Source organism: Astyanax mexicanus, chromosome 1 (assembly GCF_023375975.1).
Source record: "Astyanax mexicanus isolate ESR-SI-001 chromosome 1, AstMex3_surface, whole genome shotgun sequence".
In the NCBI taxonomy this organism is placed as follows: Eukaryota; Metazoa; Chordata; class Actinopteri; order Characiformes; family Acestrorhamphidae; genus Astyanax; species Astyanax mexicanus.
This window is the reverse complement of record NC_064408.1, coordinates 21472372-21716164: the sequence shown is the minus strand read 5'-3', so window position 1 is coordinate 21716164 and position 243793 is coordinate 21472372. Positions and strand designations below refer to the sequence as shown.

General features: G+C 37.9%; 6 protein-coding genes across 10 annotated transcripts; all 6 read right to left on the bottom strand.

Annotated features, from left to right (window-relative positions):
- Positions 1 to 313: 313 nt before the first annotated feature.
- On the bottom strand, positions 314 to 33429 carry ajm1 (apical junction component 1 homolog). Its single transcript, XM_007253969.3, has 2 exons — positions 33215 to 33429; positions 314 to 8372 (listed from the first exon to the last, which is right to left on the bottom strand). Exon 2 carries the CDS (start codon positions 8316 to 8318, stop codon positions 5037 to 5039), a length of 3282 nt encoding a protein of 1093 aa, XP_007254031.3. The 5' UTR covers positions 8319 to 8372; positions 33215 to 33429; the 3' UTR covers positions 314 to 5036.
- A 22344-nt stretch (positions 33430 to 55773) lies between these two features.
- Positions 55774 to 81853, bottom strand: rabl6a (RAB, member RAS oncogene family-like 6a). Of its 3 annotated transcripts, none has more exons than XM_022667752.2 (16): positions 81694 to 81853; positions 78823 to 79274; positions 75130 to 75264; positions 74414 to 74461; positions 70795 to 70847; positions 70032 to 70123; positions 69499 to 69639; positions 69097 to 69202; positions 67413 to 67516; positions 65989 to 66365; positions 62977 to 63142; positions 61173 to 61379; positions 60232 to 60472; positions 58965 to 59148; positions 58840 to 58895; positions 55774 to 57195 (listed from the first exon to the last, which is right to left on the bottom strand). In XM_022667752.2, the coding sequence occupies exons 2-16, from the start codon at positions 78950 to 78952 to the stop codon at positions 57007 to 57009; spliced, it is 2229 nt and encodes a 742-aa protein (XP_022523473.2). In that variant the 5' UTR covers positions 78953 to 79274; positions 81694 to 81853; the 3' UTR covers positions 55774 to 57006. The 3 variants fall into 3 exon arrangements, with proteins under 3 accessions (XP_022523473.2, XP_022523471.2, XP_022523470.2); XM_022667750.2 differs by having other exon boundaries at positions 58965 to 59151; positions 81640 to 81852; XM_022667749.2 differs by having other exon boundaries at positions 58965 to 59151; positions 81694 to 81852.
- Positions 81854 to 87144: 5291 nt separating this feature from the next.
- tnca (tenascin Ca) lies at positions 87145 to 138133 on the bottom strand. Of its 3 annotated transcripts, none has more exons than XM_049474723.1 (28): positions 137907 to 138133; positions 130218 to 130759; positions 127912 to 129225; positions 127491 to 127754; positions 125903 to 126018; positions 123410 to 123563; positions 122380 to 122646; positions 121018 to 121203; positions 120768 to 120857; positions 119715 to 119978; positions 115426 to 117012; positions 111467 to 111745; positions 107485 to 107757; positions 107010 to 107282; positions 105029 to 105301; positions 103361 to 103639; positions 100814 to 101083; positions 99229 to 99351; positions 96524 to 96670; positions 94024 to 94143; positions 93742 to 93885; positions 92507 to 92637; positions 91560 to 91704; positions 91201 to 91352; positions 90964 to 91060; positions 90194 to 90355; positions 87961 to 88124; positions 87145 to 87610 (listed from the first exon to the last, which is right to left on the bottom strand). In XM_049474723.1, exons 2-28 carry the CDS (start codon positions 130690 to 130692, stop codon positions 87500 to 87502), a joined length of 7860 nt encoding a protein of 2619 aa, XP_049330680.1. In that variant the 5' UTR covers positions 130693 to 130759; positions 137907 to 138133; the 3' UTR covers positions 87145 to 87499. The 3 variants fall into 3 exon arrangements, with proteins under 3 accessions (XP_049330680.1, XP_049330683.1, XP_049330686.1); XM_049474726.1 differs by having other exon boundaries at positions 123410 to 123560; XM_049474729.1 differs by lacking the exons at positions 100814 to 101083; positions 103361 to 103639; positions 105029 to 105301; ... (2 more) ...; positions 111467 to 111745; positions 115426 to 117012 and having other exon boundaries at positions 137907 to 138131.
- Positions 138134 to 163923: 25790 nt separating this feature from the next.
- Positions 163924 to 174616, bottom strand: kat5b (K(lysine) acetyltransferase 5b). The gene is made up of 15 exons (XM_007253970.4): positions 174513 to 174616; positions 174332 to 174398; positions 172313 to 172381; positions 172068 to 172204; positions 171761 to 171829; positions 171063 to 171236; positions 170787 to 170858; positions 169677 to 169739; positions 168971 to 169219; positions 167899 to 167988; positions 167596 to 167736; positions 166652 to 166745; positions 166336 to 166495; positions 166124 to 166205; positions 163924 to 165149 (listed from the first exon to the last, which is right to left on the bottom strand). The coding sequence occupies exons 1-15, from the start codon at positions 174525 to 174527 to the stop codon at positions 165015 to 165017; spliced, it is 1617 nt and encodes a 538-aa protein (XP_007254032.1). The 5' UTR covers positions 174528 to 174616; the 3' UTR covers positions 163924 to 165014.
- A 3438-nt stretch (positions 174617 to 178054) lies between these two features.
- Positions 178055 to 200285, bottom strand: im:7154036 (fermitin family homolog 3). The gene is made up of 15 exons (XM_007253971.4): positions 199987 to 200285; positions 197478 to 197602; positions 196626 to 196859; positions 193781 to 193897; positions 190003 to 190171; positions 189251 to 189353; positions 187698 to 187805; positions 187319 to 187447; positions 186405 to 186451; positions 185633 to 185757; positions 185365 to 185471; positions 181689 to 181904; positions 181464 to 181588; positions 180509 to 180650; positions 178055 to 178634 (listed from the first exon to the last, which is right to left on the bottom strand). The coding sequence occupies exons 2-15, from the start codon at positions 197599 to 197601 to the stop codon at positions 178455 to 178457; spliced, it is 1926 nt and encodes a 641-aa protein (XP_007254033.1). The 5' UTR covers position 197602; positions 199987 to 200285; the 3' UTR covers positions 178055 to 178454.
- An 8121-nt stretch (positions 200286 to 208406) lies between these two features.
- stip1 (stress-induced phosphoprotein 1) lies at positions 208407 to 223860 on the bottom strand. The gene is made up of 14 exons (XM_007253972.4): positions 223776 to 223860; positions 220395 to 220604; positions 219041 to 219182; positions 218403 to 218544; positions 217848 to 218013; positions 217023 to 217149; positions 214765 to 214867; positions 214515 to 214635; positions 213259 to 213355; positions 213021 to 213145; positions 212878 to 212914; positions 212687 to 212790; positions 211640 to 211812; positions 208407 to 210672 (listed from the first exon to the last, which is right to left on the bottom strand). The coding sequence occupies exons 1-14, from the start codon at positions 223782 to 223784 to the stop codon at positions 210600 to 210602; spliced, it is 1629 nt and encodes a 542-aa protein (XP_007254034.3). The 5' UTR covers positions 223785 to 223860; the 3' UTR covers positions 208407 to 210599.
- Positions 223861 to 243793: the final 19933 nt, after the last annotated feature.

Genomic DNA, 243793 nt, shown 5'->3' with positions numbered 1-243793 from the left:
TCTCAGCATCTTGAAGTTACTGCAGGAGCTGAACAATAGTTGCTGCCTTTCCGTCACACTATGAAGCTCCAGCTCCTCCCAAATCACATCAAATCACCATCTCAGTTGATCAGGTTTAGATCAGAGGATTGACATTAATTATTGACATGTCTTTAATATTAATATACAATGTAGAAAATTAAAAATGAAATTAATTGTTGACACTTAACAAAACATACATTGTATTAAATCTGGAAATAGCAGCGACTTTCCTGCAAACTAAAGACGGGCCATTGGTAATAAACAGGAAAATAAAGTAGAATAGCAGAATGTGTGAAGAGAACATCTGGATGCTTTATTATGGGTTTTTATTAGCAATGATCAGCAAATGTAATTTCTTACAGAAATATTTTTTTGAGGCCTCAGTGTATTTTACAGCAGACCTGCACAGAGACATAGAAACACATACAAAGAATATCTCTTCAGCTCAGTCTTTCTTCTTCATCAGTTTATTATGGAACTCAGTGATGCCAATAGAAAAAATAGAAACCATGATTACAGATACACTCTTATTTTTCTTTTTTTTAATATAACATCCTCTCATTTTTTTCTTAACATCTGACACAATGATATTTATATGATCTTTATATACCTTTATATATAGAAATTCAGTCTATTTAACATACCCTCCACAATTACTGGATACAGTGTAGGCAAAATTGTTATTTTTGTATTTTTTGTAAATGTAAGATAAATATCTGAATATGAGGTACAGAATGTTCCCCTCTACCAATGGGTAGTCTGGGGCATTAGCTTCATTGTTCTGAATAACTAATATACATGAATTATGAAAAAAAATAGAAAATGATTTCTGAGTAATGTTTAATTAAAAAAAAAGATAATTAGTTCCATTTCTGCAAACTTTAGTTACTTAAATAAAATAAAGAAATGGACAAATCCAATCTAAACAAATGCAGCATAACAAGAATGCACCAATAATAATACAACTAGCTTATCCTTTATGACTTGTGTTGGTCATGTGACTACTATGCCAGGCCAATCAACAATTATGTATTTTAATGTTTTTTTTTTTTTTTTTTCAAATAACTTAAAAATGTCACACCTTAAATTTTGTTGTTCAGGTATCCTTTTATAAAGGAAGGATTTTTTTTTCTTTTTTCTCTTTGGCATATTAGCCTGCTCTTTAATAAAGATTTTTTTTATTTTATATTTTGTATATCTTTAAACCAAAGTTCACCTTGAACAGAAATAGCAATTTTGACTTGACTGTTCCAGTGATTCTGAGGGCAGCTGTACTTTCATCAGTATATTTTCAATATAATATCAAATAATCAAGCAGGTTATCATAATTATGTTTGTTTAATAGAAAAAAACACATGCAGTCGTTTCTTTCTTGTTACCCTTTATATGCCACACAATAACATCTGGACCATGTGCTTTAACAGTTTTCTTCAGATTAATTAGTTCAACTAAAAATCAAATGTACATGATTTTATTGACTCCAGGTGTCTCCAAAAAAAAAAATACTCTCTTAAAAATAAAATCAATTGTTCTCTGATTGATTTTACCAAATTGAAAACCTCTGGAATATAATCAAGAGGAAGATGGATGATCACAGCCATCAAACCAAGCAGAACTGCTTAGATGTTTGCACCTGGAGTGGCATAAAGTTATCCAAAAGCAGTGTGTCAGACTGGTGGAGGAGAACATGCCAAGATGCATGAAAACTGGGATTAAAAAAACAGGGTTATTCCACCAAATATTGATTTCTGAACTCTTAAATTTTATGAATATGAACCTGTTTTCTTTACATTATTTGAGGTCTGAAAGCTCTGCATCTTTTTTTGTTATTTTAGACATTTCTCATTTTCTCCAAATAAATGCTCTAAATGACAATATTTTTATTTGGAATTTGGGAGAAATGTTATCCATAGTTTATAGAATAAAACAACGTGTTCATTTAACTCAAACATATACCTATAAATAGTAAAATCAGAGAAACTGATTCAGGTATTTTTTTCCAGACCTGTATATATAATCAGTGAAGCTACAGTAGCCTATAGTAGCCTATTGTGTTCTAACACATCTAGATAATAACAATTTAAAATAAAAATTAAAAAACAGAAGTTCACATTATTTTTTTAATAATGAGTGTTTGTGGACACACCTGGCAAGTGAAAATCATGTAAATCTGATATTTAGATATAGAATTTGTTCAACATACACAGGAGTTGTGCTAAAGTATTCTTACAGATTAACCTACATGTGATCAAAACACTAATAAAGGACAATAGTGCTAAAGAGCCTAAAGGAGAAATCTGGTGTAAAATTGACTTGGGAATGAATGCTGGGGATGACAAGAGGTGGGCTATGCGACAAACGTTTGTACTCGTTATCATGTTTCACTACACCCCAAGTCCTTTTCACACTGGATTTCTGTTTTAATTGGGTAAAAATGCAAATATAATTATTATTCTTCCTTTTTATAAACTTAAACGGGACACTAAAACATATAGGCATTAAAATATTATTTTAAAATCTTAAATATTTGGTAAGGAATCGGATACTCTTAAAAGTATACACTAAATAAACTTGGAGTGGGAGCATTAATAAATATGTTTAATACATTGTCACTATCCAAAAAATATTTTTCATTACATTTTTCGGCTTCATTTAAATACAGTAGCTGTCTGTATTTAAATTGTGTAGAAAAAATGAAAAATTAAATTGTGGACCAAAACAAAAGAACATGAGGGAACTAGGGCTGGGAAGTATGACTCATATGTTGATATGCTTAAGAAAAAATGGCAATATGCCGTATGATAAAAATATATGAAAACTGCAACAAAATCGATCCATACAAATAGCAGACGCAAATTGTAAATATGGTCAATAGTTTTATTCAGTAAAAATTAAGTTTTGAATAAATTGATTCTGATATAAATGTTTTTTTGTTTAATCTCTGGTCTGTTTTTTTTTTTGGATAGTGACAATGCCAGGCTTTCCTAAATCGGCCAAAATAATGCTTAACATCATATTTGTTTCATTAAAATACATAAAAAATTTTAAAGAAGATTAAAAAAATAGAAAGTAAACAGGTAAAAGGTTACAGTGTGTACACTGCTCGATAAAACAGTTTACATCTTACAGTCTGTATAAGCCAGCCATATTTTACAAGTCCTACAAATGACCTTGTACATTTAACAAGGTCCCAATCTATCCGTCTAGGAATGCACTCACTACACATTTAAGGAGGACAGAGAACGTCAGATTTTTTGTGACAAAAATACAAAATGTCTTTGTTCTAGGTCTGTTGTTAATAATGAGCCTTGATCAGTTTCAGAATCTGCTGATTAGCTTATTAGGCAGTTTATTGAGCATCCCATAAGAAACCAGTGTCAGCAGCAGCTGCGAGCACTGATATGGATTTTTTATATAGTATCTCTGGGACAAAATAAATAAAATAAAAAAAAAAACAGTAAAAATTAGGCCATGCAGTGCTGGCAAAAACTATACCTACAAGATTTTATTCTTGGTGTCACAGTAACTATTTCTTGTATAGATGGGCAAAGGCTTCGTATGCCTTTTAAGGCATGTTTGAATTGAACTACGATAATAAACATGTTTCTTTACTAAATTTTTGATTTTTCCCCTTTGGATCATAAGCTCTCGTGGTACAAATCTGATATAAGAACACATTATCTTTATCTTTCCCAGCTGTATTCAACAACATACCATACAGCTACTGAGACACACCCCATCAATCACATAACTCTAGAGACAAAACTATAGCAGCTGTTCATCACATGCCCATCATAATCATACAATATATTTAATATATATCTCCAAATGTTGTGACTGATTACAAGGGCATTATAGTCATGACAAGCATAAGAGAGATTCAGTAGTTCACAGTGTTTCAAATGGAACAGCACAGGTATCATACCTAACGTATGGCACAACGGATACCATACAACCAATATATATACTTTTTTTTTCATATATATAATTTTTTTTTTAGTTAAACTGTGTTTAAGTTCTTTATTGCTCAAGTTATTCTACCAAACATACACAAAAGCACCAATGACTGAATTTCTTGGAGAACTACATGAAGTAAATCATTTTTGTGGCTTTCTAGAATTCCCAGTCCTGGGAACTCCACGCACACTTCCTTTGTTTAAAAAAAATATATATAAAATAATTAAAATAATTAAAAACATGGACAGTGCAGGATATCCAAGACTGGGACTGAAAACCACTGTTTGCAGAAACTGTAGCATTACAGCACTATATTTAATATTCAGAGTTTCCTTTCCATTCAATTCTAAACCGATTAAAATCATCTTCCATTTTTAATAATTAATTTCCTATATTTCACATTTTAATAAGCCAGAAAATCCAAGGTTTGTTTTTGTATGCTGTTTTCCTTTTCCTTTTTCTCCATCGTTGTTTTGTGACACTCATAAAGATCTCTTACACACTCTTACACAATATATAATATGCTATAATATGCTATAGTATAATAATATATACACTAAATATATGTTATATCTTTTGTACTCAAACTATTTTTTGAGGGAGGATGTTGATAATGCTTGCATAGAACCAAATAGTCTTTTAATTAAATACAGTAGTTTGCCAAAATAAATATGATTATCTTTACATTTTTTTTTATATTTCTCCTTTTGATCCACTGACGAGAAAGTGAAGGAATATCAGGAATGAGTAGAGCAGTGCTGACAAAAATAATAATAATAAAAAAGTGGACAAATACAGTAAAAATAATACAAAGCAAAATATAACACAAATACCAAAACATCAGTAAATAATCTTGTTTTTTTTCCTCTCGTTATTATAACAACAAATAATACTGGCCTTAGAGACATGAATGCATCTTTTTTTTCTCCATTAACAAAATACATAACTATAAACATTTATAATAAATATGCTTGATATATAGATATGTACTGTATAACAATATATATGTATATCTGGATTTCTATACATATATATGTACATAAAAAAGGTGCACTTATTTAAATAATATCATCTAGAAGATGAGGGGTGGCTACCCAGTCCAAAGTCCTTGGCTCAGAAGCTGCCATTATCATGCACATGAACTGCTTGCCAGTTCTCTTGTCAATAGGGTAAATAGTGGTTGGGGTGAACCTCCTGTTGCTCTCCACAAATTCACATAGTTTCTGATACACTTGGGGGTACTCGTGGCGAAGAAACACCCCACGAATCCTTAGCTCCCGTTGAATGTTGATGAAACAAATCTCTCTCGCCTTCCTCCCCTCCTCGCCTTCCTTGTCGATGTCAGCTGTGCCTGGTGGTGGAGTAAGAATCAGGGTCTCCATATCGCTCTCTTTCTTATGAACCTTCCTCTCTGGGCTGTATGAAGCTAAAGCGACCTTGGCGTACTTCCTGACGGTTGGGGCTTGGACCCTCGGCGATGGTCCGTCAGGCACTTGATCACCAACAGCAATGGATACATTCAAGAGAAAACATTCGTTGGGGTCATATTCCTTACCCGCCTCCTGGAGCTCCTTACAGTACTCCCCAAGATTATCCCTGAATCCATCTAGTTCACGTAACGACAGGTACGTTGGAGACATGAGCAGGCTTTCCAGACCAAAGTGAAGGAAGTTCGTTGAAGAGCCCGGGTTTGGAAATCCCAAAAAGAGGACACCTCTTCCTCGAGACAGATATCCAACTTTGGCTATGCGAGAGAAAGCTTTGTGAACCTCCGCAGTCTCACGACAGTACTTAATGATGTGGCGACACACGCTGCCAGTACGTCCATAGAGGCAGCTTTCTTTATGAATGTCCCAGTCTTCCCTGCGGCAGTTCCGAGAGCAGTAGTACGTGTAGCAGCTGTGGCAGGATTTGAAGTAGAGACAGGCGTTAAACAACGTCTCCGTTCGACGACATTTGTTGTTGGAACACATCATTGTGTCATCCTCATCCGGGCTCTGGTCAGGAGAGCACTCCTCTGTACTTCGACGTCCATCGCAACTCTCTGTGTCTCTCAGGGAGTCAGGGTCTATTTTTATGGAAGTGGGTTGTTTGTCAAGTGGCATGCTGCTCTCAGATCCTGCTTTGGAATCCTTTCTTCCTGAAGATGCGGCCTCTTCTTCATCAATAAGCTTCTTGAGTTGATCCAGCAGGTTTTCGCTAGGCCTTCTGCTACTGGGTGGTTTGTAATCGATGACAAGGTCAGCTAAAAGCTCATCAAGCTGTTCTAAACTCTGCTGGAGCGAGGTGCTGTGGTGCGTTTTCTTCTCTTTTGCTGATTCCATAGAAAAGGAAGCAGCATCTTCGTCTGGACCACTTTTCGAATCCAGTGCATCCCAACTGGCAGAGCGTGCCTCTGCTTTACTAGCCTTGCCAGGTTTGATATCGTTGTCTGTGATCGTGATCTCAGGGGTGACCACCCATTGTTTGCTTGAGGTGCTCCGTGCATCTGTTGGGCTTTTGTCTATTAAGGAACTCTCAGACAAGGACAGAGCTGCATAGCGCCTAGGGGAACTTGAAAGGTTAACAACTACTGGCTTTGGCCTGTCGTTACTTGACAAAGTTTGTTTCCCCTGACAGAGGAGGTTCTCATCGCTTTTTCCACGAGGCACGGGTTGTTCCCTCTCGACATGAGTGTTCAGAATGTTATCCCAAGACCTGGAGTACGGCCTTGGATCAGTTACTGCCCTTGTTGGCTCCATACATGGATTGGTGTACCATGGTGCAGACACGGGCTCTTGCCTAACTCTTGTTGGTGTAATCTGCGAGGTGTATGAAGAGGTATAGTGTGTGGAGTAGCCAGACACATCTGAGCCATACCAGTCATCCGGTTGCGGTTGAACGACACGAGCGTGACGCCGCCCCTCTGTGTAGTATGCCCTCGCTGGAAGGTGATGCTCCATTGGTGCCACATACGGATCACCCATGTAGAAAATCCTTGGGGGAGCTGTTTGAATCTGATATGTCCTTGGATCATCTCCATAGAAAGTTCTTGCCGGGGGTGTCTGGATTATGTACGGTCCAGGTTCATTTGCGCTGTAAGATTTTGGGTACACAGCTGCAGGGTATTGGTAAACGTCTGTTTCTGTGTAATATGGCCTGGTTGGTACAGTGTGAACCACGCGTGTCCTTGGATCTTGGACGTAGTGTACTTTGGGAGAATAGGCATGGCTCGGAATGCTGTAGCGGTCATCCTGATAGTAAGTTCTTGAAGGAGCTGAAGATCCATACTTCCCCAAATCCTCTGCATAGAAGAATTTAGTTGGCACATTGGGGCTTGAGTGAGCCCTTCGTTCCCTTCCGTACTGTTCCTTCGACTCCCGTTGAGAAGGCATCCTTTGAACTGGGGTCTCCATTGGCAGCATGTAACTGTTTGGCATACTTTGGGAATACTGGTAAGTAGCCCTGTATTCACCTGTGAAAGATTCAGTGGGTGTCGGTGTTCTGGAGGCTGAATAGTGGCGAGGTACCGTAAGACTCCGACTGCCGCTACTGGAATACCTTTGCCACTGTACGTCCGCCCTCGTAGTGGATGACTTTTGCCCACGTTGTTGCAAAGCTGCTTCATCAGGCTTAATGTCCACTCTGCATCGGACATGAGGACTAGTGGCAGGTTTGTCAGGCCTTCCCTCCTCTAAGCCTTCAGGAACATAGACAGGAGAGTACCTGCTGGTATCAGTCCTCTGCGGCTGTAGTTTGATGGGATGTACCTCATTGATTAGTGCCCGAGTTGCTGCATAGGAGGACTCCCTTCTTGGAGATACCTCTGGCTTCCACTGAGGCTGTCTTGGAGACCTCTGAGCTTCTCTACCCCTTCTTGCCACTGGAGGGGAATTTTCAATCATTACAGGAGTGAGATTAGTCTGGGCTCTTGGAGCACTTCTTGATCTGGTCCTCCTCTTGTGTTCGGTCACAGCAACCTCACCGGTCATTTCTGCAGTCATAGGCTGCGGTGTCAGTCTAACATTGTAGATGTCTGGAGAGGAAAAGCGGTGGACTGCATGTCCTTGTTGGTGGCCTAAGGCGTTCCAGGCAACTTCTGGGTTGGCCGCATATCTGTCAGCCCTTCGATTTGAGTAGTCCATGTCGATCGTGTTATATTTGGGCTTATCTGGAGACTCAGTATAAAATATATGGCAGTGCCTTTTTTTGCTTTTCTGGGTGTTCTCCAGTGTGTTAATGCATGTTGAATTACATTGTTTAGAGGAATAATCAGACTTGGATTGGTTCGAGATAGAATTCACTTTAACAGATTGATACACAGTAGAATCCAGTATGTTGGGTGGATCGGTGCGTGTCATTTTAATAGAGCTCCTTTAGTCTCCTCCATAAAATCATTTTCAGGTTAATATTCCCTGCAAAAGAAAAATAAGTAATGTTAAATAATTTATATATTCATTCACAAAAACGGTTAGTAACAAAAACAACCCACTGCCCACCACTTTTTACTTGTTCACTGGCCTATTGCTCAAGCTCCCTGTATCACATGCTACTACCAGTGCTGGGAGGATGAAGTGTTATAAGTGTTATAGGCTATTCCCCTGCAGCAATCCATCCAGTTTAACGATAACCTATTTAAATATACCACCAGAGGAATTACAGTAAAAATTAAAATTACATTTTCACATTGGCCATTGTAAAACAGACTAGTGTCACAATTAGGTTTGCAACGGTATGAGATTTTCACGGTATGATAACCGTCTCAGAAAATACCGCGGTATCACGGTTATCACGGTATCACCCTTAAAGAAATTACAACAAAGGTTTTTTGTTCAATTAACTATTTATTGTAGAAACCTGGAACAATTATAATTTTAATGTCTCCTTAAAAAAAAAATAAGGTGTACACCATCAGGTGAAGGAAACCAGGTTTTTGCACTACTCTTAAGGGCATTAAGAGTGTATATAATATATATAAATATATAAATATATATAATATATATATACACACATACACACACGTTATACACATTACATGTACTCTAATAAGTAAAGATCCTGTATTTAAAATATTCAGTACAATTATTTAAGTTTAAATTATTTATTATCTGATAAACTGAGCCTGGGTCAGTGTCTGATCAACAACTGTTATAAACGTCCGTTTTACTGCCAAGTTGGTATATAACCAGATACTGCAGAAAGAGGGGATTTATTTCTGACATGATCCTCACAATAGAGATTTCTATTTTAAGGCTTTCACACCGAGTTTGGTTTTAACATATGAAAAACAGGCACGTCAGAATTAGAAAATGAACGCATGTAAATGAATGGCGTCTTTCACATCCAGTCCGGCCAGGACCTTTACACGGACACGTGAATCCATCGTAGCACGCACTTCACGCCTGTACCTGCGTGCCCAAATTTCGGATAACTCAGCGCTTTTGCGGGCGCTTACCGCATGGGTTGTGCACGACTACAAAGAGGTTTTATTTAGGTTCAGATTAAAATGATAAACTAAACACATACTTTGCGCTGCACAGCGGGGTGGTGTTCTCGGAGATGGGAGAATAGGTTTGACGTATGTTCACCTTTAGCTGTGACTTTATGGCCACATTGATCACAAATCGGATAACCATCCTCGGGTGCGTTCGGCGGGTATCCGAAATAGTCCCACACTGCTGATTTTAGTTTAGCCTTTTTTTAGGCGGACGGAGATTTGTTTAGTCTGATGCACTTTCTGCTGTTCTCACCGCTGTGTGCTGAGAAGCTGAGGCGGAGCAGAGTTGCGCATGCGCGGGTGAGTTTGTCCGCTGGCATGCGTTTTACCGGTAATAAGCAAACACACACGGTATGATAACCGTGCATTTTAATACCATGGTATACCGTGAAACCGGTTACCGCTGCAACCCTAGTCACAATTTAACTGAAGGGTGCTAAAATCGAAGCATTAACACATACAGACTGATTTGGGCATTACATTTAGTTTTATAACAAAATATACAGTACCAGTCAAATGCTTGAAAACACCTAAATTTAATGTTGAGTCACCCAAACTATAAGGAAAAACATATGGAACTATTCAGTAAAAAATTATTTTGTATTAAGCATATATTCTGGCAAACCAGAATGTATGTAATATTTTAGATTCTTCAAAGAAGCACTTCTTGCTTAGATGACAGTTTTGCACATTTGGGGGAGATTTCCTCAGTCAGCTTTATGCAGTAGAGTCACCTGGAATTCAGTCTTTCAGTTAACAGCTGTGCTGAACTTGTAAAGAGTTTCTTGTGTAATGTTCTAATCGATATTATGGCAAGAACTACTCAACTACTCAAAAAAAAACATACTTTAAGAAATGAAGATCAGTCAATATGAAAAGGGCATTCATAAAAATCATCAAAGATGTTTTGATTAAACTGCCTCTGATCAGTTCCTCCCCTTCAGGATGACTTCAGTATTCTTTTACAATGTATAATTGAAAAAAACAAACTTTTAATTGGTCTGTCAGCTCGGCATTGGGAAGGTTGGTGTAACGCTTTTATAGGCTTTAATCTTTTAGCGCTGAATATTGCACCAAAAACTCACCAAAGACGCTTGCCAGCTTGTTGCCGTCCTACTTATTTTCAATAGCCCTTGTAAAGCTGTCTTAGGCTGGATGCTGACCTCTGCAGCAGCATCGAAATGACTGACATGAAAGGAAACACACTGGTTGTATTGCCCAGGGATTGCTCCTTTATAGAGTAGATGGAGCCTGAGGGGAGCACAAAGCAGACCACTGGCAGTTAACTGATGTGGGTCTGTATGGAGCGGAGAGGTTAACACGAGAGATTACCATTAATCTAGAAACAAGAGATATTTATTTAATTACTTTATTATGCAAACCAGCCAACGTTTACCTACTCCACAAAAAATGAGGCCTGTCACAAGAATGACAATCATGATAATGATTTGTTTGGACGATATACTGGCCCAGCCTTATCTTCAATGGCAGGCTCTTCTCAGAAATAAATAAGTAGTACATAAAGGCAAAAGGCAATCTACAAATCAGCAAAAATTAAGTTAATGTCATGTCCATATATTGCATGATACGTCTATAAGGGTTATTTCAGTGACAAATCGACTGTACATACAACATGTAACCAGATACCTGCATATGGAAAACGACAGGTGGTCGCTGCTGGATAGTTACTATAGCAACTGAATCTCACTATAATTAAAATGGATGTACCAACTCCCATGTGAAGTGTACCTATATTCCTCTGAGATTCTACAATAAAAACAACTCTTCTGTGTCAAGAACAAAAGTGCTGCCATACAGTTTTGTGTTCCATAGAATACATGAAGTCTGTATAGTCTAGAGTGAAAATAAAATGATACAAATCCCAGGTTTCTGTGACATAAAGCCACACCTGAGGAAAGATCATGTTAAATCAGTTACAGGGACAGGTGTGTACACCTATCATCAAAGGACTGATTATTATCAACCCCAAATTAAGTTTTAAGCCTAGTGGTACCTGGTTAGCTATCGTACACAATAATATTGCCAACATTTTTGAATATTGTGAACGATATTATATCCTGAAATATTGTGCCATATCACCCACCCTTAATTATTACATCAGGGTACTACTTTTTTACTGTTTTTAGCAAAAGAAAAATTCACACTGTTCTCATGTACCATTATATATCTACTAGAGACAGATTATATCTGTCCAGTATCATTTATTTTACTTTAATCCTGAATATATGAAGAGATTTGGAGCGCATTATTGACTTCTGTTACAAATCTGATAAAAGTTTTGTATTTTTTAATATCTCAGTTAGGGGTGTGCCATATCACATTAATGCAATAATAAAATGTTATTTTCATTTTGTTGCAGTAGTGTATTTTTGATTATTTTTTTGTTTTAATTCAGTGTTTTGTCATATCGCCAAGAGTATCGTTATCACAAAAATACCATGAAATGTCGTGATATTATTTTAGGGCCATATCACCCACCCTTACTAATGAGCTTCTTCATCATATACAGAATCTTGTTTTGGTAAGATTTTGTACCTAGAAGAAAGGGTATAGAACAATATAACAAGACTGCATGATGTGTATGGGATATACTGTATGCTTTAAGCTAAAGTTGATCAGACACTAAAGCAGAATTTATTAGCAACCTTTCAACATAACTGATGAGAACCTAGGGACACGCTAAGCTAGGCTAAGCTCTTCGTCTTCTTTTTTTTTTTATCCCACTCCTGTCTTTCCTCATCCTGCCCACTCCTTTCGGCCTCTCAAATCAATCCTGTCTAGGTTTTTTTTTACAGTGACGTTGACTCTTTACTCTTTTCTCCCTTTACAAAGCCTTATTCTTTAAACCAATGACTATACACGTGCACGGACGCCACGGTTCCTTTCTGTTTCTTTCTGTGAAAAAGATGAAACCAGACCTCCAGTCTTAAACCACCCTCGTTGAGTTTACAGCTCTGAAGGAAAGCAGATTCCAGATAGTTTGTTTGCTAAGTATAACATTTACTAAATTATTGAGTTTTATTTAAATTAAATTAAAAATCTGATCCAAAATTTCAATACAATTGACTACACTGATGTTATCTGCCTGGCTAACTATGAGCTATTAGCCAATTTACACTAACATTAGACGTGCTAAAACATTTCACAAAAAAATAAGGAAACATTGTGTTTGGTAGATTTTTTTCCTTGTTGTAATAATGCTTGTTGGCGAATGATATTATACAGTTGGAAAGCCTGTTAATTTCTCTATTATATAGGAACTTCATCATCATCATCATCACCACCATCACCCTCACCCCCACCATCTTCTTCATCATCATCGTCACCACCATCAACACTATCAGCTAGCAGACAAATCAGCTCCTCCAGTCCACCAACCTTTACTGCAGACCAAGTCAGGAGACAGCTGAGGAGACTTCACCCCAGGAAGGCAGCTGGCCCGGACAGAGTGTGCCCCAGAATGCTCAAGGCTTGTGCTGTTCAACTGGGTGAGCCCCTCCAACATGTGTTTAACCTGAGTCTGCGTCTAGGGAGGGTTCCTGCCACGTGGAAGACAACCTGCCTCGTTCCAGTTCCTAAGAAGGCACACCCGAAGGAGCTGAATGACTACAGGCCGGTTGCTTTGACATCTCACGTGATGAAGACCATGGAGCGACTGCTGCTGGACCACCTCAGACCTCAGGTCCACCATGCTGAGGACCCACTGCAGTTTGCGTACCGTGAAAAGGTGGGAGTGGAAGATGCCATCCTCTATCTTCTGCACAGAGCTCACTCTCATCTGGACAAGGGGGGAGGTGCTGTGAGGGTCATGTTCTTCGACTTCTCCAGTGCCTTCAACACCATCCAGCCCCTACTACTGAGAGACAAGCTGATGAAGATGGAGGTGGACATGCACCTGGTCACCTGGATCACTGACTACCTTACTGGGAGACCACAACATGTCAGGATCAGGGACTGCTCCTCTGACACAGTGATCAGCAGCACAGGAGCACCACAGGGGACTGTTCTCTCTCCAGTCCTGTTCACACTGTACACATCAGACTTCAAATACCACTCGGAGTCATGCCACATGCAGAAGTTCTCTGACGACACTGCAATCGTGGGGTGTGTGCGTAATGGTGATGAGAGGGAGTACAGAACCCTGGTTGAGGATTTTGTGGTGTGGTGCAAAACGAACCATCTACAGCTGAACATCTCCAAAACCAAGGAGATGTGCATAGACTTCAGAAGGTCCAGGCCCTCTGCTCAGCAGCCAATCTCCATCGAGGGGGTCAATGTGGAAGTGGTCAAGTCCTACAGATACCTTGGTGTGCACCTGGACGATAGGCTGGACTGGTCAGTGAACACTGACTCCCTCTACAGGAAGGCCCAGAGCAGACTGTACTTCCTCAGAAGGCTTGGGTCCTTTAACATCTGCCAGAAACTCCTGCTGATGTTCTACCAGTCTGTGGTAGCCAGCGTCCTCTTTTACGCTGTAGTGTGCTGGGGAGGCAGCATCAGCAAGAGGGACGCTGGACGACTGAACAGGCTGGTGAGGAAAGCTGGTTCTGTGTTGGGACTAGAGCTTAACACCACTGGCAGAGAGGAGAGCCCTCAGCAAGCTGCTGAACATCATGGACAATGTTCACCACCCTCTGCACAGCACCATCACCAGGCAGAGGAGCTCATTCAGCGGCAGACTGCTGTCCCAGTCCTGCTCCACAGACAGACTTCGAAAGTCTTTTGTCCCTCAGGCCATAAGACTTTTCAACTCATCTCAGCACAGCAAACTGAAGACTCTGTGACACCATTTCTTTCCAGCAATTCTGGCCACACCATGGACATACCCCCATCTATGGTCACACTATCTTGCTGATGCCCATAACACTATTTTTATAGTTCTACCCTATTTTGCACTAGTAGTTCATTCACTAGTTCATTCATCTACTGTTTACGTATCATTTGCACTGCTAAATTTAAATTATTATATAACTGTTATCCTTATACTTACTTTATGCACATCAACTGGTGTTCGCTGTCTATTGTGTTCAACTGCACTACCTCCATTTTACATCACACACACTAAAGACTGTACTTTTATAATTTCATTTTATTTTTTATTTTGTTGTATTTATATGTATCATTTATATATTTTTTATCTTTTTGTAACTTTGTGTACTATACACACCTGCTGCTGGATGTCAAGAATTTCCCCTCGGGGATCAATAAAGTATCTATCTATCTATCTTATTTGTAAGGAACATGCATTTGTGGGATGAGCAGCAGAGCTGAGTATGTGGGTTGAGCCAATGAAAAATTTGCCAAATCTTCTCTGCCATTGCCAAACTGCCATTGACTCGTTTGGTGTTTGACGATGTTCTTGAGCTTTTGTCTGGGGTACTGTCTCTTGACATATTCTGTTATATGGAATTTGGGCTTCAGTTTTGAGATGCTGGTAGCAGAACTCACTTCAAATAATGCCGCAACTTGGTTCTGCAGAACACCAGCTTGAAGTTGCCCTATCACATGGACCCAGTCAAGTGCTGTCAATAGCAACAGCAAAATAAACGGTTTAGCATTGACAGAGAAGATTTGGCAAATTTTTCATGGGTCCAACCCCTATACTCAGCTCTGCTGCTCATCCAACACGTGTGTTCCTTACAAATGAGGCAGCATTTAAAAGGGAAATTAACAGGCTTTCCAACAGTATAAGATTTGTAAAAATGTATGTAACTTTTACAAATTTACCTGACAGCTCGACTACAAATCAGCTACCAGACAAAGTTATTAATAACTGAATTCCTAAGTGTAGCATTGCCTTTTAATGATAAAGCAAAATAAGGTACCAACTGCCATTGACTTGTTTGGGGTTTTTGCTTTATAGAGGGCTATACAAAAGAACATTCTTCTGAACTGCCATTCTACATTGAATCTTTTAGCACCATCTCTCGCCATCCTTTTACCTACATACTGTACAAGAGTTGAGAACTGATAAATTATATGATACAATATTAACAGGATATTTAAGCGATTATACAATATACTTACCATTTCACATTACACCATTTTTATATAAAAATCATCTTGCTGTGACAAACAAATCCATTAATTGATTTATTTATATTATTTGAACCTTCCTATAGTACCATCAGTCTTACTTTGTCTGTCTCTTTAATAATGCTGGCCACTTTGAGAACTCAAAGGCTAGACCAACATCACTTATAATATGAAGTTGCTGTCTCCTCCTGCAGTTCCAGCAGTGCCTCACTGAGACTGCTCCATCCATCATTTTGGTAATTTATTCTGCCATCAGTGGCTGGGCCTGCGGAATTCACTCTCTTCTCCCAAAACTCCTCGGTTCTGTAGGAGCTGAATCCTTTTATCATCGTGGCTTTGCTTTAGGGGCTCACTACGATAACACAGCAGCCATTTGTATTGTCCTGCCAGTGCGCCCTCCTGTGATGAAAGCAGTGCGCCCCAAGCCTTTATCACACCCTTATCACATACATCAGTGTGCAATCAGATTCTGATGTCATAACGTGTTCCTGGATGTGAACTGCCTTACACTCATCAAGTTCCCTTTCTTATTATGCCATATGTACTGTCATATATATTCCATTAGTTTTAAATGTCTTATTTCTCATTTTATCCAGTTTTTCAATCTCCAATTTGGATGGTCAATTACTCATTAGGACTCTATTACTTGTACCACTATCACTTGTAAAGCCCCCAACAAAAGGAGGGTGAATCCTAGCATATGGAGGCAGGAAAGTGTCGCAACCCAGCACTTATACATCAGCTAACAGATGCCTGTGCTGACCAACATCACACTAGGAGTAATAAGGGGAGTGAGCGTCATCTACCTACTCAGAGAAAGCAAAGCCAATTGTGCTCTCCTGGACTCTGACTGCTGATGGCTTGCAGCGTCCCCCAGAATTCAAACTGCCGATCCTTAGATCATAGCTGCAGCACCTTATTCTGCTCAGAGCTCTCAACACAGTCATTCCTCAAACCACATTTCTAACCAGATGCCTTGGTTCTTGTTTCTTAGCAGTCTAGACTTAGATTTCCATAAAAAAGTGCTTTGCAATCTTAACAGCAGTGATGCATTATATTAAGCAAGCATAACAATATTTAATATCTGGATCCCTTGTATTTTAAGAATAAAACTTTGTTGAGATTTTAAAACAGTTTGACATGTTCTCAGGGTTATCACATGAGATCCATCATGCAGAGATTCATTGTCCTCAGAATTACTCCTACCTCTGCGGCTTCTGCCCATACTATTTGCCTTTACTTTGTTCATGTGTTTAACTGAGGGAGATCTAAACAGCCAGAAAATAATGCTTTTCAAGTATTTTCATGCAGAAAGAAATTCCATGTTTTTACCACTTGAAAGAGAGAGAGAGAGCTTCACTGATTGACCTTAATCATTATGGCCTCTATTTTACACCCTGCACAATGTGCATCACAATGTTCATTGCTATCTTACCCCCCACCATCAGTCTATTTTCACACCATCCATTTGCATCATTTACATTTGCTTCATTTAAATAGCTACATTGATGGGCGTGGTGATCTTTAAATGAGGTGTGTTCATGTAAATTTCTGGCGTATTGCTATCTTGCCAATGGAAAACACAGGTGCACCACTGATTTAAAAAAAACTAGAAAACAGTCAACAGTCAAACATTTGTAGCTGTGTTGGCAACACAGGCATGCTGTACAAAAAAACTGTCCTGTGTTTTTCTTCCCAACTCTCAGTTTGCCAAATCTAAACATTTTTCTGATCATTACTAGTGGGAAGATATCAGATGATAAGCGACTGGTTTTAGGTTTTGCTATGTGACGTTAACCAGCCAACAAGCTTCAGTCTGAGGCAAAATAACAGGGCTGTAACAAGTTGTACATACTTACTATTCATGTTTAAAAGAACAAATTAAAACAATCTGCAAATGCACCCTTTGGCACCATATATGGTGGAATAAGCCAAATTCTGCTTCATTAGTAGCATACATACAGTATATTGCCTGAAAGATATTACTGAAAATAAATGCACGTGAAAGAGATTATGCTAGCAACCCACCAATACAGGGAGGACAGAGTTCATCAAGAACTTCACCCCAGTCCACATGTGCATCCAACCTCATGCAGCACTCATGCAGCTCTTGGACAACTGCAGCACAACTAACTGGATACCCCTCTCAAGAGTCTACCACGCAGCCCAGTACAATATCAAAATACGGCAACATTAACTAACACCACTAACCACACAAATCAATACAGACCACATTGAACCACAACCAAAACTACAGCACAACAACACATCTGCACAGGTCCACAGTGCAGCATTTTTAAAGTGGTAGATTCTAAAAGTAAAAAAAAAACATTCCATCTTGAGAGATACATCAGTACATTACAGAAGCCCTGCACGATGATGCACCACAACGTTTTCCTGGAAATATTATTGAGGCATCCAGCCCCGCCTACAAATCTGTCAGTATGAACGATTGGTTGATCAGTATCAGCCCAAAACACTGATCAATCCATCTGTAGACACAACACAAAACATCAAAACTATTAATCACATGCAGTGTGACACTTTCTTAACTACTATTATTGGCATTATCAGATTATTGACGTGTATTGATATGTTATCAGGTTTTTTAGGGCTGTAATAATGTGTACTAGGGCTGGACCCGAATATTCGGGTATTCGGATATTCGTTCGTTGAGTAGGTATTCGGTTTTTAATTTTGGTATTCGGATATTCGTTTTTTTTCTCCTTTCCAGAGTTCCACCTCACTCTAACCACTTCTGTTTTAGCGGGTCCCGTCAGAATATCTTGCGCGCGGGACAGAACTGAACTGTTATTGGCTGGAGCGGGAGTTTAATCCAGACGATGCGGGAGCAAGAAAACTGTAATAATTGTAAAAAAAAAAAAAAACCTAAAGAAAACTCTCAACGCGCAGGATGGACCGACACACACACGCACACACCGATGGTGTTTGGACTGGGGTAAGGAACGGGACCACAGTATTCAGCGCTGCTGTTTTAATAAATATATAAGTAAATTTGAAGCATTAAATGTAGTTTATTTAATTTACATTAGGAACGTGGGGCGGGAGCGGCAAAAATGTGTATGTGGCGGGCGGGCGCGGGATTAAAAGAAGCAATTTTTTTGCGGAGCGGTAACGAGACAGAAACGCGGGAGCGTGGAAGAGTGGGTTTAAAAATCAGTCTCGCGCAGACCTCTATTATACATGATAAAAAAAAATGCAGGCTCTTCGAAACTGATTTATATAATAAAACGTAAGGGGTAATGTGGCAACAGTAGGGGCTAAATCGGTTACAAAAGCCTGGCCTACAAAAATGATGTTTGAACGAATTTCCTCTTATCTAATATAATTTAAAATGGTTTAAAAATATAAAATAATTTCTAAGCAAACGAAATATTTAATATTGAGCTTATAGCCCAAGTGCAAAAATACAAAATCAGTAATACGGCTATGCCCTGCACAATGCTTAAACCGAAATAGACCAAGTACAATAACGTCATTAACAATGACTTTCCTCTACTCTAATATAATTTAACATGGTTTAAAAATATAAAATAATTTCTAAACAAACGAAATATTTAATATTGAGCTTATAGCCCAAGTGCAAAAATACAAAATCAGTAATATGCCCTGCACAATCCTTTAACCGAAATAGACCAAGTACAGTTTACAATGACTGTCCTCTAATATAATTAACAATGTTTAAGAATATAAAATACTTCCTGAACAAACGTTTTTTTTTGTTTGTTTTTTTAAGCAAATAGCCTAAGTGTGAAAACACAAACAGCAATTTACTGGGCTGGCTTGCGCAGCGGAGAAACCGTGCAGCAGCAGCCTCCTAGCCTGCTTACGCAGCGGATAAGCCGCGTGTGGGGCAGCAGAAATTCCGGGATGAAAACACAAAGAAATCTGAGCTAAAAACACAGAAAAAATATGGGGGATAAAAACACCAAAAATCCAGGGTGAATATGTCTCGTCGGTCAGAGCAAATTGAACATTTTTCAGTGGATTAAAGGGGCCGTGATTTGCTTTTTTTTATTTTTTTTTTTACCTCTTTTTTTAAAAACGAATATTCGAATATTCGCTTCGAATCAGTGCCGAATATCCGGAGCTCAAAAAACGCTATTCGGGCCAGCCCTAATGTGTACATCCATGATAGATCTGAGTTACTGAGGGGAAATCTTTACAGGCGTCTATTACTGCACTGGAGGTGGTGTTTAAAAGCAATAAAGCTTGTGGAATCCAAACTGATCTCCTAGCACTGTCCCCGGGGTGATGCTGAGAAGAATGTCAGTATTAAAGACAAATATCATACACACTGACCAAGAAGACACAATCTGAGGGCAAAGGGCAGAGGCCCAAGCACCCCCTGGGCTCTAGCTGTGCTAGTAGTGTCTTGAATGTCAAGTGTAAAATGCTGGACATGAGATGAGAGTGATGTTTTTGTGCCCTTGGCGAATGTTTGAGAAGCTGTGTTTTGTCTCACTTTGACTGCTACGCAAATCTGGCAGAGTGTGTGAGGAGGCTACTTTTTATAGACCAAGCAAACACAGATGAAGCCTCTCTTCAGAAGACGTGCAGATCAAGCGCAGCCAGTGACTTTAAATAGGGAGAAGAACTCTGCAGGAAGGCAAAGCAGATACCTCAGAATAGTAAAGGACTGTCAGATTTGCAAAACATGAATATTGGAAATGTATTAAGAGCAATGTGCACGCCTGTAAATTTTTGATTATTATTTGATTTAACTGCACTGAAGGAACAAAAATATTCAAAGAAACTTCTTTGGACAAAACCAGGTCTGGAAGAGTACTTCTTATACTACTAGTGTCGAGAGTAGGCCTGTAACTTTTAGCACCATCAGCTAATCATTATTATTTGAGCAATATCCACAATAATTTGTGCTGACCGTGATCATTTTCTACATTTACTACTTTTTTATTTAGTAACACAAAATGTAAATAACCTGCATTTCCATTGCAACAAATAAGATGAGAACACAGTCATTTGCTTTATAGTCATACCACATGGACATTGTACAACCACTTAATTATTTACACTAACACTTCCCCAACCTCACTTACATTCAAGTACACTTTACTCATGATTGGGTATTCACATTCTCTTTTTAGAACTATATTTGTTACAGATGCATATTTATATTATATTTCTATGTCACACCAGTCACAATCCATGTCATTGCACATCGCACTTTGCTCTGTTAATTATTTAATTATTTAATGACCATTAGCAACATCAACTGCACTGCTTCGTTTACAGATATATCTTTACCTTGTATAGTAAGTTTTTTATAGCCTTATATATTTTCTATTATTTTTTTTTTTATTTATGTTTGAATATGTTTCTTATTGTATTGTGTTGTTACTGCTGGATGCCTAAATTTCCTTCGAGATAAATAAAGTATCTATCTATCTCTATCTATCTTTAAAGTTACTGTTTGATGAGAGAAAAATGTATTTCCCTTAAAATAGCAAAGGTGTCAAAAGTATTCACATTCATTAATCTGTAGGTAGAAGTATAGATACTAGGGTTTAAAATACTTGAATCCACTTAAGCTTTTTAATCAAGTAAAACTTTTTTTTTACTAAAAAAAAAAGAAGCTTTGAATGAATTCAAATGTACCTTCACAAATGTACAAACTGGCATACTTTTGTCGTTTCGATTGCCTGTCACCTACGCTCTCGACCAATCACAGGCGTGCAGAGATTCATCCAGCTTCCTTGTTCGTGACACACCAACATCCCTCCTCCCATCTGTGGTTGTTCACTTTCTCCACAATTACATCACATTCAAGCCAAGCAACCGCTGTATCTGCAAGAAGTATGCTGAGGCCTTAAGTGAGTAAGGCTGTTGTATTCCATAACTAATTCGAATGGACGCATAGAACTAATTCAGTATTTTTCCTTTTAATTTAATTCCTTTAAAATTAATGGCTGCCCACCTGTCTGGCCTGATACTGACGATAGTTTAACTATTGGGGTTCTCCTGCTACCTGTTTCAGAACAGCTGCCCATTGTTCAGCTACTACACCCTGCCATGGAGTAGCTGCCACCTTCTATTGCTGACTACATTTATATGAGAGGTATTTAAATGTAGGGTGCATGCATCTGTACACATAAGAGTCCATTAGGCCTGTCCTGATCATTATTTTGTGGACGATATATCGTTTTAGAAATTATTGCGATAAGCGATATTATTGTCTTTTTAAGACCATTTAAAATGCCACTGACATAATGACAACAAAATAGCATAACAAAGCAATTATACAATTTAAAGGAAAACAAATTTGTAATTAATAATAGTTTGGGAAATATATATATTTTTCTCTTCAACTACTGTATGGAGTCACAGTTACTGAAGCATTGGGCTGGTATTCCCTGACTGACTTAATTAGTGTTACTGTAATAAATGTGAACAAACATACAAATCAACTGTATAGACGACATGATATGATTATCAAATATTACTGAGGTCATGTCTGTTTATAGTACGACGTGCCTAGTGCTGAGTCTGGCCTTTACCCCACCCTTTTACCTAAAGGACTTAAATGGCATTTAGGCTTTTAAGGCCTGGGACACAAATTTATTAATAATTTATAAGACGTTTTGACCAGAGGAGGATGAGCTTCCTCACTAAGGGCTTAATGTGTTACGTGCTGTCCAATGTGCAGTTTCTCACAGGATTTTTCTAAAGATGGCTTGTGACATAAAATAAATTAAGATTTGAAAGATGATTTGATTTACATATTCCTCAAGACAAAGCATGGAATATCATTTATCTCCTCACATGCAGACTCACTAATGAAGTCACACATTCCTTCCTGTAGTAGCAGTTTAATCTACACATGAAGTTTCATTCCTCTCAGTTCACTGCCCTTCCATTTCTTCCTTGGCCAATTCCTCCAGCATCGGCGAATCTTCTCTGGAAAAAAAGCTGCTAATGAGCAACCAGGCTCTCCTCCACCCACTCTATTTTCAGTGACAGACTTGTCTCACACTGTTACCCGGTAAACAATCTGCAGCATCGCTTTGTATACAACCTCTCCTTGCCAAATGTGATGCTTGTCAAATGGGTCCATTCAGCAGCTCGGGGTGTGTGCAAATGTTTGCATAATTACTCTATTTGTTACCATGAACAATGGGGTTCTTCATCAAGGCTCTGAACAAAAGCACATCCAACAGACTCACAGCAAAAAGGCCCTGTCCAAAAGAACTAAAACATCAAAAACTAAAAATACAGTTCCTACTAAACAGCAAAGAATAAATGGAGAGAGTTAGCGCTGTAAGATCCATTAACATGCAGTAAACAACTCAGTGCTCTTATAACCTATAACACTTTTTGTTTCTTCTTTAAATAGCCAACAGAATAGAGATACTATTCTCTTATCAATCTATACAATAAATATATGACAACTAGTCCCAGCACTAGATATCTAGTGAATAGATATCATCTATTCACTGTATGAATTAATAAGAGAATTTGTTCAATTCAAATTACATATTTTTTACAAATCATATCATTGAGGTGCCTGCCAGAGGACATCTCAGTACATAGCTTGCATTTCTGGCAACACATCTGAAAATAACTTTTATGTGGCAGTGATTAATTTAACTGAAATACAAGGAGGTTATTTTTATACTATCAGTTCAGTATAGCTGCTTTTGTGGGCAGCAGTTTGCTATTCTTTAAAAATATCTAAAGTAAACCTTTGTTAGTTCCTGTGAGTATCGTATTTTTCACATTATATGGCACACCAGATTATAAGGCACACTATCAATAAATGTCTATTTTATGGTGTATTTTAGTACACAAATCGCACTGGATTATAAGGGACATTATTTGACATTAGTAAGGAACAGGGGTGTCGCCATGTTTATCTTCTAATTCAGCAGGTCACGCTGCTGGGTGGGGAGACCTGTAAAGCTAAGCTAAGTTAGGTAAACAAAACTGTAATTCTTCAAGAAAAATATTTTCTTTTAAAGTCAAACGAGCGCTCGATGTTAATCTACACAGATTTCCCTCCTGAAAACTGTTTATTAGCGTGAGTAAAGCATTTTTCAGGATACGACGTATAATCTATTGAAAAGCTACATCTCAGATAGAAGGCAATTTGTTTATTCACATGGCTTCTACTCTAGTAAAGCTGAATTGATTTGTGGTGTCCCACAGGGTTCTATTCTGGGACCATTATTATTTCTTATTTATATTAATGATTTGTCTAATATCTCATATTTTTCTCCAATAATGTTTGCAGATGATGTAACTCTAATAAATTGTCATTCAAATTTTAATTAATTGATTAAGGATGCAAATACTGGTTTAGCTGCTTATGCAACCTGGTTTAAATTAAAAAAAACTTGTCTTAAATATAAAAAAGTCTAATTACATTATTTTTAGTGGTAGAAAAATGTACTCTAAAAGCATATCAGAAATTACAATAGAATCTGTGGTGTTGACTAAAGTGCCTAATTCAAAGTTTTTGGGAATCATTATTGATGAACATTTGAGTTGGAAAGAGCAAATAGACTGGGTTAGTAGAAAAATAAATAAATATATAGGTATAATAAGGAGGGTTAGTTATCTGGTTAACACAAAATGTCTTCTTACTCTTTACTATAGTCTTATTTATCCATATCTTTCGTATTGTAATTTAGCTTGGGGGAGTACATATTCTACTAGTCTTAATAAAAATCTGGTTCTTCAGAAACGATTTGTTCGTATTGTAACACGATCAAATTTATACACGCCATCTGCTCCTCTATTTCAGAAACTGCAAATTCGCTCGATTTACAATATTAATATATTTCAAACATGTATTTTTAATTATAAAATTTATTCAAATCATGAAAATATCCCAGAGCAATTCAAAAATTACTTCATTATAAATGCAGAGATTCATAAATATTCAACTCGTCAATCTTTAGATCTTCATCTTCCTAAATGTCTCTCTTGTAGAGGTCAATTTTCAATAAGATATAGGGGGACAAAACTGTGGAATGATTTTAACCATTTGGCAAAAAAAATCATCTGTAAAACATTATAAACGACATTTAAAAGATCATTTGATTTATGTTTTGTAATCACTATATATACATATATTTTGTGTGTGTGTTATAATATTTTTTTTATATATATTTTAGTAAGGTAGAACCTTTATTTAAGCCCATGTTAGGTTTTTGCCTTTACCTGCACTGTACTTTATAGCTATTTGCAGTATATGTATGTTGATGTTTTTTGTTTGTGCAAAAATATGAAATACAAATACAAAAATTTCAGTTTTTTTGTATATTTCCACTAAGGCGAGCCGTGGTTAGTAGCTAATGCCGTCCAACAGCACTACACTGAGGTATCCCAGGGCGCTATCAGCTAGTGGTTCATCCCACGTAGCTTGTTTTAACACAGAGTACGGTCCAATATACTCCCCTATTAAAGGCAAAAGAGCTAGCACTTAGCGTGGTTAGCTGCTAATGCTAATACTGCTCCAGTCTCGAGTCTTTGTATTGAAGAAACTAAACTAAAACTCCTGTATAAAGCTGTACTTCAGCAAAGTGACTTTACTGCTTCTTACAACCTGACTGGTAAAATTCATACATAAGGATTTTTGGGAAAATTAAAGGATTTTAAGTGTGCTTATAGTGCAAAAAATACAGTAATTACGCAAGTAAAAGATGAACAAAAATACACTATATTACCAAAAGCATTTGCCTTCCCATTCAAATCATTGTTCTGTCCAATCACTTATATGTCCAAAAGTGTTTAAAACCAAGCACCTAGGCATGAAGACTGCTTCTAAGTACAATTAGCAGGGTCGCTTCCAGGGGTTCAGTAAATTCCAGTATGGTACCGTGATAGAATGCAGTCCAGTCGTGAAATTTTCTCATTACTAAATATTACACAGCCAACTGCCAATGCTATTATAATGAAGTGGAAGTGACTGGAAATGACAGCAACTTAGCAACATATTGTAGGTAAAATAACAGAGTGGGCTCAGCAGATGCTGAAGAGCATAGTGCACAGAGGTCTTCAATTTTCTACAGAGTCAATCACTACAGACCTCCCAACTTCATGTGGCCTTTAGATTAGCTCAAGAGCATAAAGAGCTTCATGGAAAGGTTTTCCATTGGCAAGCAGCTCCATCCAGGCTTTACATCACCCAACAACACAAGACAGGCAAGCAGATACTTTTAGCAATACAGTGTATCTCATAGACCTCAAACAAGATGGCCAAAGAACTTTACCTTACCGATAAAGAGGCTTTTCAAAAAGCAAGATGGATAAATTTGGAAAACTTCTAAGCCATGATACTCGCCAAACAACCAGTAATCAGCGGGCCCAAACTGTTGCTTTCTGTCTTTCTTCTGATTTTTATACTGGAAGGCAAAGTCAAATTCAAGTCAGAATTCATCATGACAGTCCTAAGAAGAGCTAGGATCTCTATTTTCTACAGTGGGGAAACTGGGGCAGCTGTGGTAGTTTCTATAAGAGCAGTGACAATCTGGAAAAAGGGCTGATCATAAACACCAGAAAAAAAAAATCCTCTCATTGGCCCCCTGCTGTGAGTTTTCTCGGAGGACCATCTGCTCAGGCTGATCTGGCACAGCCCACCTCTCCCCACCCTCCATCCAACACCATGGCCAAATGTTCATCCAGACGAATTTTACCCAAATTCTGTTCGATTCCTAAAATAGAACTCTGAAGAGAGAGATTAGCTTAGTCTACATTCCAGCTGCTTTTGGGCACATGGCAGAATCAATCTATCATCAATCTATACCTTCTTTTGCAGTTTTAGAAGCCAAAATTCTAATCAGTCATCTGACCTGTTTAAGGAGAAGGTTTAAACTTTAAAGCAACAGGAATTCATTATTTGTTCTTTGTAAATTATAAGTGTTTGGCAACCAGAGCTGCACAATATTTAATTTTAGCAATAGTAATGCAATGTGGAGATATTTAGTAATAGCACTGCATAATGTTCAATGCCACACAAGGCAAATTAAATTGTGCATGTCGTGCAACAACTAGCTTTATACGAATGGACAATTTCATTCTAATATCCAATGACGTATCTACCAGCAGCAGATTATATCTGCTCAAATACATCTCTGAAAAAAAAAATAGAGACCATTTAATAATGAGTATCTTTGATTTCACCAAAACCAGAAACCTCTGGAATATAATCAAGAGGAAGATGGATGATCTTAAGCCATCAAACCAAACTGAACTGCTTGGAAGTTATCCAAAAGCAGTGTGTAAGACTGGTGGAGGAGAACATGCCAAGACGCATGAAAACTGTGATTAAAAGCCAGGGCTATTCCAACAAATATGAATTTCTTAACTCTTAAAACTTTATGAATATGAACTTAATATGAATAGGAACTTAATATGAATATAACATATTTTGTTATTTCAGCCATTTCTCATTTTCTGCAAATAAATGCTCTAAATGACAATTTTGCTAGTATTGACCCACGCCCTTCACTGAGCAGAGAAGAAGAAAAGAGGGGGAGAGAACTCAGAGTATTTGGGATGGAGTTCGGGGCAGCTTCGCTGTAAAGCGTGAAGCCGAAGCCCCCTCCCTCTCATGAAGAGAAACATGAGAAGAGAATAAAATTAAAGAAGGAGGGGAGGAGGTGGGTGCGAGGTTTGTTCAATGAGCAGGTAGAGAGGAAGTGACGGTTTAAATAGGGAAGGAAGTGGGAGGATTGAGGGCATGGTTCACTACCAAAATTTAGTTATGATACATAACTCCACATTTTATTTGGAATTTAGGAGAAATGTTGTCCGTAGTAATAGAAATAAAACATAATGTTTATTTTACTCAAATGTATACCTATAAATAGCAAAATCAGAGAAACTGATTCAGAAACTGAAGTGGTCTCTTAATATTTTTTCTATATTATACTCTTTCCAGCCTGTTCTTCAATGGTCAGGACCACCACAGAGCATGTATTATTTGGGTGGTGGGTCATTCTTAGCACTGTAATGACACTGACATGGTGTTGGTGTGTTTGTACTGTGTGAATTTCTTAGCTCCACAGTGGCACTGATTATGGAGGAAAAGATCATAAATTTAAAACGCAGCAAGACCTCAGTACTCTATTGTCAAAAGAGCCACCCAGTTTGGGGACATCATGTGATGATAGTAGGGCTGCCACAAACGATTATTTTTATAGTCGACTAATCACCGATTATTTTTTATGATTAGTCGACTAATCGGATCATACGTTAATTGAATATAAAACACAGTTTATCACAATAGAATGCAGCTGCTATTATACAACCAACATTAGATTTCAGCTATATGCTAACTAAAAATAAAAACAATTAAAATCATAGTTCATTAAACCTTTAATGAAATATGCAGCTTGTTGTAACAGACAATTATTTTACTGTTTAGCATAAAGTGTAAACAACTGTGTAAAATAAGGATAAGGCACTGGCATTTATGAAACATCTCAACCGTGAGGTTGTTTGAACTATTATGAAAAAAAAGTATATTAATAAAAAATGCCTCTCTGTCCAGATATTGTGTACATTACCGTACACAGGGCAGCGGTCTGCACAGATCTGATTGGCAGAGGAGAGCGTTTGGTGATTTTACACCACACATGACTGATCTGTGAGTTTACTGCACCGAAAAGCACTGAAAACAGAAGCCACTGTCAGAATGAAATCCTTCTCTGTAGTTTATCGGTTTGGGACGGCATTTGTGACAACGTCTGGGTCCGGATCCGGATCGCGGTCCGCCTATTAGTGACCTCTGTTTTAAAGCTATCAAGATGAGTAAGTTAAGTACTAAGTTAACGCTCTGTTTACGCTAATTTTAGCAGCTAAATAGCAATTTAGCTTCTTCGTCATTTAATCAGCCACAACATGCCTCCTTTTCAGGTGCTCGTGCATCGCGGTTGTGCTGCCGAGGAAGGCAAGTTCTTCATTGCAGATATTGCATTGCACGCGTTTCACTTTTATTTTCTTGGTGATCCCACACTTTTGAGTTCTGTAGCGGGGTAGCCATGAAACCAGAGCTGTATAATGTCCTGAGATGTCGTCCACTACCTACCCCGGTTTCCACTACTGCGCATGTGCGTCCGGGACAGAAAGGCAGTCGCAGCAGTTTGGAGAGAAAAACAAAACAAAAAAAAAAACGACTAATCGACTATTAAATTAGTCGTCGACTATTTTAATAGTCGACATAATCGTGACTAGTCGACTAATCGTGGCAGCCCTAGATGATAGTAGCAAGTTTTAAACTACATAGGGAAAAAGTATACACTTTAGGCTGGAAAAACACTAATATGTATGTGGCAGATGACTCGATTAAACCCCAGATTAAACTCGACAAGCGAAGTGTGAAAGCAGTTAATCAATAAAGAGCCAAAGATCTGTGCAGGTGTTCTAAATGCTGACAGACAGCTGTAGCCAGCAATCTAGGAAAGCATAATTGACCTCACTCTCTCTCTGGGTGAGTAGGATGGCACTGCACTAACTGGATCTTGAATGGCTGCAATCAAATGTCTTAGAGAAAGAATATACACTAGCTTTTAACCTTCCCAGCTTCAGTAGCATTGTGTGCTAGACACAGGTTATCTGCAGATATATGGAAATTACAATAAATACTGTTTAATGCCACTCAAAGACAAAATTATAAGAGTATAAAGGTAACATCATATACACTGAGGTCAGCTGACTACCTGAATATACTGAATATAGACCATCTTTTTCCAAAAATTGATTTTTTCTTCCCTGATGGCACGAGTATATTCCAAGATGACAGTGCCAGCATTCATGGGGCTGGAATTGTGAAAGAGTGGTTCAGGGAGCATGAGATCATCATTTTCACACATGGATTGAGAGTTCACCACAGAGTCCAGATCTTAACCTCATTGAGAATCTTTGGGATGTGCTGGAGAAGACTTTGTGCAGCGGTCAGACTCTACCATCATCAATACTGCAAGATCTTGGTGAAAAATTAATGCAACACTGGACTGAAATAAATCTTGTGCAATTGCAGAAGCTTATTGAAACAATGCCACAGCGAGTGCATGCAGCAATCAAAGCTAAAGGCAGTCCAACCAAATATTAGAGTGTGTGACCTTTTTTTTTTGCCAGGCAGTGTATCATAGCGGTATCTCCAAACATGCATGTGCATTTAATATGGGCACAGGATAGGTGCCAGGAACACTATAGTTATATTCCTAACAATATGTTCTGTTCAAATCATAGGCAAAGGAGTCTGCAAGGTGTGCCCCAAAACACTTAAAAAGATCATTCACCCCACTGTGAAGGCAGGTTTTAATGCTTTATCTTCTAAACTTTGAGGTTTCAGCCTCATTTATTTGAAACACAGTCTGTGCTGTGGTCTTAGCTGTTAGCATGCTAGTTAACATCAGTTAGCTAACTAACAAAGACTTTACTCTCTAAGATACAACTCTTTAGGTGGTCAGGTTAGACTGTACAGCTGTACTGAGCTGTCTGAAACTCTGTGTATCTGCACTACTAGAGGCTAGCTTAGCAATGGAGCTTCAGAACTTAGCACCACCACTTTGTGCATTACTGAGTCAAACACTATAAACTCTTCATGAAGTTTTTATCAGATTTGACCAGTAATAGAAAATATATTTTTGAAATGGTATTCCATGTTTAGTTAGTTTCCAGTATTTGGTTTCTTTCCCTTCAAACAAATGAAAGGCTGGTCTTCCATAACTGGAAGTGCCCAAATCGCAATAACCAAATGGCAAACAGAACACAACATCAGCAATGAGTTTACATACTTATTATTTAGAAGCTGCAGAGATTATGTCAAAACTAAGAATAACTGGGTTAAAAAATGAATTATGTTTTTTAATAAAGCCATAAAACTATATGATTCATGGCATTCGAACGAGCGGTCGACAAAACATTTATAACACTTTACTTTCTGACAAAACAAATAATAAAGCTGTTTTTCCTCTTAAGAGAAAATGTCATTCTGTTCATCTCTATCATTTTTTACTCTCACTTTGCCTTCATCGCCTGATTACACGTGGCTGGTCTTATTAATTCCATCGCCATCAGATACTCAGCCAGCATGCTGCCCAGTTTACAGCCTTGTCCCAGCCCAGTGTCTGTACTGTCAGTCAATCTACTACCAGCAATCTCTAATCTCTATAATCCACCCTCACCCCGAAACACAGTCATCTAATACAGGAGAAATCAGGCCAGGCCAAAAGCATATCAAACCCAAAGCATGTCTTCACACAGCTCATTCAGCATAACTGTGCAGTACAGTTTAGTTTAACTACCCTATAAATAGGCAGTAAAGCACCACATAAATAAGCACACAGAGTGTGAATGCTTAAAAATAGAAGATTTCAAATGTGTAGTTTCTTTTCAGCACCATCCCTTTTCATCTGTTCCTGAGAAAATGGCCAGACACTGTGCAGGAAGAGAATTGCAAGGCCAAACCTGTAACCATAAGAGCCTTTCGAATAAACCCTCTGAATCATGCTTTGTTGGAGCTCCCTGACCCACATCAGTGAAAAGGAAAAAGAAGAGCGCCAAGGGGAAAAAAGCAGCAGAAGCAAACAAGTAAAACAAGTAAAAATAACCAAGTGTGTCAATTTAGTAGTGACATACAGGCCTGAGAAAAATGATAATTTTCTAATAATAAGTCTTATAAATATACAAATAATTAATAGATATGAACTTTAAGCTGATGACTAATTATTGTTCCCTTTGTTAAGTTTGATTGTTTGCTTGCTTGTTTTTTGTCTACAATAAATTACCTATTCAATTTCAGTTATTTAATTGTATAGTCAGTTAAAATATGTATACAGTAAAAAATATTTTCTTCAGTAAATTTCTTCAGTATATTTGCAGTTAAAGGATGTTGCACTGGAAGTGAAATATTTTACTCCAAGTCATTTTGGAGCATTTCTATTGGTCCTTTCATCATGAATGACACAGTGTGAAGATGATTATGTAATAACTGTGATATGACCTGTATAACATATCTAATAATTAATTGTGGTATTATAATACAATTGTTCATTCTTTATGACCACAGTTAATTGTTAATGGACATTTTCATAATATAATTTTTTACATTTTAATAGAAGCCAATGTAAAAGGAACTTATTTAAAACATTTTGGAGCATTTCTATTGGTCTGTTCAAAATATAATTTAGACACAATATAAAGGTATTTATGTAATAACAGTGACAGGACCTGTATATTACATATAACATAACAAGAATCTTAATATTTCTATTGGACATTTTCTTAATATGTTCCTCTTAACTTTTAATGGAAGTCAATGTGTAATGAGTTAAAAAAAAACATTTTGGAGCATTTCTATTGGTCTGTTCAAGATGAAATTTGGACACAATATAAATATGATTATGTAATAACAGTGACAATTGCATTGTAATCTGTAAAACATGGACTTTTAAGCATTTAGGGTATATATTTTTATCATATTGTTGTTATTTAACAATCATTCTAAGTTACATGTTCACTTGCAATAGAAGTCAATGCAAAAGTCATTTTGGAGGATTTCTATTGGTCTGTTCAACATGAAATATTTAACAGACCAATATAAAGGTTATTATGTAATAATAGTGACAGACCTTGTCATCTGTATAACAGGGACTTTTAAGCCTTTACTGTATTCTCTTTCATGCTTAATCTTTAGTCATTATTTAACAATTGTTCTAAATTACATCGTCACTTGCAATAGAAGTCAATGTAGTAAGCCGCAAGTAATTTAGGAGCATTTCTATTGGTCCTTACATGAGAACAGTCATCAGATTTCTACGAGCTTAACATTGCATAAGTTGCATCACATTAAATGACCTAAAGCAGTGATGAGAGTGCACATGAGTGTGATTTCTCCTCCTGTAGGCCACTGCAGCATCCATCTACAACCTGCACATACATCCATCCCCTCCATCTCTCATCCAGCCCTGCTCTACAGTCAGCTTCTGCCATCGCATGACGTATAGCCCTACAGCATCCCAGCCCACGTGACTCAAGTGCACAATTTCATCACGCATCATTAGAGGTTAGTCCAGTTTCACTAGTAGGATGTCCCTGCCTCCAGGCAACCTCCACACCCCCCTCCTCCTGCTGCTGCTGCTGCCTCCCTCCATTCCTCACTGCGTCTATAGGAGATTTAGAGTAAAGTATGGTTTATAACGCCCTTAAACTGAAGCAGGGAGGTTAGGAGTGTCCAGAAAATGCTGAATAACTGGAGTGAGGCGGTATTTCAGCACGTATTTCACGATATCCTTCACACAGAGCTATAAGCTAGCTGAGGCACGAACCTGCAAACTAGCCTGCACAGCATTTTTCGCAGTGAGAGTTCACTAGTATAGCTGGTATAATATATGTACACATGTAACTATAGTATACATACACATGAGCGCGCATGGATACATGGATGTATGTGCAGCTGTGTGCATCGGTTCGTAAACTATAATTAAACGCGCACGTCGACGTTTAGGAGCTAAACTACTAGCTAAATGGCTACATCAGCAGCTCTAAAGCCTGACTACAGATTAAGGTTTGATGGAGGTTAATGCAAATAAATAATGCACCAGAAACCCGACCTATACCTACAGCTACCTCCGTCGTTTTCCCACTCAGCGCGGCGCACCGCGCATCGGTGCCTCCTCACAGTGATGCAGGGCTACAGCACGACGCTCTTACCGCTGTAATCCCTCCGCCGAGAGTGCGGATATCCATGTCCTCCAGCCGGAGAGATGCAGAGATGCTACAGAGCTGCGCAGTCCGCCGCACGCCGCATGTTACAGCGAGACAATCGACGCTTATCCGCCACTATCGGTCAATCATGTCGCCCTCCACGCCTTGGCGTATTGCTGTGCGTATCATTAGCAGCGCATACGCAGCGTTACTACTCTCTCTCTCTCTCACACTCTCTCACTCTCACACACTCACTCACTCATTATCTCCCTCTTTTTCTCTCTCTCTCTCTCACACACTACCTCTCTCACACTCTCTCCCTCTGTCTCTCACACTACCTCTCTCTTACTTCCTCTCTCTCACTCTATCTCTCTCACCCACACTATCTCTCTCTCTCACTCTCACACACTCACTCACTCATTATCTCCCTCTCTTTCTCTCTCTCTCACACACACACTACCTCTCTCACACTCTCTCCCTCTGTCTCTCTCACACTACCTCTCTCTTTCTTCCTCTCTCTCACTCTATCTGTCTCTCTCACTCACTCACGCTCTCCCACTATCTCTCACACTGCCTCACTCACTCACACAAACTATATCTCACTTACTCTTACGCTCACTATCTCTCTCTCTCACTCACACTCACTATCTCTCACTCTCTCTCTGTCTCTCTCTCACCCACACTATCCATCTCTCTCACTATCTCTTTTTCTCTTACTCACTCACTCACTTACTATCTCTCACTCGCTCTTACACTCACTATCTCTCTCTCTTAATTACTCACTCACTATCTCTCACTCACTCACACACTATCTCTCACTCTCTCTCTCACCTACACTCTCTTACTCACACTACCTCTCTCTCGCTCTCTGACTCTCTATCTCTCTCTTATTTACACTATCTGTCTCTCCAGGTCTCTCACACTATCTCTCTTTTACAATACCTCTCTCTCTCTTTAAAACTATCTCACTCACACACTCTCACATTATCTCTCTCACTCACACACTCTCTCTCTCACACTCTTTCTCACTCACATTATCTCACTCACTCTCTCAGACGATCTCTCTCCCACACTATCTCTCTCTCACTCACAAAATCTCTCCCTCTCTCACTTACTCACACTCTCTTACTCACTCACACTATCTCTCTCACTCTCTCCCACTCACTATCTCTCTCACTCTCTCTCTTACTCATATTATCCTTCTCTCTCACACACTCTCACTCACTCACACCTACAAGATCCCTCACTCACACACTCTCACAAGATCTATCTCACTCACTCTCTCTCACTCACTCTGTCTCTCTTGCACATTCTCTCTCACTCACCCTCTTTCTTCCTCAGTCTCTTACACACACTATCTCTCTCTCACTCACAAAATCTCTCCCTCTCTCACTTACTCACACTCTCTTACTCACTCACACTATCTCTCTCACTCTCTCCCACTCACTATCTCTCTCACTCTCTCTCTCTTACTCATATTATCCTTCTCTCTCACACACTCTCACTCACTCACACCTACAAGATCCCTCACTCACACACTCTCACAAGATCTATCTCACTCACTCTCTCTCACTCACTCTGTCTCTCTTGCACATTCTCTCTCACTCACCCTCTTTCTTCCTCAGTCTCTTACACACACTATCTCTCTCTCTCACTCTACCTTGCGCTCTCATGCACACTCTCTTTCACTCACTAACACTTTATATATCACTCACATACACTATTTCTCTCATTCTCTCTCACACACAATCTGTGTGTATCTCTCTGCTCAGTATACCCAGGTTTTCTAATACATCTGGTTGGGTTTTGAAAAAGGGGCGTGGCCAAAGGCAGATCAGGATATTCTTATTAAGTGGGGGTGGTCATCAGTACATTGGACGATACCACTGATGTTCTTCACGATTCGATACCAACAATATCAGTATCAAAGTGATTGTATTCATACATGTGAATAAATTTACATTTAAATAAATCTTATTAATAATTTTAAATACATTATATTAATAATATACTATTTTTAGTGCAGCTCAAGATCCAGTTCAAACCCAGTTTGACTGGTAGCTGGTTTCAGATGATTAAAGTGGTTGAAAAGCTGGTAATCGAGATAAAAATAGATTTTATGATAAAAGCTGATTAGCCTGGTTCACCAGCTCTGGTTATGATGGTCGACCAGGTTGGTTTTTCTTATCATGCGTTACTAGTATCTGAGTATTAATAACAATATCAGTTATATCAATATGATTACATGTGATAGGAATAGATTCTGTTCTGAGAGTCTGTTAAAAGAGCGGAATGCTGCGGTCGAATGCTCATGATAAAGTTGCATATACCAGATGGGTAACTAAATACAGATTCACTCTGTTTGGGTGTTTGTTGGCACTAATCTAGGATATCTCAATGACATTAATGACATTAAGTTGTTAACATAGTTTCTGACACACTTATATCTTGATTTGGTCTGGATTCCACAAATTGGATTCTATTAAAAGACGTGTCAATATTAAAATAATAAAAAAAGAGTACATAATTGCACAAAATGTACTATTATGAGCAATTTGTGTAGGGAGATTTTTAGATTAGATTAAAAGGGATTTTATTCTAACTTTAACTCAGATTTTTAAAGAATGCTGCTGGGGAGTCCAAATCCAGTAGTGTAAAAAATGATGGCCATAACCTAAACCAGGTTAAGGAGTTGTGCTACATCCACAAGCAAGGAAACTGCTAATTTCTTACAAACATTTATTTTAAAAAACAAAAATCCTGTCTTGATACAAGAATGAATCTAGCAGAGTTCTGGCTACAAAATGCAGACAGGTAAGCGATCAAATGCCTGTTTACCTCCAGAAAAGGACAAACACATCTATCTTACTTGCAGAGATGAAACGTCTGTAATGAATATAACATTAGGATCAATTACTAGTCACAACACTCTGTACATACAGGAAGATAAATAAACAGCAGAGGATATAGAAAGAGACAGGGGCAAAGAAGGGTCTTGGAACACAGCAGACAGTATTGAAGACAGAATCACAAAGTGAGAAACATAGCAGGAGAGTTTCCTCATAGCAGGACAAACTGCTAATCAGACTGGGCTTTTAGCTAGGGTGTATTTATGAGAAGGGTATGCTTAAAGATTGCAGTGTTCCCAGAAAAAAGCGAGCACTTACGAATTTCTTTCTTGGCAGAAATGCAATGGCCAATCAGGTGGATGACTTAGGCACCAATCTACAAGGGCAGCTCAGTAAAAAAGAAAAGGAACTTTGTTAAATAAATTACACACTTGCTCTTGGTAACAGAATAGGTGCTCCAGTCAAAGCTCAACTAGCTTTAGTTTTTTAGGGTTGATTTCAACTTATCGGCTATAGAAAAGCTTCTGGGTATTAAGTCACGACAACTGGAAAAGAAAGAAGTGAGCGTTGTGAAGTCGCAATGAAAAAGACTCCCTGGACTGACAATTGATGGATGCCTGCAATGTGCAGCCATAAAAGTGGAACACATGAACAAAAGATGCAGGGAAAAAATTGCCCAGACAAGCTTGACAGCCTACCGATATATTATACACCAGTAGGCCCTCTCTGATGAAGTGCAAGGAATGGACTGAGTAATGCACATTGTAAAGAAAACAATTTCACGATGAAGTGAGTCGTGAACATCTACCTCTACCACGCTGAGGCGCACTGTCAAAGGTGACAGAAAAGTTTTTAAGAGTTATGCAACTCAGAAAGTGGGAAAATTATGACATTATGAGTGACGGTGTTTCAGACTGCCTGAACATTTTGAACCTACTACCTCCAGTGCCAGTGTCTTCCTTTTGCCATCAAAAATTGTGACAAGAATAAAGAGATCACCTTGCCCTCTGACACAATCCCATATGGTGGGGTGGCGGGTGGAGGGCTCTCTGAACCAGCTGCCTTTCATACAAACCCATGGGTCTATAGCCAGGTGGACAACCAGAAGGTCTATGACAAGGTATCACATTACTGAATTATAGAATCACCCAGGTTCAAGAAGATCAGCCTGGAAGATAATTAGGCTTAATATGAAAGTAATAAACTCCTAATATGAGAGCAGTGACGCATCTGAAATAGTGAATTCTAATGAGGATGATGTTTGAACAAATCAGGCAAGGATAATTGAGATGCAGCCAACGTCTGGGTTCTGAGGAGTTCGGGGACACAGGGACAGGGAGTACAAATCCACTAGTGTGAAAAGTTGTTGTGACTGGTTGACAAGGAACTAAGGAAAACAGGGGGAGGAGTTGTACAATATTAAAAAGGATAGTCACAAGAAAATATTCCACTATCTTGTGTCTTTAGTAGAAATCAACACAAACCATTTGCATCCCCCTTTCTTACTGACATCCGTTTTGCAAAGGAAAAACTGTCTTTTTTTCTCACAAACATTTTTAACCTTTTATAGCTTCATGTCGGTGTGCCTCCAAAGAAGCCATATCAATTAGTCCCCAAGATCTTTCAGATATGGCTCTCTAAACCTGCTGCCATTCTCACAAACCCATGGGTCAGTTTCCAAGTGGAGAACCAAGAGGTCTATGACAAGGCATCAAACATCAATTCCCCAAGGTTCAAAAAGGTCAATCCTGAAAGTAATGAGAGATCTATCTTTGTGTAGCCATCTTTGTGCATCTAAAGAGGTCAGAACACTGTTGCTGCTTCATACAGACATGCTCCTGGTGATGCCAAAGCAAGTAAGAAAGTCCTCTCCAGAGTTCTCCTTAGCTCACATTTGCAGGATGTCTAGAAAGGTGCTGGAACCAGCTTCCTTACCATATGTACACCACTGCTGTAGAACGAACTGTGTGGGCTGCTTCGTTACTCACTTCTTCTCAAAGCCATGTAGCAGTCTCACAGCAGCTTCATCAGTTGTAACCTGTTGTAGGCACTTGATGTTGAGTTTGAGGCTAGTAAACATGGAAACATTGGCTTCTTTTTCCACTAAAGGGCCAAATGGTGCAGGCTGAGTTGTGGTTACCCTTTTCTATTTGTTGTGTTGCTAAATCAGGACCTGGAAGTGCATGGCTTCTTGTAAAAATTGTGCAAAAGTTACTGTCATTGGATGTGTCCGGTCTCATGTTCCTACCCTGATTTCACAGAGCTGGTAAATTAGCAAGCAAACAGCTAACAAACAGACATACCAACTAACTATTAGTTAATCGTGCTGAGAAAACCAGATTAAGCACAGCATGCTGAACCCCATCTGTATTGAGAGAGCCACCAGTTTCCTTGCTGCTGAACTGTTTGGCCCTGCACTTGGAATGAGATCATTGATTATCACCTTGGTTCAATAAGACCAACCCTAAAGATAATAGGGGTTCATGAGGATCTATGAGAAAAATTTGCATGATATTAAAATTTATGGACGTACAATGGATTAAGATGATTTCTTAACCCAGCTGGTGATGACCTTTCTTAAAATGCAATCAAGACCAAATCAACATTAGAGAAATTAAACTCTCCATCATGTGGAGTTAAATCTCCAACAGTGTTGGAAGGACATAGATGGAATTGATTGAAAGGCACATGGATTGCCGGTGCCAGGATAACAGTCTCCTCCTTAAGCAGGAGGGGAGATACCGCCAATGCCAGGATCGACAGAGCAGCAGTGGAAAGTGTAGACAGTTTCAAGGACCTTGGAGTTCACATTGCGCAGGATCTGTCATGGTCCTGATACATTATCTCACTGGAAAGACACATCAGCATCTCACATCTCAATGATGATTCCTCACCAAGATTCATGGGTTTGTTACTTTGAATACATTTATTAGGTACGTTTTGTGTTCAAACTACGGTATAGTGAGAGCACTAATGGACCTTTGTGGGCTGAGTCTCCCTATACTTCACATTGATTGGTTTGTAGAATGTTAGATTGTTAGTTTGATAGTTGCCTTTCCAGGAGTCATGCTAAATTTGATAAATTACAGTATATACAGGAGTCACAAACATACACAAGCATTTGGACCCATATTGGAGTTGGATTTCAGCTGTTATTTTTTCTTCTGTATTGTTTGAAGACTGATGAACACCTGCCTCAGGTTTGTAATTGGTACAATAGTCTTCAACAATGTAGGAAAGTGTTTTTTTTACACTGTAGATTAATTGGACTAAGGTTCAGTAGATCCACCTCTTTTGGTCAAACCAAATTTTGGTCCTTTGGTATGGACCGCAGTTCACGACACTGTTCACACTTGCTGAAAGCACTCTTAGAGTGCCCTCAAAGGTCCTGCACCATCAATAGCATAAAAAACAGCACTGGGCAGAACAGACAGGCTCTACAAAAGATTGGTTGATTTGGATAGATGAAGGGAGGCTAAGATTGGACAAGAAGTTGATGGACCACATTGACTTTACCCTGCTTTCCGTGTTGCAGACCAGTGTTCGATTTCCTGGCCAGGCAAGCCTACCAATAAAAGTCCTTGAGAAAGACTCCCAACCCTTCATTTTCCTTTAATGTTACCTGATTCAAGTCAGTCACTGATTAAGATTATCTGCTTAATGCAATAAATATGATTATAAATGTTCACAATTTAGGACCAACATTTAAAAGGCTTATTGCTAATATGACACCATATCTTGGACTTGACAGATTATTTGAAACCATTCAGGCAATATTCCTCACAGCGATGAACAAGAGACCAGACAAAGGCACCAAGGCCTGGAGGAAAGGTCAAATGGAGGACACTTTTAAGAGAGACTCACTTTTGGTGAGAGATAATCCTTCACAGGCAATTATGACACCACATAGAGGACTTGACAGTGCTGAAAATAGACGAGCAAAGCCTGTCATCAAGGACTTGATTTGCAGACTCTGGAAGAAGGCGACAGTTTGTGAAGATGTTCAGCAATAACATTAACAGTATACGTATATTTTGCAGAATTATCTACTCTTACATGCTAAAGATAATGGGATAGATAGGAGTATGTAAATGGATCATGATGGCTTAGGTTGCCCAGAACTGTATAATATGTGAGGTCTTCTCTTGTGAGTGAAGTAAACACTTACTGTGCTCAAGGTAAGGCCATTCTTCAATTCACCAGGAATATGATCATGATCAGTCTTGTCTGGCTGGAATTGTCAAGAACAGAGTGGCTTCTTTAGCTAGTTTATATGTTTAGTTCAGATTCTGTATCAGTTTCTCTGATTTTGCTATTTATAGTTATATGTTTGAGTAAAATGAAGCAAAACAGATGCAGAGCTTTCAGACTTTAAATAATGCAAAGATAGTTCATATTCATAAAGTTTTAAGAGTTCAGAAATCAATATTTGGTGGAATAACCCTGGTTTTTCATAGTCCACTAAAAATTCTTGTATTGCCTGTATATAAGCTGTATTTAAGCTTGTATGAGCTTGTATATGTTTCAACACATGTAAACCCTCAGTAAATCAGATCCTTCATGCTAGAATTGTCCTTGATGCAAGACCTCTCCTTAACTACAGTGTCCTTACTGTCTAATGTATGGATATCTAATTCCCCTGGAAGGCTGCAGTAAGCAAATTTTCCATGAGTGAGGGTGGATCCAGCCCAGCTCAGTATTGATTGCTTTCTAGGAAGAAGAAGAAGAAAAAAATGCTGAACTGCATGAACACCTACCAGCATATCACAGGACACTGACAGCAGATTCTAGGCATAAGGCCACAATATATGAAATTTAATTTACCACCACACTAGAGCCTTAATAGGACAATATTGTCTAATATTAGCAAGACCTCAACAAACAACAAAAATAGGAGTATGAGTAGCCTGAATGAACTGAACAGCAGGCTGTAATCTTACTTTGCTGTGACAAATTTTACAATCTTACAAATTTGTGACAATTTGAGAGTTTAGCAAATAAATATTTGCACCTATTTCTGACACAGCTCATCTAGTTCCTGTACAAAAAGTTTTGCCAATAGAATAGGACTCCTTAAAACAAGCCAGGTGTGGGCTAGAGAGGTATGAAGCCACCCAACAGTGAACTGTGGAGAAGTGGAACTCTGTTCTCTGGAATGATGGATAGTGATTTATCCAATACTTTTGGGATGAGTTGGAAAGTTTTAATGAATGCAATAAAATCCTCACAGCAACGTTTTATAACCAAGACTGTTACTCCAACAGGAGCAGGATAAACTAATTTTACTTACCTTTGATTCTAAAATAAATTTAGAAGAGTATAGATTACCAGTATAGCATGTAACAGTTATCAATTTATCTGACCGTGGTTATTTAATAATATGCTTGATTGTGTATCTACAGCTCTGGAATAAAAAATAAGAGACCACTTTAAAATGATGAGTTTCTTTGATTTGACCAAATTGAAAATCTCTGAAATATAATTAAGAGGAAGATGGATGATCACAAGCCATCAAACCAAGATGAACTGCTTGAATTTTCGTACCAGGAGTGGCTTAAATTTGTACAAAAGCAGTGTGTAAGACTGGTGGAGGAGAACATGCCAAGATGCATGAAAACTTTGATTAAGAACCAGGATTATTCCACCAAATATTGAACACTTTGAAAACTTTATGAATATGAACTTGTTTTCTTTGCATTATTTGAGGTCTGAAAGCTCTGCATCTTTTTTGAGTCTTGGTTCCTTCCAAGGTTTCTTGTTCATAAAGGGAGTTTTTTTATTGCCACTGTGTCACCATAAAAATTGGCATCTCTGTGGTGCTGCTCATAAGAGGCGTGGACCTGTTGTTCTGTGTAAAGCTGCTTTGAGACAACCTTTCTTGTAAAAAGCGCTATATAAATAAAATTGAATTGAATTGCATCTTTTTTGTTATTTCAGCCATTTCTCAATTTTCTTGAAGGCATGGAAAAATCATGAAAAAAAATCATTGAAATTTATGTATTTAAATGTGTATGAACCCTGATAGTTGTGTTGTTGCATAACCCAAGTAAGTTTTAGCTACATATGATTACTGGATCTACTGGATATTTTCCTACAATATGATATTTTGTTTGTGGTTCCTTGAATTATGTATAAATGTATGCTTGTATAAATTGTCAATTTTATATTTAAATTAGAGCTTCCAGTACGGCTCGGCTCGAACCTCCATCCCTCAAGACCCACAGAAAACAAACATCCCGACTCTTCTCTGTGCTGGCACCAAGGTGGTGGAATGAACTTCCACTGGTTGTCAGAACAGCAGAGTCACTCACGGTCTTCAAATATCGACTGAAGACCCATCTTTTCAAAGAGTTCCTAAACTAATCCAAAAAAAAAAAAGGTTCCTAGGGTTCTAAACATGATCATGCTCTGTGTATCTCTTGATCCTAGTCTACAAACTAGCTTTGGATATTTAAAGTAACATCGAAGCACTGTTGTAAGTCGCTCTTGATAAGGGCGTCTACTAAATACCTCAAATGTAAATGTCAAGGCTCTGAAGCTGCAAAAAATCACCACACCATCACACTACCATCACCATGCTTAACTGTTGCTATGGTCTTCTTTATGTTGAACAGCAGCAGTATTGCTGTAGAAATCAAAAAAACATTTGAAACGCCAAACTATCTTATCATTCAAATGTTTTTTTTTTTTTTGGTCATTTTTGTTTTATATTGCCTGTACTGAAGGAACGTTAAATAACACTTTTTAAAGGGTGTGGCCTTTAGTAACACATTTTAGATCTTAATGAAGCGACCAAACTGAAAGCAATCTTGTAGAAAATGCAGATCATGTGAACAAATAAGGGTTTTTGGAGTTACTAAATTCTTCTACTTTTGAATCTGAAATTAAAAACATTGCTGAATATTGCAGCTCACATGTCATGCTTTAGATTTCTCCATGTGCCTCCACATAAGGCAGTGAAATGAGCAGAACTTGAAGGCTGCACCAGGCTTTGTAAGCTAGAGCCTCTTACATAACCTTCCCTAAATGCCGTCAGCATCTGATGAACCAGCCCGAGTCCCAGATCAAAGGGGCAGTCTCAAATCAGCTTTGAGTGGCTCGGCTGCAGTGACTCAAAATTCAACATGGGCACCAGGGTGAAGACTTCAGCACATTCCTTGAGTGTATGTTATGATCATAATAATATTTATGATCTATGATCTCTGTTAAGTTCTAATTAATGTTTGATTTAGGGATATTAGTTTTTTACATTCTTGTGTTAGGGTTTGAGTCGCACTTGGGATTGTTGAGACAGATATTGCACATTGTTTAAAGTTTGATTAAAACGTAAGAGTTGGGAAAGCATTATTTGGTCCATTATGCATTAATAGAGACAGACATGAAGGGACAAGTACTTTTCTAAAGGCACTGTGTCCCTTAAGACTATGCTATGCTTAGACACGCCAGCCAGATTTGACAGGTCCTTTAGCATAATAAATAAGGCCTGTCAGCTGTTTAGCGTCGTCCGTCAGTCAGTCAATACAATGGGATGGAACCACTGCAGTCACAGTAAAAGCAGTGATTGACAGGAGGCTAATAACAAATCTTAAATAAAATATGCAATGGTAGGTTAAGCCTCTCATGGCAGCAAGTAGGCCATGAAAGTGACTCTCAGGTGGCAGGAAGGACCATAGTATTAATTTCACACTGAGATCTTGCACCACCACCACCGCCACCATCAGATGGATGGATGGATGAATAATAATTCATCCAGAGCAAATTACGAGATTTTTCCTATAACAGAGGTGTGTTCGGAGTCTTGCCCAAGGACTCTTATTGGTGTAGAGCAGTATTAACACCCAGACCGGGAAAGTAAACCCCACTTAGTGGTGTTATCCACTGTGCCACACAAACCATAAAGTGTGCAGAGAAAAAGAAGTACTACACATGCTAAGTGGAGCTGGAACAATGAATAATGGGTGTAGAAACAAGGAGGTGGCCGTGATATAATGCTTGATGTGATCAATAATTGATGTACATTCTAATTTTAGACCCATTGTAATGTGTTATCTTTCGGAAGTTAACCACAATGTTTTAGTTTTAATGACAAGAATTTTGAGCTAACAGTTGGCTCAATACAAGCTAGCACTTGGCTAGCACTAGTGCCTTGGACATCTGGTCCTGTGACTTTGCCCTACTGGACTTTTCTCAATTGCTTCTTCACCTGGTCAGTGGTGAAAGCAGGTGAAGAGTTGCCGGACAGCTCAGGTGGAGGTGTGAGAGACTGTGATTTGTTCTTGCTGGTGTTGTATGGAAGTGAACGTCTGTGAAGAAAACAGAGAGTGTAGACGAAAATGGAGCAGAAGAAGGTTATTTAACAATAAAATGGTTTGGTTTAATTATGTCTGTTTACTGTTGGTCTCCACTGAGCTGGGGCTTCATTGGTTAAAGCATGTGATGTCATTCGGGCATCTACACAACTCAAATCCAATCCAATCGACTTTTAAAAAAAATCTTGTTCACGATAACTATGCAATAAATAAAAGAGATAAATAAGTGAGTATATTTAATTGTAATAATAACATTAAAATAAAAACATGTAAAAGTCTAATGGTATGGTGATGATGCTAACAGCAGGGGGCAGTGCTAATTGTGCAAGGGCAGAGCAGGGCTAGCACTGTTTTAGTGATGCTAATCACGCTTAAAGCTCCACTAGGTAGGATTGAGATTTTGTGCTCGTGGGCTCCCCCTACAGTTGTAGAGTGTAATAAATGTTTCAGGCGGATTAGTTTCTCTTTCTCGTTTTCTGGCTTTCACAGACATATTCGGTCTCTTTCCAGCTTCTGCCAGAGTGTCTGTATGTTAGTTTGTAAAGAATGAACCAGTAGTCCTTGTAGAACTGTTAGAACTAAATATCGGAAAGCAGGTCGCAGTTCTCGCAAGTGAGCGTTGGTTGCGGCTGCCTCGGAAAACTTACAGAGTCTGGTTTGAGCTCAGAGGAGCTCTGGCACAGACATGAGAGAACTGCTATTCCTCCTATTACACCTCAATGCAGCGCTGCAGTGAGTTTTAAACTGTAATTTTACTTCTTTAAAAAGATCAAAATCAAGGAAATCCTACCTAGTGGGGCTTTAACACTGTAGCAATGGTTAGCAAGGCAAACAGCAGCACAGTAGTCTCAGCTCAGAATTTAAAATAGTTTGTGACACCAGTAGGAAATTCCAGCCTCCTGCGTACTGCAGCTAAAATCTGATTTTCCTAGTTAAGTAAAAAAAATGATCTCTCTCTCCCTTTTTTTTTTTTAGCATTTCTAATCTCCAGTTTGGCCCACGGTTTAACTCTGTACCCTTCTCAAGTCCTCCTTGTTCCCTGCCTGGAAGACTTCAGTATTCTGTTTCAGGAGAGATTTTAGTGCATTGCATGGGATAGTCTTTAAGCATAAAACAGTGTACACACAGAAACTGATGTAATCTGTAGTGGAAGATGTAATTGCTGATGACTTTCCTTATCATGTGGTTTAAAAAGTCATGTGTAGCCTGAAAGCATTCTCTCTGTGATTCTTCAGCTTTATGATGACCAGTTTCTTACTGTTCTATAGGTCACTGGTTGTCTCTGTGTCCGAGTTCTACTATAGATCTGTTCACACTAGATTCAGTTTAAATTTTATAATGCGTATTGAATTTTAAAATATTGTATTTGCCGAAATGTAAGTGGTATATTCACATCTACCCACTGTTTCGACCCGGTCTAGGGTCAGGCTGTAACAGAAAATAAGAGTGGGCTCTCTCCCCAGACCCTCAAGATGATTAAAATAATTGATAAAAATAAGGGAATATGACTTCAGGAGTAAGCATATGCCAAAGTAACAAATAAACCAACTAACAAACAAAGACAACTAACTGGACCTCCCAGTCACCAAAACACGAGAAAAAGGTGGCAAAAAAATGGTACTCAACCCCTACTTTACCCAAAGAAAAATGTAAATTGTCACAAAAACTAAAACAACACACAGAATACAAAATGGAGATGCCAGGTTGGTCTGAGCAGGAAGTTGTTTCAGGTCAGCAAAGAGGAGGAGCCCTGAACATCTCTCTCAGGTCAGGTTTCCTCTTGTCCTTTTATAGAGGGTGCCCCTAGTGGCCAATCATGGTTCTGCAACTAAAAACTAAACACACACAGGGCACTCAAGGAACAACATATGACCAGGGTTCGTAACACCACAATCTTTCACCATCTTGCTAATGTAATGTTAGTTATAACAGGTGTCTGTTAGTTGATGTACTGTATGGGAGCTGAATCGTTGCACTTAATTCTGACTGGCTACCCATTCAGGGCATGAATTAAAGTGGAACCATCAATATAGATTTATAGAATTTAAAGGGGCACTAAACCCCTTGATTTTTGCTGACTGCACCCTCTGCTCAAATTTAAAAAAGCCTTAAAATATGGGAGGAGTAGTTTGGAGGGGCGTTGGGTGATGTATGGGTTTAGAGGAAGGGCAGGAGGGAAGGAGAGCTGATTCAGTGTGCTTCTGATAGGGGTGAGATGCAGATGGTTGGACATCAACAGGGGGGGGGGGGGGGGGGGGCGGTATTATTGACTGACTAATTGGCATATTGTGACCCACACCTATAGCACAGCTGAACCTGTGAGAGTGCTGCAGAGGTGGAAATTACCACAATAAAAGCGTCTTTAAAGGTTAGGAAATGTTAATATATATTTTTTATAAAAGCAGGACTGGTGCATTTCATTACCTAAAGGTGTAAAATAAACTTTTGGTGTAATAAAACATGAGGAAAAGTACTTACCTTTGATGAATAGCACACCTCCGTTCTTCAACAGCATTCCGAGATCCAGAAATTTTAACAGTTTGTCCAAACACCCTTCAGACTGGGTGACGCGGGGCATAATTTGCCCCGATAAATCGCTTTTTCCACCGTTATGCAAGCTCAAAGTAGCTTTATTACTCTTGGTGCCAGCTGCTATGCTATGCAGAGTCTATGTAGAGTCCGCAAAGTGTAGCAGCCGGTGCCAGGAGTAATGGCGACGCTCAGAGCTGAAGCAAGCGTTATGGGTTGTAAACAGTGGTTTTAATAAGCTTCTTGTGCACTTTTTAAGTTATTAATGCTTCATTTTAAATGCCCGGGCTCTCCGGATTCTAGGAAGGAAGTGTGGAGCTACTTTGAGCTGGATAACAGTGGAAAAAGGGATTTATCGGGGCAAATTTTGCCCCGTGTCACCCAGTCTGAAGGGTGTTTGGACAAACTGTTAAAATTCCTGGATCTCGGAAAGCTGTAGGAGAACGGAGGTGTGCTATTCATCAAAAGTAAGTACTTTTTTATCATGTTTTACTACATGTAAAAGTTTTAGACCAGAGTTAGTTTTACACTAACTCTTCTTTAGAGTTCTTCTTTAAAGGAACACATTTCAGCTATTAATGTAAAAAATATGTTTTAGGGTTTAGTGGCTCTTTAAAGACCATGAATATATTGGTGATCAAAACTCTTAACCTTAAAATATCTCCATTATAAAATGCTAAAGTATTGCTGTATGATTTTTCTTTTATTAGAATGGTTCTCTATGCTGTAGAAAAAATGAATCTGTGTCTTTTTTAATGATGTAAAGCAACAGGGCAACAACAGGCTGCATTGTTATAATAACAGTGAGTCATCAGAAGCGTGTGGTCAGGTGAAAGCTCGCTGCATATGGTGGGTTCTCCTGCTGGCCGGCCAGCTATGACACGGTAAAGAGACAGAACTGACAACACCATCTGCTCCTGGCCTTCTCTGCAGCCTGGCCATGTTCAGACTCATGCAGACGGGATAACACGAGGACTGCATGGAATAATCGGAGCGGTAAAATGGTCAGTACGCACCATCTGCAGCCGTATGGACCACCTACTGTAAAATCCCAGCAAACATTAATTTTTGACTTAATTAAGTGCATTGAGAAGCACTGTGTTGATGCGTTTCACAGTTAATCACCTCTGCTTACTGTCGGCTGTACGATGCACACGCTGTGCAACGTTTTATTAACTCACACACAGCTCTGATTCACATTCTACAGCTGTGCATTCTGTACCACTACACCCCTATACAGAGCTTCCTCCAGTCCCCAGTAAATCAAAACCCTGCCAGAGATTCAGAGTGTTCTCACCCAGCACGGCACAGACAGCTCCACAGCGCAAAATAAAGAAGACTGGATTCTTTCCTTCCTTCTTTCTTTCCTGATTTCTGGTGGCTTTGTCTGTTGCTTAGTGAGAAAGCCCTCATTATACACATTCCAGCAGAGAGTGGTGTAGCTGGAAGCTAATAAAAACAAAATAAAATGAGGGTGTTATATCTCAACCACCTGGATTTTTAAATTAAATACTGGGGAAAATAAACTTTATACATTTACGGCCCCAAAAAGACAAAAAAATATTAGAAGACCACTTCAGTTTCTGAATCAGTTTCTCTGATTTTGCTATTTATTGGTATATATTTGAGTAAAATGAACATTGTTGTTTTATTCTATAAACTACAAACAACAATCATCACAAATTCCAAATAAATATATTATAATTTAGAGCTTTTAATTGCAGAAAATGAGAAATGACTGAAATAACAAAAAGATGCAGAGCTTTCAGACCTCAAATAATGCAAAGAAAACAAGTTCATATTCATAACGTTTTAACCCTTAGAACCCTACGGACGGATTTTCCATCCAAAATCGCACCTTGTGTTCTCAGCTTGATAACTCAGAAATCCCTTCACACATAAATATAATCCATATATGGTTAGAAAGGGCGGAACTAGCAATAACCATCCCAGTGTGGTAAAGCATTTACAAGAAACCTATTGAGAAATCACCTAAAAAGTGAGGACAATATTATTTACCTTTAGTGCTTTAAACATATTTATATGATGTTTCAAACTAAATAATATCAGTAAATGACTCAAAAGTGTCGACAGAAAAAGTGGAAAACTACCAGCAGGTATGGAACTACTTTATATAGCTTTTATTTAACTTGCACACTTTTTTTACTAATAACTCTGCCTGATGGTCTCTATGTATTTTGTCAAAGTAATAAACCATTTAATGAACTATCATCAATATCCTTATGCTTTTAACTTATATATACTCTAATCTAACCATTTTTAAAAAGGTATCTTAGGTGTGAATATGTTTAAAGTCTATACATTCAAATATAAGTAAAAAAACAAACAAAAAAAAAAAAAACAGGCGCTTGGTAAAATTTTGACCAAAACATGGCCAGTTCCAGGAAAATTTAACAATTCTGCTTCCTTTTACATTTTAAATGATTCGATTTTTGAGCAGCCGTATGGCTTCTGGAGAAAAAGAGCTCAGGGCATGTGACTGTCTGATATAATTACTGTTATAAGACCTGAAAGAGGAACTGAAAAAAAAAAAACGAGGAAAAACACACCAAAACAGTCTAGGGTTCAAAGGGTTAAGAGCTCAAAAATCAATATTTGTTGGAACAACCCTGGTTTTTAAATCACAGTTTTAATGTATCTTGGCATTTTCTCCTTCACCAGTCTTACACACTGCTTTTTGGCCTGTCCCCATGTTTTCTGTTTAATAATTTTTGGTCATGTTTTTTATACATCAACTGAAAACAAATTGAGACATTTTGAGAAATCACATTATAAAAAGCGGAGTATTTTAAAGGACATGTTAAAAAGCCATAATTTTGTGTTGACCTTAAAGTGATAAACTTTCTTGTATTTGGGGTAAAATAAAAACAATTTGCACTGATTAAAGCCCCCCTAGGTTGGCATTAATCACAATCTCCTGTGATTAATTAAAGTGATGCTGATTTAGCACTGAAACATCTTTCTTAGTCTGGGTTTAAGACTAATCCAGCTCTTGGAATACAGCCAGTGTTTTTTCATTTACTGTCATTTTGCTAAATTTATCAAATCTTTTTTTTTGTATTTTGTTTTTTTAAATAGAAATGTACTGTTAATATTACATACTGGTAAAATAGTATTTAAACTCTACATATTAGTATTTGTTATGTCCACCTTGTTTTGCAGAAACAGCTGAGAGTCTTTTGGAGTAATTATGCAGCAGCTCCCCCTCTGTGAGCAGCGTTTTCCTGCTGAGAGTAAAATATATGGAGCAGATTTGCAGCAGCTCCAGTGCTGTTTTGGCCTGGTGACTCAGGATTATGGTCTTTTCAAGCTTCTCTCAAGCTTTAGTTTCTTATCAGACTGATTAAGTTTCTTCTGCAGTGTCCGTTCCTCCCTCAGTGTAAGTGCCACCGACATCACTTCACTGGACAGGCTCTATATATTTAGAGTGATACTGGTCTGCAGACATGAATTTTACTAAAATCAGTAAAAGTATAAGTTCAAATTAGGTATAGAATACAAAAAGTACATTTTAAACTGAATATAGCTTTTTAAAAAACACAATAAATATACCTCTCTGTATTTGCATAGAATGGATTTTAAGCAATATGCCTTAAATGAAACTTCACATTGATTATAAAAATATACATGTCTTGGCATTTTATATATAAAAGGTGTTTACTCTGCCACATTAGCTGGGATGCTACCATACTTCAGTGTGTAGATTTTTTTTTCACTGCAATTGAAGGGATTAAACTGCTGTTTGTTTGGCTAATAAATGTCTATTCAGAGGAATATTAGGTCTGAATTTTTGTGAAGTAAAAAGAATACACAAGAAATTAGAAAACAGAAGGCCCATCACAACAGATGCAGGTTCTGAAAGGGTTGATTTAACTCTACTAATGTTCAAATCTCTAACCAGACAGATAGACAGATTACATGTAGTTTAAACTAATTCAGACAGTGTTACCAACCAGTGAAGAACATAATGCACATAACAGCTGTCAGTGAAGTCATTTCGGGTATGAAACCCTTATTCAAATCCCCCATTAAACAGAAATACAAACTTTGAGAATGAAGGTTCAGCCTTTGACCTTGCGCATCGCAGACAAATAAAACAAACTGTTTTTTTTTTCACTATGAATTTGCTTACCTAATGCAAGGAAAGGTAGATCAAACGTGCAATTTTCCTTGTATAGAATTTATTATGCAGTTGAAAAAGTCACATAAAATGCAGGGAGTGAAATAGAGAATGATAAAAATAAACAGATATTTCTTTATATAATTCTTATCAGACAAATACACAAAACAGACAACTCTGCAACAAAGGCTTTGGAATATATGTAATAAAGCAAAAAAAGAAAAAAACACAAAACCAGTAGCGCTAAAGGGTGAAGGGTTCCAGAATTCCAAAGAGGAGTTGTTTTTTTTTACACAGATTTCCTTGGGTGAGTAAAGTAACAATTTTGGTGAAAGCTCAGTGAAACACCTAAAACAAAAAAACAAAAAAAGAATAGAGAATAGAGGATGCAGGTACTTGAGGTGTTCTTTGCTGATTTGGAACAAGGGTGGGTTGCATGAAGGAAGGTATTTAGTCCATCTGTGAATGGGAAGAATCACAGTGAGCATGCAGAGACCATTCACCAATTCTCCCAAATAACGGCTCAGTGTTACATACAGTTCACCAGAGTCCAGGCTTTCAATTTCAAAGAAAAACAGAATGCGAGGATGACCTACATGGACATCATGCAGTCATCATGAAGGTCCTGCCTGCATTAAAGGTGTTCCTTCTGGTCAAATGAGAGTACATAAATTATAGTACAAAAATGGAGCTTGTTTATCAGAATCTCTTGAGCAGCGGTTCTCAGTCCTGGTCCTGGGGTACCACAGTCCTGCTTGTTTTTAATACTGTCCTGCTGCAAGTCTCCTCAGTTTATTTTTAGCAAGGGCTCGTGAGTTTGCTGTAAATCAGTATAAACCTGTGTTGCAAGGCCACAGTACTCCAGGACCAGCATTAAGAACCACTTACTTCACTAGAGCCCACTGAGTGACCCAGAGAGTCCCAACTTGAAGTCAGTATCTTTGTAGGCAGCTGTAAACAATATTAACAATACTACTACTCTTTAAAATAAAGGTGGCTTAAACATTTTAGGGATATAGCTGGTCTATTCATGCATCTCTGAGAATCAGGATTATATCTTGATAAGGACAATTCATGTAAAAATGTAACAGATACAAATCTAAATCACTCAAACCACTTCAGGAGGTGATCTGAGACACATTTGTCCCACAGTATAGCGGTGTAAACTCTCTATCCCACCATTTTTAGCACAGAATAGGAAGCGCCTGAATAAATAAATAACTAGTTGCTGCATTACGAGTGAATTTTTATATTCTGTTCCAAACAGCAACTGGATTTCAATGCAAGTGAAGACACATTCGACCACCGAGTATAAATGCATGTGGGTAAAATCTTATCAGGACATAATTCAGATACTAGTTTGTTGATCTGTGTAGAAGAGATAGATGCGTTTACACTGCTATAACAACATGTGGCTCAAATGTGGCACAGATTAGATTTGTACCTAGTCTTTAATGTGTTTACACTTGCAGATATAATCCTGATCCAGTATCCAGTGTAAACAGGGTCACATAGGGGTTCCTTTTGAAGACAAAAATAAACTGCAGTAAATATACAGAAACAATGCTAATACAATCAATCATCTTGCAGAAAGCCCAATTCCCCCATATCTGACAAGAAGGGCAATAATTTGCTGATGGGGAGAACATATCAATAAATATCCAGTCCAAATAAATCCACAAAAACTATGCACATACTTCATATTCTGTAATATATTATTGTTTAATTTGTACAGTATACAACATGGCCTCTTTTTGAACTATACTCAATATGTAAAAAGGTATAACTGGTATTCAAAATATGATTTTGATATGATACCACATTTTAAAACTGTAGGCAGCTGCACATCCATTTCTGCCTTGAAATTAAAATGTCTTTAGCTTTTAACTATTAATTTGATGCTGTTCAGAAGTAGCATGGTTATACAGCATAGTATCTTAGAAAGCACTGGTTTCATTTACGAGAAAGCACAACCATGCTCCTCATTAACAGACTGGCATATCATTATCAGCATTCAGAGACCAGTCATGACCTCACAGACACTATTTTTTTGGTTCAATTCAAATAAACTAACATCAGTGGAGAAATAAACATCAGCATGCGAGCACATTTACAATCCACATCAGAAATAAATAAATGTTTCAGCAAACATAAACAGTGACTGTATTTCAAATAATCATGGAGCATTTACAATAAAGACATATGTTTGATCTGTTGTCAAAATTACAAACAACTTGTTGTATCAGAGTGTCAACCAAACACATTATATCAAGTAAGAGGCTCTTAATGATGATATAAACATACCCTTGTAAAAGATTTTTCTTAAAAAAGTAAAATTGAAGTAAAACAGAGACGGGGCACCAGACTGAACCAAGCAACAATGACAAAATATGACATTTGTATATTCTGTGTACTATGGGTAATTTTCTCAGACTTCCAGTGATTAAGTTCAGTCATAAACCCTGCGTTTAATAAAATAGCTATTGGTCCACAGCCACACACCATAATTACTCTTTGGGTGCGCGTTTCCACAGAGATTCACGTAAACACAACAGTGAGTGGAAATGGAGGAGCTACTGAACAATGTCACGTGACTGAAAACCCAAAAAAACTCACTGGTCCTTCTGTTTTTTCAAATGCAGTCCGGATGCAATACTTTTATCACTGAGTATAAGTGTGAAATATTTTACCTTTTATATTATAATCTTCATTCAAAATGCTGTGCAGTTTAATCCCTGTCTGGGAAACTGGATGCTTTTGGACATATAAGGCAGACACCCCATCTAATTAGTGAGTTCAGCTATTATAACTATACAGCATCACCAAGCCTAAACATTCAAGCCAAAATATTACTGAGCTGATCTGATTTTATCAGGGCTGTGTGGATATGTCAAATGTTGTCCTAGATCAGACACACATCTGATTTCTGGGTATGCAACATACATTACCCATCTTTTTGCCTAGAAGCATGTGCTCAGTGCTGTGAATATCAGCCAGCACCAGTGTTGTGCTGAATGATGACTATCAGCCAGAATCTGACTCTTTTTTTTTGTGTGTGCTCGTAATACAGCACTATGGACACAACAGGTTATGTCTGCAATTTTTGTTGTTTCTTTTGAATAATAATTATTATTTCACAATAAACAAAAATATTGCTTTGAGGGAGATCAGATTCCGACAGGGAGTTTGGTCTGTGAAATTAAGCACAACACCAGCATTGCTGTCCAAATTATAGATAAAAATGCTGGAACTGGACAATTCCATAAAGCAAAGCTCCAAATCAAGAGTTAAAGAGTGAAGAGTTAAATCCTGTTAAATCCATCAACTAATGACAACCTATTACCCTTGATTTCAGAAGAAAAGGTATCTAAACATTTTTGGACATTTCAGACTATTCAGACATATTACAGCTAGGGGTGTGCCATATCGTGTTGTATGCAATAATTTTGCCAACATTTTTGAATATCGTGAACGATATTATATCCTGAAATATCACCCACCCCTAATTATCACATCAGGGTACTACTTTTTTGCTGTTTTTAGCAAAAGAAAAAAAAAATCACACTGTTCTCATTTTCCATTATGTATCTACTAGAGACAGATTATATCTGTCCAGTATCATTTATTTTATTTTAATTCTGGAAATATGAAGATACTTGGAGTGCATTATTAGTATCATGACATTCTGGATCACTGACTTCTGTAACAAATCTTATAAAATTCTTGTATTTTATATATATATATATATATATATATATATATATATATATATATATATATATATATATATATATATATATATTTATATATATATATATTTATATATATATATATATACATATATATCTGTTAGGGACGTGCCATATCATATTGTGTGCAATACTGTGTAAAATCAAATTTTTATTTTGTTGCAGTAGCGTATTCTTGATTTTTTTTTGTGTGTTTTCAGTGTTTTGTCTTATCGCCAAGAGTACTGTTATATCATGAAATATAATGATTATATTTTAGGGCCATATCGTCCACCCCTAATTACAGATAATCCTAAATTTTGAACAGTCTAGGCTTAATCCTGTCTGGAAGACTGGCCAGGCGTGTATAACAGTAGGAGTAGGTTTTTGAAGTTTTTATGCATGCCTGACTGTGGCTTAACTTTGATGTTTTGGGAGGAAACTGGGGCAAGTCTGAAAACTTAATGTTGGACATGATCCAGGATCATTTTCAGCTTATAACATCAGAGCCTTTTAAAAGTTTGGAGCAGTCTATGAACTATGAAGAACACCAACCTGACAAAAGTAAAAAAAAAAAAAAGATTTTTACTTCAGGGGATGACCTGGGAACAGCCACAGCTGGACAAATTTTGAGGTGTTATTTTGACAGTGATGTTGAAAACTGATCAATGTTCTTATGGCAAAGCAACAAGTCCTGATGCGGGACACATCATTCAATTCTGAATTTGTGCAGGCATTTAACAACAGTAATACGTCAAACAGACATTACCGCCCACAGTGGACAGCGCAGAGGGTGGTAATGATTGTAACATTTGCCATCTGGCTAGAATTGTTTGTGTGGTCAGAAAGCTATCTGAGAGTAAACACAAGTAAAAACCAGTCCCAGTCCTATGACCGTTGACATGTTAGTATCTATAATGTTAATGACAATTTGGTGGATAGCTGGCTGCAATAATATTGAAGCAAACATAGAAATACAAAGCAATAATTTGCAGTGGAACCAATAGTGGGAACTTAAGTTTTCATCACAATGTTTAGTGTTAACGCAGACCACCTTATAAGGCATCAACAGCGAGAATTGCAGCAAAACAAGATAGATTTCTGAAGCCAGCTGTACTTATCTAGTAATTCTGTTGATGGACTAAGGCCAGAAACATACTTAACACAAGCACACAATGCAAATGGCAACACTTGGCCAATGCATTGCTGACACAAGGTCATTCAAATTCAAAGTGCTTTCTCACTGTAGTTTGGTGGTTCAAACATCCAGTACTCAAGGGGGCGACAGAGGACCAATCAGAGAGTCTGTAAACATGTGGAGCAGACAGTACAGGACTGACTGTGAGCTGCTTTACTGATTGATTGTATTAGTATTAAGGGATGATGGTGTAGCAGAAGGGAATCAGTTCTACCAGATACTCTTACTCAGGACTATGGTAGCAGTTCAAGGCAGCTTTGGCACCCACAACGGCACCCCATCTGGTAAATATGCAAACGGTACTTGCGTAAAATATGTTTCTGGCCGTTTGTATGATTTTTAGTGTACTATTCTTTCCTGGAAGACACTGAATGTGAATACTGAAAGTAAAAATTTAAACATTGCATGTTCAGGTAAAGAAACACACGTTATACAATCACAAACACACTCTCACGCTCAAACAAAATGACAAAGCAAATGTGAGTAGTGTAAAGTTCCACCAAGTCCTTGTGTACAATCTTGACTGTAAGTTCTGTTCCAGCATTGCTCAGTGAAACAGATGGGCAGACATAAATTAATATTCTTAATCTTCCTTAAAAGCAGCAAGAGGAGTTCTCCTTATTCCAAAACCATGAATAACCGCTGAGGGTCTAGTGTTGTGTGCATGTGTGTGTGTGTGTGTGTGTGTGTGTGAATCTGTTAGTGTGTGCATGTATATAATCCTAAAGTGTATTTCACATCCATTCACCGTACATAAATAGCTGATACAGCTGAACAGGGCTGAGGCTTGTCTTAAAGAATTGCTTGAAAAGTTGAAGAATAAATAACAGACATGATGATTAAACACAATGAACATCAGTGCAGCTAGTTACTGCCGCTCACAGTAAACCTGCACAGCTGAAAACGGAGAAGAAGATCAGAGATAACGGAAATGGTTTCAACTCAGAGAAGTAAAATCAGAAAAGCTGGAATGACAGACAAGTATCCAGCCATGACTTAAATCTGACCGTCGTCTTTGATGATGAAAGTGAGACTGTTGGACTTCTACAGTTCCTCGTAGTCTCCTCCTCCCTCACTCTTGCCTCCGGAAAGGAAGGCCTCCAGATCATCTACATTTCCAGATTTCTTACTCTTGGATTTCTTTTTCTTCTTCTCTTTCTCATCAACTGTCCCAGACTCCTCTTTCTCCTTTTTCTTGTGTTTGTGGCGTTTCTTACTGCTCCTCTCATCCTCCTAGATGATGAAATAAAATAATTAATGAATAAAACAAACATTTACACCTTCATTCTTTATTTGTAGTCAAGATAGATGGATACTAGGGGTGGGCAATATTATATCGTATACAATATATCGTGACACAGAAATATCATGATATTAAAAATCCATATCGTGATAATAGGGCTGTTCTGTCTTCAAAGTAGTCTATTATTTACTGTGAAGCTTTAGGTGTATTTATTGTATAATTGTTTTAGTTTGCAGTTTATATGCATGCACTAAATATTCTGCAATATTATTTGCTGCATTATATTATTTTATGCTATATTATTTATTTTGCAACATTATGACTATTCTGTTATACTATTATACTATATTCCTGAAATGAATGGATTATTTTGGATTTTCCTATATCGCCAAGTATATCGTTATCGCAAAAATACCCTGAAATATCGTGATATTATTTTAGAGCCATATCGCCCACCCCTAATGGATACACCTAGATCCTGTACATAATATTTTAAAAAATGGCATACTACCAAATTTATACCTAATTGGTTTATACTGTGCTTTTATTTATGTTACTAATGTAGTAAAATAACTACCGGTACTTCCCAATAATACAAAACCTCTTATCTAGTGAAAGCATATACAGCTCTGGAAAAAAATAAGAGACCAAACATGATGATATTTTTCTTTGATTTAACCAAATTGAAAACCTCTAGAATATAATCAAGAGGAAGATAGATGATCACAGGCCATCAAACCAAGCAGAACTGCTTGAGTTTTTGTACCATTTCTCATTTTCTGCAAATAAATGCTCTAAATTACAATATTTTTATTTGTTATTTGGGAGAAATGTTGTCTGTGGTTTATAGAATAAAACAACAATGTCCATTGTAATCACACATATACCTATAAAGAGCAAAATAAGAGAAACTCATTCAGAAACTTAAGTGGTCCCAATTTTTCCAGAGCTGTATTTCAGGCTATAGAGTTTTATGAGCTCTGGCCAAAAGGGGGTGCTGTTGACCCAATACTCAACCCCAGACCAGCTCTCTTTGAATGTCTTGAAAGAGGTTCTGCCCTAAATGTAATTTATTGTCACTGTACAAAGAAAAATATGGATGTCCAAAAAGGTAATGTTTAATGGAATTCAATGTAAAAATATTTTTTAATTTAAGTGCATTTCTATTGGTCCATTCATCATGACATTTTCACACAATCTGAAGGACTGCTTTACTGCAGCAATGAGTCCCTTGCTCTGAAATATTTAAATGAGTTGACTTTCTTCTCATACAACAAAAGATTGTGGTTGAAACTGGGCTTATTATGTTGGAGTTGGTAGTAAAAACTGTTTACTTGGAGCATTTTCTCCCTCTTACCAAACTTACCAAAATGCACCCCTTTTAATTGGTCAGAGCTGTCTGGCATGGGAGCAAGAAAGTGAAAAAAAGTACCACAAGAAGGTTCTGTGTTCCAGACTAGCATGAGTAGTTGTGCAGTGTGAAGCTACTTTAAAACTGAATGCATAAAAATTGCGTCTGAACTTTTAAACACGGTGTTTAAGATCAGATTTGCTATACCAGAGTCCGTTTTAACTGGACCAAATAGTGCTGGTGTGAAAACACCCTACAATTCTATTTCTTAAGTCAACCTTACCTCTTTATCTTTCTTTTTCTTCTTCTTCTTATCTTTTGTGACAGATCTGCTGTCTTCTGTAAGATAAAATATTGTGTCAGAATTGTGCAATAACCCACACAGAGAACAGACAAGATGAAGCCTACCTTCTTGGTCCTCACTGCTGTCTTTGCTCTTAGGTGTGCTCTCTTCAAACCCCAGGTCAAACAGATCAATGTCACTGTTGAGGCTCTTGAAGGGGGAAGGGTTGATTTTCGGGGGATCTGCAAACCCAGCTAATACAAACCCATCGTCTGATTTCTCAGATAAGTCATCTCGTCCGGCGAAGGACTGCTTTGAATTGAAATCGTGTAGCAGGAAGAAGAAAAAAGAAATGTGGAAAGAGAGTGAAATTAATTTCCTCATCTCTGTCAAAGCAAACTGTAACGTCCTGAAAAGAGAATGAGGAAAGATGAAGACTACAGCTGCTGATCATGGATACACAAATTGGAATGGAAAATGAAATAAACTTCTACAAAAGGCTTCTTACCAAATACACCCCTTATAATTAGAGGCTGCATCACTATGGTGCACAAATTTCTGACACAGCAGTTTAATTGTGAACATTTAGCTTGTAAAATCTCCATGGGTTTGGATGTTTCAGAGCAGCCACACACCAGAGCCTGAAGTCACCATGCCCAGTGCCAAGTGTCACCTGGAGGTAGTGCTTTGAGTTACTGTTTTAATGTGATGCTGCTTGTAATGATGAAAAAAACATTAGCGACGTTCAATTTAATTTTTTTGTTTTATTATGATTGAAATGTTCTGACTCCCTTGAACATGAATGTAAAAAATACAACTCAAATTCAGCTGTATGTTGTTTGCTGTATGTTTTTTATGTAAGTAAATGAGGTTTTTAGTGCGGTGGAAATCCCCCGTGTAGAGCAGTGGAATTGTTTCAAATGAGGAACCTTCAACCAATACCTGTGGGAAGGCTGGGTTAGTATTCATGATATAGATCTAATCATGAACCATCAGTACCTAAACGTATTAATGCTAGCAACAGATAAATGCATCAAAAGTTTCCCCACAGTGTAAATCTTACCTAGTTACATTAAAACTGGAATATAATAGAAAAATGCAAAAAAAAAAAAAAAAAAAGAATTAATGTTTCTATTTACTAAAATTTACTATATTAATAAAACTTGCTATTCCTACTTTCAACACTAAAAGATGCGTTTGCAGGAATAATGATATGCTAAAAATCTTTTTGAAATTCTCAATGCTAAAACATCTTTAAAGTATTGCCCAAACTTCTAATGTGTCTAATATGGGGTTGTAGTAAAGGCTGTTGCTGCAGCAAGTGTGAAGGTTCTACCATTGATATCCTCTATTCATTTGTGGACATTGAGCATTTAACATTTTTTGCGTTACCTTCTTTGTTGTAGGAATGCCAAGGTCCGTGCCCTCAAAGTCTGGATCGTCCATAACAAAAGAAAGTATCTGCTGAGCCTTCTGACCATCCTCTTCAGAATCAGAAGACTGTGCCTCAACTGCGCCCCCTGGCTTACGAGTATGCTGCTGCACTGGAGAGTGGGACACTGTTTTTAGGCTGTGGGGTCTTTCAGCTGGTTTAGGCTTGGACCACTGCTCCTTAGATGAATTGACTGTGGATCTTTAAAACAGATACATGCACAGGTTAGATCAACTAAGAAATATATATTTTTTTCATCATTGTTTCAGTTATAAGAAACATAAAAATTGTATAATCTGTTATAGAATCATTAGATAGCATTTCATTGAAGTAGAGTAAAAAAGGCCTGTATATTAAGATGTAACACTATTAAATGTTGCATTTATTTATTTAGAATTTATGCTAAAAAAACAACAACAGTGGAACATCAGTGCTGTTAAAAAATGAAGGTCACACATTTTATTAAAATTTAAGGCCTCTTTTAGAGCCTTAGTCATGTTTACAGTAACTAGCAAATAATACAAAAAAAAAAAGAGTCAAAAATGTTTTTAGACCTCATAAAAAATTTAACACTGCACATACTTCATTTCCACATCTGCTCACTTAACTATGGGTAAGTTTTCATGCAGATATGCAGATATTTCTTTTAACTCATGCTTTAGTTTAGAGGGGCTGTGTCCCAAACGACATATCACCACACTACACAGTGTTTCAAAAGTAGTTACTAATAACAGTGTTTCAAAAGTAGTTACTAATAGATTGCACTCATTAGAGTAGTTGTCTCACTAAGTTACAATTTGGGATGCAGCAACATTAACATAATTTTTTTTAATTCGGAGGCATAGAAAACATTTTATATAAACACAATATTCTTATAACTCATAAGCATAAAATATCCTACCCTTTTGTGTCAATACTAGTGCAGAAGTCCTTGTTTTGAGCAGCAGTAGACGCAGGCTGCCTCTCGTCTTCTTCATCGCTGGTTAGGGTAATGCCTGAGCTTGGGGCTGCTGCTTTATTCCTTGGCTGGGACGCCGCTTGATCATCTGGGTCCAAATCATCCTGGAAACCGGAGACCAGTGGATTCCCACCTCTTCCTTCTCCATCACTGAATTTTAACATGAAATAAAAGGAGTTAAAATGTTATGTCAGAGTAGTTACAATAAATGAATAATGTTTACTACATTATTAGCACAAATCAGAGTGTATACAAATAAAACATCCTTTTATTGAATCAGCAAGTGTAATCAGACTTAATTCTAGTCCTGTGGCATGTCAGTGGCACATGGCACGTCAGTGCAATGTCCTAGTCTCTGCAACTGTGAGCATTTATACTTGTGCGTTGGTGTATCTGTGTTGTTCATCAATACTTCACCAAAACATCAGTTAAAAGCAGAAATGTGAAGGTGGGAATACAATGCTCAGCAGACAGACCACAGTTGCTTTAAATGTGCATCACTGCACTGTGTAGTTACTGTACATTTCTCAGGAGGTGCGTGTCAAACTACAGCATAGGCTAGAGTGTAGATTTGATGCAGAAGCATAAATCTGCCTTAAGTCAGGCCAGCACATTGCTTAGTCTGTGCAGTCCTTAAGAGTTTGTCAGCACTACCCTTTCAAAGGGTTTTATGATGCGTGTAGTCATGAACTACTCTATAGTCCTAAAGTGGTGACCTCTCTTTAACACTGGAAAACATTTAAAAACTACTGCACTGTCTCAGCAAAGAGGAAAAAAGGTATTGCCTGACCATGTCCTTTTTTGTGCTCTTGATCCTGATCTGAGTCATTTAATTTAGAGCAGTGGTTCCCAAACTGCAGTGGGCATACCCCAGGGGGCAATGCTGGGGCACTTAATCTTCATTTAATTCCATTAGCCAGCCACACAATTACACAAATACGCTCTGCATGTGGACAAGTAATGAGAGAGTGCAATACGTCAAAAAAATCTCTCCACTGCTGCACACAAGTAATACAATTTGAATTTGCTATAATTTAAGATAGTATCGCAGCTTTGAGGATGTGTTGATTGTTAACATTTTGTAACATTATATAACAATAAAAAATATTGATTTTTAAGTATAGCTCAAGTGCACACCCAGAAGAATAACCTTTTTTTTTTTTTTAAAGATTTAAAAATTTCTCCTATTTTTTCCCCCCAATTTAGCTAGGCCAACTGTCCCACCCATTCAACCACAACACAAGGGGGTGAAAACTGGCACAGGGCTCCTTTGACAAGTGTGAAGTCAGCCGCCGCTTTTTTTCATACTACTGCTGATGCAGCTTTGCCGAGTAGCATCACAACGCACTCGGAGGAAAGCGCAGCGAATCAGTTCCAATACATCAGCTCACAGATGCCTTGTGCTGATCAACATCACCCTTTGGAGTGATGAGGGGAAAGAGCCCCATCTACCCACCAAGGGAGAGCAAGGCCTATTATGCTCTAAGGGCTCTGGAGGCTAATGGCAAGCTGCAAGACCAGGATTCGAACTAGTGATCTTCCGATCATAGCGCTTAGCCTGCTGAACCACTTGCAGCCCCAAAAGTATATACTTGAACACTGAGAAGTAAAGTTAAAATAAATGGATTTTGCTTGACAAAAATCTATTGAAAGTAGTAGTAAATAGTGAAAATGATACAATTATGGAATCACTTGATAATAGTAGCAGGAAGTTTGCACTTATAATATGTATGTGTGGATAACATGCCTGTCACTGTCCTGATTAGGAGCTGCAGCTGGAGTTTTTTTCTTAGATTTGGCTGCCTCTCCACTGTCCTCCAGAAAGCCCCGGTCCAGTCCCACCTCTGGTACAAAGTCATCCACGTTTTGCACCTTTCCTGAGGAGGGCTTGGGGGTCTCACAGGCTGCTGTTTCTACAGAGTAGAAGAAACCATGTGGTCAAGCAAACATCTATATATCTACAAGTATTATATTCCCCTATTTGATGATCAGTGGATTTAATTGAACAGTTAAAAAAAAAAAAAAGAAGACATAAATGGTTTAGTACTAGGGCTGGTCAAAATGGTAGTGTTCACTCTATATATTATACATTGTACTGTAAATAATGTATAACAAAACAAAATTAGCATGATACTAGGGGTGGGTTATATGGCCCTAAAATTATATCACGATAATGCATGGTAATTTCGCAATAACAATACTCTTGGTGATATGACAAAACACTCAATTAAAAAAAAATAAAGAAAGAATACTTTACTGCAACAAAATGTATTTATTGTATATGATATTATATGGCACACCCCTAACTGAGAAAATACAAGAATTTTATCAGATTTGTAACAGAAGTCAATGATCCAGAATGTCATACTAATGTCAATACTAATAATGCACTCCAAATATCTCCATATATCCAGGATTAAAGTAAAATAAAAGATACTGGACAGATATAATCTGTCTCTATTAGATATATCATGGGAATGTTTCTGTTGCTAAAAGCAGCAAAAAAGTACCCTGATGCCCTGATATGATAATTAAGGTTGGGTTATATGGCACAATATTTCAGGATATAATATCGTTCACGATAATCAAAAATGTTGGCAATATTATTGCGCACAATACGATACATTATATACAACTTTTTTTTTTTTTTTTACACTATTCTGATATATGGCTTGGATATGCATCTACATACACTAATTTAACAAAGTGCACCAGAACCACTGCCTAAGAGAACCTAAAGCTGCACCACGACAAATAAATCCATTTTGCATCAGAGTCTGCAAAGTGTCTGTCAAATTCAATCAACCACAAAAGGTCAAGACTGTTGACTTAATGTTGATTTAATAAACACGAGCTAGCACCTACAGGGGCACTTGTTCATGTCAGTCATGTTTGGCTGTGTCAGGGGTGTTGTTGAGGAGCAAGATTTAATTATCAGATTCTTTTCCTGACCTACAGAGGGCGTCCTCATTTAGATCTAGCTTGAACAGGATGTCATGTGGGCTCCTTTTAAACAGTCAGTGGTGGTCTAAATGCAAGAACATCACAGTAATCACAGCACTGGCCAGCTGTAAAAAGATAATTATAATAAAACTGTCCACCCGTATCAGTATCCATTTCATCCCATTACTTTAAGCATATTTAACAAAAAACTGCTTCAAGCATATTATACTGACTTCATTTATCAGATAAAAACACCTAATTTATTTTTTGTTATATAATCAATACTAAGATTTTAATGACAGATGAATATAAAAGTATAAAAAAAGTATTTCATGATGTGATGTTTCTATTCTTATTTTAGGAAGCATGATCCTCAGTAGGAGCAATGCAGAGAACTAAGCAGTGTTTCTGGATAAGGACACTGACAATTTACATCTCGGCTTCGCCGCCCTGACTTTCGCAACCACTCAATAAGGTTCTGCAATGCAGCAGCTCTCTGAAGTTTTTTACAACTGCTTCATTAGTATTCAGCATACATAGAGATTATACTGTAAAAGGAAACACTGAAGTCCCTCATCTTACTCTTAAAGTGCTTTTTAAAATGTGGTGTTCTTTCCTGTAAGACAGCTGGAGAAATGGCTTAAACCTGAAACACCATCAATTGGGAATTAGTATACCGGTAATGTAATTTATGAAATCTATCTAAGAATAACCTTCACCATTAGGCTTCAGAGTAATACATTTGAAGGAATTTGGAAGAAGTGGAAATAATAAAAAAATATATATATATATTTCCCAGAAATGCTCATCATTTGCATAATTTGTAACTGCACCCCATGTTCTGTGCAAGATATGGTTGTCCTTATATTTCTTTTTTTATTAATATTTCTTTTCTTTCTTGGCTTTGATACAAATGTAAAAGATGAATCTCATAGTGATGCAATCTACACTGCTGTAACATGTAAAAAAAAACCTGATGTCATATTAATATGTGATTTAAAATAAAGGGGAAAAAAAGACAGCTGGAGAAACATTTCATATTCTACCTCACGAAGCTGACTGAGATAATCAGCCAAAAGTGAGCAAAGCAAAAGGTGAGACTTTGAAGAATGTAAAGCATATTTTGACTTGTTTTTGTTTACTTCATAATTGCATACGTGTTCCTTTATAGTTTTGACTTCTTCAATATTAAATATACAATGTAGAAAAAAAAAAATAAAGAAAGAAAACATTAAAAAAAGATACTTGTGACAGATACTCTATGATCAATGACATCATGCAGCTTCTGGAATTTATCTCCAGTAGTATTCTTGGACATTGAGTCTTTTATAAGAGTAGTTCTTCCGTCACTTTTAATCTGTCATTTATTGCTGCAACAAATAAAGCAAGTTGAGCATTTGTTTATGTCTGAGGACTGCTAGTGAATATACATTGAACTCTCACACTTTGATGCACAGCTGATTATAAATGTTATGACTGCTTATTGATCTACTCTGCCACAGTATTCGCAATGAGATTTACACAGCAACTCATCTCTATCCTATATCTAGTATGCTGAGCTACACACTTGTTGTGTATGGGTTTACCTAGGCTTTGCCTGGCAAAAATTACTGGATACTGTATTTTTAAAATATAAAAAATAATATAACAAAAACATAAGAAAAGAGATTGTCAAAGAACTATACACAAAATATTATCAATTAACATAAAAGATGAAAATGAACTTTAATAATAAAATTGGTAGGCCGGAATGAAGAGACATGCAGTTTCATATATTTTATATTTCGGTATCTCCATCTCATGTGTATAGTTCTACCTGGTTTGTCTGGAGGAGTCTCTGGTGTTGCAGATCCAAACAGCCGGGAAATGAAGCCTCGTTTCTGAGCAGGTGGAGCCGCTTGGGCTGCTTGTGGAGAAACAGGGGGTTCTATGGATTGCAAGGGAGGTTGGCTCTTGGGCACCGGGGGTGCTGGGGACTGAACTGGGGGTTGTACAGGATGGCTGTCTGGATGAGGCTGTAGTTGGGGCTGGGGAGGCATAGGCAGAGGTGCCTGGGGTGTGCTAGGGCTAGAGTTACTAGGGGAGGCAGCACCAGGCAAGACTATGGGGGACTGGGACCCAGAGGAAGGGCTCTGGCTGTTAGAGGGAGCTGGAGATCCATAGGCTTTCCGTGCCTCCATCATGTCGATGAAACTGAAAACACAGCAGTGGTCCATTTTAATGGCAGCACTCAACATCTAATACCTAAATCTGTGGGTTTGGCTATGAATCTAAATACACTCATTTTCAAAAAAAAAAAAAAAAAATAGTGGCACCCAGAAGTAATCAACCAACAAGGATAAACCTTGGTGCGTACTTTTGACATTGTGAGATATGCACTTAAAGTATGCCTTGGAGAAAAGAGTGTAAACACAATTCAAACAATTGGAAGAATAGCCAGATCTAGCCCCAATTGAAAATGTGCAAGATGATTCTGGACAGGCTATTAACACTCAACTAACTGTAAAATCTGCAGGAACTGCATAAAGACATTAAAACTACATTGAAAGGATTTTTGGAAGACACATCTACCATGTAGTGTTATACATGCTTTACACACTAGGAGTGTAGCTCAATTATCTTCTAAATACAATTGCAATCAGACATTTACTTCTGAATATATCTACTGGTCTGGAAAAATAAGAGACCTCTTTAGTTTCTGAATCATTTTTTTTCTTCTGATTTTGCTATTTAAAGGTGTATGTTTCAGCAAAATGAACGTTGTGGTTTTATTCTATAAACTACGGACAACAATTCTCCCAAATTCCAAATAAAATCTCCCAAATTCCAAATAAGAATATTGTCATTTAGAGCATTTATTTGCAGAAAATAAGAATATAAAAGATTAAAAGCTTTCTGACCTCAAATAACGCAAAGAAAACAATTTCATTTTCATAATAAATATAAGAGGTCATAAATCAATATTTGGTGGAATAACCCTGGTATTTAATCACAGTTTTCATGCATCTTGGCATGTTCTCCTCCACCCGTCTTACACACTGCTTTTGGATAACTTTATGCCACTCCTGGTTCAAGAATTTGTTTTTCAATTTGGTAAAATCAAAGAAACTCATTATTTTTATGTGGTCTCTTATTTTGTCCAGAGCTGTATTTTTTTAAGATGAGTGTATATATTGTCAATCATTCCTAAATCAGCCTTCCTGAAACCTTGCACCGTGCTACTACATGCTTGCAGCTTACATGTCATAGTTCTGGTCTTCTGTCTCCTGCTGCACATTAAGCTCCTCCAGAGTTGCATCAATATCAAGTTGATTGGTCTCCAGCTGTCGTAAGAGCGTCTCCCTCTGCAGTAGGAAAAGCACACCTTTAAGATCAGTAAACAAAAAGCAATCAACACAATATACAGAACATAAATCATATCTCAATCGAATTTTATAGCTGCTTACCACTTTGCTTAAAACCAGTGTCCAGCGTGACCTACATAACATTTCAATAATCCCAGATTCAATTTGTTCTTGATCAGTGGCACACATGCTGTACACAGTCATTTGGTGCCTTCCACAAGCTTGTCAAGGTTTGTTTTTACTCTTTGCTTCACTAATATCTGTATAAGAAATGAGCTGACTAATATTTATATGTGAGTATCTGTAAGTATTAATGCCTCACTTTATTTGGATAGTACACTTAGGCTCAAATATTTTTTCAGGTAAATTTCAACAGTGTTAGGGTTAGGTTAGGACTATGGCATTGTGTAGGTTTTGGGGGAAGATTAAGATCAGAGTTATAAAAAATGAAAGTGAATTTAATTGATATGTAGCTATGGTTAATAAAACATTATGCAGCATTTTTACCTTAATTGATCAGCTTCTAAATAATGTTGATGCTCCACTGACGTGTGGTAGTGAGAATCACATTTAGTTGCTACTTCAGGCTTAGCACTCTTCTAACTGTACTATGTAATTCTAGTGAAGCAGGAAGCACATCAATTGTGAGAGTCCTGTAATATGACTCTACCACAGCCTGTAATATGGCTGTAAACCTGAGTCAATCAATCAGAGTAAAAAATCTATCAAAACTTCTAATTTGGAATGTCCAATAGTGGTTCTGAAGGCACTGGTTCAAAGAACATCCTTTATTTTTGACAGAAATACGGTGATATTAGAAGTGGGCAACATGACTATATTTTTTCCATCATGACTGAATGTTATTAATAAAAATAAACATATAGAAATGTAGGCTGAAATGTAGATCTGTGTCATAATAATCTTTTAACAACAAACTTCAAAGTTTGGAAAAAAAAGTCTTTACACTTGAATAATAAATTAATTTCTATTTAATTCTCAATTGAAGGTGAATAAGCAAAAAATGTTTTAGGCTTTCATTCCTTAATAAACTATTTTTAATCTTTCAAAAATAAAGACGGTACCTTGGGGGAAGGCCACACACTGATGGCAAATGAGGGGAAATGCAAAGTCAGTATTCAATAGATGCTACCAGGAGCCAATCAAAAAGGTGTGAGTTTAATTCATCAAGAGTGCCCTAACAAAACTTAAGACTTAAAGATTACCACATTTTATTGAAACAACTGAATATAAAGTTCAATAAAATTACATTTGGCAGACACTTTTGTCCAAAGCGACTTACAATAGTAAGTACAAAAGTAATAGAAGGTAAAAACATCTTTAGATAGGGCCTAAAGGAGGTCAAAGGGAAATAATGGGATAGAGAAGTAGAGGAGGGGAAGAAGGAAATGAGGTTAGAAGTAGTTTGTTAGAGTTTGTTATAACACACCTAAATCAATTCTCTAGTTATAATTTTTGAGTTAGTCTCACTTACTATTATTGTGTAGTATTTAAATGATGTTAACTCAAGAACTTCTCATCTGAACTACTCAAAAACACAAATGTTTCACCATGATCCTGACCTGCAACTGTAGGAAGGGGATGTTAAAGAAGCGGTGCAAGTATTTGAGACCGAAGCCATTCTTCATGGAGGACTCTGCATAATGAATGTAGGAGGAGCCAGGAGGTCTGCAATTAGACAAGACAGCAGGGTCAGTGAGAGGCTGGGTGTAATAACAACCTCTCCTCCTCTGATTGACTCATTATAAATAGTTAACTTAAGTACTTAGACGAGATTAGTTTAGCACGTGGAGGGGCAGCAGTATCAGACATTATCATTAGCCAGATCGTAGATTATGTTACAGAATTGTATCTATTTTCCAATGTTTATAAACCAATCAGCCATAACATTAGCACCACTAAGAATAGAAACACTATGTAGAACAACTACCATAATAAAAACCCATGTGGTTCGCAGAACTCACCTGTTGAGGTTGTTGATAAAGTCTCTGATGTCGTCAGGTAGGATGACCCGGTGTTCACCCATGTCCCGCTGGTTACCCAGTACACATACAGGGACGTGTGTGGGCACCTTGGGCAACTCTCTCATAATGTAGTTAAAAGTCCTTTGGTGGGAAAAAAGTAAAAAAGATAAACAATAAAGAAAACAATAACGAACAGTTTATTGTAAATTGCCCTTTAAGTGCGTTCAGCTGCAAACTGTTTCTCTGCATACATTATTATCCTCCATTCACACCCCTACAATGATCAGGAGTCAGGACCCCACAGAACCACCACACCACAGAACAGGTGTTATTTGGGTGGAGTGTCATACATTTTCCTTGTATAAAAGCACTAAAAGTAGGAAAGATGTCTGGTGTAAGTATATTTATTATTACTGTTTGCCTTTTACCGAAACAAGAACGTCGAAAAAAAAAAAGATTAAATATCTAAGAAAAATACAAGTAAACACAAGTAGAAAGTGAGATGGATACATAAAAGCAATTATTTTTCTTACCACTGCTTAGTTATGTCAAACATCATGATCACCCCATTGCAGTTCTTGTATACATCCAGAAACTCCGCATCTAGGGCCATCTCTGTTTCTGACTGAAGGGGGGAAAAAAACACTTGTGTATCTGAGGCTTTGGTCCATCATGCACTACATATTTGAATAAATAAATGATAATTAACTACAGTTAGGTAAACAGCAAGTCAATGGCAGTGGAATATAGGGTCTTCAATAATGTAATTTAATAAATAGGGATTCAGAAGTTAGGTGGGTTATGTCTACTAAGACTATGGCTGTGCAATGTTTTTTAAATCTTGGTATTCTTTAAATATATTATTTTTTCTCTAATAGTAACAAAGAGCACAATTTAAAGCTATCAAAAATGCAAGCTGTTTTGTTTACACTTTTTGGCAAGGAACTCAAAATAGTGCAAGCACAACAAAACCACTATAAAAACAAAAAAGATTATTGAGCTATTTTTAATAATAGCAAGCAGCACATTTCAACCTTACTTTCAGCTTAAGAGCAAAAACACAAGCTGCAAAAATATTATCATTATAATGTACTCTTTATTTCAGTTAGCGAAATGTGGCAGGTTCTATATGCTCAGATATGCAATCTCAACTTTCCCATTTTGAAAATCACATTAAAACAGTTAAAGTATTTCGATGAACCTCCCAGCATTCACTGTAACCATGTCTGTATTTGTGCACATTCCATAAAAGCTTAAGAATAAGTACCAATGGAAATTGAAGGGGCAGTTTCCTACCTCTTGAGGTTCGTTTTCAAGCTTCAAATTCTCTCCACGTTTTTTACCTTTCCCTGCAGTATTTAAAAAAAAACAGAAGTTAGAAAGAAATCACTGCACTTCTGCACAACCATCAAAGCCTCTGAAAAGCAACTTGAGAGTATTAAGTGTGTAAGACAGCCTGTTTTCTATAAACTATTAATTAAGGCTGTAATGTAAAATTAATGATATTGCACAGTAATACACTACAGAACGAAAAGAAAATTACTCAAAATGTTTCATCCAAAACCAGTTTCATCTAGGCCAACAGCTATATTAACTTTAAATTCATAAGAAACACAACGTATGGATGTGGAAGTAAACTACAGAAATTTGACTAAAAACAGGTTTCCTAAAAACTGCACACATTTAAAGTAACAGAAGGAAATAAATTCTATATATCCTTGTGGGATGAGTTGGGGATAAGTTAGGTGGTGATCATCTTTTATTTACTAATACATTTTAAAGTTTGAAAAGTTTTTTTTTTCTTTTGCCTATATTTAATGTTGAAGTGTATAATGCTTAATTAATTTCCATGATTCATATCAAGCCGTTATAAGACACACATATAAAGCATGTGTAAAAAAAACTCAGCAAAACTTTTCTAATGTCTAAATGTCTTCCCTAAAGAAAATATTAAAGGCCCATATCTTACAATACAATTTAGCCCAAATATATGTGGACACTTATAATTATAATTGCACCTATTTGAGCTTGATGGACATCCAATTCCAAAGCCATGGGCATTAATATGGAGGCCTTGCAGAAGATTATGTGTTGTGGAAATCTCTGTCCATGCAGTCAAAAGATCATGTGAGTTTAGATAATGATGATCGAAAAAGGCTCGGCATGTTATTGACATTCCCAATCATTCTAATATTGTTCAGTGGAGCTGAGGTCAGAGTTCTATAGATCTCACTATGTGAACTGGGATACAGTCATGCTGAAACTGGAAAGGGCTTACCCACATTGGAGCCACAATGTTGGAAGATTATAACTTTGTCTGGGCCGGTAAACCCACAAAAACAGCCCCAGAGCATTATTCCTCCTCCAGTAAACTTTACTGCTGGCACTATCAAGTTCTGCTAGTATCTGTCAGACAGTCACATTCATTAATCCACAGTCCAGTAGCGTGCTTTACACCACTTTATGTGCATCTGCTCAGCCATGAAGCTCCAGATGCACAGCTTTTGTGCTGATGTTTGTTCCAGTTGCCTGCACATCTCTGTCTCTTACAGAGATTAATTTTTTTATCATTTAAATATTGATTCAAGAGCTCCAATTATAAAAGTCACTGACATAATGATTGAGATAAAAAAAAAAACTTCCACATAGGTATAAAAGTATTTGCTTTAACAAAAATAAATGGTTTAGTTTTTGTACTTTGTATGCTGATTCTGCATTTCTACTTTGTATACTGATTCTGCTGATTCAGTGCTAGACATCCACTTCCAGCTACTTGCTCTGACATTCATGGTTACTTTAGAATGAGCCTTTAATGGACTTATTCTACTGGCAGCATTTGTGTATGATGTACAAAAGTAGAACATGTCCACAAACTTTTATTGTGTGTGAAAATGCATTTGTTCTTTACATCACAAAACAATATTTTATATTCAAAGCTTAAGTTATTTTATGTTTTAGTTTAGTTTCCATATACAGACTGCATGTTTGGAAAGAAATAAATTGTTGCTAAACAGCTTATATTAACATACAACATGAATCTCTTAATATTGTACATTTTAAAACTAAAGCCAGATCATTTATAAATACTCTTATACTCAGTATTTGAAGAAAATCATAACTACTACAAAAGAAAGACATTTGCAACCAAAATACAGGACAATTCTAAACACGCTTAAAAAGAGAAGGTTTATATTTTTCAACCTAATCTGTCTGTGGCCTCTGTGTTATCACTGATTATAATCATAAAAAAATGAGAGTTTCCCTGTACACAGACAAGAAACAAAAACTCATTGACTGAAAGCACTGTATATATAGACATTCTGTGAAAACGTACAGATAATGATAGAAAGAAGCAGTAACAATTAGAAACACAACTGCTGCCCTATAGAGATCTATTATTATTATTTTTATTTTTTTTTTACACAATTTACACTACTGCCTCTTTAATTTTTTTGTGGAAAGCATTATCATTACCGTCTCCACTATTACACACTATTTACACATAGTACAGGGAAACGTATCAGAATTATTAGAGATGCATAAATACCAATACTGGTACTTGTTATGTGCCCAGTCACAAGTTATTTATCTTCAATCCTAGATTCACAGCACAAGAGATGGCACAAGCAAAAGAATGAGAAAGAGAGAGAACACTTAATAATCATGTGGTCCTGACATCACATGATCATGTTGGTGTAATAAACATACGTCTATAAAGTAAAAGTAATCTCTTTTTTTTATTCTGAGCATAATTTCTTAAAAATATGCTTGTTTGGAAATAAATGTTAATATATTCTGAATCGGTCACATCATAATTCAAAATCTCAACTGCTGAATAACACTACTTTACACTAACAACCATCCTATCACATAATGTTGATGATTGCGTAGTTCTACATGGTATTGGCAAGTATACAAAATACAAAAATTTGTTGAAGGGGGGAGGAAAAAAAAAAAAGGTAAATATGCATCTCTAACAATTTCCATATGCAGCAAATGTGAGCACTTAGGTTGAAAAATACTGGAATATTCCTTTAATACAGAAAAAGAGAGAAAAATGTTGTTCTGTATGCTTACATTAAAACTCATCATAGCAAGCATACAGTACAGTCCTTCTAATGTTTATCACACACACAATCACAGCTGAGTAATAAAAAGGAGGAAGAAAAGACACTGCAAATATAGATCGTTTTGCTACTACAGGACACACTGTGCTGTGCTCACCTACGCCCTCGGGCAGAGGAATCTTTTGTCCTAAAGGTATCGCAAAGTAGGGACAAGATGACAAATGCAATATTTCACATCAAACCAAACCCATTTTAGAGATTTTAAATTATTTAAACAACTGTACACAAAGGGGCAGTTTCCCAAACAGGGATTAAAACTAGTCATTTTTTACTAGAGATTTCCCACAGAAAGGAAAATTTAGTCAGGGACTAGGCTTAATCCCTGTTCAAGACACCACCCAAAAATAAGAGACCACTTGAAAATGATGAGTTTCTTTAATTTTACCAAATTGAAAACCTCTGGAATATAATCAAGAGGAAGATGGATGATCACAAGCCATCAAACCAACCTGAACTGCTTGAATTTTTCCAAAGAAGTTATCCAAAAGCAGTATGTAAGACTGGTGGAGGAGAAAATGCCAAGATGGATAAAAACCGGGGTAATTCCACCAAATTTTGATTTCTGAAATGTATAAATATTACCTTTTTTTTTTGCATTATTTGAGGTCTGAAAGCTCTGCATCTTTGTTATTTCAGCCATTTCTCATTTTCTACAAAAAAAACTCTAAATGGCAGTATTTCTTATTTAGAATTTGGGAGAAACAACAGCAAAATCAGAGAAACTGACTCAAAAACTGAAGTGGTATTTTGATCTTTGCTGGATTCTAGTTGATACTATAAAGGCTTACCTTTATCCACCACATCCCAGACTTCCACTTTCACCACATCGTCTGTCGCTGTGAATAGAGCAGAAGATGGTGTAACAGCCTGTCATGAATCATACTCCAAACAGAAACTACTGTAGAATTCATCTAATTTATCTAACCCAACTTAATGGCCAAAGCGACAGATTCAATCTAGAGGTGAATTTCACCACTAGCTTCTTTCTTTGAAGAAGAAATACACAGTCAATAACTGCATTTCATGCAGTATTTTAAGATTATCTAAGAAACCAGCAGTGTGCCACACACGGTGGGACTCTCCCAGAAAGCAAATACAATTAATTAAAGGGTAATTGACATGTCACATTATAATAGTGCTTAAGCACATAGTAGAAGCCATATCTAGATGTTATATGCCGTATTTATCTATAAACAGCAAATCGTTTAGCAACATGAGCCTGTTAACACAGCATTCGCTCAAATGTTTATCCTTCCTTTAAAAAGACAAACATTACAAAAAAAACGTGTGAAACAGAAAATGCTATTAAGTTACCTAGAACTACCTAAACAAAGAAAAAAGTAAAATATTCATACTAAATAGCCATAAATGTGGCTGCTAATCCATAGTGATAAAACATGTCAGAAGTGATACATCACTTCTGTATCAGTAAAGGGATTATTTTACACTGATTGTGTTTAACCAGAGGAAACCACAGGTTTTGTGCAAAAGGTTCATTACTCACTTTTGTAGTTCCAGTGAATGCTGGTGACCTGGATCTCCTGTGTGGGGATGTACTCCTCAATAAACTTCTTCCCCTGGAGACGATGCCACAGGGCACTCTTGCCAGTGTTCCGGTCTCCACGGATTACAATTTTCACTGAGGAAAATGTAAAATGTGTTTTTAGTACGAGCACATAAATGCAGAGACAAATACATTCCTGAGCAATTTTTATTCTCAGTGATAACAGATATTAAGCACAACGCCCTGAGAAGATACAGAAATAATCTGCGACTATTCAAATAGAAAGCAACACTTACGTTTAACAAAACAACAATTTAAACAAATTGGGACCCTTAATAACATGCAAGACTTTGGCCGTTCTGACTGGACATAAAATAAATGCAGGAGGGCCTGTATTCATCTTATGAGGCACATATTCTGGAAAAGTAAGTAGCTTAAAAAAGCATGTTAATATTGATGCTGCTGAACTGCATTTGACACATTTTCATCGTCTCAGCGATCTCCTAGGTGGGCTATTTTAGTCTACAGTATAAAGACACTGGTGAAATAAATAAATAGATTAAAAGAAGCTTGTCATCTCAAGGCACGTCTGAAATTTAGATCATAGCTAAATGAGTCAACATTAGATAAACATTAGATACACATTAAATCTACATCTAGTTTAAAAAAATATAATGATTATAACAATGATAATGTCATTAGAGGACAGATATACCAGGAACTGGTGTCGTGCTTAAAGCAAAAGACTTTATTTAAAGCTTATTTATCCTATTTCCTGTTGAATTTCTGAACAGCCTGTTTAATTCTACAGCATAAAAAAGTGGTGAAATATGACTGGAACATATTTAACATATTTTGGATGCACAGGGATCAGAATCTTATCATCATTGCAAAAAGAACCCATTGGGAGCAAACAAATTACTATCAATATTTGCACTAGTATGATATAACCCATTTATTTTGCTCTGGCAACACTGGGTCCCTGTTTTGTAATATTTTAATTGTATGGTTAATATCCAGTGTTGGGCACGTTACTTTGAAAAAGTAATTAGTTATAGTTACTCGTTACTTCTCCAAAAAAGTAACTGAGTTACTAACGGAGTTACTCCACTATAAAAGTAATTAGTTACCAGTAAAAGTAACTATTGCGTTACTTTTTATTATTCGCCCGTCAAAAAAAAGGAAATCAATTATGCATTTACTATTATTATTAGAAAAATAACAAAAAATAACAAACGAAAATAAACCCAAAATGTTGACAAAAATATAATCTAACGAATTTCAAAAAAATAAAACGAAATTCTCCACACAACCAAAGAAAATTACTAAAACTTGTAATACCGAAAAAAGCGGAAAAACGCGTCTGGGGATGAAATTTAACAAACCAAGCCACACTCAAAAGAAATATGTATATATAAAACAAAATAATGGACAAAAACAACAATTTAATGCCCGTTAAAATGGTATTAATATAACAGCTTCACCAAAAGAGAATAGAGCTTAGATCATGCCCAAAAAATCCGACCCAGCCGGAGCCCGTGCACATTCTGCCCAAGCCCGAACCATAAACTGTCATTATGAGCCTGACCCGATCCGCCCCATAAACTGTCTGTTTTCGGGCTGATTGAATGAGCGAAATATAATCAGAATTATGTTAATTAACACTGTAACATAGAAGCATAGAACTATTATTTAATTTAAATGATCTTTAAGAACAGCTACACACAATGCTGCAAGTCAAACGCGGAGGCGTTCACGTGCGCCCAGAGCTACGTGATTACAGTTTTCATTTTTATTATAGTTTAATTTTATTTTGTTTTTATTTTTTTCTGTTCATTTTAGGGCGGGCTTGCTAGCGCGAGCGCTTTACACAAGAACTAACGGACCACGAGTGCCGCGCGCTCGGCACAACAACTCCCGCTGTACAACTCCGCTGTACAACAGTGCTTATAAATAAATTAAACACAAAAATGAGGGTATTCTATCAGTAATTTCAGTTCGTTTTAGTTAGTTTTATAAACACAAAATACAGTTCGAGATAGTTATGTTTTTTCCTTTTAATTACCGTTTTTATTAGATTCAGTTAACACAAATGTTTTTCACTTTCAATTTTCGCTATTTCGTTCGCTTTAGTGAACAATAATAATTGGTTACTTAGCAACATTGTGATTATCACACCAGAGCTTTATATAAAATAAAAATAGGAGCCTGATTTCGGGTCGGTCCTCAGGTCAGGTGGGATTCGGGCAGAGAATCTAAGCTCTAAAATAGAAAGCAGCAGCACCACAAAAACCGGAGCAGCTAAAAAGAGCTTAACGTCCTTAATTCGGAACTTGGGTTGTCCACGGCAATCACTGAATTGATTAGAGCACGCAAATCGTCACAATTGTGCCTCACTTCACCACGCCAAACCACAGGCACAGCGGCCAGAAGCTCAAGTTCACCGGACAGAGGAGGGGTTAACCAGGGCAAAGCGAAATAAATAAAAAAAGTTCATAGAGCTGCTAAAGTAACGTGCAGTAAGGGGTGTCGGAAATGGTAACGGCGTTATAGTTACAGTCATAGTAATTAGTTAGATTACTCGTTACTGAAAAAAAGTAACGGCGTTAGTAACGCCGTTAGTTTTAACGCCGTTACTCCCAACACTGTTAATATCTGATATTTGCATTGGTCACAAATTCCTCTGTATAAATACATTTGTTTACATACATAAATGTGTTTACAAAACACTGATCTTGCATTACAAAAAATGAGTAGCAAATGCATGAGATTTTGTAAACTTATATAAACAACCTTTAGGAATGTAACATAATACTATCATGTGTATATAATACACTAAATTCTGTGTTTGCTCCACTGCAGGTATTAAAATAAGGAATGCTGCCCCTGAAGGAGCATACAGGTGGCCAAGACAAAAACACCAGGTAGAAACTACAGGCGAATGGAAAAATAGGCCAGTTGGCCTGATCATATATCATTCATGCATTTTTTAGATCACCACATAGAGCAAACTGCTCTGCGAGTAACCAGTTCACAACAGGATCTATTAGACAGTACTGATGAGACTACAGTTCAGCAGCAAATAGCCACACTTAAATTTTCTGACACTTCATGCACCCTGACAGGTACTTATAAACTTAAGAGCCCGGGCCTTTTTATTTGTCTTAATCTGAACAAGTTCTAATTTGGTTTTAAGGCTTATTTTTTAAGCGATCAAATATATTATAAGCATCTTGGACTGGCAGATTTTAATTATTCTCCTTCATAGTTTTATAGAAACTGTGCTTAATCTGGTATTAATATGGTATGCTCAGTCTTGACCAGCATAGAGATTTACAAGTTTAACAATTTAGTTGGTCTACCAGCGTGATCAGCTTGTTCAAGATATACCAGCTATCAATTAAACTAAAGTGAAAAAATACCCTATGCAGATAAACCAGATAAGTTGTTCCCTGACCTTATCAGACAGGCAGACCAGCATACAGGCTATGTTTCCACTTGGATGACCATCTTTATAACCTCTTTAACTATCAAGAAGCTAGACTTCCAGCCCCCAAAAAATCACTGATACTGAAAGCTAACATCACTTTATCAGCAACAATATATATTGATATACACATTAGATGCAAAGTAAGCAATATTCCGTGGCAAACTCGTTTTGCAAAAGAGTGCTAAAACACCACTTATACTCACTGTTGTATTGTACACCCTTGGCAAAGCGCCTCTGTAGACTCTGGTTCATGGACTGCAGGCCAGCGGGTATGTTCCTGTCCCGGAACTGGCCCGCTTCAGATCCCACAAGCTTCTTCAGAGCGGTGAACATCTTGACCCAATGTGTCAGTCCCTACAATATCCTTTCAAAAGTAGCGACTATTTTCTTTTTAGATGGCTAATTCTAAAAAGCACTAGCAATGTTCATCTCTAACTCATTCTGATGGACATTTGCTAGGTTTTCACAAGGTTAGTTAGCTAACTGTGGCTAGGCCAACAAGGGATAGGATAAATTGGATAAATTGTTTATAGGAGCCAGTACAGAATTCTATGAACCATTCTGACTGCTGAAAACAGTTAGATAGATAGATAGCTAGCTGGCTGGCTGGCTAATGTTAACTGACACCATGTCCACCACCTCCTGCTGGTACCATCTGGAGGGAGAAAAAAAGGGTGATGGCATTCAGACAAATAGAACCAGACACAAATCGTACTAAAATGCTTGAACAAGGGTTCGTTTTGTTTCTACTTGACTGAACTATATTTTTAGAAAGTGTTAAACGTAGCGATATAATATGGATCAGACACATAAGGCCAACGGTTTTTGCTTAAAATAAAATCAGCAATAGATACAAGGCCTTTTTACAAATATAATACAGTCTTTACAATGCAGTCTTTTACTAACAGACACAGATAAGACATCAGCTACTAAACAGATACCTGAGACTAAAATCATATTGCAATATGATTCTACCCCTTTTGGGTAATGGCCTATGTCACTTAAACTAATTTATTATTCCAAAATTAGTCAAAATAAAATATGACGTAGGCAATTTGAATAGCTTTTCCAATTTTAAACAGCCTTAATAACTGTCATATGTTTTTTGTGGCAGTCAATATATAAAAAATTATACAAAATTATATTAAGAATATGTTGTCTTAGAATTTACCTACAGTGGTATGAAAACATTTGGGCACAGAAACCATAAAACCTGACTCTGGAGATCTTTTACAAAGAAGAATGGTACAATATGACTACAACCAGAAGCTATAGGAATCGTTTAGTGGCTGTTATTTCTGCAAAAGGAAGATCTACTAAATACTGATTATTTTTCTGGCCCAAATTTATGCACCTGACTAATTTTGTTTAAATAATTATTGCACACTTTCTGTAAATCATAAAAAAATTATTTTACTTTTCAAATATCACTGTGTCCGTCTGCTATATGATGTATTTAACTGAAGTTGCTGATCTGAACAACCAATGATTTATAAAGGAAAAACGTTTTCATACCACTAACCGCTAATCTAATGAACCTATATTATTTCTAGTCAGAATGAATTTATAAGTTAGCTAACTAGGTGACATATGTGACCTAGGTTAGTTAGTTCCGATATTATTAATAGCAAAACAAATCATAGTGATATCTAAAATGAGTTTCACCCTAACACATTAATTTACAGTAATCTGTAGCCAAGTAAAAAAACAAACTAGGTTAAGGTAACTAACTTAGGTTATTTGGGTTAACCCCTTAACATGCTTTGACCTGTATACAGGCTACAGGTGTAGGTGATACAAACCCCTTTTTCTGTAGTAAAATAACTTATTTACATTCTGAAAATTTAAGGGCTTTAAAATCTTCTACAGGACAGTTGGAGAAGCTGCCTGTTCACTCTCTACTCCACTTAATAATTCCAGATCAGTAACAGGAATCAACCCAAACTATGCATGTTTGAAAATGGACATAAAAACTAGACATAGTTAACTTAACGAAATTAACATAACGAGACTAAAGGTTTAAAGGAATTGAATTGTATTAAATAAATACTGATTTTAAAATAAAGTTCAGAAAAGAAACAACTTTATGATTTTATTCATTATATTTTGACATTTTTTGACATATTTTGATTTACTTAAATGTATTTTTTTAATATTTCAATTATGCTTTTCAGTAATGTTCCTTATCATATAAGCTTTTAGGTCATGCTTAAATAGAAGAAATAGAAATAGTTGGATTAAATAGCTAGCTAAAGGTGTACGTTACATTTAGGCTAAAACAGCTTGCCACATAAATTAGCGAGTTAACTAACCTAGCTAGCTAACTAGTGACCCTAGCTAGTTAATACACTTTAAAAGCACATTAACAGAGCTTTATGTGACCTGACTGCACTAAACGTTTAAAAACCTGTGTTGAAATAAACATTAATGTTACAATAACGTCAGTGCAGTTGGGTTAACTAGCTAACGTTTGTTAAAGGTGTAAATTTAGGCTAAAACGGCTTAACATACAGCTAACTTAGTTAACTAAGCTAACGTTAACTAGATGGTAACCCTAGCTAACGTTAGTTAATACACCTTAAAACACACAAACATAGCTTTCTGTGACCTGACTGCGATAAACGTTAAAAAAACCTGAAATAAATATTAACGTTATACGAACGTTACTGCAGCCGCCCACATTCAGTTAACGCAAAAACAGCCGTTATTTTTAAACACTTCCTCCGGTAAACGGCTCGCCTGGGAATTCAGCTCGTGCCGTCCACACCGAGCAGGATATTCAGCTACATAGCTGAGTGTATCTTACGTAAGCCTAACAGCTGTCTGTCTCTTCAGCTCTCTGAACTCATTGTCAGTGCAGTAACCCATTTCATTTCAGCTCAAAAAACATCTAAAGAAGGCGTTAGCTAGCAGAACACAGCAGCAGCAGCAGCAGCTGATACACACTGTAACTGGACTCATAGCGTTATCTAGGCTACTGCTGGGCTACGTGTCACCGTCTCCAATTCAGACCAGCTAACCTTACAAACCCCGGCAGCCCGTCCGCGGAGAGACACTGTTTTAAAGGCAGTCACCTCACTGACGGTCTTCATCTGGCCCACGGACTCGCATTCCGGCCTGAATTCCTCACAGCATCGTTTACTCTCTACTAGTGTCCCAGCATTTCCGTAGCATCATCATCATTCCCAGGGAATGCCGGAGAGCTCAGTGATGAGAGAGGAGGGCTTCATCTGTTTACACCGGCCGCTCGCTATGGCGCCTCTAGTGGCGAGGTGATGAAACGGCCCTGGCTTTAAAGAGCCCATACTTGCAAAACAAGAACCATATGCATGGGAATGGGATCATTAAAGCGTAACCACAACTTATTAAGGCAAGGAACAAGTTAATTAAACCGTACACATTAAGGCGTGGTCACAAGGTCCTTTTATTTTACAGCTAACAAAGCAAGCAGCTCTCAGGGGTTGTGCACTACATAGCCCTATCCGGACAGAATTAGCTTTTCCAGGGTTCCTGGGGTAATTTTCTTTTTTATGGGGGGTTCTCTGTGATTTTAATCCCATCCAGAACGACTTTGAACGTGTTTCTCTCAGACGTCCTCTGAGAAAATTACGTTAACTAACGTTTAATAATTAGCTATTTGTCTACTGCTACCCAACGTAATTAATTTTGGCTCCTGTTTCCATGGAGATCCACGTAAACACATCAGCAAGTGGAAATGGAGGAGCTACTGAACGCGATGTCATGTGACTGGACGTCCTGTTTTTTCAATTGCAGTCCGGATGCAAGAGTTTTATGACTGAGAAGAAGTGTGAAATATTTTTCACAGACTCACCCTTAGAAACGAACCCTGTCCGGATAGGGCTTAGGACTGCCTAAGGTAAACGGGTCATACTGTCTGTGTCTGAGCCTGTGAGCTTTTAGTATGCAAATTAAGTGTCTTTTATTTAGAATTATGCCACGTCTCACTGCAACAATCTTGCCATAAAATATCGTCATAATTAATTCGAAGATGAAAATATAAAGAAACCACTTCACTCTCCATTGTCTCAAAAAAGATTATCCTTGGATTGGAGCTTTGATGTAATATTCAGTCTTCGCTATGGGCATTAATTTATAGAAAAGCAAGCTTTATCAGGGTTTCCCCCAGGATTTCCTTGAAGGTGCGGTGGCAGGACCCCCCGGTTGGGAACCGATAATTTATATCACGTTAATGATATCACGATATAACACAATTACACATGTTTCCAGTTATTTTCTTTATTTCCAACTGTCACTGAAAAATGCCCACTTAAAACAAAAAGTTGCAAAAAGTAGGTTTCTTTAAAATAAATCCTTATTGTTCTTTTTTCAGATACGGTAAACGTAAAAGTGTGCAACACAAAATGTTAAATTATACATAACAGAGGAGAAAGGGCACAACAGAATATATATGTATTATTTATTCGCTCTTATCTGTATTAGGTATTTTAAATGTGAGAATGAGTAAATAAAATAAAAAATATTATTGAATTTAATTAAAAATTGTGCTTATTAAAACAGACAAATAATATCTTTAATCTTTAATTTAATTACAATAAAATGTTTACTGGACCGTGAAAACAAATGCATCACAGAGCTGTTCTAGGGTGCCTCTATTCTAGGGCCCTACATCCTTGCTTTATGACAGCTCCAGAAACAGAAACATAGCGTGATTTTCACTCCACCAGGTGAGTGAGCCTGAGTGGACACCTGCGTAAGTTGAAGCTGTTTAATCACTGTTTAATTCATCTCTCTCTCGCGCGCGCGCGCATTATGTTTCAGTCTCTCTCTCTCTCTCTCTCTCTCTCTCTCTCTCTCGCATTATGTTTCAGTCTCTCTCTCTCGCTATTTACAGGCGCGCTCTCGCTCTCTCTCTCTCTCTCGCGTTATGTTTCAGTCTCTCTCTCTCGCTATTTACAGGCGCGCTCTCGCTCTCTCTCTCTCTCTCGCGTTATGTTTCAGTCTCTCTCTCTCGCTGTGTCCTATACTCACACTCTCTCTCGCGCGCGCGCGTTATGTTGGCACTGCATGACTAACTACCGATTTCCACCCCCGAAGGGGCAACGCTGATCAAGCGCGGGAAAAACGCCGGGCTCCGAATTTTCACGAAGGGTGGCGGGGAAGAACGAAGGCGTGGCGGACCGCCGCACTGAAATGAACGTGGCGGAAACCCTGTTTATTGTTTTCTAAATACGACTTAATTATCTTGTTCCCATACCCAAGGGTATACCATACCCTTCTCTTGCTAGCTAAAAAAATGTAGCAAAAATCCAGTTGGTCTTCATCAGATAGCCTAAGCTAGTCTTTCATGGTCAAGGTGGTTGGAAAGCTGACCAACCAAGCGAAAAACATTAACCCCCTGAAGTCTGAGGCCTTTTTGAGTCTGACATGCCATGGCATTTTTACACTCGCCTTAAATGCACATGCATAATTAATCCATTTTTATTTAAGTCTACTCTAAACACAGACATATTTATTTATATAACTGATATACTATAATGTAAAAACACACATTGTAAGAATTTCTTGTTAAGTTTGATTAAAGCAGCAGTCCCTATTTACACATTACATCCTGGCACAGCCATTCTGGCAATTGCATATATATTTATTCTAAAAACAGAGTGGTCTTGAAGGTTTGTTGGATGTAACTGCTGTCTACCTGTTGACAGTACTTCGTAAATGAACAAAATGAACAAAACAATATACACAAAACACAGATTTTCATACAGCACAATTTATTTACTTTTACCTGCATTAAAACTGCTCCAAACATGGACTAACACTATATAAAATATTTTAATCTTTTTGAAAAAGTATTACTATTTTTGTAAAGATTTGAATCTTTTTTTATATATGTGTTTAAATACTGAACCTTAAACATGAAACAAATTTGAACTTCTTACAGATTTGAGACTTCTTTTTAAAAATATTTAAATCTTTTTGAAAACTGATTTGAACATTTTTTAAAATGAACCTTAAAAGAACCAAATATTTTAAAGTAGTTTAAATCAATTTTCAGAAATGTTTTGAATCCAAGACACTTGCAGGAGATTTGAAAATAACCATATAGGTTATAAAAATTGAGTCTTCTAATGATGACCTAACAAATGAGTCTTTTAAACAGTGATTCAAACATTTTGAAAACTAATCCCGCGGGCCTTGTAAGATCTTAGTGTCTATAATAAATAGGTCAGAAGCGTTCTTTGACCAAAAACTACATTTCCCACAATGCTTGTCGATTGCATTACCCGCGAAGTTACGGCTTACTGCCACTACATGGCAGTGTAGTCATTGATGTGGAAACCCTGCCGGAGGGAAGGCGTAACTTCGCGGGTGGAAATGAGACATACAAATGTTTATCCCATAATGTCCAGAAAAAGAAAAGTTGATGCAGACCATACAGTCTATGATACAGACGGACGGCTGTGCTTCAAGGCGAAAGACCGGTATGCCTTTTGTGTTACGAAGAGTGTTACTGACCAAAATAAACGCTTTTTAGGAGAGATATAAGTTATGTGTAAATATTTATAAGACAATACCTGACAAAATCTGCTTTAATGACGTTAATAAACATCACTGTGACAGCGCTAGTCACAGTTTCACCGCAGCGAGGGACGAGGACGTGAATCACTTATCTAACCAGCCTTTACTGATTTCTGCCCCAATACCCCTTTCAATAACCTCCAATAGCCTTTAATAGTCTTCAGTAGCCTTCAACAGTCTAACCTTGCAGCCGTGGTGTGTTCACTAAACTCCGTAGTTATAAACATCATGAGGTTAGCAGCGCGCTAACTGACCTGTTTATAATGTAATCTGAGCAGTGGCTCCTGCTCTAAACTGCTGCTGTTAGCTGCTTGGGCTGAAAGATGAACTGTAGAGAGCTGTATTATCCGTTTAGTGGGGTTAAGACCTTTATTTCATACACAGAAGAACTTAAAATTTTTAAAAACGCTCCAGACTGGCTCAGCTGAGCCCTGTAGCCCGTGGCTGGGCTGTAGCTCTGACTCAGTAAAGACTGCAGGCTTGTGCTGATTCTGCTGCTGCAGCTCCGACTAGTGGTTGGATGAGGAACTGCTAAATCTGAGGAAATGCTAAATCTGTCACATGTTCTTAACAGCTCACAATTTTTTATTTTATATTTATTAAGCCTTATTTCAGTATAAAACGTTTTGATCAAAGTTAATATAACTTGTATTTGATGTCATTTCTATTCACTTGAATAGTTTGGTTCTTGATTGATGGAGTTTTTGGATTTCATAACATGACAAATTAAAAGGATTTATGTTAATAGAGCAACAAGCAAACATTTTTTCCATGCAACTGTAATATTTGATTGAATAAATAATATATTGAGAGTTATTTAACATTAAGGAGTAATAACATTCATTTTACATTACATTTGGTTACATTTTATTACATTTATAAGTTACATCTGGCCCTCAGAGGACAGCCAATATGCCAATGCGGCCCTCGGCCAAAATGAGTTTGACACCCCTGCTGTAAATGATGATCCCATTATGTGTTCTTTTAAGTGAGTTAAACAAATGCTAATTGCAAAAAATAGCTGTTGACTTTCCATCACGGCCATATTTTTCCATTCAGTCTTTGGAAATATAAAGGTATAACTGACAACTAGAAAAATTGTTGTTAAGTTGTGCTTCATTTGAGTGGTGAAGTAAAGCAAAACCATTTGTAGCACTTGTACTTTGCCCTCAAATAGCCAGTGAAGTGGTATTTGCTTGTGAGAAACTTGCAGTGTTAATTTAATACTAATAGTGTTATAATTATTAAAATTAGTAGTATTAGAATTAGAAACTGGAAATGGAAAGACAGTTTAGTGGTGAAAAATGAAATGGAAAGTGTTTTAGCAACCTACTGGTAGAGGAATGTTCCCCATTTGTTGGGATAATAATTAAGCAATATTACACGAGAGGGAGTGCTGTAGATCAGCACAGCAGTGCCAATATTACATGCTATAGCACAAACCTTGAGTGTATTATTGTAATTATACCACAGTTCCATTACCACTGTTTATTGAAAGATTTTGAGTTAAAGAGGAGGAGAAAATACAGTCAGGTTGGTTAAAAACCCTGCGAGTTAAAATAGTTCCATTGCTGCTCTGTTCGTAGCTGCGCTGTTTGGCTGGTAAGCGCTGCATCGTTGCTAGGTTACCTGTATGTGGCGGAGTAATACATGAGGAGCTTTAGTTACAGTGCATTACCGGCTGATAATGGCACTCAGAGAATGCCTCTCAGCCTATCACATTGCAGGGTTAAAACTAACTGTGTATAATAGTACATATTGTTATAGTAATAGGCACATAAACTATGTTTAATGCATGAAAGTCAAAACAGTCATGGTTCCCAGTATAACAGGACTAGTGTATATATATATATATATATATATATATACACACACCACAGTTAAATAATATTGCATGTACATTTTTAGATAGCTTTTAAATAGATTGAACATTTCAATAATACTTTATAAAATATGGGACAATATGTTAGACACCTGTTTCCTTTATTTTGTGACAAAAAGGAGCAGAATTGTGCTTTTCTCTGTAAAAGGAGTGATTTGTAACATGAAAAACAAAACATTTTTGAGTAGCCATCTTTAAAAATTAAATTACAAAATTACAAATAAATCTGAAGTACCAGGTCAGGAAATATTCCATTGTAAAATATTTGGACAAGGAAAGGTGTAGAAGAACCAGTTTAGTCTTTACAGGGAAACCTAAGGAACCTGTTGTAAATTATCTGCACAGAAAAAGCCACAGAAGAAGCCATAGAAGAGCAGTGCTATCCTTAATTTGTTTAATAAATTGATCTCTTTGGTTGCTGAGTTTTGTGATAAAGTCTATGATCGTTTCCGTCTGCCTTCCAAGTTTCTGAAGTTGACAGGTCGAATCTTCATCTCTGCAAACGGAATCGAATGCTCGTGGCCTTTCCAATGGAACCAGTTTATGCCCTGAACAAACGAAAAGTACAAAATAAAGTACAAAATAAATTATATACTTATAGAAACAAATGGAGGCAGTGGTTGTTGTTTACAAACAAGATTTATTTACTATTCCAAAAATAACTAGTGTATATATTCTGTCTTTTGTGAGAAATAAATTATTTTCTTCACTACTGTAAGTTACTTTATTATTACTTTATTAAGTGCCTTTCATAAATTTAGAAATATAAGTCCAAATAAAGCACATTTTAGTTTTTATAGTAAAAAATATAGAAAAAATGACTTATCTCAAACACAAGAAATGGTTGATATATGGTTATTCATAAGCAGTGCTCATATACAACAAAATGGATTCTCACCTTGCTGTGGCTGTTATCTCCATATCTTCCCATAAGGTTGACCCGATGGCAGTTTTTGTACCAGAAGGCACCTTTATAGGACAGTGCACAGTTCGTCACGGCGATGTCGTTGTCATTGTCGAATGTGGAGAAGGGTCTGTTGTGATGATAGGTCATAGAATCACCTTGAATAGAAATGGATACGGGATGAAATAAAAAAAAACATTAAGAACACATGAAGTTTGTGCATTTTAAAAGAATGCCTTTGGTTTTTTGAATACGGAGTTCTTTTCCACATGCTTGTGCAGGTGTGACAAATTAGGTTACTGGGATCCTTCTCGACCAGAGCTCTGCAGAGACTAGCACTGGTTTACTCTTTTAGGACTAGTAAACTATCTCATAAAGGCAAAAATAGTAAGTATCTCAACACTTCTTCCTGGTAGTTTCAGTCCTGTTACTTAAAACATAAAAAGTAACAGGAAGTGAGTTCCACTTACACACGTTTGAATGGTTAAATATATATGTTATTAGATTCAGAGTTCAAAAAATAAAAAAAATAAGTTTAACTTGGAGGAGTAACAACAAGGAAATGGCACCTAAAAAAATCCAACAGCACAAAGAAATTGCAAAATTAAAAGCTAAGATTGTATTAAATGTGAAATATAATCACATTTTTGCCCCTGGCTTAGTGGGTTAATCAGCCAGAACACTAAACTCTGGAGAGCCGTGGTGAGAGAAGAGCCCAGTTTGACACCTCTGTGCTAGATAAATATATTCTGGTATGTAGATGGCAGACATAGACAAACATAAAAGTGCTGTAAAATATTTGACCTTCAGTCTTGCCATGGCATTGCTAAACTGAGCAGTCTGTGCATATTCTCTCTGACAAACATGCAGATAGACATATATTTTCAGATTTTTGGGATTTGTTTGGCTGAAGTTACATTCATAAAACAAAAGGGGGGGGGGGGGGTGCTTAACTAACCAAACTAGCTTGGTTAATTTATTCAAATACAGACAATTAAAAATATGTAATCAAGGAAATATATTTGAGTTTTTCCCCCTTTTTGTCCAAAGAGTTTTATGTAGTCTATGCAGTCCAGTGCAGTGCAGAAACCACACTGCACATTGGCCCATTTTTCTGTGATTGATTAAGAAGGGGCAACCAAGAATACAAATTTCCTACAAAAGGACATGACTTTAGCCACAGAACATTCAGAGTATAAATACAATGATCAGTGTTTGAAGCCTTCCATCGGTTAGTCAGGCTAAAAGTCTTTCCTCTGCTTCCCCTAAGAGGCATGTTAGTTTTATACATTCTACAAATATTTATGGGTTTGAGTTTGAGTCCGATATAGAAAAAAAGGCCAGGCTGACGAATACACCGCACTGACTGTAGTACAACACTGGCTCTAATAGGTTTCTGCAGGTGTGAGTGAGCTCTGTTGTTCCATCTAGTGGCTGAAAAAGGAACTGTAGCAATGTGCGGCAAAGAAACTGCATGCAGACCTGGAAAAATAAGAGACCACTTCAGTTTCTAAATCATTTTTTCTAATTTTGCTATTTATAGGCACATGTTTGAGTAAAATTAATTATAGACAACATTTCTCCAAATTCCAAATAAAAATATTGTCATTTAAAGCATTTATTTGCAGAAAATGAGAAATGGCTGAAATAACAAAAAAAGCTTTCAGACCTCAAATAATGCAAAGAAAACAAGTTCATATTCATAAAGTTTTAAGAGTTCAGAAATCAATATTTGGTGGAATAACCCTGGTTTTAATCACAGTTTTCATGCATCTTGGCATGTTCTCCTCCACCACCAGTCTTACACACTGCTTTTGGATAACTTTATGCCACTCCTGGTGCAAAATTTTTTTTTGTTGCTAAAAATAAAGTAACTTATCATTTTTAAGTGGTCTCTTATTTTTTTCCAAAATCGTATATTATCATATATTACCAGTCCTATATCACATCTGACATATCAGCCAATCAAAAACTTTGGCTGAATATCATCCAATACAGATACATGGCTGATCAACTTTGCAAATATCTACTTTATTAGAGGTTTGTTTGTTGAAATTAAGATACTTTTACTTTAGTATGCATTCAGGCTTCTGTCTACCTCTGACTTTAAATATACTCAATATTTAAAGAATCAAACATGATAGCTATTCACTGACAAAAGAATAAAATGCGGTTCCAGGTTTTATCGAATGTTTTAGGAATATAAAACAGAAGCACAGATCCTTACCTGCAGTGCCGCTGTATGCACCGATCTGGATCTTGTATCGACTGCGCTGGTCTCCTACATAAAATTTGTCATATTGTGCATAAGCCGTCTCTGGGCCATCCCTTAATTCCACTCGGAGCTCATATTGGCCTGATGCTGTGATTTTGTGAAGGTTCATTAGTCCTGGAAGAAGTAATTGGAGAAAAGAAAAGTATGACACAGTGACTTTTAGTATATGCTCAGTCTAAAGGGTCACATTACAGGACTCTGTAAGTGAAAAGTCAGTGAAGATCCAGTTTTGAGGTCCAGTACTTGTACATTACAATGCTCTTTTACTAGGGGTGTAACAGTACATTATGAACGGTCACGGTTTGTTTGGCGCAAACACACACAGAATAAACAGTACACAGGCAGTATATAGGAAACTTGTGGAACCAATGAACATAATGCAGAACTAATGTTCAGGAAATTAATGGTTGTCTGTTGCTTTCCAGTGTGAACGCAGGGTTAGGCGCTCGTATTCTCTTTCACTCGCTCGCTCTCATTTGTGCGGTCTCTCCTTCTCTCTCTCTCTCGCATGCCATCTCTGTTTTTCACTCTCTCTTAAGCCATCTCTCTCTCTCTCTCTCTCAGATATTATAATACAGCACAAAATTATCTAGTCTGCCACACCTGATCCACGCTACACTATTATTACTGTCCTCTTACAATAATACTGAATCGAACCATGTATTTTCTGTACCGTTACACCCTTGTCTTTTACAGTTATATTTAACATCAAATTGTCCCACCTAGCCAAAATTCATCATTCTTGTCACCAAACCCATTGGTGTAATTCTTCCAGTTCCTGTAGAAGTCAAGCTTTCCATTCTGACGCCTCAGGAACACCTACAAAAGATCCACATGCCACACAAACTTGAATGAGTAACTGCTTTCATCAAAGTGTTCAGCAACGTGTATTGCTTATTTTAATGAAATAAGTCCTGTTTAAGTAAAGTAATCATTGAGTATTGCTGCCACTGACTCACCACCCAGCCACCTCCATCAGTGGTCATATCACAGTAGACTGGTGCTGGCAGGTTCTCATCTCCACCAGGGTAAATCGCGTATTGACCCGAGGTGACTTCTCCATTCAGAAGAGTCTGTGAGCAGTCTTTGGGATTTTTGTAGAGCTTTCCAACTGTGCACAAGATTTAAAGGAAAGACGTGTATAATTATTTAGTCCAAATGAGAATGCTCTACAAAAATGGTATTTTTTTTAAATAATGCAGATATTTGTGGACGGTGCCTTAATCTTAGCAACAATATGCTAGCATCCAAAATAATTAGAGAAAAAAATTCTATGATAATAACACAAGTCCGTGTGAAAGTAGGTATATGAGCTCACCAGTGGTGAAAACAGTACTGATTTTTGGGCTTTGCTGCGGGCTGTTGTCTGGCCCAGCAAAAGCGCGTAGGCCGACATTGTACAAAGTGGAGCCACTCAGCTCAGGCAGTCTGTGTGAAGTCGCTGATGGGTCCAAAATCTCGTCCTGATTCATCAGATAATCAATAGTTAGTAATCTCCAAGCTAGCTTACATGTGCTTTTCAACAACTAGTCTCTTGTTGTTATGTAAATATAACTCTTTGTGGGTAAAATTGATCTTTTTTTAAAGTTCACTTAAAAAGCCCTTTCTGGGCGAGATAAGTTTATCAGGGGGTCCTGGGGTATTTTTTTCTTTTATGGGGGGTCCTCTGTGATTTTATTCCTGTTTGGAACGACCATGTATGTGTTTTTCTCAGACGTCCTCTGAGAAAATAACAGGCCAAATTACCTGCTGTTTTTTTGTTGAACTCTGTGGTCCTCCGTTAATTTTAGTCCCAACCGGATGCACATCTCTGAGTTTCATCACCTCGCATTTAATAAAATAGCTATTTGTCCACTGCCACACACCATAATTACACTTTGGATGCGTTTCCACAGAGATCCACATAAACACAACATCGAGTGGAAATGGAGGAGCTACTGAATGTGATGTCATGTGACATAGAAAGCCAAAAAACTCACTGGTCCTCCTGTTTTTTCAATTGCAGTCCAGATGCAAGAGTTTTATCACTGAGTAGAAGTGTGAAATATTTTTTACAGACGTCCCTGAGAAACTAATCCCGTTCGGATAGGGCTTAAGACTACACAAGCTGAATTACAACTAGTGTATGAGTCAATGACAAAAATATGCCAAGGTTGTGCCAAAATGATAAGTTAATGAAAAAATGTTCAAGGATGCAACTTGGTGCATGAGGAATATGTCAATAGAAAAAAAACTAAAATGAACTGACGCTCAACTGCTACTTACCTTGATAGTTCCTTCAGGAGTTTCAGAGGTCAGCACATAGCCTTTGATGGGTGCTCGAGGAGGTTTCCAGGTGAGAACAGCACTATCAGTCTGAATATCAGTTAGCACCAGATCACGGGGGGCATCCACATCTACAATAAACAATTATACAGATGGTTGTTGTATCGTTTATTCTATTTGTTTCACATATGTTTAGGAAAACAAAACTTTTACATGTGGATCAGACACAGCAGTGCTGCTTGAGTTTTTAAACACCTATGTCTGACAAAAAACCTTGACACTATCATACTCATGACTGATGGACAAGGGAAACATAACAGAATCAGAGTCTTGGTGCAGTAGGGTTTTACCAGTCAGACGGCCTATTATTGTGTATTAGTTTCACATTGAAGGGCAGCCTTTAAAAAGGCTATTTAATATGATATGACACAATATTTGTCTAATTTGCAGTCACAGTTCAATTATAGTTAGCTAACTATTGAACTCAGCCAGCATGCACTCCATTTTACACTAAGCAACACGTAGCCTCTTCTGAGAAGGGGTTAGACAGCCATGGCCCCGCCCCCGGAGTGAAAATCATGAATCTGATTGGTTAGATTGTCCTGCGACTTTGCTAATATACTCATTACTACACCCTTCAAAAAATCAGTAGAAGGGTCACGCAGACACAAGGGGGCAGAAGCCATTTTAAAAAGCTTTGATTGGTTAGAACAGCTGTCAGTCAGGTAAGAGTCCTGTAGCAAATAAAAACACAGACTAATGCTTTGAATTAGTTGTGTTTTTTTATTTTAGTTAATTTATAAAATATGTGTTAATAGGTTACAATAACTATTTCCTGATTAAATATTATGTAATGATTTACATGCACCTATTATCACCCCTTCTCTGAAGGTTTAGAAGGGCCTTACTGCACACCACTGGGTTTTACATAGTACTGAATGTGTTAAGGGGTTTCATCATCCATATTAGTGGTTGTATTTTTCCTTGAAAAATGCTATAGGAGAGACACATTTGCTGATTCACTGCCTGTCTATTTTAAAACATCTCTAACTGTTGTCCGTGTCGCTGCGTCGCATTGCTGTTAGCCAATCATAGTTGAACCACTCGGAGCCCTTCCCAGTGGTGCACTTTAATTAATCCAAAGAATCTAGATCACACAGCTTACACTACTGTAATGCAGTGATTTCTTAAAAGATCCTGAAATCATGTAGTAAAGAAAACCATGGTCCACTAACCTGTGGTAAAACTGATAGCAGCAGGAGCACTTTTTTGTCCATCTTTCGTGGCATATACCGTCACTGTGTATGGAGTGGCGGGCTCCAGATTTTTCATCTCAAACTCTGCAGTGTTTCCAGATACCTGTTCTGTCACTGGTGGCACTGTGAGAAGAGACATTCTCTTTATTCTTTTGTTTTTTTACTTACCAAAATGTGGTGTCTTAGACTATTAAATTAGCCATCTATGACACTTTGAATAATATAAGTGTGAATATAAAACATTACAGACAAATTTCCCACCTGTATCTGCACTGTACGTAACAACATATCCATCCACAGTGGCTACAGCAGGCTGCCAGAGCACTAGTGCTTCTGAATCAGTCACATTGGAAGCGGTGAGACTCTGTGGCATGTCTAGAACTGCAAGTGTAGAAAACAAAATCATGTCTGAACAAAACAAAACAGACTTAGGAATTTCTGTCTAATATGTAATTCAGTGTTAATTAGATTCCAACAAGTGTATTAGTTGTTCTGATGTTTAAGGTCTGGTTTCACAGCATCATGCTTTTTGCATCCTATAACAAATCTTCAAAAAAAAAAAATTCCCCTGCTATTTACCATGTAAGCACACAAATGTTATATTTAGTATTAAAAAGGTTCATTACCTCATAATGAAAGTGAAACCCTTTTTGATGGGCTATAGAACCAGAGTTTTTTTTTTTTGTTTTTTTTGCACAAACAATTTACTGTTTTTTTCACACTATAAGGCGCACTATCAATAAACGTCTATTTTCTGGTCTATTTTTATACATAAGAAGCACCGGATTATAAGGTGCATTAAGCGACACTAGTAAGGATGCCTACTTAAAAGTGAACAAGGGTGTCGCCATGTTTCTCTTCTAATAGGGAAAATAGGGGAAGTGCCCAAGTATACAAAATTGTAGTTTAAAAAAAACATTTTCTTTAAAAGATAAGTGCTGAATGCTAATCTACACAGATTTCTCTCCTGAAAACCTTTTATTTGGGTGAGTAAAACACTTTTGTTTATTTACAGTAAGCTTAGATTACCAATATTTTGTCTAAGGACGAGTTTTCAGTGAGGTCTCTCCAGTATGAAGGCTGGGCACAGCAGCATTAGCATTAGCCACTTACCACAATGCTAGCATGACGTATATGCCGCCTGACAGCGGTAGATAGAGGAACCCTGAGTGTTCTGGTAACCCAGGGTGATATCAGCTAGCGGTAACAGGGCAAACACGCACACTACAGTTTAATTACTCGTCTCTGAATGGCGAAAAAGTTAGCAGCTAATGCTAATGATGCTTAGTGCTGGACAAACTTCACTGAAAACTTCCTTATAAAGCTGTACTTCAGCAGAGTGGTTTTACTGCTCCTTACAACCTGACTGGCGTGATTTATACATAAGGTGCACTCGATCACAATATTCACAGCAAATTGTCAATATTTGGGAAAAATAAAGGATTTTAAGTGCACCTTGCAGTCTGAAAAACACAGTAATTTTAAGTTGAGAATTCTAGTAATTTTTGGTCCAACTTCTCTTTTCCCCTCAGAATTAAACAATGTTCCTGTTAGTGTGTTTTTAAGACTGCCATGTGTAAAGTGAGCTCTGTGCTAATCAACTACTATACTTTGCTTTTTTTTTTTTTAAGAGAAACTTTATTAATAATTAATATTCATCCCATATATAGAAAAGCAATACATGATAGTATATAAGCATTTACATAAATCACACAATTATTTTAAAAAACAGCACTGATAAAATACTAAATATACTTATTTTCTAGAATTGTTAAAAGTTCCATGCATTACTTTTATTATTTTGACATTCCAAGGTCCTTCTCCTTTTTAATTCTGTAATAATCTGTATAAAAACACAATCACTGAATACAAATTGCTGTACTTTGCCTTGATCAGACAGCTGTTTGTGCTAAAACTGTTAGCCATTTGCTGTCATCTTTTTTCTGTTTTTGTCAACTTTGTAGCAGTAAATCTATCAGTATCTTAGCACAATCTTTTTAGTATTTTGTTTCCCATGGTATAACTATATACAGTATACAAGTTAGCTATCTTGCTAACCGCTAGATTAGCAAGTCAAGTATTTTTAGCTTGCTAGCTGAACTAAAATAGAGTGCGTGTTGTCCGAACGTGTAGTGTGTGTGCACTTGTGCTTAAATGTGCTAGTTTTTGTGACATTGAAAGTAAGTGAGGGTGTTCATCAGTGCTTTTCCAGCTTAATCCAGCTTATATATACTATGCTGTGTATATTAGGGAAAATTGAATTTCTAAAATGGGCTTTCTAAATATAAAATTTCTAAATATGGGCTCCTTAATAAAAAAAAAATCAAGAAAAATCCTTAATCTAAAGAGAAAAAACTAAAACAAATACAGTTTGTATCGTTTTACATCACATTTTAATAATCATAATTTATAGCCTCATCCAAATCACAAAATTGATGATAAAGATAATCATCATATTAGTCTGTAACATTAAATACATATTGTCGCTGTCCAATGAAAAAAAAAACTCAATTTTTGTATATTTTTTTATATTACAACATTATTTCAACAAACCAACTGTCCCTAATACTGTGTTAAAATTCCTTAGTGTGTGGACAAATAGAATTTCTCCAAAATTACCTGAAATACTGTTGCTGTTTATTTTGGAGATACTTGTTTTTCACTGGACAGTGACGATATAAAGATTGTGAACTGAGCCGTCTGTCCGTACTCTGGTCTACTACACTTGGTCTGTATTTATGCACGTTCTCTGAAAGCTCACCTGCAGTGAAAGTGTCAGACACTGGATCACTCTCCTCTAGACCCTTCATTGCGATGACTGTTACACGATATGATTCACCAGGTATAAGGTTGGGCAGGCGAGTCTGAGACTCTGAACCATCAACTTCAACCACTTTTTCAGGGCCACCTTCAAAAGATCAAGAGTTAGGTGTTTATTTATGTCATTTCATTCCACTTAAAATGAATATATTAATGTGCTCTAGCTAAAAAATACAAGATCCCAGACAAAAAAAATCTTCTGTTTAAACACTTGGTCACTTTTCCCTTTCCTTAGCCTCAATTATGTCAAGAAAGGATACACCAGTTACCCTTCTGCTAACAGGGTGCACATTTCAGCTAGAGTTTCTGTTTCAAACTGAGACCTCAGATTGATGTTTGGAGATTCTGCCAGCCAGACAAAGTGTCCCAGTGTTCCATTATGTCTGTTGACCCAGTCAGTGACACCTTCTATGTGCTCTTACTGTGGCCTTCAGCAAGAACCATGGTGCTTTTCCACTCCCCCTCACAATGTAGCTGGTTACGCTGCTATCACCATTTGTATCTCTTCTAAAAACGCTATTGTAGATTTCATAGGTTGTACATTGTACAAATGATACTCTTAAGAGTTGTTTAAAATAAGGGTACTTTACACTCAAAGGTCAAAATGTTATATTCATGTTGTATTCTGTTGTCTTCTATTATGTTCATCTACATTTATCATGTTTCAGTTTTAATAATTTATAATTCCATGCTTCATTTAAACTCATCTTAGATTTATTTGTACAATCAAAAGTGTCACAATATTTTTGTCCATATAAGTTTATTAATCATCAGTTTGTGATAGGTCTTTTTTAAGCAGTGTTGGGCACGTTACTTTGAAAAAGTAATTAGTTATAGTTACTCGTTACTTCTCCAAAAAAGTAACTGAGTTACTAACGGAGTTACTCCACTATAAAAGAAATTAGTTACCAGTAAAAATAACTATTGCGTTACTTTTTATTATTCACCCGTCAAAAAAAAGGAAATCAATTATGCATTTACTATTATTATTAAAAAAATAACAAACCAGAATAAACCCAAAATGTTGACAAAAATATAATCTAACGAATTTCAAAAAAATAAAACGAAATTCTCCACAGAACCAAAGAAAATGACTAAAACTTGTAATACTGAAAAAAGCGGAAAAAACGCATCTGGGGATGAAATTAAACAAACCAAGCCACACTCAAAAGAAATATGTATATATAAAACAAAATAATGGACAAAAACAACAATTTAATGCCCGTTAAAATGGTATTAATATAACAGCTTCACCAAAAGAGATTAGAGCTTAGATCGGGCCCAAAACATCCGACCCGACCCAGCCCGTGCACGTTCTGCCCGAGCCCGACCAAACCCGAACCATAAACTGTCATTATGAGCCCGACCCGATCCGCCCCATAACCTGTCTGTTTTCGGGCTGATTGAATGAGCGAAATATGATCAGAATTATGTTAATTAACACTGTAACATAAAAGCATAGAACTATCGTCACAATTGTGCCTCACTTCACCACGCCAAACCACAGGCACAGCGGCCAGAAGCTCAAGTTCACCGGACAGAGGAGGGGTTAACCAGGGCAAAGAAAAGTTAAAACAAAAAAAAGTTCATAGAGCGGCTAAAGTAACGTGCAGTAACGGGGTGTCGGAAATGGTAACGGCGTTATAGTTACAGTCATAGTAATTAGTTAGATTACTCGTTACTGAAAAAAGTAACGGCGTTAGTAACGCCGTTAGTTTTAACGCCGTTACTCCCAACACTGTTTTTAAGATAGGTATTCTTGTCTGTTATTTTAATAAGGCATAGAATTGACCTTATATGGGTTTGCAAATGACTATTCTGCATTGTTTTTTTTTAATCAAAATTTATTTCATAAGACTTTTTTATTTGGATATAACAGATTTTTTTAATTAGTTTTTTTGTTTGCTGCAGCAAAGCAGTCTAATATTTAGCAGTTTTGTTGTAAAAATTAATTGAAATCTGTAGGAGTGACACGCTACTACAGTATATATAAAGTTTTTACACAATTTTACTTTTACTTAAAGCAGCACTCCCTAAGATTTTTATTTTCTTTAAATTGAAAGAAGTAATATTCTTGAGTTGGGAGGGGACACAATAATCTAATAAATGCAATTAGTCTTATGTCATGACCATCCCTGCAATATCTATTATATTTATTTTAAGAACAGAGTGGTCTGGTAGGATTGTTGGATGTAACTATGTATTTAAAAATCCCCCACAAAATTTCATGTAGCAAGCATGCTCTTTGTAATTACACAGTGTCACCAGAGCGGTCTGAATATCCAAATCTCTAAAACTTTCAGACTATTGCTTTAATTAAGCAATAATACATTTAAGGTTTGTGCTATAACGTGTAATATTGGCACTGCTATGCTTCCGCAGGCCTTACAGTGCATTATCGGCTGATAATGGCACTCATAGAACACCTCTTAGCCAATCACATTGCAGGGTCAACTAAATGTGGTATAATGAATTATTTAAATGGTAACTTTTACTTCTACATCAGTAATTATTGTTTTTATGCAGCAATATTTTACTTAAAAGTTATATTTTTACCCTACTCTACCCACCTCTTAACACACACAAATAAGCATACACAGAATTCTGGGTATGACATGCTTTTTGTACAGGTAAAGGAAAACTCACCCCCTGAAAGTGGTATATAAGAGATGCGGAAGCTGTCAATTGAGTCATCGGGGACGTGCCACTCGACAACAGCTGAGGTGTCAGTAACATCAGAGAAGTGAATGCTCCGTGGAGCTCCAAGGCCTGGTACAAAGGATAACGAAGTAGAATAACGAAGAAAAAAAAGAGAAAAACAGCACAGTGAATTCAGGGAAAATAAAATAGATCAGTGAGCCTGGACGTGAATATAATGTATAAGTTCCTGGAAAATAAGAAGAACTGGACGAGAAAAACATTCCTGGAAAAGAGAGAATTAATCAGCAGCACTGAGAATCAAACCCTAGAGGGAACGATCATTAGACACAAAAAGACAATCAGGCACAAGGTTACTTTTTAGGACATTCAACAAATCAGTCTGCATGACAGGTAAGTCTGATTTACAGTATTTGAGTGCACAGACACATTAGTTTGCATGCTGGAAAAATGCCTCGGTTTTCATTTTTGAGTTTCATTATAATGGTTATTAGTTCACAAAGATTTACAAGGGAAGCTGTCCCTGTATTCATCCACATTCATCAACACAAACCAATCCTCTACGAGCTTAATCACGTGCAAGGTTAAACCCCAGACTCAAATGCATCCTGATGATACCTTTAAATTATTCGATGTGAGTAGGAAACCGATACATTCATAACGCAGAACAAAAACAGATCCTACTTCATACATCACAAACGTTCATCATACAAATTAGTCATTTCAGGCCCAGAGAAGATGCAAATATATGTATATAAGTAAGAAATCCGGTAAATAATGTATAAATGGACAGAATGTTATTCACAGTTCGAATCATGATAATTACAATTATTATCAGTTTGATATAAGAATTACAGCCGATGCTTAGAACAACCGCTAATTAAACCTAGTTAACATAGAGGGCTGGAGGTTTGATTCCCTTTTTCAGGCAGGAGCACCGCTGCTGTACTGTTTAGTGGTTTTGAACACCATGTTTATAATGGATATCTACATATTTGTATTGATTAACGTCCCTATCCTACAACTTAATATACACTGGCATGCCAAATATCATGGGATAGCAGTAGATAAATTGATCTTAAAATATTACTTCAGAGTGAAGTTTGAGAAAGCCCACACCACCTGTATAAGTTGTGAGGTGAAAACATCGCAATGGGAATACATCATAGAAGGCAATACAACCAACAGTGGACAGCGCAGTGGGTGGTAATGAACAGAATGAGCAGACAAGCGTCTCAAACTGATATTACACATATATCCCAGAGGTCAGAGCAGCAGTCTTTAGCTTTAGTTGGACATGGCAAAGTAACAATTAACCAGACACAATAAAAAATAAAATATATATATATACTGTTTCATAATATTTGGCATGTCAGTGTATGTAACTCTAAATGTCTATGATTACATTGCACTCCATAGATAGACTATGACAGTAATGTAAACTCTGATATTGGCAGCAGCATGGTGTTAATTATCGGTTGTTGCATCGGCCAAGAATTTCCATATCAGTGCATCCCAAGCACACCGTGATCTCAAAATACACTTACAGATGAGGGATGATGTAAAACAGTACCTGTTCTGGCAACAGCTGTAATGGGCTGGGAGCGATGTTCCTGTGTGAAACCATATAGCTCAATTTCATACTCAGTCCCCCCAGAGAGATTTGTCAAAACCTTGGTTCTCTCATTGCCAGGGATATTGTACTCTCGTGGGAAGGTAACCTTTTTGGAATCCCTGACTTTAATCGCATATCGATCAAAGATGTCATCAGCCGTCCAAGAAAGGCGGAAGCTCTCCGGTGTGATATCCGACACAAATAGGTGCTCGATCTCAGGCTCGGCCTCTGGTTTGACAAGAGGAAAATGTTTTTTTTCTCTTTTTTCTCTCCTTTTTTCAATGTCAAAGGACACAATCATCATCCCAATCGGCCATGCCTTAAAATGCAAGTGCCAGTGGCTCCATCGTTTGAGGATACATGCAACCACTAATTTTCACAGCTCATCCACAAAAAACAACAGATGCAAAGTGCATCAGAATTGGGAAGAAGGCTGGATCAGACCATGCCCCTGTGTTAAAAGTCACAATAGTCACAATTAAAATAATGCTAAGTGAGTTTACTGATGTCATTTTCTAGAGGTCAGTGTCGATTAAAGATTTAATTACATTTTTTGCAAAGATAATTGCTTACATAGTACCTAAGCATGTAATTATTTACAAGTAAAGTATCATTACATCACTGGTAAAGTATGTATTTAAATTATATTACCATCATATACCAATGTGTATACATGTGTATACACAGTGTCCTTGGTTATTGTAAAACTAAATGATGGGAAGCCTTTCTAGACTAGCTTCGTCAAAATATTACCCTACACACTTCCCTTTGCAGATCCTGACATCAATAAAGATGCAAATATGCAAGCTTCTTTGACATGAGTGTATTTCTGTTTTCTAGGATCTCGTACAAAGAAATTAAGTAAAGTTAAATATTGTCTGCAATTTGTGATTTATTTCTAACATCTCATGCTATGGATTTTGTAATGTTTCTTTTAGCTTACTGAGAGTTACCAAGACTAGAAAACAGTTTAAATATGGCAACAACAGATTTGATTGCACATATTTTTATCGTCTAAATATTCAATATGCTCGGAAAAGAGATATATAATATAGATCCAAATCAAATAAACTTCAATGAATGTTTGTTTAAAATGGTAAAATCTTAGTGAATGTATGTGTTACCAGAGGTGGAAAAAGTACTGAAAAATTGTAATTAAGTAAAAGTACCTTTACTTTGCTAAAATTAAGTAAAGTAAAGTAAAAGTAAAAGTACCCATCTGAAAATCTACTCGAGTAAAAGTAAAAAAGTACTCAATTTAAAATGTACTTTGAGTAAAAGTTACATAGTTACTTTTAATTATTTGATGTAAAAAAGTAAAACAAATCATAAATTCAATTGTTTTTAATAAACAATTATTCCACATAATAATTTGGATCTTTCAGGCAGTTTTTGTTCAGACCAGCCCATAAAACATTTTCAAGAATAAGTGGCATAGGTATCTTTGATCCATTTTTTTTTTCTTTACTTTTAAAAAGTTTTGGTCATATAGGTGACTATAAACTGTTTTTTTACAGTTTTACAGGTAATTGTCATATTTTAACTTGCCATTGCTATGCTTTAACTGCTATTTACTTGTTTTTTTTTTAATTCAACAGATTGTTTAATAATAAAAATACTTACCACCACTATTTTAAAAACTACTTTAAAAATTACAAATTACTCATAAAATCTTCTCAATTACAGTAACTGTAAATGTAATTCATTACTTTCCACCTCTGTATGTTACATATTGTAAGACCTTTGATAGAGAGATAAATGGCAAACAGTGGGACATAACAAACCTTTACATAAGTTCAATCCATGTTACAGTTTCAGATCCACTTTTAACACTTTCTATTTGTGTGGTGTACATTAGAGTATATGACCAAATGTTTGTGGACACCCCTCGTAATGCAAGCAATTAGCTATACTCATAGTTAACACCCTATACTTTGGGATTAGTTGGGGATCTGAGGATGAGGTGAAGTGGTGATCATCCATCACCCTGACCTCATTAATGCTCTTGTAGCTGATGTTCCAAACTATAGTAAAAGCTTCCCTGGAAAGTAGAGGCATTTAATCCAACACAAGCAGGATAAACCATTTTTAATACCCCCCTTGTAAAAGAACTATATACACTATATATATTTTCTATCAACATATTTAATTTAAGGCATTGCTTACACATTATATTAAATTGAAAATGCACTTTTAGTATTCTTCACTTAATTTAAACTTACTTTTAATGCTCTTTAATTAGCAGTTGCCTCAATACTTTGGTTTTGGTATTATTTACTGCTTAGATAGGCAGGTACACAAATGTTTGCTTGTAAATAGAGTTGCTTAAATTTCTTCAATGTGCCAGTCCATAACCAATTAAACATAAAGCCCACTGTTTCACAACTCTCTCAATCAAAGGATCTGCTGTAACCCATCTAGAATTGTCCCAAATCTTACAGATCTTTGGCTATGAAAGTCCCACAAGCAACCAGAAAGCTACCGGAAGCAGAAAAAACAAGGTACCTGTCACAGCTTCTGTGGTAACTGGGAGGGACTGCAGCCCAGACCCTGAAACTCCAGTCAAACTGATCTCATAGCCAATGCCAGTAATCAAGCCCCAGACATCCAAAGAGGTCTGGTTTCCTGGTACCAGGAACTCCTTTGGTTCCAGCAGTCGACCAGAATCTGACACTTTCACTTGAAAATGCCTGAAGCCTTCGCTGGACCGTGCCGTCCAGAACACCCGGAAACCGTATGGAGTAATTTCTGTTACTGTGAGGTTTTCCACTTTGGGTAATGATGCTGGAGTGGTTGGCCCAGGTTTCAATTGGGATCCGCAGATGCCAGAGTATCAGAATGGGGGGAATAGTAGTGAGATGCAAAGTTGATTCTGCAGTGATTGCAAAAGTCAAAATAGCTTGTCATAAAAGTTACGAAACTATACTACAGTACTTTAAAACTACAGACATAAAATATTATATCAGAAACCTAAATATAAAAACTTAACAGGCCTATTCTAACAATATCATAGCCATATAGTTTTCTGATATATAATTGCCCCAACACCATCCAGTTATAAATGATAGAATTCATACATAAAATATAGAAGATACTGCATTAAAGCACATACAGTATGTTAGTTAACTTGTATATCAATCTTAGAACTCAATTAGAATAAAATAATTTTACTTTAACTTCTATACTTCTTGCATAAATTTCACATTTTGGAAATGTCACATTCGATTTTTGCAGGACAGTAATGACTTTTTTCAGTCTGATCCTATCACAATACCACACACTCCCAGGCACTGCAGATGTGTTAAAATATTCTAATATTAACATTTTCAAAGGTGCAAAAATATATGATTCAAGCAGTAGGATATATCATCTATGTTGTTTTGTTAAATACACTTTTTGAATGGGATGTAGGAAAGTGGAGATCCTTTTTTCTAATTACGCAATTTCCTTACAACATAGGTCCAAGCCTACATGACCATTTAGTGACTTTTAAGAGTGAGGTCAAAAATTTAGCAGTAAAGGTGGCTAAAACAACTCTACTGATTGTTAAATATCAGCCGAGATTGCACAATTCAATAGTTAACAATAGTGGTATTCCACATCTTGGCTGAGTCTAGATTAATACAGGCACAGCTAGATGGCTATTTGTTTGGAATGTGCAATAATCAACCAATTATTCTATTAAAATGTTACAAATTGCATACATGAGGTACGTAGACTGATTTACGTAGCTTTTAAAATAACAATTTACAATAAAAAAATGCCTGTTGCAACTGTTTCATTCTATTGATTGAAACTGTTTAGTACTTTGTATGCTTATTAAATTTAATGTATAATTTAAGCAGAAAATTTGCTTTTATTTTATTATATTTCTTAATTTAGGTGATTGACGTGGTAAAAAAAAATCATCTGAGAGTGGGGCAATTAGACAGCTTGTTAATAGAATTAACCTGGTACAAAACATTGTTTATTTGCATACTTTTCATACAAGATTAGTTGATTGTTGAGAACTGTGTTGATTATATATTTATAATATATCTAATTTGTCATGTTATGATTAACCAGCTAGTTTGCCAGCATAAAGTATGTTTTCATCCTGTCCAAATAGTACTGTATTTACAGTTACGCTAAGACTATTGAAATCATAGGCATGCTAGAGAAGTTATATTGTACCTGTGGTGGCATTAAGGGAAACTGGAGGGGTATAGCGACCATGAGAAATGCCGTAAAACACCACATCATAGACCGTCGAGTCCACAAGGCCAGGTACTGTTACATTTCGGGTCGCGCTCAAAGGTTTCAGCTCAACTACATCATAAAACTGCTCCCGGTCACTGACACGAATAAGAAAGCCATCAAAGTGCCCTTTCACCGTGCTCCAGGACAGTGTGAAGTTGTTGGGCTGTGTATCAGACACCACTACCGGGCCCAGAGTGGGCTTGGGTTCTGAATGAAAAACAATTTATACGTGAGAAATCTAAAGAGAACACTAAGTGAGTGTTGCAAGCACAATTTTGCACAAGTTTGCTTTGAAATAGAATATTTTGAATAAGTAGATTAATAATTTAGTCATTAGTATTTAAGACAAACTGTATATGGGAGAGGGGTGATTTGAGAAAATAGGTTTATACTGAGCTATCTGCTGCATTGTGGGGTGCGTTTAAACCAACCTGGTTTGATTTGGTTCTTTGGTCAGACAACAAGATGTGTTTGCAGCCCAGACCAACTAAACAATGGTCCGAAATCTAAATACACTTTGCTTGCATGCCAATTACACAACAGTATAAGTGTAACAGCACATGAGCTCCATTATTCAATACATTTATTCCTATTTATAACAGAAATGAAAGAAATTTGCGTATAATCTGTTTACTTTATTCTGCTGCATAACACATGTGCACAAAAAAATTGTGGAATTCTGGTAAGGAGGCAAAATTCGGCACAACACCTGGAAAGGCAACGCCCCAAATTCCAGTACAGTTCTGTTAAAAAATATTTGCTCCATTGATTTATTTTATTTTTGCTCTTATGTCATATTTACACTTTTCAGATTATCAAACAAACTTTCATCAGACAAAGATAACTGTCACACTTCCTGCATCTTTTTCTTCTTTAATGGACTGCAATACCCAGAATCCCACTCCATCTCACACTACAGTCACATGCCCCTCTCCAGCCAACAATGGACAGCTCCCGCTCTTTGTCACCTGACGTTTAGTCCCCTGCAGCTGAAATTGATTAGTGACTCCTTTCACCTGTGCTTGATTGTCTTTGTATGTATATAAGGCCTGTTTGTCTCACTTGCTCCTTGAGGTATTGCCTTTTTTTCTTCTGTTTGACTTTCGTTGTTTTGAACCTTCTTCTGTTCTTGGATTTACCCTTTTAATCTGCCCCTTTGCTGTGATTACTGGATTTTCACTGGTTAGATTTTTTTAACTTTTGCCTGATTTTTGACCTAATCTCTGCCTGATCCCTATGTCCTTGTTTTTGCTGTGTGTTTTTGATTTGGCCTGGCTTTTTGACCACTCATTTGGATTACCCTTCAAATATTAAACCGCTTTGCTGGTTTTACATCTGCGAGCAACTGGTTTGTCCTGAGAACGTGACAATAACATGAATAAATATAAAAATTAGTTTTTGAATAATTCTTGCATTTATTAAGGGAAAAAAGCGAAAGCTGTCTTTTACAAACAGAGATACATGGAACTAACATGGAACTGGTGAACTTTCCCAGGAGTGACTGGTCTACTAAAACTACTCCAAAAAGGCATGGACAACTCATCTATGAGGTCAGAAAAGAACCCAGAACAACGTCTTAAGAACTGCAGTCATCTAAAATCTGAATTGTGTAAGTATGATTAAAAAGCAAAAACAAGCCTGTAGGGGGACAAATACTTTTTCACAGCACTGTATATCTTAAGTCTATTTCTTAATGGAATAAATTAGATTCAAAGAATCCATTGTTTTAATAATGGTTTAACATAAATGGATTAATAGCCAATGTTGGTGAGGAGTGACCCAATTTATCCTCATTCCATACTCTTACACTTTGTTCAAAATCACCCCTCCTCTCATACCTATTACAATAACTTTACTCTTTATTCAAATATTTCTTCAGATCAGTAAAGGCTACAGAAAGAAATGAATGCAGTACCTGTGGTGAACACAGCGGTCAAAGGAGCGGAGTTGCGGTTGCCAGATGTAGCGTACAGCTTGACGTGGTACTGTGTGTCTCCTTTAAGCCCACTCAGCACTGTGGAGCGCACCTGGATGGGCAGAGTACGCCCCATAGCCTGCGAGGGCAAAGCAGACTCTCTCACCTCGACTATAAAGTTATCATACATCTTTTCTCCCATCCGCCAGGAGAGAGACAGTCTGTCTGACGTAACGTTAGAAAGAACTAGGCCGGACAATTCCGGCTCTGCCGCTACAGAGGAAAGAAAGGCCAGCAGTGACATTTTGGTTCAGTAGGACATCGCTTTCTCACACTGCTGTCTTCTGGTACCAATCGTACACTTGAATTTTGGGACTGAAAGCAGGCATACTTGACATGACCTTACTTCTAGCTCATGCAAATGGAGAAAATAAAAAACTGCAAAAGGCGAAAGCAGGCATGCCCAGTTAGTTACCTGTGGTTGCAAAAGCACTGACGGTGTGTATTCTCCTTCCCTTCACAACTCCACTGAGGTAGGCTATATAGTCAGTGCTCGGCCTCAGCCTACTGACCTGATAAGAGCTTGCATTGCTCGACAGGTTATATTCAGCTGGCTCCGTCCGCCAGCTGGAATCTATTATCTCCAGAGTAAACCAGTCAACATTTCCTTCAGTGCCATTCCAGGAAAGGAAGAAGCTCTCTGATGTCACATTAGACACGTGTAGCTTTTCAATCATTGGTGCACTCGCTAAAGAGAGAAATGTATTAGGATTAACACGCTGAAGAGCTGACAAGCAGATGGGGTTGAAACTACACTCTTAAAATAAAGGTGATTTAAATGGTTCTTTGAGTGACGATGGAGTGGAAGAACTACCTCAGGTTCGTTTAGGGTAGTGGGATCACTTCCTTCCACAAAGATGAATAAGAATGAAAAATAAGAGACCACTTAAAAAATATGATTTTCTTTGATTTTACCAAACTGAAAACCTCTGGAATATAAATCAAGAGGAAGATGGATGATCACAGGCCATCAAACCAAGCTGAACTGCTTGAATTTCTGCACCAGGAGTGGCACAAAGTTATCCAAAAGCAGTGTGTAAGACTGGTGAAGGAGAACATGCCAAGATGCATGAAAACTGTGATTAAAAACCAGGGTTATTCCACCAAATATTGATTTCTGAACTTATGAAACTTTATGAATATGAACTTGTTTTCTTTGCATTATTTGAGGTCTGAAAGTTCTGCATATTTTTTGTTATTTCAGCGATTTCTCATTTTCTGCAAATAAATGCTCTAAATGACAATATTTGTATTTGGAATTTGGGAGAAATATTGTCCGTAATTTAAAGAATAAAAAAAAAAACAAAGTTCCTTTTAATCAAACATACCTAAATCAGAGAAACTGATTCAGAAACGGAAGTGGACTTTTTTCCAGAGCTGTATATATATATATATATATATATATATATATATATATATATATATATATATATATATATATATATAATGTTGAATAAATAAATACTGCTTGCCCAGTCTTAACTGTGGAGGAGAGAGACTTACATTAGATTCTTATTATTTATTTGGTATACTCTAAAGTTTGACACAAGCTAACCTAGCTAACTAAATACTGTGTCCAGTAGCCAGTGTACATACATTTTAAATAAAATGTGGATAGAAAACTATGCATAGGGCAATCTATAATCAAGGACAATATGATATCACTTTATTATCTTTCCTCAGGATCATTACTGAAGTTTCTGGAAACAGTAACCTTTGTTATTGTCAGAACAAATTGTGTGAAATTTTCTCTAGGCCCTCAACAGACTTTAGAATCACCACTGCATATATGGCATTTCTCAAAGAACCATCTGGAGCACCTTCAGTTTAAGAATGTACTTCTGAAACTCTCAAAGATCATAGAGCAAGAATCTGAGGCTTAACAGAAACAAAATGAGCAAATTGACAGAGAAAAATGAAGGTGTTTCCATAGATGCAATGAAGAAAGAAGACATAATAAAGATAAAATAAAATTAATGGCCAGGGGGAAAGTATTTAGATTTTGCATGGAGCTCTTTGCTGATGAGTACATATTCAGTCTGTAATTTTAAATTATTGTGCTTTAAATATATCTTAAGCCATATAACAAATGTCTAGGCCTATAGGACAGTTCTGCTAAAACAGGAAACATTGTATATGCTCTTAGTAGCAATATATTATAGTAGAATCTGTTATATTATAGGAGATCTATGCTATACACACAATTTTGCAGAGTTTATTTTTGTCTATGAGCTACTACAGTAAAACCTACTACTGTTTTAAACAGTGAAATGTTAGTTGTAACTACAGTGAATTAATTAAATGTGACACATATCCAATTAAAAAAACATAACCCCTAACAATCCACAGTCATGGCCATTCCTACATCTGGACTGGTAAAATTAGGGTTCAATATATCCATTACACTTATTTTCCACCCCTCCATTGAATGCATTCATTCATTTCTGGCATACAATAGCAGTTTGCTTAATGCAAAGGTTTGCTCTTACTTTGTGCAATCAGATTTTTTTTTCATGCCTTGTGTTCATGCCCTGTGTTTCCTTGTTATTTCCTAAAGGGGGTTCCACATGGTGCACTAATAAAACAGAGGCTTGTTTAACTGAGCCAAGCAGTTCACTCTGAGCTCACTGTGTTACGCTAATAAGGTCCAGGTGGGATCTACATCTACAGCTGTGTTACAGACGGGAGACTAATAAATTCCAATAACAGTCTATCACTGTCTGAGAACCTGTGTTAAAACTAAAGTAAACTTTTTTTTTTAAGTCATAAAGATAAGCATTCAGTTAGAACATGGGGAATGATGCAATGAACTGGCATGCTTATATTTATAGGCGTGAGAAAAGTCTAAGGTCACTGGTGGTCCTGTCAAATTGTAACATAATATACCTCACTCACTCATAATATACCTAACAATTTTATTTAAAGATCAACCTTTATTATTTTTAAATGTAAATTCTTGGGATCTGTAATTGCTCTTTCTGCCTATGTTCTGTGCATGCCTGTCCACTAGAGGGCTATCTGCACTGAAATCTTCATTGCCCTTTTTAAGGATGAGTATATCCAGATGTAGTGAGCATAAATTCCAGATTTAGCATATGGAGCAAACATTCGTTAAAATCCCAGGATTTTGGACGTGGCTGGATTATTTGACTAATTAATCCTCTGAATAAAGTTATATTCTGTGGTACACTGCAAAAAACTAAATTTAGCAAGTGCAATTTTCTAAATTTAAGGCAATAAATCTTATTTTCTTCTCTGATAAGACTTTTTGTCTTACTAAGCATCGTAAGTGTTCGATTATTTTGCTTATTTTAGGGATAATTATCTTAGGCATTCTTACTTAGAATTTGTACCTTATTTTAAGTAATTTGAACTCAAAATAAGCACAATCAAGCAGCGATCAAGTTATTCTGATTCCTGTGTCCACAAAAAGTGACTTTTTTGCTTGATTTAGGTGTTACCTCACTCATTTTGAGACTTTGCTTTTGCTTTTTGTAAGAAATCTTAGTAAGAAAAAATTGCCTACCCCATTGGCAGATTAATATACATATTTGTCTTAATTTGCATATATTTTGTCTAGTTTTTGCCAATGGATTTTTTGCAGTGTAGCTCTTAAAGCATTGCAATTCCTTGCAAAATAAATTTTATTTCTTCCAGAATCTAAATCTCAACATGGTACTAGTGGCAGATTACTGACATATGAATAATTACTTCTAAAGAAAAGTCTAAGATCTTCTGTGCCGGTAAATATCATTGAGCAAATATCATGAGTCTTACAAAAAGTCAAACTGACACAGAAGGGATTCTAGGATCAGAGTTTTAGGAGTGCAGAACACCCACAGAACACAGCCCCACTGTCCTCTCTATCCTCTTTATAAAAATAACTATGGGCTGTAAATGAAATTGAGAAGAGTTTCCAGGAGGGGTGAGTGTGTCATAAAAGAAGAAATATAATAATTCACATTCAAATCAGACCCACAAACTATTATGTGAATGGGGACAACAGATATGAAGATAAAACTGTTGGGCACATTTCTTTTTCTTTTTTTATCTGATACAGACATACAGTAAACAGATAGTACTAGTCTAGCACAATGGCTTTAATATAAACACAGACCGACCAATGACTGCAGAGCTAACCTCTCTCGCTCCTGTTCTCACAGAGTGTAGCTTACTACATTAAAAACACGTTAGCTGATTACAGAGTGCGGTTTGATGGTGTGCATGCATATATTTACCGTTTACACTCAAAAAAGGGTTTGAAGTTTTTGACTGAATGATGCACGGTTTTTGACAACACAAATTCCAACTGCGACTGATTAAGACAGCTCAATTAAAAGCAGATAGATAAATTACAAACAGACAAAACTCCTCCATATTAAACGAAATGCAAATACCTGTGATTACTTCTTCAATGTAGAAAGGTCCGAGGACGGAGCCCTGATGCACTCCGTACAAAGCAATCGTGTATGAGGTGTTTGGGATAAGACCAGGCACACCCAGGCTAAATACATCACCAGATACTGACAACTTCTGCCTCTCTGGACCTTTTGAGTTTGTCACCTCAATCACAAAGTTCTCAAAGACAGTGCCCTCCTCAGTATTCCAGGTCACATTGAAGCTGTCCCATGATACATCAGACACAATGACTTTCCCGATTCGGGGCTTATTTTTCTCTGACAGATAAAGAGACAAGACTGAGATGCATTACTTATGAACAGTGGCAACGTCCTTCAACCTTAACACACGGTGCATGAGATGGACAGGAGGAATGGCTCAGGTAAGCAAGATGTAATGAGTGTTGGAAACAAAGATAAAAATAGGTAGAGGTTATTTTTTAGACTGGGTTAGAAATGGATGCGTTTCTTCTGGTGTCTTCAATAGCTTTTATCTAGACTGCTATTTACCACAGATGTTGTTGAACTGTAACACTGATCTAAGGTTTATGTTTATATTACCAGACTTTGTGAAGAGATCAGATTAATGACTCTTGAAATGTGAACGTAGCCTAAATTGCCTACCAATTTAGTTGATCTTATTCAAACTCTGAAACTGAAGTAATTTATAGAAAAAATAAAAATAATGCTTGTAATGCTACTTTCCCATGACATTTTTCTTTATTTTACTTGTATCTACCAATAATACTGTACTTTTACTGTAATAAACCAACAACACTATTTAGGAACAGCACCAAAACAAAAAAGGTAGATCTAATCTGATTTCCCCTCCATAGGAAAGATTCTAAAGATGTGAAATATCTAAGTGGTGTATTGTGTATTTAGAAAGGAATGGTCAATTATAAAGATTTAAGTCATTTTTTCCAGGTCATGTCATAGTGGTGTATTGCTTCCAATGTGCCAAGAACTGCAAAACTAGAATGTTCCACCCCCCAGAGGACATGCACACGGTGGCAGCTCAGAAACTGAAAGTGACTCATTGATAAAAGGAGTGAAAGGAAGCCACATGAATAGATTTTGATCTGATGAATCTCTACTATGGTGATAGTAACAACATATACAATAGAATTAATTGAATTCTGACATATATTTTAATTAAAGTACACAATTAGCAGCACTGTTTCCGTTTATAATTTTCTCTGCATCAGAAAATGAGCTTGTTTTACAACAGCGAGAATGTGAATGATGATTTTCTCTGCTGTGTGAAGCACTGGTGTTAGCACTGTAGCCTTTGGGTCTGCATCCCAATGAACTGCGACTGTTCTGAGTGAAACAGAGAGTGTGAGGCAATATTACCATACATTACCATAAATTCATGTGCTAATGTATTGCAGTGGGTGTTCCCACAAGAGATAAAAAGAAACAAATGGTTTTTCTACTGGTTTGTGCAAGTCCAAAGTGCCTAAAAGCCTGGAGTGTTTAAAATGTGCACATTAGAAGTGCCTCTTAATGGTTGCTGCGTATAGTTGATCATTATTGTTATTATTTCTATTACTAATATTTTCACATATTCCCTAAAATACTGAGTAAAAAGTAATATTAGGTAGTCCCAGGTAGGTCCATTCTTCAGTATGGGAAAGATCAGGGAAACTACTTGTAAAATTAGCTGTTCAGCATCATAGATCAGGCAGTTTTCAAAATATGACTTAATGACAGGAAAAGTTCAACTTTCTCCGGCAACTGAACAACTATAAAAGTAGGTTGAATTGGGCATAAGGCTACATTTCTTTGTAAAACCACAGTTCAGTGACTTCCCCAAACTAGGATTGTACGAAAATATTTAAGTGCAGAACTATTGTGATATTTTTTTATTTTGCAATACTGCATTGATTTAAAAAACAAAGTATTGATTTTTTTTTTATCTTATTTTACATGTAAAGATTGGTGTCAGACAGTGCATCATTTTGTGTTGTTTTAGCCTTGACTACTAGATAGCAGTGTTGTACTCACTGTACTGTTGTCTTCTGATCTGACTGCATAAAAATAATTTTATTTTAAATATATTTAAACAATTTTACAAATATAATACTGAGATTGTTTATACAATACACAAACTAACAACTATATGCGAGGTAGTCGCTGCTGTGGTTAGATCACATGTGGATGTTCCATCACTGGGATTTTTGACAGAAGGTTTCAATGTCCAAAAAAGACAAAAATAAAGCTTTAAGCTCCTGTAGAGCAGCACCCTACTGCATCTGGGACAATATGCGGCTGATGTTCTTCCAATGACCCTAAGAGTCTTGTGAGGATACTTTTGGCCCTTAAAACTTGAGATTTTAGCTCAGTGTCTGGAAGCTGCAAGACTGTTTCTGGATCTCCCAGCAAGGCAAAACTCCAAAGTTTACCTCCAAATCCAAAAATAGTTCCCTAACTGCATAATCACGTTTTTATAGTGGCTATCCCAGACTTAGATGACAAAGCTGAAAAGCAGAACACACGACCAAGGACCAAAGGATTTGAATAGTCCAGAGAGATTTTGTATGTTTTTATATTCATTTATATGTTTTCCCACGACCTCTAGGATTACAATATAAGACTATACCTATACTATAAGATTTTGGTAAAGGGAGGGTACAGAAAACACCAAATATTTTGGATGCACCAAATATTTGGCAATCAAAATGATTCAGCTGAAAATAGCAAAATAGCACTGCTGGAGTACACTTATGACTGAAATAGCACTGTTGAGGTACATTTATGACTGGAATAGAACTTCTAAGGTTTATTTATGGCTGAAATAGTGCTGCTGAGGTACATTTATGATGAACATAGCACTGCTGAGGTACATTTATGACAGGCATAGCACTGCTGAGGTACATTTATGACTGAAATAGCACTGCTGATGTACATTTATGACTGGCATGGCACTGCTGAGGTACATTTATGAGTGAAATAGCACCTCTGAGGTACATTTATGGCTGAAATAGTGCTGCTAGTACAGTTATGACTGGAATAGTGCTGTTGTGGTACATGTATGACTGAAATAGCACTGCTAAAGTACATTTATGACTAAAATAGCACTGCTGAGGTACCTTTATGACTGGAATAGCACTGCTGAGGTACATTTATGACTGGATTAGTGCTTCTAAGTTATATTTATGACTAAAATAGCACTGCTTATGTACATTTATGACTGCAATACTACTGCTTAGATACATTTAAGACTGAAATAGTGCTACTGAGGTACATTTATGACTGGGATAACGTTGCTTAGATACATTTACAACTGGAATAGCACTGCTATGGTACATTTAAGACTGGAATAGCACTGCTTACATAATTTAAGAATGAAATAGTGCTGCTGAGGTACATTTATGACTGGAATAACATTGCTTAGATACATTTACGACTGAAATAGCACAGCTTAGATACATTTATGACTGGAATACTACTGCTTAGATACATTTAAGACTGAAATAGCATTGCTGAGGTACATTTATGGCTGGAATAGCAGTGCCGAGGTACATTTATGACTGGATTAACATTGCTAGTACAGTTATGAATGGAATAGTCTGCTACATTTATGACTGAAAAAGTGCTGCTGAAGTACATGTATGACTAAAATAGCACTGCTAAGGTCCATATATAAATGGAATAGCACTGTTTATTGTTTCATTTTGTTTGGCTATGATTTAAAACAAACATTGTGTTGCTTCTCTACTAATCATAGTGTGTGTGCCAAAAAATGCCACAAATGTTATTCTTTTAGAGTAAATGAAAGCTAAGGATAACTGTTCACAACTATATACCTGCAGAACTGAATCCCATATTATGTTAATGTTAGGTATCTGATGTCTCCACTGATTTGTAATTATGTTAGCAAAGATAATGAAAGAGAATGTTAAATGATAGTGTTAAATGAGTAAAGAGTGAAGAAAGAAGCATAATCCATGTACCTGTCTTTGCACGGGTTTTGACTGGTTGAGATTTCTTTCCATCCAACAGCCCATGCAATGTAACATTATGTCGTTTCTTGGGGACCAAGCCGTCAATTTGTTTTTCCCTCACTTCTCCCAGAACATTTGATGTGTTACTTTTGGACAGATTTGAAATTGTCTGAGGCTTAACAGAAACGCTTACATTTCGTGAAAGGTCTAGACTTGTATTCTTAAGTTTAGAATCCGCTGCCACAATTGTTGGTTTCTTAATTGTTGTATAGGGAGGATCTTTTGTAGGAACCCCCATTTGAGAGGTTTGCAGCTTGGTGGGTTTCTTAGTTATTGGAGTATAGGGCGGGTGTGGTGTAGGAACCCCTACTTGAGAGGTTGATAACTTGGTTGGTTTCTTAGTTATTGCAGTATAGGGAGGCTCTGGTGTAGGAACCCCCATTTGAGAGGTTCCCAGCTTTGTTGGTTTCTTAGTTATTGCAGTATAGGGAGGATATTTTGTAGGAACCCCTATTAGAGAGGTCTGCACCTTGGTGGGTTTCTTAGTTATAGTGGTATTGGAAGGATCTGGTGTAGAAACCCTAATTTGAGTGGTTGACAGCTTGGTTGGTTTCTTAGTTATTGCAGTATAGGGAGGAACTGGTGTGGGAACCCCCATTTGAGAGGTTCCTAGCTTTGTTGGTTTCTTAGTTATAGCAGTATAGGGAGGATCTGGTGTCGGACCCCCCATATGAGAGATTCCCAGCTTGGTTGGTTTCTTATTTATTGCAGTATAAGGAGGGTCTTTTGTAGGAACCCCTTTTAGAGAGGTCTGCAGCTTGGTGGGTTTCTTAGTTATAGTGGTATTAGAAGGATCTGGTATAGTAACCCTGATTTGAGGGGTTAACAGTTTGGTTGGTTTCTTAGTTATAGCCGTATTAGGAGGATCTTTTGTAGGAACCCCTATTAAAGAGGTTTGCTGCTTGGTGGGTTTCTTAGTTATAGTGGTATTAGAAGGATCTGGTATAGAAACCCTGATTTGAGGGGTTATAAGTTTGGTTGGTTTCCTAGTTATAGCCGTATTAGGAGGATCTTTTGTAGGAAGCCCTATTAAAGAGGTTTGCTGCTTGGTGGGTTTCTTAGTTATAGTGGTATTAGAAGGATCTGGTATAAAAACCCTAATTTGAGGGGTTGACAGCTTGGTTGGTTTCTTAGTTACAGCAGTATAGGGAGAAACTGGTGAAGGAACCCCCATTTGAGAGGTTCCTATCTTCGTTGGTTTCTTAGTTCTTGCAGTATAAGGAGGATCTTTTGTAGGAACCCCCCTTTGAGAGGTTGACAGCTTGGTTGGTTTCTTATTTATTGCAGTATAGGGAGACTCTTTTGTAGAAACCCTGATTTGAGAGGTTGGCAGCTTGGTTATTTTCGTAGTTATTGCAGTATAGGGAGGATCTGGTGTAGGAACTGTGATTTGAGAGGTTGACAGCTTGGTTGGTTTCTTAGTAATTGCAGAATAGGGAGGATCTGCTGTAGGAACCCCGATTTTAGAGGTTGGCAGCTTAGTTGGAGGAGTTGCGATGTTTAACGCAACAACACCTGAAGAGGTCGACTTTGCTGCTAAACAAAAACACATTATAAAAAAGAAAGACTGTTAAAGGTACAGCACAAAATGGAAATTGAACGAGACATTGTGAACCTGTTGAAAGAAGATAATGTTAGATGTTCATTTGAGAGTATCAACACATCGTCGCTGTCCAATGAAAAACATGTATCTCCAGAACAGCAATTTTACAGGAGAGGGACAAAACATTCTTAAGTTTCAATGGAAGTCAATGTAAAAAGAGTTTATTTCAGGTCATTATAGAGAATTTGTATTGGTCCATTCATCAAGACATTTTGCCAACTAAAACTAAAAATCGACAAAAATGGAGACACTTGTTTTTCATTGGGTGATAACAACATATAAATCAAGCTAAAATACACTATATGTACAGTATAAGCTTGTGGACATACCTTCTAATGAAATCAATCAACGACTTTACATTGCACCCATGATACACATGTGCAAATGGACACACACACACAATTTACTTAACCCTTTCAAGTACTACCAATAAAATAGGACTTTCTAGAGCAGATAATTGGGATAGGGAGGTTGGGGATGACGTTGGGTATTGATCATCCAACATCCTGCTCTCATTATTGCTGTTGTCACTGAATGCAATCAGAGCCTCACAGTAATGGTTAAATGGCCAACATTTTGTAGAACATCTTCCCAGGAGAGTACAGAACATTATTCCAACAAATCCATGACCATCTTATATTTTTAGGACCCATAAAACACAAAATAAGTATGTGTCCATATAGAGTCTTAATCATGGTTTTCACTACTACTTCAGGTCCTGCAACTTTAGCATATTCTATGGTCCAAGACTATTTTGGTCAATTGCTGGGCAAAGGGCAGGCACTGGTTTGCAGGTTAGGTGTGCTGAGGCGTGCTCTTAGCTTTTTAATAGAGCCAGGAAGAGCATGATTGCTGGAAAATCCAGCATCCAGAACACTCAATCATTAATGTCCAACTATGACAAGTCATTAATCCTTGAGGTTTCCACGAAGACTGCCAGATAGGGCACATGGCAATCTTCAAGCAGATGAAGAAGCCATAATATTTAGAAACTGGACAGTTTACACTGCAGGTTTTAGTGACTTTTTCTGTTGCAGAAGCCAAAGCTTCAAGATACAGTTTTACTGTAATCTGTAGTGACTTTTGAATTGCCTCGTGTGACCACTTATTTGCTTTTACGAGTGAACTATATCTGATTTCAGTGTAAAATGACCTCTGTCTTGAAATGACATCAGTCTGTGAATGAGTAAAACAGCACACCGAGTTATGTACAGTGGTGCTTGGAAGTCTGTGAACCCTTTAGAATTTTCTGTATTTCTGCATAAATGTGACCTAAAGCATAATCAGACTTTTCTAAAAGTCATAAACATTGATTAGGAGGAAACCTAATAACGTAAAAGAGCTGAAATTGTTTGGTTCAAAGAAATAAGATAAAAAAAAACTCAAAGCTGATGTGCAGGACTGATCAACAGTTTCCAAAAACACTATATACTAAAAGCAAAGGTTCACATAAATTTTGCCACAAATTCTACAGATATACTGGTCCTCAATACGTAAATGAACATGTCTATTTGTATCTCCCTTGTTTAATTTTGTTCTCCTTAACAATTTTGTTCTCCTTAAGATTTTAGTATCCATCTGATGACACAAAAAAATGCGTAAGGGTTCACAAACTTTTACCATACTAAGGTGCTAAAGGACGCAGTTCTAAAACGTCATTTGTCTAAAACAGTGTCAAAAAAAGTGAATGCATATAAAGCAAAGGTCCGCCATTTCTAAAGTCTTCTAATGATTTTACAATGCTAAATAGCTGTTAACTGACCCTAAATGTTCAGACTGACCATAAACATTTTCCTATATCTGAGCCTGGCTGGAAATCTGTAAAAAATGATGGTGCGTATCACATTAACAGCTGCACAGGTGTCTCCAGTTTCCTAGCACATCATTAATGGTGCAGACACAGTTTTTGCAGGCTGGTGACAAATGCATCAAGAGAAAAACGCAAAAAATGCGTGGCATAGATGCATTTCATGGATTTTTTTTTTCTTGGGCAAAATATAGGAGCCATATAGGAGAAGAGCTATGAGACATGGTAGTGTCAGATAGAAAAAAAAAAGCTATACAAATGTACACAATAAAAACGAGTAAAAGTAGTCAGCTGAAATGAGACCTGGACCTTGAACCCTGTTTACTGTTTTTATTACTCTTTTTTACTAATGAAAGTGTAAATGTAACTGATTGACAATATACTAACAAGATCTACCAAGGACTAAAAAATAGATTCAAGGTCAAATCCTGGCAGGCATGTTTACAGGGTGTTTATACCGATAATGATCAATATATTTGTGCAGAAGATATTCTATAAAGTCTTACTGGGTTTTTGTTTAGTGCTTTTAATTTTCTTACAGGGATAAACATCTTTGTTCCTTAGAAACTTTGGAATTTTACATTGTAACTGTCAAGTATTATGTGTTTCTAGCACTAATGAGAGTCAGCAGATCCATCAAATGTGATTCTACACAGTGGCAAAGAGTGTGCTAACACCATATTTCTAAGAACTGGAGACTAAATATGTAGCAAAAAATACCCAGAAAAGAAAGAAAAAATAGGGATTTGTTTGCTCAGACATTAATTATCATCATAAATCACTAGTGTACTAAAGTATCATTTAAAACATCAAATCTCTCTCACTCACCTGTGGATGCAGTAATAGTAGCTGAGGCACTTTTCCTCCGACCTCTTTCTGCCACCAGAGAGATGGTGTATTGTATGCCAGGCACTAGATTTTTACGAGTGTGGGTAGTGGCCACAGCGGGCACCTCCACTTCCTTTCGTTTACCATCAGGGGAAACAAATGCCAGCCTGTAGTTAGAGATTTTGGCTTTAGGTCTTTTCCAACCCACAGTCATTGAAGTTTCTGTGGATTCACGTGCCTCTAGGTCTCGTGGAGCATCAATATCTTTAGAGTTGGGATGAAGAGGAAGATATGAAGAACAAATTAAACATTTGACAAATTTACAATTCACACTGCACACCTATATATTCACTTTCCACTCACTTTCCAACATGTCTTAAAAACATAAGTAAGTAAATATAAACCAATGGTGATAGAAAATGTGAATGCTGTGGTTAAATTTTCTCTGTTCTGTATAAATAAAGGCAAAAAATGTCTGCCATGTTGTCAAATTTGCAGCTAGAACCTGTGTAGTTTAGAGCCTATACATACAGAATGATAAAAATGCAGTTCATATATACAGCTCTGGAAAAAAATGAGAGGCCACTTAAAAATGATAAGTTTCTTTGATTTTACCAAATTGAAAACCTCTGGAATATAATCAAGAGGAAGATGGATGATGACAAGCCATTAAAGAATTTATAGAATAAAACAAAATAGTTAATTTTACTCAAACATATACCTATAAATAGCAACAGCAAACTGAAGTGGTCTCTTAATTAAAAAAAAAATCACTACAACTTAGCTACTCCTTTAGATGGTTTGTTTCAGTCAGGTTGACAATAATGTTTAAAAACTGATTTCTGGGGGGTAAATAAAATTAGTTCCAATATTAACATAGATGAAGCAAACATTTCCCTGGAATTAAACACAGGAGATTGAAAGATTAGAGGATAGAAGGAAATGTATTTTTTTTAGCCAATGGAATATATACAGATGGGTGGAGCTAAAAAGAGAACTGCAACCAGCTAGTAGTTTTTTCAACAGACACACATTTATATTTTGTGATCTTACCTGTCATTGCATTAGTGGTGGCTTGCTGACTCTCTTTCTCTTTTTTAACTGCTGTTACTCCAATACCATACTCTGTTCCTGGCTTCAGGCCTGCAGTACAATATCAGCATTTATATGTATCATTCACCACAATAGGCAAAATACATGTTCGTCATGAAAAAGAGGTAATCAATATTTATTTCTCTGTTTATTTACATTTATTTAAAATGTATGGTTCATAAAAAAAGTTTAAATCTATCAATATACTCACCAGAAAGAGTAGCCTGTGATCTATTCCCTGATCCCCTAGGGATTATATCTTCACCATGACTACCTCCAACAACAGGACCGTATTTGATACGGTAGCCATCTACAGGTGCACGGCTATTTTGCCACTCCACAGTAATGCTGTCATCTGTCTGATCCACAGTCTGGAGACCATGAGGAGCATCCAGGCCTGCAGCACAGTGAGACAGTGAGGGCATCAGGATTTAAAAAATGCATTTTAGTTATTATATCACTAAAATAATAATTAAAAATTGGGTTTTAAACAGCTAACTGACAGAAAAGCTCTTTCTGATCGTGTCATATGCAAGATAATTGAATATTGATGAGAAACTGACCCTACAATGCAAAAACACATGCTAAAAAACATTCTACATGTAATGGGACAGGAAATAATTTATTATCATGTCCCATGACTTGACTTCTGCAGGCCTCCTGCATAGAATATGGATGTGATTTCTGTATGTCTATTCCATGCCTGTCAATTCACACTGACAATTCTATTCAATAATAATATTCAGCAATGTATTCCCAGAACAATTGCAAGATAACACCTCACAACTTATATAGACATGGGCATTCTCAAGCGATCCCCTGAGCTAACACTTCATGGTTAATTCACAAACTGCTATCCAATAGCCATTTTTTTTGGTATTAAGGTTTAGCCAAGGCTGATAATGGCAAAGTAATAAATAAATGGTACAAAAGGGATAAATAAATATATGCATTTCTTATAACAGCCTATAAAATCCTTTTTTTTCCACAAATGTAACCCCAAACTTTCAGAGAACCCTGTATCAGACATCAGGCAACACTTTTTTATATCATGGAGTGTCATAAAAAAAGTTCTAGATGAGAGTTTCACATGAGATTTACAGCTGAGACGTCAACAGAAAGAGCAAATGTTATAAACTGAGGCTGCTCAACACACAAAACAGGTTCCATATGAAAGATGATTTTGTTCCATTTTGCTCTACAGGAGAAAGAGATAGCAACAACCAAGTGAAGAGTGAAAGTACACCATGGTCAGAATCTGAACTCTCCCAAGAGTGAAACTTAAGAATATACTGTCAGCTTTTTCCTATTCTGCTGCTGTTAATGTGCTTTTTGATTTCCGTGTTTACAGCATGATTTGTTCTTGATTCACAGTTGGTGAATACAGGGATTCATCATATAAAGGTGATAAAGGCGATCTTCACGGTTTTTTATTTGGGATCAGATGGGATTATAGAGAATGACTAATTACTGTTTTTTACCACGTTCTAGAAATTTACCGAAATGAACATTTTTTGCTGAAACTGAAACCGAACACAATGAGACACGGCAGATTACCAAACAGATATAGTACCTGTAGTAAAACTTTCGTAAACAGGATCACTGAATGTGTCTCCCCTCTTTGAACTGAGAGATATTTGATAGTCAGTGTCAGGCTCCAGTCCTCCCAAACTGTGCTGCAGGTTTTTTACAGGGACGTCCACATGTTTATCTAATGGTCTTCCACTTGGGCCATAAGATATCCTAATGTCGTCCACATCTGCCACTGGCCCGGACCAAGAGATTAGAGCAGAACTGTCTGCCACGTCTCGGACTACAACTTCTGCTGGTGCATCAATTTCTGTGAAGGAAGAGAAACAAAAATCTGTATTTACCTTCATTTTCTCTAGAATGATAAATATCAATAATTATTAATTAACAAAGGATACTGTTTCATTGGCAAGCACTCATGTGTTGACTAATTATTAATTATTCATGCTGTATTCCATTTTAACTAGGATGTTGGAATTTCTGAGTTGCAAGTAGAAGATTTCAACTAGAAAGCTCCAACAATCTAACTGCAGTCCTCTGTGATGACATATTTGAGACTTCTTCACACATCTTGCGCCCTGCTCTCTGGCTGAACTTGCTGGGATGGCCTGGTCTGGTCATATTTGCTTTTGTTTTAACTGTTTGTCTATTATTTTCAGAACAGTAAACTGATAGATTTGTAATTATTCTGAGATCTTTTCAAATCCCTTCCAAATTCATCTGCATCTATAATCTTCTTTATAAAGGACACAAAAAGCTTCTTTATAAAGGATACTATTTGGATATATTCACTCAATTTACTCACTTTAACTATCATGAGCAAACAAAGTACATGTTTGCGGTTTAAATATAAAGAGGACAGTCTCCTCCAAAGTCTTTCTAACTGTGTTTTAATCATCTGCTGACTGTTGTGGTGCACCTGGTTGTGATTCTGAGACTATTTTTTCTGAATTAGTTGTGTTTATTTATTTATATTACCTTCATCTTTAATCTGAATAGTGCTATAATGAAGATCAAATGTCTACATGTTTCAATAGGTTTATAAAAATACATGCTAAGACATGCTGCATTACTTGTCATGACAGTCCTTTTCAGTGGGGCTCCTCTTGTCTCATTCTTGATTATTCCCACAGAGACCTCATATTCCTGCCCAGGCCCAAGTCCTGGCTGCTCAAAATGCGTTTGGGAGGGTGGAAGAATGTTCACAATTTTCCCATCCTCTTCCTTCTGCAAAGAAAAGAAAAAAGTCACTGCCAGTCTTCACTCGAGCCTGCACTGCTGGACTCTGTAACAGCTTCTTCCCCTAGGCCATTAAACAGATCATGCATACAATGCATACAACATACAATGACTACACATCACATACACTCACTAAAAACACACATCTCACACTTATCTACACTCTCTCTACATACACATACAGCTCTGGAAAAAAATAAGCGACCACTTCAGTTTCTGAATCAGTTTCTCTGATTTTGCTATTTATAGTTATATGTTTGAATAAAATGAACATTGTTTTTTACTTTATAAACTACGCACAACATTTCTCCCAAATTCCAAATAAAAATATTGTCATTTAGAGCATTTATTTGCAGAAAATGAGAAATGTCTGAAACAACAAAAAAGATGCAGAGCTTTCAGACCTCAAATAATGCAAAGAAAGCAAATTAGAATTCATTTTTTTTCAAGTTTTAAGAGTTCAGAAATCAATATTTGGTGTAATAACCCTGGTTTTTAATCACAGTTTTCATGCATCTTGGCATGTTCTCCTCCACCAGTCTTACACACTGCTTTTGGATAACTTTATGCCACTCCTGGTGCATACATTCAATTAGTTCAGCTTGGTTTGATGGCATGTGTTCATCCATTTTCCCCTTGATTATATTTCAGAGGATTTCCATTTGGTAAAATTAACGAAACTCTTTTAAATTTTTAAGTGGTCTCTTATTTGTTTCCAGAGCTGTATATCTCTATTTGTTTTCACCCTTTACTCCCACTTGCACATTTATAGGGAAACACTGCTGCTGAAACACTTTATTTCAGAAGTATTGCATTATTTTACCTTAGCTGTGCTTTTAATAGCTGTTCTCGGGTATACCTATATATGTATTCCTATATATATTATATATTGTATGACTGCATCTTATCCTAACCACATTAAATTAAATAATGAGTGCTGGGTCAGTGCTGCATTGGCCCGTCTGTTTACACAGTTAAATCTTAGTCATATCTCTATAAAATATTTTCTATTGTTTTACATTTATGGTTGCATACTTATGTGTGCATGTTTGTACTTTCTGTAATCTATACTCTACTGTTTGTTCCATGTTGTGCCATATGGACCTGGGGGAACATAATTTGCTCTAGTGTTTATTAGCACACAGATAGTATGAAAGCCTCTTGACTAAAGATCCATACTGCTCGTAAAAGGAAGCCTACGGTAGTTCTAAATGGATGATTCATGCTGCAATACAAAGCCACGATGTTCTTTTCCAAATTTAGCCCCATGACATAACTGCTGACTATGTCACTGACGCGTAAAATTCTTTTTCCTTATGAATTGATACAGCAAAGACTAAATAAACAAAACTGCTCTGGGTTACTATTTTACTATTCTACTATTTATATCATTGATAAGATCTTTGGAAACACAACTCTACACGAAACAGCCACAATGAATAAAGATATAAAATGATCAAGAGTGCACCAAAATGATTTATCATTAAATGTGCCACTATTTTTTAACATCTGCATAAAATTCATAATAAATGCACATAGCCAAAGCCTATGTATTTGTCTTTTTTTCAAGAAATAGCAGTTACACAACAACAATGCACAATACAGCAGTGCTACTCTAATCACAAAATTATTGCTGTTTTATCCACACTTTTAGCTAGCAATGCTAATTTTATCATATATTTACCTAAAGTAATGAAAAATTAATAGAACTTACTGGATATTTACATGATATTTGTCATGAATTTATCTCAGATGTGTTGTTCTAATCAAGTCTCACTTGATCAGTGAAATTTGCCATGAATTTAACATAATTAAAGTAATTCTAATCATTTATTAATGAATTTACTTAAGAATTGCAATATTAGTCGTAAATGTACCTCAGCACTGCTACTCAAGCCACATGCCGCCAGTCTTAGTTAGCCTTATGCTAAGACTAATTTAACTAACACTAGCCAGATAGTTCAGTTAGTTATTGTCCCTCTACAGCTGATATTTTTCAGCTGGAAACAGACAGTTTATTAAAAGGTAGAAAATTGAGGAAACTGATCCCTAACTGCTTCAGCAGTGCTAGCCGGTGTTAGCAGCAGGCTAAAGGATTGCAAGAAAACAATAGATGGTGCAGTCTGAATGTACTATTTACCCCTTCAAATCAAGTAATGAATTACTTGTATTATTCAAATTCATATAAAACCTCCACACTGGGAAAATCATGGAGTATCATGTTGTACTAACATAAATCCCTTTACCAAATAAACAGCTTTCCCTCTGCATTAACACTGGTCTGACTTTGGGCTACTTTCCATAGCAGGGAATAGAAGAGGACCAACCGTATTGTGGAAGGTGAGCTCCCAGCCATCGAATGGAATGTCCAGCTGGTCCCAGAACACCTCCACAGATGTTTCTCCGATAGATTTAAACTTCAGGCCCTCTGGCTGCGGCAGACCTAAAGTGAGAGGACCGCAGAGAAAGGAAATGTGAGCTTTTCTGACGTTTCTTTTCCATTCATCCCACTCCTCCTTCCTAGGCTATAGTTTCCCACACACTATAGAAACACAGCAACTAATCTAACCCGTGAGAAACACAGCTAGACTGTAGCACTCCCCGCAGACAACAGACATATGCAGTTACATGCTTTTTCAGTGCTCATATTCTCAACAGATTGGCATTAAAAGTGATCTATTTACAGCCATGTCTTATTTTGCACGTTCTGTCAGTGCAATCTATGTCTTCTCATACCTGTTAGCAGGGACTCTGAAACACTACACTAATGAAGACGTTAAATTACGTCAAAGAATAGGTAGTAAAACAGCAGGAAAATTACTCACAGTAATTTAAGCCATTTTAGGAATACATTACCACATTTTGAACTACATTTCCTGCAGCCTTCTATCGATTAGAGGTTATTCCCACAGGATTTTGGGGTCTCTACACAACATTGTACAGTGCAGAACTAACATTTAATATCATGCACAGGAGCAGATAACTAATCCAGTAAGTGTGAGACAGGGTATACATGCAGTTTTATATTGTCTATATAAACAGTGTAACAGTATAAAAAAATAAGCTTTTTATTGTTATACATTGTTATCTAAGCTCTTATATAGCTTTGTGAAATTCCTGCAAATGAGTTCAGCGCCACCTCCTGGTCAAATGCCTCCAGCCTCTTTTCTATAAACAGAGTGAATGCTGGGAAACACACAGCAGACTGAAATATCCCTGCTGTGGGTAAGTTTGCGCTCATAAATGTTCTAGTAAGTCACATGTGTTCAGTGCTAAAAATTCAACCTATTTTGTTCACTGGCTATCTAAGCAATTAATACATTGATTATACAATGTTGATGCTGAACTCGATGTCTTTCATTTTGTAATATTTTGCATTTATTGTATTATCCATATTTTGTCTGTATGCTGTAAAGCTTGGCAAAATGTTAGATATCTAATTTTAAATTCTGAATGACTGAATTAATTTATTGCTAAGATATACCGTAGAAACACTCAGCCATACATGAATTACATTGAAAATTTAACATTTTTTAGCATTGTTGCTTATTAGAAGGGTAGTAATACAAAATGGCCTTTTATTCAAAAACAAAAAAGTAATAAATAAATAAATAAGGGTGCATAATGATCAAATACAAGTTATTTGGGGAATGCCTTAAATTCTGAATGACTGAATTAATTTATTGTTAAGATATATCATAAAAACACTCCAAACATTAAGTTACATAGAAAATTAATTGTTGTGTATTGGAGGGGTAGTAATACAAAAAGGGATTTTATTCAAATCCTATTAAAATAAGGATATATTATGATCAAAAACAAGTTAATTAAGGAATACTTTAAAATTCTGAATTAATAAATAAATTAATTGCAAGTGATTTTTGACCCATGTTGCGCATCAAAGGGTTAACCTACTAGTGGCCGCTCTGACGCTGACGGGGACACTTTTCTTGTTATTGAGGATGGCGTGGACGTTGATTGAATATTCAATGCCAGGTTCAAGTCCAGGTACAGTGGCAGTGTTTTGGTTTCCTGGCACAGTGAAGTCCATCTGCAGGCCTCCTGGTGTTGTGGGAACATAGGTGACCAAGTATTCTTTCACCAGCTTCTCATTGCCCCAGTCAAGTTGTAGTGTCTGTGGGTCTATCTCATAGGCTGTCAAGCCTTTTGGTGGAGAAACTGCAAAAAAGCAGGGAGCATTTTACTTTATGGCTAGTTTTTTTTTTTTTTACAAAAATGCTGTATTAGTCATTTGGGAATAATTGCCCTCCATGTGTGTGTTTTTGATAGTGTTGTTAAATGGGAAGCTTGTCATTTTGGCAGTGTTTTTCCTTACCTTCTGAACAGTCCTCACCAATGTACCCTTCATCACAGATGCACTGTCCATCCACACACTGACCCTGTCCATGGCAGTGGTTTAGGCATTTTCTTTCTGCACAGTCGCTGCCGGTAAAACCCTCGTCACAGAGGCATACGCCATCGATGCAGCGCCCATGATTATTACAGGCGGTTGGACAGGATGCAATCGAGCAATCCTCACCTACAAAGCCCTCCTTGCAGATGCAGCGACCATCCACACAGTCTCCGTTACCTAAGCAGTCATTGGGACATTTCTTCTGGCTACAGTCTTCTCCAGTGAAGCCTTCATTGCAGATACACTGGCCTGCTACACAAAGGCCACGATTCTGACAGTTGTAGGGGCAGCTTAGCTCACTGCAGTCTTCACCACGGAAGCCTGCAAAGCACACACATACTCCATCTATGCAGTGACCCTGGCCATAGCAATGGGACGGGCAGGTTTTTCTGCTGCAGTCCTCACCCCCAAATCCCTCCATACACACACACTGCCCATTAACGCAGTGCCCCCGGCCATTGCAGTTGTTTGAACAGGAAAGGTCAGAGCAGTCGACCCCATGAAAACCAGCGTTGCATTCGCACTGGCCGTTAATGCATCGTCCCCTGTTGTAGCAGTTGTTAGGGCAGGAGAGGACACTGCAGTCCTCACCCTGGAAGCCATTTTCACAAATGCACATTCCATTAAAACAGCGCCCCCTTTCGTTGCAGTTGTTCAGGCAGGTAAGTGTGGCACAGTCTTCCCCCGTATAGCCAGCATTGCAAACACACCGGCCCTCCACGCAGAAGCCTTGACCCATGCAGTTCCTGAGGCAGATTCGCTCTCCGCAGTCTTCTCCTCGGAAGCCTTCATCACAATAGCAAGTGCCATTCACGCATCGTCCGCGGTCGTAGCAGTCACGTGGACAGATCAACTCCGAGCAGTCAAAACCCGTCCAAGGCTCATCACACACGCAGTCTCCGTCCACGCAGAGGCCACGCCCCAGGCAGTCGTTGATGCAGGCTGCCTGCGAGCAGTCAACTCCAGTGAAACCCTCAGCACAAAGGCAGACACCACTGATGCACTGACCATTCTCACCACAGTCAACAGGACAGGCCTCCATACTGCAGTCCTCCCCAAAGTAGCCCTCAAAGCATTCACATTTCCCATCAATGCAGCGCCCCTGAGCACTGCAATGGTTTGGACAGTCGGGCAGCGAGCAGTTGGGGCCTTTCCAGCCTTTCTCACAGACGCAGGCGCAGATGTCAAAGCTGTAGTTTCCACGGCCACTGCAGTAGGGCTTGGTTCCGACTTGACCTGATCAATGTCATGGAAAGACAAGAAAACTCTGATAAATATTTGATATTTACATTTCTATTTACATTTTGTAATTGCCTTAGCAGTTTGTTTGAGATCATTATCATGCTATCGGACAAGGCAGCACCCAATAAGTTTAAAGGGCATTGACTAAAATGTACGCAATGTACACATTAGAAGATATATTCATGTACACTTCAAAATTCATTGTGCTATGCTTTCAGCAGTTACATCAACAATGAACATTAATCTGCCAGTACCTGTGGCAGCCAAACATCTAGCAATGTCTAAACAATGACACTTCCACCACCATGTTTCACAGATGAGGTTTGGGTTGCTTTGGGTTGTGGGCAGTCGACGCATTGCTCTTGCCATCACTCTGAAACAGGTTAATCTTGTTCTCGTCTTTTTCCATGAATTTTGCAGACTCTTTGAAGTACTTTCTCTTTAGTAGTTTGCATCTTTTTTTGTAGTTTTTTAGTAGTTTGCATCTTGCATGGCAGACTCTGTTTTTTTATGCAGCTTTGGTGGAACAAACTACCTTCTACTACCAGAGCAGGAGTGTCCCTCACTATTTTTAAGAAACTCTTACTGAAGACAGAGCTCTTCAAAGAGCACTTACTCTCCTAACACCTTTAACAAACTAACTACTTCTAACCTCATTTCCTTCTTCCCCTCCTTTCCTCCTCGGTCCCACTATTTCCCTATTACTGAAGATTCTTCTGCCCTCTGCAGTGGAGATCTTCCTTTGACTACAAGTCCTTTTGCCTTTAATGGACTCACCAGTGTACGCCATACAGTTAATTTTAGTAGTTCTAAGGTTTGACCAGCATATCTAATAGTTTTATTCTTGTTTTTTATCCTCATAACAGATTTTTGACACCTTATACAGACCTTAAAGAATTTGAAAGCGTAGTATAGGTATACGTATCATAAACCTCCACTAATGACAATATCAATATGATGTATGTACTGTATATGTACATTTTTACCTGTAACCTGTGCACTGCAGCACGTGGCCTCCCCTCCACATTGTCCTCTAAGAGTGGATACTTCCCCCTCCAATATTTCCAGCCGGTTCAAAAGCGCTTTCAGGTCAGGAAGGTCCTTTGTGCAGCCGCATGTCTGCTTGGGGATGTTGATGCGATGAGTGAAGACGATTTGATTTTGTCCATCTGTAGTGTAATCGGAGGTCTCTGATCCAGCAGGTGCATCTTTTGGCTCCAGCTCGGAATCTGCTGGAGAATCTGTGTTGTCTGAGCAGAGGGAGCTCTCTGGGACGTTGATGGTGTAGACATGGCTGAAGATGACTGGCTTTTCAGGGTCAGACTGGGTGAAATTGTGTATACTTGGAGCTGGCAGAATGTGCCTCTGGTGCTGTAGAATCTTCTTCACCAAGCCAGCTTGATACAGTCTCATTAGTGTGGCCAAGATCAGACATCTCAGAACCAGGCAGTGTGTCCTCATGTTACCAGAGTTAACTTGGAGTTTGTGATGATGGAATTATTTTCTAGAAGTTGGAAGCTAGAAGTACCTGTTATAAACCAAACACACCAAACATGTAATCAACTACAAACACTTTCATTTGAAAAAGCAAACACACATCCATTCATGTCCATTTTTAGTTTTATTAATAGTTTGAACCATGTGTTTTGTACACTATGTAAATAATTAGAAATAAATCACCCATTAAATTTAAATTGAAAAACATTTTGCCTTCTCCTGTTAAGTCATCATTTTGGAGATACATGTTTTCATTCAACAGGGATCATTTGTACATTGGACATATTGAGTTGACTGGATATCTGCACAACTTAGACCTAAATTCACATATATATTCACAAATTTTAAATCATTTTACGTATAAAATTAATAGTGGTGTCAATCGATTAAAAAATGTAATCCGATTAATCACAAAAATTCTGTGATTAATTGCGATTAACCGTTTTTTTTTTCTTCAGATGCGAATAAAAAAATGAATGCTAGAAATGTAAAATGCCGTTACTGTTTGTTAGTGGTGTCAATTAAAATACTAGTATATACTTTGAATGTTTGAGGGGGGAAAATCAAAGTAGGGTGCTGGAAAAAAAATGCATCATAAATTGTAGATGTCTCAGGCTTGTTGTGAGGATTTCTGAATTCAAACTTAATTTGATGAGAATAAAAATCTCAGGGATGAGGAGCAGGGAGTGTGTGAGAGAACGAGAGAGAGAGAGAGAAATAGAGAGAGAAATAAATGGCTCTCTGACCAGGTTCAGAACGCCGCCGTTCAATCATTTAGCCAGACAACAGACCAGTGCGCTGGGAGAGGGCCGGGCAAGTTACGGTGCAAGTAGGAGTCAAACTTGGTGCCCTAATTAATTTGTGTTAAAAAAATTGTAACGCGTTACTGATTCAAAATTAACAGCCCTTAAAATTAATGTTAATAATATTTTTCTGTCCTCATACAAGTAGTTTTTGATATTATATTGGTACAATAATATCCTTCAACGGCATCATATCATATATTATTGTATCACACCAAAAAACAACCCAAAATGTAATATTTTTTGGACAGCTACAATATACACTGTACATATCACACTTCAAACCTGTGACCTAAAATTGCAGAAGATTTATTGTTTGTATTGAAAACTGCAGATTTCCTTTAGGTGTCACTGTAACAGGAGAAGAAAACTAATTTAGCATCAATGGACCTTACGTTAACGGAAAGCAGTTTGTCTGAAAACGTTCTTCCAGAGCCAGGACTGTCAGGTTCTTTGCAATAAGTCAACCCAGATTAGATTAATGTGGCTGCATAATTAGCATCATATCACTTGGGGAAGAAGTGATGGCGCAGATTAACCTTTCTCATTATAAGACACAGGATTGACACAGGCTTGACCAAGGACACACTCCCTTAGCATTAGGATATTTAGGGGGATATCCTCAGTGGCAGTGACTGAAATAAATATCAATGTTTTCCCTAAATTAAAATCCAAAAGGACTGCGTCTTTATTGCTTTTCCTTGTCCTGGCAGCACTGAGGGAACTTTCCCACATGGAAAAGTGGGATGAAGAATGTTGGCCCCCGTCTCAGGCCATCTGTTATCCCTGGTCCACAGCAGCGCAGACCTTGTGCGAGTGTGCGTGTCATACGCTCAGGCTGGAGCGGCCCTGATCTTCAGACGCTTTTTCACAATTCGTTACATTTCCCCCTGGCAGGCATGCGGCAATAGAGCGGAGTCCTGGAGCTGCTGATGACTGTTCTCAGACAGAAAATATCCAGCTGTCGTCTGTCTAGTCAGCGCTTGGCCATTGTGTGCTGAACTGTCAGTGTATTCAGTAGCATTTTTGGAGAAGTGCTCATTAAACATCTCTGCTTTGTTTTGAGTTTTATATCATATGACTAAAAGAGCATTTTGTGGAGTTAGTAGAGTAATTAGAGTGCACACGTCGACATAAACATACAGATATAAGTTTCATGCTATTCAGCTGACCGAATGAATCACATATAACTTGGCCAGGAACATTTTTTTTGCTAGAAGATTGAAAGCATGAAGTTCTCCTGGAAACAGAAATACAAACAGAACCTGGACCCTTACCCTGTAATTGTAGCCTATTCCTCATCACACTTGGGTCCTCATCAAGAAGGGCCCTCACTTTGTCGTCTGTGTGTTGATATATTTAACTTAGTTACAGTAGGGTGAGCAATTTGTGCATTTTTGTCCTTTTTTTGCACATTCAGTCTGGTTTTATAGTGGATAGGTGCAATATTTAAATAGTTTGGCTGGAAAATGTACTCAAACATTTATTACATCTTTATTTATTACTTCTTCTTTTAGCTGTGCTCTAAAACCTAGGCTCTAGTTGAGGCAGGTTGAATTTCTCAGGCGTTACATCATATAAGAAGGTTCCAAAGTGAAAGTCCCTGTGTTTACAGTCGTGAAATGCAGCAGACTTTTATGCTTTCTGGTCTTAGTTATCCATAATAAGGACCTGGCCTACCTTAACTGCAGCATTAAGATCTGTCACTCTTCCTGGATCTTCACTACATTTTCCACCATTTAAGAACTGTGCACCCGCTCATCATCTCCAGACTACTGATCTTTATCCCCTGTTTCTTATTTACCTTATTGTATCTAAACCTGTTTGTAACGCTCCTGTTTTGCGAAGTATTGCCAACCATTCCCATTGCAAACCGAGCATCCAGTTTTTTGGCTTTCTCTGTCACATGACATTCAGGCATTCAGTACCTCCTCCATTTCCACTCGCTGTTGTGTTTACGCAGGTCTCCGTGGAAACGCACGCCAAAACTGTAATTACGGTGCGTGGCAGTGGACAAATACCTATTTTATTAAACTCGAGGTGACGAAACTCAGACATGTGGATCCGGACGGGACTAACATTACCCAAGTTTAGCAAAAACAGAAGGTAATTCTGCATGTAATTTTCTCAGAGGGCTCCCCATAACAGAGAAAATTACCCCAGGACTCACTGAGAAACTAATTCTGTCCAGATAGGGCTTAACATGGGCACTAGATGTGCCTGCTTTTCAAAGCAAGAACCTCATACCAACTGTGAAGCCTGGTAGTGGTAGTGCAACGGTTTAGGGATGCCTTCAACAGGACATTGACATCTTGCTACCATTTAGAAAACTTTAAACACTCCTTATTAAATATTTTTTTAGAGTTCTCTGCTAGGGAAGCAGCATTTTGACAGCAGATAAAAGGAGTCTTGACAAGCTCTGTCTTTGGGTGAATACTGGATTCAGTGGAGGCAGTAGGGTAGAAGTGGATTATGCTAAAGCTGTCATCTTTAATGGAGAAGACTTTTCACCCTCTGCAGGTAACTGCAGCATCACCTGACAGTTCTTTTAGTGATAGGCTTCAGGGAGAGATATTGCAGATCCTGGCTGATGTCAGACTTTGCAACCTTCATAGCTCCAAGTAGATTGTTAGGCACTCCCTTATTTTCTTTTTTTTGACAAAGCACTTAAAAAGTAAGCCATCTATCACTGTTTTAACCTTTTATAATTGTAATATTTATTTTGCTTGTTCGTTGCCCTGGTGAAAAACATATATACTTATAAAATAATATAAATAAATATATATATTATATTGTACTTAAAACATATTGAGAAATGTGTATGCTGTAAATATACTAACATATTCATGTGCTTACCTATTAAATATTAAAATTACATTAATAATATGCTTTATTAAATGTTTGAAAGTAAACTTTGGTCATACTTTGTAAAAAGTATAATCTACTTTTTAACTAGGGTGTTTTTCACAAAGTGGAAAAGTGTGTAACTTAATATCCCTCTTATCTCGCTTTAATCTTATTTCTGGAGAATGTCAGCCTTTATTTCTGTGAGCTGGGTTGAAGTCAAAGCACAGATGGGCCATGCTACAAGGCAATGACCCAAACCACACCAACAATTTTATCTCACGAACAAAATAAAAGATTGGGAAGACTTTTAAATTTCTGGAAGAGTTCCCCAAGTTTCTGACTAAGCCCAACTGAAATATTGTAACAGGACCGTAAGAGCAACAGTGTTCTGTGGTACTTTAGTCTAAGAAAAAATGCTGTAACTCTCTACTCTTAAAGTGAGCTCTGTCTCTGAGACTCCAAATGTGTGGAACCATGACATGTTATTCTTCACAAGAACATGGTAAGTGTGAGGCATCAGTCATTAGTGTTGGCAGAGTCCTTTAGCCAAGCATGTTCTGTACTGTCTTGACGCTAATTTGCTTAAGACATTATAATTGTATGACATAATGGAAAGGTAAAGTACATACTGCCATAACGGTATCACCACCAGTCTAATATTCAGTAGGTCCTCCTGGTTCTGCCACAACCGATCTTTTCATTCAAGGCTTCCTGTGGAATTTAAGCTCATAGAAGGGGCATCTATGGATCGCATCAATGAGTCTTAGGTGCCCATGTCATCAATTACAGGTGATCCTTGTCTTAAAGCACTTTTGGTAGGTTCTGACTTTGAATACAGCGAAAACCACCCAAGACCTGCCTTGGCATTTGCCTGCGTTCTGATTTTGCTAAGTACACAGCACAAAAGGGCATACTTAAAAGTCTGTACTTTCCAGCAAAACTAAGAGCAGTGTAAATAATTAGCAGACCATAGTGCTGACCATACCGCTGCATATAGTAATATTTTTTTCGAGGAGACTAAATGAGATTTACAGTCAAGACTGTGAGACCACAGAAAAGAAAAAAAGAAAGAAAAACTAAAAATTAAAAAGTCAGAGTTGACAGCTAAGTGTGCAATTCTTCAGACTCTGAACTCCAGAGAAGCAGATGGAAAAGTAAGAAGAAATCTGCTAGCAAAGACAAGGCACTATGGTGGAACTATGGTGTGAGTTTGATTTCGTTCTTCAGATGGAGTTTAGATCTACATTAGGTTTGCTTTTGCTGTTTTTGTAGCTATAGCTGCACAGCTGCACCAAGAGATGTGTGGGTACGAGAGAGAAGCACGTAGCGCATGTGCAAAAAAACGCATGAATTTTAATTCTGATTTGACCATTCACATTCATGACGCATGTCCATGGATTGGATATGTATCCGATTTAGGACCACATATTAAAGTGACTCAAATCTGATTAGAAGAAAATGGATTTTGGCACGTTCACACAGCCATGAAAAAATCAGATCTGAGTCACATTGAGCAAAAAAAAAAACGGATTTGAGTCACTTTAGCCTGGTAATGTTAACATAGCCTTAGACACTCCTGCCTAACTGCTTCACCTACTACATGTAAAGTCAGAGACTGAAGCTCTGAATCTGTTGCTGCACAGGACTAGAGGATGCTCACAGCAGCCCTGCCCAAAGGACACGATTTCAGCAGCAATTCCAGCAGCGACACTGAGATGTTTAAAACTCCAGCAGCACTGCAGTGTCTGATCCACTCATATCAGCACTACACACAATAACACTAACACACCACCATTTAAGTGTAACTACAGTGCTGAGAATGATCGATTGTTGTTTACAAAACTGGCATGTTTAATTTGCCCATCTAACCGAGATTCGTGCAGCACTATGTATAGAAGGCCACTTTTCAGTTTAAATTGTGTGCGGCTCCTTAGAGCATGCTGTAATGGAAAACATGCATCACTGTGGAAGTGAATAGTCTGAATCAGATTGATAGCATGCTGTATGTTGAATGGAAAAAAGGCTGGGCTCACAGCTGTAAACCACAGCAGCGGTTTGATTTGTTAAATGAAATGATCGTTTTCAAATAGCAGAATCTGCTTTGTGTTAGAATGTAAAAGCTGATCCCACGACAGTGTGAACATGGAGAAATAATGTCATCAGGCAAAACGCTGAGCTAATGCACTTTATTCACCACTGCCCACGCCATCCAGCGATTTTCCTTTTTTTTGCCTTCCCATCACACACACAAACTGGCTGTTTCTCACCCATCCTACAGCCTGACAGTTACATCACAGTGCAGAGTTAGCAACCAGGACTTTTTTCTTAAAGAGCTAATGTCATGAAAAATTACTTTCTCTATCTTTTTTTCATTTTCTTTTCAATTAATAGTTGCATGAAGTTTGTACACATTGTTGAAGTTTTAGTTCTATAAGCTATATAAGCTGTATAAGCTTTCAAATCAGTCCATTTTAAATGTTTTTTTTATGTTGTTGTGAGGTTACAGAAAGCAACATGCTTTTTGCACACTAACATGCAAAAAGTCATGGGACAGTATTGCTACTATGGTGTCCCATGACTTTTGACATGCCTATATATTGCCTTGTCTTTTTGCATATATTACGGTGCTTTTGCTGTCTGTGTTAAGTGTGTTACTCATGTACTTTGAACTGTAAGCGTCTTTGGGTTCTTGATAAAGTGCTTATTATTATTATTATTATTATTATTATTATTATTATTATTATTATTATTATTATTATTATTATTATTATTATTATTATGTACCATGAATGCTAAAGAACACTGCACTGACCTGCAGGATATGCAGGTGGGTGTGAGTCCCTAGTCTTTTTGCGTGGAGAGTTTTAGCCAGATGCTGCTGGTCACAATCATTCCCATCTACTGCACTCTATTTTGTGTTTCTGACATCTGCAATCTCTCAAACGCCGGCATGTGCTCAACTTCAATCACAAGATAACACCTCACAACTTATACAAAATTGATAGGACATTTCACAACATCATGTTTGTGTCAGAAATACAATACATTTGGCATTACCACCCATAGTGAATGGTTCAGTGGGTGGAAATGATCATGACTGGCAGCATCTGGCAAGAATTTTCCAAGAAGTTCTTGGAACTTCAAGTGTCTCTCAAAGCAAATATATCCACTATGAACATACATATCTGATAGTTCAGTGCAGCCTTCGTTAGCTTTAATGGGACATGACAAAAATCATGGGACAACAAATTATGATAACTAATATAGATCATTATACTTTAAAGAAATGCATAAAACATTGATTAAAGACTATTCAATTCAGAGACAAGAACCAGAAGCAGATTTCACAAGTATAATTATTACGCTTTTAGCATCAGAAGCTGAAAACTAATTCTTTTAAAAGAAAATAAATATTTGCTATATTTAATCAGATCCTATATGCTCAGATCTGAAAAGGATGGAGTCAATTCTTACTCACAAAAACTTAATATTAAGCTTAATATAAAAAAATAATTTAGTGTACCTTACCTGCACCAAGCCCTGCTGCGCAGCTCTGACATATAACCAGTGATTCAAATTTGACCAAAGGGAAAAATCAGGCAGAAGCCGTGTTGAAGATCAGAAGAACTGCCCTCCACGTGCCTCTGTTCACTGAGCTAAAGCTGCTGTCCGTGTCTGTATTCCGCACACCAGAGCATGCCTTGCCTCTGGGCTGATGTGTGCGAGGCACAGAGTGAGAGAGAAAGAGAGAGGGAAAGAAGAAAGCGTGAAAGAAAGAGAGGGGGAGATTTTTTTTTTTGCTCATGCCCATGTGTATTACAAAGACTGCCCTTAAAACGCCCCTTTTTTACTGGTGCTCTCTCGCTCTTTTTCTCTCTCTCCCCTTCTCTGCCTTTCTGTCTTATTGTGTTCTGAGATGCTGAGATCATCTAGCAGTGTACTCTCAGTGAGCTCTGTGAGCATATGTGCGCTTGTGCATGCATCAGCCTTGCTATTTTGGGTGTAGAGGATAGAGAGAAAATACTAAGTTTTGAGCTAAATCATTTGACACAACATAAAGATAATAAACCTCCCAAATTAAAGGGCAAAAAAAGGATAAAAGTCCAGTGATTTGGAGTGATACAACAGAAAGAAACACCTTTGGTTTCCTAAAGAATCTGCATGGTTCTTCAAAGGAATTCTCCAGCTTTTTTAATCCGCTGTGCAATTTGCAAAAAGTATACGCATTTGAAACAGGGGTGTCAAAACTTATTTTAGGTGACAATCCACATCTATGCAGTCTAATGCAAGTTAGTTGGAACAATAACGTTTTTAAGTAACATAATACAGGGAAATGAAAAAATATTGCATCTAAAACCTGGGGTTACACATTCTTCTCTCTACATTCCTAAACTCTACCAGTCACTCACTATTAACTATAAAGGCCTATCCGGACAGGATTGGCTTCTCAGGGGGTCCTGGGGTAATTTTTTATTTTATGTGGTTTTATTTCCATCTGGAACAAACATGTATGTGTTTTTCTCACACGTCCTCTGAAAAATTTACAGGCTGAATTATCTACTGTTTTTCGCGAAACTCAATGGTCCTCCAGTAATTTTATTCCCTTCCGGACTGCCATCTCTGAGTTTTGTCACCTCGCGTTTAATAAAATAGCTATTTGTCCACTGATTCGCCCTGTAATTACACTTTGGGTGCGCATTTCCATTCAAAACAGCGAATGAAAATGGACACAGCTCACAGACGCGTTTTTATACGGACTCCCACACTTTACTTATGTAAAGTACTTATGTAACTGTACTTATGAATTGTTGCTGAATTTTATCATTGCCCCAAACCAAAATAAGAGTCAGTGTCTCTTCTCTGCTCCTGTGCTTTTTAGAGCACTTAGATGCCATGTGACCGAGAAAGCCAAAAAACTCACTGTTCCTCTTGTTTTTTCAATTGCAGTCCAGATGCAGAAGTTTTATCATTGAGTGGAAGTGTGAAATATTTTTCACAGACGTCCCCCTGAAAAACTAATCCTGTCAGGATAGGGCTTAATACACTTAATAACAACTCCTCCACCTGACAGCTATGTTGCTGTGGCCATTAATAACCCAATTTGCAACATTTAACCAAACATGAAGACCAGACACCGAACAGTTTGTCCGTTTATGATCTGATCAGCAACATTTAACACAAACACAAAGATGTGACACCTCACAGCTAGGTTGCTGTGGCCGTTTATGGTCTGACCAGCAACATTTGACACTGACACAAAACACATAACCCTCCCTTCAGAAAATACACTATTTTTCATCTACGTTGCAAGCTCCTCACAGGGGTCATCAGGTAGGCACCTCCCTTTGCAGCAATTAATTTCTATCATCCCAGACTCACTCTACTCCAAGCCTACTACATAAGACATTACAAGAATTTTTGCCCACAACCTTGATACCACTATTCACACGTACCAAACAGCCTATATCTACCCCACTCCCCAACTAAACACATTCCTTCTTGGTCTTTCAACTACTTTTGTCAGTTCCTTTATGATTGCATGACTGTCCTCAGCATCCAGCCTCTGAACCCAAATTTTACCAATGCAGACATGACAGACTTTGCTAAATCTGCATATTTAACTTTTCTTTCGACAGCTCCATTAACCTCATCCTGAAATGGCACAGTTAGCTCTATAAACCATCCACATTCTCTTTGAGTACAATACAGTATCTGCCCTAAGAGTAGTTACTCGTACATTAGCCCATTTACAAAGGTTTTTGTAATATAATATATCCTGTAAACTCTGAGTCTGGTTGCTAATAAGGAATATGTCGGACATTTTGGTTAAAGTGTGCTAATGGAAAATTGATTGTCTTACTGACTAATGATGACTTTGTCATTGGTTATTCGTTAGGGTACATATTATTTTATGACCTAGCCACAGATAAATTACACACAGGGTGCTTGTTACAGACTTAACAGATGAAGTCTGTAGAGAAGAATTCAGTTTATTAGAGTTTACTTGACAGCCACAGAATCAGATAGGTTAGTAATGGCTATTTAGTGGATAAGTAATGCCTGACGGTGTTGCTCTAGAATGTTGATTGCTTTTGCCTTTATATAAATATACAGAAGAGCAGTTTAGATATCTGCTCCTCATGTTGTATGAGTAAGAACACAACAGGAATGCTTCAGGTAATCAACTTAGAAGGGGGTCTGGTGTCATTGTGTGCTGCTGGAATAGAGCTGCAAGTGGCAATCCTTGGGGTTGACTACAAAATTGACAAAACTACAAGTATGATTGTCTTTTTTCTAGGTACTGTTCTTTTAAATGTATTACTGTCATGGCAATATAGTCAGTTTATAAACATTCACATTTTGTTGGCAACAGCATTTCTTTATTTCATTACAGCAATAAATTCTACCAATTTGGCAGTAAAATAAGCAATGTAGTACCTCAGTAATGCCACAGTTGTCATAGAACTGGGAAATAAAATAAAATGAATTCTTAATCACAACTGGACTTTTATTTTATGTTGTGGCAGTGTTGTGTTTTCTGCAGAAGTTTTATCTTTGAAAGAAAAAAACGCACAAAAACAGTATGTCTGAACTTAACATAGTGTCACATGAACATACCTGTTCATTTGTAGCTCCGCCCCCTTGTTACCTGGTCCCAGGTGTTTGCTGTTTCCTGGCCTTGTCTGTGCATAAATAGTCCCCTTGTACCTGTTTTCTCCTGTTCGTGGTTGTACATTGTTACGTCACTTACGTAACAGTTATGTGCATTATCTATGTTATCAGTGTTTCCTTTTGTTTCTGTTTTTTTGGTCCTTTGTTTGTTTATTCCTTTTCTTTTTTCAATAAATACTCACAAATGTGTCCACTCTCCACGTCTCATTCCAGCTCCAACCTGACAGACGTAAAAATTTACAACCACGGACAGAGAAAAAACAGGTACAATGGGACTATTTACACACACGGACAAGGACAGGAAACAGGAAACACCTGAGACAAGGTAACAAGGGGCGGAGCCACAAATGAACAGGTAATTACCAGTGTTGGGCACGTTACTTTGAAAAAGTAATTAGTTATAGTTACTAATTACGTCTCTAAAAAAGTACTAAAGAGTTACTAACTGAGTTACTCCACTACCAGTAAAAGTAACTATTGCGTTATTTTTGTGTTACTTGAAAAAAGTAACAGCGTTAGTAACGTCATTTATTTCAACGCTGTTATTCTCATCACTGGTAATTACATATATGTAAAGACAGGGGCGGAGACACAGGATGCACACAGGGTACACAGGACAGACCAGAGAGATGCAAAAACAGGAGGAGGCCATGCCACATAAGGTTGAATTAATACATACAGTGTAAAAAAAAAAGTATGCAAGTGTCAAAATGGCCAAAGCCTCATTACTTCTACTATTCTACTACTAGTTCTAAATAACTGCAGAATGCAGCAGCACGTCTGATCTTCAACCAGCCAAAACGGACACATGTCACCCCGCTGCTCATTGAGCTCTATTGGCTACCAGTTGATGCTCGCATCAAATTCAAAACTCTTACAATCGCCTACAAGGTGATGACAGAACAGCTCCTTCCTACCTGCACTCGCTCCTGAAGGCTTACGCCACCTCCCGGCCGCTGCGCTCCTCCAATGAACGTCGCCTCGCTTTACCAAACAAACATTCACACAAAGCAATCCAGACTGTTCTCATACAGAGTTCCCCAATGGTGGAACAAACTACCTTCCACTACCAGATCAGGAGAATATCTCACTATCTTTAAGAGACTCCTGAAGACAGAGCTCTTCAAAGAGCACTTACTCTCCTAACACCTCTAACACACTAACTACTTCTAACCTTATTTCCTTCTTCCCCTCCTTCACTTCTCTATCCCATTATTTCCCTTCGACCTCCTTTAAGCCCTATCTAAAAATGGTTTATCTTAATTCCTATTACTTTTGTACTTGACTATTGTAAGTCGCTTTGGACAAATTTAATTTAATGTAAAAACTGCAGATTCCAAGATCATCAGCTCAGACCATTATACAATTTTTAACACAACAAATACACATTTATACAAGTACAACTTACTAGGAGGTGTATCCTCTTTACCAAGGTCTAAAATAACATTTTAACTATCACTTTTAGTAACAGGAAATTGTTTCAGAAGATTGCAAACAATGCATGAACCATGCAAGCACACAATTGTCATGAGTTGGAAGCTACAGAAACACTCCAGGAGTAAGAAAGTACAATAGGATCAACTGGATTGACAGTTTTGGGCAGTTTCCAAGTGACCACATGGAAAAAATAGATACTTTCTCTAGAGAAACATTTTATGGTCAAATAAGACGAATATTAAGATCCTAGGCCACATAAAATATGTATATTTGAAGTAGTAAAGGTGAGTCACCAAAAACAGCATAATTCCCTGCCAGTAGAACTGATGCATTGCATAAAGTGGATGGACTAATGAAAGAGGTGGACTTCCTCAGAAATCTGCAGCATAACCTCAAACCAGCAGCTAGACGGCTGAAGGTATAATAATCCCAAACCCACTTTAATAGCGGTTGTGGAATGGATAAAGCAGGCTAGCATTAAGCTGAATGGCCTTCCCAAAGTCCGGACCTCAAAAATGCAGACTGTGCTTAGAAGTTGTATCCATGCCAGAAACCAACAGATTTAATTGAACTCTACTATTGAAGTTCTGCCATGAATAGTGGTCAAATATCCAACCAGGATTCTGTCTGAAGCTTGTTGATCGCTACCAAAAGCATGTGGTTAGGGTAGATTTTGCTAAGGGACATTATTCCAAATATTAGTTGTGTTGCATGCATATAATTGCCCTTTATGTATCATTTGGATTCTGTGTTGATTTTAACCCAATAAATGAAAAAGTGTACATCAAATGTGTTGTTTTCTATAAAAAATATTGTAAACTTTCTTCTGCCCCAGAAAGAATAGCACTTTGAAGAAATTATTTAAAGCCCAATATTGCCATGACATTAGTGTTGATGATGAGTGTGTGTAAACTCTCAATCACAAGTTCTTAAAAACCCTTCTTTCTGAGATGGCAACAAAAATGTTTTATATCATTAATCGAAAATTTATAACAAATCAGCAATCAAAACCAAATTTGTCTTTGCTCATACACTCTAAAGAACAGAGATACGGTATAAGTACTTTTTTGTACTCAAAGGTAAACTCTTCATAATTGTACCCTCAAAGGTACAATATTGGTCCTTACAGGGTCAGATGTGTTCCCTCTGAAGTACAAAGTCTTTTCTAACAGCAGGAAGTACAGATTTGTACCATTTAACCAGCTGAAAGGTACATTCAGTATTCTGTATCACTGTACTAATAAACAATATATATTTTAATTGCACATTTTTTATTTGAAAGCCAGACAATTTTGGATCATCAAGTTCTTGACACATATTTAGTTGATGATAATGTTTATAATCTTTATAATCTTTACTAGAACAAAACCATGGGTACAAAAAAAGGCTTTCACTCAAAGATACATTTTTGTACCTCAATATAAGGTACAGCCCCAGCGACAAGCTTTGTACTCTTTTAAGTACAAATATGTACTTATTTTTCTTAGTGTGTATGTCACATTTTTATATCCTGTATATATTTTCCCCACTGTCTCTGTTAATATACTGTTCCCTTTAAAATATACTACTATGTGTAAAGTGACATGAGTCTGGCCTGCGCAGTCTGTAATAGGGCTGGGATGTTAATCAAATTAACTTGATCAATCGAAAGACTGTTTTATTACGAGATTTTTACGATAATCGAGATTGTATATCTTTACATATAGAAGGATCTCAGAGTAGTCATATCAGAGTATCTCAGTAGATAGAGATTTGCTTCTGTCAGAAACCTGTAAAGATCTCTTTTATGTGGCAGTTACTTTGATATTTTCTAACAGAAATACAAGGATGTTATTTTTTCACTGTGTTTAATATAAAAGCTGCATGTAAGATTGAAGGGGTCTGCTAACTATTCATAAGAAAAAAACTTGAATAAATATTTGGGAATTAAATGTAAAGGAAAAGATGCGAATCATTTTAAATGGCGTATTTGTAAACAAATAAAAAAAAGTTATGGTAGAACTAAAAATCGAAATTGTAATTGAGAATGGCTCATATATTTGAAGAATATTCAGATAAATATTTTTTACAATATCGCCCAGCCCTAGTCTGCAATATAAAATACCAATCCAAGCAAACTATACAACTCAAGCAGCTTGTTCTAAAGTCTGTTACTCGTAATAAATAAATGTTCATTAATTGTAACTAAACTAAAATGTTTAAAAACAGCTATTTTCTTTATTTTGAAAACATTGAACAACAGCATAAAAGCAATAAAATTAACTGTCAAAAACACTTTCAGGAATGCATAAAATGAGCACAATTTGTTGTTTACAAGATGATATACAGTAAGAGCTTTGTTTGTTTTAAGTTATGGAAACAAACATCACTCCTGTGGGCACTGGCGTGAAAAGTATTGATGCACTATTAATATTTCACAGTGATGCCGTAACCAACCCAACCCTAGCCTATTAAATGTTTGCTGAAGCTTTTCTAGTTATGTCATTCTTATCAACAATTTTGCAAGGCAGATAAAAAGCACAGAATGCCAATATTTTCAGCATGGGAATTCAAACACTAAAACTTTGCATGGTGACATTGAGGGCCTGTGAGTTTACAAATAGTAGCCCATTTCCTGCTGATAAACCACCATTATGTGCCATTATGTGTAATTAGTGTCTTGTCTTATTATTTTATTACATATGTCTGACAAACCTTAGCATCTTTAGCAGGTTTGCTTAGTATCTGATGATACATCCTGATCTTGTTGTGATCCTTTAAGGGATTAATGCACTGTGATGGACATTATACGAGCCTAGCCACCCATCACTGTAATAAGAAACACCTTTATTAAGGAACAGGGATGTACGTACAGTGTTAAGGCAGAAAGAAAGACAGAGACATATACAGAGGAAGGATGAGTGCACAGCTCTGGCTCTCGCCTCCCTTACAACTATTGATGTACCATTTTCTAGCTGGGGTGAAACATGTACAGTTTTACTATCCGCCTAATTCCAACCTTCAAAACTTTCCATAGCCCATTTTACCACAAAACACAAACTGAAACCATTCTCCAGAATCACTCAGAAGCATCAACAAATTCTTATTTGTTTCGCCAGGCAGACGTATATGATTTTGACTTTTATCAGCTCTACAGTTAGTTACAGTATATATGCTGGGTTAAGCTAACAGGGTTTAATGAATGTTAAAACTATTTTGCTGGATAGGAATTATTAGATGGAAAAGTATCTATTTTATATGTTCTAATGTGGACAGGCTAGTTTTATAGGAATTGTTTAATTAAAAAAATAATAAAAAAAATTACAAGCCATCAAACCAAGCTGAGCTGCTTGAAGTTTCATAAAGTTATCCAAAAGCAGTGTGTAAGACTGGTGGAGGAGAACATGCCAAGATGCATGAAAACTGTGATTAAAATCCAGGGTTATTCCACCAAATATTGATTTCTGAACTCTTAAAACTTTATGAATATGAACTTGTTTTCTTTGCATTATTAAAGGTCTGAAAGCTCTTTTATTATTTCAGCCATTTTTGCAAATAAATGCTCTAAATGACAATATTTTGGGGGGGAATTCGGGAACAATGTCCGTAGTTTATAGAATAAAACAGCAATGTTCATTTTACGCAAACATAAACCTATAAAAAGCAAAATCAGAGAAACTGATTCAGAAACTAAGGTGGTCTCTTAATTGTTTCCAGAGCTGTATCATTACTTTTTGGGATTAAAAAATATAGGTCCCAAATCATAAATGATCTTCAGAAAATAATGCTTTTCTAGGCATTTCTGCAACATATGGTCTTTATTCCAAAATTGGACACCTATTACTAATAATAATATAAATTATTATGTAACAGACGGCGCCTGCATGTTCATTGCAGTCATTTCAACCTTTAGTCTGTTCTCTAGAGCTTTATTTTCAAGACACAAAACAGATCAGTGCTGTCACTTCGGACATAAACATGAACAAATATGGGATTCTATTCACTGGTACCTTCCATTTGGGTCAGACGCTCATAGCCTGCCAACTCTCAGGCTCTCATAATAGACTTATTTTTCTAGGCTTTGCCGTCGCAATCCCTAAAAGACACTCATAAGAATTACTTGTCTACTATAAACAGGTGTTACTCAGAAGGACTTGACCTGGAGTACTTTTTTGTTTTCCAGGAAAATCTATTCTAAGATCAGTTTCTGCATTATCCTCTTTATCCCCTTGACAAACTAGGAATGTTTCTATACCAGTTTGCCATGCACTGGTATGCTTAGCCAGGTTATCTTTCATATACTTTTCCATTGGTAGTGTGGGCTTGAGGGGTATAAAGACCCTCATTACTGATCTGTGGAGCCATGGAAATAACTCTTTTATCTAGAATGATGGTGCTCCATACAATACTTTTGTGATGAGTTGGAAATTTGGGGGTTGATGAGGTGTGGTGTTTATCATTCTGCATTCTGACCTTAATAATGTTAGCTGTTGTCACTAAAAGCATCAATCAAATCCTCACAGCAATATTTAATTTTTTTTTAGTAAAAAGCCTTCTCTGGAGAGTATAGACAGTTATTCAAACAAATGCAGGCTGAACACTTTTAATGCCCTTGATTTCAGAATATACATCATTGAGCAGGTTTCCCAGTACTTTTATTTCTTGGATTTGGCTTGGTCGTAGATTATGGACGTTGTCACATTTTTTTCACAATGATCCGCACCAAGGTTCATGTGTGTGTAACATTCTGTAAATTTAGTCCGGTTAGTTTTGGTTTCACACTGTAGTTGGACTAAAGAACTAAAGAACTACATTGTCATCATCAGCTACGTGGGGGGAGTCTCTCCTTTATATTAATGCTGGGCGGTATACCAGTATATACGGTACACCGAAGGGGAATTTAGAACTGGTATGCATTTTTCACATACTGCCATACCACTAGAGGCACTGTGGAGCGCCATGTAGAACAACGCCACCAAAGAAACACACAGCTCGATAGATAACGCTAGCCATTCAGCATAACAAGCTTTTTGGGGCAACTGGAGAAAGAAGGGAATTGTGGCTGATTTTAATACTGCAATGCCTCCAATGGCTTCAGAGAACATTGTAAATTGATATTAAACTCGTGTCTGACTTGTTCAATAGAGCTTTTGAATGCTTAACCATTGAGTATTTTAGGTCTATTTAAAGTGTTTATGGAACTATTTGAAAATGAAGCCTTGTTAAAGTACTTAAGTACTTTATTTAAACTTAATTTAAAGCCTTTGTGTTATTATATTATATGCACTCCTAACAGTAGAGTAAATCACAAACCTATAAAAAAAGTCCTAGTCATGCAAAAAAAAAAAAAAAAAAAAAAAAAAAAAATATATATATATATATATATATATATATATATATATATATATATATATATATATATATATATACTTTAGAATAAAAAAACTGTGAAACCGTCAGAAACTTGAAAAATACCATGATATACATTTTTGGTCATATCGCCCGGCACTACTTCATATTAATTGGTTTGTAGAATGCTATTTACAGTTATAGTTTAGAGAGTTGCTTTGACAGGTGTTGTGACAAATTCTAGCTCTCTGTCAGAATCTGACTCCCCTTTGCTTACAAACGCCCTGCAGCAGAATGAGTTAAAAAAAATTATCCTCAAATTACTTTAATTTCTGTTTATAAATAAGGCTTAATCTACTGTTACAGTAAATTAATTAATTTCCAGTGTAAGCAGTTGTGTCTCTACTGTTGCGTAACACGCCAGTCAGATTTCGGCACAACACCTATTATACCTTCTATGTGTTTGAAAACCTCAACCATTAAGAAAAGTGCTTTCACACTGCAGATGAACCGAACTATGGTTCAGTAGATTTGGACAGAGACTACCTTTTTTGGCTGGTCCAAACTCTGGTGCTTTGGTCCAGACCATGGTTCACAGCCCCATTCACACATGTTGCTTTGATTCGGACCCAAACTGAAAAGTCTGAAAGTCCAGACCAAACATGGCAGAAAGCACCCTATATTTTCCTTTCAACTAAAAACCTCTGTTCAAAAAGAAGCTGACTCTATTTCACAGGATTGTTACACTCTTATTCATTTCTTTTTCTAAAATCAAAGAGTATTAAAAATAATTAATAGTTTACTATTCAAGTAGAAATGCATGGCTGCCATAAAATATTACACATCAACTTAGTGAAGTCTGAAGATGAAGGTTATGAAACCATTACCCTATATGACACTGGAAGAGATGAAACTCTGGTGTTATTCATGCAAACATCAGAAAGTACCAATTATTCATGAGGCTGACATTTATATCATGTGTCCACAGCAGTTACCTGATTAACAATTAATTGCTTTTCAATCATTAAGGGTCCCTGGGGTTATAATCATCACTTCCTAGCTTGCAGCTGCAAGACTAAGATCACCAGTCAAAAAGATTACCTGAGAAATCTGAGAAAGTACACCTATTTGTGCATGTCTGTAGCAAGGTAAAATATGCTGTATGTAATTATAGGCTATAATACATATACTTGCACTATATGGACAAAAGTATCAGAATATTTGTTCATTTATTGATTATTTTAAAATCTATGTTATTAAAAAAGGCTTTATTCTGCATTTGGTGGAGTACTGTCTCTACTGTTCAGTGTCTACTATATTTTGAAGCATTGCTGTGAAGATTTGATTGTATTCAGCAGTAAGAGCATTAGTGATGCTAGTAAGTGATTAGTGATGCTTAGTGGATGATCCCCTGCCTACTTAATCCCTACCTCTCCAACTCATCCCAAAAATCCTGGATTTGGAGCAGAAAATCAGCATTCAAGACAACACAATTCAACTGCTCCACAGATCAGTGCTGGAGGACAGTGTAGGTTCATGTTTATCAGGTTAAAAACAGATCCAGGAATGACCTGCAATGGTAGGCATGAGCTTGAGATTTACCATTTAAGCCACATTTTGTAATATTTGTTTCAAATTCAATGGGATGCTCCACTGACTGTAATGTGAAGAATAGTATCTCTATTTTTGCTTTACCTGGTTTGGCACGCTGCTAACTGCACTATGTTGCTTTAGGGAAGTGGACAGAATAGCGCCATCTTTAATAATTATGTGACGTTACTCTACCACATATCTGTCCACATGCATCTCCCACTGTTCTGTACTTCTCAGATTGTCCAGAAATGCACATAAGCGTGTCCTTCTTAAAGTGCACATTCTACTTCCTAAGTAAAAGAGGACATCAATAGAAAGAAACACAGATTCTCCACACAGCTGCTTTTACTCTGCTGCTCAACATGTTTTCCTCTGTGGCTGTATCTGAAAAGCCTTATCTGTGTCTCTCGTACTGCCTTATCTGTAGTTATCTGTAGTGTCAGTAAATACATTGGATATGCGGACTAGCCGACGGAAGTTTTGCTTGAACATTTCCAAGATAAAACATTTTCACTTCCGTTTTGTCACAAGAAAACTGCTTATTTAGCCAATATATTTAAAATATATATTATTTAAAGCTTTTTCTTTAGTCTTACATGTTTAGTTGAATTACAAAATGTGCTTATAACATCTTTATAATGATGCCAAGCCATATTCCTGTTCAGTTTTTTTTTACCTAAACAAAGAGAAATAACTGCAGTGAGCAGTAAGTCTCTCTTTATGTGATGGCCAACTGATAGAGACCCTTTTTCACCCTCCACACTGACACCAGGAGGCTAAACAATCCTACACCAGTGAAAGCACCAGGACTAAACGAAATAAACACACACAATCATAACACCCTTTAAAACTTCCATAAACTTTTTAGTTCACTTAAGGTGCTTTCTTATTCAAATTGAAGAACCCTTGGTAAATGAACAGTCAGTTCTTGCAGTCAACAAAGGTTGTCCCATCCCAACAGAAGAACTCAGACCCTTAGCTTCATTGGATGTACATGCTGTTTCCCCACATCTTGCTGTAGCATGCTTATTTTAATGGGACCCATGACATCAGCTATACGGATCCTCCATTGCGTTCAACATTCCATCTTAAAACCTCACAGCTAACACCAAGAAGCTGAGTCCAATCTGGTAGGCGCATAAATTAAGCTTGCAGTCTGTGCTCAATATAAGTGCTCAAAGCAGTAAATCCAAGACAAAAGCAGCATGTCACTGTTATATAAATAGCAAATAGCGACTGCATCATTGTTTACTGTGGTTTAGTTTGGTGTTAAACTTCCCCACCACACACCATCACCACAGCCTCCCCAGATGTTCCGCACAGTCTGGCTAAACATGTTCTGAAGCACCAAACACTAGACCAAACAAGGCTCAGGTTGTCAGGCATAAACAGCAACAACATCAACAGAGGAATTAGTAACAGACAATGAAGCCGTCGCCAAATACAGATGATTTACTTTGTTTCATGCCTGCTCTCACTCAGCATGATTTATACTTCTGGTTGGAAACGGGGAACAACAGCTGGACACACATCCCCCCATAAACCCCTGCTCCCCCTGCTTCTGGAAAATAGACTGATGGAAAGGGTCTCAGTACTTTCCCAGCACTATCTGTGTAAGATGAGCAGGTGTGTGCTTTATGATTGCTTGTGAAGTTTGTGGATGAACTGCTTTTTGAAGCGATGAAACTATAAGAATGCCAAGTGATATATTCTTAAAGAGGAATTACAGAAAGTTTTCCTTTCTTGCTTAAAAACAATGGTAATTTTCTCACAGAAGGTGCCAGAAACGTGTGTGTAAAAAATAGATAATTAATTATTTGACAGTAGGACACTATTTTTTATAGACACCCCTGCTGCCAGAACTACTTTTATATATATTTTACACACATTTTCCGTCTTGGAGCAAAATATGCTACTTTAAAGAATCTAAAGTAATATAATCAAGAGGAAGATGGATGATCACAAGCCATCAAACCAAGCTGAACTGCTTGAACTTTTGCACCAGGAGTGGCATAAAATTATCCAAAAGCAGTGTGTAAGACTGGTGGAGGAGAACATGCCAAGATACATAAAAACTGTGATTAAAAACCAGGGTTTTTACATTACAATATATTGATTTCTGAACTCTTAAAACGTCCTAAATATGAACTTGTTTTCTTTGCATTATTTGAGGTCTGAAATCTGTGCATCTTTTTTGTTATTTTAGCCATTTCTCATTTTCTGCAAATAAATGTTTTAAATGGCAAAATTTTTATTTGGAATTTGGAAAAAATGTGGTCCATAGTTAATAGAATAAAACATCAATGTTCATTTTACTCAAACATCCACCTATAAATAGCAAAATCAAAGTAACTGATTCAGAAACTAAAGTGGTCTCTTACTTATTTCCAGAGCTGTATTTGATATATATATATATATATATATATATATATATATATATATATATATATATATATATATTGTAAAATTACAGAAATTGTCATTAAATAATACAGTTTCATTTTAATATAATTTTCCTAGATTTATTTTCAGACAATATATTGTAAAATATATTGGGGAAAACATGAGACATTTTTTACAGGATATCATTTTCTACTCTTTTTTTTCCTCGTGTGTAAAAAAGGCAATAGTTTAAAGTGGACTGTATGAAGCAGGGCCATCTCTAATATACTGTAATCCAGCGTGCAGATCTGTGTGATTGATGAGAGAAGGCCTGTTTTCCCCCTGTTAGAAATATGCAGCAGCCTACGTCAGTCACATGCTGCAGAGACACAGAGACAGGTGCCGTACTGGGGGAAGCGGAATGTAAATAGGATGTTCTGATGATGAATTAGTATATGCTGGACCAATCAAATTACTCATAGGTTTAAACAGCTGTGCTGAGCCCAGTGGCTAAACATGAAAATGGATCACTTGAGGCAGAGCCAAGAGTGCTGGAGGAAAGCAAGACTGAAGAGCGAGACCTTTACCAGTGAAAGCATGTCTGATTCCCCTTCATTACAGTGTTATAACACAGCAAATCAGCTCCAGAGAAGCTGCAAATCACAAATCACTCCGGTTTATAAAATCAGCTCAGAATTCAGTTGTGAACACATTATGAAGCAACAGGTCTGATTGCAGATTATAATTTAATTTTATAGAGCCTACATCATATTTGATGGTTCATATTTGTGTATAAAAGACTACCATTTACATCATTATCTACAGCTTTGTAATTATAAACAGAAGTAGTACATAAACATACAAATAAATAAATTCATACTCAATGATTTTAGTGTAATAAATATTCAAAATAAAATGATAAATGTAGTAAATGTATAGTACATTTTTAGTAAATGTCTGTATTTTTATTAGCTTAGTTAACAGTGTAAATATTTATTATTACACTGTATTTGAATATGTTCCTTATGACCTAATCACATATTAAAATTAATACTTGGGCGCGAGTGGTCCAGTGGTCTAAAGCGCTGCCACTATGAGCGGGTAGGTCGCAGGTTCAAACCCCCACTCATGCAGCTTTGCCATCAAGCTGCTGGCACTCAGAGGGAGCAAAATTGGCCCTGCTCCCTCTGAGTGGGTAGATGGTGTTCTCTCCCCAAATCATTAAAAGGTGATGTCTAGAGCACAGGGCGTCTGTGAGCTGATGTACCGGAACCAAGTCGCTGCGCTTTCCTCCAAGAGGCTGCTCGGCAATGCTGCATCAGCTCAAAAAGAAGCGAGGGCTGACTTCACATGTATCAGAGGAAGCATGTGTTAGTCTTCACCCTCCTGGTGTGTTGGAGCATCACTAGTGATAGGTGGAGTCCTAATAAGTGGGTAGGGTAATTGGCTATGTAAATTGGGGAGAAAATGGGAAAAAATTGAAATACAATTATATAGAAAAAACTAATACTATTTTTAAAATGTATTTATTTTATTCATTTCAAATGATAAATGGTAAAAAATTATACAAATTAATGCAAAGTAATAAGTTAAATATCTGAATCTGCATGGAACCAACAATTACAGCTAATCCCAAACACTGGACACCATTGTTACAAAATACAGTTCACCAGATATTTAAGTGAGAACTAGGGGACTTCAAGTGTCCACTGCCACTATGATCAGGAGATTGCCGGTTTGAATCCTGTTCATGCAGCTTGCCATCAGCTGTCGAAGCCCTGAGAGAGCAACCCCTGAGTTACTCTGCAATGCTGCAATGCAATGCAGCATTTTGAAAAGAGGTGGTGGCTGACTTCACATGTGTCGGAGGAGGCATGTGCTAGTCTTCATCCTCCTGGTGTTGGGGTATCACTAGTGATAAAGGGAATCCTAATTATTTTTTAATAAATACAGGAAAGTCATATTGGTAGAGCTTTTTTCTAAGTTAATTTAATTAATTATTTAATTTACTTAAAACTGAAACAAATATTGTTTTTATACAGGGTAACACCTAACTCCAACAAGTGGTTTTCATATGGAAAACACTGTTTACAATGCTGGGTATGGCAGTACAACAGCACTGGAGATTAACTACACTTGGCAGGACGCAGTCACAGTGCTGGTTCACAGTTTATTCAGTGAGTTTTGCCAAGGGTCAGAAGACCTGTTTCAACAGTCATCTGCTTTTACTTTTGTCACGGTTTAAAGGAACATCATCCTCTTTCCTTTAGGTGTAAATCCAAAAGTACCATAATAATAACCGAATGCATTAAACCAGTGTTTTTACAATTCAGCACCTACTGATATATCTTTCCATTCATATAGAACGCTTCATTTTACCGTCCTACTACTACAAATTTTGGAGTAAGGAAAAAAGCAAAAAGCATCAGCAAAATATGATAAAGAAATAAAGCAAATACTGCTCAAATAAAAGTGAAATATGCATTCAGCTTGAAGAAATACAATTGATTGGTTGTTTGTGTTTGTATTAATAATATTTAGTAGATTTTAGATGATTTTATTTACCGGTAAATGGGATTTCTAATTGCAGTGTGACTGTGATAATTAAATAAGGGTAAAATATAGCTAGAAATAATAGAAACTTTTTAAAAATATTTGTGCTATGATGTTTTTTAATTACTTGGCACAAAATAAGAAAATAAAAAAATAAGTAAAAAAAAAACATTTTAAAAACACACAATTTGCCATTTGCACCATTACTGTCCCCATCAATTAAGAAACATTTCCTGTTTTCATTTTCGAGAGACGAGAAAAATCAACAAAAAAAAAGCACAAGTGTTCCTGTCCATTCCACTGAGAGAAAATGATTCAGCACTGAGAGTCTGAAATAATATGAAGATGATTAAAAGCTCTTACTGAAAAAGGAAAAAACTGGACAAAGATTTTGTTGTTTGAATGGAATATTCAGGGAATGAAAAGGTGGGGTCTGACATTGGGACATACTGTACTAATATTTGTGAGCTTTTTTTGTGTGATTTTTCTTATTTTCTGCAAATAAATGCTCTTAATGACAATATTTTTATTTGGAATTTGGGAGAAATGTTTTATAATTTATAGAATAAAACGACAATGTCCATTTTACTCAAACATATACCTATAAATAGCTAAATCAGAGAAACTGATTCAGAAATTGAAGTATTCTCTGTATTTTTCAGCTTATTCTGGCTACTGCGCTTGTGCAGATCTCCACATCTACTGGAGTTTTCCCTTAACTCCTCTGATGTTGGCACAATCAGCAAGCTGATTGGTTGTTTGTGTTGAAGGCAGACTTTAACTATAGACTATTAGAGACTTTAACTATAAACACCATCTTGACCATTATGAGTGCTCCCATTCAGATTTTAACTAGTGTCTGGTCTCCTCATTAATAACATAATTGCCCAGTAGCAGTTTATTTTACTGATTTTTTTATTTTATTTTTAACTTTCACACTGTTTTTCTCTGAGAGTGTATGCGGCCTTATTACATTTAGCATTATGTAATAAAATGTGTTCCAATGTTTGTCATTCTCTGCTTTACGTTGCCAGAGCAGTTGCTGGGAGTTTCGGAATGACTGACAATGCTTAAAGTATTTCACACTTAAACAAAGAGATCTTCAAAAGTCAACAAGTTAAGAGTGTACAGTCAGCTGGATTAACGGTGTTTACAAATGCCATTTCTCTCGTATTTAGATTGGACTGTCATCTGCAGAACACCTCTGTAAGAAGTACACTCTGAACAAAAGTGCTGTGCACTCCCAGTGACACACAGCAGCCTGTAAACATATCACATTCCTCTTAACGTATATTTAAAGGCTCAGTCATGGTATTATATGTTGCATATGTTATGGATTACTTCCAACTATTTTCACTTTGGGGATGTTTCCCATATGTAGTCATATTACAGCAATAACTGCAAGTAGTTCATTATAGAAAACCACTCACAGATCCTTTTGTTTAAATGGAAAAGGACTTTGTGCTTCCAAAGAGGACCAGGTTCCTGTGAAGGGCCAAGAGTCTGTCGTTCCTCATGGATCACAGCTGCTTCACAGTCTAAACATTATGATTTAGGGAGACACTTTTGTTAGGCTACTGTTATTCAAATTCTTTTCTACATATTCATAATAATGCACATGGCAGGGGGCTGTGGGGGATGCTGAATAAGATTTGGTTGGGTTTCCAGGAAACTGATCAATAAAACAAATGAAGCATGTGCACCCCTTCTTTATTATGGGGGGAGCAAACACTTTCTTATCTTGTTGTTTTTTTATATACAGAATAAAATAGGCCTTTTACTGTAACTCTAAATGCAGATCTGTGTCTTTGTGTACATTTATCAACAAAAGAAAAGGAGTGAAAACACCTCATTCTTAGCCCATAAGAGAACAGATCATTTCTGAATGTTGATTTCAATTTCTAAATTGTATCTGATAAATTCAAGAAGCAGCTAATTCATGTTTTTTTTTTTATATTATGGGCACATAACTATAAACCGGACCCAAACCGATAAACTACAGAGAAGGATTTAATTCTAGCAGTGTTCATTTAAAGCCGCGAAACTTTTCTTTTCTTTACGGTATACGCGTTCTGCGGCGCAGTAAACTCACGGACCAATCACGTGTGGTGTAAGATCATCAAATGCTCTCCTCTGCCAATCAGATCTGTGCAGACCCCTGCTTCGGATGGTGAATTGGGACGCGGCCGGAAAAAAAAACGCATTTATAAAGAGATAAGGAACTCGAGAACTAGCTTAAAAACGAGAGCGGGCGGAAACTAAATATACATATAGTATACAGGATATAGCACTGAACCATAGCACAGGTTAAAAATGGTGACGTTTCAGACCTTGGACTGACAAAATTTTCTCCAACTGGACCGTACTAAATTCTATTTAAAGATATAAATATTTTTAAGCTTAAAATTCTAATGTTACGTAAATGACATAACAACAATTTAATGATTTTGAAAATCAGAATTAGTTATATGAATGTAAAACATTTCATTAAAACATTTAAATGGTTAAATGATTGAAACAGAGCTGTAGAAGCAGAAAATACACTTTCAAAATTAGCTAGTTTATCTCAAGCACAAACCCATCACTCCTACATCCTGTAAATGAGGTCACATTAATGATCATCAATTCATTCACTGTCCTGTCATGCTCTCAGGAGGTTCACTATGTGTCACTTTTTAGGAACTTCATGAGATAAAAAGATGGACAAAGTGCTTTAAGGAACTGTGACACATGCATATATGGGCTCTTTTGGGTTAGACTATGTTCACAAAGCATGTAAATGTGGTCCAAAGCTGCTGCATCAAAAGGAAATAAAAAGCTTAAAAGTAATATTTAAGTAATAATTTACAAAGGATATCTGTAGATCTTTTGCTCAATTGTGGCAGAATTGTTTTCCTTTTTTTATCATTTGAACCTTTCCAGTGACTAACCCTATATATATACTGTGCTTGTGCAGATCTCCACATCAAGTGGAGCATTTTCTTGATCATCTCCCACTCTTAGCACAACCATCGAGCTGATTGGTCGTTTGGGTTGAAGGATTATCTATAAATGCCACGTTGAGCATTACGAGTGCTGGTGTCTAATATCTTTGCACAGTGACAGTTTTGTTTAAGCCTTTCATTTAAATTTCATGTCCCATGACTTTTGCCATGTCCAATTGAAGCTAAAGAATGATGCAGTGACCTGTGGGATATGCATCTGCATCTGCTTCTGCGTCTGAGGACTCAATGCAGTGCAAGGAATATACTGAACCCTGTTAGAAATGCAATAGTTTTATATTTGTTTCACTTTTATTTAAGTAACAATAAAAAAAAAAAGAATAGCTGTAGTTTTTTTGCTCAAGTGCATGTTATTTAAACTATTTTTTTAAAATCCATTTAACCCTTTCAATAAATAACTCTTTATTAGTTAAAAAAAAGCATTGTTCAAACTCTTCCAGAATATATCATATCAATGTCATTTTGATAGGGATATGAAAAAAAAAAACAGTAAAAAACAAAATACTCAATACCAACTGATATTAAGCCTCATGATAACTCATTGTTGTTCACCATATATTGTCCCAGAAGTTAATGCAATGTATAATATTATTGTCATTTAAGGCCTTTATTAAAAGGCTCTGTATTTAGGCCCTTTATTTAAAAATTATTATTAAAAAAAATAATAATAATATAATAATACCATTATAACGCAGTTAGATCTGTATAGAGAGCAGTAATGAGCAAAAAGGTTTTAATTGAAAAATGTTTCAATTTCCTACACAAATAAAAATTAAATAAAAATAAATCACTAAATGAATGTGGCATATCAGCTCACTGATGCTAATGCACTACTAGCGTGTACATGTTTGGTGGCGGGGCATAGAGTGCCCATCACTGTAAATAATGTGAGTACAGTATGTGCACAGCAGTGCAGTAGAATACGTGTTATGTATAATGAATGGTGTGAGACTGTATTGGCTTTGAGACACTACGTACATATACAGCATCACACGCACATAAACACAAGATAAAATGTTACTCACTCTGTCTGTCGTCTCTAAGTATACATTCTCAGCTCGGAGGACCACAGCAGTTAAACAGCAATTTAAAGCACGTCAAGAGTCCAAGCGTCACCGAGGGGTTTGCAGTTCTCTGCTCTGTTCATCACACACGTCCAGCTTCACCAAGTGTGACTCTATATGGTGTTACTGGGTCAGTGTTAATTTGTGGATGCAGCTACAGGCTTAATTGTAGGCAGTTGTGATCAATAATTATATTAGTAAATCAGTCACACAAAAGAGGTCACAGACTTCCTCCCAGCCATTCTAAACAGGAGATGTACAGTAACTGTACAGATATCAGTATATCAGCAGTTCATTTAAAAAAATTAACAGTCAACAACAGTAAAACAATTTTAAGATATGTGTGAATGAGGCTGTAAGGGTGAGGTAGTATTGGTGTATATGCTGCCTCTGACTAAGATCTATAAATCAACAAAAATATTGCTGAATATAAGCCTAACAGAATAAAATCTGAATGTAAGCATAATTATTCATAAAAAAAAAAACATTTCAGCTGTATTTGTCATAATTTGAATCTGCTTGTGTTGCATTATAAAGCATTATAAATATTTTTCTAATGTTGGACATTACAAAAAAACTGAATTTATTTAACTAATTAATGATTATTATTTTAAAAAACTGCCGTTGTGAAGCCTGTCTTGAAAAAGAAAAATTTAGATACAAACTTATTTAACAATTACAGACAAATCTCTAATCTACCATTCATTGGACAAATAATTGAAAAAACTCTCTTTAAGCAAGTTATGCACTTTCTGTCCATAAATAACTGGAGCACCTTGGTATTCACTCCAATATGAAATGGAATCACTGCCTAATTAGAACCCACTACCGAAATTGGGGCGGGGCTGAAAAACCAGTCAGCCTTAAGTTAAAAATCAGAGCCCGGAAAGCATTTCATCGCTGTCCAATGAAAAACGAGTATCTCCAAACTCTTAACTCAATTACTTAAATCTCTTGACTTGATTTCTCTATCAAGGTTAATATATTCCTACTGGTTTTATAACCGGTCAAGAAAAAAATATATATGAATTAGAGCTGCTGTATAAATACTAACTCAGTGCTGACAGTTTTATATGTCTGTGGACTTTTCCAGCTTCTTTTACTATTACTGCATCCATAATTCACCCTACAGAGCCCTCTGATGGTTGAGGCCATACACTGCAGCCCCTAAAGCCCACTGAGGTAATGTCCCTGTGGTGCCACATATTACTTGCATTATAATACAAAAACAGTACACTTAAATGTATAAATGGAGAATAACGGTCATTATAAATAGATACAAGTAAATATAATAATAAAACATACAGAGTATTTACAGCCATGTGTTACTCTACATGTGTTAAATTAATAACTGAATTCATAATCCATTAGTTTCATCAGTGAGCCTAAGCTTTAGCACTGTGGTGTGTATAGTTTAACCCTGTATACACTGTAAGTTGGGCCACAATTCAATTCTTGATTTTGAAAGCTACATTACTAATAAACTAAAAATAAGATACGACTTAAAAATCTTGAGTTTCCTTGATTTTACCAAACTGAAAATCTCTGGAATATAATCAAGAGGAAGATGGATGATCACAAACCATCAAACCAAACTGAACTGCTGGAATTTTTGCACCAGGAGTGGCATGAAGTTATCCAAAAGCAGCGTGTAAGACTGGTGGAGGAGAACATGCCAATGCATGCCTGTTGAGACTGAACTGGACTTCATTAGACAGCAACCCAATTAGCAATAATATTTTATATAAATATATTATTGCTAATATATCTCCCTGGGCTGCCACCTTATCGCGGTGGAGGGGTTTGAGTGTCTCAAGGATCCTAGGAGCTATGTTGTCAGGGGCTTCATGCCCCCGGTAGGGACACCCAAGGCAAACAGGTCCTAGGTGAGGGACCAGACGGAGTGCAGCCCAAACGACCCCAATGAAGAGATACAACATTGGAAAAAGTGTTCCCTCGCCCGGACGCGGGTCACCGGGGCCCCACTCTGGAGCCAGGCCTGGAGGTGGGGCACGCTGGCGAGCGCCTGGTGGCCTGGCTTTTGCCCATGGAGCTCGGCCGGGCATAGCCCGAAGAGGAGACAGGGGCCCCCCTTCCCATGTGCTCACCACCTGTGGGAGGGGCCAAAGGGGTCGGGTGCAGTGTGATTTGGGTGGCGGCCGAAGGCATGGACCCTGGCGATCTGATCCTCGGCTGCAGAAGTTGGCTCTTGGGACGTGGAATGTCACCTCTCTGGAGGGGAAGGAGCCGGAGTTGGTGTGCGAGTTAGAGAGGTTCTGGCTAGAAATAGTCGGGCTCACCTCGACGCACGGCTCTGGCTCTGGAACCAGTCTCCTTGAGAGGGGTTGGACACTCTTTCACTCTGGAGTTGCCCCGGGAGAGAGGCGCCGAGCTGGGGTTGGCATACTTGTTGCCCCCCATCTCGGGGCCTGTACGTTGGGGTTCACCGCAGTGAACGAGAGGGTAGCCTCCCTTCCCCTACGGGTGGGGGGACGGGTCCTGACTGTTGTTTGTGCCTATGCACCGAACAGCAGTTCAGGCTACCCACCCTTTTTGGAGTCTTTGGAGGGGGTGTTGGAGAGCACCCCTCCAGGGGACTCCCTTGTTCTGCTGGGGGACTTCAACGCTCACGTGGGTAATGACAGTGAGACCTGGAGAGGTGTGGTTGGGAGAAATGGCCCTCCCGATCGTAACCCGAGTGGTGTTTTGTTATTGGACTTCTGTGCTCGTCATGGATTGTCCATAACCAACACCATGTTCAAGCATAAGGGTGTCCATATGTGCACTTGGCACCAGGACACCCTAGGCCGCAGTTCAATGATAGACTTTGTTGTCGTGTCATCTGATCTGCGGCCGTATGTCTTGGCCACTCGGGTGAAGAGGGGAGCGGAGCTCTCCACTGACCACTACCTGGTGGTGAGTTGGCTCCGATGGTGGGGAAGGATGCCGGTCAGACCTGGCAGACCTAAACGAATTGTGAGGGTCTGCTGGGAACGGTTGGCAGAGTCTCCTGTCAGACGGAGCTTCAACTCCCACCTCCGGGAGAGCTTCAAACACGTTCCGGGGGAGGTTGGGGATATTGAGTCCGAGTGGGCCGTGTTCCGCACCTCCATTGCTGAAGCAGCCTACCTGAGCTGTGGCCGCAAGGTTGTCGGTGCCTGTCGTGGCGGCAATCCTCGAACCCGCTGGTGGACACCGGCGGTGAGGGAGGCTGTCAGGCTGAAGAAGGAGTCCTATCGGGCCTTTCTGGCCCGTGGGACTCCGGAAGCAGCTGACGGGTACCGGCAGTCCAAGCGGCATGCGGCACGGGTGGTTGCTGAGGCCAAAACTCGGGCGTGGGAGGAGTTCGGAGAGGCCATGGAAAATGACTTCCGTACGGCTTCGAGGCGATTCTGGTCCGCCATACGGCGTCTCAGGGGGGGGAAGCAGTATCCCACAAACACTATTTATAGTGGGTGTGGTGTGCTGTTGACCTCAACTCGGGACGTTGTGGGCCGGTGGGCAGAGTACTTCGAAGACCTCCTCAATCCCACCAGCACGCCTTCCATTGAGGAAGCAGAGCCAGTGGACCTTGGGGTGGGCTCTCCAATTTTGGATGCTGAGGTCACCGAGGTGGTTAAAAAGCTCCTCGGTGGTAAGGCACCGGGGGTGGATGAGATCCGCCCGGAGTTCCTTAAGGCTCTGGATGTTGTAGGGTTGTGTTGGTTAACGCGACTCTGCAACATTGCGTGGACATCGGGGGCAGTTCCTGTGGATTGGCAGACCGGGGTGGTTGTCCCCTTATTCAAAAAGGGGGACAGGAGAGTGTGTTCCAACTACAGGGGAATCACACTCTTAAGCCTCCCTGGTAAGGTCTATTCGGGGGTCCTGGAGAGGAGGGTTCGTCGGATAGTCGAACCTCGGATACAGGAGGAGCAGTGTGGTTTTCGTCCTGGCCGTGGAACACTGGATCAGCTCTATACCCTCAGCAGGGTCTTGGAGGGGTCATGGGAGTTCGCCCAACCAGTCTACATGTGTTTTGTGGACTTGGAGAAGGCGTTCGATCGTGTCCCTCGGGGAGTCTTGTGGGGGGTACTCCGGGAGTATGGGGTAGGCCCTTTGATACGGGCTGTCAGGTCCCTGTATGACCAGTGTCAGAGCTTGGTCCGCATTGCCGGCAGTAAGTCGGACTCGTTTCCAGTGAGGGTTGGACTCCGCCAAGGTTGCCCTCTGTCACCGATTCTGTTCATAACTTTTATGGATAGAATTTCTAGGCGCAGCCAAGGTGTTGAGGGGATCTGTTTTGGTGGCCTTGGGATAGCATCTCTGCTTTTTGCAGATGATGTGGTCTTATTGGCTTCATCAGCTCGTGATCTACAACTCGCACTGGAGCAGTTCGCAGCCGAGTGTGAAATGGCCGGGATGAGAATCAGCGCCTCCAAGTCCGAGGCCATGGTCCTGAGCCGGAAAAGGGTAGAATGCCTTCTCCGGGTTGGGGAGGAGGTCCTGCCTCAAGTGGAGGAGTTTAAGTATCTTGGGGTCTTGTTCACGAATGAGGGAAAGATGGAGCGGGAGATCAACAGACGGATCGGTGCTGCGTCAGCAGTCATGCGGGCGCTGCACAGGTCCGTCGTGGTGAAGAGAGAGCTGAGCCAAAAAGCAAAGCTCTCGGTTTACCAGTCGATCTACGTTCCTACCCTCATCTATGGTCATGAGCTTTGGGTCATGACTGAAAGAACGAGATCACGGATACAAGCGGCCGAAATGAGTTTCCTCCGCAGGTTGTCTGGGCTCTCCCTTAGAGATAGGGTGAGGAGCTCAGTCATCCGGGAGGGACTCAGAGTAGAGCCGCTGCTTCTCCACATCGAGAGGAGCCAGTTGAGGTGGCTTGGGCATCTGATTAGGATGCCTCCTGGACGCCTCCCTGGTGAGGTGTTTCGGGCACGTCCCACCGGGAGGAGGCCCAGGGGAAGACCCAGGACACGCTGGAGGGACTATGTCTCTCGGCTGGCCTGGGAACGCCTTGGAATTCCCCCGGACGAGCTGGCCCAAGTGGCTGGGGAGAGGGAAGTCTGGGTTTCCCTGCTTAGGCTGCTGCCCCCGCGACCCGACCCTGGATAAGCGGAGGAAAATGGATGGATGGATGGATGGATTTTATATAAAGGGATCTAAAATGCTAGTTTTACTACAAACGCAAACACATTTTGTATAAAATCATTAATCTAAACATTGATAAATACCACAATAATACTGGTGTTTATCACTATTTCTGTTTCACGTTCTTTTAGCCTAATTGTGACATCTACTCTTTATCAGTCATCAGATTGTCAAAACTCTAGAATTACTGCATTTTTTAAATAAATACATTTAATAATTAACTTGACATTGTTCCAAACTAAAGTCATTTTGTCGACGTGTAGCATGAATTGCCTCGCATGCATTAGATAAACACTTGTCTGCAAATCTTTAGACACTGTGTGCACACAAATTTACAGCAAAACATTTCTGTCTGAAAGAAAAGACCAAACACCACTGTTTCATGGTTTACATTCTTTTTTTTTATGACTGATTGACAGCTGTACACGCATCTCAATTTACATTCTTGTAACAGTTCAACATGGCTTATGAACGTTTTAAACACCCACACACACACTCACAAGAGATGCAGTTAAAAACTTCCTTCACGAAATAAAACACAGAAGGAGAAAAATAATGTACATTATGTACAGTTACTAATGATCAAAGCTCACGTTAGCTTGTGCGTAGGTTCCAGGGGATTCTGTGCATGTAGAAAAACACCATGACTGACTTAACATACGAGTGTGTTTACATACACTTCATAATCCGCTTACTGCAGAACATGTCAGTTTTCAATCCACACATTTAGAATTAACTTGAGTAATTAGACAAAAGGTGGTGTTAATAGCTGCTTGCTCATTTCCGGTACTTTGGTCTGTTTTTAAGCATGCGGAGACTGAGAAATAGGAGAGTACTCCAGTTAAGTGTATATAAATGGACTAAAATTACGATTACGGAGCTAAAATCCACATCTCTTAATCTGATTTCCTAATCTGATATTGAGGAATACTTAACAATAATCAAATAACCGCAGCAATCTGATTATAAATGGATTTCTGAGTGCATGTAAACGTTGCTTGATTTGACACTTCCACAGTAGTCAAAATGACAGTAAAAAGTCTAGTATTTTTTTTTGTTTACAAACAATTAAGCAATATGTTGTTAAGACTCAAGAATGGATGAATAAAAGTAGCAAGAAGGAAGGGAGACACACAAAAAACATTAGAAGAGAAGTAGTCTGAAAAGAACATATGAAGTGTGAAGCACCTTTTTAGAAGCAGCTTCCAACACAAAGTATGATGAACATCTCCATTTATTCCACTGATCTTAAAGTAAAAAAGGCGGCACATGAAGACAAATGTGAATATGACTGCTGGTGACATAAGTATCATCTCTAGAATAATCGCCAATAATACCCCCCCCCCCCTCCAACCCCTCTTTCTTTAGTCTTCTTTTTTAAGGGTCTATCCATTGCCACTCCGGCCTGGTCGTCTATGTATTCAGCAGCTCTCCAAGCTAAGTGTCCATCAGTGCAGCGTGTTTTTTTTCTACCACTTGCCCCTTTTGCTCCAGTCTTTTGGGGTGAAATGCAGACATTTGGGGTCGATGCGTAGGTGGCGCTTCTGCATGGCACGTTCATGACCGTCCACAATGTCCTCTGACAGAGTGAGGATATACTGACCCTGAGGAAGAGAACAAAGAAAAAATACCTCCATTATTTCATTACATACATGACATACAGGAAAGACAAAACAGATTCAGATTTTAACTGAACCTGTTAAATCACATTTACACTTGGTCACATGAGGGTTCCAGATTAAAACCGAGACAAATCTAACCACTTTAACCATTTCAGGAGGTGGTCTCAGATGAACCGAAGGTTATTGGCAGTGTAAACACATCCTTTTCTTGAAAGCCACATTCATACCCGTCAACCTTGACAGAATTTAATTAGTACTTAATTAAAACGTAATTATTATTACGTAATTAAAACCATTTTTTTTTATGCTGCCAGTTCCCTGTATTGTTGGGAGGGAAAATATTGTGATTTTCATAGTTGCTGAGTTTAAGTGAGAGCTTTAATAGAGAAAGTATACACTAGAGGCAAGCAACAGTGTGAACGGCAACAAATACACTCACAACAGTCAAAAACCTAGGACTACATAGCGAAATGTTAGACGTCAAAAGATATGGGTACTTTAGAACATGGGATTGTACAAGTGCACTACGTCAAAATTGTCAAATTGCTTAACCATTTCACATAATGCACACATGCTGGCAGATCTGCACATTTAACAACCAAGACTCATCCCATTACAAACAAAACATTTTATAATAATCATGCAATGAGAAAATTAGAAATTGTCAATCCACAAAGGAAATGGATTTCAATCTGAGACATTTGACTACCAAGTGTGAACACATGTGGCAAAAGATTTTTCATCATGATACAATCCAGATAGTGGTTACATATAGTGACCACGTGTAAACATAGTCAATGTCAAATAATTATGGTTCATGTTACCCCATATTTTTGTTTGAGTTAGCTATCCCTTACTTAAAAAGCATGTGTAAAAATCCCTGTACAATTCTTATGACTGCCAAAAACAGAGCTGTTGGGCCAACTTCTATGAGTTTAATGAGCACTAATATTTACCTTGTAGTAATTGATGAGGTTGAGGTACTGTAAGGTCGATATTACGTCCTCCTTTTTTACACTGGTTATCTCGCTAATTTCACTGAAAACAAGACAAACAAAAATGGCATTAGTCGTCTACTTACAAATTAGTCTGTTTTGTAAAATAAGAATTTTGTTACTATTCAATACAATACATGGAGTCATCTAGTGTACAAAAAAAAGAGGCATACTTGATTGTAATTTGCGGTCTTTCTCCGTTGTCTGATTTGAGGTCCATGAGAATTTCCAGAATGGTCTGAGACCAGTAGGAGCGATAAGACAGCAGGCCCAGGTCAGACAGAGGCTTTTCTGGGGTCCCCGTCTTTCCCTCCACTTTAGACAACTCATAACCTGAGAGAAAGACAGTATATGTGAGCTGGCTGCATAACAGATTTAAACTGTGTGGTGCAGTAAATATGTTTGGATAAAAAAAATATTTGGATAAAAAAAAAAAAGATATTCCAGCTTTTCTCCTGAAGAGAAGGTAGTCTAAACTGAGAAACTTACTGAACTCAATCAGCAGTTTTCCATAACCTCTCCTCTGATATGGTGGTAGTGTCAGAATACAGGCCACGTTATAATCTTCTGTTGACTCTTTTTCCTTTAAAAGGTAACACACAACATAACAGCATGGTTAAGACTGAGCGGAATCAGGAATCAGGATGGACAAATCTCTTGTAAAATGTTGTATATTATTGTGTACAATTGTAGTAAACAGAGTTTTATTCACATGGTAAATGAGTGGATAATGTTTAATAGCTCAATCAGTCTCTCATTTGTCCACTCCTCTAATTTGTTTATATATCAGATATACAGCTCTGCAACAAATTAAGAGACCACTTCAGGATCTAAATCAGTTTCTCTGATTTTGCTATTTATAGGTTTATGTTTGAGTAAAATTAACATTGTTGTTTTATTCTATAAACTACAGACAACATTTCTCCAAAATTCCAAATAAAAATATGATCATTTAGAGCATTTATTTGCAGAAAATGAGAAATGGACGAAATAACAAAAAAGATTTGGAGCTTTCTAACCCTAACCCTCAAACAACGGAAAGAAAAAAAGTTCATATTCATAAAGTTTTAAGAGTTCAGAAATCAATATTTGGTGGAATAAAACAGGTTTTTAATCACAGTTTTCATACATCTTGGCATGTTCTCTTCCACCAGTCTTACACACTGCTTTTGGATAACTTTATGCCACGCCTGGTGCAAACATTTAAGCAGTTCAGCTTGGCTTGATTCCAGAGGTTTTCAATTTGGTAAATCAGGGAAAAACATCATCAAGTGGTCTTTCATATTTTCCAGAGCTGTATATTCTGATCATGTTTGGTAATAGAAGCAGGTATCAAGCACATCCAGCTTTCTAATGTAATACAGGGTGGGAAAATGATCTATGAAGCAGGTCTAAGCTTTTTTTTTGTTTTTTTTTATAGAGAAATAATGTACCTTAGAGAAGTAGCCGACTATGTGAAAGCCTTTGCAGTCATACTCTGTCATTACATAGAAAAGGAAGGGGTCTGTGTCATAGTACAGGGTCTTGTGGTCCAGGAAGCATTTTGCCAATAAACACAAGTTCTGGGAGTATGTCTGCAAAGCAAAAAACAGAGCAAAGGATGTTAAAATGTCTACCTGGAAACATATGACAGAAAAGTTTATGCTGACTGTCATATTAATCAGTAAGGGCAAGACTGATATCAGAACAAATATGCATGGCAATATATTACAATATAGCAAATTAAATATAATCACCTTGTTTTTCCGGCCATCAATTTCAAAGAAGGAGATGGTCCCTTTGCGGTAGATTTCATTTCCTGGAGGATGCCGGAGGTTACACTTTGTCTGTTCACAATGAAGACATACAAATATTACACACTGAAAATAGTAAATACCACATTACTGATCATGATCAAATGATAATACATAACATACAGTGGGAAAATAAGTATGTGATACACCTACAAAAAAATGGAGAGTTTTGTATGTTTTATGGTACATTCACTTCAACTGTGAGAGACATAATCTATAAAAAATGATGATTTTTAAATAATTAATTAGCATTTTATTACATAAAATAAGTGTTTGTCACCTACCAACCAGCAAAAATTATGGCTCTTACAGACTTGTTAGTTTTCTTTAAGAAGCCCCCATTTGTGAATGTATTACTTGTATTAACTGCACCTGTTTAAACATGTTACCTGTATAAAAGACAATCAATCAATCTAAAGACACCAGGGACAAAACTGTAGATCTGCCCAAAGCTGGAAGTGGGCAAAAATCCCTGATGCAGTGTGACAACTTGGTCAAGAACTACAGGAAATGTCTGTAAAAAAAAAAAAAGGTTCTGCTTTTCTATTGTGTCAAATATTTATTTTATTATTTAAAATTGGAAAACTTGCAAAATTGGCAGGGTATAAAATACTTATTTTCCCCATTTTATTACCAGGGTACACAATAACAACTACATTAAACACTTCCACATGAGTTAATGAATATAAACTACCTACAAAACTACCTGTTTAAAAAGTGGTTGACTAAAAGTAATGCCCTGTCTGCTATGTATCATCACATGTACAGCTGTTCCTTGTTTTAAAGAGTGTGTGTGAAGCTTCTATAGCCACTGCTGAAATGCAAATGCAAAAATGCAAGCCCTTACTATTTCTATAAAAGTGCTGTTGTGGTTATGCACTCTGCCTGCCTTATATAGCGTGCGTAGCAAGTATCGCTCACACTAAAAAAGGAAAAAAAAAAAAAATAGACCCAACATGTAAAAGTGTGTTTTGTGTGCATGTTACTGCTGTGTACAGTACACAGCTTCTCTCACCAGGTGCCTCTGCAAACACTTGAGGCTCTTGAGGTACTTGAGGCAGAACTCGCAGAGGTAGAGGATGGGTAGAGTGGTCAGCTCCTGTGGGTAAGGGGAGAAGTACCAGGGCTTGAGGCGATGGCGGCCCAGCTCGATACAGTCGATGTTCTTCATGCGTGTGATGATGTCATCGTGACTGCGGTCCGACACCAAGCTGCCGGTCATGCGGGGGGCTGTGGGGATTCCGTCCGAGCTGTCCTGAGAGTCCTGAGGCCAGAGGGAGGAGTTTAGGGCATGGGGGACTCAAAAATCACATATTAAAAAGACAACCCTAGTGAAGTGCCACCACACCCAATTTTAAAGAGTGCAGACAAGTTTATAATTATAATCTTAACTTGGAAAAACAATAAAAGAACAATTTCAAGTTTCATTTAATCAGTAGGTTAAATACACATTTTTTTGCATTTAAGTGTCCAATAATAGTTATATTAAATTAATAATAAATGAGAAATTGTTTCAATTGCAAAACAGGAAAAAAATAATTTTTTATAAGACTCTGAGAACCCTGTTCTCTAATCAATCAAAGCAGACATTAAACTACAGTCAGTTTTTCCTCTGTCCTAAGTAAGCAGAACTGTGTGTGTGTGTGTGTGTTTGTGGCCACTGCTCCCTATCATATGAAAAAGACAAAGCAAATAGGCAAGGGTAAAGAAAAGAAACGGACCTCTCCCGGCGGCAGACAGCCACTGGTGGTGCGAGGGCTGTTATACTGGAATACCTTTATCATCTATCAGAAAAACACAAGGGGTTGCAAAACCTTTGGGACACTTTCACTTAAGAGGGGAGCAAAAAAAAAATGTTACAGCAGAACAGATTTGACTTTTTAATAACAAGGTGGGGAACTGGTAAAATCAGGCTTGTTCTTATTCTGTATTCCTGTTTCTTAATGTACAGTTTGAGATAAACAGTCAGTATGGTCTGTACTAGCAGTAGAAGAATATATATTATCAGGTGTTAGTGAGCAGGACCTGTTAGGAGTGCTTTTGTTAGGCACGTTTGAAGATCTTCTGATGGTACACTTCAAATGCTACTGCAACAATAAAATTACTAATCTGTATTGTCACATACACACAATATAAACACATTATGGCCTGTGGGATGATGGATGTAAAGAGTTGGAATGTCCCAGTCTGATTTGCACATACATAAGACACATCCGAATAATTATATATTTGTACTTGCCAATTACCTAAAATGCTGCATTATTAAATCATTAGTACATTACTTTCTCACTTTAGAAAGGTATGTACCTCACAATGTAGCCTTTCTCATCTAAACTGGTTGGCTTTGATGCACTCAAAAGTAGTTTAAAAGGATTTTTAGCTGTATTTTTATACATTGTAAAAATATTATACACTGTATACATTTATAAATATCAGTCCAGTACATTTATACTTTATATAGAATAAAGCTTGATTGGGACATTCCAAATAATGAAATGAAATGGTTTTAAATAAAATGAATACAAAGTGCACATGTATGGTGTGAAAAGCAACTTTAAGGAACAGTTCAGTGATAAACCTAAATTACATCTTTACATTTAGCTACATTAGCTACATTAATCATGCAGCTCCAAAACTAAAAAACTAAAGTAAATTTGGCAAACAAATAAACAGAAATAATCAAATGGTCTTGGTGGAGTAATTGAGGGGAAAATTAAGAAAATCTGTTGAACCAATCCTTAAAGTGGGGATTAACAGTGAAATGTAACATGGTGTAGTAATGTAACATAAGGAGAGACGAGTAAGGTGCATCAGTGCTCTGCAATTCTTACCTCATCTGTCCCACAAGTCTTCCTTTTCCTGCCAGGCTGAGAAGGTGGGAGAACACGGCGAGTTGTGCCATTCTGCCAATGTAGAGAATATAGACCTCAGTATGTATATATATATATATATATATATATATATATATATATATATATATATATATATATATATATATATATATATATATATATATATACACATCTTACACATCCCTCAGTATTTATGTACCAAACTGAGGTATAAAATCTATGTATCAGTTACAGAGCGTGACAATTTATACTGACCGTTACTGTAGTGATAGAGGTGAGCGGTTCATCTTCTCTGGTTTTTGTGGTGAACGTTTCCCGGGCTGCTGGGTACACAGATGCCTGCGTGGCCTCTGCTGAGCTGGGGAGTGAAGGCACTGATGTCGCTGGAGTAACTTGTGATGCCAAAGAGACAGTTTCGGCTTTTCTCTTCTGTAATCCAATCACAAAGAAGAAGATTAAAGCTACTTTTTCAAACAGGAAATTGTTTAAATATGTATTGTTACATCTATAATATGTTCACATATACGTACACACTGTATATGTGTACTACTGGACATAAATATACAAACAAACACAATTAAACTAGTATACTGACAAGTATGTTTGTGTTTTCTTACCATTTTAAATCTTCATTTTCAAGCAACATCTTCAAATCACTTTCAGCTCTACTTTCTCAACCACCAATTAAAACATATAAACATTTTGCTAAAGCTTATTACCTCTACCAAGCTCTACCAATTTACTCCAACTATCTGGTCCAATAAAGAGAGAAAATAGAAATGAGGCAAAAGGCACATTAAGTATATCCCTCCCACTTCACGGAAAGTGTCAGAGAGGATCCAATTAGGGCATTTCAAGAAACAAGTCATTGTGAGCCCATTCATACAACTTTTAATATGGTAACTCAAAATTGTGTATTTTTTTGGTGTAGAATGGGCAAGGGTTAGCTGTACCGGTGTGGGGAGGGTTTTGCCTCTGGAAGGAGCTGAAGCAGCTTGAACGTTGAGATCTAGACTCTTCCTCTGAATTTGAACAGAAAGGAAGAGAACAGAGTTAATGGGTAGAAGTCATTTAAACACCTGTGCATGGTAATATGTATTTATTTTTTGGCAAGATTTCAATTCTAGCATCAGTTTAAACAAAATTCAATGAATAAATGCACAATTTTGTGGAAAAAACTAGGGACCAAAGCTCACACCTATAATTTGGCCTCCAGAACATTAAATGTAGACATTAGAGGGCAAGTGCAGTCTCTCTTACCACTTCTCTTTCTGGTGAACTGGGTCGAGACCCAGGTAGTCCATTTTTTGTGGGTGTTTTCGCCTCCTTCTTTGGAAATTGGAGCTTTTTCATGTCCAACCTGTCCGGAGTGACCCATTCATCCAGACGCTTGTTAACTACAAAGAAATGACAAATGCCCGTGACTGAACTGTCAAACACTTTTTTCGTTTGTTTAAATTCGTAGCTTTATGAAAGCAACACACTTTAACATGAAATGTACTTACAGTCAATGTAGTGAACATAGAAAAGCTTCCTCCCAAGTGTATCTTTGACACTGAGAATTTCAGCCAGTGCTAGAGAAGATAAAATATAAAAAAACAGACATTACTGAAAGATTCCAACAGTATTTTGTAATGCCACTATGGGCAGTTTTTTTTTCTTTTTGTAAAGAGAAACCAGGATTAAATGAAAAATTAAATCCATCTGTACACCAGAGGTGATGAGGCCAAACATGCCTCTAAACCCCATATAACAGAAATCTACAACAGAAATGGTTATACTGATGGCACCTGACAAATTATTTTAGTTCTGAGAGGTTCTTATATTTTACTTTTACTAATTATAAAGGAATTTGCTTACATTCCAAATGCATAATTTTGCAGAAAAAAAAACACTAAAACTAGAACCTAGAAGAAACTATCCAATTGGATACACTAGGTCAGTTTTATTCAGCTACACTTAAAACTTCTATTTAACAACTAAATACAGAATGACTTTCTCAGTTAGTCAGTCTTTACCTAAAACTCAAGCCTGCTCAGTGGGAGAAACAATAAAGCCCATTCTTAGTATGTAGTACCAGTCAAAAGTTGAGACACACCTTATCTCATTTAATCTTTTCTTTTTCTTTATTTTCTTATTTTATTTACATTTAAAATGTAATATTGAAGTCTAAGGCATCTAAAAAACACTACATTTACTTTGGACTTGATATAACACAGTGGACCAACACCAGCAGATGACATAACTCTCCAAACCATCACTGACCATCAGTAAAGTGGGTAAACAGTAAACAGAAAATCAAGGGACCAGAGTCTGGAGAAAGCGTGGAGAGACACACTGTCTTGAGCTTGAGGTCTAGTTTGAAGTTTCCACAATCAGTGATGGTTTGGAGATATGTCATCTGCTGATTTTCATTTTCCAGCAGGACTTTTATTTGCTGTAAGCCATAATCATAAACAATAAAACACACTATATATAATATATGAATTTCACATTTTTACTAAAATAAAATTTGCACTAGTAATTCAATAGTATTAAAGCTATACAGTAACACACACAGAATGATTCTATAAATAAAACGTGTTAAACAAACCAGAATACATGTTCTACATTTTTACTTTTCTACGTAGACACATTTATCTTTGAGGACAGATCTAAACACTCTTGGATAAGTCACCTGGATATGTTTTTAAAGTCTTGAATGAGTTCCTGGAGGTGATGAACAATAGCTGCTGCTTTTCCTTCGAGCTGTGAAGCTCCAGCTCATATTAAATAACCATCTCAGTTGGGTTTAGGTCAGGGGATTGTAGAGGATAAACACTTTTTTTGTTTGTTTACTTAATAATTCCCTATCACTACTACACTATTGTCTTGTCTCCTGTCTCAAGTATTGTCTATATCTGTGACCTTGTTGTATTGTACATTTAGTGTCTCTCATTCTTTTATATTTATAATTTTATATTGCTGTAATTTTGGGAAGAAGAGTAACCTAATTGTAATCCTCTGTATGTCGTGCACATATTTAATATGTACAATAAAACTACTTGACATGATATTAATCTACATTAAAATATTTTTATAGAGAATACATTAGAGAAAGTAATAAAGCAAAACATTTAATGAGAAGGTGTGTCTAAACTTTAGACTGGTATTGTACAGTTCTACAGTCTTCAATTTTAGCCTTGTTTTATATGCTTTACTCAGGTGTTTTATTTTATAGCTAAACGCCCTCAGGACAGGTAGTTAACAGGTTACCTAGGTTATCTAGCTATCTTGGTTAGATTAGTAAGGAGCTTTCCTTCAGTTTAGGTTAATAAATAAACGTTAACAGATCATGACAGCAGAGATAAAAGACTGAATTCACTCCGGGTTCAGTAAACATGTCCTCAGCGGTCTGATTTTTGGAGTTATTCTCGGATTTATCGCCGCACGGTTGTTGGAGCCGCTCTTTGTTTACATGCTGCTCCGCCATGACAGCGCGTTAGCAGCGTTAGCGGCGGCGGCTGAGAGCGGACGGTACTTACGCCACTCGTCCTCATTTTCTTGATTTTTCCGGAGAACAGGGAGACGGCAGCCCTCCACGATCTCCATCTGTGGATAGATAAGATATTAAGGTATTTAACCAGCCTCGGTGAGACAACGTAATTCTGATGTAATCGCTCGTTTAGAGGAAAACTATAACCGGACCCTCCATAAACCACTCACCGATGTGTCCGCCATTTTCGTCTTCAGCGCGCTCTCTCGCGAGACGTCCGCGGGGCGCGAGATTACAGTGATGACGCGGATGAGCTGTTGAAGATGATGTCTGACAAACAGCTTTGTGAAGCTGCTCAGAAATGTTACATTTACCCGGTCCTGTGTAAGTGTATGAATTTAAAAAAAAATCACATTTATAGACCATTAACAGTACTTACAGACACAAACCTTCCCCTTAGTTTAACTGTTCTTTCATTTAAACAATCTGTACAAATACAAGTCTGAAAAATTAAGAGACCACTTCAGTTTCTTAATCAGTTTCTCTGATTTTTGCTATTAATAGTAAAATGAACATTGTTGTCTTTTTCTATAAACTACAAACAACATTTCCCTCAAATTCCAAATGAAAATATTGTCATTTAGAGCATTTATTTGCAGAAAATGAGAAATGGCTGAAATAACAAAAAAAATATGTATGTTTTTATGTTGTGCTCTTGAATGAATTGTTCATAAAAATGTTTCATTCAGTAAATGTAAAAAAAAAAAACTCTTTTGTGAAGCTGTTCAGAAATGTTAAATTTACCCAGTTCCAAGTGTATAAAGCTTGTATAGAAGATTAACATTACTTTTAGACATAAACTGTTCCCTCAGGTGTAGTGTAGCTTTAATTGAACAGAGAAGAAAATAAATGTAGTAAATAAATATAACAAATTGACTGGTCATGTATAAAATTCTGGTACCACTTTAAAATAAGACTACCTTCATAAAGGGTTTATAAATGGTTCACAGTTAGTTTATTAATGGTTACTAATTAGGTTGTAAATGCCTTAAAATCATTAATAATCAGTTATAACACATATGTAGAAAGGGCAACAATGACCTGTTATTGGCCAAATAATGAACGCACAGTTATCTATATTGTTGCCCTTTCTACGTATGTGGTTCTACGTACCAAAATCCTTAAACTAAACTAGATAACTAAACAGAAAACTAACTAACTAACTATTTCTGTTACAGTTCACACACCAACCACAAACCCTGTCTTAGTCATCCTGTCCTGAGCTGCCTCGAGGTGCCCTTTTTTGGTTCCAGTTCCTGCATTCTGGTAACAGGCCTGTCCCAATTACAGCAGGGTTTATACACAACCATTCTAAAATCCTTTTCTTTTCTGCATTTCTGTTCTATCTCTTTTGCATGTTCTGTTGAGCCTTGCTATTCACTGCCCTGCTGCCCTTTGCTCTGCTCTGGAACTTATAATAAGGATTCAAGGAGACTTTATTGTCATAACAATTAATAATCTATTTCTATATTAGCTATATCTCCCCATTATCTCTCTGTACAGTTGTTTTTGTTATGTTATTTGTTTGTGCTGTCAAGGTCAACCAGAGGACAATGGGTTCCTCTTACTGGGTTTGGGTACCTACCAAGGTTTGTTCCTCTTAGTTTGAGGGAGTTTTTTTTCTTGCTTAATTTTGGGGTGTTTCTGTTGGTTCATTCATTATAAAATTTAGACCTAATGTAATGAAACAACAGGCAGATATATCAAAAAGAAAGAAAATTAGAATGGAATAGATATGGAAACACAATGTGCATTTTTTATGAAAATTTACCAAGAAAAGGAAAACATAGTTAATGACTGGCTTACCCAATAATTTACTTGGCAGTAAAGTGTGGCACGGAGGTGAAATGTTTCACACATTTTCAGATAAAACATATCTGATCCAAGCATAAAGTTAAAAAGGACAGAAGGGGTTTGGAGGCAGATGGATGGCATCTGCTTAGTTTGGAACAGTTTGCTAGTTCACAGCAGGTATATTGGCTGGATTCATTCAGACCGGGTATTGGTTGGAATAATTCCTAGTAAACTTTGATTCATTCAGAGCTGGCATTGGCTTCCTTCATTCAGAGTGGGCACTGGTTTGATTCATGCAGCGTGGGTCCTGTTTTAATTCATATAGTGCGGGCCTTGGATGACTTGGATACTTTCAGAGCAAACATTGGCTTTATTTATCATTCAGAGTGGGCACTGGTTTGATTAATTCAGAGTGGGCACTTGTTTCATTCATTCATAGAAGTAATTGGTTTCATTCATTCAGAGTGGGCACTGGTTTGAGTCATTCAGAGAAGACACAGGTTTCACTCATTCAGAGCGAGCACTGGTTTGGTTCATTCAGAGGAATCACTGGTTTCATTCATTAAGAGCGAGCACTGGTTTGGTTCATTCAGAGGAAGCACTGGTTTGGTTTATTCAGAGTGGGCACTGGTTTGATTTATTTTGAGTGGACAGCAGGAAATGTCCCTATATCTAACTTAATTTTAAATCAGATGTTTGGAGTCATATTTTTTATCTTTAATATAAATCACATTTTTGAAAAATAATATATTTTACACACATAACACACTAGCTTTTCATAAATTGCACACATGAGGGCGCAGTCTGCTCTTTGCACCTGGACATACTGCAGAAATTGTGGTTTTCCTGTGCAAACCCACAACTTCCTTCACTTTAGTAGCTTCTCAGTAAGCTGCAGGATGAATAACACTGTAACTGTGCTGTGCTTACAGAATAGACATTAAACCAATTATTTACATAATCTTATTTTGGACTATGTTTCAGGTGCACGTTATGCGTTTTTGTAATATCACATATAGCAAAGAGACAAATTATTATGATCTACAGCCTACACCAATGCTCCAAGAAACAGATCCCGTGCTTCACAATTGCCCATTAGTCAGTTTAGTCAGTTTAGATGGATATGCACCAAACTGGTGTCCAACATTATGCTGATGATTTGTGGTTCTAAAGATACTCTAGTCTGTTCTAGTTATCTAGTTATAAAAATCTGGCCCTTAATAAAAAATGGTGCACCTTATTTTGGCCATTTATCCCACATGAATCAGTGTTAACAAGCACCAACAGGTAAAGTTTAAATTATCTGCCCGAACCCGACCCGAGGCCCAACCGAAATCAGGCCAAGATTTCCCAGCACTTTTCTCAGGCTGGGTCGGGCTTAGGAAAATAGTCTGTGATGTAGGAATCTGTTTTTAATGCGATCTTTATTTTATATACGGTGTGATGATCACTAAATAGCTAATTAACAAATTAAACTGTTTTTCAAATACAAATCGCACAAGTTAGAATGTTATAATCACACAGCAGTTCCACTTTTGTCCGCTTTTGACTTGCAGCGCTATGTGTAGCTGTTCCTGATAAACATTTTCCTTAAATAATAGGACAAACTAAAAAATGTTGGGTTTGGGCTTGGGCTCATAATGACAGTTTATGGGGCGGATCGGGTCGATTTTTTTTATGGGCCCGATGTAACAGGTACCAACAGGTAAATTTCCATCTAGCATACTGTAGCCATCTTGTTGTTACAAGATAATCTATCTTATTTCCTTCATTTATTTCATAATAGTCATCATGTTTTGGTTCATCTGTGTCAAACATTATTGAAAATACCTACTGTTCTTTGTTGTTCAGTGTAAATCTGTGGACAGACCTTTTGATTAGATTAGAACATGCTAAGCAGAATGGATCTACACAAAGCAACTTGACACTGGCCCTTAACCCAGTGCTTCATGGTTTTATTAATGTTTGCATGCTGACAACACCTTCATGTTTGCTCTAAAAAGTAATGACGCAGCTGAAACAGTTTAGTCCACATTACTCCAAAAAACTCATGACTATCCAGTGGATAATCAATAGTGTTGGGTTATAAGGGCTGCAGTAAAGCATATCAACATTTTTGACATGTAGCTGTTTCATTTTCTTAGCTGTTATTTAAAAAATCTAAATTGTTTATTGTCTCTTGAAAATGTTGATCATAAATTCCTTCAGGGGCAGGCTGAGACTTTTTCCAAGCCAGAAAAAAGTTCTTTCTGATGTTTCTCAAGTCTCTCTCCATTTTTGTGTTGGTAGTAATCTTTCTGTCTCATCCAGAGCTTCTCTTAGAGAGCCTCGTGGCCTCCTGTCAGTTTGTGGAAGAGCTCCTCGTTCAGTGTGTCGTTTTGCTCGCGGCTCCGGGTGGACATGAAGATGTAGCCGCCGATGTACTCGTGCACGATCTTACAGTCCGCTGTCACGCAGCTGAAGGCAATGTTCACGTTTCCATTGAACTCAATGGCAACCTGGAAAGCAAAGAATAGGTTTACTCAAAGTACCAAAGACTTATAGAAATCTACACTGCAGAAAAAGATCAAAATTACAAAACTGAGATTTATTTTTCAAGATTCTAAGGCCTGAAACATACTTCTCAAAAGGTAGTAATGCAAAGACCCAGTCACTGCTCTGCAAACGCATGGTCCTGCTGTGGAAACTCACTATGCATTCTTACGTTACTGCGGGGGTTTAAACACTCAGTAATCAGGGTGGACAAAGAGGACAAATCTTATCGTCAAAATCACACCAGCAGTACCAGACAGCTTGGCTGTTGCTATAGTGTTGCTCAGAGTGTGGCTCACACTTGTATTTTGACACATTTCTAAATGCAACTATGCGCAAAACCCAGCTTGCATAGCTTCAAGTCAAAATGAATGTTATTAAGGGTAGGGTTGCAGCGGTAACCGGTTTCACGGTATACCATGGTATTAAAATGCACGGTTATCATACCGTGTGTGTTTGCTTATTACCGGTAAAAGGCAAGCCAGCGGAGAAACTCACCCGCGCATGCGCAACTCTGCTCCGCTTCAGCTGCTCAGCACACAGCGGTGAGAACAGCAGAAAGTGCATCAGACTAAACAAATCTCCGTCCGCCTAAAAAAAGGCTAAACTAAAATCAGCAGTGTGGGACTATTTCAGAGACCCGCCGAACGCACCCGAGGATGGTTATCCGATTTATAATCAATGTGGCCGTAAAGTCACAGCTAAAGGTGGACATACGTCAAACCTGTTCTCCCATCTCTGAGAACAACACCCCGCTGTGCAGCGCAAAGTATGTGTTTAGTTTATCATTTTAATCTGAACCTAAATAAAACCTCTTTGTAGTCGTGCACAACCCAAAAGCGCTGAGTTATCCGAAATTTGGGCACGTGGGTACAGGCGTGAAGTGCGTGCTACGATGGATTCACGTGTGTCCGTGTAAAGGTCCTGGCCGGACTGGATGTGAAAGACGCCATTCATTTACATGCGTTCATTTTTAAATTCTGACGTGCCTGTTTTTCATATGTTAAAACCAGACTCGCTGTGAAAGCCTTAAAATAGAAATCTCTATTGTGAGGATCATGTCAGAAATAAATCCCCTCTTTCTGCAGTATCTGGTTATATACCAACTCGGCAGTAAAATGGACGTTTACAATAGTTGTTGATCAGACACTGACCCAGGCTCAGTTTATCAGATATAATAATTTAAACTTAAATAATTGTACTGAATATTTTAAATACAGGATCTTTACTTTTTAGAGCACATGTAATGTGTGACACGTGTGTGTGTGTATGTGTGTGTGTGTGTATATATATATATATATATATATATATATATATATATATATATATATATATATTTTTTTTTTTTTATATACACCCTTAATGCCCTTAAGAGTAGTGGGAAAACCTGGTTTCCTTTACCTAATGGTGTACAGCTTATTTTTTTTAAGGAGACATTATCTATATTATTGTTCCAGGTTTCTACAATAAATAGTTAATTGAACAAAAAACCTTTGTTGTAATTTCTTTAAGGGTCAGTTTAATAATATATGTAACAAACTGTGATACCGTGATAACCGTGATACCGCGGTATTTTCTGAGACGGTTATCATACCGTGAAAATCTCATACCGTTGCAACCCTAATTAAGGGTCATCAAAGGAGAGGAGCCCTAATTGTCTCTATTAGGTCTGGCGTTCCAGGTCTCTTTATAGATGGTGGCCAATCATGGTACTGCACATACTCAAAAACAGCACAAGCATGACAAGAACCTGCCTTAAGTATGTTTCAGGTCTTATGAAGTAAGCTTCCATTTGTCCAGATCAAAATGGCTGATTTACAGCCAGGCATAAGCAACACACCTGTTTAATGTCCCAGTTGACGTTCCACTGTCTCATTGTGTTGTACCTCCATGTCTTCACAACATCTTCTACACTCAGGTCAATGCGGATTAAGCGGTTGTTGGCAATGCCCAGCACCTCATCCTTACGGCATCCTTTAAATCTGGTTACAAAGAGAGAGAGAGACAATGAATGTTAATATACTTAAAATGTACATAGGTTAATGAGTTTTCTTATAAAGCAGTATGAAATAAATTGTACAGAGTATTTAAACTTGAACTGTCTTTAGTTTTTAGGGTGTTTTCACATCTTTAGTTAGTTTACTCTGGTTCAAATCAGTTAAAGATATCCTCTTGGTTTGGTTTCTTTTCCCACAGGGGGAAAAAATCAAGTGCACCAAAAAAGGTGTCACTGTGGATTAAATCAAGGTTAAATCGTGGTTTTACCAAAAACGAACCACTCCAGAATTCATTTGAGACGGGACCAAGACCACCAACTTTCAAGTACAGTGGCAAATGAGGTACCCAAGAATCATGTACTTGACTAAAGGTAAAATATTACTCCAGTAAAAGCAGAAGTCCTCTACTTGAGCAAAAGTACGATAGTATTTGACTACTTTTTACTTTTTGCAAGTAAAAGTACCACGATTTGTATTGCTCTAATGTCTTATAGATGTTTTTGCACCAAGACTTGTTGATGAGTTGCGTAATTAACTAATTGTAGATCTTTAATAGAATGTCTGGTTGACATTCTGGTAAGAATTGGGCTTGAAAAGAGCTACATTTTGTGGAGGGTTTTAAACTCGAGACTTGAAATTCTAATGACAGCGAGAACAGGACCACACACCAAATAACCCAAAGTCTAAACCCGTCTAAACAGTCATAGTCTCAGGTGTGTTTTAGCAATATTGGCCAAATCTGTGTGCTAAAGGCTATATTGAAAAGTGTGGACATCATAAGCTCTGAAGTGAACTTACCTCACAACAAAATAGGAAAGGCCAAAGTCAGGCAGAGCTTGCCATATCTGGAGGAACTTCAGGATGGCCTCTGTTAGCGAAAGCTGTGCCACATTCTGGTGGGCCTCTAGAATGCGAGGGGTCAGCTGGGGGAGAATGAAAGAGAGTAATTAAGCGACCGTGTTCAAACCCTATCAGATATAAAATAAATCATATATATTGATTAACATGAGGTATTGCTGTTACCTGTTTGGGCTTGTACTTCTTCTGGTAGCGAGGGGAGACGAGGCTGTGTGTGTTGATGCTCTCATCACTTTGGACTGTCTTATTGCCTGGAGTGGTTTTCTGCATGGCCAGGAAGGACTGAATACTCTGGACCTCGCTGGAGTAAGAGGCATCAGCCAGGGTCTTTCCTTTAGAGGCCAGGCGGCTTGCAGCCATCCATTTGCTGTACTGCTGCTCCTGCACAGATTTACAGAAGAGAAAAATGGCCTTAATATATTCTTGTATGATAAGCAAAGCGGCCTTAACTGGGTTCCATTCAGTGGCATGTAAGCATATGTTGTGAGGTGTTATCTTGTGAGTGAAGACACTGGCCAGCAGGTCTGAACAAGGACTAATAGTGGGTGGCAGATGAGACATTCCATTTTCTCCAAAGTTATAACAGAACAGAGGCGTGCAGACGTAGACATAGACCAACTCTGCCCTTTATCAACCAAAGTGCCCTTTTGAAACTTCGTTTTTTTTTTTTTTTTTTTTTAAATATTATTATTATTAAGATTTTACTGAGGCCGGTTTGAAATGATCTTTTGAAAACCTGAGCGAATAAAAACGAGTGAAAACAGAATGCCCTGAAATCAGCTTGCACACACCCGACCTCTCTCTTCCTCTGTCACGCTTGGTCGCGTGCAAGGTACACTAGATGCGCTGCAGCAGCAGTTCAGTTCAGCGAGTCTTCAGCACAGCACGCACAGCAACAGATAGGCTTCTTCTCCCCCCGTGTCCCACCAGCCAGGCAATACACACATCAAGTAAAATACCGTTTGCCCTCTTAGCCCAACGTGAAATTATTTATTGTGCAGTAAAATGTCTCATTCAGCACCAAACTACTAAGCATCTTTAGCCAACTGGTCACCAGATAAACTAGCCGCTCTAGCCGAAATCAATGATAAATAATGTTCTTTTATAATTAAGTGTTCTACGTGCGCTAAAAAGTGCCCTTTTGTCCCCCCTGAGCACTTGCCCCCCAAAATATCTGTGCACGCCACTGTAACAGAATGTGACAAGGCTTTACTACCCACAGTGGACAGTATAATGGGTGGTATTGATTGTGTCCAGCAACATCTGGCAAGAATTGTAGAAGCAAACAGACAAATGACATTGATGCCGTTGAATGCAGGGAGGCCCCACACATATCCCACAGATCACTGCATTGTTCTTTAGCTCTTTGGGTTGCCTAATGTGAGCATCATTGGTTCATAATTCCCACAAACTTCGAATTTCATTTGAATAATCTGGAAAGCAAGTTTTGATAAGAATAACAAGAATAAAACAGGGCATATCAGAACGAGTTGAATGAGTCCGACACTAAAGCTCCTGTTTCCTTAACCTTAATAGCAAGACTGTGCCTTGGTGGTTCTTGTGTTGTTCCTGAATAGTTTCCTCTCACTTTTCCTCTGAGGCAATCCCCTTTGTTGGAGCTATTTATGTTTCTTTAAAATATTTGTTCATTTTGACACTTTCCACTTGGGGGCGCTGCCAAGGTTTATAGGTTAATGTATGGTAGAGTTGGGGAAAGAGCTTGGGGAGGAAGTCAACAGTATTTAAGGGTGTACTCACACTAGGCAATCCGAACCGTGCCCGGGCACGGTTACCTCCCAAAGCACGGTTCGTTTGGCTAGTGTGATCGCTCCGGTACAGATGCAGTGTGAGCGCAAACCGTGCCCGGGCACGGATCAAGATGACGTCAGTGATGCGACGCTACTGTAAACGGAGGACGTTTTATACACAATTCTGCATATAATATTTTTGAAAAGGGTTCTAAAGAGCACCATAATGGTTAGTGTTACCCATAATAAATTAGGACTACTATCTACAAGTCCTAAACAACAAACACATTTTATTATTACTTGAGTTTTATGTTTCGCTCCTTTGGTCACTATTTATGTATATAGCAAGTACGTCTCTTACCTTACTGATAAACGTGAATTGTAGTCCGCGAGTAAAGCTGCAAATTTCTCCCTGGACGTCTGCTGCTTGTGTAAAAACCTTCTTACACGTGCAGCACGATTAGCAGTAAATCGTTGTGTTGCACAATCAATGAATCTCTGGTTCAGTTGCGTATTTGCACGCCCAAAACGACTCCAGAGAAACAAAAACAACAGTACAATCCTGAACTCCATTGTTTTGCGCACGCATACTGTTCTTCAAAACAAAAGTCACCTGTTGACGAAAGCGTGCTCGGGCACGGATCGTTTAGCGCAGTGTGAGTGCAGGCCTGCGGGGGAGTGGGGAGGGGGCCGAACCGTGCTCCGGCACGATTCAACCAAAACGGGCCTAGTGTGAGTACACCCTTAAACACAGGGTGAATACTATTGGTGTGTGTAAAGCGGGACATTTAAAGATCTTGAACGCTGGAACTACTGCTGCAATATGTACTGCTGATGTAAGACCAATAAATGGATTGGTATATCCAACGTTTTAAAGGTATGAACTTTTTTATAATACCCGTTACAGCGAGTCAAAGCTGCTATCACCAGCTCTTCTTCTAATTGTGGTGGCTTAGGTTATTTTAGTTCGTTTTGTTTAAAAGGTCACTACACCCTTTACAGACCTGTACTGAGCATTTTGGACCCTCCCATTGTACTGTGTGTTGGTCAATCAAAATTGTTAGTACTGTCAAAAAGGCCTGCAACGGTTAGTCAGCGTAATCGGCAACGTCGACTATAAAAAATTGTAGATGCAGAATTTTATTGTCGACGCGTTGTTAATGTGTGATGAAGAGAGAGAGAGAGAGAGAGAGAGAGAGAGAGAGAGAGAAAGAGAGAAGGAGAAAGCAAAGACCAGAGAGAAAAGGACAGGAGAGGAAGACACACACACAAATAGTGAAAGAAAGATTAGTTGACCAATGATGTTTTAGTCAGGGTGGGACTTGCAGTGTGTGAAAGAGCAGGAGAGAGAGCAGTAGAGACGCACATACAGTGTAATAGCAGCACTGTGTCCATTAACCACAAACACACACATTTAATTCCACAATACTCTACAGTCAGTCTTTACTAGTTCTGTACAGTTTAAACACTGATTTCTATATTACCCGTGGTGAGATAAATAACTGCAGAGAGCTGCTAAGTTCTCACTAACATTAGTTAGTTCTCACTAACATTAGTTAAACCAACGTTAGCTGGCTGCTAAGTGTTAAGAAGTTACTGTACTCTGTCCACTCCTTTAAAATTAAGTTATAGGTTATAATAACTACAGACTTTAATAAAAAAGCTTTATTCTCTTAGACAAACAATCATGTCAGGGAGGTATCTCCTTGGGGAAAAAGTAGGACAAAAAAGTAAAAAATATGTATTATACATAAAGTATCCTATAATTCCCCGAAAATAACATCCAGTCTTTGTGAATGTTTCCTGTAATATACTTTGTAATTTTAGTTCAATATAGGAATATAGGTACATCAAACTATCAAAATATACTGCAAAATTGGTCTTGGATCCTAAATATGTAGCTGTTCTCACCAGTAGGAAGTACAAATGGAGGGCATGACAAAAAAAGAATTGTCACCTACTAAAATAAGTCATTGGTTGCAGCCCTACAGTCAAACAAACCATTTTTATATAGGCACAAAAAGCTGCCAGCTGAAGTCAGTCAGTATTTTAACAGCAAGTTAAGAGGCCTTGACTTTCATAATGGCACTCACATTGTCACAGCGCAGGTAGACCTCGTTCATGCCCTCAGGTTCAGGAATCAGCAGCCGGATACAAAACTTCTGGGCAGCCACACTCACATCAGGAGCCACCTCACAGCCTGAGGATAAAGCCATGAAATAAGCACGGGCACATGCACATACAGTTTACGGTAAGTCTTGGTTCAATATTGTTACTAAATGAGTGTCTGGGATTGTGTGTGTTCTGTTTTATGATGTTTGGGTTTAAATACCTACATTAACATTTACTGTACAACCATACCTTTGAGGTTCATCTGCTGTATGGGCTCCTTGCAGCTTTCTTCTTTACTCTTATAGTAGGAAATGGACGTGTCCTTGAAGGTGAACCAGAACTGCTTGTATTTCTTCAGTGTTTGTTTTTTTGGCCTGTGGAGATATGAGTATGGTTTCACAGACTGCAACAAGTGCACTCCATTTATTATATACCTTAGACTTTGTGAGTGTGTGTGTCAAAGACTGTATATAGCATGGACACCTTCTATTTATAGAAATGAAGACCAAAAATTGTCCACCACGTTGTCAAATTGGCAACCAGATTCTGTGCAATTGAGACAAGAGGCAGAGCCAAGAACGCCTATCCATTCAATAGACCTGCCCTCTTATTCCAGAACAAGCATCTCTGACCATCTTCATTTAGTTTACAGCATTAAGCAGATTTTTCCACTGGATTTCCAGTTTGTCCAGTAACAAGAAAAGTACAGCTTAAGATTTTTATTACGAAACAATTAACATTTTCATCAAATTATCCTTTTGGGAGAGCACTTGCTGCCACTGCACACAAATACTACTGAAAGAACTTGAGACGTTTTGCTTCAGCCAAGTCTGTCAATTACTTAATTTCTAACTGTAACACCAACTTGTTATGATACGGCAGGAAAAAAAGAGAAGGGTAGGTACTGCAACTAGACATTAGAGGCCTTAGACATTGCACTGTCCATGCTGAAATACAGTCATCAGTGTGTGTGTGTGTGTGTGTGTGTGTGTGTATGAGTGTGCATCTTCTAGTACAGTACCTGAAAAGCTTCAGATAGTCATGCAGCTCTGGCGCTGTCATTGTTTCCTGCAGCAAAAATACAAGAACATTAAATGACAAACGTTAAAACTGACCTACTTTTGTGCCAAACACCTGCACATAGGCACCTGAACAATTGAGTAAGTGTTACACATGCACACCCCTACCTTTGCTAAACCTTTATTTGCAATGTAGCCAAGTATTGACAGTAGAAAGGGATTACAAGAGAAAAATATATATGTTTAAGCACCTAAAATTAGTATAGGTTAATAAACAAATAAAACAATAAACAATATAGTATAAAAAATAACAAATTATTATTTCATTAGTAAGAAAACAATTAAAAATAAAGTATTTAGTCAAAATAACACAAATAAAACCACAGACTAAACATTTAAAATAGAATAAGTAAAAATATCAAGAGTCAAGTGTTAATTAAATGGAAATGTTTAATATGTCTTTAAAACAAGATTGTAAACAACAAACTAAATACTACAAATTAAATACTAAATAAAAAAGAAACATAAATAAAACTTAAGAATTTCAAATGACAAAAAAGAATAAAATAATAATCATAATAAAGACATATTTTCAGGGGTTAACAAGTACACAATTAGCTATATATTTACCACTGTAAATATAGTGCTTAAAGTATATTTTTCAAAAATGTTAAACATGTGACTAAAATAGGCAAGATTTTATGCAAGTAACTTACAATTAACTCATTAAACTATATAAACTTAATTTTACAGTGTGTTAAGTCACAGTCTACACTACTTTAGAAGAATAATTAATGAATTACATCAATATTTAATTCTTGATACTTTTTTCTACCACTGCTTACAGCTGTAACTGCATTGCTTTGCTCAGTGTGTAAAATCACAGTATAAACTCAGTGTATTTATTTATACACACCAGCATCTCCTCAGCACTGGTCTCTGCCTCCATCTTGACCTCCAGACACTGCAGGGCGGAGTCCAGGTCGTCCATGGCTGGACAGGAAGCCACCAGTTGCTCTGTTGTGGAGACCTTTCCGATGTGGTACTAGAAGAATGTTTGGGTATTTCATTATAATTACATACTAAACTGAAATCACTGGAAGCTGTAGGTATTCTTATATTGTATACCAATGAGCCAAAACATTATGACTACCCACAGATGAAGTTAATGGCATAGATCTATGTCAAGATTTAGGATATATATATTATATGGAGAAATGTTTTTGGATGCCTAAATTTTTCAACATGCATACTGCAGTAATGCTGGATGACCGTTTGCATAGTACTGTATTTACCTGCAGGGCAGCGAAGAGCATCATCTCCTCTTCTGTGCAGTCGATCTCCTCTAGCAGGATGGCCCATTTGGCCTGCTCATATAACTGGGTCAAACGCACAGCATCAAACTGCACACACAGATACAGATACAGAATTAGGAGCACTATATACAGAACAAACTCAAGAGAGAAAAAATAACTGTTTTTTTTTTTCTTAGCTGTGGTGTAAAATTGCATCATTACAAAGGCCCACCCCTACTTTGAATTTTTGCATGACCATGTTTTACCATCAGCTCACAATACAGGAAAGCCAATCAAAATAAAGGACATTTACATTGTTTCTTCCAAAATCAAAGGTACTGAAAAATACTCTTCTGTGTGCTTTTCTTGGAATTGCTTTTGTCTGTGGCCTAGGGAATGCACTCTTCAAGCCCACGCCTGGAACTGAGCATAGTTCCAATAGGTTCGTGTTTACCAGCTTCATAGATTCCTATTCTATAATTAATGCCGACCTTACACCAAAAGATTTTTAAGTGATTTCACTGTTGTGGACAAATTTCCAGAGTCAGGATAAAATCATGAGAGTCTTGCTAGAGTCAAGTTGCGGTCGCGTCATCTCGATCGTTTCAGTGTAAGGTGGTTAAGATTGAAGGTTTAAGTCAGTCTTTTTCTTGTCCTCTTTCAGATAAAAACAATCGTGTTTAGTATTATCATAAGTCTTGAGACTTGGCTCACGCAAATTGTGACATGAACAATGATAACAACCAATAGGAGAGCTACAGGAAGCCGCAAGGCTGAATGCTTAAATCGCTTTTGCACTTTTCAGCAGAGGAAACTGACCGTTTAAACTATGAAAGTGTGCAAGTCTGCATTATTTACAGAAACAGCATGTTATTGCTGTTATTTTAATGTGTATTCTGTTTTTTGTTGATGTAAAAGTTGGGTTTGTGAGCTGTTTTACATCCATGCATGAGTGTAACGAGTGTACGCGCACGCTATGCACCCCGGTGTAACTAAGATATGAATGTCTGACAGTTGACTGCGGCCAGGGTTCAAATCAGTCAGCGGAGCACCTGTATTTTCTGCCACCAAGATAGCAATATGCCACATATATACCTGAAAACGCATCACTTCCAGACTACCACGCACATTGGCATAATTAAATGGCACAAGGCGCGAAAATAGACTGTTAATCTGGTGTACTATAACAATGGGCCCCTTGTGTGTATCAGGGTTAATATTGTTACAGTGCCTATTAAAACTGATATTTGTAAATAACCTCTCATCTAACCTCTAATCAGGCAGCCCTGTATTGTTTGTCTTTAAAAAAGTGGCCTCTTTGCTTCAGTGTGACAGTCTGGGGCTAATTAGCTTGAGGCCAAATATGACATCACAAAAAAACAAGATGTTAAAATGTGTTGTATTGCAGTATATATTTTATATGTAGGCAGATGAGAACTTTTCATGAAAAAATTTGAATTGCCAAGCTCTTTCGTTTAAAAAAAAGCTAAACAAATGTATTCCTGCATGATAAAAGCTCTTTAAAATGCAGAAGGCTTTCTTTGTCAAATTACCTGAGGTGCGAGGTCGTGGAAGCTGTAGTATTTGAAGCGCAAAATTAGTTTATCGCCTTCTTTCACTCCCTGCTGCAGAAGAGAACGGGAGGAGTCGAGCCATCTGAGGACAGAGGAACAACATAAGCACAGAACAGTCATTAATAACATTTTTTAAGAGGCTCAGCAAAATGCTAGTACATCTCAAAAAATAGAATATCTTTGAAAAGTTACTCCAAACCATCACTGATAATCAGTAAATTTTGCATTTAATTTGGAAATCAAAGGAGCAGAGTCTGGAGGAAGAGTAGAGAGACACAGTGTCCAAGCTGCTTGAGGTCTAGTGTGAAGTTTCCATAATCAGTGATGGTTTGGAGAGTCATGTCATCTGCTGGTGTTGATCCACTGTTTTATATAAAGTCCAAAGTCAGTACAGTATTTTCACAGAAAATCTTACAGCACTTCATGCTTCCCTCTGCTGACAACTTTTATGGAGATGCGGATTTCATTTTCCAGCAGGACTTGACACACTGCCCACACTGCCAGAAGTACCAATTGGTCTATATAATACTCTGATATAAGACACTGATTTTCACATCTGTATAATATACGAGTTTCACTTTTTGTACTGAATTACTGAAACAAAGTATATGACTTTTTTTTTTTTTTTGAGATGCACTAGTATCAGAACACAAATGCATACAATTTATTGTGACATAGAAAAGTGATAAAATATACTAATTTTGCTCTAAAAAGCTTAAGCTTTTGCTAACCTGCCGTTTACTTGTGCTTTGTCCACCTTGCTGGTCGGCCGGTACATTTTAGTAATGGTCTCAGGGGGCGGGGCTGGCTGGCTGACTGACAGCATCTTGTACACAGACTCCATCTCAGGTGACTCAGCGAAGAATGCAGGCATGCCATTGGCCAGCTTGATGATAGAACCTGGAACCAGACATATGAAATTTGTAATTGTATGAACACAGTATTTAATGAAAAACACATTCAACATTCACTTAAGCAGAAGTGTCACTGTCGGAACAAAATCATGCTCTTTAGAGGAAATTGCACCGAACTGATACACTTTTCACCTCACTTTTTTTTTTTTTTTTTTCCTTTTGCCTTTCCATAATAAACCTTCTTTTCATGTCACACCAACACCTTCAACCAATCCAGAGACATTTCCCATTTTTTCAGTTCACCTGGTTCCAATCATGCCTCGCTTTGCAAAGTATTGCCAACATCGTTGCATACTGAACGTTCTCTCGTGTCTGTATATCTTGTGGATGACCTTTGCTGTGTCTTTTGCTTTCTCTTTTTTGGATTTCCTCTTTGTTATTTTCAGTCTGGTTGTTTCCTTTATGGTTATGGCTTGTGCTTGGTTTCTGGTTTGGTTTTGTTCAGGTCTGTGTTGGTTGGCTTGCTTTTGTAACCCATGTGCACCATTGTTACTCACTCACTTCTTTTCACTGAATCTAATTCACGATTTCACATCCTCCAATTTCTGATACATTCCTCATTCAAACATTACAACAATGTAAAGCATCAATGCACACAGCAAAATACAGTTTATAAAACATGCAAATTTCCTTTTCATATATACTTTTTTAATAGTAGTTTTTTTTTTTCATGTTACTTGTTACTTGTGATGTTAATGTTGTATGTCAGAGCTACAACTAGATAAGCAGTATTTAATTGACTGTGAAATAATGATGCAGAATAATGGGTTTGCTTTAGTTTAGTAGAAAACATTACATATTACAATAAGTATAAAGATAGAGCTCTGGAAAAAATAAGAGACCACTTCAGTTTCTGAATCAGTTTCTCTGATTTTGGTATGTATAGGTATATGTTTGAATAAAATGAACATTGTTGTTTTATTCTAAAAACTACAGACAACACTTCTTGTCATTTAGAGCATTTACTTGCAGAAAATGAGAAATGGCTGAAATAGCAAAAAATACCTTAAATAATGCAAACACGCTCATATTTATAAAGTTTTAAGAGTTTATAAATCAGTATTTGGTTTTTATTCACAGTTTTCATGCATCTTGGCATGTTCTCCTCCACCAGTCTTACACACTGCTTTTGGATAACTTTATGCCACTCCTGGTGCTAAAATTCAAGCAGTTTGGTTTGATGACTTGTGATCATCCATCTTGCTCTTGATTATATTTCAGAGGTTGTCAATTTGGTAAAATCAAAGAAACACATAATTTTTAAGTGGTTTCTTATTTTTTCCAGAGCTGTAATAGAGTAGAGTACAAGAACGTAGAGCACTAAGCATTTCCGTCCATGCAGACAAGCTCTGACTGCAGTGTTGAGAATGTTTGCGCAGGCCAACAATTGTGAACACATTGTGACACTGATATTATAGCAGCATAGCAATGTGTGTTGTGTTGGTGTGAATGTATCAGCAGCTTTACTAGATTTAGAGCATGCTTTGTGTCGGTGCTGAGCTGAGAACAGTTAGAACGCCAAAAATATCCAGGCGAAAGCGTCTGTGTGGTCAGAAACGGATCAAAGATACACACCTACAACATGATGACACCTACAGACCTGCATCTACAGATGCAAACCGTAGAGGTGGGGGGTTTTAGATAAACTTAACCAATTTATGAGCTCCGCCTGCACAACAGAATGTCCGAAATGTTGCAGACACCACCAGCTTGTCTAATGGTTCTTCTGAAATTGTGGGTATTAACATTGGGGTTTGTGTCGACTTTGAGGCAGTCTAGAACAGCCTCTACTCTTCTGAGAAAGATTTACAATAAATGTTGGGTCATTGCTGTGAGGATCTGATTGCACTCAGTCACAAGAGCATTAGTTAGGTCAAGTACTCAATACACATGTTGGATGATTAGTTCTGGATAACAGAACGCCAGTGGGCTTCATATGGCTTTACCAAATGGTTGATATTGGGCACAATGGGCGCCTTAGGCTCTAGTACAGCTACACGAGACCAAATCTTTCCATTGGCTGAGCTTAGATTGTACTGATGGTGTGTGCGCAGTTAAACTGCTACCCTAGTTAAAATAGTACATAGAAATAAATTGGGTGTTAATATATATAGATTTAAACCCAGCTATAACAATGAGGAGGTGAAAAAAGTAAAATGTTGCACACCTGCAGTGAATACTGTACTCTACAAGACATTAAATGTGCACCACTATGCTTTGCTTTGGATCATTATATCTATATTTATTGTCCAATATTGATTTCTCTGTGTAAGGTAGATTCCATGCTTTAAAGAATAGCGTAGGGACGCGAGTCTGAGTTACCCACTGAGGCTCATGGGATCGACCACGCTACTCACGTAAAATGTGGGTTTTTGAAGCGGTTGTAATATATGTGGCCAGTGGCTGTCTAAGTTGGTTTGTGGTCACCATGGCTGAGGTACATGGACTGGTAAATAAGAGCGGGGTTTAATATGGGTGGATTATTCTTGCTTTGGGTCTTTTGTTTTGTATTATGCACCTGTTTTGAGAGCCATTTGGCCACATTAAACGTGTATTACTGAGTGAATAAACCAGTGTTAAATATTGTTCCAAATTTCTGTGTTAATTTTGAACACTGTTTAGACAAGAGTTTAATTTTAACACTATCTAACTTTAACAATATTACTTTTTGATCTTACTAAATCTTATATGTATGTATGTAATAAAACTAAACTCTGTAGGTCAGGGGTCGGGACAATAATAAAAAAAAATGCTTCTCTGGGGAGCTTTTATTTACATTCCTCCCCGTCTCTCTGTCGTGCTCATCGTGACTTTAGTTTCCACCCGTTCTCGTTTTTCTGCCCGTTCTTGGGCTCCTTATCTCCTTATAAGGGCTTTTATAGTCAGCAGTGTCCTAATTCACTAACCAGGGCAGCGGTAGTGTGTTGGACCGCGACCCTGACGACAAAAGTTCGATCCAATGTGAGGAGTGGTGTGTTTTGTTTTTTCCTTTCTTATTGTGCTTATCTGATTTAAGATCAACTGCAATTGGGTTCAACAACCCTCTGGGCTGGAGAACTACTAGTCTGTAGCACTCCATCCCATTACACTTCATTTTCCAAAACTATTTTTTTTGTGACCCACCGCCACTTGATGACTTGGAAAATATCTGGTCAAACCTAGTTGCCGACCCCTGCTATAGGTGTTATGTTAACACTTCCAATCAGACCTGTTTGTGTATACCTGTTCAGTGTATGTCTCACTTTGCAAATTATTGCCAACTTTATCTGTTGCAAACTGAGCATTACCTTGTGTTTGTCTATACTGTATATGATCTTTGCTTTTTCTTTTCTTTTTTTTTATTTGATTTTCTGTGTCTGAAGGTTTGATACTGTTTATAGAGTAGCTTTACCATCAACACATTTTGAGTGTTACCTATTATAATTTGAAATGGAGTACTTTTTTATTGTAGGTGTTAAACTAACACTTTCTATTCTCTAGAATTCACTATTTATCAGAGGTGTCTGGATCAAACAGTATATGAGTGGTGGTGGGATTGTGGTCAAAATTACTCAACAGAAACCTCCCAACTTGCCCTTTATAGAAAAGAGTGTACCTGTAGGTAGGGGTGCAGAAGTGATGTCATACACCTCCTCCTCGTCGCCCTTCTGCTTCTTTTTCTTCTTTTCTTCTACTGGTCTAAGAAGTGAGAGCTCTTCTGGGTGACGGATATCTGAGAAAGAGAGTAATCAGGGGAAGTTCCCAGCATGAAATTAAAAATGCCCCTTGATCTTTAAATTGTATAGCTTCTGTCCAAAGTGACCCATGGATTACCCATATATATATATATATATATATATATATATATATATATATATATATATATATATATATATTTAACTTATATATATAACTTTAACTTATATATAGGGATACCTTAATGACCTTGCTGTCTCATAAGCCTTAGATGTGCCTTTGAAGCTATTGTGGTGATAAAACGTTATGCTTAGCTGTATGTCACAGCATTACCAAGATACCGGAAGTTTATGGCTAACTTTCAACATTCAGCTGAGTAAACATTAGTTTTTAGAACCAAAATTTAAGCATTAATTCACAAAAAATACCATTAAGTTAATTAGGAGAAGCTGGAAATGCTAAATTGTTCCTTTTCTGCTCAAAAAAGTTATCAGAAATACATTTGTTCCTTTCTACAAATATGTGCTGTGGTGTATATTTTTTGCTCTCCAAACTGTCAGCACTGACACACACATTTATAGGAAATGTAAAGTAGCAAATTTGTGATGCCTTCCTAAAATATCCAGCAAAAGGGAACCTCAGCTAGCAGCATTTTCTACAAACATGTGATTCAGAGACATGACTGGGTACCTTCCTCTGAATATACTGTCTGTGAAGGCAGCATTACTCAACATTACTCTAAACTGGTTAATCTTGGCAGCACAGGTTGTGTCTTTGTTTAAGTTTGATGGTTTAGCTGGTCTACAAGCATGGCCAGTCCGGACAACCAGTGTGACCAAGTTGGTCGACCAACATAATCAACATGAACAAACTGCTCAAATGTCCTGACCAGCAAGACCAAGATGCATCACTTTGACTCATAAGTCATACTGCAGTTTTTCCTTTAACATTAAGGTTTTTTTTTCAGTGTCAGCAGTATTTTCACACTCTTTCCTTCTTCTCTCCAGGATTCTGGAAGTGCTGTTTGTCAGAGTGCTGCTATATAGGGGAGATCAGGGACGATTATGACGCTTTTAGATTTTTCCAATAAATCAAAAGCCATTTACATTGGAATATCTGATTTGCTATATTATAAACTCCAATGTGTCAACTACTGAAATCATGTATTTAAGTGTTTTTCTGAAATATGTACAGTTTGCAAAATTTATTTAAATATAGTCACTCCACTGTTACAACCATCCCAGTGTACAGAGATGGTTTTAATATGTCTTGAATATGCATAATTATCAATCAAATACTTAAAATAAAAAAAATACATTCATGTTATTGTGACAAATGTCTGCCTTAGAAACTAGGAAAGCCAAGAAAGTGTTGCAATCTGGCAGAGACAATCCTGGAAAAACCTTACACTGCAACACTGCAAAACAAAATATTGGCAAAAACTATACAACATATAGGTCAATTGAGACATATGTGCCAAAGGAGTAAGATTTTTTTCTTAGTAAGATTTTGTTTAAAGCTCACCTTCCGCGAAAATCCGATTTTTCCTGTTTTTTGTGGAATACAGTAGGTCTCTCCGAGTTGAATGTGTACACCTGCACATTAAACTGTTTTGCAGCCCCCATCGTCTGCAGGAGCTAAGCAAAGAAATCCCCCCTCCCCCCCTCCGAAAAACGGGTGAATTTTGAATTATCTTTCTGCCTACGTAGGCAGAAACTCACAGACCAGCCCACCTTGGCTCGAGAAACTCCCAGAGGCGGAGCTGAAGCGACGCAACATCACCGCTCATCAGTTAGGAGGTGGGAGGCAGTGAGCGGCAGAGCGGCGGAGGGGCGTCGCAGTGCTCCTAGCCAATCAGAGGAGAGATATTTGCATGCTGTTTGCATGTATGAATATTCATGAGCAAAGCTGGAATCCGGTCATTTTGGACACACCCCTAAAACAGTCCATTAAAAAAGAGCTATACAGAGACACCTGAGCACTTTTTTTTTTACAAAAACGGCTCACATGTCATTCATTCATACTAGAGACCACAACTAGACATTTTAAAAAACGACGGAAGGTGAGCTTTAAATAAATAGCAAGGTCTCAAAACAATAAGTGAAGTAAGACTTACATCAAGCTAAAAATCAATTATTTTATATCATAAATTTTGAAAAAAAAAAAAAATAAAAAAAAAGAATTAGAATAACCTGACCACTTACGTTTTATTCTTATTTTGAGCAAAAATGACCTAAAATAAGGTGAAATGTCTAATTGTCTAAATGTCTGATTAAGATAATTATTCTAAAATAAGCAAGATAATCTCACACTTACAATGCTTAGTAAGATAAAACTTCATATTAGTGAAAAAAGTGACATTTATTTGCCTTGAAATGAGATCATTTTACTTAAGATTTAAGATTTTACGTTTTATGTGGTGTGCTGTGTGAGGCTAAGCATTATCCTGCTAAAAAAAATGCCAGTTGAAAGCCTTGTCATGAGAAGCAGCACATGTGGCCACAGGATGTCCTGCACATATCTCTGATCTGTCAGCCTGTATCACTGCTAGGGGTGATGGTAGCATGGTTCAGTTGATCCTCTTTTGGTCCAGACCGTGGTTCATGGTAGCTTTCTAACGGTATCTATTTTGGATTAGGACCTAACAAGTCCAGAGGTCCAGATTAAACACGGAAGGATGATTCTGACATTCAAAAATCCAAATAAAAGTTACATTTGAAAAACAACTACAGGTTCAATGGCATTTTAAATGGGGTTGTACTCACTAAGGAGCTTGCAGATGCCGATGACTGTGCGGAACACGGGGCTAGAGAAGCAGACTCGAAGCCTGAGGGTGAGCAGGTTGGGCAGGACCAGCCGCAGGGGCTTGTGCTGGGGGGTGAGGTAGAGACGAGCGTCTGCATGAATCCCACATTTATCCAGCGTCCACGCCGGCTTCAGGAGCCACTGCTGCTTCTGCTCCCACCACAGAGCGTGATCAGACCAGTCCTTCTTAATCTCTGCAGCACAGCAAGGAACAACAGGCACATGCTATTACAACTGGTTATAACTTCATTAATATATATTTATTAACATTTATTACATTAAAATACTATCGTCAAACCACTAATGATAGTAACTTTTCCCATTTTCTCCCCAATTTACATGACTAATTACCCAACCCACTCATTAGGACTTCCTCTTTCACTAGTATTGCCCCAACAGAAGGAGGGTGAAGACTAGCACATGCCTCCTCCGATACATGTGAAGTCAGCCACCGCCTCTTTTCAAACTGCTGCTGATGTAGTATTGCCGAGTAGCATCACAGTGTGCTCGGAGGAAAGTGCAGAGACTCAGTTCTGATACATCAGCTTACAGATGCCTTGTGCTGATCAACATCATTCTTTGGAGTGATGAGGGGAAACAGGGCCATCTACCCACCCAGAGAGAGCAAGGCGATTTGTGCTCTCTCAGGGCTCTGGTAGCTGATGGCAAGCTACATGAACAGGATTCGAACCGGCAATCCCATGAACATAGTGGCAGCGCTTGGCCCACCCACTTGGCATAATGTTTAATGTGTGTGCAATACAGTAATTTGTTTTATTTGCATGCAGGTCACAACTGATATGAGCTCTTACCTGTCTTTTCCACGATTTTGAGAATCACTCCTCCGATGTGAAGGTCAGAGGTGACGCTGATTTTAAGGGGTGGAGCCTCTTCCCCCAGTTCTTCTACATTGACAGACAGGTCCCACACTGCCATGCTGAAGAGAGAGAGAGAGAGTGAGTAAAGGACAGAAGATACTTTTACATTAAACTGTTCTCAATGGGTGGCAGATGAATCTACTGTATCTTGACGCCTTTTCTTCTAAAGAAATTCCCTTTTTAACAATATTATTGTCTTATTCTCTCTCTATTTTTTTTCGTTTTCTCACCATCTTGACCTATTTATGTTGGAATCTCAGTTTCTTTGATTTTACCAAACTGAAAACATCTAGAATATAATCAAGAGGGAGATGGATGATCACAAGCCATCAAACCAAAATGAACTGCTTGAATTTTTGCACCAGGTGTGGCATAAAGTTATCCAAAAGCAGTGTAAGACTGGTGGAGGAGAACATACCAAAATGCCACAAACTTGTTTTCTTTGCATTATTTTAGGTCTGAAAGCTCTGCATATTTTTTGTAGTTTATAGAATAAAATAACAATGTTCATTTAACACAAACGTATTACTATAAATAGAAAATCAGAGAAACTGACTCAGAAACTGAAGTGGTCTCTTATTTTTTTTCCAGAGATGTATGTAGGTGCAATATTAAAGTGAAAGGATGAATTCATGGAAAAAATGTACAGTTAAAATCACATTGAAATAGCATTAATCGACAATTGGTGTAAATGACAGGCTGTGTTGATCGAAACCATCATTCTGCATCTATTAACTGCATCTATGATGAACCCATTTTTAAAGTGCGTCAACTAGGTAAAATGTCAGCAATGTCTCACCAAGAAGTACACTACCCAAAATTAGCTCCTGAGAGCCTTTCTATAGGCCAGCAGAGGAAGCATTTTTAATGCTCTCTTGACACAGTGTCTGATCAGACCACATCTTTAATCAGTAACATATATGTTCAACACAAAACTGCATGCCATGTTTAGCAGCAATTCGTGAACATTATTATTTTTGTCAATGAGTATTTGAATAACTACAACCCTGAATAAAAAATGTTGGGATATTAGGGAAATCAGGTCAGGACTGCATGATAACAGTCTGGATTGTCCTTTTCTGCTTTGGAGTCTGTTTTTTGCCAAAAAAAAAAAAAAAGCTCTGGAATATTGATTTGTCTGACCACTATACCCCACCCATCCCAGATGCCTCAGAGCCCAGAAAATTCTACACTGCTTCTGGGCATGGTTAACATAAGACTTCGGTTGTGCATGGTAAAGTTTTAAAAGAGAACTCTGGTGTGAAATGGACTTAGGTTGGACTTGTAGTTGTAGTGAAACACGATAATGAGTACAAACTTTTGTTGAATAGCCCACCTCCATTCATACCCAGCATTCTGAAATTCAGAGCTTGTAGCTGAAGTTCCCAACAGGCTTACAATTGTAACGATAGGGGGATTGGTATCAACTACCTCAAGGTACTTGTACTTGTCTTGTATAATGAATTACCTGTACGCTTTAAAACTCTTAGTGTCTTGTTTTAAATGTCAGGGCCTTCAACATGCTACCAATGAAGTGTGGAGCTTCTTTGAACTTGTTAATGGTGTAAAAATAGTGATTTCTTTGCATGGGCAACCTAATGTCCCTATCACCAGCATTGTAAAAAGTGAGCATCAGCTAAAAGCGCTGTATTTTGGAACACTGGGGGAGAATGAAGGTGGGCTATTTGACCAAAGTTTGTATTTGTTATAACTTGTTTTCACTACACCCCAAGTTAATTTCCATTTTCTTCCAGATTCCTCCTTTCAGTGGCATTTATGAATGTAATCCTGTATTGTAGTGATTGATAAAAGTTGACCAAAGTAATTCCTTGCCCATGTGGTTCTAAGCTATTGTTAAAGAAAGTTCCATGATGCAGTGCCCTTGCCTTTCACACCCTGATTCTTTAATAGCTTAATGATATTATGCAGTGTAGAGGGAAACATATGCAAATCCCTTCATTTTTTTCTTTTCTTTTTTTGTAAGAATCACTTTTTTTCCATATGACAACTCCAGTTATGAGTATAACTTTTAACAAAATGGTAAAATAGCTTTAGGTTACTGAAAGGGTACTGAAAGATTCATTAGCAGCATGACAAAATCATTTCAGACATCATGTGAGACACATTTTACACTTAAATGGTTGCCTAAAAAACATTTTCTACATTTCAAACTAACTTTACCATAAAAATCACGTGTGTATTTCACACATTCACACTAGCATCACCCCTAGGTCCTCAGATCTACCAGCTCAGCTACATAACAGCTAAGTCAACCGAGGGAGCAGGCCACGTCCATGAGGCTGCTGAGACTGAGGCCTAACTCTAACCCTAGTTTCCCGCTCTGCATGACTATAAGCAACACACAAAAACACACAAACACAAAGTCAGAAACACAAAACAGCCTCTCCCCCCTTTTTCTTTTTAACACACTCTCTTTTCTTACCTTGTATATTGTGGTAGTCAAAATTCTTGTTGAACAGACTACGCCCTGAGTCTGTGCCTCTCTCTCTTCGACAGCCAGTGACTCCGCTAACTTCCTCTAGTCAGTCTTTCTCTCTGTATGTTTCACCCCCTTCGCTTGTTTCGCTTGGCCTGTGAAGAGACTGTTCCTTCTTTTTTTTTTAGCTTATTTCTTAAGCGCTTTGACAGCCCTTTGCACACAACAGCTTTCTTTTCCTCTTACTGAGACGCATCCTGTTTTGCTCTATGATCAGAACTGGAACAAACAAACAACAAATAAAAATAGAGTAGGGCCCAATGCCTGATTTCTCACCATGCTAGATAAATGCAAAAGCACACATCAAACCCACAATGCAAACAACCAGGGCTGCCTTGATATTTATTTCACTGCCATGTATTACTGGTGGGATTTAACATTTGTAAATAATATAACATGACAGAGGGTTAATACAGGTATTGTCTGAGCTACTGTCAATAACTGCATGTAGTGAAGAAGATGAAATAAAATACTTCCAATTTTACAATGAGGACATGGTGTCCTCTGTTGGACAATGCATGTAATTACAAAATAAATGTATTCACTGTGTGGCCCACTACATTTTATACATTTTAATTACTTGAATGACTTCCAAGCACATTGAAATTTTGTACTGCTTGCACTAAATACTGCTCTACTGTCACTACTGTCCACTTAAAGAGCCACTGAACCCTGAGACATATTTTTATTTTCATTGAATAGCTGAATTGACCAGTATTTCCATTAAATAGCTGAAATGTTTCTTTAAAGTAATGAAACATACCAGTCCTGCTTTCGAATTTTATAAACCATTCGTAACCTTTAAAAAACGCTTTTAATGTGGTAATGTCCGCCTCTGCAGCGCCCTCTCAGGTTCAACTGTGCTATAGGCGAGGATGATGTGTCCGTGTATTTTTGTACATCACATTATGCAAATCAATTAATCACTGATACCACTCTCCTGCTAATGTCCAATCATCTCACTGCTATCAGAGGCACACTGCTGCTGCAGCTCAGCCAATTAGCTCTCCCACCTGCCCCGCCCCTAAACCCATACATCACCCAGTGCCCCGCCCAAACTACCACTCTCCCATTTTTTAGCCTTTTTCAAAACTGTCCTGAGGGTGGCGTCAGCTAAACTCAGGGGGGTTTAGTTACCCTTTAAGGGTTTGTCTGACCACCAGAGGAAGTGAGTCCCACCTGCCCCGACCCTAAACCCATACATCACCCAGTGCCCCGCCCAAACTACCACTCCCGTTTTTTAGCCTTTTTCAAAACTGTCCTAAGGGTGGAGTCAGCTAAAATCAAGTGGGTTAGTTACCCTTTAAAGGTTTGTCTGACCACCAGAGGAAGTGAATCCCACTTGCCCCACCCCTAAACCCATACATCACCCAGTGCCCCACCCAAACTACCACTCCCATTTTTTAGCCTTTTTCAAAACTGTCCTGGGGTGGAGTCAGCTAAAATCAAGGGGGTTAGTTACCCTTTAAAGGTTTGTCTGACCACCAGAGGAAGCGAGTCCAAAATAAATAAATGGGTTCCTATGGAGCAATTGAGCAAAATCAGAGTTTATAAATATTTAATAATATTTATACTGAAAATATGACGAATTTTCTCATCTCAAAACAATATCAAGTGTTTCAGCACAGCATACTTATTTTTTTTTTTTTTATACTCTTTATTTATTCACAATTTTGAGATACAAAACAACCTAACACAGTGTTCAAAAAATGGAACAAATAACAAGGTGAGTGACAAAGCTAAAAGGGAAAAGGGGGAGGGAAAAAAAAAAAAAAAAAAAGACACGAGGTCACAGAATAGCTGGGTTTGACAATTCCATATACTTACTTTAAATCAAAAGTCAATATGGGCTATCTTTCAGTTTGGTTAAATAAACTCTCCATTTACCCCATCTTTTTTCTCCCAGTTCTTTCTGGAGTCTTATTGAAAAGGTCATCTGTTCTAGAAGGTGCATTTGTTTAACAATGGAGATAAAAGTACCAACTGTAGGAGCTTTTTTTTTAAGCCAGCATTTGGTAACGGCCTTCTTGCTTGCGGCTAATAGAATCTTTAGGAGATACATGTCATCATTACTCAGACCATCTGGAAAGATACAGAGATACATGCATGTGAAAGTTGTGTTAATGCCAAATCCCAGAATTCTTGCGACAATCGCAGCCACGTCCTTCCAAAAAGACTGAATGAAGGGGCAAGACCAAAAAATGTGTGCATGATCAGCCAAGATTGTTCCACAGTTCCTCCAACACTGTAATTGAGTGCCAAGCTGTTTAGATTTCTGTTTAGGAGTGATGAAAAACCTAATTAAGTTCTTCCAACAGAAATCTCTCCAATCCAGTGAACATGTAGTGGTTGACTGTATTTTCCAGGCTGTCAGCCACATATCCTCAGTTATTTCAATTTTCAGCTCCTTTTCCCAACGATGTTTTACATAGTCAGTTGAATCCTTTTTCAATATTATGATGCCATTGTATAACTTGCTTATAAGGCTTTTCATATTTCCAGAGTTATAAGCATTAATGAATACCTGGATTACAATTGGCAGTTCACTAAAATGTGGACCCTTTATCTTTTTATGAAAGTAATTGCGGAGCTGTAAATACCTATAGAAATCTTGACTACTCAACCCATGTGACTTACATAAAGAGGCAAAACTATTTAGTTCCCAGTCTTTTACTATTTTACATAATGCAGTAATACCGGAGCCAGTCCATTGCTTATATCTATGGTCTAGTAATGCTGGCATAAAATCAGTATCATAGGCTGGCCACCTTAGTAGTTTAATTTCTTTTTGGAGTTGGAAATGTTTAACCACCTCTCTCCACACTTTCAATGAGAGATTCACCCATTGGTTTGCCGTCTGTAGTAAGTCCTTTTCCCTGCCTACCAAACCTAATAGTGACTGTATGGGCATGTCTTTCAAGGATAGCTCCATTGTTTTCCATTTGGCTTCATAAGATGGGTTACACCAACACACAAGTGGTCTCAGTTGGGCTGAGATATAGTAATCCCTAAGAGATGGGAGGGCCATGCCTCCACTCTCCCTTGGCAAATGAAGGGTACTAAGTTTAACTCTTGGTCTTTTTTTCCCCCAAATGAATCGGGAAATATACTTATTCCAATTTCTGAATTGGTTCAGAGGTATTTCTACCGGGAGAGACAAAAAAAGATATAACAATCTAGGCAGGATGTTCATTTTAATGGTTCTAACTCGGTCACCGAAACCTAAAGGAAGCAGGTCCCATCTATTTAAGTCATTGCAAATTTTCTTGGTAATGTGGTTGTAGTTAAGATCAAATAACTGCGACAGATCTTTGGGTATATATACTCCTAAATATTTGATATGGGAAAGATGCCAATTAAAATTTAAATTTGGACCAAATTCTTGAGGGGGGGTAAAGTTAAATGTTAAAACCTGTGTTTTATGAATGTTAAGGACGTAGCCTGAGTACATCCCGTATGTTTTCATCATATTCAGCAACAGAGGCAACCCTGACTCTGGGTCCATTATTGTAAGCAGCACATCATCAGCATACATGCTTATTTTATACTCCTCTCCTCCCACTAATATACCTTTTATACTTTTCTCTTGGCGTATGGCTTGCGCCAAAGGCTCGATAAAGATATTAAAGAGGCTAGGGCTAGCAGGGCAACCCTGTCTACATCCCCGTTGTAACATTATAGTATTAGAGAGGCTACCATTAATCTTTATTCTTGCTGTAGGGGAGGAGTACAGTACTTGAATGCAACGTATAAAATCTGCACTAAATCCAAATCTGTCCATTACGAGATAAAGGAAATCCCACCTGACCGAATCAAAAGCCTTCTCGGCATCTAGACTGAGGACAATAGAACTTATCTTCTCTTTATTAATTTGTTCAATAACATGCAAGGTTCTCCTTATATTATCTTGAGCCTGCCTGTCCTTTATGAATCCTGTTTGATCCTCGTCTATCAAGAAGGGCATTACAGTTTCCATCCTCTTTGTCAGAATAGAGGCATAAATTTTATAATCTGCATTTAGGACGCTAATAGGTCTATACCCTGTGCAGTCTAACCTGTCCTTTCCCTCTTTTGCAATAACTGATATGTAAGCCTCTTTCCAAGAGGGAGGGAGAAAACCCTCTTTCATGATATAATTAAAACAGGATTCCAACACAGGAAGGAGGTGTTCCTTTGTAGCTTTATACCACTCCGGAGGGTATCCATCTGTACCTGGTGATTTATTGTTATTCAGTCTTGCTATAGCCCTATCTATCTCTTCCTGTGTTATGGGTAAAATAAGTTTATCATTGATTTCTTTGCCTACTGTAGGTAGGTCTAAAGAATTGAGAAATTCGGTGATTTCGTGTCTGTTAGTCTCATACGGCTGAGAGTATAAAGACTTATAATATGCTTCAAAGGTTTTTTCTATATCATCCGGATTGTTAAGAATTTTATTTGTGGTGGGGTCCTTTATCCTATGGACAGCATTTTCTGCCTGTTGTTTTCTGAGCCTCCAGGCCAATAGTTTCGTTGCCCTGGGTCCTGCCTCGTAATACCGCTGTTTCATAAATCTAATATTCTTCTCTACTTCCTCACTTAATATTTTATCTATTTCCTGTTTCACAGTTCTGATTTGAGATATGATATGCTGACCCTTAGTTACAGTCTGCTGTTGTTCTAGCTCTCTCAATTTTCCTTGCAATGCCAGCAGGTTTAGATTTTTTACCTTTTTCCTCTGTGCTGCCCTAGCTATTATCTTTCCCCTGAGGACAGCTTTAGCTGCGTCCCATAATATACAGGGATTAACATCTCCTTTATCATTGTCCTGTAAATACGCCTGTAAATCAGATACCATAGATTCTTTAAACATTGGGTCATTTAATAGGCCAACATTTAACCTCCATAATGTATTACGCCGTCTACCATCCAAATGTACATTTAAGTAAACCCCTGAGTGGTCCGAGAGATCCCGCGAACCTATTTTACAATGCTTCAATCTATGTAAGTCCCTAGCAAACATTAAGAAATAGTCTATTCTTGAATGTAAGGCATATCGTGCAGAGTAGAAGGTGTATCCTGGATCTGATCCATGTATTGAACGCCAAACATCATTCAAACCTAGGTCTTTAATTACCTTATTTACATATTTTTCGACTGGGTTTCTCCTTCTCTCTTTATTTGTAGTATCTAATGCAGGATTAAGGAGCAGATTAAAGTCTCCTCCGCATATAAGGGTGCCATATGTTTCTAATGTTATAAGATTGAATACCTGTTTAAAAAAAGAGGTATGGCTCCCTGGGGGGGCATATATATTGAATAAAGTTATTTCTTTTTGGTCTATTTTTCCTTTTACTAAAACATATCTGCCCTCCTTATCTTTTGTTTCAGATACCAGTTCAAACCTAACAGAGTTTGAAATAAGGATAACAACTCCCCTTTTCTTCCCATTTCTATATGATGAGAAAAATGCATTCCTATATCCCATTTTTCTTAGTTTGTCATGCTCGCCATCTGAGAGATGGGTTTCCTGCCAGAAGATTATATCTATCTTCTCCCTTTTTATTTTAGCTAACATTTTGCTGCGTTTGATTGGATTATTTAGCCCATTTACATTCAGAGAAAGAATATTATATCTTTGATAATGCATCAATTTCACATTGGCATAGTTGTTCTTGTGCCATCCCAGACCTCGAAACACTAACACAATCAAGCAAAACCAGGGAACTATAATACAGAAACTGAACTTCCAACAAGAAAGGTCCTATGTCGCCTTCAATGGTGAGGGAAATAGCCACCGTGTGGGGTCCCTCTTTTAGCAGAGTTAAAGAAAGAAAAAAAAAAAGGAAAAATATTTTGTGGCTCTCTGTCTATGATACCTGGGTGTCAGCCGGTGTTGTTATCCAAATGAGAAAAGAAAGAGGAAGAGAGGGATTGCGGCTGAACCGCTCATCCATCTCCAGCTGCCGCACCGGTGTCCGTTCGACGGTACTCCTGCAGTTTCTCCCGGATCTGCCGCTGGAACTGTTTTTTCCCTCCACCATGCCGGATCTCCCACGGTAAAAGTCGAGACAGCGTTTTCTCCGTAACTACCTCGTGCTTTGGCCCACGGGAGACCTCCCCCACGTGGAATCCTCGTTTTCTCAGATCTTCGGCCGCCTGCTCCGCACTGTTGTACATAACCGTACCCGTTTTAAGAAAGACGCGCATTCTGGTTAATGGAGTTTGGAAACGTATTCCCTTTTCCCTCAACGCCTTCTTGATGGGTATGTACTCTTTCCTCTTGTTCTGTACGTCCGCTGCGTAATCGTGATCAAAATATACTCGCTTGTTAAGGACACTGACCTCCTTCTTCCATGCCGTGTAGAGAATCTTTTCTTTAACTGAGAAACGGAGGAAGCGGACCACAATAGAGCGCGGCGGGGCACCCGCGGGTGGCTTTGGAGCGAGGGCGCGATGTGCGCGTTCTATTCCCAGGTCGCTCTCTCGGTCCAGATCGAGGTCATCTCCCAGTTCGGACTTTATAATGTTTGTAACAAACGCCGCTGTGGAAGTGCCCTCTGCTTCCTCCGGAACGCCATAGATTCTGATATTGTTGCGCCTCGAGCGCCCTTCCAAATCAGACACTTTATCTTGCAGCACTCGCTGGTTTCTCAGCAGCTGGGTGAGAGCTTCCTTAACACCGATATCCCAGCGCTCCATGTCGGCCATACCTTCCTCGATCCCTCCGACGCGTTCCGCTATACCTTGCATCTGGCCCGTGATTTCTTGTATTTTCCCGTTTAACTCAGATTTAAGTTCGCCCATCTGTTTTTTAATGTCCTCATGAAAACATTCGCGGAGGTCGGAAAGATCTGTTTTTAATTCCGCACGGAGTGCCGCCATCCCCGCTGTCAGAACTTCACTCATCACCTCTCTGATCGAGTCCAAAGTTTCGTTTTCTCCGCTGCCTCCATCTTGTCCTTTTGAGGCCATGCTGTTCGAAGCTTCTTTCTCGGATTCTCGCTCGGGGTTGCTTCGCAGCTCGTATCCCACTCTCCTATTTTTGTCCCCACTCATTATTTTGTCAATCTAACTTAGTTTAACTGAATTATAGTTCTTGAATTGGGGGAATTAAAGGCTGACACCGGAGCTCTAAAACTAAGCTGCCATCTCGTCTAGCGCGCCACCGGAAGTCCCAGCATACTTATTTTTAAAGCTGAGTTTAAACTGAGTGTCCTGGCCGTAACTGTCACTCAGCACATTTTAGCGGTAATGCTAGTGCCGTTACGGCTTAAAACATGTTTACTGAAGAAAAACTGAAGTATATAGGTAAGTTTTCTTTGTTTTTTAGATAAATACGTAATTGTAATGAGTTTTTAGTTGTTTATATCCTTTCTGTGGACTCTCTGGCTCTCTTTAGCTGTTTGCATTCATTTATTTGATGTAACGGCGGCTCTGGTACTGCTAGGAATCCTTCCAAAAAATATACATATTTTAACAAACACTACTTAAGAAGCGTCATACGTAAAACATAGCAAAAATATAAGTCAACCAATGTACTGAAGCAATGTTTATCTCTGTCTGAATTGACTTGTTTGTACACACTGATTTGATTTTACATTAATTCAACGTTATGGTTTTATATGCATGGTTTTTATGTATGTATGTTTTTACTTACATTAAATATGTACATCCTGTTTATATTCTATAGCCTCCAGTGGTCTTGCAGAAAATAAAAGGAACATTTAAACTATAATTATTATTACTAGTGGAAAGCACCTTTCACCTAAAAGCAATAATGTGAGTGTTGATTCAATGTCAGAATTGTAACATTAACTGATGCCTATTAGGGAATGTTAAATAAAGGTTATTTTAAGGATGTTATTTTCTGCCATTAAAATTAAAAAATGTAATACAACCAAAAACTTGACATTTTCATGCACCCACAGGAAAATTAAATTTTATACTTAAAACAGAGTATCCTTTTGAATTTACACACAAGCCACATACATTAAGACGCGTTTCACTAAAACTTAATAATTAATATTAATTGATAACATAAGTAGGTTGTTAAGGCACCAGAGCTTTGATAAATCCCTATTCTTAAAATAAAACAGGCTCCGCCCCCTCACACCTGATTATCATCCCATTGATTAAAAACACCAGACTTTAATTTTACCTTTAAATTAACTGCTAATCCTACAATGTTTTAATATTACATATGTAATATTGGATCATTATATTTTTGTCTAATTTGTTAGACTTTGTTCTTTTTATCTTCTTCTAAGACGTCTTTTAGAAAATATTTATTAAGAGTTCACAACTTCCAAGCACCACTGAACAAACACACATTTGTTCAGTTTATGCACTATAAATTTTAGAACTGTGGACACGGAGATTGGTAGTCTGTTTCAGTTTGAGTTTATTTTTTCACGCTCTTAATTCTCCATTTCCAAGTGTCATGCCAATATAACTTTCTGTTGTGATGTGCTTCCTCTCTACACATCATAAAACTACTTGCAGGTTACAGTAAGCTTTTTCTACAATACAGGAACTTAAGGTTTATTTGAAGAAGTGACCCCAGGCTACGCACTGAGTGGCAGTTATTTCTGTCCTGCCATCTTTGAGCAAACTGCAATTGTGAAGAGCCATTCGACTGGACGCAATCTGGATGCCCCGGCGTGGATGTCAGTCAAAGAGTTTATTGAAGTGAAAAGACATGGAGCGTGACAGCAGCCGAAGATTTTCACATGGCTAAAGTCCCATTCTGCTCTTTCGCACTGAAGACGGCAAAACGAGATAGATAAGCAAGGGGAGCTTTCAGGTCACTCAGATGGCAGGCTTGTCTTCAAGACACTGGGAACTCTGGGAATAAGCAATGAACAGGATAAACTGAAGACTGGCCCACAATCTGTGCTACTTGAAGGCACCCTGTAAACCAATGCCACACTTTTGAATTCTTGAAGATGCCTTTCCAAGAAGAGTTCCTAAATGCTTATGTGGAGAAGCTTAGCATTGCATAATGTACCAAAACAACACTGAACAACAGTTATGTTTTCATACTTTAACAACTACTTCTGACCACCTTCTTGTTTCTACATACATGGTTCATTCTTTCAGCTACACTGAGCATATAGAAGCACTTTGTAGTTTTGTAATAAGAAACTGACTTCCATCTGCATAGTTTATTATCTTATTTTACCCTGTTCTCACCTACAGTTCCACCACAGAGCAGGTATTATCTGGGTGGTAGATCATTCTCAGTTTTTAAGACAATAGTCCACCAACCAGAAATATCCAGCCCACAGCCACATAATACCTGCTAGGTGGTGGAACAGGGTGGAAATTACAATGTATGCAGAAAAAGGGCTCCATATGTTGAGGAGAGCTGATAAAATGGAAAGTGAGATTAGAAAGGAGGAGGTGGTCAACAGTGTTGCAACATTACTATGATAGAAAAGGGGAATTTCTGTAATTCCTAACTCACAGTTTCAGTACATTAAGCTTTGCAAAGCTTTTTATCATCTTGTTAAGCACAGGTGGCATGGCTGAACTATAGCAAAGCCTAAAAAGACAGTATTCAATTAAAACTAACATTATATGAAAAAGGTTTTTTTTGGGGGGGATAAACACACATCTGACTTCTCAAATTAAGAGTGCTGATTAAGGATCACTTTCTTACATTTGCTTTCTTACCCACTGTGCCCAGCTAAATGCTGCCTAAAGATATTTCCTGCTGGGAATAGAGTGCCTACAGAGATAGGCTGGAGCTGCAGGATTTGCAGTGAGGCAAGCTTTCTCCTGCTGAGCGCGAAAAGGTGAAAGCAATCAAACTTTACTGTTCAATTCAACCGCGAGTTTGTACCCGATCCAGACTCCATATCTTGGTAATTTCACCATGAATATGATTACACTGCCAGCATGGAACTCAACGCAGGTATGCACTCTTACCCTGAGATGTCTGATAACCCTGAAATTTCTGTGAGAAGTGGCAACCAGCTTTATCGAAGACTAGCAGTCCCCCACACAAGCAACAACATTCAGAAATTAGAACCAGAACGCACACATAAAATGATAGCAACAAGCATCTCAAAATAGTTGCGCAATTCATACTGCATCCAGGAATGCCCTTACAACACGCCATACTGAGTGAGGTTTATACTGAAAGAGTCAGAGGGTCAAAATTGAAGTTGGCTGAATATCAAAGCTGGTACTACACAGTTGAGTTTTTCTCCAGTGCTTACATTTGTGAGATTACACTGTAACAAACCTGATCATCCACAGGTTCTCTTCACCCAAAACTTCATGTGTCATGAATCAATGGTCATTGGTACTGGAGTATTCTAAAAAAAATCAAATCTAGTATTGCGCATTACATGTTTAATATAACATGTTTAATGAATGTCTAATTAAGGCCTTACATTGAAATAAAAAAACAGAAAACCCTATCACATATAGATGTGGAGTACAGAAATGGGTGCACATTTCAGTGAGCTAGAGTTTGTCGATTTTGGAATGGCATCATCTTCCCTCTGTGGTCTTGTGGCGGTGTTGATCTGGATGGTGGTAGCCCTGCTTCTCCTCTGCCTTCGCTGTGATTACCGGATGGCTATGAGGCCAACGTCTATCAGTTTCTGAATCTTCTGAGCAATTACTGGGTTCTTCAGGTGACTGAGGAGAGGGAGGAACAGAAGGTAGACTGTTTAGCACACTTTAGCACTTAAACTATATACGTATATGCTTGCAAGTCAACAAAAACAGACCCAAATAAGAGATGTGGGCAGCTACTGCTTAGTGCTAGTAATGTGGATTTTGTTAATCAAACAACACAAAATGCAACCCTACTTGACTATATGTAAAACCAATTCATTTCACTCAAAAGACACACATGGTGGGACAGTGAGCACACATGCCTGGAGCAGTGGGCAGCCATTGCTACAGCTTGGGAGCAGTGAGGGTAACCAGGTTATCAAACCCACAACCGCACTACCACTTAAACCACCACTACTGTCAACTGAAAATTTTGCAAGAGTGCTCAAATACAATCTAACATGTTAGCCCTCTAGTCACTAGTCACCTAACCAGAGTTGGGTTTTAATTACTCTCATAAGAGTTATTATTCCCAGCGTTTACAGTCAACTTGCTCATTCAGGCAAGTGGACTGAAATTTCACCATCCCAAAAAGCATCTTAAACACACTTTTTAAAAAAACAAATAAGCACTATTAATTCATTAAGTGGAAATAAATGATATTGCAATTACAGTACTATTACATTTTTAATATTGTTACCATTACTTACTTAGTTATGTAGGTATTTTTATACTTAAATATCTGGAATACCGAAGTTCTATGCACCAGTTTTCTTTTACCATAGCTAGCATTTAGCTTTTTATATACAAGTTTGTTTTCTACCCTATTACTATTTTTCTATTGTTACGATATAAACATGTTTGCAAGAAATCAAGCTTTTGTTACCTGTGATTATATTAGCACACAGCATACATAGGTCAGGTCTATGGGCTGAGCATCTGAGACTGCCTTCTACCCAGTCTTCTTATTGTACACTGTACTGTACACTAATGTACTTAATGGTGAAAACAACATCTGTGAGCTGGGGAGTGGCAGTGTATATCTTACTCGCTAAGGGCCTGGGGGTCTTTCTGCATCTGCTCCAAGATCATGCGCATGGCAGGGTCAGACATGATCTGTTGCACCTCCGGATCAGCCATGGCCCTCCGCTTTACATCCTCTGGGCTGTCGTTCCGCACTGCCTGACTCACCATGCAGCGCTGCATCCCCTCTGTGGCCTCCTGTACAAACAAAACACACAAGGGTGAGTACATGTGGGAAAAGACAAAGCACCAGAACAACAGCAGCAGTAGTATAATAATCATCAACAAGCTACAAAGAGCACAAGGATTCCAACATTCTGCAAGAACTCTGGATAGAGATTAACTGGAAATTAAGGGAAATTAACTGGAACATTCAGAACCACTAATCAGCATCTTTAGGTCTGTTTGCCTTTTCTTAGTATCTGTGAATATCTATCCATTTTGATAACTTAAGTCATTTAACATACAGCTCTGGAAAAAAATGAGAGCACTTCAGTTTCTGAATCAGTTTTTCTGATTTTGCTATTTATAGGTATATGTTTGAGTAAAATAAATATTGTTTTATTCTATAAATTACAGACAACATTTCTCCCAAATTCCAAACAAAAATATTGTCATTTAGAGCATTTATTTGCAGAAGATGAGAAATGGCTGAAATAACAAAAAAAGACGCAGAACTTTCAGACCTCATATAATGCAAAGAAAACAAGTTCATATTATAAAGAGTTCAGAAATCAATATTTGGTGGAATAACTCTGGTTTTCAATCACAGTTTTCATGCATCTTGGCATGTTCTCCTCCACCAGCCTTACACACTGCTTTTGTATAACTTGCCACTCCTGGTGCAAAAAATCAAGCAGTTCAGCTTGATTATATTCCAGAGGTTTTCAATTTGGTAAATTCAAAGAAACTCATCAATTTTAAGTGCTCTCATTTTTTTCCCTGAGCTGTATAACGTTTCCATGTTTTCAAGTTATCCTATGGTTTGCATTAATACCATAACATTGTCATGCAAAGCAAAATAAAAGAAAAAGCAGAATTAAATGTATTGCTGTTAATTAGTGCTGCATACCTTGGAGTTGGAATCCAGCTCCAGAGCTTTCTGGTAGGCATCCATGGCTTTGGAAAAGTCCTTCATTGCCTCCAGTGCTGCTGCCTTGCGTGTGTATCCTTTAACTACATAGGAACCATTGAAGCGGTAAGTGAAAGAACCTTGACGGTTAAAACATCATTAAGAACACCAGAATATTGCTAAGCACTTACTGAATGCAGGGTCTAGATTGATGCACTCCTCACAGTCCTATAAGACAGACAAAAAACAAATGACCTTCAATATGCGCAAACGTACAACGGGAGAGCTAACTGAGGAGAGAAAAAGCTGAGCATGAATGCGTGGGTCTCAGTACCTTAAGTGCCAGCTGGAACTCCAGTAGTTTGGTGTAGCAGGCTGCTCTGTTGCTGAAGAGCTTGGCGTCATTGGGGTTCCTCTTGATGGCCTCTGTGTAGTGCTTCATAGCTACAGGATAATCACCTACACACACACAAACATAGAGTTAAGAGGTTGAATCAGCTTAACCTGCTTGATTTGGAACTGGAATGGTGATGTATGAAACTGGATCGTAGACTCAATCTAATCACCCCTACCTTTCTGGAAGGCTTCATTGCCTTTGTTTTTCTCCTCTAGTGCCAAGTCTGGGTTGATGTAGGCCAGTTTTTCCTGCTCCTTTACTATCTTCTCTGCCTGTAAAGGGGCAGAGATCAGATCTTGTACTGCATGACTGCACAAACACACTTTTCCCCTTATAAAGATGTATCTAGTGCAGGATTAGGATAAGATAAGAATCCTAGACGAACCAAAACAGCCACAAATGTTGGTGTCTTTCCTGCAATAAAACACCAAATCTAGCAAAACAGTCTTCCCAGTTTTAAATCAGAAGTTGTATTTATTTATTCATGCAGTGGTGCTTCAGAACAAGAAATAAGTGGCAGCGATGCACGTACATGACCTTTCTGGTTGATTTAATATGATATATACTATAATTAACATCTTAATGTATAAAAAAATGCATTGTATTATTATGTAATACGAAGAACCAGTAAATACAGTAAGCAGTAGGATACAGGGGTTAGGATACTAAATACTGCAATACTATAAAGCAAGACGATGCACTGATTTTTTTAAAAATCCAATGAAACCCCATGACACAGCTAAATATTTTTAGATCCTGTTAAGTATTTTTCACAATACAGCTCTGGAAAAAATAAGAGACCACTGAAGAATGATGAGTTTCTTTGATTTTACCTAACTGAAAACCTCTGAAATATAATCAAGAGGAAGATGGATGATCACAAGCCATCAAACCAAGCTGAACTGCTTGAATTTTTGCACCAGGAGTGGCATAAAGTTATCCAAAAGCAGTGTGTAAGACTGGTGGAGGAGAACATGCCAAGATGCATGAAAACTTTGATTAAAAACCAGGGTTATTCCACCAAATATTGACTTCTAAACTTTTTATAAATATTAACTTTTTCTTCGCATTATTTGAGGTCTGAAAGCTCTGCATCTATTTTTGTTATTTCAGCAATTCAAAGAATAAAACAACATTGTTAATTTAACTAAAACATACCTATAAATAGCAAAATCAGATAAACTGATTCAGAAACTGAAGTGGTCTCATTTTTTCCAGAGCTGTATATTTGTATCAAATATTGTATCTAAACAACTACTAATTATTTACTACAATCATCAACATGAATAACAATTAAATCACTACTACTATTAAGTGCACACCTGTAAGGAAGCAAAATACAAAATCTCAAGGTTCATGAAAAGTACATTTTGTACTCGGAACATAATGAGCTGCCTATCGCCTCCTCAAACTCCTCCACGGAAAACCTACCTGCTGGCACTTTTTCAGCACCTCAGGAGTGCGGTGTTCTGTCAGACTTTTGTTAAAGAACTGAATGGCTTCCTTATACTGATCCTGCTTGAAGTAGGAGTTGCCAATCCTGGCGTAGGCCCTGAAAAACACCAGAGAACAAATTAAAATTAATGTTTCTATTGAGCTCCCACAAACTGTGATAATCAGGTATGAGAGGAACACAAATATTCCGCCATACACTCTCAGTTAAACAAACCCACACACTTACTTGGCAATTTGTCTGTAGTCCTCACGATTTTCACGTCCCACTTCAATGGCTTTCTCACAAGATTCTCTACACTTGTCAAACTCTCCTTTCTCAAAGAACACAGCTGGAAAAAAAATGATGACAATAAAATAGAGAACACAACAACTGAAGCTGAAACAGAAGGTCAGAAAGTTTAGACCGTGCAATTCAAATTTCCTTTGACATTTATTAAAATATGTATTAAAAAAAACTTGCACTCCATTTCAAGGACACACTTAATCTAAATACAAAACATATTACTGTAAAAGACAGTGAGCTGTTTTCTAAGTGACAATCATTTGTTTACTAAACAATCAGGTTGCTAAAATTCAGTAAAGCATCTTTTATAAACTTGTTTTCACTAAAGCAATGTACAGTCAACAAAACAGCCAGTAAGTGTACAAGTTGCTGAAGTGCATCCTTACTCATAGTTAATGCAAACATCAATAGCATTGTGGACAAAGTGTTACAGAATGATGGCAAGGACAAAAGAGGAATCAGATAGTGACACTGGATATGATGTTTTATGCCTGGGTAATGGAATGATTTATAAAAAATAAAAATAAAAAATAAAAAAAACTGCTACTTCAGTGGATGGGGGGCATGTAAAGGCTGTGTGGCACATTTGTGAACAAAATGCCTTGTGACAGCAATGTTGTTCTATATTCTTTAATTCCTATTTTTATAAATGTGGAATACTAAAAGTAAGAGCCAGTTATAGCAGAGTTTCCAAATGTAGATTTTCTATTTTTACTTACTTTATATACCATCTTAAAAAATAAATATTTTTGTATTTAACTTTACCTTAGCAATAAAACAATATTTTATTGTATGATAAAAAATTCTTCTTGAATTGACAATATACTTTAAGCATATTGAAGAGATGATCAATTCTTACAGAACACTGCTCTAACTGCACATTTAATTATAGTGTAACCATATTTTTTGCGCACCTAAAATCCTTTAAATTTCCCAAAAATCAACAGTGATGAGTATGAATTTTATCAGTCAGATTGTAAAGAGGAGTAAAGCCACTCTGCTGAAGTACAGCTTTATAAAGGATTTTAGTTTAGTTTCTCCAGCACAGAGACTCAAGACTGGAGCAGTATTAGCATTAGCTGCTAACCACGCTAAGCTCTAGCTTGCCATACAGAGGTGAGTATATCGGCCCATAGCCCGCTGAAAAGCACGGCTAGCACTGCTGGAGCAGCATTAGTTTACCATGTTAAAACAAGCTACGTGGGACGAACCGCTAGCTAATATCGCCCGGCTTACCAGAACACTCAGGGTTCCGCAGTGTAGCGCTGACTGGCCAGCCTAAGTGGCAATCTGGAAATCTAAGCTTACTGTAGATAAACAGAAGCACTTTACTCACCTAAATAGTTTCCAGGAGAGAAATCTGTGTAAATTAACATTGAGTGCTGATTTAACTTTTAAAATAATGCGCCTTCTAAGCTGGTGCACCTTGTGTATGAAAATAGATGTTTGATAGTGAACCTTATAATCCGGTGCACCTTATAGTGCGAAAAATAGGTAGTCTAGTTTAATTAGATGAAGGACAGGATAATTTGAATAGACTTTACTGTAGTCAGTATGAGTTGCTACTATTAATGCATTTTGACAATTACAATACATTTTATTTGTACTATTCAAGTTACAAAAGTTATAAGACTGCAAATACTTACTAAGCTAATTTAACAGATTTCTGGCTATAACCAATCAAAATTAATGTGCGGGAGGTACAGCCAAATGTGCATAAAGGAACATAAAGCTCAACCCAAATAAATGGTTTGCAATTGGAAGGCACCATATGCCTAATTAAGCTAAACATGGCTCTACGATCTCAAAAAAAGCTTAGTGTACACATTGCTAAGTAACACCAGGTAATAACAAAATTGCAAGGTGCCTTCTACTACTAATACATAATCAAATGTACACAACACAAGCTGTCGTTTTAAGCTCTGTACTGCTCAGAACTGAGACATTTTGCTAAAGACTTCAATTAGGAAGGTTACATAATGAAATATTTATGCTTCGCCTGCTGGGATGGAAAAACAGGCAGTTTGTCTGACCGTATAACTGCAATAACAAGCAGCTTGAGGGGGCTGAGAGAAATACTAAAGGTACACACAAACTGCTCCTGCGACATATGGTGTGTGTGTGTTTGTTCACTCTGTAAGGGTGTATGTTCAGAAGACAGTGCGAGTGTAAATGGGCACATTTGCGTTTAATATGCATACCGGCCTGATTTGACAGATAGGTCATGTTGGTGGGGTCATGCTTAAACGCCTCTTCATAGTGTTTGAGGGCAGTGGCAAAGTCCTTCTTTTTGTAAGCTGCATTGCCAAGCTCCTTCTCCTTCAGTGCCTGCAAGCAAAAGCAAAACTGTCAGTCATGCATCATATAAACCACAAATGAGGCAGATTGAAATCAATAATGCCTGAACTAAAGATCCTTTGGTGCAGTTTAATTAAAGAGCCAAGAAATGTTCTTTTTTTATTAGAAAAGAGGATGTATATAAGGATGTCAGGTAGCAGCAACAATCAGAAAGCTAAAGGAATTATGTGATGAAGTGATTGATTTGTGAGCACTAGGTAAGAAGATCTTCTCAGCTGTATTTTCACTTTTAGCACTATAGTGGTAGCTGGTGTAGGAATGTGTTTCATAGCATTTTTAAACATGGTTAACCTTGAGAAACAATGAACTGAACAGTCCTAAAGCTCTGTACGAAAATGCATTACCAAGCTTCTGTGGAAACGTTAATGTGGCTATAGTGATCAATACTGGCTAAAAAAAAATCTATAAGGTTCCTCTGTAACGGTCAAAACTCAATCAAAAAAAAAAGGAAAAGAAAACAGAAAAAGGAAAAGAAAACAGAAAAAGGTGGCTTACGTACCATTCATTGAAACTGAGTGTGTAGCCTATATGTACTTTAGATTGATACAACATAGGTTTTTATATCCAAAAAGAAGTAGAGTACAGATAAGAGCTCCAGTTTTGTAACATGGAATAAATAACATGTATTATTACTTTTAACTCTTAACAATATTTTAAATAAATTGTACCAATCTCTTGTTCTCTGGCAAGTCTTCCTCTTTGGGAGGAGGCGGAGCTGTCTCTTTAGGTTTAGGTGGAGGTGGTGGAGTTGGCTCCTCCTCTTCATCCATGCCAACGAGGTCCAGCCCCAGTAACACTGAGAGAGTAGTCATCACACGTGGATCCTGCAACCTCCTATACAGAGCAAGAGAGAAGATGAAGAAAAAATTAACATGATTGTCAAACACACAGACAAAATAAAAAAAAAAGAAATGGGAGTGCTGGAGACGATTAAAAGGCGTGGGTGGAAATAGAAGAGATAAATTGAGAGCAAACAGATGAACCACAAGGACTCTCAAACTGGAGGAGTAGAAAGAAAAGAGACAAAATAGATAAGCACAGAAGAACTAAAGCATAGGATTGCAGGATTTACAGACAAGTATGCAGACAGCAGTGTGCATGAGTAGCAAAAGTGAAACAGGAGTGACAGAACTCATTGAAAGAGTTCTCTCTCTTTCTAGAATAACAAGTGAGACTGATAACAGCATTATTGAGAGAACGGCTTCAGAATGAAGAGCACTTACGTGCCGAGTTCAGACGGCTTAGTGCGCAGCTGCTCCAGCAGCTCTCTGTAACTGGGGTCAGTCAGCAGTGCCCGTGTCCGAGGGTCCCCCTCCAATTTCTCATATAAGTTGGGGATTGCAAATGGGTTCATCATCTTCTTGTCTGAAGTGAGAAAGAAAAGGAGGTAAACATTTGTGGGGGATGCACATGACCTTTAGTGTGAGTTGTAAACATACTGAAACTGCTGTACTAAAAATAAATAAAGCTCTGGAAAAACTGCAACTTATTTGACTGCAGTGGTGTGATGGAATTTTAAACGTCCCAAATTATAAGAGTAGAAAGATCATAAAATGAGGGATATTGGGAAAGAAAAAAAAAAAAAACTGACATTGTGATACTCTGATTCTTTGTCATAAAAAAATAAAAATGCAATCATTAGTCAATGATCAAACATGTCAAACAATTCAATAATTAAATAATGCCCTAATGCCTATTACACATATTTTAAAAAGTATTAAATAAATATTAATCTAAAAATCAGCTGTATAACAGAAACCTGGTAAAGTAAAGAATTTGCATTTTCACAGTGCAAAAAAGACCAGATCATTGAGTTCTTAGATTATTACACCTGTAACACTTTCTATAAGAGAGTCCATACCTGATAGTCGGGCCTCAATATTCTGAAGCCCCTCTTTCAGTTGCTGATTGGATGGCTCATGTCTGATACCCTCCTGATAGGTTGCTTTGGCATCCTCAAATTTCCCCAGAAACTCCAAAGCTGCTGCCTTCCGTGAGTAACCCTGAAATTAATCCAAAAAGAGTTTTAAATTCCCTTTCTGTTAAAAGCATCTATTTTGAGTGAGGGAACAGCGACTATATATTAAATAAATCATGCTTTTATTTCTGCTCTGTGCTTAACTTTTTAATGAATTATGGAAGTTTTAAATCATTTGAGACTAATGCTTCTGCTACTACTGTCAGTATTCAGGCACTGTAGAGTCTGGCTGAACACTGAGGTGAAACATCCTTCTCTGAATGAATATCAGAAGAAAAATGTTCCAAACTCTCAACATTTTGTTCTGTTATCCTTTTATCTCCCAAATGAAGCTGTATCTTCACCATTTTTGTGGCAACACACTTTTGACTCTGAACTGCCCTCTAGAGGATGTATTGATTAACATTCATCCCAATGCAAAACATAAAACTAAGGGAATACAAATTAGTCTTAATATTCCTACATTCATACCAAAATAATGCCACCATATCAGCTACATAAAATATCTACTATTCAATCCTACAGTAACCTCACTTGACAAAGTCAGGTGACTGTTTTTGTTTGGAAATTTCTGACCTAAAAATGTTTGAATTCATAGTGACTGTAGATTTTACTTGTTTGCCAGCCACCACCCCCCTCTTCGGAGGACCATTAAGACTTTATTGGTATTAAAAAAAACTTCTGGTAACTGAGGTCACTGTGAAGAGGGAGGACATAACAATGTGTATATATACAAAATAAACCAAATAGAAAATAAAAATAGAGGGGAAGAGAAGAGAGAGAGAGAGAAAATAAAAAGAGACAGAGAGAGAGAGAAAAAAGAGATTAACTCTTTTAAACCTGGTGACTAAAATACTTTGTTCCAATACTTTTATCCACCAAATGTACCTAAAAGTTCAATCAGCAAATTAAACACATTTCCTATTTGTGCAAACTGCACAGGATATACCATAAAACACTCCTGTGGTGCTCCAAACTGTTATCGGTTTGCAAAATCAACAAAAAAGTCTCAAAATACAGCTTCTTTATTTCTGTGGATATGTCCCACATATTATTCATGAACCATCTACAGAAGCAATAAGGGCAACCGACCATATAGCAACTTAGCTATAAAAGCTAAAACATAGAGTCAACGGTCTTGTGCTGTGCATCCATCAATATTTCAGCATATGGCTGACCCAGCCGATCTGAAGAAGAGGGGAAATAAAAGACAAAAAAAAGCAAGAATTTTATTCACCTTGCCCCAGTCTGGCTTGATTTTAATGGTCTGGCAGGCATCTTTCAGGGCATTATCGTAGTCACCCTTTTTGGCGTAGGCAGCAGAGCGGTTGCTGAAAAGGACATGGTTGGATGGGTCTAAAACCAGGGCTTCCGTGTAGCAACGAACGGCTTCATCAATGTTTCCAGCGCTCAGCGCCTTATTGCCCTGGTCTTTTAGCTGAGATACCTGGGAGGGAAAAAGAGCATAGTAATGGGTAAACCTTTTAAAAAACATTCAATTCTATACTTTATTAGGACACTGACTGATTTGATTAAGTGATTAACTGCCCAGATTCTTACTTAAAAGATAAGAACTTTCAGTACTGCTTAGAGATGGTTTAAAAACAGAATGAGAAACAGAAAAGAAATAAAAAAACAGCAGAATTTAAGTATTAGGGCAACAGAAACACACAGCTTGTCCCGCACTCAACCAGAACTCCATGTACATTACAACATGAAGCAGGTGGAAGATGCTGAGACTCTTTTGCACTGCAATTTAAACAGGCCAGCCACTAGAAGTATCTGCCCGTAGACCTTACAGTGCTTGACCCACTATTTTTTTTTTTTAAAGACACACTTAACATTTACATTAATGGCATTTGGCTTATATTACAGCATGTTATGTGACCAATGACTCATGGCAAGGCAAGGTGTGTTGGCATAATTATTTGTGCACACACGGCTTATTTTTTCCTTGTAGAAAAGTACAGCCAATAGAATAGAAGTCTCTAGAGAAGAAACATGAACCTACTGGCACCATGCCTTATATCAGGCACGGGCAAGAGGGGTATAAAGCATCCCTCCATTAAACTGTGATTTCTGGAATCATGATGCTCAATCCTGTAATTTTGGATGACCTCCTTAACCAAACAAGTATTGTCAATAAATGGCAATTAAAAGACAATTACTCTTACAAAGTCAGAAAAAACTCTTTAATACTCTTGATTTTGAAACAGCAATGGATGGAAAGTGTCCCAGTACTTCTGTCCACACAGTTTCTTTTTATTTGTGACATTTCAGGTATTCATATATACACTCATTCTTATGTAACTAAGAAGAGCTACCTACGAGTGAGAGAGAGAACAACTCACTTAGCACAACAGTGGTTAGATAATAAAGCATCGCCCAACTTTACACACAAAAAAGCTCTTCTTCACACTAATGGTTTATAGGGTAAGCTGCAGCACCACATCATCTCAGAACTGCGCATCAGGTACAGATTTAAGATTGTAGATCATACAATGTGTAAAGGTAACTTTTAATCTTCATAGATTTTAGATCTTCATAGAAAAGCTAAAATGGGTAAGTCTGGAGCAGCATGCCATCACTATACCACCAGATTACAAATAGCAAACATTGTCCACAAGAGTATAAACCCCAGGCATTGGGCTGTGGATCAGCAGAACAGCATTCTACATTTGAGAAGAGTTACAGCAGTGTTTGGGACCCAGACCTACTAAATCACACATAATGAGCTGACCACACTAATACTTTTGTGGCTGAATGCAATCCAATCCTCACAGGAATGTGATCTACTGCACAATCTAAGTAAAGGCTTCTGCTGCAACAAATAGTGAAAAAATTCTTATTAATACCACTGATTTTCAAATGCTTACTGGTGGTGGTCAAAAATCAGAGTGGTCAGAGTCAGCTGCCACACCACACAGACCTGCTCTTAGCTAAGTGTCACAAATGTCACTGACAGACAACCACTGACAGCAGTCACAGCAGCTGATCTACAGGCTGGAGAGTAACACCTACAGTCTTCACAACTCATGACAAAGACTTGTCTATGTGGTTAAAGACTAATAATACTACATACGCTCAAACTGTTCTTACTATTCTTAAAACCTTACAACACTGATACCAGACTGCTCAACACTAAGGATGTGTCCCAACTACATACTAATAATACTATAAAAATATATATATCTTGGGCTATACATTGTTTTGACATTCCTTATTTAAAAAATATGAGTTTGTATTAGCACTTAATATGCAATTGGGATAAAAATATTGCCCATACAAGGACACTACTAACTATAACAAAATCTTCATACTCAAAAACTAGTTACTAGTGCCTAGTATTAGGGATGAACAATTGTATCAACTTTACATTGGTTTCAGTCATTTCCTCTTCTTTTTTCCCTTTTTTTAGAGGATCGATATCATATATCTTGCTATCTGACATTCTCAGGACAGAAACAAATCAAGAGGCGAAAAAGCAGAAGGTGGAGAAGCTAACCAACACCAGCAGAAGACATGGCTGTCCAAACCATCACTGATTGTGGAAACTTCACACTAGACCTCTGGCAGCTTGGACTGTGTGTCTCTCCACTTCTCCTCCAGACTCTGATCCCTTGATTTCCAAATTAAATGCTTAATTTACTGATGGGTCAGTGATGGTTTGGAGAGCCATGTCATCTGCTGGTGCTGGTCTTACATAACTCATGCTTCCCTCTGCTGACAGCTTTTATGGAGATGCGGATTTCATTTTCCAGCAGGACTTGGCACAGTAACTATATTGCTATGTGTTGCTAGTAAAGAAATAAATTATACCCTGTGTAAACTATCTGACATCGTCAGGACAGAAACAAATCAAGTGGAGGAAAAGTAGAAGGTGGAGAATTTAAACAGATAAAGTTAATTAATCAGCTAAACCTGGACTTCTGGTCAACTTCGTTTAGAAAAGTTAACAAGACTAGCAGGAATTAAGTGTTTTATCCACAGAAAACCATATAAAACGACTCTGTTTAGAGCTATACATTTATTATAGATATAGTTAGCTATGTTATATCAGAGCAACAGGGGACATTTATAAACTGTCGCAGTGCTTATGCACCTAACCTAGCTTACAGCTTCATCTCTGCAAAGCCTCCCCCGGCTAAGCTAAGCTAGGCTAAGCTAGGCACTTACAGCTAGCCTAGCGAACTAAGCTAATTGCTTAGTTACGCTGCTAATACGAGTCAGACAGCTGCGTTAACGAAACAACAGTGCCATAAAAATGAGCTACAGCACTGCCAAACATAAACTAGAGGAATAACTCCAATAACTGGCTTTTATTTTATTAGTCATGCTCATAAACTTAGCACCGGAGCTAACAATGAGCACCGCTGCAGCAGCGCCTGTCACACAGCAGCTAGCTTAGCTAATATTACCGCTAGCTCACCGGCTAATGTTAACTGCCGCTAACGAACTTAGCTGGGGTTTAACTGGCCAGCCCACTCACACCACGACACAATCCCCCCTCAGCTAACTGCAGAAACACGCAGTAAGTATATGCTGTTCCCCACAGAATATATATCTCCTATTTTCTCAGCAGGAATATAATTAATTCCCAGGCTGAAGTGGTACTTACTTTCTCCATGGTGTAACCATGAGGTTCCAGAAACTACTGTGAGACGACAGTGGAGACGCGCCGCCCACCGCTCAATATGACTATACCCCAGCATCTGGGTTGCCATGTCGCACTGAAATATCCCTCCGTGACTCACATATGTTGCATAATTGTCTGTTTTAAACAGACATGTATAATAATAAAACAAGTACAAGTGCTCTATTTAAAAGGTGACTTGATTAGAAGTTAAAGTGTTTTTAAGCTCCACACTTAGAAGTAGAAGTGCTAACTAGGGGTGGGCAATATTATATCCAAATACAATATATTGTGACACAGAAATATCATGATATTAAAAATCCATATCGTGATAATAGGGATGTTCTGTCTTAAAAGTAGTCCATTATTTACTGTGAAGCTTTAAGTGAATGTATTGTTTAATTGTTTTAGTTTGCAGTTTATATGCATGCACTAAATATTCTGCAATTTTTTTTGCTGCATTATATTATTTTATGCTATGTTATTTATTTTGCCACATTATGATTATACTGTTAAACTATTATAGTATATTCCTGAAATTAACGAATTATTTCTGTTTTCCTATATCGGCAAGTATATCGTTATCGCAAAAATACCCTGAAATATCGTGATATTATTTTAGAGCCATATCGCCCACCTAGTGCTAACCCCCCAACTGGCACACAACCGACCTTCAGCGTTGAAATGTGGTTGAAATATGGTTGAAATATGATAGAAGTACTGTCTGTTGTTATTGTTTCAGTGTTGAAATCAGGTTTAATATGGTCGAAATATGGTTTAAAAAATATCTGTTTAAAATATCTATAAAATTTTAACTTTCAATCAACATAATGTCCTCAACCTTCTGCCTTTTGAATTAGTATTTTACATTGAATCACTATACAATTGAAAAAAATGTTTGGATGGAAGGATGAAAAAATGGTTTCAAATTCTGGGCCCTGTACACTCTCAATGTCAGTGGGCCCCTATCCATGCCAGTACACGTGAAAAAAAAAATCTGGATTATCATGGGCCCCTCTCACTACTCTGGCCTTGGGTAGTCAGCAATACAAATAAAATTGTTAATTTCATCATGGCATACAGTTTTTTTCCCTCTTCCATACAATTTTAAGCATCCCGAATATGAGCTAAGTTTTATTAAAGGTTGAACGTTCGACGTTGAAATAACATTGCCATATCAACATTTATTCACTTTTTAAAATAAACACCAAATCCAACGTTGGTTGAAGCATAACACCAACGTTAATTCAATGTTGATATGCCATCATTTATGTACTTAAGTACTACCCAAGTAATGAAATTAAAAGTACAGTACTGTGTTACATATTTATTACATAAAGCAGTGGAAAGTTTGCAGAGTGAAAGGTAGAACAGGATTTGTAATGATTCATGGCTATTGGTTTATACTTAATCCATTGCAGCTGCACATCACGCCACACTTGAGCGAAATGTCCCAACTAAGCTTCTTTAATATATTTACATTGTACTAAAATACGTTCATTTTCAATGGACACCTGAGAAATGAGTGGATACTTTAAAATGTGGATACTTTTGATTCTTTTGTATTTAAAAGCTGAATAACACAAACAAGCAGTGTTTCTGATATGTGCAATGAACAGAACATACATATATTAAACTTATTTACACCTACACTTCATTAATGATTTGCTTTTTATATTGTACACTTAGTTAATGTACACAGAAAGCTCCACAATTTCTCTTTAATCAACGGTCGTGTTATTTCACCTGCAAATCTGGCAACCCGCTATACATGGGAAAGCGAAACGCCGGGTTCGCGCATTGTGACTTTTCTCATCGCTTTAGATTCATCCTCTCGCTGATTGGTTGTTTCGCTCAGCGCGGTTTGGTTTAGAGCAATCAGAGGACAGTGCGCTGGAGCTGGGAGGAGAAATGTGACGGGAAAAAGCGGCAGAAATATTCTAGCGAGTTCTGGAAAGTTCATTGGTTCATATTCGAGGCTGTACATAAATAACTCCAGCTGCTGCAGGGTTGTTGTGCTCTGGAGACACACAGAATCTACCAGCACTTTCTCAAGACTCATTAACAAATTATTACAACCATAGAGGAAAGCTACTCTTTAAAATACTTTTTCTGCATTTATTACAGTTATTACAGTGTTCTTTTGTCATGTTCACGGTGCTGCCTAGTTAAGATAAAATGAGATTAAACAACACAGTTTTATACTTTATTTTCTTAGTTTTGAAGATTAAAAAAAATACTTTAGACTTTTCTTCAGTTATTTCAGTTTTCATAAAACCATATCAAGCTTGGAATAAATCCTCCTTTAAGAACCCGTGACATCAGTCACTTTACATGTTTTCAACAAATGTCAATTTTTGCTAAAATTGTCCTCCTAGTCATTGTCCACTTTGTCCACCTGTGACAGGTATAATGAAAAATGATTAGGCTGGGACAATATGATTTCCGTGTAGTCTGATGTCTACTATTTATACATATGATACATAGTAAAAAAAAAGGATTTAAAATGTCAACTGATTTATAAGTATTGATAGTAATAGAAGTAGTAATAGTAAGCGGTAGTTGTAGTAATAACATTAATAGTTGTAGTTTAAAGTAGTTTTAAAGTAGCAGTATTGATAGTAATAGTGGCAGTAGTTGTGAACATAGTGAGAGTAATAGAAATAGTAGTAATAGCCATAGCAGTGGTTGCAGTAAAACAGTAGCAATAGTAATAGTAGTACTTACATAGTAGTATTAGTAGCAGTAGTAGTAGAAGTAGTAGTAATAGGAGCAGTTGTAGCAAAACTGGTAAAAGTAGTACTAACAGTAGTAGGATGTGTTAGTAACATTACTAATAGCATTAGCAGTAACAGTAGTTACAGTATTAGTTACTAGGAGATAACCTAAATGGTTAATAATATTAGTAATTATAGTAATATTAGTGGAAGTAGTGGTAATCATAGTATGAAGTATTACTAACATTTTTAACAGTATTAGCAGTAACAGTAATCACAGTAGTAGCATTAGTAGTAACAGTATTAATAGTAATAAACTAATTAGCTCTATCCTCACTTTAGTTGGGTACACTAACAGTAAACAGGAAGCTGTTCTATTGACTATATGTTGTTTCATAAACAACAGCCAGACAGGGATCAAGCTTAGCTATGGATTATATTTTCTTTTTAATGAAAAATGTTAATTCAGAGTTCTGTGTAGTCAAAGACTAGGCTTAATCCCTGTCCGGGAAACCAGCCATGAATGTCTGAAAGTACCCAGGCAGCCTTTTTTAATTACTTAATCCAACTACTTGCTACTTAGGTGCACTCAGTGCTGACATAAGATGTTAAAATGCACACACACACAGAATTTATATAGCCCTGACAACAGACTGGGATGCTCTGGAGCGGCACATGAGGCCTCCATACCACCAGGTCACAATCATCAGCTGAGGATCAACAGATAGACTGGGAGCAGTAGGTCTGAATATCTACAGGGTTGGAGCTCCATCCAATACCTTTGGGATTATTTGAAGCAATGTTTGTGATCCAGACCTAATGATCAAATGTAAATACCCCACTATACTCACTAATATCGATGTCCCGATCTTATCCAGGCATGTTTAAATGGATCAGGTATCAGCTATTTGAGTCCAAATCCAATTCTAAGTCTATGGTTTAACCACAGTGTTCATAGCAAGTAGTGGACAGTATCGCCCAGTCGACTGCACTGAGGAGAGTTCTCAGAAGGTAAATACAGTAAAGAGTTTAGTTAGTGTGGAACTAGTGTGCAGTGTGGAATTAACAGATATCAGTCCAGGGAGTATAAACCTGAATACACATAGATGTACACAAAAGTGACTTGACTGCAGTGTTTCAAAGGAACTGGGAGCTAAATGGTCAGGGAGTCTGGTCAGTCAGAAGTCTTATTAAATAAAATGTTACTAAAACAAAGTAAAAGTACTTCAGAATGATCTAAACTGCATGGCTGTTATTATTTATACAAACCCAAATCACATTGGATCATATAAACTGACACAGATAATTTGCAAAATAACCTGATCAGGACATCCCTACTCCCTGAGGCTGAAAGCATTCTAATATTCTTAGCAATGTTACAGCATCTAGTGTAGTCTGTTCCCTATTTGTACTCTCAGTTTCAGAAGAAATTATATGGTAAATGTGTCTATTAGGGACATACAGAAACAATAGATAGGTTGGTGTTGTTTGTGACACTGTTGTTTCCTGTTTTTTTTTTTATCACACAGTAAGCTGTGTTTAGTGTGTCTATGTATCAGGAGGTGACACTGGTGTTTTACTGTGGTATCAGTATGTCCTGTTTATCTCCTAGACATTCACAATCACTGTTCCAGCCCCACTGAAAGCCTGCCTCAGTATCTGTGGTGTCACTGATTGGTTTCTGAGCCAGACCCTGACACACGCACACACACACACCCACACAAACACACGAACGCACACACACACACACCTCACTGCAGCTGTTAGTCTGAGGAGGAGTTCTCATTCAAAAAGCTCTTCACCCAACGGCAGCAGCAGCAGCAGCAATAGCCTCCACTTAAAGAGGCAGCAATCAATACCCCTCCCTCTCTCTTTCTCTCCTCTCAATCTCAGATTATTGCTACATTTGCTCCCATACAAATTATTTATCTATCTATCTATCTATCTATCTATCTATCTATCTATCTATCTATCTATCTATCTATCTATCTATCTATCTATCTATCTATCTATCTGCATGTTTGTCTGTCTATCTATCTGCCTACATACCAACCTACCTGTCTATCTGTTTATCTATCTGCCAACCTATCTTCCTGCCTGTCAGTCTGTCTGACTGTCTATCTATCTGCCTACCTACCTACCTACCTACCTAACAACCTACCTGCCTGCCTTTTTGTCTGTCTGACTATCTATCTACCAGCCTACCAACCTACCTACCTGCCTGCCTGTCTTTCTGTCTGTCTGTCTATCTATATGCCTACCCACCTACCTGCCTGTCTGTCTATGTATCTACCTACCTACCTACCTACCTACCTACCTACTAACCTACCATGCCTGCCCACCTATCTATCTGTCTCTCTATCTATCTGTCTACCTACCTACCAACCTACCTGCCTGTCTCTCTATCTGTGGGTCTGTCTTTCTGTCTGTCTATCTATCTATCTGTCCACCTACCTACCAATCCCACCTTCCTGCCTACCTACCATCCTGTCTACATGAGGTTCCTGTGTGCTGTAGGTATTAGTAAAGTTTAGTTTATACTTGGGTCAACAATGGTGCAGAAGGTAGTGTATTCAGGGACATGGTGCTGAAGGTTTGATTCCCCTGTCTGTGGGGTGTTCTCGTGTGACTGAATGGCTGTATGTGGTACCCTGTGATAAATTTGAGCACTGTTGTTGTGTAGTGGTGAAATAAATGTAGAAAATAACACAAAGGACTCAGCAGTAGAGTTTAGGTTCTTCTCCTTTACTTGCTCTCACACACTCTGCCCACTCTAGTACATGAAGCTCTTTTTAACTTAGTAGTGACACCTACTGGCAGGAGTATGATATATAACATATTTCCCCTTATGTAGAAAAGCATAATGTTTCTTCACAAGAACTGTGCACAAAAAACCACTTAAACATGTATGTTGTGCATACAGTAGTATACAAAACAGAATGAACATTTCTTTTGAACAACAATTTTCTTGTAGCACATATACAAAACATACTGAACAGTTTTAGTTTTCTTACTTCCTTCTTTCTACACTATTAAGTAACATAGTCCTTAGCCCAGAAGGGAGCACGGCGAACCCTAGGTCGATGGTTTGTAGCAGGAGGGTCCGGAAGCAAAGCATCAGGCACATGCATCTGGTGTGGGATGTAAGTGTCCTCAGGCAACGTTGATGTGGATGGAGCAACAGAGGACAACGATGTTGGGGCAAGATGAGCAGCATTCCACACTTTCCCATCAGATAGAAGATAAGTGGCTGAGCCACGCTTTGCGACGACTTTATAAGGCAGACTGAATTTGGAATGTCCTTTGCTCACAATTCCTGGTTTCCTAATGCGGACAAAGGAACCCACCTGAATCCCAGGATGAGTAGCAGCACGACGTTTGTCAGTGTACACTTTTGCCTTTTGCTGCTTACGTTGAACTGTCAACTTCCAGGACTTCGTGGACTGTGGAGGTACCCCAGCAGGAAGATCTCGGACATGAAGTTTTGTGTGGATTGTGCGACCATGAAGCAATTCAGCAGGGGAACAGGTAGTGACTGCATGGGGTGTCGCCCTGTAAATGTGAAGGAAGTCAGTGACAAAGGATTTCCATGGCTTACCTTCGATGGTGGCAGTTTGAAGGCAGTCTTTAAAAACCCTGTTGAATCGCTCAATTTCCCCATTAGCTTGAGGATAGTACACTGAGCTGCGACAGTGCTTGATATCTCTCTTTGTTAGAAAGCTTTCAAACTCAGAAGAGGTGAACTGCGAACCATTGTCCGTAACAATCTCACAGGGATTTCCTTCACGACTGAATACAGCAGAAAGAAAAGCAATGATCGTAGCAGAGGTAACTTCAGATGCAAATGCCACCTCAGGCCATCTGCTGTGATAATCAATCAGTGTAATGGCATAGCGGCAATCATGAGAAGCATGGTTGTAGGGACCAACAATGTCAATGGCAACTTTTTCCCAAGCCGCTGTAGGGGTAGGTACTGGATGGAGCGGGGCAGCACGAGTTATGGCGGTCTTATCATGCTGCAAGCATGTGGTGCATGTTCTAATGGCATCTTCTACTTGCAAGTCCATGCCTGGCCACCAATAGAGGTCTCTCAAGCGCTGTTTTGTTCTGACAATTCCTTGATGTGTGTCATGTGCGAGTTGAATGAACTGGGGCTGCAAAGCTGCAGGTACCACTATGCGATGAGTGCCACGAATTATGTATCCCTCATGCACAGCAAGTTCATCTCGTAAGCGATAAAAGGGTGTAAATCTTGAATCCATGCCTTTAGCAGTACAAGGCCATCCTTTCAGCATGTAAGCCTTAACCTGTTGCAAGACAGGGCAGTGGTCAACAGCATGCTGAAGTTCAGCAGCTGTTACAGCAGCAAAATCAGGTAAAATTAGTGCAACCATTTCAGGCTCCTGTTCTTGTTCGCCCTTCACGTTGGGTAATGGCAAACGAGATAAGCAGTCAGCAGTTACATTTTCTTTTCCAGGTTTGTAGGCAATGCTGTAATTAAAGCATAGCAAGCGTGCAGACCATCTGGCAATTCGCATACCTGCTCTACCAAGACCTTTTGTAGAGAGCAAGGTTGTTAGAGGACTGTGGTCTGTTTGCAGTGTAAAATGACGTCCCCAAAGGTATGTGCGCCATTTCTCAGTAGCCCATACACATGCCAAGGCCTCTTTCTCAGTTGCAGAGTATTTTCGCTCACATTCAGTTAGCGTTCTCGAGGCAAAGGCAACTGTCATTTCAGCGTCACCATGCCATTGTGTAAGCACTGCACCTATGCCATAATCTGACGCATCTGTGGTGACAGTGGTTTGGCAGGAGGGGTCAAACAGTGCCAGAGCAGGGCTGGTGGAAATGATCTGCTGTACACGGGAGAAACTTGCCTGTGCTTCATTTGTCCAACAAAATCCAGTAGATTTACGCAGCACAGCACGGAGGGGCTCCACCAAAGTAGCATAGTTTGGTATGAACTTGGAATACCATCCTGTCAGTCCAAGAAATGAGCGTAGGGCGTGTGCGTCTTGTGGAGGCGGGGCTTGCGTCACGGCCAGAACATGCTCAGGATCTGGATGAAGGCCAGCCGCCGAAATGACATGGCCTAAAAAAGGAAGCTCTGTTTTTCTGAAGGAGCATTTCTCCATGTTGAGCTTAAGGCCACGGTCTTGTAGGCGATGTAGCACAGCACGAAGTCTCCGCTCATGTGTTTCAGGTGTGTCAGCATGAATTATGATGTCATCAAGGTAGCATTGGACGCCGACCAGTCCATCCAAGATCTGAGACATCATCCTCTGGAATGCACTAGGTGCTGAGGCCAGTCCATATGGGACCCGAGTGAAACGAAACAATCCATCATGCGTAATAAACGCTGTAAGGTCTCTGCTGTCCTCATGCAAAGTCACTTGGTGATATGCATTTTGCAAATCAATAGTCGAAAACACAGCTGACCCCCTGAGATCTGTAAAAACTTCTTCAATGTGGGGTAATGGATGGCTATCAATCACAACAGCTTTGTTTGGCTCTCTCAGGTCAACACACAACCTGATCCCTCCCGACTTCTTTTGGATGACCACCAGGGGTGAGACCCATTCAGAGGAGTCTACTTTCTCAATAATGCCTTCTCTTTCCAGCCGTTTTAACTCTTGTGAGACAGAGTCACGCACAGCAAATGGAAGTCTGCGCAGCTTTTGTTGCACAGGTGGCACATCTGAGCGCAGTTTGACTTTGTGTACAAATCCTACAGCTACACCACAAGTATCAGTAAGGTTGACAGCAGCAGGACACTCAGCATTCTGAGGCATTACAAGGCCATTTCGTATTTCAAGTTGCAGTGCAGTGAACAAGTCCATGCCAAGCAATGGTGTTCCGTTCTCCACAATGTAAAAGTCCAGTCGTGTACAGTGAGCATGACATGCAACATTTAGAGCAATGCACCCCAGCACCGGAATTTGCTTCTTCAAGTATGTCATCAGACGAACTTTTGGGGTAGAGAGTGGCAGAGTAGCGAAGAACTGGTGGTAAATGTGTTCAGGCAGAATTGAAACAGCAGAACCAGTATCGACAAGCAAGTCTACATGAATGGACTGTCCATCATCATCACTCAGAGTCACCTTACAGGTAAGTTTGTTCCTTTGCTCTTCAGTAAGTGGGTCTGCAATACTCAGAACTGTAAGGTCTGGTATGGTCACTTCTTGTATATTGCATGCATTTTCAGAACTACGACAGACCCTTGCAAAGTGACCTATTTTCGCACACTTTTTGCATTTCACTTGCTTTGCTGGACATTTTGAACAGTTTGCTAGGTGTGAAGATGAACCACAGCGATAGCACATCTTACCCTGGGCTGGTCGATGAGAACTGGATAGCTGCTTTGGTGCCTTCGCAAACTGAGAAAATTTCTGAGGCTTTACAGTTGAATGTGCACGAGCATTTACAGCCTTTACTGTAACATCACCTGGGCATGTCATTGCTTTAGCTTCAGTAACTGCCGACTCCATTTGTCCTGCAATTGTTACAGCCTTTTGCAAAGTAAGATCAGTCTCTAAGAGCAAGCGCTCTCGAATTCGAGGGTTGCATGTTTTCTCCACAAGCTGATCTCTTACCATGTCATCTGCTAGAGCACCAAAATCACAGTTCACAAGCAGTCCACGCAAAGCAGCCACAAATTGGACAACAGACTCACCCGGTCTCTGAGCACGCTGACGGAATTTATTGCGTTCAGCAACTACATTGATTTTGGGCACAAAGAATGATTTCAGGGCACTTAATGCAGCTGCGTAAGTATCATTCTCCACTTCCAAAGTGTAGAATATGCGTTGGCCCTCTGTACCAAGGCAGTGGATAAGTAAAGCTCTCTTTCTTGTTTCTGGAACGTCGTCTGAGCAGAGTGCCACAATGTAGTTATCAAACATTCGAACCCAGGAGTTAAATGGCATAGCAGGCTCACCAGGGCTCTCCAGAAAAGCAGGTGGTGGTGGAAGTCCAAGTAAAGCCATCCTCGTCGCCAATATGTTGTGTAGTGGTGAAATAAATGTAGAAAATAACACAAAGGACTCAGCAGTAGAGTTTAGGTTCTTCTCCTTTACTTGCTCTCACACACTCTGCCCACTCTAGTACATGAAGCTCTTTTTAACTTAGTAGTGACACCTACTGGCAGGAGTATGATATATAACAACTGTTCAGAGGTGTTCCAAAAACGCTTCACCCAATAAACACCTGATCAGAAAGAAGCAGATATGAAGATGAATGGATGGATAGTTTACATATTAACTACTAAGACCAAAGAACCGGGCTAGTAATTCATTGTAATCAATTATAATTAAGGCATGCATAAAATTAGCTGCAGATTGGCACAATATCTTCTAATGGTCTCTCAAACAATTAGTGGAACTCATTGATTATTTAATTAATTCATTCATTTAGCATTTAACTAGTTCATGTTCACATTATTAAAGTGTAATTACCCTTATAAAACACCAGATGGCAATGTTAGTCTACATGCATCAGTATTGTTACTTTGTGTGTGAGTGTGTCTAAGAGAAAGAGAGAGAGAGAGAGAGAGAGAGAGAGAAAGGGAGAGAGTCAGCAGGCTCGATATCTTTCATTATGATCTATACCTCTGCAGTGCTAGTAGCATGTAATGTATAGCTGTATTGCTGTATATATTCATGGCTTGTCATGCCTCAGCCATTTCTTAGATAAAAAAAAAACAGTTGAACATAAACTGAAGTAAAACAAAGCATTGTTTTCTGCTTCTGCAATGACTTACAACCCACATTATTAATTAGCAATGTACAGTTATCATCAGGAGGCTTTAAATCCTCTTTAAATGACTGTACTTGGCCAACTATGTGTCTGCAACGCTTTAGCTCAAAAAATGCTCCAGCCTTTTTTTTAAAAACCTAACCTCTTTCTGAGGCATATGTATTGCGTGGCCGGTTACCATAGCCAATAATAATTCATGTACTTGGAAAAGAGCAGAAAAACTGTTGACTCAAAACAACACATATATATTAGAGAAGCTGACAGGCAGCTGCTGGTGTAAGGGTTTCTGGATGGACAATAAAATAAAGGCTCTGAGGACAAAGACAATTAGCTATGAATCAGAGACTGTGAGGCTGTGTAGGGTGTCCTGTTCCTCTTTTTGCAAATAAAAGAGGTGTACAAGAGGGCACTCTATGCACCCTTACTGTAGCCGTATGCGAAGACTGCATTTTACGCAATACATATCTGATTCGCAGCAATGTGATGTTTACATCAGGAGATTTGCTGAGGATAAAGAAAAAGAGAGTAACATCAGTAAGGGAGGTTTGCAGTTGCAGGATAGAGATTTAAAATACCACATAAATATAGTGACTGTGGTAAGTTGGGGTTATTTCGGAGGGTTTTATGTTATGAAGGAAGGACAGGGCCGGTTCTAGGGGGAGACTGAGTGGGACATTGTGCCCCCAAATTTAGTTTTTAACCCCCCCAAGCGAAAGGCAAGCAAAGACTATTTTTTAAATTTTATCTCTGAAAAAATCTCTGAACCAATCATAAAAACGCGTTTTGCTGTGCAACATGAAGATATTTTCTTGCTTAACTTGGTTAGTAGCAGCTTATCTCTTCTAACACAGACCGCTCTAACACGATACCGCTTTGCATGTATTTTATGAATGTTTCATTCAATAAATATACACTGTAGGAAACCCTATAATGTGTTGTTTCTGTTAAAGACACATGCATTTTTTTTATTTATTTACTTAATTCATCCATTTTAGCCAGTGTCATTAGCTCTGGCTTTAAAAATAATGACTATCAACATAAGTTTCCATAAGTTATAGAATAAAACATAAATGTTCATTTCACTCAAACATATACCTATAAATAGCAAAATCAGAGAAACTGAACAGTGGTCTCTTATTTTTTTGGTACTACTTAAACATAAGACTACCTTTATAAAGGGTTTATAAATGGTTTACAATTAGTTTATTAATGGTTACTAATTAGGTTGTAAATGCCTTAAAAATAATTAATAATCAGTTACAACAGAAAAGGCAACAATATAGATGGCTGTGGGTTCACTATTTGGCAATCAACAGGTCATTGTTGACCTTTCTACATATGCATTATAACTGATTATTAATTATTTTTAAGGCATTTACAACCTAACTAGTTACCATTAATAAACTAATTGTAAACCATTTATAAACCATTTATAAAGGTAGTCTTATTTTAAAGTGGTACCAATTTTTTATACACATTTTTCAAAAAAGTGAAGTATTAAAAAACTGAAAGATTTAATGCAGTAAAATCTCAGACATTTGATGCAGCTTGCAAGAAGTCCTGATAAGCCAACATATAAAAATATCTAGCCCATTTCAATGCAAGCCAGTGAATGTGTCTTACAGCAGCCTGTACAGAAATGGCAGTTTGGGTTCTTTTTTCTCTAGTTAGTGTTGAGCTTCAGTGAAGTTGTGTTTCATTCTGTTAATATTGTGTGATAAGAGGTGTCCAAGGTACTGGTCACTGACTTCCACCAGCGGTCATTAAAATTGATACTAATATATCCTAATGAGTCCAGCAGCTGTTTAGACTCTGACCTTGTGCTTCTGCTGTGTCTGCTGTCGCATGCATTTTTCCAGCCACCTTCTGCCCTATTCTTCAACAGGACTGGTGCTAAACAGACATTATCTGAGGGAGGTCTTTTCTCTGCAGAGATGTTACAGTATACTGACACGATAGTGTGTGTGTGTGTGTGGTGCTAGTCTGAGTGCATCAGCTGCGGTGGTGTTGCTGTAATTGAAGGTGGAGCTAGTGTATAAACAGGGTCGGTAGAGCATAGCTGGGCTGGTGGTGTGTGTTAATGAAGGGTTGTAATGCTGAGTGACAGGTTTCCGCAGTTTCACACACTTCATCTATGCTGAGACTGCTAATACCCACCGAGCTCAAAGAGCAGCGGCTGTTTGTCACAAAGTGGGTGCTGTGGATGATTCAGGTGTGAGTGTGCGCTGCTCTGCTGCGGTTTGCATAATAGCTGCTGTAGAGAGGATAAATGTGGAGGCCTAACAGAGGAGAAAGAGATGCTAGCAACCCATATTTCTCCATCAGAGCAGAAGAAGCTTTATTCAGCTGCCAAACAAACATAGCTGCTGTTCCACCAGAGACAGACAGAGAGAGAGAGAGAGAGAGAGAATATAAGTGTGTGTGTGCGACAGAAATGTCATGCGACCACCCGTGAGACATAGACTATACACTACTGTAACAACACTTATTTATAACACTCTATACATTGTTACACCACTGACCCATAACATCCCCCACAAATTACACACAATTCATAGTGTTACACCACTGACCCATAACACACTAAGCACTGTTACACCATTGACCAATAGCACACTCAGCACTGCTAAACCATTGACCAATAGCACACTCAGCACTGTTACACCACTGACTTATAACATGCTCCATACTGTTACACCACTTACTTATAACATACCCCACACTGTTATACCACTGATTTATAACATGCTCCACACTGTTATACCACCAACCCATAGCATGCTCTACTCTGTTACACCACTAACTTATAACATGTTCAACACTGTTACACCACTGACCCATAACATCCCCCACAAATTACACACAATTCATAGTGTTACACCACTGACCCATAACACACTCAATACTGTTACACCACTGACCCATAGCACACTCAGCACTGTTACACCATTGACCAATAGCACACTCAGCACTGTTACACCACTGACTTATAACATGCTCCATACTGTTACACCACTTACTTATAACATGCCCCACACTGTTATACCACTGATTTATAACATGCTCCACACTGTTATACCACCAACCCATAGCATGCTCTACTCTGTTACACCACTGACCCATAGCACACTCAGCACTGTTGCATCACCGAGCCATAACACGATCCACACTGTTACACCAGCGACCCACAGCACACTCAGCACAGTTACACCACAGATTTATAACATGCTCCACATTGTTACACCACTGATTTAAAACATGCTCCACACTGTTACGCTACTGACCCAAAACATAATCCACACTGTTACACCATAACACACTGCACACTTACACCACTGACTGTTATACCATTGACCCATGACACACTTCTTACTGTTTTAACACTGGCCTATAATACTCTCCACACTGCTACACCATTGATGCTACACACTCTGTAATGTCACACCACTGTCTCATACAGTAATACTCTCCACACTATTACACCACTGACCCATAGCACACTTAGCATTCTAACACCACTGACCCATAACACATTTAGCACTGTTACACCACTGACCCATAACACACTTAGCACTGTTACACCACTGACCCATAACACACTTAGCACTGTTACACCACTGACCCATAATACACTTAGCACTGTTACACCACTGACCCATAACACGATCCACACTGTTACACCACTGACCCATAACACACTCAGCACTGGTCACACCACTGACCCATAGCACACTCCACACTGTTACACCACTGACCCATAGCAGGATCCGCACTGTTACACCACTGACCCATAGCACACTCAGCACAGTTACACCACAGACTTATAACATGCGCCACAGTTTTATACCACTGATTTAAAACATGCTCCACATTGTTACGCGACTAACCCAAAACACCACTGACCTATAACACTCTCTGTAATGTCACTCCACTGACACATACACTAATACTGCACACACTGTTACACAACTGACCTGTAACACTCTCTGTAACGTCACTCCACTGACACATACAGTACTTCTCTCCACAATGTTACACAACTGACCTGTATGACACTCTGTAGTGTCACTTTACTGTCACATACAGTAACACTCTACACACTGTCACACCACTGACCTTTAAGACACTCTGTAATGTCACTTCACTGTCATATACAGTAATACTTTCCACAATGTTACACCACTGACCTGTTACACACTCTGTAATATCACTCCACTGACACATACAGTAATTCCGTCCACAATGTTACACCACTGACCTGTAACACTCTTTGTAATGTCACTCCACTGACACATACAGTAATTCTCTCCACAATGTTACACCACTGACCTATAAGACATTCTGTAATTTCACACCACTGACACATACAGTAATACTCTACACACTGTCACACCACTGACCTGTTACACACTCTGTAATGTCACTCCACTGACACATACAGTAATTCTCTCCACAATGTTACACCACTGACCTATAAGACATTCTGTAATGTCACACCACTGACACATACAGTAATACTCTCCACACTATAACACCACTGACCTATAACACACTCGGCATGTCACTCCACTGATACATAAAACACTTAACCCTGTTGAACAACTAGTCCATAATACTCTTCACACTCTATTACACCACTGACCGGTGACACAATCCACACTGTTTCTTGACTGACACCTAACACACTCCCCAGCATTACACCACTGACTCTGACCTGGACTCCTCATATATACTGTATGTGCATGTATATATATATAATATACAGAACAACACATTTCATTTGCTTACTGTTGTAATTGTTTAAATTATTACATTATTATATTGTATTAAGAATAGCATTATAATTTTTTGCAAATACTTTATTCTTATTTTTGCTACTGTTGCTTTAATGCACAAGAGAGTCACATGCACATAGAGTCAGTGTGTGTGTGTGTTTGAGAGAGAGAGATAGTCAGACAGTCTGTGTATGGGGTCTACGCTCACAGAAGATGTGTGTGCATTTGCATTCGAGTGTGTATTCACCCTGATGTGTGTGTGTGTCTTTCACAGCCCAGTGCACAGCTAGATTGCCTGCAGAAGAAGCGACAGCACGAAGAGAAAAATGAGGAAGGCCGTGCCAAAAAGAGAGAGATAGAGAGAGGGAGGGAGAGAGAGAGAGAGAGAGAGCAACACACAGATGAGTATAGGGGAGAGTGGAGCAGGCGAGCGATAAACGAGGAAAGACTGGGGACGAGAGGAGGAATAGTGCTGAGAGAGGGATTATAAAAGAAAAAAAACGAATGGAAGGGTGAACGAATGGAAAGGAAGGAGGGAAGAAAGGAAAATTGAAAAGGAGATGAGGAAAGCAAGAGAGCCTTGTTATAGAGGGATAAAAGAAGGAGAGGGATAAGAGAAAGGAAAAGAGGAGAAATCAGCTAGAAAGGTGCAGAGGGGTGAGAAGGATTTAAAGGGAAAAAAGATGGAAAGAGGGAAGGGTAAAAGCTGAAATGAAAAGGAGGCAGAAGTAGAGAGAAAAAAACTATAGGAAAAATAAGAAAGAGAAAAAAGATTGATGGAGAACAAGTGTGTAATAGAGAAAAGTGGGGATACATTTGAGGTAAAAGAGAAAATGAAGGAAGAAAGATAGAGAGATAGGGAAGAGATACAGAGAGATGAGAAATAGTAAGAGAAGGATATATACAGAGAAAAAGAGAGAAAGTAAGAGACAGATAGAGGGAAGGAAAACAGAGAGGACAGAGGTAGAGGGATGGAAATAGAAGAATGAGAGAGGAAGGGTAAAAGTTGGATGTAAAGAAACAGACACATAGGGAGGGTCAAAGAAGAATATGAAGAAAAAAAATTGAGACATTGAGAGTTAAAAAAACGGAAGAGAAATACAAGTATGGAGGGAGTGAAAAGATGAATATATGTCACTGGTTCTGTTCTGTGTCTTTTCTAGTCTTTATTTGTTATATCGTCCCTCCTGTTTGTTTATTTTCCCTTGTGTTTCTGCTCGTGGCTCTGTGTGTTCTCTGTGTCTGTCTGTGTGTTTTCACCTGTGTTCCCCCACATGATTAATCTGTAGCTCCGCCCCCTTGTTACATGTTTCCCCAGGTGTCTTCCATTTCTATTTCCCTCCTAATGTGAATTTATACCCCAGTGTTTACACATTTTCTTTGTCTGACTTTGTTGATTGTAGGTTCTTTCTCATCTTGTTTATTTCTCATGCTACTCCCCTGTTTAATTACCTAGTTTATTTCTTGTTTTGAGTTTAGTTTTGAGTTTCTTAGGCTCCCTGTTTGTTTATGTTTCCGGGTGTTTGTTTTGGTTTATTCGGTTGTTTCTTTGTTTGTTCTTTGTTTAATAAATATTTCTCGGTTTACCTATATAAATACCTATATTTTACAATATAAAAGAAATGGAGAGTAAAAGAAGGAAATAGAGGAACAGAAAAAGAAGAATATATAAAACAGAGACAGAACAAAGAAGAAAAGGAAAAGGAGGGAAGAAATATGAATGAGAGGAACAGAGGAAAGGGGGATAGAATGAGAGAAGAAAGGATAGTGAGTTGGTAAAAGAAGAAGGATATGAAGAGAGAGTGGAGGCAGAATTAAAGAGAAAGGAGTGGCATAGAAGAAAAGAGAACAAGAGGGATTGGCAGTAGCAGAGGAAAGGGGGAAGAAAAAAGAAAGAGAGAGAGAGAGAAAGAGAGAGAGAGCATGGGTGTTGCAGGGGCATCGATTGATTTATTCCGGCTGCATCGATCAGTGGACAGCACTGGCCGTGTGGGGAGTGTGTGAGGATTAAGCCAGTGGCTCGTGTAATGAATGGCCCGTGTGCACCCGGGAAAGAGTCAACAGTAAATCATAGAAGTGTGTGTGTGTGTGTGTGTGTGACTGAGAAAGACACTTGGCCCCTACACTGGGGACTGAAGGGTCAGTGCTATATGTGAAAAAAGTCTGATAGATTTTAGAAAGCGAAGAAGTGTGTGTTTCTGTTTGTGCAAGTCTGCAAACACATGGAAGAGGAGGTGGAGAAAGAGGTAGAGAGAGAAAAGAGAGAGAGAGAGAGAGAGAGAGAGAGAGGTGTGTAAATGTGTGTGAGACAGAGTGAGATAGGAGAGAGACTTGGTGTTGAGGCTACACTCCATGGTCACCTTTGCTGCTCCTGGTGTTTGATGTACTGAGTGTGTTAGTCATCCTCCAGCTCTTTTTCCAGTGGTCCATTTCTCTCCTTTCACTCCTTCAGCTAGATATTTATGGAAGGTGGGCAACTCTCAGCCTAGCAGTGACAATGAGGTGTGCAAAACCCATAGCAACACTTACTACACCTGCTGGAGGCTGCTATAACTGCTCAGCAGCATATGTTGCTCTCTATGTAAGACCTCAACGCTTTTTTCTGTGTTAATTGTAATGACACAACCCCATACCATATCAGACGCCTTATTTTTGTAGTTATGGATGGTGAAACATGGTGAGAGATGTGAGATAGACTTAATACGCTATGTGAGCTGTGTACTGACATACAATCAGTATGTCTTTGCTATCGTAACGCCGGGAAAAGTATGTATTGCGCAGCTTGAAACATGTAAACAGCTTTGATTGTGATTTTTCTTTTAATTAACCATGGGTGTGTTTGGGTGTAACATTCAATAAACCAATCAGCATTTTACTTTCCATTACATTTAAGAGTCTGTTGCGCTCTGACTTTTTTTTTGGATTTTGGTGCATTTCAATGGCTCTCCTACCTGGACATGTCGCTTCCGTTACTAGTGGGGGAGTACACACGTCTGTGTTGACAATTCACTACCAAGATAGCAATGAACATCTGACTGTTGATGCCTGTCTAGGATGTTTTCAGTCAGTGGTGCACCTAAGTTTTCCATTGCCAAGATAGCAATATGCCAGAAATTGACTTATTTCGAGACCACCATGCCCATATATACAGCTCTGGAAAAAAAACAAGAGACCACTTAAAAAGATGAGTTTCTTTGATTTGATTAATTTGAGTGGCATAGGGTTATCCAAAAGCAGTGTGTAAGACTGGTGGAGGAGAACATGCCAAGATGCATGAAAACTGTGATTAAAAACCAGGATTATTCCACCAAATATTGGTTTCTGAACCTCTAAATCGTTATAAACATGAACTTGTTTTCTTAGAATTATTTGAGTGTTGAAAGCTCTGAATCTTTTTTGTTATTTTAGCCATTTCTCATTTTCTGCAAATAAATGCTCTAATGAGAAATGTAGTTTATAGAATAAAACAACAATGTTCATTTTACTCAAACATATAAATAGCAAAATCAGAGAAACTGATTCAGAAACTGAAGTGGTCTCTTAATTTTTTTCCTGAGCTGTATATTCACAAACACCATTGCTATTTAAATGAAGCAGGCACAAGGAGGGACTGTTTTTGGGGTAAAAGATAGCAATGAGCATTACTACCAAACTTGCTAGGGAGCAAATGTTGCTGTAAGATGTCTATGTACCATTATCGCTGCCATCATAGAAGTGTACTAAACTAAACTGAACCCCTCTTTACCATGACAGACCCTTGCCTGAAGCACAGAGTATCTGAAATACTGATTTGTCAAACCACAAAACACATTTCCACTGTGTTTTCACTGTTTTTTTTCCCAGAGTCAATAGAAGTCTGCACCACTTCTGTATATTGTTAATATAGGGCTTCTGTTTTGAAGAGTACAGTTTTAAATAACATGTGTGAATGTTACTTACTGTATTATAGTGTCTGATAAAGGTTTGCCAAAGTAATCCCTTGCTGTTTGATGTACACAGTGTGTTAGTCATCCTTCAGCTCTTCACCACTTGTCTTTTTCTCTCGCTTCACTCTTTCACCTGGATATTTATGGAAGGTGTGCAACTCTCTGCCTAGCAGTGACACAGACCCGTGCCAATCTCCTAGCAACACTGCTATACCTGCTAGGCAACATATGTTGCTCTAAGATCTCAACATTATTTTCTGAAATGATGCTGCCATCATTGAAGTGCACTGAAATAAAACCCCAACAACTATGACAGTCCCTGGCTTTTGCTGCTGATAACAGTCTGGTCATCCTTTCTGTCTATGGTCTGGAGAACACTGTCTCCATTTCTTCCAATAACAGATCTAAAACAGTACAAATAAATCTTAGGGCCCCTCATAAATCATAAAAAGAGTTTACTATGAGAAAAAAGTCATAAAATTACAAGATTAAGAATATAGAATATAGTTAATAACACACAAACAGTCATCATGCATAAGTAAAAGGGTTATTTCCTTTAGTCATGACTGGAATTTACTGTGTTTATTTTCCTTTGGTCACAAAACTGAACTAAAAGGCTGAAAGGAAAGGAAAAGCTCTGCTTGGCTACCGCTTGGCTACCAGGACGCAGCCACAGCAAAATCTGGACATTGTATTATCTAACTGTAACAACAGAGCATTAATAATCAGCAGGTTAGAAATGTAGATAACTGATGGTAATCACAGCAGCCCTGTAACTGATCATGAGCAGAAAGTTCTTCTTTTCTTTCATCTGTGCTCCATTCCTAAAC

Coding starts and splice junctions, on each gene's coding strand:
- ajm1 (XM_007253969.3), bottom strand. CDS start 8,318: ATGACACGCACCGATCCACCCAACATACTGGATTCTACTGTGTATCAA.
- rabl6a (XM_022667750.2), bottom strand. CDS start 78,952: ATGTTCACCGCTCTGAAGAAGCTTGTGGGATCTGAAGCGGGCCAGTTC. Junction 74,462..75,129: donor CATTCACTGGAACTACAAAA/GTGAGTAATGAA, acceptor CTCTATTCACAG/CGACAGACGATGTGGTGAAA. Junction 60,473..61,172: donor ACTAGTATTGACACAAAAGG/GTAGGATATTTT, acceptor TCTGTTTTAAAG/ATCCACAGTCAATTCATCTA.
- tnca (XM_049474723.1), bottom strand. CDS start 130,692: ATGAGGACACACTGCCTGGTTCTGAGATGTCTGATCTTGGCCACACTA. Junction 119,979..120,767: donor CACCACTAATGCAATGACAG/GTAAGATCACAA, acceptor CCAACTCTAAAG/ATATTGATGCTCCACGAGAC. Junction 93,886..94,023: donor TACGTACAGTGCAGATACAG/GTGGGAAATTTG, acceptor CTCTTCTCACAG/TGCCACCAGTGACAGAACAG.
- kat5b (XM_007253970.4), bottom strand. Junction 166,496..166,651: donor AAAACTGCTGATTGAGTTCA/GTAAGTTTCTCA, acceptor TCTTTCTCTCAG/GTTATGAGTTGTCTAAAGTG. Junction 165,150..166,123: donor ACCTCATCAATTACTACAAG/GTAAATATTAGT, acceptor TCTCTTCCTCAG/GGTCAGTATATCCTCACTCT.
- im:7154036 (XM_007253971.4), bottom strand. CDS start 197,601: ATGGCAGTGTGGGACCTGTCTGTCAATGTAGAAGAACTGGGGGAAGAG. Junction 193,898..196,625: donor CGGCATCTGCAAGCTCCTTA/GTGAGTACAACC, acceptor TCTCTTTCTCAG/ATATCCGTCACCCAGAAGAG. Junction 181,589..181,688: donor AGAAGTACAAGCCCAAACAG/GTAACAGCAATA, acceptor ATTCTCCCCCAG/CTGACCCCTCGCATTCTAGA.
- stip1 (XM_007253972.4), bottom strand. Junction 213,356..214,514: donor TGCTGAAAAAGTGCCAGCAG/GTAGGTTTTCCG, acceptor GCCCCTTTACAG/GCAGAGAAGATAGTAAAGGA. Junction 212,791..212,877: donor CAATCTAGACCCTGCATTCA/GTAAGTGCTTAG, acceptor GTTCCTATGTAG/TTAAAGGATACACACGCAAG.